Below are 276,976 nucleotides of genomic sequence, written 5' to 3'. Positions count from 1 at the left end.
GCCAAAGCTGATTAAATTATCAATCCGCTCGAAGCTGGCCGAGTGGCAAATCATCTGCCCAGTCATCTCAACAATAACGATAAAACCGACATGTACTGACGGACCCCACTGGAAAAACAGTAGACCAACCCCATTAATAAATAGTACCGAACCTGGTAACTTATTTTAAATATTTTTTAATGATTTTAACTATTATACTACATCATACTGAAGCAAAATTTAATTTTTTTCAATCGTCTAAACACAAAAATAATAAAAAAAAAAATAATATAAAGGTTAAGTTATCCTAATAATGATGATTTACAAAAAAGGAATAATAAGTATTGCTTTAATTGGATTGATAAACTTTACAGGTTTTATGTAATTAATATATAAATAATTTTGTGATATTGAATGTTTAAATAAATATTGGCACATTGTAGACCTGCGCACGCTTTATTGCCAGTGAAGGATTTGGCAGGAAGAGCTATATTGCTGGGTGCATCTCATGACTGCACGCTCGGATGCTCATTTTAAATTGACTTCAAACGCTGCTGCGTGACGAGCTGCATGGACACGGAGTCGAGTCCGCAGGATGCCGGGCAGGATGCCAGGCCACCAGGACCGAAGGACCGACTGCAGGCACGCACGCATCCTGATGGCATGACGAACGTGGCGAACGTGGCCCAAAACCTGGCCGACAGAACTGGCCACCAATATGGTTAACGACAGACGCCGGGCCTTTAATTGTGCCACATCATTTATGAGCGTGGGGCCAGACAAATGAAGTGGATTTGGATGGAGTTCAGTGAATTGAGTGCACCCCTTAATGTCGAAACGATTTGTTCTGAGAGATGGTACACTTTCAAAAATTACTTATGTTTCCTTTAACTAATAATATTTAACTATCGATGAAGCTGGCAGGCTTATATATGACAAAGTCACTAGCATTTCTATTTTTTAAATTCATATACAAATTTGTACACCCAATTCTCTCTTTTGGGTTTTTACAAGTTCTGCTGATAGTAAATATGGATTGAAGCGTAATGATTTGTCTTGCATCTTGTCATAACATTTTTGTTGCGTGAAAAAGGGTCTGGTTTAATATGTTAAAATTAATTGATTTCAATGAAATATGCGAAATTAAAAGAGAACAAACTTCAGGACCCGCTGCAAAGCCACAAAAAAGGCAAAATAATATAAGAAACTTGTAGGAAGAACCGCCACACCACCGAAGAAACAACACAAAGTGAAAGGTGAAGGATGCGGCAGGATGTGGAAAAGCTTTAAGGGAACAGGACGATGGGGTGCATGGGGCGATGGGTACTTTGTGAAACTGTGCAAGAAATGGCAAACTTTTTGATGCTTCAAAAAACTCATTAAAAAGGATTTGACACGTGAAGTGCGAAAACTTTCTATTTTTATATTATTTCCCTTTTACATTTTTATGGCAACGTGTGAGGAATTCGCTATCCCCACCTTCTTTTTCATTTTCACACGAGTGTGTGTTTGATGTGCGTTGATTGCCGGTGCCCATCAAACTGCGTGTGTGTGTGTGTGTGTTTGTGGGTGTGTGAGTTTCGTCGCTTCGTCGTCGCTCGTTAGAATTTGCGGATTGAATTTCAATGGCGATTGATGACGGCTGCATGTATTTGTGCACTGTAAAAATAACTGTCAATATGGGCAAGAAAAATTTGTTTTTTCTTCTTTTGTATTTTTTTTCGGGGTATATAAACAAAAAGACAACTCTGAAAACTAATTTTGCACTTATTAAAATGTTTATTAGAATTTAATAATAAATTAAAATACAAACAATAATACTTTCCAAAAGATTCCTTTTTTTCCTCAGTGCATGTAATTGTGTGGTTGCTTGTGTGCAGGTATTAGCCGGCACAGCTTGTTGAGGGCCAAGAAACAACTTTGGCAGGAACTCAGACACCGAAAACGCGACTCCGATCCGAGTTTTCTGGCTCATTTTATGATAATGTTCAAACCTGGCGTTAATGAGCTCTTAAGCTTAAATAAGAAACGTGATTTAGTTACTAAGTAAACTAGGAAATAAACGGCAGCACCACAGACTAAAGGAGTGAGCGAGCAAGAGCGCTCAAGAGAAAGTCTTTGCTTAATTTGAAAAGTTTGACAACGCAGCCACACACAGCGCCCTATAATACCCTGGAAAAAAATAAAACACCTGCCGAGCTCAGCAGGTGTAATAAGCACACAACTATCAAATCATGCGCTGCTCTAGGCATTCGCATCCGAACTTTTTGCATACAATATCCCGCCAATTAATTGGCCAACTCGGAAGGCCGACAAACAAATGAAAAAAGTTTACCGATTCGTGTGCATCGAATGTTCGTCATCAGATATGATCGGTCATGGAAGTTTTAATAATTTCCAGTCCACCTCCAACTAATCAAAACTCAGACAGAGTAGACCAAAGCAGACTTGGGTCCAGACAAGTTGATAGTCCGGCAGGGACAAAGTTCAACATGCATACCATAAACGAACTTTAAATTCACTTAAAAATTGCTCTTGAAACTTTATAAACACATATATAAGTACTTATATAAATAGGGTTAAATAATAACAATTTTAATAAATAATTTCTAGTCTTTTACATATTCAACTTCCTTAATTATAAGATATGTTCAATTTTGCCTTACCTTTAAAACCTTTCTAAAATCACCGTTAACTTGTCATATATTTAAAGCTCTTAAATATCACAAAAAACCCAAACAGTTTGATGTGCCACACAAACTCAATATCTATTCTATAATACCCAAATTGCAAAGAGCAGAAACAACCCTTTTCATGAATAACTCAATTCAACTCACTTCAGCTTATGAAATTTATGTAAATCTGCTGGAAATTGAAATATGCAGATGCTCATTTCGAAAATTAGGACAAAGCTAAGAAACCTTCGACCAAAGAAATGTATTAAAATGTATTTCGCATTTTATTAAATTTGCCAACATGATAAATTCTTTGGTGTCTCGGCTCTGTTAAGTTCACAGCCCGACCCAACTTAAATTAAGTAATAAGTTCTATGCGCCTTGACCTCAAGGGTTCACACCACCCACAACCTTTCGTACAAAGCTACAAAGCTGAATATGTATTGACACACTCCTGGCAGCCTTTTGCCTTTTGTGGTCCAAAGGTCGAAAGCGTGTAAGGAGCAGACAAGCAGATTTTCTTATTAAAATTATACAGATCTTAGGGACTGACGAGGAGGGGAAGCGTTTAGGGTTAATTTCGGCACCACTCCCAGACCGACACAAGGCACAAAAGTTAATGTGATTAATGTTTACTTAATGAAATGAAGTTATCAAGTTGATTTTATCAATTTACACACAGGCGTCGCCACAGACAAAGGCCCCGAAACTCTCGAGAGCCTGTCAAAACTGGCGCCGGTGTGATGAAGGTACTCCATGGGATTATGTGAGAGTCGTTCTTCTTTTGATGAAAAAATAAAAGGAAAAAAGCTTTCCTCGTGCACTGAGGGAAATTAGGAATAATGAGGAATAATTGTATATTTATTACTCGTTGATAGACCACGGCTTATATGTGATTACATCTAAGTGACGGATTGTAAATGATAAAATGCTTTAGTTCAATTAAAACACATTCGTAAAGTTGCATAGCTAATTATTTTTAGAGTGCTAGTGTGTTTCGCTAGCTTTCAGCTTGGTTTGTCTGGCTGAAAGGCATATTAGTTAAATGTGGTTGACAACCAGCTGCTCGAGTGTTGGCCATGCAAATATTTGCGACAGCCCGGGTAAGAACTTGTGTTTTGGGAATGGGAAAGGCTGGGTGCTGCAATCAGTGGACGTGGAAGGGAATTTTGTGAAAACAAGTTCAATTAAATCCCAGCCTCTCTCGCCTTTGCGCCTTTCGTTAATCAATGCGTTTAACGTTTTCAATCAAGCAACGGGCAAAAAGGCAAAAGCAGCTAAATGATTGAGGGGGCAAACGAGTGGAGATGGTAAGTCAGTCAGTCAGAGAGACAGCTCAAATTCACTTAAGCATTTCACTTATTTGCATATAAATTGATTAAAAAGAAAATACACGTCAGACACTCGCACACAGTCGCAGAGTTTTGAGCGTGTCAACATGGCAACAAGGCAAAAGGACGAAAGGGTCCTGGTCTCCTTATCGACACTCTCGCTGTCTCTTTCGAACGCCTGGCCATCTCGCTCTCGCAGCTGGTGCTTTTCCTCTTTGGCAATTCCTGACACTTCAAATGCGTATGATTGTTTTCCTTTTGATCAGCGAATTGTGAAGTGATTCACTGATTGAGTTCAGGCTCAGTTGATGCGTTGACAACATCAATGCACACACTCCGCCACCGGGGCCCCCGCCCCCCGCTTGACCGTCCTTTTCACACACCCACACACTCAGACGGGCAGTAAGCCAACTGGGGAAACGTGCATACAGGTTGAAGGCCACGAGGTCATTTCCACTGGTCACTCGGTAGTCTCCAATTTTAGTAAAAAGTTTATTTTAAAACCATGTCCGAGGGAAAACTGCATCACAAAATCAATACTCCAAAAAAATAAATGTTCTGTGGGGTTTGCCACAGAAACCAAAAGGGGCTTAAAAATCATTTCTGAAGGTGGCTTAAATGACTTTGATATGAGTCACCATTCCCAATTATTTACACTGCGACTCGGCCACCGCTCCAGTGTGTTGTGGTTCACCCCAAGCTGTTGCCTAGGTTCATTTACTTCAGTGATAAATGCCTCCGACTGAAATTAGTCGAGTTTCTATTCGGTAGACGGAATGTTCTTAAGGGCCATTCGCACGAAGGGCTGGAGCCTCAAGGTTGTTATAAGTTAATCAACTATCAAACTAAAACAGCGACTTTAAATGGACAAAAAGTGTTTAGAGGAATGAATATTAAGCATACGCAGCGTTAGCCGCAGGCAGTGATTCATTCCTGAATTTTTGGGGCACGATAGACAAACACAAACACACGAGTCGAAGTGAAAATATTGTGCTGTCATGTTTGCTGACTTATTTTCTTGAATGGTCGAGTGACATGGCTGTGCCATAGGGCCGTATGCATATTATATTAGACACATTTAGACACATTTAGGGGCTAAACCAGTCACAGTTAAAACTAAAATCAATGCGATTTTGCAAATGACATGTTCCTCGAATAAGTAAGTGGGTCCTGAAACAACTAAACGCAATCAATACAAACGACAACCCTGAAAAAAGAAAAAAAATCAATACTCAGCGACTTATATAACCTTAAACGACACAACATGCTAGTTAAAACTCAATAAGTGAGTACTTAACGTAATTGTACACAGAGTAAGAACCCTTTTTGACCTCAATATTGATTTTACAAGTTTTATTTTAAAGTTTGATACTTTTAACAAGAAAGAAAGCAAACTTCGGCAAGCCGAAGTTCATATACCCTTGCAGCTATTGCATGAATTAAATACTTTTATTATGATTTACTTGAGTATATGCTGAAAAACATTGAAACTATGATGATTTGCAGCTCAATTATTAGATAGTTATTTTATATATTTTTATTATTTCTATGGGAGCTATATGCCATAGACGTCCGATTTTGATAAAATTTAAACCATAATTGTGAAATAATTAAACATTGCTATATGTCGAAGAACTAAACAAAAAATTAAAAAACAGAAAAGTTAAAATATTTTTTCATTTATTTTTCCGATTGTTCCTATGGGAGCTATATGCTATAGTCGTCCGATTTTTATGAAATTTAAAACATAATTCTGAAATATTTAACCATTACTATATGTCGAAGAACTAAACAAAAAATTAAAAAACAGCAAAGTTATAATTTTTTTTCATTTATTTTTCCGATTGTTTCTATGGGAGCTATATGCTATAGTCGACCGATTTTGATGAAATTTAAACCGTAAATCGGAAATATTTAACCATTACTATATGTCGAAGAACTAAACAAAAAATTAAAAAACAGCAAAGTTATAATTTTTTTTCATTTATTTTTCCGATTGTTCCTATGGGAGCTATATGCTATAGTCGTCCGATCCGGCTCGTTCCGACTTATATACTACCTGCAATAGAAAGACAACTTTTGGGAAAGTTTCATGCAGATAGCTTTAAAACTGAGAGACTAGTTTGCATATAAACGGACGGACAGACGGACAGACGGACGGACAGACGGACAGACGGACGGACAGACGGACATGGCTAGATCGACTCTACTAGTGATGCTGATCAAGAATATATATACTTTATAGGGTCGGAAACGTCTCCTTCACTGCGTTGCAAACTTCTGACTGAAATTATAATACCCTCTGCAAGGGTATAAAAATATAGTAAAGAATTTTAAAATTATAATACAAACAAAACATAATTTATGTTAATAAATAATAAATAAATAAACCTATCTTAAATTTTGTGAGTCCAAGGCAAATTGTCATAAATAACATTTTCCTAATCAAGCCAAAAAGCGCACAATTCCATTTTTATTTAACGATCTCTTTTGAATGACACTTATCAAAACCATTGCTTATTTAACTTTGACCTTTTTATTTTGGTAGCACGTGCAATGAAATCAAACCAAATAAATTTCAAACTGTTGGACTCTTTGAATTGCATACCTTTAGGTGTTTTTATTTTTTTTATCTAGATCAATTTTACAGACCACATTCATTGCGTTTGTATGTTTTTCTGTTGGCTCGTGTAGGTCGCAGGTAAACATTTGACCAGAGACAGTCACGAAATTGTTATGTAGGTACTGGCAACTAGCCGCTTTTTAATTGAAATAAAATGTTTAGAAGGCCGAAAGGATGTGAGGGCAGTGTTGTTCACAATCTGGCTGTCGAAAAAATAAATGTTGTTTTTTTCCTGCTCCAAATAAAGCAAGCACATAAATATTTTTCTACATTTTGTAAAAGTAAAAGAGCAATGTTTTAAGTGCGTATCTAGTGGTCTTACTATTACTATACTATTTTTTTTTGCATTTCGTAAGATTTAACATTTAACAGTTTTAAAATGAAAATTAATGTCCTTATATAGCTTTATGATCAAACTATTTTTAGCTATTTTATTAAAAATTGGTGTTTTCTGTAATAGAAATTCAGGGGTGTCAACACTTTTTTATGATTTTATATGGGTCTTATTATGTTATTAAAAATGCTTTCAAACAAAAACAAATTTTTTTTCTTTGTAGCTCTTTTATTTAGATATTATTTGAATGAAATTGCCATCACTGGCAGAGCGAGCGAGTTATTAGGCGGATGAGTCAGGTGAGTGAGCGGGCTAGTGGCTTTTCTGTCTGGGGCGCACTGTCTGCTCTACATGAGCGTAAATGCTTTTTAGTAACTAGTTTTTCCCTCGCCACAAAAGCCGGCAAAGCTCATATTTCATTTCCACTCGTTCCCTCGCGCTCCGCTCTCAGTCCCTCTCGCTCTCCCAACCTATCTTCGTATCTCCCCATCTCCCTCTCAACGAGCGCCTCTGGCTGTTTATTCATTGCCGCCGCTTTATTTTTCGCTTTCAGTTTGCATTTCAAAGCCGCCAAAGTAACAAGTATCTTGCAGTTATCCTATCAGTTGGGCGACTATAAAAAACACAAGACTCCATCAAATTTTGTTAAAAACTAGTGAAAAGGTCTATTCAAAAAGCAGAAAAAGAGAACCAACATGGAGGTAAGTTGTGCGGGTTTTGACTTATTTTTTTTCCGCATTTGTTTGCTGTTTGTGGGGCTAAACTTTTGGTCGCCGACCTTCACCTTGGACTCCAATTAGAGAAATGGTAAAAAGGCCTTTTATCAAAATGAAAAAACCTTCCCCACTTGCCTACTGTCTTCTTTTCTGCCCCGTCTAGTAACGAAATCCACTTAATTAAAAGCGTACTTGGTATTGTGACGAAACTTAAAGTGAGCGTCTTGAGAAATATCAGCTGAGGCGAAATGAGTGACTCACTGCGGCTCAAGTGATCTTTTGATTTGATATGGTCTGCGTTTACACATCAGCTCTAATTACTTAAGCCATAAATGGATATTTTTGTTAGTCACTTTTAAGGCGTATTTGCGTAAAACTACATTCCGTGGAAAAGCCACAATATACTTTGCGAAAATAATGATGTTGATTTACTCATTACTGATGAAGTTTATGGAGTTTAAGAAAGAATAATAACAAAAAGATATAATATGTGAAAAAACGTATTTAAAGTCTAGCTAGTCAATTAGTGATATGCTTTTTTTAACTTTTTCATAGTGGAAAAAGTAGAATTAACATTAACGAATTCATTTCACAAGCTAATGCAATTCTCTAAAATTCCCGTTATAATTACCACGTGCCAACTATTATTTATTTATAAACATTTTTTAATTATACGCTTAGAAAGTTTCGAGGAAAGCATGTCAATGCCACATGTGTTTCAGTTTACTGACATCCAATTCAATCGATAAAATTGTATCTATCCAGGGCCTGTGAATAAAAGAGGAACTTGCTTAAAAGGACCTAAAAACTAAAGGACCTACTGAATTAAAGCAATATACTTTTTTGAAAATATCAAACCTACAGGCCCCAAATGGAGACCTGTACACACTGGAGGCTAACCTGGCGAGCAAAGCGCTCCGGGAACTGACAGATGGCGCTGACAAGGATCCCATTACCAAGCTGCGATTACTCTGCTTCAGTCGCGGAGCAACAGGCATTTTAGGACTGGGCAGGTACGATTGGTTTACTGCCTTTTAACGACATTTCAATCGGCCGGGCGATGAATTATGCAATAGTAAACTATTAAATTTGGATTATTTATGGCAGGGCCTTTCGGGCGATGGATGACGATGGCAGCAAGGCGCTCAACGAGGAGGAGTTCATCACCGGCATTAGGGACACGGGCTTGGACGTCACGGACGAGGAGATCAAGCAGATGTTTGCCACGTGAGTGACAGATGTGCCACTGGCTCGGGTCTTTAAAATATTCAATTTGATGACATTCTCCCGTTTTTAGATTCGATGAGGATGGCAGTGGATCTATTAACATGACCGAGTTCCTACTTAAATTAAGGGTAAGCCATGATCTCCATCTTGCATATCGATGCTTACTTTTAACTAGTCATAATTTCATGAGCTCAAGGCTTCTCAAAATAAACACCATAACATCCCACACTCTGAAAGCTTAATGGGCTAACAATTAATTTTTCAGCCTCCAATGCCGCAGAGTCGCCTTAACATTATTGATCAGGCCTTCGACAAAATGGATCGCGATGATGATGGTGTTATTACCATTCAAGATCTAAAGAATGTGTACTCAGTCAAGGAGCATCCGAAGTACCAGAGTGGGGAAAAGTCCGAGGACGAAATCCTCACCGACTTTCTGCATAACTTCGAGGGAGGTCGTGGCAACCTGGATGGCAAGGTAACCTGCAAACGAATCCCCTTTTCAATATTTATTGAATAATATTTAAATCTACAGATAACCCGCGAGGAGTTTGTCAACTACTATGCCACCATAAGTGCCTCAATTGACAACGATTTGTACTTTGATCTGATGATGCGACAGGCCTACCGCATGTAATTAGTGCACGAAATTCACTAAAACACAAGGACTTCACTCTGAAATCTCAATTACTTGACTTGCCTAGAATTTAGTCCAGCTCATAATCCTATTTATACACAGCTCAGAGAACAAATATAAACGTCTGGTTGCAATTAAATAAATCTCAATGTAAACTCCGCATGGGCAAAGTTCCAATTGCAGAAAAACTAAGTATCTCTGCTTATAATTCGAATTTGAAATACTTGACGGAGTTTTGTGATTCAACGGATTTTAGGGGTTCTAGGAGCTAGGATTCGTTAGCTGTGAGCATGTAAAGTGTTTGTCAAATATTCAGAATAACAAGTAGCAAGTTTTCTCTAAACATTTGTTTGTAGTTTACATGGACTTAAAGATTAAATGGGTACACTGAAAAATACTGAAGATACTTTTGTATCAATCTAAATATGGCTTCTAAATAGGTAAATTTGATTAGCGTTTGGTATTAATTGAATATTTGTTGCTTCGTGTTGAGTAAGGCCAGTAAAGCAGTTTTGCAGCAATGGTTTTGTTTGAGCTCTTGACTTTAACTAAAAACAACAATTATGCACTTAATCCAGATTGGTTCGATTAATTTATTTCCAGTGCGTCTTAGTTTGTGTGTGTGAGTGTGGGCGTGGTTTATAATCAAGGCAGAGCGCCGAAGACGGCAATCACAGCTACGAACAGGGAACCAAGTCCAAAATGCTTGCCAGACTCGGCAAATTGTTTGAAATTGTCACCAGCAGCGAACTGATGTCCTTTGCTTGCCTGTACGTGTGTGGAAGTGGTGTGTTGGTGTGCTGACTGGTTGGCATTTATCACACAGCCAGGACCGGCAGCCTAAATGTATGCTTTAAATTATGCAGACACCAGCTGAGTTTGTCGCCACATGCAACTGTGTGCATGTGATTCTGTGTGTGTGCTCAGCATCCTAGTGGGTGTTTCTGCGAGTGTATTTGTTTGTGCGTGGCAAGTTTGGGCACTGATTGCAAGCAACTCATACAAAATTTTAATTGCCAATGTTGAAATTACGCACTGAGACAAAGAACGAGCGAGAGCCAGACTTCCAAAGACGAAGTATCCAAGAAAACAGACTTGACTAACAAGCTATACACTGGGAAAACAAAAGCAGGTAGAAAGCAATGAGCAAATGAGATGGGCAATTGAACTGAGGTCAAATATTTTAATAAAATACAATTTTAGGCCTAAAATCTACAAAGCCTAGAAATATTTAAGGAAATAAAGAGTGACTCTGTATATTATGATGAACGAAAACTATGTTACTAAGCCTAAGCTTTTTAATACTAATCACTTATAATACTATTTATATGTTTTTATTGACCCTTAATTATTATAAAATGGATTACAATTTAAATAGTAGCAACATTTTAGTTTTAAATTTATTTTTCTTAAAGTGCATATGGAATTGTGCCCATCCATTCCCGAGTCTGCTGTGTAAATCACACACTCACAACTTTATCGTATCATTTCATTAAATTGTATTTACAGCCTGGCAACTGTCATTGCTTCGCTCCTGCTTTTTGCCAAGTTTTTAACCAACGACAATTGAGAATTTGTGGCAGTTCTCAGTTGCCGGAAACTTCCAGTCGAAGCCCCAAATGGCTCGGCTAATCAAAAAATTTTCAATTCCCACTTTTGTTTCGGCTTGTTGTCAGGTTCACCAGCCCAAACACGTGTCACCAGTTTGCGTTGCAATTTCCATTTATAGATAGTCGAATGGAATTTCAAATTATTTCGATTTAAAACCGAAACTCCCAAATAGTTATTTAAAGTTTACTTAAGAATTTAAATAAAGTGATTGGCTTCATTAATGTATTTTAGAAATACTTTATTTTAAGTGTCCTCGTCCTAACACTTTATTAAATTTAAACTTTAAACTCTTTCTTGAATTTCTCAAACATTTTCAAAAGTAAAATTTAAAATAACCTTTAAAAGTAGAAGTTACAAGAATTATTCTACCATCGAATGCTTTGCGTAGAAGAACAGCAACGACTAATGCATTATTTAAATCTAGTTAACACTTGGCCATTTTCCATTGATTGGAAAGGACGAAGGAGGAGGTACGGCTCGGAATAGGACGGGGTGCAAAAGGTGAAAAGACAACACTGACCGGCAAAGTGGGGATCGAACAAATGGCAGGGCAGCACATAAAAATAATAATAATAAAAGAGGCAGCCGCAGGCCAACGGTCCTTGGGACATCATTGACGGAGTATTGAATACATTTCATTGCATGCGGAATGGAGAATCGGGAATGGAGAGTGCAGGACGGAGAACGGGAATAGGAGAGCGGCGAACGGAGAAAGTATAATGGAGGACGAGTGGGCTGGCTGAATGGTAAATGGCGAGAATGTATCCTTCTGCGGTAGGCATCGAAGAGGCGAAACTGCGAAATATTTCAGTCACGTTTTAAATGTAAAAATCTCAATCACGTGCTCGAAATGAGCGGACTCACAATATGCACAAGCAACGAGTACAAGCAACAAATAAAAGACCAATAGTATCCGATACACTGTAAAAATGCCCAAAGCTACAATTAATTTAATATATTTTTGAGGTAATATATATAACTCATACTCTTTCGATTAAAACTGATGCCTTGGAGACTAAAATTATATTTAAAATCAAACTCTACAAACATCAATTTAAATTTGTCTAAATAATTTTTTTTTCTCTGTCAAAAAAACGACACACGAAAATACCGTTCCTTGGCCAACTGTAAATCGAAACGGAGCCGGAGTCGAAATGCGGCAAAAGCCCTTAACAGGTACTTGTTGGGCCGATGATTTAATGTCGCCATTGGCGGGATTGCTGGGTGGCAGAACAACTGCGATGAGCTGCCGCGGTTGGATCTAATGATGTTATTGTTGCTGTTGCACCTGCATCATTTGTGGCCGCTCAAATTGCATAATGTATGCAAAAAGCTTAACTAACTGTGCGCACCGCTGATTGAAATATTGAAATCAAGTGGCATTTACAGCTGCCCAAGCACAAGCAGCGAATCCAATACGTGCTATATGTACATGAACGCGGATGTGTTTACCTGTGGACATCACACAATTCGCAGCAATTTCCGCTTCCTTTTCACGCAGCTCGTATGATTTTCACACCGTTCTCGCTTGATTGAAACATTCCTGATACACTTAAACACTTCCAAAGGTTACTCAACTCCTGGGCAAAGTTGTGTGTAAAATATAATTTTTTATATCAACGTAAAGTATTTATATATAACAAAAAATTTATTTGATAATCATATAGCAAATATAAATTTAACATTGATAATTCAAACAATTAAACTGCAGATTTTTGGAAATGTTATTACTATTAAATGTATAAGCACTCTTAAATATGTATTTAAGCCTTTAAATACATCGATCAATTAATTTCCTTTTTAAAAACTTAGAAAGGAAATTGAATAATTTTCTCTGAAAAAAATCGAGTTCTTAAAACCATCTTGACAAGTTGTTAATATATTTTGCCGTTGATAGGAGTTTCCTTTTTTTTTGCATGTCAACCAGCCAGTATATTTTTTTAAAAACTCGCCCTTGTTAAGTTTTTGTGGGGCTATTGATACTCCAGGAGAGCACTTGGGAATATTTAACTTAATTCACCAATGATTGATTTTTTCACAAATGTTTGTGGATAGCATCGCATTTAAACGGTTAATTATTATTAATTAATTAAAAAATACAATAATTCCATTTTAAATACTCTTTGATATTAAGTACCCATGTGCTAAAAATATTTATTATTTATTTGTTGTCGGGCGAAAGGATGATTGACTGTAGTTTCAATTAGATTTACACACTTATATGACCATTAAAAGCGAAGTATTTTTTTCATTGATTTTAATTTTGTTTGTAAATATGGACAAATTTGTACAAAAACTATACATATATCCTGATAAATTCGTAATTCGTAAGCAAGTCGAATACAATTTGGCTTGTTTTGAACGGACTATTTTTTTTGGGTGGGACTAAATAAATGAGAGGTTATCAACGGTTTTTTTTTCAAAGCCCAATACCACTTAACTAATCTCTAAACGTTCTTTGGAAACGGGTAAAAATACATGTCTTTTGTTGTGTAGAAATATAAAAATAATGTTACTGTAAGATTTATATCTTATAATTATTATTATTAGAAATTATAGATTCCACTATTATTATGCTTAACCTCTTCAATTTATTTTTAACGTGAATCAGCAAATCCATAAAAGCAGTCGATTGAAGATTTTTTTTTAGATGATGTTCCCCACTCAACAAATTTTCATTGGGGGCAATATCCAGAGGTAGCGTCAAAAAGCATTTAGTCAGGGGAGATGGCTAACAAGCAAATGGCAAACGTTAATTTAAGCCATGGTCCAGCATCAGCTATTTTCAAATTTTGTTTAGCAAAATGCATTTGTTTGCATTTATGCCGGCCTGCAGAAATGAACATGCAAATGACCGTTTTATTACGGACATTTTATTATTGTGCCAAAATGTTCCATTAAATACAGCAGGTAGGATTCGGTATTTCCAAATGCGTAAGTCCCGATGCGGCTGTGTGCCTAGCCATTTAAATGCCAAATTATATATATTCTGCGAACATGACAGCGGCAACAAAAAATCAATTTGTAAATGTTTTTAGAGTGCAACCGAGAAGGAAGCGGGGAAACTTTGACATTCCGCACAACTTTGGCAGCTGCCGTTGTTGCTGTGGCCATTGCTGTTGCATATTTCCCAATATTGCGGGAAAACGAATCGATACGAAACGCGACGCACGGAAAAGCTGCCAAGTGACCCCATTGGCATCTGCAATGTCCGTTTTGTAATTAGCGCTCGATGCGACGACTCCGATGGGAGTTTCCTGACCTCAATTGCTTTGTCACCATTTCAATTTGCAATTTCAGCCATTAACTAGCTACACTCGACGCAATTAAACTTGCACTTTTCCAGCTACCTGAGCGTGGCCAGAAGAAAAGGACAAACATGCCGCGTTCCCTTCAGCAGAATGGACCTTCTTCGGAATGATGACAGCGGTTTGCACCCACTGAAAATGTTGCTGCATAGTGAAAGTACTCGTACATATAGTAAACACCCTGGGAATCGCGCAAATACTGATACAAAACTCTTCACCGTCCGGCTGCATGTGCGTTCCAATGGAATAATTTGAAATTGGAAAAAAGAGATTCTCCTCTTTTTGCCATCTTCTCGTTGAGTTAATTGCAAATTGGATGAAATTGTAATTTTACACTTCATTTGATTCAATTCATGGCTGATTGACAATTTAGTTTTTCATTAAGGTAGCTGCATAAGAATTTATTTAAACACTGTAACAAAGATGTGTTTTTTTGTAAAGATGAAGTTTTAAGAGCAAATATACACATGTATTAAGATTTAGTGGTAACGAAATTACTTTTTACATCAGTTTGTAGTGCTTACACTTGCATTTTTTTTTTTATTTGACAGTGATTAAAGATTTTATCTAAAATTAAAACCAATAAAATTTAACAAATGTTTAAGAGAAACTGCCCTTTGTAATTAGATGAACAAAACTAATATCTTACATATTTTATGAAAACCAACAATCTTGAAACAATTAATATAATAACTGTTTAAAATTTTAAATATTTAGTTAGGCTTAGCAAGTTGCCTCAATCAATTTGAATTAAAAAAGGCTTTAATGGCTTATAATGTATTTTCGCTCGGTGCACTTCACCGTAGTCAGGGTGAAGCTTTCCCAGGATAAACCAAAAAAGTGCGGCCAAATATGGCGACTCCTTGATTGCAGGCAGGCATCTTGCAGAACTTAAGGAGGAAAAGTGTGTCAATGTGATAAGGTCCTTGGGAAAGTTAAGTGGCCCACAAGTTGTAGGACGATGCCTTCGATTGGGTAAGTATTTATTAGATAGTTCCCCTTTCGAAGGAGCAGCCAAAAAAGTACGTTTCTAGTAAGCAATTATTTAAGAAGAACTACCTAATAAATTCGTCACCAATCAAAGGCATTGACCTACCATGCACTATTCCAAAACATTTAACAAATTTCGGATATATTTTAGTTAAAACCCACAAAATACACACATTGAAGCGACCCAAAAGAATCGTAAATTAAAACAAAGAAAATGTTTAAAGTTCACAACTAATAACGAGTAACCCACATATAGAATTTATTTTATGAAACGTATTCGATATATAAGCTGATATAAGCTAAACAAAATGCAGGCTTAAAAGCAGTTTAATTTTAAATTGCCTTTATTTTTTTAAAAATATAGTTCTGTTTTTTCCTTTTAACATAAGTTAATATAAGAAGTGCTGCACATTTTTTATTTCTTTTTATAGTTATTCTCGCACCCAGCATTTTTGAGCATATCTTATCAATTATTGAGACCCTTTGGAGCAGCCACCACGACAAGTTTTAGGCGTTAGGTTCGCATATATTTCGTGTACGACGCTTACGTTGTGTGGTTACACGAAATAAACAAAAGTCATAAAGCAAACTTAAAGTTATGAATTTTTAAAATTTCTGATTTATTTGCAGGAAAACTTTTTTATCCCACCCTCGCGCAGACGGACCCCCACGTGTGTGTGTGTGTGAGTGCAGCGTGAAAGAAGTTACCACTTTTTTTTCTGCCGCATCTCCTGCATTTTTTGGCAAGTTTTTGTGCATACCTGTTTTCATATTTTTTTGTTTGTGTTGCTGCCTGGCATAAAGTTTAAGTTGTCACGTGACTTGCGAGCTGAGACGAGCGAAATTCGCATAAAATAAATAGCTGGCAGATAGAGGCAGGTGGCTGCGAGGAAACCGGATCCAGGGAAACGCCATTTACAGCAAAAGAAAGTGTGGCATATGCTCAGGCGCACGTTGCTTTTGTTTTAATATTCATATTCGGGCATCAGAAATTATTCGTTAGAATTAAGCTGCAGTGGCAGAGGAGATGGGACAGCCAGCTAGGAAGTGAGCTTAAAAGGGACAGCGAGCAAAATGCTTTGAATTTAAAATCTGCAATTTTCTGTTGATTGCCGCACCCAGCAGACTGCTGTTATATAGTAACATACAGCATACAGCAGCAGGGCAGCAACAATAGCAACAACCCCATAGTGTTGGCGGTTGGCAAAAGAAAAAGGAGCAGCAAGAGCAGTAGGAGCAGAATCAGAAGCAGAAGCAAAAGCAGCAGCAGCAGCAGCAGCAGCAGCAACATCATCACAACTTTTGCGTAAAATTCCAGTCATGTGTCCCTAACAAATCCCTGCATTATTCATGAAATGATAAGATGACTTTGCGCTGCCGTCGTCGTCATTCGCTCCAGAATCCCGCCCACACCCAAACCCGCAGCATTCCCACCCATGTACCACCCCCTCGCCAGTAAAACAACCCACCATACACGTAATACTTTTACATGCAGCTACAACACGGACTTTTCCTCCGGTCTCCTCCGTTTGTTGTCTGCATTTAACTACCAAGGATATCCCTTAACTTAAAATTTTCTCATGCCACTAGTAAAAACAAACCGAAAAGGTGTTTTTGATTTCAAAGCAAACTTTAAAGTGCCCGCATTATTGGCAGGTCCGAATGAATATGTTAATGGATGGCTAAAACAAACTACAGCCCCTTAGGATTTTTTTTGCATACCATGAGTAAACACAATGCTTACGAATTTCTTTTCAATCATAGCAGCAACAAAAAGACAATGATAATTTGTGTTTGTAAACAACTTTTTAAAGGTAAAATTCCAATGCTTAAATAATAAGTAATGCTACATATAAATTTAAATGGTATTTCATTGGAAGATTAACGTTTGGAATTATGTGGTAGATTCAAAAACCAAGAAATTATACATTTAGTTTTAGACGTTGAAAAAATTACTTATGCGATACGTTTTGCCAGTCAGAATTGGATTTTTGTAACAAAGAAAATCTTTCAATTTTCCTGCATTTCCAAATATTACCCACAAGGGTAACAATAAGGAAAAACATAAAATGTTGATCAAATTTGTCCCGCCCAAACAATTTATGCCAACTAAAAGGTCTTCTTCTTCTTACAAAGATTAAACATGACTGCACTATACACTACAAAAACAACAGATTTAATGTTAGAGATAACAGAGTACCACATCCATAACAGCCGGCAGGAAGAAATGGTTAAATCTAACATTTGAGCTGTTAAGGATAACATCGAAACTGCAAAAAGTCAACAGACCGGGCGACAAAACTACAAAATCTCAACGACTCTCTTCGAAGCGCTCTTTGGGATGAACTCTGGGACCCCAAGGGTCCTGTTACAGGCTCAGCTGTCGTGTAACCGAGCATCCCCTGCAGCCGAGGGGTCTTTTCAGAAGCTGAGCACACGGTGTTACACGACAGCCGGTCACGAAGTCCTTCAGCGGCAGAGACGCAGACTGCGCAGCCGACTGCGATGTCATCCGTGAGTTGAGCTCACGAGTCCGAGTTCGCAGCTTCAGTCAGCTCGTAAGCCTGAAGCCGCGCGGAGATACTTTCCATAGGGGTCCTTCTTTGCCGACAGTTTCGAGTTTAATAAAAGATAAAACATAAAACAGACATGGAGTTTATTAACTAAGATTAAGTAAAATACATCGTTACAGTGACAAGCCAACAAAGAAAATCTTAAAAACTTTATATAACCAAGCATCAGAGTCCCTGCCGAAAGGTCAATTAACTGAAGCGTGCAGTCAATAAAATTCCAGTTAACCTAACGCAACAAAACAGCCAAAGCAAAAGGAATGAGTAAACAGTTCTCAAAATACATTTACAATCTACGAAAAAAAACGAAAGCAAAATGAAACAAGTTTAAATTGCACTGGACTGGCAACTTCCGCTTCCGTTGAGTGCTTCAATTTCAGTTTAATGTTAACTCCGACAAAACCCAAATTGACAAGAACAACCGACCCAAAATAAAGCGAACGTAAACCAGGAAACAACAACACACAAAAAAGGTACTGAGACACAAGGTCTCAAGCGAAAGGGGGCGTGGCCGTGGCAGGTGGATGGCTTACTCAAATATTAAACACATGGATTCGTTTGAATTTGGCATTTAAATTATTTAAGTTGACAAACGCACACACACTCAGACAAGAAGTACAAAAAGAAAACAGGATGCCAGGGCGTCTGCCACGCCCACACGTCCATGTTTTCTGTGTTTGTTCCTGCTTTCCCTTTCATGCGAGTTCGTACCCAAAAAAAAAAGTGTTCAAACGATATATTTTTCACTTAAACTGGTGAATGATTCAATGATGTCAATTTCAGATACTTCACATGTCAAATTCTTTAAAATACTATAATGCAAATAAAATATTTGGCACACCAAGATGTGTTAATTTCACATTAGAAAATATATTTTTTTAAGTAATATAAATTTAAGAGTGCTATTGAGTTTTTCGCATACCAATCAAGTTTGCAGCCTTTAGCGTTATATGCAAAACTGAATAATAGAGCATGACTTAGTACTTTTTATTTTCTCCGTGTACAGGAAGTCGCCAGCTCCTTCGAGTTTTTTCTTTTCTCTGGGCTGCTCTAATGTTTGTTATTTATTTATAACGACACTGACAGAGCGTATCCTTTGAACTTTTCTGCATGAGTTTGTCGCTGAGTTTATTTATTTATATTCTCTTGTGCCGTTTCTCGATCTCGTTTTCGACTTCGTGTGCTTCGTTTTTACATCTCGCTTTGACACTGTATTCAATTAATTAAGCTTCCCGTTTGACCTCCACTTGGTTGTTCGATTCTAGTTTTTTGTCGCTTGCCTCGACTGCACTCGAAACAAAGAAAGTCCCGGAGATGCGAAAGGGATAAACTGCATAAATCAACGCCACTGCCAAAGCCAAGAGCAACAATAACTGGAAGCAATTAATTTTATTCAAACAAAAGAAAACAATAAGGACGACGACAAAAAATGGATTACGGCTGGCTGATGTTTCTGTTCATCGCACTTTTAATTGGTAAGTTTTTTGACCCTCCGCCGGAATGGCGGAAATTATTATTATTTTTTATGGCTTTCGGGATTGAATTTCGGCTGTGTGCAGCATTCGGGACAATAATTGTTTGGTTAATGATGCGCTGAAAGGGATTTGCAGTGCGTATGCGTAATGTGAGCCGAACAAATCACCCTTGTCGTTAATTGTGAATCGGCTTATTATTATTTTAATTGTTATTGGTGTTTGCCGAGAACACCAACCGCAAATCAATATTGGGAAAGTTTTCGCCTCTGGCTGTTTTAATGACTTTTGCCATAATTTCAACGGCTGCAATTGCACTTGCCCCATTCGTTTTGGCATTTGGTATTTTCTGCTGCCACAACTTTTGCTGAAGCAGCAGCAGCACATCTTGAGTGCAGTTTAAACTTAAATTGTATTTTTGAAATGCTCGCAATTAGGCAGACTGCCAAAGGCAGCAGCCCCTTTTCTTTTTTCCCGCTTTTCTCTGACTTTTAATTCCCTCCTGCACTCAAATTGCCAATGGCAATGGGGCAATTAATTTGGAGCGCGTTAAATGAGCTGGCTCACTCCGCTTTTCACTCTGCTCGACGAGAACTAGAAATTGTATTCCATCATGTGTGCGAAGGCACTGGAAAAGTTGAGGGAAATTCAGTTGGTAAATTGAAAATAGGTAATTGTCAGTGAAGGTTTTCCCTGTTAAGTTACAAAAAATAGCAATTGACTTTGACTTTGTTTAGATACCTTGATAAGAAATTGATTCTTAACATTGTGGGCTGTCTGAATGAGAGATTACCCTCAATACAAACACCCAAACTTCTGCAATGAAATATGTTTTATTTTTGGAAATATATAATCGTGTAAAAATTATTTGGTTAATATTAATATTATTACAAATAACACAAACGATTTATGCGATGTTTTAAAAATGGGTAATCTTTCCTGTTTTTAAAAATGCTATGCGTTTAATACCTTTAGCGGTCAGGATTTTAATAACTATATGCAAAGCTTTTTTTTATTTATTTAAACAATGCTAGCATAAAAAGAGTATACGGAAGGCTTGAGTTCGACTCATTTCCGTCTTCCTTTAACTGCGGCTGACTTGTTTTCCACACACACTCCACAAGTAATACTTTAAATCTAGGACACTAGCACAAAGGATTTGGCCACAAAGACTGACGGAGAAAGAAGTTTCAAAAAAAGTTCTTCTACGGAGTTGTAGCATTTCGATTTCAGTGGACGTGTCTATATTTAAAGTGTATGCGGCAACAGCAATTTGGCCGACCTAATGGAATTAAATATTGTCGCCACAAAGCAACTATAACAAATAACAAATGGTTGGGACCTGTTTATTTACTTTTAAAATCAGTTGGACTCGTCTGCCAAACGACACCCAATTAATTTGCGGATTTAGATGGAACTAAAATTAGGAAAAACACTTTGAGTGTTTGCCAGTCTCGTTTAGATACTTTTACTTCACTTTGTGGGTTTAAGTGGTCTTGCTGATGAAATTAATATATATGCCTATGTGACAGCCACAAAGACTACTGGACCGTGAAGACTTGTGTATATAGTTGTGTTCAAGAAAACACAATTATTATTATTACACATTTAACAAAATAAACAATTTTTCAAAGGAGTAGGCCCCTATACGAGCAAGCCAATTATTAAATTTAAATTGTTTTCTTTTCTTAGCTTAAAATCCTGTTCACAACTTAAATTTCCTTCGCATTTGAATATCGGAATTAAATGCAAATATATTAGAAAGGTGTACTTAAAATCAAATTATTTTTTCTACAAGTTTTTTAAGCAAAAACAAAGAAAATCATCATTATTCGGTGATTTGTGCAGTGTATGGAGAATGCATGAAATGTATGCATGCGGACCGTTCTGGTAATTGATATTTTAAAACAACAAATTTTAATTTAAAAAATTTTATTTATTTTTGCCGCGCTGTATTATTTTTAACAAGGATGTTCATAAAAACTTTTGCTTGGTTAAGAAAAAATAATCTTTCACTGATACACAGAGAGCTTCCATAAAAATAAAGTGCCACCACAAAAATATTTGCAAAAATGTCTAGTCCCATCTTTCTAAATGTTTTATCACCAAACTTGGACGGTGTTGGTCCCCGGAAATGCATGGGTAAATTTTCTCCTATGTGGGTGGGAATTCCTTTGTCTATACGTATCCCTATGTAAATGTGTGCTTGCCCTATCTCGAATGAAATGTGTGGGTTAATTATCAGCAAAGTTTTCATGTGCTGAGGTGTAAATATATCTGTGTTTGTATCTCAGTCTCACCTTAACCCCCTCCATTCCCATTTTGTGTGGTTAAGTGGGGAATGAGCTTAACCCATACTTTGGCAGTGGGATTGTAATGCCTGCGAATGGCTTAAAGTTTTGTTGATTTAAATGCGTAATGAATTCCAGCAATTTGCCGCATTTTATCACAACTATCTCCAATCAATTTAAATAAAATATTTATTTGTGTAATTGTCCGACGTTGTTTCCATTTATGTTAATTTGCATATGCACAAAATGCTTAAAAGCTTTGGTGGTTTGTTTAAAAGGTACATTTTTTAATAGCAAATAAAAAATGAATAATAGAGAACTGTTTTGTAGCAAAGTTATATGTATTTTTGCGCAAAAGCAAAATAAGTATACAGACATATGATATGTTTTGTTTGGCTTTGAGTGGAATAGATTTAAAAAATTCTGCCTGTTTTTCTAAAATGCCTTACACGGTTCGAAAACTTCCTTAAGCTGATTTCCAACTCCTAAATATGTATTCTGTTGGCAGAGTTTCTTTTAAGTAACATATATTTATACGCATTTCTCGGCTTATTTTAAATATATTTTGTAGAGGCAAAACTCAAGTCAATCTGGCATTTGATTTGTTCGCATTTCTTATCAGTTTCTGAACCAACCACCCTCTGGTTGTTTGTTCGGCTGGTGGATAGCCTTTTCTGAATGGGGACACCAGAAACTTCCCACTAAGGGAAGCTACAATATGCGAGTTACATATGGCCCCGTATTCATTGCATTTGGTTTCTTGCCCACTCTTGTGTCGGGCTACCTACCTGACTAACTAACTGTTTTGCATATTCATTTCATGAAATTTCAAATTTATTCGATGTCTTATGTGCCAGAAGTTGGCTACAAAAGCACCTGCCGTCTCCCTTTGTGTCCCTATTTTCCATTTCCCAGGTCAGTCACCTAGCTAAATTAAAAATTACGCATACCACACCCGCCGCTGAACATGTCTCTGGCTTTTGGTCACCATAATTGTGTCATGGGCCTGTGGGGTCCTGTATCCGACGGTCCAAGGATGGCAGATTTCCATGTACTCATCCTACACAAAATGAATGAGTGGCACGCCCGACGATTCGATTACAGGAAATCGCCTGGGCTCTCTGTTATCTAACAATATATTACTGTGTGCTGCTTTGGCCGTTTTTAGCTTAAACTACCTTAGTTTTATATGTTGTTTTATCATTTAGTACTGTATATTTGAATTTGTATTAATTTTGCTGTTTCAGCAGGAAATTTAAATTTTAACATATTGTTCAACTTATAAAACTATGTTAAACTATGTTTTGTTACTCATTTTTAAAATGTTGGTGGCACGTTTCACATGGTATGACCCTATTTTAAATTATTATGTTTCGCAAATAATTTATATTATACTAATTTTGATTTATAGACTTCCCAATAGCTTCCGCCCTGTTCGTGACGGATATAAGTGTGCCCGAGATTGTGGACTTCCGGGACAATGTGACCCTATCTTGCAGCTACGATATGCGAGGTCACACGTTAAACTCGGTCAAGTGGTACAAGGATCATGAGGAGTTCTTTAGGTAAGCCCCAATAGTTTTTTATCTTAAGCCAAGCTAACAATAGATATCTTGCGGGTAGATATTCTCCTCTGACGAGTCCGATTTACATGACCTTCGGGGTTCCGGGACTGCAAGTGCTCGACGGGAAATACCTGTGCAACGAATCGAGCTGCAGGCTGGAATTGAGTTTACAAGGTGCCAAATCTACGGGACTTTACAAGTGCGAAGTGAGCGGCGACGCCCCTCATTTTAAACTTGCGGACAAGGCGGACAACATGACGGTGGCAGGTGGGCATTTAGTTGGAAAATTCAGCTTAATTTCAATAGCTCATAAGTCTCCAATATATTTGCAGCCTTGCCCCAGATCGATCCGCTAATCGAGAGCTTTAATTCGATGTACCGGATGGAGGAGTTCCTCAGCGCCACCTGCTCCTCGGATTACTCCAGTCTACCCACACGGCTCACCTGGTTCATCAATGGCGAACAGGTCGGTTTCTCCATTTAATTCATGCAGCTCCAATCAAATTTAAAAATTCAAAACTAAACTGTCTAAGAAGAGCTTTAAACAACTTAGTTTTAAAAATTATTTAGCATTAAACTAAGTATTTATCAAAGAATCCAAAGTATATATATTTTACGTTACCTACATTTTTAGTGACTTTATGCGTTTGTCACCTGATACTTCCTATAGGTGTAATAGGCGAACTAATTTTTCAATTTCCTCTCCTTTTTAGCCCCTTCTGGGGGAACTGCATCCCACCACCGACACGAGCATAGCGGCCCACGATTATGTTCTGCGGCGGCAGCGGCTTCAGGTGCACTTCTACTTGCAGGGCCAACGCTTCTTCCAGGCCGGGAAAATCCTGGAGCTGAAGTGCGTAGCGGAAATTGAAAATTATCCGGAGCTGAAGCGCGAAAAGACGCTCAGTGCGTCGCTGTCGCAATTTGACAATTTCAACAATCAGATGCCGCTGAGACATGCGAATGCAAGTGAGTTTACCCATTATTGAAATTTCAGCAATTAAAAAAACTTCGATTAAGAATTAATATATATAAAATTAAAATTTGTGTCTCTCAATAAAGTATATAAGCTTGTTAAAGAAACTAAATATATTTGAAATTTATATTTAGAGCCTTTTTGGTCTAGTCGAACCTAAGATCTATTTTCCTTTCAAATCAAATTTGTTGCCGTGACTTTTCCTTGGTTTATGTGCCTATGTCTTCTTTTCTCAATCTCCGTTTCTCAATCTCTTTTTCTCAATCTAAGACTCTGGGGCGACACAATGGAGCAGCCTTAGTGGCAGGACATCGCTAATTTCCGCAATACTGGCAGCAGTTCTACTAATTCACTGTTTGCGTCGCCTTTCATGAACACTGAAAACTATCAGGAAATCGGAATTGCAGCAAGAATTTAAGTTTCTGCGTTGGGAGTGAAAAACGCCACGTATGGCAACTTTGTCAACTATATCATCACGTTAGTTAGTCAGTCAGTTAGTCACCTAGTTAGTTAGTTAGGATAACAGACAAAGGTAAGACCGCGAACTAGTGAATAGGAAAGCTTTTAAGATAATATATGTACATACAATTTAAGGGTTAAGGACAAAAGTTTTGAAGGTTATAAATGCTCAAAAAGCAAAAAAAAATTAACATCACGTTGTTTTAAATGCAGTAAGCATTTGTTCAACTTTATTTCTGATAAATAAAGTTATGTGAACAAAGTTCGAAGTTAATATTAATATATTAAATTGTTTCATTAAATGGTTTTAGCAATGAAAAATATTCTTTATGACAATGTTGCGTTTTTGATTGGAACCAAATTATTTTGTCATAATAACATAATAAAAATATTAATTATGGATAATATTTGCTAGTATTCATTAAATAATAATTTGCAAAATCAGAAGTTCAGAAACGGTTGTATAGGTTTTTTCCATATTCAAAATGTTAACACAATGCTTGGTGTGAAAACACGTAATTCTCTTCATTTTAAGTCATGTTATTCTTGTAAATTAATATTTTCATGTCAGTTAGTTTGACAAGCATTACGAATAAAAAAAAACTGAAAATTAAATCGATAAAAAACTGCCAGAAAAAATTGATTTACCTGCCTGACACTGATACTAGCCAAAATAAGTCACTCTTCAACAAACCAATCGAATTTCCAATATATGTATATAAGCGTAATTTTTTCGATTGTTGTTCGGCATTTGATTTTCATTCGAAGTGCACATGAAACCATTTTCGAGCAAATATATCCGCGCACTTCCCATGCCAAGTATTGGGAAAAGTATAAAAAATAACACATATGAAACACCATAAAAAATAAGTGAACACATAAAAAAGAAATAACGAAATGAATTGCGATTTTATCAGTAAAAACCCAGAATGCAGATACTGTAAAAACCACTATAATTAAGTCTAGCATAAATATGTTGTAAATACATTTTAAACATTTAAAACAGAGGACAAACAACTATAAATCATGTCACTTAGCCAGAATCAACCAAATACGTATGTATATAAAGCTATTCGCTATATAACTCAGCATGTATTTACTCAGGCCGACGTAAAAAGCGAACACGAAAATTAAATAGCTAGTGAAACGAAGTAAAAACGCAATAAACATTTCATTTAGCTGAGCGACTACAAATAGAGAGTAATCATTATCCGCTGGGTCAAAGCCCTCTAAAAAAAGATCTGGTAACAGAAGGCCAACTAATAAATACATATTATATATTGTACTTCGGTATAGTAATGAAATGTAACCTGGACGTTTCTGAAATCACTTTTTTATATTCAGTTTACACAATTAAAATAAAACTCAGTGTGTATAATGGGAAAGCATGCAAAATATAAAATATAAATGTATAAATTAATTTACATACTTATTCGCACTTCTTTCGGTTGTAAAGAATAAAAAACACACACGATAAAATGGATATAAACGAGAGTAAATAACGATAATGTATATAAAAGCATTTACTTTAGTTTTTCATTTTGGCGAATGGCCATTAAATTTTGTAAAATAATTGAAAATGCGAACTGCAATGCATTTGTTTTTTGTTTTCTTGCTGTTCATGAAAACTTCAAATAAATAAGATAAATAAATAATTCAGTTTATGGATTTCAATGCGTTTATTCAGAGTTCGAATCGCTAATCTGTATTATAACAGACAGGTTGGTACACTAGATCACTATGGTCGCTTTAATTGAAAGCTGGGGATAGGAAAATAAATGGGATTGGCCGGTAAACAATATTTACAATGTGTGCAGTTTACCGTCGACCGTTTAAATGAATTTTGAGCAGGGGCTACTCTCAGAAGTAGGCAATTGATTTTTTTTATTCACCAAAGGTATTTTAAATTTCATATTTGGGTTTTCGGGTATAGAAAGCACATATTTAAAAGTTAAGATACCCTTGCTCATTGATTAAAGTGTTTCCCCTTAAAAGAACCCGAAGCCAGGGCTTCAATTAATTTTGATTATATTTTTAATGATTTAACGACTTTTTGAGCACTTAACTTTCTTAAAAGCCTTTAAAACGAACAGGGGTCAGCCGAATCATTAAAGAAATTATAAATAAATTCCCTGACTACTTTGACCTCTTGGCAGAAATAATAACTTGTTTGACTACGCAAATTTGCACAATTAGTTATGTTAATGAGGCGCCGCCCAAAAAGGCAACGGGTGTAGCTGCTAAGCGCCGTAAGTCGAAAGCCGAGCGAGGACTTAAACAATAAAAAGGGTTAAATAATTAATTTCAATGCTGCTGCAATTAGTTGCCACTAAATGTTGCATGAGTTCTGTCAGGAAGATAGGCCATGGGACACGCATACACACCGGACAAAGTGGAAGAGACCAAGACGAAAAGCCGAGAATGCGGAAAATGCGAAAAGTAAGCGAGGAAGGCGAAAATAGAAGGAGGAGGACAAAGACAAAGGACAAAGGCCAAAGACCAGGACCTCTTAATGAGCCTGGCCCTGGGAGCTAATCAAATTAGCCGACCCATGGAATTTTGATCAAAAATGCCAAAACTTTTCACATTTTCGCTCCATTTTGCGTCAGCAGCGGCCACATGGCGTATGCGTAATTTATGTGATTTTAATTAGCCCGCCCAAATAGACGGACAGTCTGGTGCAAAAACATGCATGACTTATGACGTATAGCTGTCATATTCACGATTCGGGAAGTACACTTAATTGAAATTAATTTTGAATAATTCTCGGCTCGACAATTTTTGTGATTTGGCCGACAGTCGGCATGGAATTTCAGACATTTTCAATTAACAAACGGAATGGAAGCGGCCCAGACAGACGCTTATCAAGTGGAAGTTCTCTTGAGTTGCCTCTAAGTTATCGAAAATAAAGTGAAGTGAATTTTCCGCGCTCTGGCATTTGTCAAAGTTTCCCACCTCAGCCCCTTGCGTGTCCTTTTCGATTTTTTTTCCCCTTCGCACTGTTCTTTGCTGCAATCGTCGCCTGTTTGCGTTTCATTAAAATCCATTAAAATGCTGCAAATCAAATTAAAAGTTTTAACTTCGGTCTGGCAGTTGGCATCGTTGTCAGACCATCATCATCAGCCGTTTACGGATCTTCCTCTTCATTTGCATGCGCAACAATTTCAGAAGACGATTGCAAGTCCTTCGATGGCTTTGCAGAAATTACTTTTTAATTTCTTCGCTAATTCGCTGAATTTTCTGTGCGACCGAAGGACAGGCCGTCGTCCATTGTTTATTAATTACATGTGGCGGGCGGCGGCGGCGGAGCCATCAATAAACAAATATCGAAACGAATCTGTTATGACCCGTTGACCTATTGAACGCTACGTGACCCACAATGGCTCATTTGTATTTTGTATGTGGCCCGAATGGCAACCTCATCGGCCGCCTGCCACGCATACCAAGCAGTTGTTGATGTTGACACAAATGCTGTCAGCTCCGAGTTGCTTATTCCCAAATTGATATGCAAACAGCGCAGCACGCACTGGCTGAAAAGGCTGACAGGGCCCAGAACGCGGGGCAAGGTCGGAAGTTGGCCTCCTCGCCACCTAAATGCTCTTGTCGGCGCAGAGATTTCAATTTTGATTCAGGTCGGGCCTCGCTCTGTATGGGATAATCAAAATTGGTAAATATTAAAAGCGAAACGGGACCCAGTTCACAGAATTTGTAATGTCAGGAACGAGCTCTTCGATCTTATAATATAGGTGGTGGAATGGCACGTCGTAAGCTAGGTAAGTAATTATCTTGTTCGTTTAAATTTTTTTTTAATCATTAAAGCTACAAAAATACACTTTTAATATATTTTTATATCAAATCTTAGTCAAAGTGCGTTATAAGGCCGAAAACAAACTGGCTTATCATGCAAACAAAAACGAAATCAAGACAGGATTGAAATGAAATTTAAGGACGGCTTATTTCTTCTTCACCCTATAGGAACCAGGCAACAGAAAACGGCTTGTAAAACGCCCTGTAAGACAACAATTGAAAAGAATTACCTCTAAACCGACTACAAAACACACACGCACTGGCATTTGAAGAAGCTCAGACCGACAGACAGACAAATGTATGCAAAATGCTTTTTGGCAAAGAGGCCGACACACGACTACTTAGGGCTCTAACCTCCAGTTGGGGGTTAAATTCGGGGAAGTGTTTGAATTCTGGGGCAGAAACGCCATCGGCAAAACGTAAACTCTTCAATAATTGAACGTGTAGTCATGAGGAAGCGATAAAATCGAATTGCTTCCTTAATGTGTGAAATTGATACAGGAAACAATTTTCCACATTGTTATGGCTCGCACATGGTGCAAACGAAAAGGCGAAGGCATTGGCGTTGGCATTGGCATTGGCACTCAGGCATCTTCATCGGTGACATAGGCCAGCCATCAGTTGAAGCTCTTTAGCCGAGATTACGTCGAATCTACACTCAAAAACGAATCACTTGAAACTTGAATGCGTTCGGATATATCAGCTAACAACTCTACAACTTTTTGAATAGCTTGATTCTCTTTTATAGAACCCGTATTCTATTTAGTTGTATTAATTTAACATTACATTAAGTGATTTAAATCCTGTTCAGTATTTCGTCAAGTGCACTGCACGAGGTTGGTTTCAAGTGATTCTGGCCAGACTGAAGCCAAGGGCTCAACTCACACGCAGCCGGGCTAAATATTATATTTCAAGGCCCACGTCTGTTGTACATCACCCTTCGATGGTGGCTCATATCCCCATATTCCCCCAGTTGCGGTCCACGGTCCATCAATGCTTGCAAATATGCTTTTGAATTGGTTTACGGTCATTGGAACGCGCACATTAGAGGAGCCGGAGACCCACGACCCGGGATCTGCGGACCGGGATCCGTATCATGTGCCTCCCCCGATTGCATGACCGCTCCTTGATGCTCCGCCGTTCTCTGCGAGCTTTTGCTAATGGCCTGGCTAACACGATTTGCGGCTAGAACGTCAGCTGAAAATCGGCAACAAATGTACAGGAAGAAAAACAAATTAACTATGTCCTTATCTTCGAAAGCCTAATAAGAGTTTGGAGCCCTTCAAACTAAATGGGGTTTCTAGTTACTTAAGAAATTTAATTGCAAATTGTAACATTAAAATAACTAAAAAAATTATAATCTTTTATTTACGGTAGTTTTTTTAACCTTTATTCATTTTAAAAGTTTTTTACAAAATAAAGATTAATAATTTTAGGTAATATTTAAACCAAATGTTTATGGGACGTAATATTTTAAATAATAATAATGATTGTTCCAATTTCTTTTGCATTTAAATGAAATTGTTATTTATTGCTTACTCGATTTTGGTTTCTGTATAGTGACTAGTGCATTAAATTATAGGATAAGAATCAAAATACAATTAATAAACGAATTTATTTAAAAACTTACAGATGTAGTTGCCCGGGTCATTGACTATAAGAACATTAGATGTGCCCTTATTTAAGGAAATAGATTTTGCTCAGTGTGAACAAAGGACGCGAGTTTCAATTGCGGTGGTGAGCGATTTCCAGATTGAATCTCCCTGCTTTTTCTGATACGGCAACAACCGATGGAAATGATGAGTCAAATGCAATGTCTGATCAAACATTCCGATTGGTTGGATGCGAGGAAGCCCTGGACATTCCGGCCTCAAACTGAGAGGTTCAGTTCAGGACCTCCTGTCCCTAATACGCGCCAATTTCAAGCGGCGTGCCAGCCAAGAATATTAACAGCGCGTACGGCAGTAACAACAACCTGGCTAAAAACATTGTTAACTCGCCGAGAGCCGTGTGCCGTTTACATAGCTCGCTGCACTGCGGAAGATCCTGGGTCCTGTGTCCTGAGTCCTGGGAATTCCCAGGGAGCGATATAAGGACGCAGGTCGAGGACCGAGAGGATGGCAAGACGACGCGGCGTAGCGCGACAATTTTCCGCTTGAATTACGCTCCCGGTTCATGCTTCGTTTGAACAAGCCGTACGGGGGAGGGAAATGGGAAAAGTGGGGCTGGGTGGCAGGTGGAAATCGCGAAAGGACTGCTGGATGGCATGGAAAAAATAAATAAGCGGTAGCAAATTTCCATTTTTGCCCGGCCAAAGCAAAAGCCACTCCAGAGGGGGGAGGTCCTCGCTTACGCATCGCACGCTTAACTTAAATCCACCTAAAACCGGCAATACTTCCGCGAAATAGAATATCTATAAAAACCAAAAACATTTTGAACAAATTTAAGTTTATTTAAATAGCACAGCTTGTGATATGCCACTTAAATCTTATAATACGTTTATTTTTTTAGATATCCATAATAAAATTTTTATGGTTTAGTCTGTAGAAATAAACTGGGAATGAAACTCAAAAAAAAATTCAAAAAATTAAATAACAGTTACATATTTCTACCTCACCATTTAACTTTAACAGCGCTCTTACCTAATAACTGCATTATTAAGTTTAAAATGAATAATATATATTTTTAAATATATTAGCTGGGAATTTTTCAGCTAGTGTAGAGAAGCAGGTGCTACAAGGTACGCCAGAATCGTGGCTTCTTTGACTCCTGCTTCCTGGACCACGCTCTTCTTTCGTATTATTCCCGCCCTCCTTCTTGCCCTCACCGCCTGTTCTACACTAATTCTCCCCAGAGATAAGCCCTATGCAAATAATGAAAAACTATAAAAAATCATGTGCGGCCAAGCGGAGCGGAAAGCGAGAGGAGAAGCGCGTGGGGGTTACAAGAATCTGGTTACAGACAACCGGGACGTTGAGAATGAGCCATGGAAATAATATCGGGAAAATAAAAATGTGCAAAAGGGCGGAAAATAATTCAACTAAACAATGTACACGTATTTACATAAATGGATGAAGCCGCTATATTCAATTACCCAGCTTAAAGTAGTTGACATGGAGGGAGGAACAAAAGCGATAAAATGTTTTAGCTCAAGGTGAACGCAATAAGTGGATACTTGTTATCTGGGCAATTGGCTTTTAGAATTAGGGTAACAAAAGCTAGAGTTGATACATCCTTAACTAATAGTTAATTACAATCTCTGGATATTATTATTGGTCTTTGGTTTAGTTATTTAACTTATTTAAGTAGTAGCAAGGTATGTTAAAAAGGTATTAAAAGGCTTTCGAATAATAATTAAGAATCTTAAAACATTAATGTGTTTGATTTTAGAACTCTTACCATAAAGTAAATGGACAAAGTGTAAAGCACATTGATACTGCAAACTTGATGACGACTTGGGACATTTGGAACAAACTGTTTATGCTAATCCGACAATCGCGCAAGTTGCGGCCTTGGAGATATTTACCATTTGGCTGTTAAATTGACAATTTTATCGGAAGAATCCTTTGACCCGGAAAAGACGGAAATCGTCCTAGAGTTCTCAACTCTTCGGCATCAGCACGCGCAGAGACAATATCAATGGACAATGTAATGCGCGCATATAAAATGATGGCAAACATTTACAAATGTATTACGACTATAAAGATTTTATGCAAAACCAGAAGAACGCAAAACCCAAACAGCACAAAAAATTACAAACAAGAAACGAAAATCGAAATCTAATAAAAATTCCCATTTTTCTATGCACAGTTAACTTTATGCGACACTTGTTTGTGTGCGTGTGAAAAGTGTTAAGTGCACACGCACACACACTCTCACACACATTGAACAGCAGTCGAAAGGGCAAACTTTTGTTTCTCAGTTGCAAAGCACCACGCCCCCTTTTCCCCGCCCTATTTCACGGCGATCCCCTTAGATCCCCTCATCTCATAAAATCGTAGTAGCACGCACCACCGCCAAAATGTGCGACACAGTGGCACCAATGGAAAAGTTTCTGAAAGCCTAGGGAGTTTTAAGGGCTAATAGGTGAATTGAGATTTTCTTAGAGGGTCAGATTAACTTCATATTTGGCTACAGAATTATTTTAGGGTAAGTCAAAACAGATAAATATTTAATTTATTTATTTATTTATGAAATCTCAAAGCATTTATTTTCTTTGAGCTAAACCTGTCCTTATTAAATGAACATCTAAATAAGAGCTGAAGCTCTCAAATAATTTTTTGCAAAATATTTGACCAGAACTTAGCGTTTTTAGAAGAAAAAAAAGTCTAATTTATCGAAGTTTATTTTCTTGCTAAGCTAAAATTTATTTATTTTCAGAATATTCCTAAAATACTCAAACTCACTGTGCCTGCCTTTTTAACAGTAAAACGCTTATGGCTTACGCACACATACAGCCGAACAATTTAAATATATGTATACGTGTTCCCATAGATATATATTTCCTTTATCTTGGGTAAACTTTTAAACTTTTTTAAAACGCCGCGCCAAAGCCGAAATGAAAGAATGCCAGACACACTTCACAAGCTATTGTTTTTAGAACCAGGGGGGCAGGGAAAATGGTAGGACAGGGGATTGCAGGGAAACAGGACCTGATAAAGGGAGCGGGGCAGGAGGCCTTATTCCCCGTTGAAAGCCATTTTGCACGCTGGCAAGCATTATTTGGTAAAGAATATGCCCAGAGCAATGCACATAGATCCAGCTAAAAAGCGGCAGACGCAGAGGGGGATATTGTATGCGAAATGGAGGAGGTGCTGGTGTTGCTGTGGGGCTGTGTGTGAAAAAGTATGTGCAAACTTTCGTAATTTATGTCATACGAAGTGTTAACCGCATGATGGCTGCACGCCGGATTGGATTTACATTGCTAAAACTCGAGCAGTCGAGACTTTACCGGCTACAACGACGACGACGACAACGACGACTCCGGATCCGGCTCCGGGACACGGACTACGGTCTACGACCGCAGCCTCAGCAGTCCTGATCCGGACGGAGAACTTTCCTTTTATACCCTGCGCTGAGGTATAATGCTTAAATCAACAGTGGTTAATTTAAATACGCCTTTTAAATAATTATGTTATTTAATACCTCAACCAATCGGAAATTAAGCAAGCTAAAAAATTGCTGTATGTACCACAATACAAAGAGATATTTTTTGGATTTTCGGCAATTGATTTAAAGAGCACGTGAAAATATTCTATATTATTGTCTGATATTAAACGAAAACATTAAAACATTAATTAAAAACTTTAACTATGTTATTAATTATTTATTAACTTAATTCTTTCAGAAGTGATGAAATGTAACTTATAATAAATATAAATATAAACTAAGCTTGCCAATTATAAAGTATAGTTCTTTTTCAGACTTCACTTTTTTTAACAAATAAATTTTACCACTAAGTGTATTTATACATAAATTAATTTTACTTTGTTCAATGTTTTTTAAATTTGTGCACTGTACAATTTTTCTATTAATGTTACGACTTCCTACCTTTTTTGTAAAAACTTATTTAATGCTTTAGCAAACGTAGAGAATATAATAAAAGCTTATTTTAACGAATATTTAAAACGATAGACCATTTTTGATAGTCGTTTATAAAATGAAAGAGCATTTTTAATGTTTGTGTAGAAGCTTTTATCCCTACTTGCATTGTTTTTGCACTTTAGTAACAACTTTTCATTGGCGATAACTTGACTTGCAGGCGAGATATTGCGGTTCGGCTTTGTGTGGCCGCCTAATTGTTTTCAATTTAATGACCAGGCAGGAGATCAAATTAAATTTGTGTCCTGGGCACTGGTCACGTTTTAAAGGGCCTGCCACGCCCCACTTGACCCTCCTCACGATTGGGCGTCTAATGAAAGTTGGTTAAATAAATAAATAAATGTCCATTTAGTTGCGCCCTTTTTGTGTATTTTATTTAACTTTCTGGTGGATTTCCCTTTGTACCCGCCGCAGCATGTCCCTAACCTTTTTTTTGCGGTGCCCTTGCTGATTCTTGAATGGCTAAGGAACTTATTTTATTTGGGCCCGTAGGCGGTCCGCTTACGAATTTGTATCTTACTTTCCATCGAGTGTCTGTGATTAATTGCCCTTCAATTTCCAAAAAATATTTACAAAAAACGAGATGCCGCAGACCGGGATGAAAGCCAGGAAGAAATCCGACCCCAATGTGCAAGTATCTCTGTATCCAATAACATTTGAATGGACAAAGTTTTTTGCACGAGCATGAACTTGGCAATTTGTAATTTTCCAACTTCCTCGGTTGGCGGGTGGCTGGCGGTGCAATAAAAAAGGGACTTTATGCCAAATTTAATTAGGCGCAAAGCGAGGCGCCCAAAAAGACGGAGTGAAAAACGAGCGGATGACTTCGATTTGAAATGTTGCCAAAAGAGCGCAAATTATTTTTGGGGGATCGCCTTTGAAAAGGGTTGACTTTCGACTCGCTGCTCGTTCATTTTGATTTTATTTTTCTCCTTTTTTTGAACAGCAATTTAAAAATGTTTAAAGAGCACATTAATCAGAGACGCTGTGAGCTAATATTAAGCCGACAGTCCATTCGGTAGCTTTTGTATTATTCGCTCAATATTTCATGACAGGAGCGGCAAATTGCTCATACGTCATGTGAACGGCATGAATAAGGTAACGCGGTGCTGCAATTTGCCGTTAATAAGTTGAACAATTCCGAGTGCGATTTCTGGCTTGATTTCTGGTCAGCGTGTGTCCGTGTGTATGTCGTCGAAAGAACAACAGCATTAAATTGCCAGCAATTACGTTTTTATTGTGCTAAAATGCACCTGTACATATTCCTGATGGCGCAATTTCGAACAAAAACAAACGACATCGGAAAGAACAACATTGCATGGTCGATGGTCGATGGCGGTCGAAAGTGGGCGGTTGGGTTGTCAGGAGATTGGGTGGGTCGTCGGATCGGTGGGTGTGGCCTTGGGTGGCTGCAAGTAAACCAACAACTGCGGTAACAGTAGAATAACAGCAGCTTGGCCCCGCTCCCCAAATCCAAGGTTTTAGAAAAGCGTGTCAGGCACAGAGTGCAACAGTAGAAGTCAAAATATTAGTAGTGCAGCATTGGAAAACCACTTGACGTATTCAAAAAACATAGGTAAATTTAGAATTTCTACTGACTTAGACTCACTTAGCTTAATTTTTATATTTTTCCAACTAAGTTTAAGATCCTATCATTACAAAGTTTCAATGTAAATAGGGCTTAACTATTATTGGGATTTTTAGTTGGAAGGAATTGGTAAGAAGAACATAAACTTTTATAAGCAATTTTACTGACATAAATTTAATATTTCTAGTAAATAATTGAAAAAATACAGAAAAAAATATTTTGATTTTAAGTGATATAATTTAAGGAAATGTTTAATATAAACTTACTCGACTGCTGCTGTATGTCTGCTTGTGGCTAATATTAGCACAGGTAAATGTCCAAAATTAACATTGAACTTTGCCAGAGTGGAAAGAGCAGAGCACGGAACCGAGCAGCAGACGACTGACTCTCGAACAATATTATTCCAATTTTCCGGGCCCTGCATTGGGCTTAGTGTTAAGCTTAATGCCGGTGCCAGACGTCCGACTCCCCGATAACGGGATGGCCATACAACTGCAACTGATTTTGCATCTGCTCCGGCAAATGACGATGTCCGTGTCGCATATTGTGATAGGCCCGTGCCCGCATCAAATTCAGGAAGTTTATCAAGGGTGTGAGGGGTGGCAAAATGGCAGTAAGGGGGTGAGCATGACACCCCCCAGCCTCTGGCATGCATCGCTGGCTGTGTAAACACCAGCCGGTGGAATGTCGGTGGAGTGGGTGGTGCGGGGCTGCGTGCTCGTGGAGAATGGCAATTGTTGGGCTTAGGCAAAATCATATGCCACCATGAAGAGATTTCAACGAAACACTGCCAATTTTCTTAGTTGCCTTATACTACGTTACTAAGAATCAGGAAAATATTATACTACATTTATTACAAGTTTACAAACTAAAATAATTATAACCTTGCGTTTTAAAAAACATGGACAGCTGATAAAGGTATATTAACATCTTAATATCTATCGAAATAAAAACAATATGCAAACAAATCAAACAACATTTTTAGACATCTACTATTACCCAGCGAAAATCAGCATACGCTTTAGATTTGATATCATAACCAATAATAATATTAATAGTATAATAAAAATAATTATACTTGTTCTCTTTTACTTATAAGACTCTTTTTACGCTTTTGCACATAAAACGTTAAATTTTAGAGCTTAGATTTGGTTGAAAGCCAAATTTTAGTTATTCACTTAAGACGTAAACTAAACCACTATTCACATTCGTAAAAGAAAGAGATTTGAGACTTACAATCAATGATAATCAAACTGCATGGACTATTCCTTAAAGCCATAAACCGATTAAAATAGATTATATTTTGTTTTGTTGGTATCAAGTTAAGGGCTTAAAAACAATTATGTAAATTGTAGAAAAATACAATTCCCGAGTGGAAAGTGATCCACAGTGCGTGTGCCTTGTTTGTCTATCATAGATTGACTTGCTGCTGTTTGGCCACGGCAACAGTTGCCACTCGCAGGGCAAATTCAAAGGAAGACCGACTGACGCATGGGCTGGACGGAAAGGACGACCATCATCAGCAGCAGGAGCAAAAGCAGCTGAAGGGGAGCAGCAGTAGCAGAAGGGGCATAGGAGCAGGTGGAGGAACAATAGCCCAGCGCTGTTTGAACTTCATTAAGCTGCGTACTGGCAGTGGCACTGAAACTGGCAGGTGGCAATTTGGGGGTACGAGGGCATTCGGTTGAGTGGGCGGATGGGTCAGATCATGACTTTGATTTGCGGTTGCCACTCAAAAGCAGCCGCAAACGGCGCATTATTATAACATGGTTGTATGGGAAACCCCGAAGCTCCCCGAACTTCGAACACAACTGTTGCAGACATAACCGCAGAATTAGCAACATTTGCGGTGCGTGGCGTGTGCGTTAAGTTGGCAAATAATGCTTAAAGTTAACGTCAGAGCCTTATGCGGTTTGTAGTCCGAATATGAGATCCCAGAACCCACACCAGGACACCTGAGTGCGAGTGCGGTATAGTGGCCATTTATGTGTCCATTCACTCAGCTCCATGCCTCATTTGCCGACCAAATGCGTCTCGCTCGGTTTGGGGCCCAATCTCGGACTTGTCGTCACAGTGCCAGTGCGTAGGGCCAGCTCATAATTTAATATTGATTGGGTTAACAGCTGGGAATCGACATAGAGGGAAGGGAGGTCCACACAAGACCGTTGCCAGGCCATTTGGTTATATATGCAACTTATTACGTGGTCGAAAGGATTTCGAATCTATCTCAGCTGCTTCCAGATGCACGTGGAGAAAATATAGTGGCAGCATAAACGACATAATAAGCTCACGCAAATGGCACACTTGTTGACCAGAGACATTTGTGTGGGAATAGTGCATATACTTAGCTTTGTCACATTTGGAGTGATCGAACTTAGGGTGAAAGTTTCCGTCTAACTTGGATCTATTAAAAGTCACTTATTCCTTATGAAATGTGATTCTATTTCGGACTCGTGTAGCCAGAGGAAATGGTATATCAATGCAGCTCAGGAAATAATTATTAATTTCAAAATCTTTTTCTAAGTTTCTGTTAATTTAATTAAATTCATTTGCAATGTGTTAAAGTGATTTATATTAAATAAAATGAAAACTGTCAATTCGGTTTTTAATTTTGATTTATGTGACTTTAGCTATTATTAATTATTTAATTTCCCTTTCATACTCTTTTTTCCTTTCTTTAAAATACCCCTCTGCAAAAACAGCAGTGTCAATTTTACTCTATAAACTCAAACACCCTGCATTTTTTTGATATTTTTTTCCGTTCTGTTTGATTTCCATATATTTTATTACGTCATGACCCTACATAGTCTTTTTTGCCGGACATCAGGTGCTGCCATGGCGACATTTATTTTATATGCAACATAAATTGAGAGGGGTCATTCTTTGAGAGTATGTCCTGCTGGTAATCAGGCATTGTTCTGCTAACAATGACTCAATTCGGACTCAGGTAGCTGGGTACAGGTTAACGACAATAACGTGCAGCTTTAATTAAGTTGAAAATAAAACAAAATTAGATAGAGACGGGGATGGATATGGAGAGGGGTCATTATGGCACAGAAGACTGAAGAGAGGGGTTCAACCTTACTTTTTATATTTATTAACCCTCTGCTTGCCTTGGCCGCCACAATAACTGTAATTTCGCTTTATGACTGCAAATCACAACCGAAACATAAAGGCAGTGGCATCAGGACAACAACGCACTCAGTCCTGTTAGTTGTGTGTGTGTGCACTTAGAAAAAGGAAAGGTCTTATATATAGTCTAAACATAATATATTCAAAGTATAACAGAAAATTCTAATAATTATTCTGAGGGCATATTATTAAAATCAAATTTGTTTTAAGTTGGTGATTTCAAATATGCCTTTTAATATATATAGTTAAGTAGAAAATAGTGGTATGCAGACGAAAATCAATGAATTTTCAACTATACTCCTTTTAATGTCCAATTATAATTCAACACCTTGTGATTTTGTTTTCAGTGTGTGCACTCAATGCGAACAGTCGGACAACGCTGCGTATACGCAACCTTTTCTTATGGACAATTGATGTCTGCACTGCTCCGGTTTTCTCCGTTTGTCCAAAACCCACGGACAGACCGTTGTTTGCCCGCTGGTATTCAGTCCCGAGTCCTCGGTCCTCGTTGGTCGTTTGTAATGTTGTTGTTAAGTCCGGAACATGACATTAGCCATTAACTCGCTGCATGCTTGCCTTCGGTTTACATTCGCAAATAAAACACAGGCGCAGGCAAAGGACAACGGACTGCCCACAAAAGACAAGGGCAAACAGAGGGAATCACAGTTGAAATGAAAATGTATAAAAAAGGACATTTGAATTGGACTTATGGGACCACAACAAGCCACACAGCAACACAGAGAAACATTTTATTCTTATTACACCAGCGCTCCAGGGATGGATGGCAGATTGTTCAGATATATCTGGAGGAAATGGCAGGGTATCCCACTGTTCAGTAGCTCAGGTGGAAGGAGTTGCCTCGGACAATCAGCTGTCATTGTCATGAACCGATCTGTGGAGAGCAAAGAACGATTGTTCCAGATATTTATTATTTATTATTTTGTGATTAATATTCATATGTTCTCTAATTTCAAGGAAGCAAATTTACAACTGTACTTTTTGAAAACTGTTTATAAAACAATAGCTCTTTGGAATTATTACCCAACAACCATACTTATTCCATTTATAAATTTGTGCTGGCGATCACTGTTCCATCAGAAATCATAGATAATTCACTTACTCAACCCTGGGATTGGTTAGCATGTGACCCAAAAACAAAAGACGTGTGTGTCTAAAAATAATAACGACTTGCCAAATAAAAACCAACAGTGATGGCAGTCCAAAGTGCGTGGTTTGGGTTGGTTTGCTTTGCCTTGGGTTGAAGTTAAAGTTGGGGTTGGAGTGAAGGTTGAGGGATTGAGCACTCGCTCGGACATTCAATCTCACACGGACACACACATCGTCCAGCATTGAGGTAGTTAAGAACAGCAAGACGAAGTCATCGTTTCGACGACTCCAGAGTTGATTTCTTTTGCGTTTTAGCCTCGCCTCAATCTTGGACTTGGTCCATGCACTTCGCAAATTTAATGAGATATAAGGGAAAATAAAAAAAAAATTGAGTTTGGTCAATGGTCAGACTCAAAAACAATCATCCTAATGTCAATTAAATTTTGTGTACGTCTTGCACCCTGCACATATTCACAATTAAATTATAAATACAATTTAATAAAGCTCAAGCTTATTAGTTATTGTAAGATCTGCTTAATTTTTTGTTTAGTTGAGGCTAAAAATAAAATTTAACCAATTGTCTTACTATTATCGTAGCGATTGACACTCTCTTAACAAATGCCTAAAGTTTTACAAAAAAAAGTAATTTAATTTTTTTCATATTTTTATATTTTTTTTTCAGTGTAAGCTTGGTCCTGTTCCTGGTTCTTGTACGAGTCCTGTTCCTTCTCCTGGGCTGGCTGCTTGTTTTATAACCTTTTCACTTTATTTCCCTGGGGGCAGATAAAAAATGAAGAAATCCTTATCACAGCGTGTCAAGGATTTGCTTTTGTCCATTCCGCAGGACAAGCGCCTCCATAATACGCTTATTTGTAACGCATTGTGGGCGTGGTCCAATGGGCGGTGATGGTAGAAATAACCAGGGAGTGGGAGAAGTGCGCAATAATGCGACTAGCAAACAAACAAAAGGAGCAGAGGCAACGAATAAAAAGTTAACGACGAGTTTGTTATGTTTATGTGGCCAACAAACAAATGGACCACATGTTAGCACTGGCGAGAATGAGAAAGGTATGTGGCCAGCCGAAAGAGATGGCTGCCCGGCGGAGTGAAAGGGATGGGTGTCCAGTAGATTGAGTGTGAGTCCAAAGGGCCAAAGACCCTGACCCACCAAACAATCAACGCAAATTTCACGACAAAACGTAAAAATGCGTAAATAAATTTTATGCGCCCAAACACCCCCAAAAAAGAATTTCCTTCCCTCGAATCCTTTGGATTCTCTTGTCATGAATAAATAATCCAAAGCTACTTAATCACATCAACTTTAATACTGAAGTACTTTTGCTTATGAAAATTAATGGGGAACATTAAAGTGCGGCAGACATTCAAACTCATACGACAATTGAACTCTGCCACCACTATTGCAAAACATGTAACAGTAATCAGTGTGAAGAAAGGTTTCACTTGAACTCATAAAACTCTGTTTATCTTTTATATACCTATGTTTTCAAGTTGACAAATGATTTAAATTGTTTACATAAACAAAAATCAGTAATACGTTTGAGATCCTCAACTAAGTTTTTTTTCTTCATGTTAAAAAAAAAGATTTAACTTAACTGACAAAAATATGTAGCTGTGGACACTGTTTAATATATGAAAGGCTTAATTAAGTTCATTAGCATATTTGGTAAAGGAACACAAGCAACATCAGAGTGATAATCAAGGAGTCCACAATGGACTTGGTAAACATCATCGGTGGTGACATCGACGTGACTCCGGCAATTTAAATGGCCGAATAGGAGGAACGAGTCGAGGTCCAAAGGGACCTCCCCGGCGAAACTGGGCTGTCAAAACTATGCCACAGACTGAGCGAAGTTATGCTTGCATGTGTGACAGTCGGACTGACAGCCAGTTGGTGAGGGGAGAAAGGACTGTACGGGGTTGCTCTGCCAGCTGATAAAGATGTCCTTCCTGTTGTTCCTGCCGCTGTCGCCCTTTACTATGCAGAGCGTGCTGGCCCTCCGGCTACTTTCGCTAGCCGGCACAAACTTTCACCATTCACTCGCACACCAGTACGAGTACTCACACTCTTGCAGATTCGTTAGGCCCTGGGCGGTACATCCAGATCACGTAGGCATCATTACGCCATCGGGTGTAGCACCCGCACAGTGGCCTCGACTTTCATTTTCGCTTTACTTTGGGAATAACACATGCCTGCTACAATTGGAGCTCTGTGTGGATATTGACGATCACAATGCTAGGTATCTTTAAATTTAATTAATATTACCGAAAATTAAAAAAAAATTAATTTCCTATTTTTTTATTAATTTGCATTAATGCAATGCATTTCTTAGCATTGCTTTTCTTTTAATACCACTTATGTTTTTTGAACATTTTCTTGTTTCAAAATTGCCTGTTCTTCTGTTTCACACAGACTTCTACTGGGTGTGGTGCGAATTCGGCTGGCCGAACCGCAAAAATGTTGCAAATAAAAACACGCCCACACACTCTCCGCTCAGCTCGACTCCTTTGATGGCACTGATGACTTCATTAGAGCCGCTCTATCAGTGCAAATGGGTCGGCGTCATCAGCAAGGATATACGCTGAACGGAATGGGTAGGCAGGGCCCAGGATTGAGGCAGAACGTGCCGGTCCGGCAAAGTAGCGAGTTAGGAGCCCGAAAGTCGTCGGCCAGTGGTCAGTAGTTGAGTGCATTAGGCCCGCCGGCGAGTTCATTAGCAATGGGCCGTGGGTCATTAGGCCACTGTCACTGCAATGAACACCAGGCCCGGTTTCTAATGCACGAGAAACCCTCAAAGGGACAAGCGTCTTCAGGAAGTTTGGCACGCTTCATTGCCAGCGCATCGAAAATACGAGTAGATGGGACAGTGCTCCAGACAAACACACTCGCACGTACGGCTAATACGTCAAACATGCTTACGCCAATAAGTCGTCATCGTTTCAGGGGCTTCTTGCCAACTTTCCGAAATCTTATTGCCAACCTTCTGTGCAACCAAAAGCAGACTAAGCCAGACAAAAATCAGACAGGCATAAAAGGCTGCGCCCAGGGGCCAAAGCACTGACGAAAATCAGAGAATCTTTATATTATTAGGCTAACAACACTTGGCTCTCTAAATTTAATCATATAAATACCATTGTTTAATCTCTTATAAAGTAAAAGCATTCCATTTCGTCCTTCAATTAAATTATATTTATCCGATTAGGAGCTTTAGCTTGGTAATATTTTTGTCAGTGCTCCGACTTGCGGCTGATACGTCGGATCGGACCAGCACTTTTCGATAACTTCTTTATGCAACTTTTTATCTATTTGCAACTACACAGAGCTCTGCTCGCTCAGACTTTCCACGACCTGCAGTTTTTTCGCTGAGGAATCAAACCCATTACGCTCAAAGCGCCGACTAGCTGGATTTCAATGATTTTATTTTTGCGCATTTTCCAGCTTCTTTTTGGGGTAATGAAGGATATTGAAAGAGCTCTCACTAGGATTGGGTAAGGGGGTCGAGATGAGGATTTGCGATAGCGGCGAGCGGAGCAGAAAGAAAAACTGTTACCTGTGGTCGAAGCTATTACTACGGAGAGTCCTTAGCAGAACTTTGCACATTTGAGTTTGTTTGGCCGGCTAGAATGGGTTAGAGGTAGGAGGAAAAAAGTTCTGAAGCTGATGGATTCAACAATTATGTTGAGTGGTTACCAACGAGCAGGGAACTCACAACTCGGAACGAGGACAATAATTAGAGCTAGCCAACTTTAAGCAGTTCCCAAACTGCATTTTCGATGTTACTTTTATTTTATTGCTTATCACATTATTAATGATAAAATATTTTAATGCAAATTATAAACGACTTTTTATTTATTTAAAACTAAACGAGAAAAAGCCACACTAGTACCGAATGTGTTGCCAAAGCTATTTTAGCGAGGTCGTACTGCTTGTCCGTTTCGCTGGCTTTAATCCGCTCTTCCGCAAGGTTATTCAATTTGCAAATGTTTTTGGGGCTACAAGGCTGATGGAATACTGCAGCAATTATATTCCCACTACGAGAACATATGGTGGTATATAGTACATAAAGGGTAAATACATTTGCTGACTTAGACGCTGGGGAATTTCGGAATTTCTTTTCTTTTACCCGTTCGCCGGCAATTGAAGCGCGTAATTAAAAATTAATACCAATGCAGACGCTGCCCACATCTGCGGTCTGTTTTTCAGATGCTCTGTCTGCTGTTTTTCTCCACACTTTTATTTTGGCTTTCACTTCGTCTATGGCCTTATAAAGGTTTTCATGTGGGTTGAGAAAGCCGCAAGCTGAGAGTTTTTGCTGGTAATTAAACTTCAAATAATTTGCTAATTGTTTTAGTATTTATTTCAATTTTGCTTTTAATAGAAAATAGAAATAGAAAGTTGCACTTCAAACATTCTTTATTCGCCATTATATGAATATATTTTATTTAAAATTAAGAGACCGTCAATATACAGATAAAAATTTGTAAAATAAACAACACTCGATAATTAGCAGCCCATTGTGACACGGATTCAAATAATTCAAATTCGATGCGTTCTATTTGATTTGAAATTTAAATGATATAACTATTCGTTTTCGTTCATTGGCATTCCGGTGCAGTTATGCGTGGCATACAATTAAAACTAATTATTTACCATTGTTGCGGGCTCAGTTGACTAATTGTTAACAATTTTCTCCCCGCCCCAATTTTCGCCTCAATCTCACCCTCCAAAAAGGCCAGGTGTGAGTTTTCACGTTGCCATGACAGAATGTCGACCGGATCGCGCTATTATTATACATATAGTATATAAGTGCATTGAAAACGGTTCTCTAATTAATTTACAATGCGCACACGCCACATCATGGCCGCGTGGAGATAAAGAGATTGGCGGAAGACAGCGCCGGAAGGAGAGGGTTGCTAATTAATTCAATGAACGCCAAACATTATTAATTATTCATAATCAAATATGCAATTGCCTCGCTTGTCGTCGCCGCTGGATGACAGGGCCCAAAACATTGCGGGAGTCCCTTCTGAGATCGAGGTGTGAGTCCAAATCATGAGGGACGCATATCATTGAAGTGTCTGCAAATTGCCACACTTCGGATATGAAAGGGCGGCCTAATCACCAGCTTACATGATTACCAATAAGGAATTAAGAGCTATTGTACCATGTCCTAATTAAATGCAATAGTCCTTGATAAAGCAATACTTAAATTCGACGATTAAATCCTTTTCTTTAGTGGTTTTCCTTTTTCCGTCACAATTATAAAAAAATTAGAAAAATTTAAATATTTGCCAGCATTAATATATAATACAAATATTTTAATTTATTTGTTTAAAAATCCGGACGAAAGCTATGTTTTATTGACTTTAATGGGACACACGTTAATAAACACTTTGCTGTGGCTCCAACAAAAGCTCATACTTTCTTGCGCCTATGATCAGGCTAAGCTTAAGTCTTGCTTAACTCTAAACTGGCTCTGAGCAGTTGCATTTATCCATTTTTAATTTCAAATAGAATCGGTATGTTCCTCAAAAATTAGTTAGTCAATGGGCCAAAACAAAACCGGGGTTCCTGACCAAAAACCGAAAAGCCCAACCTATGACCCAATGGCCAGATGTTGGCGATGCCGCAAATCTGCAATGTCCATCTGAATTTGAGTGGGCAAAAGGGTTGGGATCTGCGGAAGGGACGGTGCGATGCAGAGTGGGTGAGGTCATGGGAGTGGTATCGGTTTGCCGCCCCCTTGGCGCCGTCGGCCGTGTTTGCTGCTTTCTGCATTCGCAGCGGTGCAATTTATGCAAATTGCTTTCAATTTGCTTAGTCCACTGCTTTGTGCGCCAATTTTCGCCTGACTCGTGTCGATTGCTAAAAATGTAGCATCAATGTCGGAGAGGGAGTGGTATGTGCGGTTGTGTCGGCCACATTTCGTTATCGCATTCGAAAGCGTTAAATTAGGCACGCCATTCCATAAACTCATTCCACACATTCCCATTTTGTCTGGGGAGAACACTTAACTTGCTGATTAGCCTTATTTTTTGGATGTTTTTCAATTGAAAGCTTGAAAAACAACTATATTCAATATTTCCCTGTTTAAGGCAATTATATATAGTTTATTAAAAGTTTAGCAGAAAAGAATTTTCCGATACTCCTGTACATCTTAGATGCAATGTGTGGCCAGCAAATCACTGGCCATTCGGAGATTTGATTTCTTTCCCCCTTGTGTTTCTGTTCTAAAATCCATTTTCGGCAGGACATAACCATTTTCCACTTCTACGAATCGAAACATGAACATGTCAACTGCATTAGAGAACGCCTACAATGGATCTGTAGTTTCGAAGAAAATTTCCATTTGTAACAGCTTAAATTTCCGGCCCAGCTGGCCCGCCCTCCAAATGTAGTACTCGTACGAGATCGCAATTTTAACATACAACATTCTACTCGAACACTCGGATGCCAGGGCACCTGCTTTAATAAAGCCTTCACCTGCAGACAGGCGGCAGGACAACAAAGCAGGAACACGAGCAAGGATTTCGTGCAGGCTTGAAGACCTGTTGTTGTTGCTGATGCAGTAACAACTCAGCACTTCTCGCACTGTGATTACAACAGTGGCCCACAGCATCTTCAAATACCTGAGGTGTAAAAAAAATAGTAATAATAATAAATAAAATACAGTAATCTTCAGGGTCATGAAATAAATTAAAAGAATTATTCATTCAAAAGAAAAAAAGTATGAACTGAAAGTTATTTGTTGTTTTCTAAGAGAATAAGACTCCAAGTCTAAGAGAAACAATTTATATCAAAAATATTATAATTGAACTGCTACTATATTCCAGGAACAAGTAGCAAACATGTTAAAAGTCCTGTTGATTCAATTGTCCCCGAGTCCATGCCAGGAACTGAAATCTCACCATCCAAGTCAGAACTTTGCCTCCTATTAAAAAGAGCCACACCGGTTGGACATGGGTAAGGACTTCATTTTGACTGAGTGTGCAATTGTATGCGAGTCTCGAAATCACAGGGGTTGGAGTTGATCCAGTGGCCCAGCCACCATTCAATTTCAGCTCTCGTTTGAAATTTATTGTTGCAGATGCCCGGACGGGAATCCTGTTCCCATGTGTGGCGCATATGTTTCGCCTTTTTTTGTATGCAATATTCTATTGAAATATTTGCAAATTACTGGAGAACTTCACCACCGTGCTCGCCATCGCCCTGACAACGACGTTGATGCCGGGCTGCAGACAATGGACAATTTGCGGCACAGAATCAGGTATTTAAAATGTGCACTCCATGTGGCTCTAGTTGGGCAGAGTGAAGCTTATACGTATATGGTACGGAGCATTTTTGGCAAGCAGCAGGAGGAGCTGTCTATGACCATAATTTATTACAAGGAACAAAGTTATTTTAGGCGTTCCACCCTTCTCACGTACATTATGCGCTGTATAAAATATCTTATTTATATCAATATCAAAACAGCAAATATAAATTCTTCCGAAAGACTCCTAACTCCCAATATTAAATCAACAACTATACGGAATTAAAGCTCCCATTTAAAACGAAGCTCATGAGAAAATTCTCATTGTTTAATTATTAAACGAGTCAAATATTATAAGTGTGTAAGAAAATTACATTTTTACGAAAAAAGTATGTTGTTTGTTTTGGGTTTTTGAAAACCGAAATCTTTTTTGCCGAGAGTTTTTACAAGTTGGACATTTAGTAAACGTTTATTACAAACAACAATTTTCTCAGTGCACCGGAGAAACGCATATCCTTTGTTCTTCTAGCTGAGCCTGACCATTCATTAAATAAAATAAAGTTAACTTGTAGTAATTGTCAACGACAGTTTGATGTTTTTGTGAAATATTACAAGTAAATTGTTTTGCCGGCAGCTCCTTCGACCCATGCAGATTTCTCATATCGTATGAGAACAAGAAAATATATTCAGGACCGGCCCTTTATTGGCAGTGTTGCAATTTGCTAAATTCGATTAGATCATGCATATGAAAACGCCTGCCAGCCGGCGATGATATATGACCCAACCGTTTTGGCCGTGATTAATGATTTGCTCTGTGATTGTTGCCAAAGGAACAGAATTACGTAGGATATGGGAGAAAAGTCCTCAATTAAGTATGCGGCAAGGTCAAAAACCATAGCAAACTTAATTAATATAAGCGGCGGGTCAACAATCAACAAGACCGCGACATCCAGTTCCACTTTTCATGTGGCGCATTTCAATGGCCATAAAACGCAGCTTTAAAGCCGGCTTACGTCCTTGGCCAGGCGTTGTTTTCCCTCAGTGGGCGGGAAAAGGGGTGTGGAACTGGGCGTAGGTTGCTGAGGTCGCCATTTCACTAATTAAGTAAATATTTGCTCACCGCTCTTTGCGGCCCCCTCGCTGCGTTTCTAGTGGCAAGTTATCTGGAATTTTGCACGCCCGATGCTTGGAGACGAATTTCGTAGTGGCCTATCCGTGGACGACCACAATAGACGCTAAGAATAATTCCATGTCAACACACTCATAAATAATGGACTGAGTTGAGTTGGTCCGCCCTCCGTCCCATTTTTCGTCCACCTGCCTTCCACCATCAGCATCACCATCACCAGCATCGTCATCATCATTATCAGCATTGTCGGATTCAAGTGGCCAGGTACAGACAAAGGCAAAGTATTTATCATAAGCAGGGCGAAAATTGCTAAAAAAAATTAGGATGAAGCACTTTTGCATACCGTGGATTATAAAAAGTTAAGGACTTATGTCAAAAATAAGTACTTTTTCATTTTTTACATTACACGATCTGTTCGTTTTAATCCTTTACAATAATATTTTATTTAAGCTCGGTTTAGGTCCACTTTCCCAAAATTGAACCGGATAATTTATATTTACGTCTTAATTAAATTAAACATTTAATAAAATCACCTTGGAAAGCATCAACTGAATATTTTATTTTTGTTTTACCCTTATCAACAACGTACACAACTTTTCATTAAAGGAAATAGGAACCAAGAAACTCTAGATTTCGAGGGCATCTAAAATTTGCAGGAGCATTTTTATAGACGACAAATTTATCAATGCCACAAAATGAGTTTCACTGACGAAGTTTTCTCCGCCCCTTCGTTTCCACCTGGCGACGATTTGTCATCTTTTAAATACAACAACAGCGCAGAGTGAAGTGAATGGCTTCTGAGAGCAAAGGGAAGGACAAAGGACATGGCAATAATGCGTCGCAGCATAAATTTTATTTATTTTATAAGCGCATAAAGCTCCTGCCATGGTCGAGAAAAAGAGGTGGACACTGGGAAAAAGATTTGTAGGTAAATGGTAAAACAAATCAATTCAATTTTATATTGGATCAAGTATTCAAAATTGTTCTAAAAAGTTTGAAATAATCCAATTTCATTTATTATTGTAAAGGTATCAGAAAAAATTAATATTAAATTGAACCAAGAATATTGCTGATATGTAATTGTAATTGTACTTTGAAAATTATTTTTGATATGTGCTAAAGCTTTAACAATATTTAATTAAAAAAATATACACTTGTGGCCAAAGTAAAGGTTAAAAAATATTTATTTATTTCAAATGGGAATTAAGTTCTTACATTAGGGGACATTTTTTCTCTTAGTTTCGATCCAGTACCTGCAGAGTGACAAGTAGTCTCTCCTTCCAACTTTTTCAGCCCGATGGCTGGTAACTTTGTTTGTCTAATACCTGAGATGCTTGGCCAACACTTTGTTGCCGTGGCGCGGTATTCAAAATAGGTTTTTAGTAGACTGTCCTCGGGAGAATGGAGCGTCGGCAGGAGGGCCACGCCCACAGTTATGAATGGGCAGTACGCCCACGAGACCGGGCACGCCCCCAAAAGCGACTGTGTATGACCTGTGCTTGATATGAGCAGCATCTCACGATCTCAGGGCATCGCAGCCACTTCATGTAAGGCTTTGACTGTAATTTTTCTCGGGGAAAATAACTTGAGCAGCATCACTAAACGAGCTTTTTACGCTGTCCTTGTTAAAAAAAAAATTGAGAGACCATGAAAAAGGTGCGGGGAGGTCGCTGATGTCGTGGCAACGACGCGCTTGTAAAAGTTGAAAGATTTGCATAAGTAATTTGACAGAATGTAGTTGACAGTAAAAAGCAGCGAGCCATGCACACATGCACGCAAGACGCCACCGACAAAATTATATGGCCAAGAAGTGAGGGTTTCTCAAGAGAAAAATGGGGAAAGGGGCCAGCTGATGACAGCCAGTGATTCGCCAACATGGTGGCGCAAATCTCCCCCACACAATGCGGTAATCTTTCTTACTTATAACCCCACGAGCATAAGAGCAGCAACCGATTCATTACCCCAAATGAAAAATGCGACCAGAGCTCCGACAATAGAGATGATAGCAAGTGGGAAATATTTTGTAACTTTAAAAAATACCTTCAGAAACATGGCAAAGTAAAGGATTAACTTGAAAATACAGTTTTCTTGAGAGGCAGTCCTCACTGTTTAATGCTTGCTGAGCCAATGAAGCTCATTTTCTTCTAAAGCTGGTTGGGAATCCTAGAAAAAATGCTGCCGTTTTTCTCATATTTTGTTGGCTGATTTGTTTTGTGTTTTTAAAATGTTGGCTGCTGGCAGCACTGGTTTGGTCGCAATAAATATTTATTTAAGGAATCAAATAATAACATAAATATGTTGTAAAAAAAGAAAATATATGGCTTTCTTTTTCTTCTATTTGTAATTATTTTTTATGTACATATTTAAAAATTTGTTGTAAGCAGCAATGTAAATACAAATGTGAATGATAGAAAATTTAATCAATGGGTTTTATCTTTTATACCATCAGCCCAAGGGTACTTTGCGAAGAAAAAAAAATATATATAAAAATATGTTGCGCAAAAATTAAAATTCACAATTAATAATTGATAATTAATAATGTACGCTGTTAAGTTCTTTGGCAATAAATTTAAGCATATTGAAAAATGTTTAATTTTTTGTCTAAGAAGAATTTTGTATAACATTTTTGCCCAACAATTTGTATTTCTTTTAAGTAAATTATTCTAAGTATCCAACAAAAAAAAACAACTAATAAAGCGCACATCAATTTGGCATAACGGAAGCATGATTTGCGCGCATAAATTTTATGCACTTCGTCGCGTCACAAAAATGTGATACACCCCGATGCCACCCCCTTTGCCCAAGAAAGTGAGCACCCCAATAATACCCGGAAAAGGGGAACTAAAAAAAATGTTCCTAAACAAAGTGCGACAAGCTACAAAAGCTCGCGTAAAAATGTATCTATGCATCCGTCGGCAATGGGCAGCAAAATAAGTGTGTTGCTAAGCTTTTCTTAAAGTACACTAAGGATAAAACGCATAAATTTCTTTGATTTAAAAATCTGATGGCGGTATATGTATATCAATAATATTTAATGGCCTCCCAACCGTATTAAAATTTTTAATAAGAAGCTTGTATGTATTTGAAAAGCAAATCTTAATTTTAATAATAGACCTACAAAGCTTACACCATATTAGTATAATTAACGAAAAACATTTAGAACTGATTGTCGATGTTAAATAAATTCGTTTCTTAATTTGTAACAAAATTACAAGATATTATAATAATTATGATAAGCTAAAAATAAGTTTAAAGCCAAATTTGATTCGAAACTTCAGTATATTTTAATGTTTTAAATCAAATTACATTGCTGAGCCAAAAATAAAGTTCCAGAACTTTTTCGTGTGTATTTGTTAGTTGGATAAGGACGCCGCTTATAGCGACGGCCGTGTGGGTGTGGGCTCGGAAACTATCCACAACTGCAACGGGTGAGTGGTTGCGCCGGTGGTGGTGGCTTTTCCTCATTCGTTGCCAACGCTCCGCACACGCGACACGTGCGTGGAAAACTCCGTATTGCCGCGACATTGTGCATTGTGAAAAGTTGAAACCGTTGAAACTGGAATAAAATAATAATAGACACTGAGTGTCAGCAACTGCCGGGAAAGGTAAAAAGTGTGGCAAAGAAATAATCGGCGTGTCTGTTAATTATGGTGAAAGTTTTCGCACACACATGTCGAATCTTTTGCTGTACTGGCTTCTCGTTTTCCCTTTTTCCTTTCCTTTATTTTGTAACATTTTGGAGCGACAGCTGGCGTTGTCAGTAGCCCATACTTTGCTTGTTAGCGAGCCAAGCGGCATGTCATCGCATCTCTTTATTTGCCACATATATCCGCAACAGTTTCGGAATCTGGTGTTCGTGTCATAAAGACACGCACAAATCATGCTTGAGTTCAGCCTGGAACGGAGTCCTTCTGCCGGCTTTTAACGTTGTCCTTGCTGCCTTTTGCTTAACTCGCAATTTATGGTTAATCGATGTTGTCTTTGAACGTGACCTATTTGCTTTATTTGCTGTAGGTCTTCTGCCGTTGTCCTGTTAGTCCCCTGTATCCCCTGAATCTCCTGTATCTCCTGTACCTCGTATGTGTCGCCATTATCCCTGTCGCACTCAGCGTCCTGCTGACGTGTTAAATCGTCTTTTTGTTTACCCTTACCCTCAATAAAGCCATAATTTATTTTTCATGTTCTATCGCAGTTCGTTAGCATCTCTTCCTTTCGACTTTCTATTTCTTCTCCTCGTTAGCTGGCATTTCACTTTTTGCATACGTGGCGTATGCGCTATATTGTACAGGATGACGGGTGTGAGGCCGAGCGAAATCGATACTATGGACGACCTTGACTTCCGGCAAGGATGCTGCAGTTTGCCGTCGAAGGTGCATTTGTTGCCTGGCAACATTTGTTGCCAAGACCCGGAAAACCCTGTTTTAAGAAAGCTTTGCAGTTTTACATTCTACCAAACCTTGGCATAAAGTATTAGGTTTGTTGTTAAGGCTAAGTAAACTGTAAAATGAAGCATAAAATAGCTGATCTAAATGTATAGAGTTAAAATAAACTGATAAATCATTTTGTGCCACCTCGCAGAACGCATTGAACGAATATTTATGTTTTTGTTCTGAAAGCCAAAGGAAATTCCAACTTTCTCTTTTTTTTCGGAAAATTTTTTTTTGTATCCTGTCTTTTTTTTTGAGTCACCTGTGACCGAATGGCGTGTGGCATTAAGGACACTAAAGTGCCACCTGGGGCACCTAATTAGGGCACCGTTCATTACTCACGCCGCTTTAGTCATGACTGTCCAACATACTATCTAACGGGGTCATCAGGAATGGGGTTCCCAGCGGATAAATAACTATATATGTATGTACTTAAAAAAAAACATAATAATTTGAATAAAAGCTTTGTGAGGTTGTTTACTGAGAATGACATGCCACTTATTCAAATCACATCAATCGATTTAATTTTCCGGGCCCAAGGCTTCAAGGTTGCCCTGAAAGCTGTATTTTCGTTTCTTTCTGAACAACCAAATCAATGTTATTGACTACTACTCAAGGTCTATTTACTTCATTACTGGCGTTGACTACATGCAGCTCAAGGATGTCCTCAATTTAAACACATTTATTGAATAGGGCAATCTGATCAAAATCCTTTTTTATAACGCTTTTTCAGTAAATTAAATGCAAAGAGCTGAAGAATTTTTTTTACTTTAATAACTCAAATACGCGCTATGATAGTTTAATTAAGTTAATCAATGGTCGCGTGTAACAATTTTAGCGCAGGTGCTTAAATGATTTGATCATCATATTCATATGTGATGATGAATTTATTATTATTGCGAACTGATGCGTGAAATATTGAGGTGAGTGCACACACTTACCCTCGCCAACCAAATTGGGTGCTAATCAAACTAGTTGGACCTCGTATCGTCACAGTTCATTGAGCTAGGTGCCACCTGGTCAGATTTGAGCCCCACTGCTCTGATATCTGTTCATTCATATGAAGGCTTACCGGTGGCCACAGGTAGGTGTGCCAAGCCAAGAAAAACCTCACTAAAAATTAAAGTCTTGCCGAATTTAAATAAACACAATGTACCATAAAATAAAATTTAAAATAATGCAATGTTATTTAAGAGAAATGTCTTTACTATACATGATAACGAGGAATGAAAATAAAAATTATTTTCAATTTAAATTAGTTCTAAAAAATTCTTGCCAATTATAATTAAAGTAAATTTTAAAAACCAGTTTTATAACCGATTATTGATTTAGAAAACTTAATCTATTGATTTAATAATTTTCAAACCAACTACTTTTTTTGATGTTCACGGAACTGTAACCAAATCTTAAATTGGTTAAAAATGTTTCGCTTGTCATCCCTTAGAATCCATTTAAAGTTGAGCTCAAGTAGCGTCTTTTAATTTACAAAGTTTTTGTTTGATTTAGATCGACAATTAAGATTGAGAATAGCTGGCAAGCCTTTCAACGCATTGAACCGTGTGCTGAGTGCGCCATAAGTGACTGACAAGTCATATTTGGCAACATTCATTTAAAATGTAAATCAACTCGGTAAATAACAAAGCGGACTTTGGTTTCATAGAGACAGACGACGATGTCTTTGTGTACTGCCTTCTGGTGTAATTAGGCGCCTTTGAGCTAAAGTAAATCAATTCCGGGTGTAATAGCCCTCGGCTATGACTGTCGCAGCTTGGCAACCAACGCCCATCGAATTTTCAGGCTCGGAAAAGTATTTGCCGAGCTGACAATTATTGTAGCAGCATAAACACAAAAATTAAATATCAAACAATTTCTCGTTAATCGCCCGAGGACAATTGACAGCTTGTAAGGGTTAGCTCACCACAACAAACGGATGTGAAGCGAAATGTTAATTAAATCCACACAAAAATGAATGTTTAATATTTGTCCTCTTAATATTATAATCTAGTCATTGCGTTTCTTACCCTAACAAGAATGAATGCTAATTAATTATTAAATGATCATAGGAAAGCTATATATAAAACTATATTTAAACTATAAACTAAATTTATATAAATTTAATTTAACTTGAAATCCTCAAATGTAACATAGCTGCTCCTTTTTTTATCTATTTAAAATATGTATCTTAAAAACAATTCTCCCCTATAATATATGTTACTTACAATATATTAAGGGTAGTCAAAAGTCCTCCATTGATTCTACTTATGCAGAGGTAATCAATGAAATATTTTGTTGGCAATCTGGTTTGATTCAAATGTTAACATTTTGTTTTTTTTTTTGCAGATGCATCGCGAGAACGCCTATACCAAGGAGGCCGCCCTGAAGAATCTGGCCAGGCGCGAGTTGGCCAACGGCCTGGACAAGGATCCAATTTACAAATTGCGCCTGCAGTGCTTTAGTCGCGGGGCCACCGGCATCTTGGGTCTGTCCAGGTGAGTTGGCTATGGCCACGAACCCTTAAAGCTCCCTATCACTCCCTTCAATGGGTAAGCTTGGCCAGGTATCTGGGTCTTAGGCTTAGGTGAGGCTGCATGTTTGCATAATGGTGCTCCAGTTGTGTGAGTAACGGTGAGCTTCATGCAGTGGATTTCTATATGTTTCTTATCCGGGTTACTCTTACTTTCTGTTGTTCGAAAGGAGCGATGCCCCAATATTACAATGCAAAACTAATAAAGTTATATACGTTTAAATGATGGTCAATAAGTGTGAGTTTATTTAATCATTAGCAGAAAGCTAATTTAAAATTGCAAGCTTAGAAAAAACCACTAAAACAGTGCTGTCACAAATTTAGGAACTTTAAGAAAATGTAATTTCAAAGCATTTAATGTGTTTGTAATCATTCAATGTCAACAAATGGTTCGAGAACAATTTTCTTAAACACAGGCTAGGGTATGTGAGATTTGTGCAACTTATAGGTATTTACAAAATGTATAATCCAAATTCCCCTTTTCCGCCTGAGATGTGCAGATGAGCCTCCTTTAAAGCGCAACATCACCGGAGGGATAGCAAATAAAGATAAAGTCGCTGAGGTTCCGACAAGTGACGAGACCGAAAATATATGGCCAAAAGAAGGATAGGTGAAGATGGTCGAGGCTCGTCAGGGAAATATGGCAAATGAAACTGAAACTTCGCCGACTTTTTTCTCCTATCGCTGCTGCTGATGCTGCTACTGCTGCCACTGCCACTGATGATGATGTTAAGTTTGGGCTCAGCTAGGCGCATGTAAATACGAGCATACCGAGAGTTCGAGTGCATGTTGAACTAACATTCTCGAAAGCGCTTTCAAGTGTGTGCAGGCCAGGCCGGGCAGGAAAAAGGGAAAAATAGGAAAAACTATAACTATGATGCTCGCTGGAAGACTGAAGCGGAGGCTGAGTGGGAGTGGCAAAAATCGCTGACTGAATGCAAACAAACATAATTGGATTTCTGTAGTTGTTGTCGAGTAAGGCCTCACTTAAAAAAAATGTCAGGATATAAAATTATGATTTGAGAAATTCAATTAGTCGGAATGAAATGAAGGGTAAAAAATCGTTATTTATTTGATTCAGACATGAAGTATAAGTAAGCTTACTAAAAAATATGTTTTTTTTACTTGAAAAGGGCATTTCTGTAGGATTTAAAGTTTACATTTAAAAATTGTTTTTTCTACAACTTTCCATTGAAATAAATATCGAACAGACCGAAGTCATAAGTGAAATGTGCAACTGAAACCTGCACAAAATCATATTTTCGCCAGTGCTGCCGACCCCTTGCCACAATCCCCTCAGTGGCGGCTCAGTCCACTGTTAGTTTTTATTTCAATTTGAGCTGTGAACAGCAAACCGCTGCCACCTGTACCAACCTCCACCCACTGCCCACCGCCTTCACCTGTTTTTTCCCACACGGCTGTCTGCTAACAATTTCCCGCTTTGAATATATAGACATTTTGTACAAAATCCCCGCTTCTGCAACATATGTACGGTGTGTGCATTTGTTTGCTGGTTGGCTTGTCGGTGGGATGGTGGCTACGCCTATTGGCCTCGTCCTCGTGAGCGCGCATTTTCATTTGTATTTATGCAATTTGTTTGTTTGCCAGCCGGAAAATTCAATGCATCGAATGCATAGCTGAATGAGCTCCCATCACCCCGCCTCTGCCCACTTTTCCGAGTATCTATCAATGGCATATTCTTATCCCGCTCGCTTTGTCCTCTGCCAATAATAGGAATATATTTTCATTTTGCCGTTCATATTGAGAATTATTTTTGCGGTCCTTGCTGCACTCTTCTCTCTTCCTTATTTTGTGATTTTTCCAGAGCATTTCGGGTGATGGACGATGATGGCAGCAAGACTCTTAATGCCGAGGAGTTCAAAAAAGGAGTCACGGATATTGGTCTGGAGGTGAGCGATTCCGAAATCGAGGATATGTTCACCAGGTTGGTAAATGTGAATTTAAAATTTAATTGAGAAATGGCCCTTTGATTTATGCCCAGAGAAGCAATAAAAGAAAGCAACGCTTACTGCACTCTTAAATAAATTTACCCTATATCTACCTTTGTATTTTTTTTTAAATGTAACACATTTCACAGCTTCGACACAGACGGAAGTGGGAACATAAATATGACAGAATTTTTGGTAAAACTTCGGGTAAATGCACTAAATTATAAAATGTAAACAACACTTGTTTACTTAAGTCTGATACTTTTCAGCCACCCATGAATAATTCGCGTATCAGCATCATCGAAAAAGCCTTTGATAAGATGGATGTCAACGGCGATGGCCAAATTACTGTTGCCGATCTGAAGAACGTTTATTCGGTGCGCGATCATCCGAAATATTTGAGTGGCGAAATGACAGAGGCTGAGATTTTCACGGGATTCCTGAAGAACTTCGAGGAAGGTGCTCCGAATCCGGACGGAGTTGTGACCAGGGAGGAGTTTATCAACTACTACGCCACGATCAGTGCTTCGATCGATAACGATGCCTACTTCGATCTAATGATGCGACAGGCCTACAAACTATAGATTGTGTTCCTCTTAGAAGTTTAAAGCTTAACGTCCATTCGCCGTATTTACAGCTTGATCAGTTAATTCAATTGCGCACAGGTAATAATAACTAAAAGCAAAGCCAAGTTTTAATTAAATTTACTAGTACTGTTGAAAGCTACACCGCATGTTTTATTTGAATAAAAAATCGAAGAGTGAGAAAATTAATCAATAAATATTTTGGATTTTCTCGATGACAATATTAAAATACAACAAACAAATTAATTAATATAGATATCAGCTTGATGAAATAAATAAAAATATTATGTTTGCTAATGGTCAATAAAAGCCACACAAAATATAACACAGTGCAGAAGCGTAATCAAAACTAAAGTATTCCTTAAAAACCAACTTTAATTGTCAGTTGATTTGGTCTTTAAGCCGCGTAAACAAACCTAATATTTGGCCTTGCCCAGCTATTTGCGAAATGACAACGCAAATCAGTCCAGCCGTAAGCATTGCCATGACCGCCCCCGCTTCGGTTGTAGTTTTGGCCAAATAATGCGCTATAATAATTTATTAAATTAAAGCCGCGTGCTAATTAGCATAAAACTAATTAGATTACTTGTACAAGCGAAGCCACAAAGCACGGCGTAACACTCGCTGTACGGGCGACTGAGTTGGGTTTGAATTTAGTTGATGGGGTAAGTGCGGTATACTCGGCGTATGCGCAATCGTTAGCTGTGTTTTTGTCGCTTTTAATAAAAGTCAGTTTGGCAAAAAGTCAGGCCAGCTAACACAGACAGAACAAATAAGCCTGATTAGCCTGTGTTTGTATGGGTGGTTGTCTGTTACTGCGCTCATGCGAAAGCGGGTCTCATGTTGCAAAAGGTTTGTAAAGAGCTGTCAGAAATGTGTCATTTGAACTTCAATGCTGTGATTGAAAGGTCAATGGAAAGCAATGCCTTTACATTTCGAATCAAATCAAGTTTCACATCACACGTCGCTAATAAACCCAATTAATTTTGGAAAAATGCCTTTAAAGATTCGTTCGTGGTTTATTGATAATTAATGCTTTTATCTGGAATTTGGCCGCTGGAGACAAGTTCTCACCACAAAAAAAATACTTGTGGAAACGAAGAGCCCAGCCAAGTGCTTAATTAGAGGCTTATTAGAGCGCTGACGACGGCAATTGCCAAACTCTAATTACGTTCATTTGGCAACGATGATAAGAATACCACAACTGATTATAACCCGGGTAAACAGGACTTAATATTAGTGATATCGATAACAGCTAAGCAAACGTCTCGGCCTGATTATGCAGCCAAGTTTTTGTATGCCATGTAGACAATGTTAAAAGTTTGCGCAAGTAATTAAATCACTTCGATCTTTGCTAATTACAAGCCAAGAACATATATTTGGTAGCTCGGCAAGCGTGTGCGCGTGCTTCCCCGACTGCCGATGTGTGGGTGTATCTGTGTGTCCCTTCTGGCCGTGGCTGAGAATCTGTGTAGCTGTATCTGTATCTGTGTGCAGCTTGTTAGACAAAGCCCGGCATCACCGACATCCTCATCAGGGGAAAGGGGCCAACCAAGGCAGCAACAACAATGTTGACAAGTTACCTGCCAAATTAATGCAAACATGAAACGTGCGGCAGCGGGAATATTAATTAACTAACTACCTGGGACACTCACACTAATGCCCACAGATACACACGTAACTATGTCGAGTGCCTAGTGCACTGGGAAAAATAAAATGAAAATTCAGTCTTTCCTTAAATAACCATAATCGTAAAAAAATATTTTTCAAAAAGAATTATCATAATCTGTTGATCATAAATATATATGTGTACTTTTTAAGTCGTGTCATTTATTATTTAATAGAAAAATAGAAAAGGATTGCTGTTGATATTAATGTTTTTTCAGAAGAGCATAACGTACAGCATAGTTTTAATATTATGAAACCGCAATGTGAAAATCAAAAACACTAATGAAAACTAAACAAATTATCAAATTTGTCGGTGTAGCCACCAGTTTCCAAATCTGTCGGCCCATAACCTCCGTGTGTACCTCGTGTTGGCAGTTGGCACTTGGCATTGTCAGGTTTGAAGGGGCATTCCCGGTTACGTAGCCGGATTTGCTAACTAACCTGATCCCTGGCCCCATATCCAAAATAATTCCGACCGGTGCCAAGTGGCGTATGATTAATGAACGTTTCATTAGCGCGACTCGCATTACATACACGGTTCGACTGGCAAGGGACTGGCAAAAGGAAGTATTTGCTTTTCAGTAGGTTGCCGAACGTGATCACAATATTATCTCTTCATCAGCAGCCATTCCGGTGCTCTTGAAAAAAATGGTAAAAATGCAAAAGCTCTCAGGTCTATTACTCCTCTATATGAAGACAGTGATGGGTAATGCTGCGGTTGCTAGATGCAAACCTTCTCTTCAATGTCAATATGAAGCAACAACATATTATAAATTGGTTTTATTTGGTTTAATTTGGTTTTTATATTGGGCTGCCAATAATTCTTTATTGACTAACTTTAATTTACAAAACTGAACCAATAAGTTTTTCTATATTAGCCAAGTATATTTTATTTATATAATTTATTTTCCTTAGAATCGACTTAGTTGACATTGACTTACTATACAAATTACTACACCTCTAAAGAATTAAGTGCTTACTGATATTTTTTATATGGTTGTAACTTGTCAGTGGATATAACATTCCAAGGGACTTAAAAACTCGTTGAAGCCTTATTTTGAGGCATCTCTACTTAACTGTGGTTGGCCATGCTTTACTCCCTTTTTGCGGGCTGAACATGTAGTTGCTTTTCTTCGGTTTTATGTCGATGGGCGGATCGCAGGGTGGTATGTTATTTTGAATCCTTTTTCCATCCTTTTTTAGCTGCGATGGCTGCCGCTAGCGTTAACGAGTTACAATGATTTTCGTGCTAATTAAAATGGTTTTTGCATTTAGTTTACCGCATTAGCAATTCGTTTAGCAGCTCAGCAAACACCTGCAACATAAATTACGCATACGCAGCGTTGCCGACAGCGCCAGTGAAACGAAAACCTTGGCCAGAAAGTATGTTTACGACGCCTAATGAACTCCCATTTCTGTTTTGGTCTCTTTTCTCGCCAGACTTCCTATATCTCAGCATTTTACGGTGCAGCCTAACTAGATGTTTTAGATGGCTTGAAAGTTACGGCTGACTTGGATTGAGCTCGTTAGTGGTTTTCAATAAAATTTTTCTGACATATTTCAGCTTCCCGTTGGCTTACAAAAAAAATGACACTCAAATGGTACAGATTTTAAAACAAAATTAAAATTTGGGTTGCTAAGTGTTTAATTTTAATAATATTTAATATTTGCTTATAAATTAAAATATTTCTTAATAAAACTAAAATTTAAGTCATTTGTAATCCAATCATTTTTGATTTTACAAATAACAGTTTTAAATAAATTTAACAACCATCTTAGGCTTACAAATAAATGTTGGCATTTTTTTGGGTGCCAATTTTAGATTATTGTTTTGGAATTTTTTTTGGATTTCAGCGACATTTTTGTATTAGTGCATGCCACAAATATGGACCGAGCACTCGTTTAATATCAAAATCCGATTTGACTTTACTGCTGCCACTTATAGCCCAATATAGGTGAAGTTATACTCTCGAAAAATGGCTTACTCGATGCTCCGGGCACATGCTGTAACACGTGTTGCAAAGTTTTTAGCCAATTCGCATAAAGTTATATTTTGCCAACAATAAGCAAATGCGAGAAATACTCTCAAGTATTTTCCGAGCTCCTAATGCAAGGCGTTTTATGGTTGGCACACAAACACACGAGATTCGCCAACTCACATGCTGGACACGTGTAAAAGTTCAGTTTTAAACACTTGCAAACAAAATGTTTTCGATTTCTGAAGCGCTCTCCGCTTTTGTTTTATGAATCTCAGCATCTTTGGCATGTGTGGCCCACAAAGCGTACAGTAGAGAAATCCCCAGAGCAGAGAAAAACTTTTAGTTTCGTATCGCCCACGTTTACTGTCAATAAAACTTAGCTTGAGCCGGCAAAATGAAAACAGAGCAAAAATCCCCTTAAAGAAATATTACATTCAGAGAGTGTGGTTGCAACAAGCATGTTTGAGAAAAAAGGGATGGCGCGGTGTCTTATAAAACATGCAAATGCAATGAAATTACACGTTACGTATACGCCCCTTGCAGAAGCTGGAAAAAGAAAGAAGAGAAAACAGCAACAGCAAAAGATGCAAAATTCATATACCAAAGGATTATGCAAAATAATGTTAAAAAAAAATTGGAATAAGGGAAAAGAGAGCAACTATGTGAAAAGCAAAATCTACGCACATTAAATTAAAGTGCTTTCAATAAAGTCGAATCGTGACTTTAGCGCTAATGACGAGGACAAGGGACAAGCCGGTAAATCTCACTTAGTTCTTGACAAATTGACTTGCAAATCTCTTTTTATTTTGTGCTTTATTATTATTATATCTTTGATTCGTTGCAAGTATTTCATAATTTTCGATGGGCGTAGCCGAAGCGGATGCCGCACTAAAAGCGCACTCAGCTCAAAGACAACCAGCGGAAATAGTTGGAAAAATGGGCTGACAAAAAAGAGCAAAATGGGACTTCACCACTGAGAACTTTAAGCAAAGCTTCGTTTTAGAAAAAATTGGTGGAATAGAAAAAACAAACCCGTTGCTGAAAGTTTTAAAAAACTGTCAGCCTTTCAGATTTGGGACTTCTTTATTTAAAATTGCAAAATGTGAAATATTATAATGTTATTTTCTAAAAAGTTTTAGAAATTTAAAAAAGGCTAAAAAAGTATTTATGTAATTCCGATTAAAACTCTGTTCGCAAGGATCTTTGCAAAAACCAATTTCTTACTATACTGACACTCAAAGGATAATGTGAAAAATAATAAAATAAGGATGGGATAAAAATATCTATATTCCTTAGCAACGTTTTTCTTTTCAGTGCGCGTTTTCTACGAGTACGTGCCACGGGCCAAACAAAACACGCGACCCAGACGAGTCATAAGCAGCTGAAAGAAGGATTTTGGAGGGGATGAGGAGGTCCTGAGCCATTTCGGTGGCCGACAATGACCCGAGACCAAGGGATTGAGCAGGAGCAGGGACCAAGAATGAAAGCCGCAGCCAGACGACCGCCATTCATAGCGAATGGATTCGGATTTTTCGGATTTGCGCACAAGATAATGTGCAGCACTATCCCTTCTGCCGCTTTTTCCTCCCCTTTCCCTTCTCCCGATCCTTGGTTGCATGTGAGAGGGCTAAGCAGCGGCAGCAGCATCAGCAGCTCGAATGCAACGGAAATAGTTTTGTGTGAGATTTATTGCCACTCTGGAGAGTCATAAAACGGAAATTGTACACAAAATCCTTTCGGATGCTCGTTTAAGTTGCCAGCTGACCCACCTCCCGCCTCCCCCTTTTCTCTCGGTGTATGGGTGCGCATTTTTATGTGTTGTGTCATTTTTGTTTACTCTGGTTCTGCTGTTAGCTTGTCCAAATGTTTATGTAAGTCATCGCTTCGTTTATTCGATGCCATCCCATTTTGAAATTATATTTTTGCCCATTTTGTGGAAGCGCTTCTGATGTTCTGCTGGCTAAAAACTCTTTGCCCTGCAATTGCAGTTTATTTATTTTATTTACCACCCATTGAGTGGGTCAAATGCATTGTCCACTTGGATTCCCCACATCCCCTCTGCCATAAATTTGCCCTGGCTTTCGCAGAGACACAGATTAAAATGCCCACTTTGCTGAATTGGTTTAGAAATAAAAAAGGCAAATCTGAAAAAGCCCTTGTCGAGTATTAAATTGGAAAGTGTATTATACTTTTAATAAGAAACAATTTCCATGGAGTTCAGTGCTACATTAGAAAGCTAAATCAAAGCATGAATCGAAAGAGTTTAAAAGTAACAATTTTCTTGTGAAACCAGACTATTGATGATGAAAAGCAAATAAATAATTCATTTATTATAATAATTAAAAAACAAATACAAATATAATAATATATTTGTTGTAAAAATGTAAAGTTCTTATTAATATTTTCTGGCGATATGCAATTATCATTGTAAAGCTAAAAGCTAAATATTATTTTATAATTTGAAAGTAATTATTTCTACAAATGTTTCCAAGGTGGTAGCTTAGCTATTGGGTGGAGGAAAATGTAGATTCGATTGGGTTTTTAGTATCCAGCATTCATTTGAATTTGCCAGCGATGCAAAAGCTGAAATCCTTAGTTTCATTCATTTCAATTCCAAATCAGTTTCACTCCTCATCCCTTTCCTTCGATCTCGAGCAGTTTCGAGTAATTTGGCTGAAAACCAAAAACCCGGCAGCCCAACCTCCGACTCCTAAGTTTTTAGAACGTTGTCTGGCATTCGCTGGCTTTTTGATGACAACCCAAAGATATCGCTGGAAAAGTGGCTGGCCAAGTTACGCAGTGAAAACGCTTTTCTATGGCCACCGAGGCCATTACCATATATCTAACGGTGAACTTATAGAGCAAACCTATTTGCCCCTCAGCTGCAGCTCCTCTTCATCGCTGCGCTCCTTTGTCATCTTGCGTAAACAGCAGAATTTTCTCGAATAAAAGCGGGGGAATCGGGGGTTCAGGAGGAATAATGCCACCGACTAGGTTAGCCCCCTTTCTGGTGCTAACATGATTTTGCACCAGGAGTCTCGAGTCTCCAGTCTGGGCCTGGTCATTTCCATTTCCGTGGTTGACAATATTTTTGGCAAACGATTTTCTGCTTATTTGTCACAAAGCAAAACCAATCGAAAGAGCGCTAGTGATGGTACAAACTCATATTTTTTCGAATGCATTGATTAAGTTAAATAAGTGCTTTATATGAGAATAATTTGCCACCCCCAAGAATTAAATAATTCTTCTTTGTAAAATTGTTTTCTTTTTAATTTAATAGTTTACTGATTGGGTATCCATGAATCCACTGGAAATAGACTTAAAAGAATTTCACTGTGCTAAATAATAATCTTGTTAATAACCTAATCTTTCATATATACATTAACTATCTTTAGTGAGTTTAGCTTTAGGGATGTCTTCAGAATAATAACAAGTTTATTCTGTCTTAAGATGCTTATACCTTTCCGTTTAACCTATCTGCATGGCCACCGCTAGCCAAATACATTTATCTTCCTTTAATAGAGTTGGCCAGACCCGGCTGCTTAGCATCGTTTTGAAGACCAAAGACAGAAGACTGGAACCGTGGAGCGTTGAGCTGGCACTGCAGACAGCACGGCAGGATAATCATTTTTTCATAAAGTCATTATTGTTGTGGTTGCAGTTATAGCCGTATTCCCCGCTCCTCTTATCCTGCTCATCTTCTCCCCTGGCAACTATTGTTCTCAAGTGTTTGCCGTTTGTGCGACTGTGGCACGAGGAATGAAATTATGTTGCCGATGGCCAAGACAGACGCAGAAAACAATTTCCATTTAGTACGTTTTTCCTGCAAGTAAACACGTTTCGTGTCCTTTTGCTTACTATTTGTGAGCACCTGCCGTATGTACGGCATACATTTAATCGGGGTTTAGATATATAAACCTCGGTGGCACTTATTTAAATCGCGATTGTTAAAAACAGTAATTATCTTAATTCAATTCACTTGAAGTTATAATTTTATGTAGTGCTTTATAAAGAAATGCCCCAAAATATTAATGGATTACGTTGTTTAAAAATTCAAGTAAGCATTCTTTTATTAAAACCCACGAATAATTATATTATCATTTCGTGTAACTCTCAATAAAATATAATTTTAATTTTAATGGATACAATATAATTTTTTTTTAGAAATTTTAGCTGAAGCGCTTTGTATTTATTAAAATAAATATTTTTCGAAATTAGTATACCCCCTACTCTCAATTATCGCCTTAATTAATATATAAAATAGTTTTTAATCATTTGCTGGGTGACTTAGGGCTGATTTGTTTTCATTCGCTTGGAAATGTGCTTTAGCATTCTTCGTTTTATTTTACGGTGATGGAACTGGCGACAGCCTCAAAGTAAATAAGTAAAAAGTGATGGGGGCGGAATTTGAGCGGGATATTCTTAAGGAAAATGGCCGTGACAGCCACTTGCTCTGCTTTCTTTTGAGACCCGACTGTCGCTTTGGCAATTAACCGCGGCCAACGGGCTAAGCCCTCTGTATCTTCAAGGCTTAGTCCTCAAAATTAATTGATCGAGCCGCTGCGGCTGAGTAACCATATCACATTTCAGGCAATTAGGCAGGCGCTTAAATTCGCACTCCTCTCGAAACTAAATATTCATTTTGACTCATTTGCCGCAGTCAAATTCTAATAGGGTCAACTGCAATAATATCATTAGGAAAATTAAACACGAGCCACGGAAAATCGAATGGAGGTGTAGGGGAATGGAAAATAGAAAATAGAGAGGGGATGTAGAAGGCCGCAAAGTTTTAGCCGTCGAGCAACGACACCCGGCCAAGTCGAGCGTATTATGCCTAATTGGGCGCTGCCACTACCAGGAAAAAGATGCTGGAGCACCTAGCTGTCGCCGGTTCTCCGCTTTTCCACTTTTACACGCCTCCTCCCTCTTCCCCACTGGCCCACCCCCTTTCCCACCCGGCGTCATCGCCTTGGCTTTTGCACGTTTTGTCTACGCGAGTAATTAACTTTAATTGCGGCCATTAAAATAAATTGGCAGATACCTTTAAATATTGTTATTGTTGCATACTTAGACCGAGGGGAGGCATTTTCCGGAAAGGAGGCGGACCATGTAACGCTTCATATTAGCACGGATACAGGGCGACACCGAGGGCCAAGGGATGGGTGGAAAATAGGCCAATTGCCCCAACTGCGAGGATAACAAAATGAAATTAAAAATACGTCCTGCTGTCTTGGCCAGTGGAGTGCAGTTCTAGAGAGACCGTTATGCTAAAAATTCTTTAAGAATTGCCTGTAATTTAGTGGTCTTAACCTAAGCCTTAGAAATTTCAAACAAAATGTATGTTAGCAAAGTTAAGTAAGCGGTCTGAAAGATTTGATCAAAATAAAATGTATATAAACAATAAAGCAATTTAAATTGAGTAGAAATACACGGGAGCGAATTTGTCGTTTAAGATTTAAAAATATGGTACGAACATTTAAATAAGTCATTTTAGAACGTATTAAAAGTTTTCACTTAGTTGCGTCTTAATTGCAATTTGCATTTAGTACTATGACCCCAAAAAATATAAAACGGGTTGCTCTGTGTTCAAACATATTTTTTAAGTTGACAATACTTTCCGTCCAACTTAAAAAGCCTTCCCCGACATAAATGTATCTGGGTACCAAGTTTCCTTCCAGATTGTTTATCACTGCACAATAGCAATGACAATCGCAATCAGCAATTGAATATGCATGAGTCTGTTGTTCCCTCAAATGTCAAATATTTGGATTTGAAGCTACGCGATGACGGCTTCGCATTCCGCTTCTCTTGGCAAAAATGCAAAATATATTCTGTGTTCGCTTTTTGGCATTTTTACTTATTTTATACTTTTTCGTGTAAAGGGCATCGAATGACAACGGTAGGGTAGGAAAACGGGGAGACAAATTGCAAGCGCAAAACTTCTTTAATTTTGTTGAAACGCTGTAAGCGAAGACTCAGTTCGGTAGACAGTGGAAAGTAAAAATGTTTGGCCTACGGCAATAAATGTCAAACAAAGTTTTCTGCGTAGTTTTTTCAATTAGAAAAATTCATGCAATCCATTTTGGCTGTGTTGAACTGATAATACCCTTTCTGTTTGTTTTGTAAAGTCCAAAAATAAAAAAAAAAACATTGTTTTATTGTTAAGACTTAAATAGTACAATATAAAAGAGAAGGCTTAAAGAGTAATTCTTAATTATAATGCATTGTAATATAAAACCAGGAGCCAGAATAAAATAGCTTTTTAAAAAAAATATATGTCTATATCCTTTGAAAGAGTAGTAAGTCATACAAAACTTCACGAGGCTAGACCAGAGAATTGTGGTGTTTGCGTACACATATAGTAAAGATCCGCTGAGCGACAACTGAACCGTGCACACACATTCCCTGCATGTACGAACATATAAGCAGTGTGACATTAGAGCGACAAAGGGCATGCAAATAACTGAAAGCCAAAAACAAAGGACTAGTTGCCCCCATGAGGAACCAGAGACTGATATATGAGACGCCGAGCACTTTGATATATAGAAACTGCTGGGCGAAATGGAATCTCAGCCATTATTTGTTTTGGGTTCAGACAAAGGCGAGGGAAAGGTAGCCAGTAAATTGCAAAAGAACAAATAGGAATTCGCTCTCGATTTGGTATTGGTATTGAAAATACGCAGCGCACGCACAAAATTCGCCGTTCGATGGCAAACTTCCGTTTCCGCTTTTAGTTTCTACCAGTTCGCCAAGTGGAGAGCCGCAGGCGTTAACTTGATATTTACTTTGTTGCTGTTTACCTATACCGCCCAAGCGCCGCCCATTAAAGTTTCTTGGCTCACTTCCGTCCGTTGCCCGCTGTCCGTTTGTCCGTTCTCCGTCAGTTGTCCGTTGTCCGTTGTCCAACTGTCCGTCGTCCGGGCGCAAATCCGTCCGTCAAACTTACAGAAAAGCCCCGGACCACGCTTGACCGGCAAACTACTCGCCATCGCCATTGCTCGGAAAATGTTTTCGTTGATGAAAAAACTTTGCCTGCCTTCAACACTTCTCAACTTTTGTGTAGCTTGCCCAGTCCCTTGTCCCTTGGTACTTTTATTTCTACATATATATATGTATGCCTATCCGTTTCTGTTTTCTTGACCCCGCCCTGACCACAATTCATTTCATCATTCGGTGTTAATTGTTTTCGTTTTCATCACAAAACATATATCGAAGGGCCATTAATGGGTTGCCGCCCAATACGTATACGTCGTGTTGATCGTCTCTGTGTTCACGTTTGGCGCCACCAATAAACAGAAGATGGACTTCCGATGGTTCTCAAGTTGAGTACACTCCACAAAATCCTACAACAGATTTAAAAAACCTTAACAAGATTTCTTGGGATGATGTCCTTGAGAGTTTTGATTCTTCTGGTGTGCACTAAATAGCGATGGTTAATTGGTATACTGAGTAAAAGCTATCACTGAAAAGAGGATCAGAAGATAAGTCATCTGTATTGTGCCTTTTAATGGCAATTACTCTAATGCATACAAAAATATTAAACGGAATGGTAAGGTATTAACATGTTAATCCCGAAAACTTTCCCCAGTGTCCTTTTCTTTTCAACTTTGCCATTGTGTGTGGGTTTGTGTGTGGAGCGCAAAGGCGCTTAATCACTTCTAGGATACTCGCATTCGGAGGAGCACGAAAATAGGGTCAGTCACCATGTAACCGAATAAGCAAAAGAAGTGGCGAATGGGGACGCAAATCCCTTCGACTCAAAGTAATGATGAGGAGCTGGGAAACAGCAGCATACACACACATATATACCAGTGCATGTTTGTGTAGCTAAAGATTGTGAAACTATGCGCATAGAAATTGAGAGAGACACTAATTGCTTTTCTTTCCAGCCAACTCTTTTCTTTTCTAATTACTATATGCATGTGAGAGGGACAGACTGCTGGCGACTGTCGGCACACATTCTCCTAAGTAGGAAAATGATAGTTTGAATGCTTTCTACGAGTGGTAAATTGGGGAAAACGGGAAAGGAGACGGCACGCAGACAACGAAGTGGACGCATTTAAAGCACATAATTCGGTTTTGATTATATTTTGGTCTTAGCCGCCATTGCCACTCGCTCGAACTTCTACTGCCATAGCTGGCGTACTTCAGAAGTTAGCAACTTCATTATGGCTAAAACCCAAATGTGTTGATATTGCGGTCGGACTGAATGGGACTGGGTATTGGAATGGGTACGGGTCCTTGGTCGATGAAGTCCTCGTTCCACGTTCCAGGAGCTTTGGCTAAATGAGTGGGCCACTGTGCTTGTGCGCAAATATGAGCGTTTGTGATTATTTGCAGCATAAGCCATATTTACCGGCAGAGATAACAGGAGCCAGTTCTGAAAGAGTTTTTCCCCAACCCCTTCGCACAAATGCACTTAAAAAAAATCTAGAATTTTGAACAATAAAAGACAATTGAAAACCAAGCTAGTGGGCATAATGATCTATATAATATGACAAGTAAGAGAACGCTTTGTGAATTAACAGACATAATGATATAATATGACAAGTAAGAGAACGCTTTGTGAATTAACAGACATTTTAAAGATTCCTTTTTTTAAAAGATTATTAAGTTTTACTTAAGGTTAATAATAATATAATGGGATCTAAAGTTTTATACAGTCAAAAGAGCCATTCATCGGTACCACTTAAAAATATAAACTTCAAACTTTGAACAATAGTTGTTTCGAAACACAATAAATTGTGAGAGCTAATAAATATATTAAAATAATATGGCTTCCTTAAGTTTTAATACCATAAAAAAAATAGTTTTTAAATTTAAAACCATTTTTTTTGTTTCTGTAGGTAGAGCCACAATGAATCTGTCAATATGGTGGTAAGAGAAAGAAATGTTCCATCAAAATCATGGTAAATGAAACTTCTTTGTCTGTTGGTCATCATTTCGCTTGTTTCTGAAAAGGGTTTGAGCCCGTTTTTGTTGAGACTGTTTACCATTCAGGCTATCGACAGATTTTTTTTAGCAATGAAAGATAATTGTGTAGTGAAAATGAGGTTCATTCCATTTAAAAAAAAATGTTGAAGCTATTTTCAGTTCATATATACAATAAAATAAATATATTAAATATTGAAGTTTGTTATAGAAGCATCACATTTTTGACTTCTTTAAAGATGTGTACTTATTATTAAGGTTCTTCGTTGGCAGTCACATAATTTAAGCTGTTTATGCGCCACATCTCCTATAAATTATGTACTAAAAGCCTTAGCCGCAATTCAGCACATCATTTCGGCTACTGGCGGCTCCCCAAACGTCGAATTTCCTCTTGAGATCCCAGTGTCCCGCAACGGAAGTGCGTGGAAGTCGCGCAGGAAATCGGCGAAAGCAAAAAGTACAAAAATACAGGAAAAAGGTTTGCGCCATAATTTTGCGGAAAAAAATATGTAACAAAAGCCAGGGTCGCAGGCATCTGCTAAATGAAAAGCTGTCATAGGCGTGGGAACATGGGATGCCCAGGGAATGCGAAGAAGGGTGGAGAAAAAAGGGGTCGTGACTTGTGGGAACTGACTTTCCCAACCCACTAAAATAAGGGTACAACTGTAATAATCAGAGTCAAGCGAGACTTTAAATATTTTATGCTGCTCAAATTGGCGGCAAACAAAAAGCAGCCAAAAAATGTAACGCAGAAAGACAGTAACCTTCATTTAAATGGTGATCGACGATAAAGTGACATTTTATCTGACACAAAGTTATTTACGATTTTAAAACATGATGTGTATCGAGAAGCGTAAATAGTATTTTACAAAATCAACTATTAAAAAAATTTAATTTTAAAAACAAAGTGCGCTTTGAATTAAATTTACAATGATTAAATCTTAGTATTTAATGATTCCCGAATAACAATACTTGGGTCAGAGTTTTTCGTCTTCATTGGAAAAACTGCATATCTTTTTCATTGAATTCCTGCATCATCTAACGAATCAATACCACCCAACGCTGGTCCAATATGCCTTTGGCTCTGCAAGTGACGTGGCTGGGAAAAAAGGGGCAGAAAAGCAAAGCTCAGGGCACGTGCTAAGCCGAAGGGCGGGGGAAAAATCGCTGGTGACAAGCGGATCGTTGGGTGGGGTGGGTTTTTCCGGGGGTTCGCTGGCAACTTGAGCCACTTTGATTTTTGCTCAAGCGTAATTACAAGTTAAATGAGGCCAGGACCGCGGCTGGAACTTGGGTCCGAAACTGGGAAACAGGGAGATGCTGAAAATGGCGATGGCCTGCGAATAGAGATGGGTTTCAGTTGGATGGGAATGGGAATGGAAAGGGGAATAGGAAGCTGGCAGCGGCGGTTATGGTGGCCGCCAAAAACAGTGTCATCATGCGGAAGGATGCGCGGCTGGCAATGAAACGGAAGGAAGGAAGGAAAGACGAGCCAGCGGAGGAGGACGAGCAGATAGACCAGCGGATGATGTACAGGCGGCGATTGCAGGACACTATCACGGAACGGGCAAGAGCCAAAGGACACAGCACAGCGGATGGAAACAGTGCTGACATTTGTACTCCACAAAAACTCGCTAAATTAAGCAATTTAAATCGTCCATCTGTGATATATGAAACTTAACCCTTCCAGATGGTCTTTTAAGGGCATATATAATTGCATATACAAAAATAATTGCATATATTATATAATAATAATAAAATTATGTAGTCCATTCAATTCATTGAAATAAAATACATTTGTTGTGTCGTTTTTTATAATTAAGAAAATCTTCACTGGCTATTTAGTAATTTCTAAAAAAATTTTATTTTTTAATCATCCTTTTTTGTATGTGTCAACTGAAAAATTGGTTTTTGAGACTAAAATATTTATTTTATTATAATTTAATACTTTTGAAAGATAAAAATGCAAAATTTAAAATAGTAAAATGTCAAAATACGAATTTAAGGCAACTTTTGAATTTAGCCAGATCTCTACACAATATTATCCTGGACAAGTGGGCACCTCTCGGCAGGACATGGCCACGCTGTATGCAACCAAAGCACTGGTAATGAATGGGTGGCATTGTCCTTTGCCCATGTCCTTTCGCCCATCCTGGGACCAGAATGAAAAATTGCGCCTGGCGACTCAAGCTTGTTTGGCATCCTGGCCGCGTAGTGACGTTGTTTGTTCTGCTGAAAAGCGCCGCTCGAAAGATGTATGCAGAAAAAGAGAAAGAGAAGGAGCGAAGCAGATTTTAAAACAAAACAAGAAATAACGAAGCGCAAAACAAAAATTGCGAAAACAAACCGCATTAGTGAGCAGATAGAGCAGCACTGTTCAAATTTGGTTAAAAATGAATTGATTTATTTAAATTCATATCTCAAAATATCAGCTTCAAAATTAATTTCATCACAATTTTAGACTTTTACTAATATTTTCCATGTTTCTTAAATTTGACACATACCAATAATATAAAAAAAATCAATTTATTTATATCGTTTCTTTAACAAGCTAATTTTTAAATTCCCTTTTTTTTTGGTTTTATATAATTTTTAAGCTTTTAACTTAAAATTCTATTTGTATGATTTCTTGATTTCGTTTATTTTTACAACTTAATTATAAGCTCATGCCTTTTATATTTGTTTTACAAAAGTATAAATTTAATCAATTTAAGTGCAAAACAAATGTTTGTGTACTCTTGGAAGTCATCAATATTCTCATATGTTTTATGTATCTAAATAAGGTTGAGTATAATAGAATGTGAATGATTTTTTTTTCGGTGCTATGGCGGAAATAGAGATGAGGAGCCCGGCTAGTGGCTGGAATGTCCGCTGATGGAACGTCACGTCAGCCAACGGCCGACAATGGCGACATCGAAAGTGACGAGTCCTCTCGCGGAGCAGCAGCTGGATGTCCTGGTGATGAAAACATTGTCGTCGGTGGCATCCATTCCATCCAGCAATGGCCAGGAAACGGCAGCTGCTGTTTGGCCAAGTCACAGTCGCAGGACGAGAGTATCAGGGTCTCCGTTCCAGCATGGTCATCAGTGAAGAAGTTCATTTTGCAGTAATTAACAAATTGTAAAAGAGGAGGACGAGGACGACGGCCAGCTGGCAGTGCATTTTCGACGGCCAAGTTTGTTTGAGCTTAAGAAATTATAGATGCTGCTGCCCCAATCCCGTTTCCCATTGCCCACTTGCCATTTCTTAGTTCCCTGACCAGCCCCACCCCACCATCCACTTGCCTACTTCCTTGGTGATAGTCAATTGCAAAAGTTCGCTCGACTATTAATATTTTATCCCATTTTACTTCGGTTTCCATGGCCGGTCCATTGTCATCGGCACTTGTTGGGTTTGTCAAGTTAAAACTTTTACACAACTTTACAAAAATACCAGAAGGACGAGTTGCACAGAAAAATTAAGAGAGAAGAGTGGAAATGCAAGTGGAACTGATGTCTGCAAATGGAAGTTATTACAAGCAGCAAGCCAAGTTTTGATTAGTTTCACATCCGCTGCGAGTCAAATCTGCGATTTGTGCAATTATCATAGACATTGTGTGGAAAATGAATTTCACTCTGGCCTTCTGAAGAAAATGAATCTATAATTTAGGGGCTAATTTACAGATTGCCTTGATATAAAATGCATTAAAAATGTACGCATTTAACAGCACTATACATTTATTCTTATTATTTTGTGTCGAAATCCAATCGATTGGGTTATAAAAAACTTTTTTTAAACTTATTTTAAAAATATACTGGCACTTAAAATAAACTTTATTTATAATCAGCCAGTTTAAAAATAAAATATAAGACTTTTCACACTCATGCCCACAAATGGTACAAAAATCATTCAAATAAAAATAAAATTCCTTAAAATTTATTATTTTCGGTCCTCGGATGAACCATTTAACTTACTTCAGCTTGTAAAAAATATGTCTTAGAAATATATTTATGCTATGCAAACTCAATAAAGTAATTAATAGCTTAAAGTTATATTCATTTTTATAGTCATACGCTTAAAGCTAATTGAACTCACTTTTATGTTGCCTGTGCCTGAGCTGATTCCGTGTCAGCTTTGTCAACTACTTTTGGTCTCCTCGAGCGTGGCATAATTAAGCGACAAGTTGCACTTCTGACCGTAAAAAAAAAAATTTGGCCGAGCAAAGGAAGGCGGTAAGCCCGAAGAAACGGCGGCATGCAAAAAAGGCGTTGCCAAATGGCAGTTGACAGCAGCCGTCAGCCTTCCGCGTTCACACTCCATTCACACCATCTCCTGGGTTTTTTGGGGGCCTCTTCGCTTTTCCCAGTTCGAGGGCGGGTATGCTGCACATGTGGCAGCAGTGTGCAACATGCAACACGAGACATCGGCTGTGACAACGCCGCAAACGCCATGTCAACAAAAGCACAGCAAAGGCAGCAGCAAAGATGCCAAAGTGCTGGAGTTGGTAGAAAACGTTCACTTGGTGGAATTTTGACATAAGTCCGCTTTGTGGAATCGCAGTCGTTCTTGCAGTCGTAGTCGTACTCGGAGTCAGATTCAGAAGTCTGGTGAGAGGCTTGAGGGCTTCTCCTGACCAAATCCTGCATCTGACAGACACTACTTAGCATCTCGACTTTAATTCCGAGTGGCTCTCTATTTATGAGAGGCTACCAGCACCGCAGACAGAATTAGTACGTGGCCAGATCTTCACAAATTAACATAATGCATTGTGTCCGGCTCAACAGAAGCTGCAACATTTGTGAACGACATTAAGAGGTGTTTAACTGAAGGGGTCGGTCCGGGCTTTGTGGTCAAGTGCTTAGATACAATAAAAAACTGAATAAGGGAACTTATTGAAACGGTCTCTATAGACATTCCGAGCAGAACACAAACACTTCATAAATTATTTTATTATTTTAACCATTAACCATTCTTATTATTTTAAATTATTATTATTATCAGATAAAATGAGTACGATATTGTACATTTCAAACTGTATGAAAACTATATGCTTAAATCGAGTTTATTGTACTCACAAACTGGTAGATTTGCTTTAAAAATAATGGTTTTTATTGTAATTATATAATTATTTTTTGAATGCGACCTGCTCACTTTTTCGATGGCGTACTGCAATACCGACCATTCGGCATTGCATTTAACTAATTTATTTCTTATTTATTGTACGCCAAGTTTGAAGCAGCTTGTCACCAAAGTTGCAACCGAAAGTTTTCTAGCATGCTGCACAGTGGGCCGGGGGTTATTTTCCCTGGCCCCCTGCCATTAGTTTTCGCACACTGTGCCCCTTCGCCAATTTGCATGGCTCGTCACTTCGGCGAAGCGAAATCTTCGCGCATTTTGCATTTTAGTTGTTTCGCTTCGCTGCATAAATAACTGCAAGCATCCCGCCCCTTTTTTCAGTCAGTCACTTGCGCCCTTTTTATTGTTTCAATGCGCCATTTGCATGTATGAGAAGCTCTTCCCCACTTTCCCGTCCGTTTTCCCCGAAAAACTCTCGTTGCACAATTCTAAGCGCAAACAGATTTTTGTTTGCAGAAACTTGTCTAAAAAAAGGGAAATAGAGAAGTAAGACTGTAGACTGCAGCAGCTCCAACTGAATTTTTCTGCTTGACTCGGCAAAAGTGTCGTAAATTTTTGATTTCATTAAAATGCGTGAAAAGCTAGAAACTCCGCCCTACACATACAAAAAATATTATTGGTCAAATACATTTTTGTTTTGCACCATTTTCTAAAAATAAATGTTTTTTTATAGAATAGATAACAGTTTTAATCACTTAACGAGGTTTTTGAGATTTATTTCTTTACGGTAGGGTAAAAATTTATATCTTCATAAGTTAACCCTTTATTAACAAATTTTAATGAAAGCAACCCTCAAAAAGAGCACTTTTTTTAAGCTACCAACATTTTTTATTTGTTTAACATTCAAAATAAACTTTTTTTTCAGTGCTCAGTGTAAATCAAATATAAAGCCAATTGGAGCATAAAATGTTCATTGTTCACTAGTCTTCTGGCTTTGATTAAGAATCGAACTCTTAATAATTGAGCATAATTAAAACACTATTTTAAGGCGAAGACCCTAGACGTCTTGAAGGTTGCCCAGCATAAGTCTTTCGTAGCTGGACATTAATTTTTAAATAATGAACACAGTCCGACTGCAGAGGACTGGAACATTTTGTGAGGCAAGCGAAATTTCGGGCAGATAGCAGATTTGCCAAGAATCCTTTTGGCACTGGATCAAAACTCTAGCCAAAAATAGCCGCAGTCGGTTAATCGGAAAATGTACGAGCAAGGCTGAGAATAAAATGCCGCAAAAAATCAACTGGAAGAATAATTTTTCGTCATGCTCGCCTTGCCAACTGATTTGCACTCGCTTATCGAGGTTTCCCCGATATTCTTCCGGAAAATATGCCACGTGCCACGCCCTAGGAAAACCGAAAACGCCCACTTTGCTGTTGCTGTTTGTCCAGCCAAGTGCAATGGCTTCGATAAAGATTGACGGCGCTGTAAATTCACTGATTCTGTCACTTCGGAAATTGGCAAAATTTCCGCCAAAGGCAAAACTTCAAGCTGGGAAATGCGTGTTGGAATAAATACTACTTAAATATGACGTAATAGGAAAAATGTTCTAAATTATGGGATCGGAAGTAATTCTTATAAACTCTTCATGACATTGTCATTTTTAAGGGCGTCTTTAAGCGAAACAAAATCCTTGTCGGATTGCTTTTCAATTAAATTGATCACGTATTTCTGGTAAGACAAACCCATCAAGCTTAACTTAATCATTTCTTAAAAACAAAGTTTTTTTTGTACTAAAAAAAAATGAAAATACATTCCTAAAAAGAAGAAGAAGTGTAATTTATTCAGTTTCTGTTATTTCCAGATAATATGTTCATCCCAGCAAAAGCCATTAGTTATGCATGTTATCATCAAGTCTGCAAACATTGTCGAGCATCATATTATACCCCAGTTTGGGGAATCATTCCTATATTTGCAGACTGCAATTATTGTGTTGTTTCGATAAAAATTCATTTGCTGGCAAATTGAAATTTTTCCATGCACTTTGTGGCAATGTGGTCAACGTCAATGGAGCACCAAACCAAGATCATGAAATATTTAAAAATCCTTCACCAATACAAATGCGACAGGAAAACAAGACACGAAAAAACTAGCAACAAAATGGCAACGACAATGGGGAAAACGGGTGAGGAAACGGGTGGCGATGGGAAATCCCCAAAAGGAAACGAGAGCTAACGTATGTTCCAGCTTGTTGTTTGTTTTGTGGCCGGGGAAAGGCGTCGAGTGTTTGCACCGAAGTGCAAATAGAACACCAACAATAACAATTGGAAAGAATTTAAATTTGCATTTTGCGCAAAATTGTAAGAGGTACTCCCGTCCCTTCCCGCCTATCTTTTCCTCTTGTAGGAGAAAATGTCGTGTCATTAAAGCGAAGCGGTCCGGCTTGAGTCTAGTCTAGAATTTTACATTTGTATCACTTTTTTTATCGCCATTTAAATGTAAATTGTTGCCGTTCAGGGGGCCAGAGGTGGACGGGTCGCAGTTTATGGGAGTACGACGACTTCCGACCGCAATTGAATTTTTTAAAAGCGCTGAGCATTGATAACCAAAACAATAAAAGTGTGGGACCCCACACACACTCACAGAAAACCGGTGCTCGAAAAGAGTGTAACAAATGTTTTGAAAGCGCTGAAATATGCAACTATTACATACAGTTCCGTTAAAAAGGTACCACAAAAATAAGACGATTTTGCTTTAAACAGATAAATTCAAATCTAATCATTTTTAAAGTTGTAAGCTAAAAGGAAAAATGTGAAAGTTATAACAGAACTGTTTTTTTAATTTTCTACACATTTATATTATACAGAACTTGTGACTTATTTGTTGTCCTGTACTGCTTGTAAAAAGACGAAAAAAAAACTGAAAAATACATCGCAAAGTCACAAAGCGCAAATCGGCATATAACAAAATATGTGTGTTTGCCTACAATATGTCCGTATCCCCTGTTCGTGTGTTTGTGTTTTTTTTTTTTCAACAATGCCAACCATTTCACCCACAAATTCTACCACCCAGTTCTCCGACCCTCGTTGGCCAACCAAAATACAGCGGTTCTTCGTTCTGTATGCGTCATTGTGGGGAGTCGTTAAATTTTATATGCATTTTCCAAAAATTTGTTGAAATTAACAATAAAACGTGACCCGGCAAATATTTCGGCTAAAAGTCAATTGAATATTTTATATCCATATACAAAAGCATCGGCGTATGCATATGTAAACAGTTTTTTGAATTCGTACTTTCGCTTTCTGGAATTTACAAAACTTTCTACTGAAAAAAAAAAAATTGTATATAAATAAAAAATGTTTGAACTGAGTTCTATCTATGTAACATTTTCCATTTCAAACTGCTTTTTTAATCCAGTGTCAATTTTCTAAGTTTATAAATAAACAAATTTTTAAATTTCCTCACACTTTTAAGCCAAATTAAGAGGTGATTTAAGAAATAATTTAATTTACCAAACCTAAAGCCCCAAAAGCACATACTTTTAATCTTATTACAAATCTGGCGCAATAAATAAACCGCCAAAAATAATTATTATTAATTATTAGGGGCAATAATTGTGCATTACAATTTGCAAAACAATATAAAAGCTGAAAATATGAATTAAGCTCATCATGAAGCTCTTTTAATTTTTGTTTTTACTATAATTTCTGTTGAAAATTAATATATATAATTATACCGAATGCAGTAGGTTATGCAGTCAGGGTGTGGATTTGTTTAGCTTCGCATTTAATACGCCATAAATAATAAAACTGCAGCTCTGCTCGTCCTGACATTGTCAGCAGGCATTACGTTTTAAATATGCTAATTTTCATTCGTTTAGTTTTGGGATATATAAATTAAATTATTTTCTCGTTTTTTCATATGGCATGTGCTTATTTGTCTGGCAGTATACCAATGACCAAAGCCCTTAATAATTGTGCAATTTGTATTTTTGTATACATTTTTTTACTAGAGGGCAGAAGAGATTTAAAAATAGAAAAACGTTTTTTAATATTCACTTGATTGTTTAAACTCGTCGGGGACTACGAAATTGTTTTTGACCATTACAATAATCCCCGCTCTGATAATACCGAATTTATTTAACAGAAGGCAATCCAACTCTGGATGTATCTGCATCTGTGTCAAGTATCTGAATGATTTGAAAGCTGCCTGCCTGTTTTGTGCTTCTTAACAATGGACGGACATCTCGTACGTGGCCAGTGAATGAAATGAAATGAAATGAAATGACAGGACAGTAGGGTGGCAAAAGGGCAACCCTGTTGCTTCTTGGGAGGCAATGTTAATTGCTTATCTACGTGATTTCTTACCAAATTAATTTGAGCAAATTGCAAATGGCGAGTGGCAGGGACAACGGCCGCATAAATCAGTTAAGTTGCTGTATTAACATTGAATTCATTTCACTAATTAAATCAAGTTGGTATGAATATTCCCCGTGGCCCTCTACTGCTGCGATCCCGATCAAAAGCTTTTCTTTTAATTGAAAAACTGTTTGAGGACTGCGGGCTGCGCATACCATTTCGAGGTACAGCGGACAAAAGTAAAAATATTCTCTTATTAAGCTAAACACTTCACAATTACTTTACTGCATTATTATATCAATCAAATTTAATAATTTAGTTTTAATTCATTATATTTATAGCAAAATAGTTCTTACTCACAAATAAGATTATTTGTTTCACTTTTCGATCGTCCACTGTATGTAATTTAATAGTGACCCTTGCTCGCAGTTGACAGAGCTTCACTTTTATGATTTTGCTTGAGCGAATTGAAACGATACATGCGCGCATAAAATGCAAAGACAGCAACCTAACATTAAAATAAACATCAATCTGCGTCCTCGAAGCCCAAAAAAATGTTTCACTCGCGTTTTGTTTAGATAGGGTTAGCTGCGGGGAAGGACAAGGATTGCGGGCTCTATGTAATTCGTTTGAAACACATTTCGCATATGAACAGAGACAGGCAAACGGAAATAGGCAACTCTCTCGGAATGACAGGACCTGCCATCTGCATGAATTCTGCATGATGTTTACAAAACATTCAGTAAAAACATTAGGTTCATCGCGAATCAAAAAAGGAAAATCATGTTTAGTGATGCTAGCTTAAGGTTTTCCTTATAAGCTAAGAAGGATAAACAATGAATTTAAATATTTAGTTGAACATTGATGGTGCCAATAAATTAAAAAAATTGTAAGTTATAAAAATATATCTAATTTTTCTAATCCAGTTATCCAATCAAATTATTCTTTTCTTGTAATTTATAAGACATTTAATAGGTTATCTTAAAATATTAATTATTAACTAAACTAAAAAAAGGCATATCGACAATGTTAGCTACAAAACAGCTGAATAGTGCGCGCTGACTAAATAAAAACAAACAAAACGGGCAGAGGGCCATCGGGAAAAATAAACAAAAATACTGCATGGAAATTATTTTGTTATCGTTATGGGACATCAAAACAGTCCGCCGAGTGTCATATAAGTTTTCTGATTACTCGCCTCGTTGGCAGCGTTGTGATTTATGCGTTTATTAAAGTACACTCGATCATATTTCTCCATAATACTCCGATTTATGTTACATGGTCCATTTTTTCAAGCAGAATGCAACAGATACCGACTCGCTTTCTTGGGTAACTGGATCAAGTGGCTGCTCCATTTCCCTGGCCCTGGCTACAATGGCAATAATATAGCAATCTCATTCTTTTGCACCCTCTTCTGCAGCCCTCGAGCTTGGCCCATCAAGTGCTTAACCCATTCACTCACACAATCTCCATTCACACACACGCACTACCCTGCACAATGCAATTTCTGTAGCATACTTTAGCGCAGCTCTTGACACTGATAACACATGTCGTCTGAGAGTCCTAGCTCCAAAGTCCTGGCGCATTAAATGGACAAAGGTTCTGGAACTCGGGGGCTTGACAGTCTGCAGCCAGTTAGTCCTCCTCCTGCCACCGTGAGCTCAGCTTCATTTAATTTCCAGGTAATTAAGTTAGTCAAGGGGAAGTATTTATACTATTTCGCCTTGTAAGTGTTTGTGAGGCAATAATGTTTGACACCTTAAAGCTTATTAAAAGCCTACATAGCACACAAAAAAATGTTGGTCTTAAAATAAAGTTTAACAACTTAATTAAGACTTTACAAAATTATTTGTGGAAATGACTATTAGTAACAAAATTATTTAAAAATACTTAACCAAATCTCGTGTCCAAAAATTAATTCAAATCATATTTATTTAAGTTAAGTTCGATAACCAAAACAAACTGACAACTCAAAACTATGTTTTATATATAATTGAAAATAAATGTGCATTAAAGTTTGTTTGTGTTTAATTATGTTTATATTTAAGGTTATTTATGGTAATAACAATTTACAGTAATATAAATATTTTAATAACAAATAAAATGAATAATTAAGACCAAAATGTGTTAGAATTCAGCTGCAGACACTGTGCTCCATCCAACAATTGAGGTCCTTTTCTTCGGCCTTCCTGTCACATTCTGCTCTGCTTGTTTGTCCCGTCGCTCACTCCTGATACCTCGTACCTCGTCCATTCGTCCTGTGCTGTCCTGTCCATCTGGGGGAAGTGTCTCTGTCATTTCTTTTTCAGCCGCCTTTGTCCCGATGTTGCATTCAGCTGGTATTTACTTTACTCACAGCATTTGCATGGCATTGTGCAGCGCGACTGCGGCTGTAACCTAATTTTGTGCACTTAATTGTTTCATTATGGCGCCGCATCAACAAAAGCCCCGAAACCAAAGGCTGGGGTAAGTGGCATCAGGGAGATGGAGAGTGGTGAACGGAGAAGGGAAAATGTCGAAAGAAAATGCTCGGTAAAATGAAAGAGAAGATTTGAAAATAACGTAACGTGTAATGTGGCTTTGACTTGATTGGCTGGCCTTTTGTTGTCGTTCCAGGGCAACCGCATGCAACCTACTTTGTGCGGCCATTGTTTGTTTTTAATTAGCCGCAATAAACGCACTCACACACATACACACACACCAAACACAGAGAGGAGACACACATACTTACGTGCAATGGGCCCACTTAATATAAACAATTGTAAATGGTATTGCACTAAGCAATTGAATTGAAGCCAAGGCCTTGAAACAATTTGTGCACAAACAGCCACTTCTTGTTGATGTTGGTATCGCACTGACAAAAAATTGTCTCAAAAAGTTTTTAAAAACAGAATTTTTTTCTATCGGAAAAATGTAATTGGTATATCAATAGTTATTATTCTTAGAAAAGCATGTTTTAAATTAATATTTAAAGTGTACCATACAATAGAAATACAAAATATGCCAAAGAAGTCACAATTAAAATAGCTTCACTATTTCCACAAATCATTTAATGAAATATTAATACAATTCTTGTCACATACAAAAAAAATGTAAAGGCCAGTTACCTAATCAATCTGTAACTGCCAACGAATGGTAAAAAAAGAATTATTTATTGAGCATTTTGAACTTGAATTCCAAAATATCAACCAATGAAATTTCTCACCTCTTTTTGTGCTAATTAACTTGCACAACATGTTCCAACTTTGAATCCATTTCCATTTAAATGCGCTCTTTTCACTCATGTGTGGATGTATGGATGTGCGGTCTCAAAATCAAATTAGTCAGAAGGCGCATAGTCGGGTGAATATAAATCTGCTGATTTACACAGAAATAGGACCGAAGTCGACCGCTTTTCGTAGCCATAAAAACAAATTAAGCCAAAATGTTAAATAAACAAGTTTCGCCAAACGCGATGACAGGCATAAGCCAGCGGCTGCCTTGACCCGGTAAAATAGAGACAAAAGTAATCTTATTAATTCCTCGCCGCATCACACACTCCCCAATGAGTTTTCCCCACTGAGATTTCCCCGACTTTTCCCTGTCATCACGCCCCACTAAACTCGCCGTTAATACGCACAATCAAATGTGATAAATATAACGGAATATTGTAGCATAATTTTGGGGGCAAACTAAGCCGACCAAATAACACTTGAGCAAATATTAGATCAGCCTTTGCTCACAGTTTTGGCCAGCTCCATGGCCCCTCCATCTCTTCTCTTACTTATCAACCATCTCCTTCTATTGGTCACACATACATTTCGTTTTTCCATTTGTCTCCACAGAAAGGAAAAATTCAAAACAAAAATGTACGATTTTCATTTTGTATATATCTATCTACTTTCTCTTATATTACTTCAAAAATTATTTTCGATGTGATTACAATATTTGCTAGAACAGCCAATAAGAGGTATTATAGTTTTTAATTACTTATATGTAAAACTGAATAATTAAGATTACAAAAACACAGTCATTCATTTTAAAGAGCAAATGTTCTAACCCAATTTATAAAATAATAAATCAGCTTTGATGAATATTATTACCAGTTTTCTCAGTGTGCCTATTAGCCAGTGTTTGTTGTGGCAATTTCTGTTTTGGCAAAAAAAAAGGGGAAGGGGACGTTGGTAGGGGAGTCATCTATGTATGAGTAATCGCTTTCATGCTTGATGACCGAAATGATTAATGGATTCTGGGAAATCGAGCCAAGTCCAAGATTAAACGCAACAGTTTCCAGCATTGATCATTTGTTATGCCTTCGCACAAAAACATCTATCCCATTCGAAGAATTTTTTGAGATGGAATTAAGCCCTTAAGCCTTTAAATGGTGCCGGTAATAATTCCCCCAAGGGAATTCGCAAAATGCTGGCCAATTGGCTTCCCAGGGAATTCTATTTAATTGTTATGCTAAGATTTTTAAGTTACAGATAGCTATGATACATAAGCATATACATACATAAATATTTTTTAATTAAGTGTAAACTTAAAATTTGGATATGGATTACGAGTTGTAATAGTCCCCAGTTGGTTTTAAATGGAAAATTAAGAATAAGAATTATGAATTAAGAATTAAGAACCAAATGCTTATATGCTTTGAAGTACGATATTTAGCCATGCACAATTGAGATCACCATGAAGATGAAATGTGCAAGCATTTAATAATTTCAAAGGGTACAAGTCACACAGAAATTAGTAATTTTAGTAGAATTAACCTGAAATTATTCATGCATTTCCAGTTTGGTCTGTAATCAATTTGCTGAAATCATAATTATCAACTGGAGTATCAGGTATTGTTGCATTTGAATAATATGAACTTACAGACGGCGGGAAAATGCAAATGGCTTATCCCATGAAAGGAGCAACAAGCCATAAACAAGCCAAACGAGGAATGCAAAAAGGACTCAGTTATTGGCCATTTGAATTCTGCCGCACTGGCTGCTATTTTGCCGACAAGTTTTTGCCCGTTTCTGTTCATAGCAGTGCCGTTCTGATTCTGGTTTTGGTGCTCTTGTTTGGGCCACTGGTTTCGTCATTGTTTTTGGCTCGGCATTTGCTTCGCCTTTGCTATCTCTGGCCGCAAGGATTAATGGGGTCAATTTGGCTGTGACACGCACAACCCATCGCCCACTTCACCATCGCCATCTCAGTTGCAAATGCAACTGGTTCATAAAACATACATTAAGAGAAAAAAAATCGAAAGCTTCTTAATACAAATATTTATGCAACAAAAATTAATTTCTAGAAATTTTCTTTTGTTTAAATATTACAAACAATTTGGCATTGGTGTATTTCTCTCAATCAAATGTAATCAGAATATATGAAAGGTACAAATTGTAAGACTTCGTTTTAGTTTTATTGGTTTGATATTTTTGGTAAGTGTGTCAACGGGATGCGGCTCATTTCTCGCCAGCACCAAATGAACTTGACATCGAGAGCAAAAGCCGGTCCAAAGCCCAAAGACAAAGACTCCATTTCAATTTACTTTTTTAAATTGCAAACTTTTGCGACAAGTTAAAGCCGCCACTCACACACGCACAAACACTCACATAACCGTACACTTGTGAGTGAAAAAAAAGGGAAAAGCAAACATTTCACCCAACTACACACACGCACATCGCCAATAGCACGCAACAAGAGAAATGCGAAAAGAAAGTTGAAAAACGAACCCAACTAAGGACGACAAATTCAACATGTCAGGCATTAGAGAGGGATAGATATGGACAAAATGGGAGAAAGAGAAGGAGGGGCGGACGAGAGATGGGGAGCTGTCACGAAGATGAAACTATTATCCACGGAAATTAGCGGGTTTCAATGACAAAAACACATGAAATGCAAAAACTTTCCGTCCTTCGCTTCAAGCTCAATTTCCAAATTGTTGTCGACATTGTCCTTGTTCTTGTTGCCTCAGCCGTCTTGTTGTTTTCCCATAAGAGGTTTTGTTTGCTCGTGGAACTTACTAATGCGCATTTAAGTGCGAGTACATCCCAAAACCAGATTACCGACCGTGAACTTTAAGTATTCACCAGTTTTCCTAGCGAATGAGAACGCATCCGTTATATTGATTTTTATTGTATCATTTTATTAAACTATTTAATAGTTTAAAACCATTTCTGCTTAGAAAAGAATAGCGAGGTCACAGTTAGTTATAAAAATGTATTTTAAAACTTAGTGAATATCAAAAAATATCTATATTTAATCTTCTTAAATATTTCGGTTTATTCAGTTTATTGTGTTAAAATATGTTTGTTCTCCAAATAAATTGAGCACTCAGCAGATCATATCACATATTTAACAACAAATAACTGCTGCCACACTCAATCGTTTCTCATTTGCCAAGTCAACCTCTTTAAGGCTCGTTTTATATTTATAAGTATATGTATCCCCTCTGAGTTATTTTGTATCTTTATTTGTGAGTACATCTCGAACGAAATGCGAATTGCCCGGAAGACTGTTTCCGTTTGACTTTGAGGCAATAAAATGGCCAAAAGGGAGAAACAAAAACGGAGGCACATAAAATATGCGTAAAATATATGCGCAAAAATAGTTGGGTCATCTAATGGCTGAACCAAGTCCAAGACCAAGATAATTGCGCCAGCCAGAATTTGTCCTCTGCGCTTTGCATTTTCTATTTGGAAATCCAGAACTCCAGAAGATACACACAAAATTTTTACGATCCTAAATGGCATTAAATATCCAAACCTACTTGACGCAACTTTCTTGGCTACGTGAATTTCTCAGCTCAACGCTATTTTCCCCTCGCTTTTCTTTTCGGTTTCCATCGGATACATTTGGGTTAGTTTTCCTTGTTGCAAGTGAGGGGGTAGAAAACTTGGGCAAGGACCTGAAGGGTGGGACTCCTTTTATTGCGGGCCATCAAAAAATGTTAAAAGCCCCGATTTCCATGCCCATTGTCTGAGGCCGTAATTGCTTTGGCTTTGGTCCACTGAGTGTCGGCTTAGTGGGAGTGCCACAGAGTTTGAACGAGTGTACTCCCATAGTCACAGATCCTACTGTTCTTTTGGAAATAAAAAAGATTCCCTCCCATAAAGGTTATATTTCAGTATAGCTATTCAAGACATACAAGGCCGGAATGAAACTGGCTTGTATAGATTTACGATCATCTACAAATTATATCCTACCAATTACTAAAAATCATCTGTTTCAATTTGAGTTGAATAAATAATTAACTAACGTGAGCTAGGCATTAATCTACAAAAAATTAAGTAAATGTCAATAATGGTAGCCCTCTATGGGCTTAAAATAGTTACAATTAAATTTTATTCAAATTGGATACCTTTTTTATCGGAATCAAAACATGAACCTAGGTTTGGAAAAAGCTCCTTGCGGAAAGCAAAGTCAAGGGATTATTTCACAAATTCAGCTAAAACAATTCAAACTGAGCCTACCATTGTGAATCGTTTTTAAAAGATTTTGTAGCTGAATTTCCTGTAAAGATTGGCTAAAACCATGGACGACATCTGTAAGCTAGGAAAAATATAAAACAACATGAAATTAAATGATAAACATAATTTACATATATTTGTTCTCATTATTTGAAAATGTGGTTTGCTGGCAGCAAGAGTTGTCAATTATGTACCAACTAAGCAAAGCCCAAATAAATGGGTTATTTGTCATTTGTCATTTATCAGTTGTCATTTACATAACCCAATAACTTTAACATTATTATTCTACTGTTAATGGACATGTTACGTCTGATAACATTTTGGAGAGATTTTTAGCAACCAAATAATACAACAAGGGCTTAACAGAAAGGTAACAGAAACCGCTAAAAATGTTAAAAAGGTAAGCAAAATAACAGCAAAAAGTATACCTTATAAACCTCGACTTCTTTGATGTTAAAAAAAATATATATTTAATACGAATCTTATTTCATCAGTTAACTGCCATGTAACCTGTCCTGCCTAACTGACCTAGAAACGCGAAAACCATGTAAGAGAAAGCCAGCGACAAAGCTGCAAAAGAGCACACAGCCGCTCTTCCCACAACCCGAAGTTGGCCAAAACTCTTGATTTTGTCACGAAGTGCTTAACTTCGTCCTTGATTTCGTCAGCGTCAGCAGCATCAGAATGCTGCCCTGCGACAATATGTTGGGCTTACTACATGGCCGCTTGACTGACTAGCCCCACAGATTCTTCTTCGGCGAAAGCCAAAAGAATGGCAAAGGACCTGCTCATGACATCAGCGATGGTCCGCTCTCCCTTGTCCTTCGTCCTTCTGCTGCAGCGCTGCTCCGGCTCTGCCGCTGCCGCCGGGAGTCGAAATCGCATTCGGAATCCTGAGCCGCCAACTCGCAGCATCGGTGCTTCAGTCTCGACAAGCCTGCTGTGCGTGCAGGGGTTTTCTGTTAAAGTCTGACGCCAAAAAAGACGAAAAATTGCGCGAACTAAACTGAGGAACCAAAAAAGAAAATATATTTGTGTTAGTGCCCCGTCTGCGTGAGTGTTTCGGACTTTTTCTCCACTTTATCGTTCGCCGGCTACCGGTTTACCGTCTCCAATGAACCATGCAAAAGGCATTGAACTGTGCCGACCATGCCGTTGTTGTTGTGTTCACTGAGAGAAAAAATGATTTATGAATTTCTGGCTAAAGGCGGCTTCTGTTATAAAATACTGGCTACTGCATGGCCCCAATGAAAGATTCTTCTTTTCTAATGATTCTGTGTCATCTAAAAACTGTAAAACGTTTTTCAAACCTAATATCTTATATTTATTATCCTTTTAAAAGCTTTGGTTCTTAGTTTTTAAATTTTACATTTTAAATATTGTAAATTGCTAACTGAATAGTATGTTTGCAATAAATAGTTATCTACAACACCATATGTTGGCATTTAAGTAGGTGTCGTTAAGAAATGATCGTAATTGTTTTGATGCCGAAAGCATTAAATAAAAATGATTAGAATTTAAAATTATAGGACTACAAAAGAACAAAGCTTAATACAAATTAGTACCTTTCTACTAATATAATAGGATCCTTCAAATGTTAACAAATGTTTTGCCCTTGGAAATATTTATCCCCAATGTTATTGGGACTGGAGTGGGAAAAGGAATCGATGCCCATCAGAGAGACTTAACCCTTGCCACTCGAGTTTGGCCTCTCAATGCTTCTGACAGTTTCGGCCGACCCCTCCATTTAATTTCTTTTTTCGCCGGCCGTGTTCACTTGTCTTCTCGAGTGTCGGCAAATTAATTAACATGACAATGACGAAGGTGAATTGCGTGTTTTCATAATGCTCCAATCAGCTCTCGACAAAACATTACCACGTTTTAAATGCTCCATCCATTTTTTCCAAATGTCGATGCCTGACAAGTCTTTCGTATTTTTCGAGGCGTTTACAAGTTTTTAATTAGGCCCTTTGACAAATAACCGTTCGCAACCTGGCGCAATAGCTGGTAATTAAATGTCTATTGTCGGCGATTTTTTGGGTACCGAAGGGCGTGATAGAAGTGACTCGATGGGCGTTGTGTAATTGTCGGTTGTAAAATGGGGAACAAATAATACTTTCGAAGGTGACTTAATCGAGCTACTCAGGAGGGTGAGTCTAAGGTAGAAGAGGATTTCATATCAAAAAACTTTAAAGTGTCTAGATTCTACAGCGCGCTTGCAACTAATTTCTTTCCATTATTTGAGAAGATTATTATCCCTTAATCCAATCTAAGATAATAAAAAGGTTTCGGAATCAACTTTTATTAATTGAATAGGTTTGTAATTAAATAAAAGTTACTCTTAGTACATAAATTTGAAAAGTTGTTGGCTCCTTAAAAAGCCAGGAATGAATTGAACTTATAATAAGCAATCAAATTTATTTTATTTTTTCAAAGATTTTCAATTCTTTAAATTTAATTTTTTTATATGTTATTTTTCTTTTAGTTGCAAATGCAACCACTTTTTGTTTTCTAACTTAAATGCTGTGAATGGCTCACAACAAAGCAAAATTTTCTTTATTATTTATGGAATAACGAAATCAATATCGCATTAAATTTTCATTTTATGGTTTGTTCCGCTCTGCACTGCCCCAGGACTTGCTTTAAACTTGCGTCCTGGCAACGGGTGGTAGTTGCTTGTCATGCTCTGCCCACTTTCCCCGAACCACTCAGAATTTAGAATTCTCTTCACCCGTCCGATGCTTTCATATTTGTGTAGTATTAGGGGTGAGGACTTTCAACTGCTGCTTTTGCTGTTACTGCTGCTGATTCTCCTGGTTCAAGTAGAGCCACTTAAACCCTTTTGACAATGTCAGCCATCAGGCTCAGATGATGATGATGGCGATGACGATGACAAAGTGGATGATGATGATGTGGCTCAATTCAAAACAGCCGTCGCACAAGTTCGCCAAAAGGAAAAAAACACACAAGCAGTTTCCATGCATGGCAAGAACATTAAAAAGAGAAAACATTACAGGACCAAATATATCAAAAAAAAAAAGACACAGGCAATGGATGATATGTGGATGGTTTCCACTCACTTAAGCTTCACTTGAGCCTCGTTGCTTTGGCTGTGAACAGATTTTCAAGCAAACGGCTAATTTATTTTGCCAGCCTAAAACTCATTAACTCATACATTTTTAAAGCTAACAATGTCCGCGTTTTCAAGTGAAATGCACACACACAATTCCTTCAAATTCAAGTGGAAAATGCTTAGAAAGAAGAGGTGGAGGCAGAGTGTTTTGCAATAATAATTTATAAATGAACAAATAAAGGGCGCACAGCAGCGGCAGCCAAAGGCAAATAAAAATAAATAAATAAAAATGGCAATGCGGCATAAAATGTGCGCCGAGAAGCCGAGTTGAGCCCCCATTCCATGTCGTTTTATATTTCTCTGTTGGTTTGAGTTGAGCAGGCCGGAAATGTAACTGCGACGCGTTTATTTTATTGCGTATACGCGGCGCAGCAAAGTAGGCAACAGTTTTAGCGGAGTGGGTTTTCGCATGCTTTGTATTTGCTCATGTGTGCGTTCGAGTATTACTGGTATGTGTGTGTGAGTGTGTGTTATATGGCCGCCGCAGCAGCGGCTTAACTTATTTTCCACAAAATTAAACCATCAAAAATTTGCCAACAACAATGTTGGGGTAATTTATTTGACTCATGTGCTGCTGTTAGCTCGCCAGTTGTTTGGGCATAGAAAGCCACAGCAACAGCAGAATGTGAAAAAAGCACACACACTAACAAGCACTGAAAAAAATGGAAGCCAATTTTTTTTTAAATATTAATAAGAATCAAATCGTTACAACATCTTGGTGCTTCGAGTTAAGCATAACCTTTTATTAGTCACATTGTCCGCTCTTTGTTCTCCAAAAATAAATGTTTATATGTTATAAAAATCTTAATTCGATATTACTTCTAAGTTAATAACGGATTCTAACTCGAGTAACCATTTTTAAATAATTCTTATATATCTTTCACATACATATGACTAATCATTTAGTTCAATTAAAAAACGGTACAATTTTATGAGAAAATTTTCCATAATTGGTACAGAAACATATACAAATTTAGGGTACAACTTTTGTGTAATTTCAAGAAAGGTTAAATAATTTGTAAAATTACCTAAAAAGCAACATTTTGAATATAAAGTTTACCTGATGGTTTGAATTAAATGTTTTCTGAGAGTGTACGCATCCAAGCCTTTGGCGTTGGTTGTGGCTATGGTTATGTTGGTGACGCTTCCGCAGCCGCAGTGGCTAACACGTACACACACCAGCCTTCAGCAGCGCTCACACATCGGTACTCACACATTTGCAAGATACTCGGACCACTCATCCACTTGGTCTTGTTCTTTGTTGGCTGGCGCATTTTTTTGTTGTTGAAATTAAATAAACAGAGCTGGCCTTGCAGGCATCTAAACTGCCACATTGCTCAGCCCATTGCCACGCCCCTCTGTTGCCCTCTGTGATGATGAATTGATGATAATGCCGCCGGGGATTTAGGCAAAATAATGCATAAAACTCGTCGCTGTTTTCGGGCAGCAAAGCTTTCAATATACATACATACATTTTTTTTTGGTTCTACGAACTTGGCTTTGAAAAGAGTTAAGCGTTTATTTATTAGCATACATTTTACTAGAGTTTTTTTGTTTGGGCTCGTGCTGCCCGGCGGGCTCAGTTTATTAAGTCTCAAGTGGTGAGCCCATTCTCCGAGTGTTAGACAAACTCTTCTCATTCTAACAAAAAGTTGCAGTGCACTGAAGCAAAATTCACCTAATTTCACTTTATGAAATAATGTGCCACTATCGCAAAATAGGTTAAAGAGAAAATAAGTTTTATGACTGATGTCATAAATAAATCAAAAATAATTGAATCCAAAATTGTATTTAATATATACTATTTCATCTGTCTTATATTTCTCAGTTAATTGACTCAAATTATTTTCTATTACTCATTGATTTTATTTGTTGTATTTTCATTTACCAAAAAATGAATATAATAAATTGACCTCAAGTAAATGTTTGACTTATCTCTCAGTGTACTAGACTATTTACAAGTTCGTTTTGTTGCCATTGCCGTTGGCTTAAACACAGCCAATTTCATGCAAAGTTGGATGCGACCCCTTTCCATCCTTCGGTAACCTGTCCCATGTCCTTGATGGATGACTTTTGACGCCAGGCAACGTTTGGCGGCCAATTTGATTTGGTTCGCATGGGGCACAGAAAAGCCCGAGCCTAAGGCCTCTCGGCAGGACTTGCAGCTCACAACCGTCGATTTGTCAGACATTTGGCGTGGAACTCGAGGCGACCAGAGTGACTGGGGGATAAGCGAATGAGCCCAAGTAGCCGGCAGTGAATTACAGATTGAGTTTTGAATTTTTGGCATTTTTGTGTGCTGGAGCCAAAGCGATGCCACAAGATAAATGTTCTGTGAAACTGACAAAAAAAACAGAACGATAATATAGCATCTGGGTATGTTTGTTTATTTCTACTGAGAAGTTTATACAACTTTGCTTAAAGTTTAGACACATCGTTACAAAGAATGTTAGGAACCTGTAAAAATTATAAAAATATATACATATAAAGTTTTAATCTATAGAAAGAAATACCAAAACTAATAAACCAGGATCATTAAAAAGTGATCGTCAAAGAGGTCAAGTCAGATTTATTTTACAAAGAAAAAAAGTCAGATTCACCCTTCCACTTGCATTTGCTCACTTTTGTGGCCGCTCGCATGACGCAAAGACAATTTGCATGACGTATACGCCACATGGGTCATGGGTCACGGCTGTCAATGTGGCTTGTAACTCTGAACTGGTATGTGGGATATGGCATCTGGGATAGCAGTTTTCGCCTGCTCTGCAAGTCTCGTCTCGCCTGTAAGCCAATGCTATAACAGGCCAAAGCCAACGTCTGAAAGATGTGCGACGAGACAAACAGCAACATTTTAAGAACGCAACAGTGTACAGAGAACAAAAATTAACGGATAGAGGAAAAAACACATTTTAGACTTTAGAATGTTAAAAAACATCATAAAAATTAAAAAAATTTCAATATTCCATCATTTACGAAGGATTATACATTATAACTATTTTCATTAATCAGCATTTAAATTCCTCTAAAAAAAATCATAAACGTGTTAAAACTTAATCTCTTTTTTTTAGATGTTAAGTGCGGCTTACTTTTATCTTTCAATTTTAGCTACAACAAGAAAGAAAGCAAACCTTAGCGATCCGAAGTTTATATACCCTTGCACTTATTGCGTAAATTAAATATTTTTTAAAATATTTAAGTCTAAAACACTTTAAAATGTTATTTTTTTTCCTGTGCAGCTTTTAAGCCATAAAGGAACAACACCCGACGTCACAGCAGCAAAGTGGAGCTAAGGAAGATTAATCTTTAAGGTGGATTTCATGCACGTAAGCCAGTGAAAGACTCTCAGTCACGATATGATGCATGAGCCATCGGGTTTAATATGTAAACTCCTTAAAAGCGCTGAGTTTTCAGCATCAAGAGTGCAGCGGCGTTAATTTGCCCAATAAAATGCAACCAGCTACGAGGAGCAACTAGCGCAGCCATAAATATCATCAGCCACTGAGAGTCAGCGAGCAATGAAACGAGTTTTTCCCGGCAAGACAAAGGAAAAACCGGCGGGGAAAATCGACAGGGAAAGCTCAGCGGGTGGTGCGCCGCATTTAGAGGCAGTCAAACTGGCAGCCGTCGGGCTCTGATCCTAAGTCTTCTCCTCCTGCCACCCGACTTCCTGCCGCCGAATCCTTGAGCCGAGCACTTCCGCTTCTTATCGCGGCAATGTAAGCGCGTTTCCGTTTAGGACTCAATCTCAGACTCATTTCGCAGCATCGGGAGCGCCATTAAACTAGCAGCTCGGCGCTGGATTACAAGTAAATTGGAAAGGATTTAAAGATGAGCTTGCTGCGCCTGCTTGGTGCCCTCTTGTTGGTCACATTCAATGGTAAGTGCACTTTGAGAAAAATAAAATATTAATTTAAGATTGAAAGCCCAGAAACTAAATGAAAATTCTTTAAACTTAATAATTTGATAAAAAGTATAAACCAAAATTATATAGGTGGTAACAAAATACCATGCCATGAATAGGGTATGCATGCAAAAATAAAAAATATTTAATTTTAGATTGATCTTTCTAAAATATCTAGTTGAATAAACATAAAACAAAATATGTTTTTAATAGAAGCAGGAAAATAAAAATAGGTACAGCATTTGTATTTATAACATTTATAGCATCACATTGATACATTTTTAAAACAACCTAGCCACAACTAATTATAAGAACCATATATCTTATTTTGAGTGCAAAATGAATAGCTGTTCGAAATTTATGAACATGATTAACAGTATAGCCCACCCCAGCCCAAAAGGCCATAAACGCTCGGCTTTTGCCCGCTTGCTGCGACTTATTTGCACTCACAATTTATTTGCAGAACTATTTATGTACGAGCGCATTGGCATTGGAAATCATAATAACAACAGTGCCAGAGCCGTGGCAGCAACGATTCAATAAATGTTGCAATTTGCATTGACAACTACAATAAATTTATCTTAAACGAACAAACATTTTTCTTGCAGCTTTGCTGCCCGACTGGCAAATAAAATGCGATATGCCAAAGGCTTATCGTTGCCACAAAAGGCTGTGACGGCAAAAACAACAATATACAATAAGTAATAACCAAAGCTGCACACAAATTACACTATGGGAAAACCCTCGACAGCACTCACAATATATTTCAATTTGTTAAAACACTCACTCAAACGCCCTCTCCGCATTGCCAAATGCATAAAGATCCCATGTAACGAAACGAAATCTTTTTGAAAATAAAAAAGCAAATTTGCTTCATATAGAATACGGAATTTCGTCAAGCATATTTGTCAAAATAATAAACGCATGTGTATTGCATTGGGGATTTTCTTTTTTTACAGTCGAAATAGAAATATTTATTTGTAAGATCCAATTCGAATTGATAGTTTATCTGTGAGCTTGGTAATTTTTAATCAGATGTCACAAAGAATTTCTTATCGGTTTGTTTTTCACATCGAAAACGAAAACTAATTCAATTAATTTTGGTTTTTGATGACATGTCCTTAAATTGAAAGTAACTTTACATTTACTGTATAGAAATAAAAATAAACTGAAGTCTAAAGAAAACTAAATGACCCCTAATGAATTTATTTGTTAATTTTTTATATTCCTTAATAAGAGCATCAGTTACAATAACACTGCAGAGTGGCAGGGCGAAGGGCGTAGGGCTATGGGTTGCCAAGGGGACGTGGCCCATTGTCATAAATTAAAAATGAGGAAGTGTATGAAAATAAACCAAAAAGGCAAACGGCCCAGCCAGCTAGCCGCAGCGGAAATACAAAAAGCGTTGATAAATAAATTTCTAACAAAACAAACAGCTTCCAGGAAAAAAAGGCAACATAAAACCCAAAGTCCCAAAGCCCAAGAGCCCAAGCAAAAGCTACGGTTGCCCAGGTCAAGATCTAATACTTAAAACTTAAGCGATCATTATAAGCAGTAAATGGTTAATCACTCATTATTTTTCATTAGATATCTCACACTAATAATGTTTTAAAACACGCTTTGAGACATGTCCGTAACAAGGAATAACCGAGCTTCGCCAACGTAATACCTTGCTGAAAATCTGTTTCTCACACTTTAAGCTATTCTCTCAACGCTTTAAACTTCCAGTTTAGGGCGATAACGATATTCAACGCGTGCCTCGAATTTTGCAGGACGCATTTTATGTGTCGCAACACTCCATGCCCTCCATTTCCTGGCCAATTCCTTTCATGCCACTGCAACAGCAGCTACACTGGCCTAGAGACTCTGGGCGCAGTGGCCAACACCAATGTCCAAAGCCGCTGCGGCTTTGATGGAATTTGCGAAAATACTGCACGAGAAAGACTAGCCCAAAAAAATAGGCAAGTTACTTAAAATAAAAGTCGACTTTATAATGCTCTACGTGCTGGATTGGTAGAGTCAAAAATACCATTAAAAATAATTAAGGCTTTTAACGTTTAGTAACTCAATATTTGTAGGCTTTCTCTTCAAATAATAAACTTTATTTATTTCGTATTGAACATAAATTATTTATCAGCGTTCGAGTAAATTAAAAATTACATTGGTTAATTGGTTATTGTTAAGCATTCGCATAAAGTCTTATAGTCTTTTTAACAGGAGCCTTTTATTTATTCTCACTCATTTCAACATTACATTAGAAATTATGATAAGAAAAAAACTTTCATATAAACTAACAGTATCCATTTTCGTTATCCCACACCCCCCAAATCCATTTCGACGACAGTTTCGGTTTTGCTTTTAAAACCAGGACTGTGACCGTATCTCAAACGTTTTATACCATATATTATATACGATATTTTTGTTTCTATTTTTTGCGGCTTATTTGGCTGGCACGACACGTCCAGTTTTAGGTTTTTTGGCCCGGGTGCAGATAGATCCTCGTGGGGCTTTATTTTGGCTTTCGGCATTTGTTTAAATTAAAGATTATGCACAAGTGAAAAAGTAACCATGCGGACGCAAAGGAGGGGATGCTATTTGAAATTTAAATATGCGAACCAAACACGACCTTGGGCCACGTGGCGTATGATGGATTTTGGGACCGCATGACGTCAATGGGAGCAAAATCTGTTTTTCGCTCTTAAACTGAAGTCTAAAGAAAACTAAATGACCCCTAATGAATTTATTTGTTAATTTTTTATATTCCTTAATTTTTTAATGAACATAAACGAACTTGATATGGCTTTATAGAGCCAAGCACAACGATAACCAAACCAATATTAAAACATTCGCATGTCAAATAAAGTATTTTGATTTTTATATTGGCGCTCGAACAGTCTCCATAAAAATATGTCAAATGCAAATTATGCATATAAATAGGAATAAATAATAATATATGAATCAACAAATAAATATGTCGCAAAAAGAGATATGTGTTTCGCGCACCCGCATCTTTGTGTAAAAGTCAATTTGCTGTCGCCGCCCGAAAGTCGCGAGTGCTATAAACAAGGCGAAATGCGCGTGAGACCGCAACGCCGCGGCGCGCCGCGGCAAACGCCATCTGCGAATAAATAAAAATCGAGCGCAAGAGCGGAAAATGCAAAATAATTGCATATTTATGTGCGCCAGGCCACTGAGCCAAAGGAGCTGGATTCTGAAAAAGGCCGAAAGAGCTGGGAGCTACGAGCTGCAGCCATAAATCCCAAGCGGCTTGTCTGCTTTTAATACGCGTACAACGAATCCCAGCCCGAAATGCGCAAATGTCTGACTGCTCATAATATTTGCCATATTCGCCCGGCAGACAAATGTCAAACTGCCCGGCTGATGGCGTAAAATTTATTTCAATTAAATAAATGTGAAGTTCCCGATTCCTCGCACAAGATATGATACTTCATGGATGGATTTATTAATCTGCGGAGAATTGGGATTAGGGTGGACAGCCTTAAACCGCATTAAAGTTGATCGGAAATTTAGAAGAGGCCAGATGTTTGGATGTTGTTTGCAAATTTTGGCAAAATGTATTTACTTTCTTAGTATGGCTGTTGAAAATTGAGTGTGAGTGTATGGTTAAAAAAAAGGAATTAATTGTTTTCTTAAGTTTGTTTTCTTTGTTTCCAAATAAATACAAACTATATTTGTAATAAGACGTTTCAACACATTTATACATTTAAACACTTGTTCCAAAACTAAACAAACAATGAATAGTTTTGTATTGAAACATAAATCAGTTTTCTTACCCAGAAGGCTCTTAAAAGCGGTGAATATACACCCAATTAAAGAGCACGCTTTAAAAGCATTCTGAAAATTAGTAGAAAATGAGCGAGGGTTGATTGCGCAATAATTCCCACTAATCACCCCTCGGTCGGGAACACAAAGCCAATGAAATTAACTAAAAATCAGTCAAGAGCATGAACGGCAGCGTTTTATCTGGTCGCTTGTCTTTCGGCCATTATCTTTGCGTTTTGTGCGGCGGAAGAGGAAGCGCGTTTGATAATAATAATAATAACAATAACAGCGCCAACACTTGGCCATTGTTTTAGTGGAAGCCAAGCGAAAAAGCAGCAGCAGCAGTAGGAACAACAACAAGATGACACTTTAATGGCACAAATGCGGAACTAAACAAAAACCGAAATCAACGAGAAATGGGTGTGGAAAGCGACTCCCGCCAGCTGTCATAATGAAACTGTCAAGGACAATAGGGGGCCAACGGAAATACAAAGTGTACGTGTGCCCCTCTGGAAAAGTCCCGGCCCCCTGGATTTTCCTTCTCCCCTTTCCTTTCGCATCCGCCACTTTCCGGTACTGCGATAAAAGCGACAAACGAAAATTCTGTCTGACGGGCAGAGGCCATTTATAAGAGCATCAGTTACAATAACACTGCAGAGTGGCAGGGCGAAGGGCGTAGGGCTATGGGTTGCCAAGGGGACGTGGCCCATTGTCATAAATTAAAAATGAGGAAGTGTATGAAAATAAACCAAAAAGGCAAACGGCCCAGCCAGCTAGCCGCAGCGGAAATACAAAAAGCGTTGATAAATAAATTTCTAACAAAACAAACAGCTTCCAGGAAAAAAAGGCAACATAAAACCCAAAGTCCCAAAGCCCAAGAGCCCAAGCAAAAGCTACGGTTGCCCAGGTCAAGATCTAATACTTAAAACTTAAGCGATCATTATAAGCAGTAAATGGTTAATCACTCATTATTTTTCATTAGATATCTCACACTAATAATGTTTTAAAACACGCTTTGAGACATGTCCGTAACAAGGAATAACCGAGCTTCGCCAACGTAATACCTTGCTGAAAATCTGTTTCTCACACTTTAAGCTATTCTCTCAACGCTTTAAACTTCCAGTTTAGGGCGATAACGACATTCAACGCGTGCCTCGAATTTTGCAGGACGCATTTTATGTGTCGCAACACTCCATGCCCTCCATTTCCTGGCCAATTCCTTTCATGCCACTGCAACAGCAGCTACACTGGCCTAGAGACTCTGGGCGCAGTGGCCAACACCAATGTCCAAAGCCGCTGCGGCTTTGATGGAATTTGCGAAAATACTGCACGAGAAAGACTAGCCCAAAAAAATAGGCAAGTTACTTAAAATAAAAGTCGACTTTATAATGCTCTACGTGCTGGATTGGTAGAGTCAAAAATACCATTAAAAATAATTAAGGCTTTTAACGTTTAGTAACTCAATATTTGTAGGCTTTCTCTTCAAATAATAAACTTTATTTATTTCGTATTGAACATAAATTATTTATCAGCGTTCGAGTAAATTAAAAATTACATTGGTTAATTGGTTATTGTTAAGCATTCGCATAAAGTCTTATAGTCTTTTTAACAGGAGCCTTTTATTTATTCTCACTCATTTCAACATTACATTAGAAATTATGATAAGAAAAAAACTTTCATATAAACTAACAGTATCCATTTTCGTTATCCCACACCCCCCAAATCCATTTCGACGACAGTTTCGGTTTTGCTTTTAAAACCAGGACTGTGACCGTATCTCAAACGTTTTATACCATATATTATATACGATATTTTTGTTTCTATTTTTTGCGGCTTATTTGGCTGGCACGACACGTCCAGTTTTAGGTTTTTTGGCCCGGGTGCAGATAGATCCTCGTGGGGCTTTATTTTGGCTTTCGGCATTTGTTTAAATTAAAGATTATGCACAAGTGAAAAAGTAACCATGCGGACGCAAAGGAGGGGATGCTATTTGAAATTTAAATATGCGAACCAAACACGACCTTGGGCCACGTGGCGTATGATGGATTTTGGGACCGCATGACGTCAATGGGAGCAAAATCTGTTTTTCGCTCTTTTGTTGGTTGTCGTGTAAACAAGCAAATGGCTTTAAATTGCTCGCAAGTAGCAAAAATACAATGAGTACAATAACTGTAATCGTAATAAGCCATTTAGCACTCCATCTTTCCTCCAGCAACAGCTTTAGTATATATTTATAATTCATATTCATATTGTTAATTCCCACCAACCCACCACCCCACACCCCTTTTGCAAGCCCTTTTATCCGTCGCCGAGGGCAGCTGCCATAAAAGCATCATAAACATTTTACAGCAGTTGCAGTTGCTGCAGGAAACAACCCTAGAAAGCGGATACGGTGTCGCTCCTCTGTGCCACCCTCATAATTGCAGCCAGCCTTTTGGCCTAGCCTCGGAAAAAGGGGGCGTGGCGCCGGGAATTAGGATGGCTTTATCAGAGGGAGGCGCCCTAAACTCATATATGTGTTTATATAGGATTTTTAAGCTTTTAAGATGACTATTTTCTCCTAAACCGGCTCAAAGGATAAATATTGAAAATATAAAAATGTTTGACGAATGTATTCACTTCTTAAAAAAAAAACAAAAAACAGCATAGACATAGAATGAATGATACAGCCCTCAGCCTCTGGTATGTCTGATTTTTTAAATTTTAAAACCAAATTTAAAGGTTTCCAAAAATAAGTATATTTTAAAGAGTTAAATTTAATGCAACAAAACTATAAATACCTTGTTTTTTCTTAAGCGGATAAAATGCCATATTTTTAAATCTAATATGTATGTACCATGAAATACACTTCTTTAAAAGTTATTACTTATGTTAATTTTTGCTTATCACCTTTTAAGAAATTGACTTATAAGCTCAATTTAATCAAAATGTTTATATTTCCAAGACAACATAATCATTCTCAAGGAAACATGTTTATTAAATCATCAAAATAAGATGCAAAAAGAACCTACCTACCTCAAGTAAAATCAGCTTTTCTTGTGTTTCTTAAAATAAATTAAAATTGCTGGGGAAAACAAATATATTCTCTACGATGCAAAATCTACCCAGATTTTTCCCATTGCGCCACAAACTAACTCATGTTGTTTTGACCAACTTGTGTTTGGTCCAAATCCCCTGCTCCCAAAACTTATATAACTGCCCTCGCGGCTCGCATTGTTCAACTGCTTGTTAGCCTCAGGTGTAAATTACAAATCTGAACGGCGCATAATGAATGAAGGCGCACAGCCCGTGGAGCGGCAAAAGAGGCGACTAAATGAAATGAAATCGCAGTGAAAACGCTTTCATTAAACATGCCGGAATGGGAGGTGCTGAAGTTTTCCCCTCGCCGAAGGGGGCGTGGCAGAGAAAGGAGGCTAGAAAAGGCCGGGCCGAGGGAATAGCGCGACAATCTGCGGCCAAGTTGATTAGAAAGCCGGGCAGAAAGTCTCGCCTGGGACTGGCAGGCAGCCTAATGAAAAACTTGGAAATTTACGGTCAACGAGTTGTCAAAGCGGCACCAGTAAGACTGGGCAAGTAGGGAAATGAAGGAGCCTGGGCGCCCATAGTTTCCGAAACGCGAAGTCAAACAATTAAGCCCAGCCATGTTCGAGTGGAGGGAGCGACAGGCGGTTTAAATAAATAATTGCCATCGAAATTAAGCAATGGACAGGGTAGCGGTACAGGGGGACCTGCTGATGGGCAGTAGGCACAGGTCTGCACTGGAAATAGTTCATATATTATTTCATCATTTTTGAAATATCCAAAAAAAAAGATTTTTAAGTTCAACATTTTCTTAACTTATTCAAGAGGCTACTTCTTGTGAAAATTTATTATTCTAATCACTTATTAACATAATTTTCCATTAAAAAACATCTGTTTTTAATGTGAGATTTAAAATATATAAAATTCAGTTTTGAAAAAAATAAAAGAAATTAAACAATTTATTATTATTTGATTTATATTTTCTTTTTAATGAAAAACAACGCTTTATATAAATTTTTAATAATGTTTTTTTTACTGTTAACTCCTGTTAATTCTTTATAAAATTCTTGATTTCTAGAAATTATTCTTCATTTAATAAGACTTTTTTTGGCAGTATTAGTGCCGTAATTTCGCGGGCCCGGCACAGTTAAGCGAAGGAGCAAAGTGTCACGGCATCGAGGAAAGGACAGCACCGGACACGGCGACACGGTAATGCGCGGATACGGAAACACGGAGACTGGGACTCGGACGATAGCAGGAGTAATGACAGGAAGTCCCGATAAAGGAGACAAAGAAAACGCATGCATTAACACCGATAACAGACCATGGCAAAAAGGCTACACCCAGGGGCATACAAGTGGGGTGGCGGACTGAGGAGTCAGCCCAGAGCAAAGTTCATTAGCGCTGATCAAGGGCCTACGGGTACCCATTCGAAAATACCGGAAGGCCAAAAGCAAATCCCCACATGGCCCATAAAATGCTATGTAAATTTAACACTCATTAATAATGCCAGCCCCCACCAGGAAATGGTTTGTGGCCGATTTGGCCAAATAGCAACTATTAAATTGCAATCAAATATTGCCCAACATTTTAATAGTAGCCACAAAAAACCTTTTAGTCCCCAAAACACCCCAAATGCAAGTGACAAAAGTTAATGCTAATGTGGCATATGCAAAAATAGAAACAGATAAGCCCCACAGTTTTAGGGAGAAGAGGCTGTTTACCTTGTGGCAAGTAAAATTAAAGCTTTGGTTACTTCATAACTAACAAATAGTAAAGTCAACAAAAGGTAAGGTCCAAAATTTAAATGGAGAAATTTGGTCCTTTTTTGATTGTATTTTTTGATTATTTAATCCGCTTAAAGCTTATTGATTTTTATACCCTTGCAGAGGGTATTATAATTTCAGTCAGAAGTTTGCAACGCAGTGAAGGAGACATCTCCGACCCTATAAAGTATATATATTCTTGATCAGCATCACTAGTAGAGTCGATCTAGCCATGTCCGTCTGTCCGTCCGTCTGTCCGTCTGTCCGTCCGTTTATATGCAAACTAGTCTCTCAGTTTTAAAGCTATCTGCATGAAACTTTCCCAAAAGTTGTCTTTCTATTGCAGGTAGTATATAAGTCGGAACGAGCCGGATCGGACGACTATAGCATATAGCTCCAATAGGAACAATCGGAAAAATAAATGAAAAAAAATTATATCTTTGCTGTTTTTTAATTTTTTGTTTAGTTCTTCGGCATATAGTAATGGTTAAATATTTCTGATTTACGATTTAAGTTTCATCAAAATCGGACGACTATAGCATATAGCTCCCATAGGAACAATCGGAAAAATAAATGAAAAAAATTATAACTTTGCTGTTTTTTAATTTTTTGTTTAGGTCTTCGACATTTAGTAATGGTTAAATATTTTCGATTTACGGTTTAAATTATATCAAAATCGGACGACTATAGCATATAGCTCCCATAGGAACAATCGGAAAAATAAATGAAAACAAGAAAGAAAGCAAACTTCGGCAAGCCGAAGTTCATATACCCTTGCAGCTATTGCAAGAATTAAACATTTTTGAAAACATTAAAATTATGATTTACTTTCGTATATGTTTAAAAACATTGAAGCTATGATGATTTGCAGCCCAATTATTTGATAGTTATTTTATATATTTTTATTATTTCTAAGGGAGCTATATGATATAGACGTCCGATTTTGATAAAATTTAAACCATAATTCTGAAATATTTAACCATTGCTATATGTCGAAGAACTAAACCAAAAATTAAAAAACAGAAAAGTTATAATTTTTTTTCATTTATTTTTCCGATTGTTCCTATGGGAGCTATATGATATAGTCGTCCGACTTTGATGAAATTTAAACCGTAAATCGGAAATATGTAACCATTACTAAATGTCGAAGAACTAAACAAAAAATTAAAAAACAGCAAAGTTATAATTTTTTTCATTTATTTTTCCGATTGTTCCTATGGGAGCTATATGCTATAGTCGTCCGATTTTGATGAAATTTAAATCGTAAATCGGAAATATTTAACCATTACTAAATGTCGAAGAACTAATCAAAAAATTAAAAAACAGCAAAGTTATAATTTTTTTTCATTTATTTTTCCGATTGTTCCTATGGGAGCTATATGCTATAGTCGTCCGATCCGGCTCGTTCCGACTTATATACTACCTGCAATAGAAAGACAACTTTTGGGAAAGTTTCATGCAGATAGCTTTAAAACTGAGAGACTAGTTTGCATATAAACGGACGGACAGACGGACAGACGGACATGGCTAGATCGACTCGCCTAGTGATGCTGATCAAGAATATATATACTTTATAGGGTCGGAGATGTCTCCTTCACTGCGTTGCAAACTTCTGACTGAAATTATAATACCCTCTGCAAGGGTATAAAAATTATAACTTTTCTGTTTTTTAATTTTTTGTTCAGTTCTTCGACATATAGCAATGTTTAATTATTTCAGAATTATGGTTTAAATTTTATCAAAATCGGACGACTATATCATATAGCTCCCATAGAAAAAATAAAAAAAAAAAAATAACTATCAAATAATTGAGCTGCTAATCATCATAGCTTTAATGTTTTTAAACATATACGCAGTAAATCATCATTTTAATGTTTTCAAAAATGTTAAATTCTTGCAATAGCTGCAAGGGTATATGAACTTCGGCTTGCCGAAGTTTGCTTTCTTTCTTGTTTTGAAGTACTTTCTTCATTTTTGCAAATATATCTAAAAATTCTTTCCACAGCTTTAAGCAATCAAAACAAACTAATTTAATGCCTAACAGCGAATCAATAACTCTGAACTTTTTTTATTTGGATCTCGCACACACCAACCTGGGGTCAATTGCTAATTGCCAGACCCTCACAGTAGTTTTCGTGACATTTCCTCTAGTCACGTGCTCCTCACTAGTTCGCACACACAGAGAAATTGGAGGTGGGATTGTGTGCCTAGCATTTTGGCGACCCAATCTTGATGCTATCATCAATTGTCAAATAACCAACTGTGTGAGATTTGCGCACCAGCTGTGGCCAGAAGCGTTGAAGCATTCATGGAACTGCAAATCAACGAATACGGGTTATGCGCACACATGTTACACAGGCACGCAGATACACTGGAAAAACATTGTTAAGTTAAAAATTTAAAAAATTGTACATTGGAGGAAAATATATTTTGTAATTAGTCTGAGCTAACAATTGTTAGCATTAATGCTTGTATTTAAATAAGGCACTTTTAGATAATAATAATAATAATATAAAAGGCGTTTATTATCCGAAACTATGCGAACTGGTTTTATGGATTCAATTTCAGTGTTGTAAAAATTTGGCAATAAAATTTAGTCAAATATTTTCGGACAACGCTTAACTTGGCAAAAGAGAATTTGGTTTTTTTGTATCAGTGAACGTATGCATATGAGAGCTCCCCCTCAACAACTCACTTTGTGGGTTATTTGTTTTGGTCATACGCTCATTTCGCTTCTGCTGGGAAAATCGAATGTTGGACCCCAAAGAACCATGAACCCCAGAAACACAAAAACCCAGAAAAAGAGGGGGGAAAAGAGTAAAAGGAAAAGGCAAAGGCCAAAGGTTCGACTAAACGATTCAAGGACTCAAGCACAAAAATCAAGAGCAGCAGCAGAGTAAACAAACGAAAAAGGGAACCGCAAATGTACAACGGACAACAAGCTACCAAAACCGAATCATGGCCAAGGGTTCTCGTATCCCCCGCCAGAAATTCCCAACTACTGGTGCTGTTTGCGTTGCCACAAACAAAAAAAGTAAACCCAAAACCCAACCCAATCTCAAACGACGAGCAACGAGCTGAGCAATCGTAAATCTTCTTATGTGCAGCAGCATTTTAACGATAATTTGCTTTATTGAAGCCGTTTAGATTTGGCCAGCAGAGCGGTCCGCATCCGCACCGAACCGGACCACAAGTCAAACGACAACTAGAGCGTACCCATGTGTCCAGACTGGGCCCAATCCAAGCTCCTTCTCATCCTTGAGCACACTGTGTTAAAAATAGTTAGTAAAATTCTGCAAAGTTCGGAGTCTTGTAATTTAAGATCAACCACGATCTGTATATAATATGTTGTACATACAGAAAATTTTTTTCTTCCGTAGTTTTAAATTACTCTCTTAAATAATCTGTATAGAAGACACTATTATTTGTATAGATTAATCAGTTTTGGCTTCAAATGATATTTGAATAGAATTTTATTTGACCCAAGTAATAAAACACTAAACATGAAATATAAAACATACATTTATTTACTTTATTTAATAAGACTACAGCTTTTATATAGTTAGATCAAGGTTTTGGTATTGTATTCCCTCAGTGTAGAATTTGGCGTCGGTTCCCCTTTTGAATGCTTGAAATGTTTCCGTTTAAATGGTTTTTATAGCAAATTTATGTAGAGGAAAACACTTTTAAGGTTGACCAAAAGGACATATGCAGTAATCCATAAAAATAGCTCACCAAACACATGCGACCCGAGCCAAATCGAACCGAATAGAATCGGTGCCTCTGTCCCTGGATTTCCAGAGGTGTGAACAAAGATTTGCCACTTTTGCCGCTCGTTTGGCCGGGCTCTTGGTAGTAACTGGTAGCTGGTGGCTGGTCTCCTGGTTTCTGGACCAATATGTGCCATGAATAATGGCCGGGTAAATTGCTCAGCAGCTTTCCAGCTAACTGGATTGCAGCAAATTGCCCAGTTGGCTGCTGCAGTCAGACATCCTGTTAATGTTTTGTCGAGTCCTTCCCGATGCTGTAAAAATGTTACCACGTCATTGGAAGTAATTACTGTGTCGTTTGGCAATTGACTCTGCATTGGTATATGGCCGTCGTTGATTTGTTGGCCTGACAGTTTAAGTAATTACATCTTACCTGGATCAAATGTGTGTTAGGTGTCAGAGTTTAACAGTAAGCTTTTCGATTGATTTCAAAAGATTACCACACTTGGGGAGACAAGAAATTAATTTTGAAATGCCCTAACAGGACGTGCTACAATGAATGATAAATCATTTTAAGGCCGTATCTAAGTGAAATAACTCAATTCGTCAGAATTCGACCGCATTTAATTAAAATATTTTATTAATTTATTTCACCAGGCAGGGGGCCATAAACTTACTTTATGCCATACATATACATACACTCAGTAATTGTGAAAAATACCAGCGATGCACAAGCAACATAAATTCAGGACAACAACAAGGACACAGTCCTATAAGCTTAAATTTCTTTACACTTTTGCCAGACCGTGCGCTATGGGTCGGCCATTATTTAAATTAATAAATATATTACAGTTTTACATTAAGCCAAAAAGAGAATGCCAAGTGCATTTAAGTCGCATTACGCATACGCTGTGTGGAACTGTTGAACAGTTTATTTATCTTCAGATTTCGAGAGCAGTGGCACTTTACCAATGACAAAGGGAATGCCAAAAATTATGATTGAGTGGAATTTGCGGCTCAGCTGCTGGATGCAGTTATTTATTAGAATTTCTTGTTGCTTTTAATTTTATAAAAATGTATTTTCTAGGTGCTATCGCTTCCCATCTATATTTTAATTTATAATCTTTCCTTAACCTTTATCTTCAAGCTTTCTGCTTATTTTCATTATTGAAACATCATTCATACATATATTCCCTTTGTAGCGACGCAATTCTCAGCTACTGTTATATTTGATTATGTTAAGGATTCTGCCAATACTTATTATTTTACTAAAAATTTTACCCTCCTTATCGATATGAGGTCAGCTTAATGTGTACTGAAACCAAAGAGTGAATCTTAATTTAAATTAGTTCAGTAAAAGATATCGGTGTAATTAAACAGGGATTTGTAGGTAATAGCAAACGGTTAAATAATATTTCAATGGTTATATAACAAAAAAAGTTTATTTTCAGGTTTTACTACGAACTAAGCCGCCATTTATAATTATTCTTTTCAGATACGATATTTTCAGGACACAGTTTTTGTTTTAATAGAAAATTATCTTTACATTTTACAGCATTCAATATAACTCTAAAGGCTGCCTTGACTCCACCAGTCACTTTCCACATTGCCGAGGGCTGCAGTTGTAGTTCCTCAGCTTCTGTTTCTATGCTGGTCGGCTTTACTTTGCTTTCACTCAGAAAAAAAATTTAAGAAAATCCATCTTTCCAAAAAATACTTAAATAAATATTTATAAATATTCAAACAAAAAAAAGATCCTTAAAAGAGTGTTATTTATTATTACCTATGGAATAAAAACATGACAATTGTATATTTTTTTTTTTTTCAAAATTTTCAATGTTTTGGCTATGGATTCGCAAAATTTACAAATCAAAACAATTAGATTACATAAATTATATCTGTTTTGAAAACTTGTATTTTGGCTACTGTCTAGTACATTTAATCGAATTCCGCACAATTTTCTCTGCGTGTGCTTTCTCGCATTTGCGCTAAGGGGCGTGCCTGGCATGTGACATTCGCCGGCATAAATGTCAACAACTGATTGTTATTGTTGTTGGTCTGCTGGCGTTTGTGTGCTTCTGGGGCTTCTACCTTCTTGTTGTTGTTGTTTCTGCTGTTGTTGGTTTTACTGTTGTTGTTGTTGTTGTAGCTACTGTGGCAAGTGTGACTGCGGCTTTGGCTGTCAACAATGGCTGATGCCAACAATGTGACCGTCATGCCGTGGGCACTTCCTAGCGCCAAGACTTTGCCACCGAGAGCCACTCAAACTTCGCTAAACACCCACGCTCACACACTCACTCTCACACGACACACACACGACACGCTGCGTAAACGCCGCGTCGTAATTGTAATTATTCTTGCTATTCAGCCAGATTTGTTAAGCCATTAGGCAACAGGTCGGCATCCATATTAATTCCACCGCGCAGCTGAGTCGGTGAGCTCGAATGGGGAATTCTGAAATAATTAAATTCATTTGTGCGATACCCCAAGCACAGCGCACAACTTTGTTAATAAAAACCCGAAAATAACCATAATAATGATAATGGCATCAATAACAACGGGGATTACTTGGCAATAGTTGAGCGCGCTTCATAAAAACCAGCTGTTAATATTTTTACCATTTTCACATCAATATGTAGATAAACGGTGGGAAAAAAAGAATTAATGGACGAAATGGAGAGAGTAGAGTAAGAATGGAAAAATGCTTTCTGTTATGTTCATGTTAGTAGTCTAATAAAAAATGAAACCATCCGCTTAACGATGCTAAATGGTACATTAACAATTAGTTTATCGGACTTTTTCAAGTTATGTCATAAATTAATTATAAATACATATATGGGCACAGAACATGTGTTTAACACAATTTTTAAATTTAAACTGAAAGTATTTTAAGGATTAGCATTATAAAATACATATAAATGCAGAATAAGTGTTCAACACCTATTTTAAACTTAAGTTGAATATATCTCATAATTAGAAAATGAATACTTCTATTAAAATTCAATTAACCTCATAAAAATTTTATTATAATTGCCAACAATAAATTTCAATAAGCAATTATTGTTGGCTGGTTTAATTTCGCTTTAAGATTTCCAACAATTCAATGAAACTCCCAAATATTTTGTTCACCCTAATTATTCAATTTTCGCCTTTCGCCTTAAAGTCTTGTATTTTGTGCTTTCTTAACTTACTAAAACTATATTAAATTCAATAACGGCATTCGTTTGCTCCATGACTTCGGCCTAATGGCCATCCATCGATTAAATTTAAATCGCTTTCGACCGAATAATGCTCTATTTGTACTCACCACTTGTCCTTTGTTAAATCATTGTTACACGGCTCCGCTTAAAGTTGATCCTTTCCATTTATCAATGGCAGCTCCTTGAACCACTCTCGCTGGGAAATATGATTTATGCGTCCCACAGCGCTTGACTACTAACTCCGCCTGCCCATGATTTCCACCGAATTTTCCCACAATTTTGCCGCCCAATCCCGTGGCCGTTTGAACTGTCGAAAGTTGTAAGTGTTGCCAAAGCAACTTGCCGCTGTTGCTACTAAACGAAGTCGAAATCGAATGCCATCGTAATGGCCTCTGGGCAGACAACGGGCATAATTTTACTCGCAGACTTTCAGACGGAAGGACACACGGACTTGAAGGCCAGCGGCTCGTTTGTCTGGCTCATCTCCATATTCTAAACAGAAGAAAATCAAAGCGAAGCAAAATAAAATAAATAAAATTCTGGAAGAATTCTCTAAGCCAAAAAAAAATTTAACAGTATTTTAATAGTAAATAAAATATAATTATAAAACTTTTAATATTAGAATACTTATTTTTAACGTTGTTCCCGTTAATTTTTGGTCAACAATCTATTGAACAATTTTTTTGTTGCAACTAACATAGATGGGCTATTCTATTCTTTTTTATAAAACGCTAAGCGTTTTAAATGCAATTATATTTAAACATACAGCACTTAAATAATGTTTATACCACGTTGTTGATTGAGATTTGTTTTGTCAAGTGCACGCCCTTATTAGCGGCAAAATTAAAATTTGAAATTATAATGCCATCCGGTCGGTCGGTAACTTCTTTTGACCAGCCAACCGTCTGATGTCTTGGCGCCGACCCATAAATATAAATTTGATTTTTTATATCGCACTTTGATATGTGTGCAGCAACACCAACACTTTGGCAAACTTTTCGCATTCCATCTCATTTCATCTCCGGAATCGGAATCCTGTTACAGCTGTCGGAAGCTGACTGAAAAAATATACAAGTCGTTTTAGGGGAAAAAACAAACGAAAAAGCTTTAAATGCCGCTCAAATTTCATTTGCATCATTTCGATTTGCATTAGTGGCCATAAAATATATTCAAACTTTTGCAGTAAAATCAAATGGTTTAATTTAAAAAGTCGTTAATTTTATTAACTTTAGTTTAATGGCAGCACATAAATGAAATGATTGTTTTGACGCTTCGTGGAATTGTCTTCACAAGTAGTTAAATATACTTTAATGTGGGATGCAATTGATTTTAGTTATTGACTTAAAGTGAACTGAAACTTTTTCTTTTGGGAATGGTTTTAGAACGTATTGAATAGGCATACAAGGTAATAGAAAAAAATTATTTACATTCTCATGACATATGAATTTATAAATTGAATTATTAAATATAATTTCCAAAGAGTTGCTTGTGCAAGTTACCAAACTTTTGCGCAACCATTAGAATTTTCTCAAAAGCACCCAAAAAACCATCTCAAGTTTCAGCTAAGCAGCTTATCAATTTAAATCAATTATAAGCAGGATTAAGCATTTAATCTCTCAAAGATCGCACGTGTGGTAAGAAATTTTTTACAAAGGAAAATTTTGGCCTTGGGCATAATGCATTGTGATTTGCTGATGAACACAAACTCAGCACGGCAATAGTCGGAAATTTTGGTTATTTGCCAAAGCTACGACTGCCATTGACAGTGATTTGCGTTTGGCAAAAACTTTTCTACCATTTTCTCCGCAAGTTGGAAACATGTCAAAAAAATACTCGGCCCATCCATATGCGTGCACAGCAAATTTCTAAGGTGTGGGTATAAGTGAAAGCGCACAGGCAGCAATTCGAAAAGTGGGAGAAATGCGCAAACTTTTTCATTACGCAATTTTTGCGCTTGGCCGGCGTACATACGCACCTCCAAGCGCCAGGCATAGTATGCGACTTTTTATCAAAATCACACTCATATATTCGAGTTTGCTTAAAAACTTTTCTAATTCCATTAACGTTACGCACATGCTCAGACTCCCCATCGTCCTTCCTTTCCACATCCTGGCCGGCCATTGTGGCCGATGAAGTTTTGCGCCCACGTGCATTTCCCCCGGACAATAGAGCTCACTGGCAAAAAAATTTTCAATTTACCTTAAAATGATAAACATAAACGGGAAAAATAAACAAATCCTCCATAACGGACATTTGTCAGTTTCATAAATAAATACGTTTTCGCTTTGATTTTATTTAACAACTATGTTTGTTAAACTTATCTACTTACTATTTAAAAATATTTAGAACTTTTTTAAGGAACATTTTCTTTTTTTACTCAAATACAGTGTGATAAGAAATAGGCATGTGCATGTTGCAAAGAATTATAATTTAAAGTTAATAGGTAAAGTTCCTAAGTGCTTAAAAGGCTTAAATGATTAAATTATTTATTTCATTAATGTTCTTATCCCAATATAGTTGCAGCTCGTTTATTATCTAATATTGATAATAATTTAATAATAATCTTGCAAGATTAATAGAGCTTCTCTTAGTGTAGAAAATAGAAAACGGATTTTGCATGACTTCACAAATTCAGGCAGCGTTTTTTGGCTCACTTCCACTCTTTAAAGTAAACAAACAGGACAAGGTCTATAATGAGCCGTAGTTGGGAACAGATTTCCTCGGACCACCGAAAGCCAGTTTCGGCCCGGGGGATAAGTTTGGGATTTGTGGTGCGCTTTAATTCTGTTGGGAAGTTGAAACATTTTTTCCGCGTCTCATTTCTCAGCTTGATTGCCATAGTGAGGAACTCGGGATTTTGGGTTCCGCTATAATTTGACTTAATTTTTGTTAATAATTATTTTCGCATTTTCGGCATTGCTTGTGGTTGATGGCAGCCAACGTTGCCCGGGCGAGGGATCAGAGTTAATTAGTTTGTAATTATTATAAATTGAGGATGAATGCTTGTGGCAAGTTTAATTGGATATTTGATGTTTTTAAATTACGCAAAAACGAGCGTAAAATATAAGCGCCAGCCATCGCGCTATCTTTTACGCTATAAGCTAGTCCTGGTCGGGGGTAAATTAATTTTTAATGCCTTGGCTTTGTCACTCGGCTCTATATTTATGTTCTGAGCCAAAGCAGCTGCCTTCTGCCCGAGTTGCATGCTTTTTGTGTCATCGACCGCGATTGTGTCACACGTGCCACACCCACTCCAAGTACAGTGAAAGCTTGATTTGCTTGCTTGATTTTAAATCTCAGAAGAAAATAATAGAATATATTAAATTTAATAGCAAATAAGGATTTGTTTTATTTAAGTTATCCTTTTTTTAGTGTTGACTTTTGTAGTTGGAAGATTGTACATCTTTCTATATTTGAAATAATTGATTAGCAATTCAGTGCTGATATCTTTTACCTCCTGTTTGTTTTTGCAGAAGAGTTTAAATCTATGAGTTGTTACTGTAATTTCAAGTTGTGGGAGGCTGCGTCGTGTTCGGTTTGTAGAGAGGGCCCCGGACAATTAATCATAATCTCGTGTAGTTGCACACCCAAGTGCCTGGGCCACGTTCGCAGCAGTTTTTCATAGTAGCGAACAATAAATTTTAGAGCCGCCGGCCGCGTCTTGAGCAGTCATAACTTTGAATCAAGAAAGCCACGTAGCCTTGTACACCATCTCCGCCCCTACCAACTCCCTGTTGAGGGTGAAAATATGTTTAAATTTTACTTTAGTTTGCCTCGATCCTGTTATTGTATTATCATTTTCCCTGTGTGCCACCCAGCCACGTACATTTGTAATAATTTCACATGAAATATGCTCTGGAGGGTGTGGGACAATGATAAAGTCGTTCGCTTTATTTGTACCCCATTGCTAATTCAATAAGGTGGCTATTGGCAGTGACTGCTCGGGTGCCCAACTATTTACGATATATAAATGGCTTAAACAAGTTTTTAACTACAAACATATGTAAAAATGAAGTGTCATAAGAAAAGTCTTTCAATAAAAAGAATTTGACTAAACAATTGATATTAATGGTATAAGAAGTAAAGGTCAACATTTTATTTACTTTGAAAATGCAAAGGATTGGCTTTCTTCTTTTCTTCACTTTATTTAATATTTATTCTTTTCTAGGGAGTAATTACTATCTGTATATAAAATGCATTGTTTACTTACAAGAAATAGAATTTGAATATCGAATCTATAACAATATACACTCATGCATTCGTAACTAACGATTGCTTTTTAATCTTTGCTTTTATGAATTTCACTACTTTAAGTAGCTTTTCTATATTTTATATGGCTTTTACCCCTAGTGTACTGGCAATTGTAAAATTCTTCAATTTCTTGTCCTGAATTTTTGTAATAGTTTTTTTTGTTAAAAGCTTTGAATGTCCCTCTGAGCCCAGAATGCGTGTGGTGACCCACTGAGCTCTATAAGTACGCATCTGTATGCAAAAGTACACAAGTTCGGTTGAAAAACTTGAACCTTTGGTGTTTGTTTTATTGCCAATGATACACACAATTGTTTGTGTGCCCTGCTAGTGAGACAAACTCCCTGTTCCTTGCACTGTTTCCATTTACATTTCCATTTCCATTTTCATTTGCCCCTGCTCCATCACCATTACCCTGTTGTTTTCCTTGCATGCCCAAATTGATTCTATTGGCTTTATTGTGATAAGGTCAAAAGTTAATGTAAATGTTGTGGCCCTGTGCATTGAGACAGTTTGCTGTGGGTTTCTGGTTTTCAAAATAAAACTTCCAACTTTACTATTCTTTTTGATGTGGCCGATGGGTCTGTCCCTCTGATAAGGTCTGATCAAAGTAAACTGGCACTGGGGAGTCGATCTACGAGCAAGATGTGTAGCTTCGTAGTTCATGAGCTGGTCTCTGACCAAAACTACGCAAATGTTTCTGAATGTTGCAGAACTGGCAGCTTACTTGGATTTAATGTTTTTTTTTTTTTTTGAGCCAGACTATTACTTGTACCAATATAAATGCTTCAAGTCTTGCTAAAACATTTTGCATAATAAGTAAGTCTGCTCAAAAAAAAAAAATTTTTTTTTGAGAAAATAACTTTATAACTAATTTAATATGAATAAAATGTTCATTAAGTATGTTTTCAGAAGGCCAACCAAATAAAAGCGACCTGGGAAATTTATGAGAAATTGTATTCTATTCCTTTCTTAAATCTTGTTTTAAACTCTTAAATAAAACTATAAAAGACGTGGCATCTTTTCACTATAATCATAAACAACGGAAATTCCTTACTATAAATTGTAAATTTGTTCCCCTTACTTTCAAAATGTCTGTCCTTGCAAGCCTCTGAGATAAAATTAAACAAAAAGTAAATTTGAAGAAACAGCTTTCAAATGTTTCTGGTCAAACTTTTTTCGTTCTCGACGCATGTAAACCAACTAAATTATTATAATTTTTCTTATTGCACTTCTTTGCTCCACGGAGGCCACTAGAGCGGAGTCAAATTTAAAGAGTTAATTTCCTCCTCACTCAGGCCAGACAACCACATTGAAGCTGACTCTTGAAGCGGGGATGGTGAGGTTTGATGGAGTCAAACTGAGGCAGCTAACTGACAGCAATGCCGTGTCGATGTCGAGAGCATCCATTCTCCCATTCAATCCGACCGAAAACCTCCATCTCTCCCCACTGAACCATAAAAAGCAATGCCTGCTCCTTCTTCTGGGTTTCTGGATCTCTGTCGTAGTCTGTCGGAGTCTCAGTGGTTGGCTTTGGCAAAGTTTTGTGCGTAACATGAAAAACTTCGATAAATTCACAGTTGAAACAATTACCATGAATTTTATCAAAAATGATACGCGCTGTTCGTATCCAACCATGCAGCAACAATATTTTTTAATGCACTTTAGGGGAAAATGAAACGCTAGAAGGATGCTGAGGCAGCTGCTCGGGATAAAGATCTTTGGGTGGTTCGTTGAGGGGTTGTGAAGCCCAATGGAAGGCCAGGAAAAACCAAGAGGAAAACCGAGGGAAATGCCTGACAGATAGACCAGGAGCCAGCGTGAAGTTGCTGGGATGCCTCTGCCTTTGCTGCTTTCTCTGCTTCTCCGTAAAATGTAAGCGCAAAATTGCTTGAGAAAACTTTCTCAACTTTTCAGCTAATATTTGACTTTTTGCAAAATAAGCAGACGATGTGGAAAAAACAACGCAGCGACATTGCATCGAATGGGAAAAATATATATTTTCTTAAACATTATGCGACGACATTTGCGCTGATGTGAAAGTATCTTACGGATACAGAAGGCCCCCTCCTTCAAATTCCGCAACATATGCAACGGCAATGTTTCGATCCGTTCCGACATTTATGGCTGCGAAAAAATGTAGCAAAAAATGAGAAAATATGCCAATTTATGCCAGTACAAAGTTGTTCGCCCTAAACGCTGCAATTGAAAATGAACATTAAAATTGATATTGGCCCACAAGCCAGACAACTTTAATGGTTGTCAATTGCAGGCGAGGGTACAAAGTTTTTCCCTTCTCCTTTTTTTTTTTTTAATTTGTGTAAACTTAATATTTTGTTATTAGTTTTGCAAAAGTGTCCAATGGTTTTTATTCCATTGCAAAAAGTCGTGCCAGCGCAGGCAACTCAAATAGATTTTGAGTAGCTTTTCAGTTTGAGTCGACTTTAAATGAGAAAAGTTTTCCCGAGTGTTTGTTGCAGTTTTTCGTGTAAGTTGGCCGCTACTCCTTTGTGGCAGGTGAAGTGTCCTCTTCTCTGCATTTATTTTGCTTTCCCTCTCGTCGTTTTACCAGCCGTTAATGTTCTTCTAGCAAACAGCTTAGAGTTTTTAACGCTTCAAAAAATATGATCAAATTGGTCGCACATTAAATGATTGTTAAACCTTTCAACCAAATTATAATTTACCAAAATAACTATTTGTTTACTGAAGATACTTAGATTGTTCGGTTAAGTTAAATTATTTTATAAGGATAAAGTATTTTAATACTATTTGAAGATCTACTCCCTTTTTTAGTCTTCCCGTCAAGAAAATCCCTTAACAGCAATTAGGACATGAAAAAAAATGTAAAGATTGAAATTTGCCAGACTGCTCGGCCGTTCTTCAATTTCCAGCCATAACTTCTCCAATTGGCATACTTCTCCGGCGGATCCTTTTTCCCCATTTATAGGCCACCGCATCACTCTCAAAACTCTCGGCACCGCCCAGTTTACTAATTTTAGTTTTGCAACTTTTTGTTGTCCAAAACGAACAAACATACACACACACACAATAAATAAACCCCAGCGTCCGTAGAGACCGTTGAAACAACCAAACTATGGGACGTGGGAAATCTACTGGTAGCAAAAACCACGCCAAAAAAAATAGAGAAAACTCCTGAAATTTTTTTTTTTTTTAAATAGAGAAAGAAACGAAGGAAAATTAAGAGCAAACAAAAAGGCAAGCGTCGCTTTTCCAGAGCCGAGCATATTGTATTGAGAGTTGGTTTTAATTAAAAGCAAAAGGAACGCCAAGAATGGCAGCGGCAGATTGCGGATTGAAAAAGGTTACTGCAGCGCAGAATTTATAAAAATAATTAAAAAAGTTGCAAAATGCAAAAGGCAGAACAAACCATCACAAAAATTGCACAGGGCGGAAATAAATTTAAGCAGAAACCGAATTTATCAGACAGCGAAAATAGCGTCGCACAAAATATGTACAAAAAATATAGGGGAAAACCTGTAAGCGAAACACGAGCATAAACAATGCATTGCGAAATATTTGCATTGCGTATACGCCTTGTAATAAATAAAAGACGAAGTGGAAATGGGCGAGTGGCTGCTCCTTGAGCCCTTTTCTGAAGCCATTCCTCCAGCTCCAACTTGGCACCGGCAAACAGTTTCCAACTGAATGGCTTTATATCCAACGACTCGAGCTTCATTTGCCACAGCTGCCAAGGATCTCTGGGCGTCCTTGTGGAGTTGCCGTTATGTTTCACCTCTCTTCATTGACTTGATACGATTGTACAGGGTATTACAATCTGAATAGGGAATTCAAAGGGCTTTAATATGTCCCTATAATATTTTATAAACAAACAACCTATTATGTAAATAGTTTAGCATATTCTTTTACAGTGTTTTATACAAAATAAAACCTTACTAAGCTATGTACACCGTTCTTTTTCGTACACTCCCAATAATTGTAAATTATTTAATGTTCATGAAAAGCTCCCAATTCGGCCATTTTTTTAAATTGTTTTAAACTATTGTAGCTTTTGGGTAGTGAAACTTAATCAAGCTATTGTGTCCTTTAAATCGTTTTTTCTCGCTTTAATTACCAGGCACTTGGTTTATCAAACAATTTATTTTGTAAGGGAAATCACTGATTCCATGAACAAAAGTCTCTCTGTTTTCCAGTCTCTCCATGCCATCATCATCCTCGTCTTCGTCTGCATTAACTTGCAGCTCGTTTGTGCCAGTTTTGCTCGTTTACAGGCTTTTACCTGAAAACTATTACCTACTTGCTGGCTGGGTTGGTCGATTTCTGCCACGCCCCCTTTCAACTTTTCCCGCCCCCTTTTTTCCCTGACGAGAGTGTCCTTCTTCTACAGCAATCAAGTGTCGAGTCGCTGCATCTTATAGTTGCAAGTATGCAGTTTTTTTTTACTCTACTCAGCAGCTGCAGAAAGTTGCTCATCTGATTACATATTTATTCGCAATTTATGAATAAATTTATAACAGTTCAGTTCATCCTGGACTGGCTTTAATCAGCGGAGAAGTAAGAGATAACCTTCCAAAATCGAACGCATGCCAGAAAACAAGTCCCGGACAATCCATCAAGGCGTATCATCCTTGGGATGGCGTCCAAAAACTAAAACCCCACCAATTCCCAAGTGTATAAAACTGTCAGGAACCAGCGTGCACTGGCTGCGAAGAAAAAAAAGAACGAAATAAAACACTTTACCATCCGATACAGCATGTTAAAGTCCTGCTTTAAGTCCCCCCAACGAACTATTCGTAGGGCAAAAAAAATATGATGAATCTTTTGTTGTTTGCCGACTCCGAAAGCCACTAAAAATGTTAACTAAAATACGGGGAGAATATATGGCCCCACACGAACAAAAAGAAAAAAAAACAGCGAGGAAAGGGAAAGGAAATGTAACCAAGATGAAATGTGCCGAGCTTCACCAGCAGCAATAACATGTTGAGCAAAAAATTATGATGGAAATGGGGAGCAGATGGAAATAGGACACGAGAGTTAAAGGAAGATTCGAGGAGCGGAGGACATTGACAAGCACAAAATAGTCCTGGCTGTGGCTCAGCATAAAACTAACAAGAACATTTTGAAGGCATGCATTCCATTCAGGGCGTAACGAATCATGTAACTGAGCTCTCACTTCTCGTTTTCTTTAAAATTACGAAAACCAGGAGAAACTGTCGGCAAGAAAATGAGAATTGAGAAATACTAATCAAACAAGAAACTTTTTGAGAGACACAAATTGTTGAAGCTCTGGACTTCCAGCGTTAGAGAATGGTTACCCAGGCTGTATTTACAATTTACAAATGTTCAATAAGTTAACTTAAATATAATTTTTTATTTATTCATATAACCTTTCTTCAAAACATCTCAATATTGTTTTGTATTTAATGTGAACAATCATAAATCATATTTTTTTGCCTACCATCTAACTGTATTAAATTAAAAATGTGTTCTAATGATTGGCCACTACCAAACACTTACTAAATTAATGTATCTAAAAAAAAAAACAGACAGTATCACATGTCAATGTCAACGGCGATGACAAAGATAAATTCACCCAACACGGGAAGTTAAGATATCTTTCAGTTTGCCTGCCCAGCGAAAGCCATTAAGATTTAAATTACCAAATAGTCATGTGCTTACTTTAAATTTCAAATTCTTTTTTCTGAATTTAATGCGCTGTTAAAGCAAAAAAACACACGCTGATAGCACAAATGGCGCCAAATTCCGTACGGCAACTAAATTCAAAGCAAATTGTCCGCACAATGGCCATCATGAATGTCCTCGTGGATACGGCAAGCCAACGGCCTAATGCTCATTATTTTGCGCTCGAGAAATTTCTGTCTCGTCACTAATTCATCATTGTTTCGGCACATTAAATCCTTGAACGTCAACGCATTCATTATCTCATCGCATGTGAACCGAGGGCTCTGAGCCAAAGACCCTGCTTTTGGCAAACTCATCGCCGGGCTCACATGGTCAGCTGTCCGTCCGTCAGTTCTGCCCTTTCTGTCCTTTCCGTCTGTTCTGTCATCGGGGCTTCGTCGCTACGGCATGCTTGAGTGATATTAACTGACCGACAATCAGTCAAGGGCAACTGGAGCACCACCGGCCAAAGCAAAGTTGGTCCAAAGAGGCTTAGCCCAGATTTTCGGCAATCGCGGGACCGGAGACGAAGCCGGAGCATTCATGCGGCTGCGGCTGGCAAGATGACCACGAATAGCCCTCGACATTTTCCCACATATATTCTATTTAACCCTTTAGTCACCTATGTGGTATATTTTCATTCGAACAGAATATGGTTCGGGATAGGCGTAAATTTAATTTATTTTTTTGTGATTAAATTTACAACAACCCTTTGATGTCTGCAAAAAAAAACAATTAAAATAATATTTAATTAATAATTTTTGCATCACTACAATAAACTATAAAGAAAATAATAAGAAAGAAGTTGATAATAAACAGTTGGGTAAGAAATTTGAAATTTAACTTTTATTAGATTTTATATAACCTCTTGATATTATATTTTGCATCTATTTATTTTAAATTTTTAAACGCATTTCGCCCTGTTCTGATTTATGATTAGAAAAACTATAATATATAAAAATAAGTCGCTTTATAAAACTGATATTTACGAAATATACTTGAAGACCAGCTAACCAAATACCATCTTCCATAATATTAAGCTATCAGAATGCTATATTGCTTAAACGCTTTCTAAAGGAAGGGTTAATACTCCCATTCAAAGGATGTCTGTGTGGGTTGCATGTTAATTGCTTTCTGGGCTAATCGAATTTTTTGCCTGTCATTATGAGTAATGTGTCTGGGATGCGCACATAAAGCAATTTGTCGGGAAGATTGCGCCGAGTGGCAAATTGGTCTAAGCGTTCGGTAATTTAAACTATTTAGGTTAGCAGACATACTGACATAAACAATAAAACCGTTTAATGTAATCCACCGTTGAATCTGCAAAACCCACATAAAAAGAAAGAATTGGCCAACCCAACATAATCGCACATGTCATCTGGACTTAATTTTCCATGCAAGCAAAATTTGATTACAAATGGCCAAAGAGCAGCACAAAAAACATATAACAGGATGGCAAAAAAAATAACTGATAAGCAAAAGTATGTAAATATTTAAAATAGCGGAAGGCAAATGACCTGTGGCCAAAAAAAGGTTGCTTCATGTATGCAAGTTTTGAATTCTTTAGTTTAGCTTAGCCTATAAGCATTTTTTTATTAGCTTACATTATGAATTGTGAAAACCATCACTTTTGAATGCCTTAAAGTAATGTTTGTTTGAAATGCAAATTGTGTCACGTTGATCAGTCATCCTTTTGTCTCCCTAGGGACAAACATCATCGTTCCGTAGTTGTCGTGGCAATAAATTCAGGGCATCCGCATCCTGTGCAGTTCACCAGAAAAAGTCATATTACATCGCTAATTTATGTAGCACATAAGTTAATTTCTGTTTGTTTGTTATTTGTTGTAATTAGGCGACGTTCAAGCCGTTTTCCCAGGGGCCATTAAAACTCGTCCCTGGCCGCCGGAAAAGCTACAGCCCATAAACAAACGAAAAACTGTTGCTTCCGCTGGCTGCGTGTGAAAAAAGGAGAGATACTGGCTGGCTGGCTGGCTATATTAACGAAACGAGATGGCCGTAGTCCGGGCTAATTATTTTGTCGGTCAGCCAAAGTTCATAGTTCACATGCCACAAACAGCGCTAGGAAGGAAAAACAGCTCCGCCCACTCGTCGGTCCGTTTGTATAATTTTTATTATCAGGCCAAGTAATATAAACTTAATTAATACCCGCGTCGACCGACGGCCCGGGCATTTGATTCATGGCCTGCATTTGCGAGCCCCGGCTTAAATGCAATAATGAATGTGGCGGCGCGGAATAAAAATAAAAGTAGATGTATAAAAATGTGCAAAGTATGGTCGCACAAAGTGTGAAGGCGTAAAGGTCGAGAGCCGGGTCAGCAGCCAAAGTCAAGGCATTAACCAAGCGGATGCGACCTTTTTGGCATCTCCGCTTTTGGAAAAGGGTTTTCTTCGCTACACAGTGAGACCTGTTTGGAGGGAACATTTATGACTTAAGTTAATTTACAGACTTATATGAACGGAAATATAAGTATACTTAAAAATAGCAACGACACGCGGAAAAAAGTGAAATATTAAATAAAGATTTTCTATGTATTTTACATAAAACGTATATTCGAATACTTATGTGTGCTTTTAACAATTAAAGACAAAACATTTTAAAGAAAAGCTGTACCTACATATCAAATTTCCTAACAACGTGGTTTATTTATGTGCTATATAAATCCAACATTTTCACACCTCAAATCGAATTAAAAAAATTGAGCGAACAATTTTTTAATCCCTTTACATGTTCTTTACATTCGAGTGTAGAAAAAAAAATCACTTACCAAACATCAAAATCCCAGCGGATAACGAAACAAGATCTATTATTTCAAGTTCTTCATGTGCAGGTCAGCCTGCCCTTCCCCAATTCGAGTCCCAATACCCCATTCATACGTCCGCGTTGCTCTCAGTGATGGCAACCACGCTTCTTTCTATCTTCATAAAAAACAATATTTATTTAATAAATTATGTATACTGTATGAAAGAAAAACATTTTTCATGGTTTGACAATATTTGTCAAAAAATCAAAATAAAATAAAATATAAAAATTCTTTCTTTGCCACTCAATATCATTTATATTATTTAAATAAATTCACTCGATACTGTAAGAGAAAATAATTAACACTCTATGCTAGAAATCATAACTGTATTGTGTAAACCTGCCTCAAGTATTAAATATTTTCAATATGTGCACTGGTTGCATTGTCCTTGCAGGAATGGCACCTGTGCCCGCGGAGGGATTGCACCTGTCCAACCTCTCCGTTCCGCGCATTATCGACGTGGCCCAGAAGGCGAAGCTCTTCTGCAGCTACGCGATGGGCAATCGGACGCTGAACTCTGTCAAGTGGTACAAGGATGGCCAGGAGTTTTTCAGGTGAGCCAACTGGCTGCGGCCGTGAAGCAAATAAAAATGGTACCTCCGCCACCCCCCCTCGCCCATAAAAATATTTTTCGGCATTCAGTTTGAAATAATAAAATGTCGCCTGGGGGCGACAGAGATTGGGAGTTGCGAAATGTGCCGGCGCATTCATGCAGATTTTATGGCGCAAATTGAAAACGTCATGAAACTGCAGCACTGAACACTGCCCGCAACAAAGTAAAGTCCCACCCAAAAATAAAAACAAAACAATGCTAGTGAACTGGGGCTGGGTCGCTTGAAAGTGTCGCAACTAATTTAAATGCTTAATTGAAATGGATTTTTATGGGCGCCTGAAATTGCGGCCAGGTGACGCTGCCGTATCGGTCCCAAATATGTGCGAAGAGGGCTTTTTATTTAACTGGCTTAATTGTTGCACATTGCCGCATATATATGTATATATATATCCAATACTGGGGACCGTAGCCCAGATCCATGCTCTCCATCCGGGGCTTAATCGAGCGCAAAATTTTTAACAAAGGTGTGTGCATGGGCATTACAATTCTTTTTTAATGTTTTGGTTATTGATTTTTAAGGCCTGCTACAAATATGGTGATGTCAGGCAGCAAAAAAAGTATTATTTATGCCAAATATCAGAACCATTTAACGGTTTATGGGCTTTGCCAAATGGCTTGGCACGCCCACTGTGGTAAAAACACACGATAAAATGCATGGACCTACAAAACTTGTAAACTTTTATTAGTAGTGAGTAGAACATGAATTTATTTTATTTTATATTCTTAACAAATTAATGATGTTGAATCTAGCTATATTTTTCTATTTACTACGAGAGTCTTTTGTTGTCAAGTTCTTAAAACTGTCTGTGTATTTAAATTACAAAATAATATACTTCATTTATTATATGCATTGCGTTCATATTTAATCGCTCAGTGCTCCTCCCCAATTAGGCCTCCTGCAAAATGGCTGCATGTACATTCGATGCGTTTTGGCCGACCACATGTGATTGGCATTCCAAGCTAAAAATTATTGTTTTTGACATATTCGCGCCCAGCTCGTGGGCGTGGCAGTTCAGGACAGCGGCGACAGAAGGAGGCGGAATTCTGATTCTGGGGCTGCCTTCCCCAGTAATTTACTGCCGTAGGCAGTTCGCTTTTATCAATTACGCCTTTGTGTGAACGTTTTGATTGTGCGGTCTGCACTCGGCTGCAATTATTCATGTGCATTTGACACTGTGGTTGCTTCCATTTGTAACAAAAAATGCCACAAAAGATACACGCATTTCGAGTGCAATTCTAAATTTGTTCGGCCATGTTTTTCTATTTGTTAAATTAAGTGTTTACGGACAACAAAGCGACAAGCAATCCATTTGGCTTTTAGGTTTACGAAGAAAACATACAAAACTTATTGTTGGCTGTGGTTATTATGATTAATACTGCACTAAGCAATTTAAAAGGTGAGTGATACCTTAAATGGTAGAAAAATGCAAGAGGTTGCGTGCAAACTATTTTAATGTATACATTTTTGTTGTTGTTTTTTATAACATTTTACCTACGACTCCAGACTAAAGTTAAATTTAATAATGCATCTCCCATTCTTAGCCAGCGTGGAAAAATGCTTTTTTCCAATTTAAGTTAACCGAAATATTGGGAACTATAAAAACAAAAGAAAATAAGAATAAAAGCGTTGTAATTCCAACAACCAAGCTGTGAAACACAAATTGATGCGTATTTTCTCAGTACAGTAGTGTGTAGTTATACATTTTGTTCCGGTTACTCTCCATCTCTACAATTTGGAGCTGTGTGGAAAAGAATAAAACGATTTTCCCAAACGGCAAACTAATTGCTGTAATCAAATGCAACATTCCCCGCATATGAACGCACATATATGAATGCAATTTGAATTCGAATTTGAATTTTATTTGTACTTGGAGCTGAGTGGGAGTGCATATAATTCATAATAAAATCGACAGCCCTGCCAAAAAGTGGATACAATTGCGACGAGTGCTGCAGCTGCAGAAACTGAAATGCAAACCAAAAAAAAATGTTGTTTTTATCATGATTCCCTCATCAATATTTCATATTTTCGGTTTTGCGCAGCTCTCGAGCTCAAGCAGCAGACTCGCTCTCTCTCTTTCTCTTTCTAAAGCCCTGATGCCGTCTCTTTCGTTCCAGATACTCGCCGCTAACACCGCCGACAACAAATTGGTTCCCCGTTGCAGGTGTCACCATAGCCGACGGTTCGCCGCATTGCAATCAATTCATCTGCAACGTAGAGCTGGAGAAGCTCAGCGCCCACTCCTCGGGGCAATACAGGTGCGAGGTGTCCGGCGATGCGCCCGAGTTCAAGCTGATCGATCAGACGGCCAATATGACAGTCGGAGGTAGGTGAACCAGTGATCCAGTGCCTCTGGCCATCCACAGTGGGCCAGTCTACTACACTGCACAAGCAATATATGCTCATATAAAAATGCAATTTTATCATTATTTTTACTAGCTAATTTATATTTTATAAATGTTTATTATAATAATTGTTTTTATTTAACATAAATTCTTTAATTATATATACACTATCTGTTATACCTTTAACTGATTATATCGTTATTTGATCAAAGCACACCCAAATTCCCATTGTCCAATGGCCTCTTTCTGCGCTCTGTGTAATTTTTGTTTCTGTCTTTGATTTATGTTTTGCAACAGAAAGACAACAAATTATGTGCAATTTTGCAAACACTTAATAAAATTATAAATGGTCCTTGCACGGCCACCAGAACTCGGGGTCGGGCGGCAACTCCTTTCCATTTATCAATGCCACACGGGCGGAGTATTTTCCGGGCGGGTGGCGGACAGAATCACGGAGTACCGGATGGATAGTGGAGGAGGAAGGTAGGAGGAGAAATAGGGTCGCGAACCTAGGGCAGTAGGCAGTTCAAAAGGGCGTCGCATAAACGCTGGAAAATTGTGACACGCGTCAGCCATTTGTATGAGTAATGATTGTTAATAAATCCCGACAACCATCCCAAAACGTTCAGCCGTACAGTGAACACCCCGCTGCGCCACCTGCCGCACTTGTGAACAAATTCAGCTCAATTGTGAGTTTTGTACGAATCAATTTATAATCTACAATGCGCGGTCGTTTGCCGTTGTCACGTGCTGGGCCTAAGCAACAACATCCACAGAAATGGCACAAAATACAACAAATATCTCAGAACCAACTCGTTTGCGGCACTTGTAGTTGGGTTTGTTAACGTCAATGCCGCACCACCGAGCCATCTAACCATCGAACCACTGAAAGCCGCTGGCAACGCATCACCCACCATTTTGATTTCGCTTTGATTGGCGGCGTACATGACGATGATTCCGCCCAGCACCCAACACTCTGGCCTACACTGAAATTATTTCTTATTTTCAAATTTTTAATACCTAGTGTAAATTTTATTCAACTTAAATAAAAATATAACCAAGGTGTTATTATTATTAGATTTTTGTAATAGTAATATATAAACATAATCTAAAAATTAAGAAGATTACTTATTTATATAATATGTCTTCTAACTAAATTAATATTGAACAAACAAACATTTTAAGTTGCATAAAAAAAATTTGCTTTATAAAAACCTTTGTTATTTTATTTTATCTAAACTAATTAACTTTATTAAAATTTGAATTATGTTAAATCAATTTCTTAGTAGACTAAGAAAACATGTAAAATTGTTCGGTTACAAACCTAATTCATTATTGTATGATATTAAAAAAAAATTGTTATTGTTATAATGCAATTTTTGAAATATTTTCTATGTGTCACAATGCCCCTCTTCCCCCTTTTCTGTGGTTGATTGCGGCCAGGAGGAGCCGTCAGGCAGACAGTCAGTCAGACTTTCGGTCGCTGGGCTGGCTCTACTTTGAAATTCAAATCAATTGATTTCGGTCCAAATGGAAATGGCCTGCTTATGTCTTTTGTTTCTAGTTTCTATGCGGCTCAAAATGATTTATTTGTCGCAATTTCGCCACCGCTGTGCGATTTGTCTCCTTTTCCACATAGATGCTAAATGCGTGGCCCAGGGCTTCCAGCTTCGAGTGGGTTTGCGTTTGGGTTCGGTTCGTGGGCGTCTTATTTATTGACGTTACTTTAAGAGATATTGATTTGCATAATGCGCACTTAGGCATTTGTTTACGCGTAACAATCAAATTTGAATTCGCATTTTCGTATTTGTATTGCGTCTTTAATTGGATGTTTCGCAGAGGGCAGACTGTTTGTGTGCTCGCTATTTGCATGTCAATTTGACTTTTATCTATTCAGCGTACTTAAATAGACAGAGTAAGCCATGCTCAAGTGGTTGTACAATGTTCATGGAAATCCCAGTGGCTAGATTAAGTGCCAGTCTGCAGGACGGGCTTAGCAAAACGTGGATGCTTTTCCTTTCCCCCTTTGACTTTCCCTTTTACCTACTACCAAATAAGTTTTCCTTTGCTATGTGGCAAAGTACTTTGTTCTTGATTATTAGTTGGCATTTATCTATGGTTTTCTGATTTATGGTGATTGATTGGGAATTGTGAAATATTGAAACTCGATTTTAAATTGAGTTTTATGGGACGAGTTTATAAATTGGTTCACTAACTTGGCAAAGAGGTTAAACTACTTCAACTACTTTTCTAAGTGCTCTATAATTCACTTAATTAATAGACGATTAGGATAAACACATTTTATTGCTAAGTAGCTTAGTTTACTCAGTCTAAGTAAACATTTATCTAAAAGAGGTCGAATCTGTTGGAGCGGATGTCCTACGAACTACTTGTGCCTTTGTCAATAGAATACACTTGAAAAAAAAGAATACAATGCCACGGGGGGCATCAGCCAAAAACAAAATAAAGCCAACCAGCCATGGCATCAAACTTCATCAACTAGATAGCGGCAAAGTTTAAAGTCCTCTTTGGGCAGAACAATGTGTCCGTGTGCGGGGAAAGTGGGGAAAGTGTTGGGAGGGTGTGGTCGAGGGGGGAATTGGATGCACGTAGTTTTAGCTGGTGTCGCCTGTTTTTTGTTTCAATGACGGCGAAGCTGTTGACAGACCAACAATCAACTTGGGAATTTTGTCACTAAAGTGCCATCGCCATCGTAACCACCTTAAAAACTTTGTCACAACAACATCGGTTCGAGAGCTCTCTTGCTCTCTCTGTCTCTCTCTCTCTCGATTTTCAAACAACCATCGCCCAGGACGCTTTGATGATGCCAGAAACAGGACCAGGGATCCACAATCCACGGCAACACAGGAAAACAGGATCAGGCTCGGGGGCTTGAGGTTTGCTTCAAACTTTGGCCTGGCAAATATTTTGTCGCTTAGCTGCGTGCCGTGTGTCATCACACTGATTAACTTTGCCAAGTTTGCACAGCTCAGCAGGGGGTCGGGAAATGCCAGGGCACGCCAGGACATACAGGACCAAACACTGGCCATAAACCGGCGACTGAGCCGCACTTAATTACTTCGGAGATTTGCCACATATTCGGTAACAAGTTGGTTACACTTTTTTTCGACTTTTTCACAGAGGGAAAAAATAATTGTAAAAAATTAAATGAATTTAAAATTAAAACAATTAAATTATATAAAATCAATCACATTCTTGTCGCTGTTTCCAAATGTAACTACGTAAGTTATATCTTATTTTCTAATAATTATGTAAGACAACCAAGCATCATTCTTTAAAACAACAAAAGATGTCTAATTCTCAGTGATTTAGTCCCAGTTTTTGATTTGTAAACAAAGAAAAAATGTTCGTTGATTTAAAATTACGAATAGAACCACACTTTGATATAAATATATAATTCTCAGTGATTGAGTCCAAATTTTTTATCTCCTCGATAGCTTTTGCAATTTGTATGCCGGAGTTATCATTTGAGGTTAGATTGGTCTTTAAAATAGACACTCTTTCCAAAGTGGTTACACCTGTCCAGACTGGAAATCCTCTACTTGTTTTTTCGCCCCCCAAAAACAGACTTTCCTTTGTATTTTTTTGGTTTTCAGGGGGGCTTCCCCTCTTTTGGTGTGTGTGTGTATATTTTTTCAATCTTGTTTCTGGTGCTTTACTGGTACTTGGGTATACTGCATAGCCATTTTTGGTTTATTTACTCTAGTTGATTGCTTTGTTTTCGTTGAATTTTCATTTTTGCTGCTTTTGTTTTCGACCGCAATGCAAGTCACACAATTGGGGGCGGCAAAGGGGGCGTGCCACCAGGCAAAACATGGCCACAATCATCAACTTCAACTCCGTATTCCGTCCGTCAGTTCCTCTGCAAGTCCACCACCAGTAAGCTGTACTTGAAACAGGTCAGAAACTTTTCACCAAAGTGGTTTGTATTAAGTCAATTAAAAAGTTTGCAGTCCTGCTGACTGCCTGACTTCTGATGCCCCATACTTTCAGCCCCCAGAGCAAAATACCACCTCCACCAATCCCCTCCCACTTGGCCATTGTCTCTGGAGGCCTTCGAGGTCCTTAGCATATTTCACAAATTTCCCGCAACATTCGGATTTGGTATTTGCTGTTGCCATTGCGGTCGCCATAAACTAAATTACGCTTGTTTTCATCAAAAAACTTTGTCCTTGGCAATTATTTGTTAAGATTAATTAACACTTCAAATAAATATTTGGTGTTGGCGTGTCGGTAATTGTCTAAGTGCCGGCTGTGCAATGCAATATTACATCCATTTCTAGGCCAACTGAGCTCGGATTTCAGACCGACTTTGGCCGCTCTAATTGGGATAAGTTTGGTGCCCGAATGGCATACTACATTTGCCGGTAGAATTGGATACAAAAACTTAGTTTTGCCAACAAAGAAACTTTATGCACTTTTGTTTTTCAATTTCTTTTTTGACACTTAAATTATAAGTATTTAATTTAAGCTAGATTAAACTAGGTGGAGGAAAAAACATTTTAAATCAACAGTTTGATAAAGTTTTCAAAATGATAGGATTTATTTATTGATGTTATATTTAAATATAAAAATGTTTTTAAATATATTACAGTGCTACCCAAATTCGATCCATATATCTCGGGCGTTCGAAATGCCTATAAATATCACGACTATCTAGTGGCAAACTGCACTTCAGAAATGTCCAGTCCAATGGCCAAGTTGATGTGGTATATCAACAACATAACGGTATGAATTTTAAAACGATTAAAATAAACTAATATTTTTAAGAATGATTTATACACAAATTGATCACGTAGAACGTGGTTATTCTTAAAAAATGGCTGAAAACGTAGGTTTGCAGGCTTATACTCTTTTTTCCTAATAAATGATTTTATTTTAAATTAAAATTCTACAAATATATGTACTTACGCTAAAATATAATCAGTTTATGAAGTGTAATCCTCAAAGAAACATTATATCCGCCTTGTTATTTATAATTTTTGATCCAATACAAAACAATTTTAAAGTTTCTGGTTTGCTAAAAGTGTATATTTTTTTACCAATTATTTCGAGTTTATCAGCCAGCCTTATTGCATAACTAAGCAATGTGAACGACGTATTTTGGCCCAGTCACAAGGCCCAGACGCGTCATCGCGGTAGTGTGTCGGTCAGTCAGTCAGTCAGTCATCGAACTTGTCCAAATGTTGACAGAGAACTTGAAAAGCAGGACGGCCGAAAGTCACGCCCGCATGTGGTCCCCAATTCGGCTTTTAAACCCTCCGCTTGCCATTTCCATTTCCGTTTCCGTTTACTTCCGGCCACAGGCACCTGTGCACAGTTTGGAGCCGCAAATCAACGAAGTCGCACGCAACACCGACGGCTTTTACCTGTTCACCAGCCACCTACAGTTGCGCCTCCACCTGGATGACCAGCGGTTCATCAGCAAGAGCGAGATGCTGGAGCTCCGGTGCACGGCGGACATCATGGGACTGGCGGCGGTGCGCAGGCAGCAGCAAGTGAGAACCACCATCCTGGCGCTCAAGGACGCCGGCACCAAGCAGCGGCTCACCGAGAACGGCTCCTGCATCACCGGACAACCAGGTGAGTTGGGTGTGAGTGAGCTTTAGATTTAAGTTTCTTAGCATAGTGGCATAATAGTAGCTTTTTATGCCTATTAGTCCACATATGCAAAAATGAAAACAGCAAGCCGTTGTCCTCAGTATTATTGAAGTTGATTATTTTTAATCTACTAAGATCAACTATACAAATATACTCTGTATTATTTTATGTTTTTTAGCTTCCCTGGCCGCTTGGCTTCTAAGCCTTGTTCACATTCTACGCTGGCACGGCTCCCAGAGTTAGTGGTTGGCATTGACGGGCGCTCTATTTGTAGCCTAAGTTTCCAGGACTCGTCTCCAAGTGCACACACTTTAAAACTATACAAAAACATTTAGAGACACGGGCGCCAAATAAATTTGGTGATTCCTCGCACCATTTCGAGCCAAGTGAAAAGTTAACAAGCCAAGGCAGCAACAGTTGAATTTGTACATAGTCGAAATCGAATTAGTCTAGGTCCGAGCAGGAAGCCCAGCCATTTCCTACATGAGTGTAATGCAACATTTATTATGTGTTAAGTGTGAACAAGCCATCGGAAATGCGAAACCAAAAAATCAACGCAGATTGAAAACTATGATGCATAAATTAATATATAGGTATCTAAACGTAAAATTTGCTACCAAATACGATTATATGTCAGTATTATTTTATTGGAGGAGGACATTTCGAATATCAACAAATTTACACATGAATATTTGAGCACAGAAAAAGGAACACACACAATCAATGGCAAGTAAACTTAATTATTGTATGTGAATTGTTAACTGTATTAAATGATGTATGGGAAATAAATAAATAAAAATAAAAAGTCTAAAGGAAATGTGCCTTAGTACAACTTTATTAAGACTAATCTACTTAAGGGCAACGAAATTGTCTGTGCTTTCTTAATCAATTAATACCCCGATATAGATAAACTGCCAATGTGTAGAACCCTCCGGCATTATATAATTTATAATATAAATTAATCAAAACACTGAAAATTTTTATATCAAAAATCCTTTTTATTTCAATAAGTAGAGTGAAAAGGAAAATTGAACTTTGTTTTAAAATATTGTCAAAAGTTATTAGGAAATTATTTTTAAAACTTAAGTTTGCTAAGTAATATTTTCTTCAGGACAAGTGCATAAAAAAATTCTAAAAATGAAAATAAACTGCAGCTTATAGGACTTCAAAACTGCAAGCATTTGTGAAGAGAGCTTTTGTCAATTTGGTAAATTGGCAAATATTCTTAAGTCTTTAAAGTGTTCCCCGATTTCTAAAAAATTTGCAGGGTGCCATGGCAAAGCCTAATCTCAATCTCCAAAACCAAAAGAAACCGCTTATGTCCCTCATTTCCTTTCCAGCAGTCGTTTACCTAACTTATGGCAAACATATACAAACAAAAAAAAAGAAAACGCAAAATGCCAACAACGGAAAATTCGATTTAGCATCCTCCAGAAAATAAATATAAAACCAAACACTTTACAGGGCAGTGAAAAATATTCAACGCATTAGGGCAAATCCGGGCTAAAATATGCAATGGGCAATGGCCGCCGCAGGTGAAAATGACAGCAAGAAAAAAAATCAGTGGCTAAAATAACAAGAACAAAAACTGTCAGGCATTGACCGAAAATTATGCATAAAATTGCCTTGGGCTAAGGGAAAATAACAACAACCAAAATTGGAGCAAACAAAGATAAGTTCCGCCGTCTGTTGGCATGGGCTCGACTTGAGTTCCAGCGCCGGTTTCCGGATACGGCTGTGCACCCCGACTCCGTCTCCCGATTTGCCGCGGGCACATTAAATGACGGAAGTAAATAAGCTTGACAAATTTCCACTCATCATTTTTGCATTAATTCTGCCTCCTTTTTTGGCCAAACCGACAACCCAACAGCCAAGAGACACGGGCACTGCACAAAAAAATGTCCTTTGATTAATCAAAAAATTTACCACGGTCTGTGGAATGGGATAAAACAACAACAACAAAAGTAACAGCAACGGTAAATACAAATATAAGAGGCAAAAAAAAAGAAAAGAAAACCCAACAAATTGCCAAAGAGGCGCCGGCGGTGCTTGGAGAGATTTTTTGAGTCCAGGACGAGGCGCCAAAGCAAAAATCCAACTCATGGAAAGTAGAATTCGCCACAGTTGCTCCGTACTCTCCACTAAGAAAATATTGTGGTAATTTTCCACATTTACAAAACTTCTTTCACAATTATGCATTTTAAAAACTTACGGTATTATATTTAAATTATTACATTTTATTTTTTCATTTAAAGAAACGGATGAGAAAACCTTTAGAATTTTATTTTTGCCATTTGCGTAACTTACTTTAATTTACTAACAAATCAAGAATCACTAAACGAAACACCGGTAATATCAAATATGTATATGTACCTCACCGTAGGTAAACAAATTGAAATCGCTTTTATCGATTGATAACTCGCAAAGACTAAGACCTTTGTTTCCAATGCCTTACAATAACTAACCTTGATAATCACCAAGAAATATTTTTAAAGCAACGAAATATTTTAAATTTTTGTCATTTCCATAAACAATTTAAGATATTCAATATTTAATATTGTTAAGAAAATCAGCGTTATAGAAACTTAATTTTTTAATATGAGGTTTTTAGAGTGCACAAGAGAGCCTTGTTTTGCAGTTGGGGAATATATAGATAGAGATGGCAGCAAACGAAGATTTCACAGATTTTTGCACGCGATTTGTCAGCCCGACATTTCCGGCGACATCACCCTGGGCGGGAATTGGATTTGAGGTGTTTTTTATTTTCACTTCTTGTTCCTGTATTATTCGACTGCCGCAAAACGGGCGACAGTCCAAGTTGATTTAGTAAGTCACGTGGCCGTGTACCCGTAAATTGCCCCATCCGGGGTTTTGAATTAAGGTGTGGGTTCCGTTTTCAAAGTCATGTGCCACAAAGTGTCACCGTGGTTATGTCTGGCCCTTATTTTCCTTTCGTTCTCCCTTCCCAGTCGAATGTTTTTTCACCGAATTTTGCTGAAGAAGTACACACACTTGCCCGCAGGCTTCGGTAGAACACGTACAAAAGGCACTGAATGATATTTTGGGATGAAAAGAGATAAAAGTCATTCCATAGACCTCTTTTTTGTTCGTTCCTTTCCATACTAATTCGGAAAAACTAATTTTATGATGTGTTTTCATGTAGTAGAACCATAATTTAAAAATTTCAGCAAATAGGTCAGTACATTACAAAAACGATAAGGAAATGTTTGAGGAAATTGCACACAATTTACAAGAATATAATCATCCGAAAATGTCGATAGGCAGAGAATCCCATATGTTTTTGAGAGTTAAAAATAAACAAAATGTTTACCACGATAAGTGATCCATTATCAATGCTTCTATACCAAAATCTTCAACGAAATCGCTTAAATTGGTTGTGAAATGGTTTATTGCAACCTGAAATTACAATCGCGAAAAGTTCTACTTGCTTATCGGTTTCCAGCTAAGTTTTCGGACCAACTCAGAGTCTATATAATTTCATATATAAGACACTGCCAACCAGTGAGCTTTATCAGTCTGCTGCTACCGATCCAGCAAAATGGTTCACAGCTCGTGTCGACTTTTGCTGTTGGCGATAGCCATCGCTACTTTTGTAGGTGACTCCCGGGGTGCAAATATTCTGGGTCTCTTTCCGAGCCTGAGTCCCTCACACTTGATCATCCAAATGTCGGCGGCCAAGGCTCTGGCCGAGAAGGGACACAATGTGACTGTGGTCACAGTACTAAAACCAGTGGTGACCCACAAAAACATAAACCTGATCCTGGTGCCGCTCACCAAGGAGGAGGCGCAGCAGATGAGCGACACAATCGGAGTAATGTCCAAGAGCGATAACAGTAACATGATCCTGTCCCTCATCCGCATGTCGGGCCAAATGGACTTCATGTTCAATAAAATGGCAGAGGCCCTTAAGGACGATCGAGTGCGGGATCTGTACCTGAATAGGGACAACAAATTCGACCTGGTTCTCTCTGGATACTTTATGAACGATTTCCAGCTTGGATTCGCAAGAAAGGTAAATGCTCCCGTCATCGTCGTGGCCACAATGCCGCCCAACCAATTGTTGAACCCCCTGATCGGAAATCCCATGGAGGTGGCCTACGTTCCCACGGCCATGACTTTTTGGCAACGTTTGACAGGTTACACAAAAAGCCTCTTCTTTGGCGTTTTCACATTCCTTACCGACAAACGTAATCGGAATTTGTACAAGTAAGCAGGACAAGAAATGTGCAATCCGAAGCGGATTAACATATGAGTATTTCTATTTCTCAGGGACGTTTTTGGAGACGACCCCACCATGCCAGAGCTCTCGGAAATGATTAAAAACACGTCGATGATATTCTTCGCTTCCCATGCGGCCAGCGAAGGACCTATTCGACCCAATGTCCCAGCTGCAATTGAGATAGGAGGCATTCAAATAAAGGACACGCCGGATCCGCTGCCCCAAAACATGGCTTATTTCTTGGGCAATGCCACAGATGGGGCCATCCTCCTGTCCTTGGGTTCCAATGTTCAGGGCACCCATCTTAAGCCGGAAACGGTTGTCAAGATGTTCAACGTCCTTTCCAAACTGAAGCAGAGGGTCATCTGGAAGTGGGAGGATCTGGAGAAGACCCCTGGAAAGTCGGACAACATTCTCTATTCGAAGTGGCTGCCGCAGGACGACATCCTGGCCCATCCGAACATCAAGCTTTTCATTAACCACGCCGGCAAGGGTGGGATAACCGAGGCTCAGTATCACGGAAAGCCCATGCTCTCACTGCCTGTGTTTGGAGATCAACCGGGAAACGCAGACGGTATGGTGCAAAAGGGTTTCGGCCTGACGTTGAGCCTGCTCACATTGGAGGAACAGCCCTTCCGCGAGGCAATTCTGGAAATATTTTCGAATCCTGAGTACTCCCAAAAGGTTGCCTCTTTCTCATCTCTGTACCGCGATCGGCCAATGACCGCTCGGGAATCGGTGGTCTACTGGTCGGATTACGTCATCCGCTACCATGGAGCAGCCCATCTTCAGAGTCCCTTGGTGCACATGAACTGCATAGCCGCCAATAACATCGATGTCTACCTTCTGTTCGCAGTCATACTAGCTATAATTGTTCTGCTTCTAAAGGCGCTGGTAAAATTAATTTTTAGAAAGTTGTTCTCGAAGTCGAAGAAGGAGAAAAAACACTGAAAGTGTTTAATAAGCTTGCGTTAACGTAAGCAAGTAGTGAAAGTATTCTGCCACCATGACATTTCAATAGCGTAATTTAAATAAATGATGAATTAAAATAAATATAAGGTATAGTGTTTTCATTCATACGGAAATAAAGTGTCATATATTTACAAAATTCCCACTTATATGTATGCAGAATTCTTTTGCCAATACAGTCAATATTCTTTTCTATATCACACAATCCAATCAGATTAGATATGCCGTATCTGGAAAGAAATAACAACAGATTGCTAAAATGTGTAAAAACATTTATTTCGTTCACCTATTACCAAAATTACCGAATTGTTAATATTAATAAAAACTAAAAGGGTTATATTTTAATTTTATTTATTAAGTATAACTAATTGTATGACAAACATATTTTCAGTGAGTTTTCTCCTTCTTTGACTTCGATATAAACCTTCTGTAAATAAACTTTACCATCGCTTTTAGAACCAGTATAGCTATAAATAGAACGAATACGAACAGGATAAAGATATCGATGTTATTGGCGGCTATGCAGTTCATGTGCACCAAGGGACTCTGAAGATGGGCTGCTCCATGGTAGCGGATGACGTACTCCGACCAGTAGACCACCGATTCCCGAGCGGTCATTGGCCGATCGCGGTACAGAGATGAGAAAGAGGCAACCTTTTGGGAGTACTGAGGATTCGATAATATCTCCAGAATTGCCTCGAGGAAGGGCTGTTCCTCCAATGTGAGCAGGCTCAACGTCAGGCCGAAGCCCTTTTTCACCATACCGTCTGCGTTTCCCGGCTGGTCCGCAAAAACGGGCAATGAAAGCATGGGCTTTCCGTGATACTGAGCCTCGGTTATACCACCTTTGCCGGCGTGATTGATGAAAAGCTTAATGTTCGGATGGCCCAGGATGTCGTCCTGCGGCAGCCACTTCGAATAGAGAATGTTGTCCGACTTTCCAGGGGTCTTCTCCAGATCCTCCCACTTCCAGATGACCCTCTGCTTCAGTTTGGAGAGGACGTTGAACATCTTGACAACCGTTTCCGGCTTAAGGTGGGTGCCCTGAACATTGGAACCCAAGGACAGGAGGATGGCCCCATCTGTGGCATTGCCCAAGAAATAAGCCATGTTTTGGGGCAGCGGATCCGGCGTGTCCTTTATTTGAATGCCTCCTATCTCAATTGCAGCTGGGACATTGGGTCGAATAGGTCCTTCGCTGGCCGCATGGGAGGCGAAGAATATCATCGACGTGTTTTTAATCATTTCCGAGTACTCGGGCATGTTGGGATCATCACCGAAAACTTCCCTGAAAAGATAAATACAATTAAGACTAATCCGTTTGGAGAGCACATCTTCTGACCAACTTACTTGTACAAATTCCGATTACGTCGCGTGGAAAACAGATCGAAGAGCCCGAAGACGAGGCTCATGCTATAGGTAGTCAAGCGCTGCAAGAAGGGAACACCCTTGCCTATTTCGACGGGATTGGCTCCTACGTAAGAAATCTCCAGTGGATTTCCAATCAGGGGGTTCAACATTTGCATGGGCGGCATGGTGGCTACGACGATGACGGGAGCATTGACCTTCCTTGCGAATCCAAGCTGGAAATCGTTCATGAAGTATCCAGATAGAACCAGGTCGAACTTGTTTTCCCTATTCAGGTACAGATCCCGCACTCGATCGTCCAGCAGGGTTTCGGCATTTTTCCTAAACATAAAATCCATCTGTCCCGACATTTTGAGCATGGCTAAGGCCATGTTGCTATTGTCGTTCTTGGCCATCGCGCCGACGGTGTCGCTCATCTGCTGCGCCTCCTCCTTGGTGAGCGGCACCAGGATCAGGTTTATGTTTTTGTGGGTCACCACTGGTTTTAGTACTGTGACCACAGTCACATTGTGTCCCTTCTCGGCCAGAACCTTGGCCGCCGACATTTGGATGATCAAGTGCGAGGGACTGAGACTCGGAAAGAGACCCAGAATATTGGCAGCCCGGGAGTCACCTACTAAAGCAGCGATGGCTATCGCCAACAGCAAAAATCGACACGAGTTGTGAACCATTTTGGTGGATCGGTAACGGCAGACTGATTAAGTGCACCACCTGAAAGCGACTTTATATTTGATACTGAATACTAGCTGACTTTGGATGACACATCATATTGCTACCGATAACCAAGTAGCATTTTTCGCGTTTGTTGTGCTAGGTTTACCATTTCACAACAAATTTCGGCTGTTTCGTGAAATATTTTTGAACACGAATGTTGATCCCTTATCGCGCAAAACATTCTGCTAAACGTTAGCTCTGAAAAAAGATAGGGATTTCCTTCTTATCTTATCAGTGTTACGGTTTCGGATGATAAGGAACTGTGTTGACGACCTCACGTTTAGATTACTGTATCAAAATGTTATAAAAAATGATTATTCGAATTTCCTTTCAATCTTAACAAGAAAGAAAGCAAACTTCGGCAAGCCGAAGTTCATATACCCTTGCAGCTATTGCATGAATTAAATACTTTCGAAAACATTTAAATTATGATTTACTTCAGTATATACTGAAAAACAGTGAAGCTATGATGATTTGCAGCTCAATTATTAGATAGTTATTTTATATATTTTTATTAGTTCTATGGGAGCTATATGATATAGACGTCCGATTTTGATAAAATTTAAACCATAATTCTGAAATAATTAAACATTGCCATTTGTCGAAGAACTAAACAAAAAATCAAAAAACAGAAAAGTTATAATTTTTTTTCATTTATTTCTCCGATTGTTCCTATGGGAGCTATATGATATAGTCGTCCGACTTTGATGAAATTTAAACCGTAAATCGAAAATATTTAACCATTACTAAATGTCGAAGAACTAAACAAAACATTAAAAAACAGAAAAGTTATAATTTTTTTCATTTATTTTTCCGATTGTTCCTATGGGAGCTATATGCTATAGTCGTCCGATTTTGATGAAATTTAAACCGTAAATCGGAAATATTTAACCATTACTAAATGTCGAAGAACTAAACAAAAAATTAAAAAACAGCAAAGTTATAATTTTTTTCCTTTATTTTTCCGATTGTTCCTATGGGAGCTATATGCTATAGTCGTCCGATCCGGCTCGTTCCGACTTATATACTACCTGCAATAGAAAGACAACTTTTGGGAAAGTTTCATGCAGATAGCTTTAAAACTGAGAGACTAGTTTGCATATAAACGGACGGACAGACGGACAGACGGACAGACGGACGGACAGACGGACGGACAGACGGACATGGCTAGATCGACTCGCCTAGTGATGCTGATCAAGAATATATATACTTTATAGGGTCGGAGATGTCTCCTTCACTGCGTTGCAAACTTCTGACTGAAATTATAATACCCTCTGCAAGGGTATAAAAAGACAGAGAATTGTTTTTGCAATGCCATCGATTGGATACTAAATTAATTAATCATTTTTATTTTAAATTTTCCAAAATAAAAAAAAAAAGTGGTTTTCGGTTATTTAAGTGCAGCGAAATAACTTAATTTATTACGTACTAAGATCATACTCACCAGATTTGATGATAGTTCTTAACCAAAGTTTAAAAAGCCTAAAGCAAACGGTGTGTATTTAGAAGGCCTCCTTGGCTGAGCTCCGCACTAGATGTAATTTGTAATTTCGGCACAGAAAATGTTTTAAATTAAATGAAAACATGTAAGCGGCATCTCCCATGTTCCCATGTATGTAGTTTCAGGCAAATGAAACAAAAGCAAAAACAACCGCATAAGAGCCGCTTCTCAGGCGGTAACAGGTAGGATTGTTTTTCTTCCACTTCCCTTACCATTCCTTGGTTAATTTCTTCCCTTCTTCCCAAGACGGGTTTGCCTCTCCTTTCATTTTCCTATTTTTAAAACGGGGTTTTAATTAAATTTTAGCATGCCTTGATCCATGTGGATTATTTTTAAACAGTTTACATTTGGCCCGATCATGGACATCCATCTCTCCACACATTTCGCCTAACAGTGGCCAGTGACAGTGATTTAAATTAAATATTTGGACGACCAGGCAGAGTCACTGTGTCAGCGCGAAATCAAATAAACATAAACTGTTTTTTACCATATGGTCTTGTCTTTTTTATGTTTTACTTTGAAAATAACTAGCTGAAACTATATTGGTTTTATGCCCAATAGCGAGTGACATACCAAGTGGATTAGAATGAGACCGAGAATGATCGAACATAGGTTGACCTATTTTATATATTTATACAAAAATAAGTTGGTTTAAAAAAATCATATTTAAACATTCAATATTTAAATCATAGGATTTAAACACACATTTATGTAGATAAAATTTCAAATTAAAGGTACAAGCAGAGCTTTGCAAAATCAGACAAGTCAGTGCCAGCGTTGTGTTTTTTTTTTTTTTTTGAGGGACTTGATGTGTGAGCATTGATTTTACATTTTTAGACTAGGCTGTCATTCAACCCTGACTCATGACAAAGCTCTGAGCCCGACATGCGTTCAGCGCGATGATGGCAATTTAAGCCTGCACAGAATCCCTTTTCCGTTGGGCTTTTCCCGGACTACTATGCTATATTTGGCCGGCTAAATCTGCAGATGACCATGTCACTAAAGCGAGTATCGTTAAAAAATACATGTTAACTACATTAAGACAGAAGTCTCAATAAAATATAATTTTAAATCTGAAAGCTGCAATAATTTGTCTTAAATGGTTTGGAAATTCGTAACCGCCAGTTATTTCTATTTACCTATTAAAATATTCGTGGATTTTTTATTCGTCCTCTCTATAAACAATAATTTTACCCATACATTTTTTTTTGTGCATACAGTTTGAAATTTTGTTCCTTTTGATCTCGTTTTTTCGAGTGCATGTTTTGTGTAATTAAATGGAAAATCGTCAAAGGTGGGCCAGTTGACGGATCTGCAGTCCAATTGCTATCCCCACTTGTATTGTGATTCCTCAGAAAGAACTGCCAAAGGCAGCAGTCGCCTTGTCGAATGAATTTTGACTGCTGGCAGTTTGGGGAAAATCTAGTGGAGTGGGTGGAAAAGTGGGTGGATGGTGGGAGAGCAGGCCGTTTTTCACACAGCCTGCCGTATCATTGCCAAATTGCATTGACATATTGTTGCTTTCGGCCATGTCGAGTGTTCTTGGGTCCCTGCGACTGTCAAATTGTCGCGTCACGATTCCCGAATCCGGCTAAAGGCAATCGTTATTGCCAATCCAGATGCCCATTCCATTTCCTCTGCCTTTGCCAGAAAATGTTGCCTATAAAGCCTTTGGCTTTACGCTTGGCATTAAGTGGACTTATAATTAAACGATTTGCTCATTTAATCGCGTCCGTTTATCGTCCACTGAACGAGCATGGCAACGAATGTCTCTTCGCTGCAGGACATTTGGAGAATGTGTATCATGTCACTGTTGTTGTAGTTAATGTTGTTGTGATTTCTGATTCAACATTTTCCAGTGGCCCGAAGATAAGGTGCATGGAAATAATTTATTGGCCAGAACTTAATTACTAGCTGATGCAACACATTTTGGGTAGAAAATTTAAGTAGATAAAAATAATACAATTTAATTTAATATAAACATTTCTTCACCATTCAAAATTGCTCTGCCATATTTAAAGAAACATAGTTTTTAAATAGTATACTTATATGCCAAATTCACGGCTGAATACATAATTTAGTAGTTCTACTTCTATATCACAACCGACAATAAATTGCGTGAAATTTTAACAGTTTGCTGATCCCTCAGTAGAGCTAGTACATTTAACATAATATTGAAGACAACAACATACCAATTAAGTGCCGAAAAAAATACAGTGGGTAGGAAGAGAACTTTGAAATGTCAAATAGATTGTGCCACCTTCCAGCACGGGTAATATCCCACATGGGCACCATTTAAGCAATCTGTCATATACCCGCCAAGATGCTTAACTTTCACCCCACCTCGATTCGCATCTTTTCCGGGTCCTTTTTTTATGACAGGACAAGACAAGCGAGCGACAAAAACAACGATAACAAGAACAGGAAAAATAAATGGGCAACCGAAGAGGCGTGCGAAAATGTTGGGAAACCTTATAGCACACACTGAAAGAAAATATTTTAATAGGCGCTTTTTGTTTCGTATTCGACTTTAAAAAAAAAAACACTTAATTTGGTCCTTATTATAAAAGGCACATTTTTAAGGTTTTCAAAATGTACTATTTTTAGACCTTGTGGTATTTTCGAAGAACAAGAAATAAAATACTGCCTGTAAGGTATTTCTGAAAATAGTTAATTTATTTTGAACCCCATTAAAAGATTTTAAAAATATATTTTTGTCTGAGTGCCTTAGAAGGCCTAACGAACGCCAGGAAAAGTGGATGAGACGCTGCCGTGCAGTTATAAAAATTGTTATCTTAAAGCTTCTGTCAGTTAGCTGGAGTTCCCCTACAGGTTCTCTGGCTGTCTGCTGATGAGAACGAAGTTGACAATACGAATGAGTTTCTTATAACAACAGCCGGTAAAAGGAATGAAAAAAGGAAAAGCGAGTGGTGGGGCGGATACAAAATGAAGCGACAGCAAAAAGTGCGAACGTGCCGCCAAAAAAAAACGGAGGGATTGAGGTAGTCAAGTAAACTCAAGAATCGCAATGGAAACTTTTGGCTCTTGGCTCAGATTGAGCTCTTTGGTTTGTCCAAGACTCTCGGATAGTAAATCTTGTTTCACAAAAAGAAAATATGACAGCAAACGAAATGGCTTGTCTGTATTTTATCTTCTTGTTGTGTTTTAGCCAAAGTTTAATAAATCAAAATTTTTTTATTTTTCGATTTCACTCAGCATACATGTATTTAAAAGATTCAGGCCTTTTTAACAGGGTGAGATTTAATAGGCTTTACTATTAGTTAACCAATTGTTATACCTATATAAACAAACAAATAGTACACAAATAATGTTTGATAATAAATTAAAATGGTTTAAAGGACAACGAAGACTAGTCAGATAATAACTTTAAATTGTTGGCGATTATCAACATGTACATATACTATTTAGGGTATAAAAATGTTTTCAGTTTCTCTTTTTTAAAAGTTTGGCGTTGATGTTAAAAAAATTGTAAGATTGAAAGTTGGCAGCATAACAGCAATTTGGCTTACGACAGTTATTACAAACGGTGATTGCCTGTGCACCGGATAAAATAAGCATCAACAAGAATCGTTACCACATCTCTTGCTTATACCCCAAGTGAAAAGATATTGCTGCGACATTCTGAAGCTCCCTTGGCGCTATTTAAAAACCCCAACCACTTGCTATTAGAGTCTTGGGATCCTTTTTAATTCCGCCTCAAAACATTGAACAAAAAAATAAAACAAAAAGCATATTTGCTCGCTCATAAACACACTTGAAACTTTGTAAGCAACGTATTATTTCAAAAATCAATAATATATTTTGAATACTCTTTGATTTACAAAATTGTCACTCATTCGCTTAATTGCAGCTAAATCAAAAAATTTCATTTGAAATTGTTTCTCTTCATTTGTCGTTGTTGTTCCTTGTCATTCATACTAAAATTGTTGTGCCTCTTCATAATGTTCGTTAAATCGAATTATTATTATCAAATATCTTCGGCAGTTTTCCTGATTACCAATATTTTTGTTACATAAAAAGCACAAATTGACTTAACCAACAAGAATTGCGAAATAATTTTTACCAAATCAATGAGATATATTGTAAAGAGCTGCAATTATTCAGTAGCTCAAGCGGCATGAAAATATTATGTACTTACAAATTGAAAAAACAAAATAATTTTTAAAGCTTAAACTTTTTAACAGGATGTTAATACAAAGTTTTCAAGTCTCAGCATATGTGGCAATTTAAGTTAATGTCTGGATTTCTGATTAACAATTTTTTGTAACATTTTTGCTATAATTGTTTACTAAAAAAACTTTAAAAAGTAGAATAGATTCCGGGTTACCTTTTATATTCCTATCTCCGATTCGTTTTATAGTCTGTCAAGATTGATTTTGTGGCGAACCTTCTTTGTGCTGTAAGCCCAAAATAGCATCACGTTTTAAATTGCTGCTTATCAAAACATGTCCCGAACTGTAATCTGTTTTAGGACTCGCGCGTCCGCCCAACTGCCACCCATAACCACCCACAGCCACCCCATTTGGTAGCACCCACCTGTCCTTCTGTACCACCAGCCTGGCTAAGAATTTCTCGGGAGGAGGCCACGACCAAGATCAAGAAACGAGAAAAGCGGTAACCTCGAGCGAGCAGCGGCGGCGAAGCGTAAAATGAGTGAAAGCCAGTTGGAGGTAAAAACGCAACCGGCAACGCAAGCTGACACATCATTTATATGTAGGAAATACGATGGAAATGCACTTTCAACAATACTACATATACATTTTCACTAAGTGTTATAATTAAATACAGATTGAACTGGTTTGTCGATTTACAAGTAGAAGTTATTGTTATACATCAATTCTTTGTCCGAGTAAATCATAATGATATCGTGCACCCTTTTCAAAAATTTATTTTCTTATTTAGCTCTGACTACCAATAATTTAATTTAACTATTTGAAATTTTTTCCGATTTATTAAATAAAGTTATGTAAAATTACATTTTAATTAAAATTATATCTTTTTCCCAGCGTTGAGAAACAAATATGTTTCTTCTTTGTAAATAGCTTTAAATGACGTTTATCTTTTCTTATACCTGTACTATGCCAATATTAAACATATTCAATTTAATGTTGAATTAAAATTGGATCTTTCTTCCAGTGTACTTTTTAAAAAGCGATGGCATATGTAAATTGAAACGAAAGGACCGCTTTCCGAATGAGGGCGACTGTGAGATGGATTTGAATTTGGAGCACGAGTGCGAGTGCGAGTGCGAGGGCGAGGCAGAGACGACGGCCCTCTTATCAGCGGTGAGCATAAAAAATGTACATTAGCACGAATGACTAAGCGAGATGCTGGAGAATCCTTGGATACGTATCGTTCAGGGTTAGCCAAGTGCCTGGCGTACGTACTACGTAGCAGACTGCCACATAAATCCGGAAAAACGGCGGAATCCCAAACTCTGGGCAATCTCTGTTCATTCGCATCCAAAGCAATCTGTCATCCGTGGCTGAAACGTTGGCGGTTCCATAAATTCGTGACACTTTTTTAGCGAATTTATTACTCAAAATAAATCGCGAGCTGTCTGCTGGTACACATGCTGATATGCTCATTTGGTATTCATTAGAGCCAAGCCCTCCAGTGTTACCTTTTGGCCAAGTTAATTAATTGAGCGCAAAGATTGGATGGCTTTGGCAGTGTCATTGCAACAGGAGTACTCCTGAGCTTCAAAATGAATTGGTTTTCCTTCCATTTTCCCACCCTCATCCTGTTTCCTTTGCCCCCCTTCTACCCTTCTAACTCGGGGTGGGGTGTTGATTTTTGAAATTGTTTGGCACTTGAGTGGCAAAGTGTACCCGATTGGCTGTGGCTGCTGCCAATTCTCCACCAAACAATCCCAATGGGGCAGGCAAATGGCTGATAGAGCGGAGGTCAAGCGGCAAAAAGGCCACAACCGATGGAACGATTCACGGACAAAACATCCGGAATCATTCGAAAACCAGGTGATGGCGAGCAGTGCACTACTAAAAAAACTTTATACGAATGCTCGAAATGACTGACGTCTACTGAATAGTTTTATAGAAAACTAACAGCATTTTTATTTGATATTATTTATTTTTACTGATTTAAGTTCTTTAGGAATGTTTGCCAAATATTGTCTGAAAAATCAAAACACACACCTTCATTACTTGTGGGGCATCAAGATTTTCGAAATAAAATACGAATATCACTAAATATCCCCGCCACTAGCTGCTATTGCCACAAAATTAAAGTGGCAGCCGGCACAAATGCCAATCTTTATGTCGAATAACTCGGACAAACACAAGCTCAGGCGATTCCCAATGATTTTCTGCTTCTCCAGCAATGCTTTCCGTTTCTGCTTTTCGCTTCTTTTGCGCATTACGTATACGCAGCGTTGCCGGACGAGTCATAAGTTAGGTCATCATTATGGATAAACGCAATGTATGTGGGTTTTATGTACTTAACACTTCAGCTCAGCGCCCTGCGAAGCGATGACACTGAGTCCAGGCTTTTAGGAGGGGGCGGCGAGCAAGGGGGCGGGGTCCGAGAAAGGCGACATCACATCAACGTCGAGGTCGAGCAGATGAGCAATTTATCTCGCAGCTGTTTACTGTTTTGCCCCAACCCTCCGCTTACGCTTGGCTAAAGCCACTTATGCCCATGCCAACAAGTGCGGGTGTGTGTGTAGGATTTATGTGTGTGTGCTGTAAATACATAAACACATCAAAACCACAAATAAAAAAAAAAATGAGGACTGCCGCCCGCGGCCGGAACTTAAAATACCCTAATAATTATTCCAGCCAAAATGTTCCTTAATATGTATTACAAATATTTAATAATCTTAAAATATTTAAATATTTATTAAAATATTGAAATTTTCATACTTTTATGTTAGCTAGTAATATTAAATATTATAAGTAAAAAAATGTAGTTCATCGTTTTTCTGAAATTCCATGTTCATTTAAATATATTTATTTAAGAAACAAAGTTTTAAATGGTTAAAAAATTACTTGTTGACTAACTGCTCCGCTTATAATATATTGTACCTATTTACAAATATGCCTTTAATAAATAAAAAAAATTTGAAACGCTTAAAAAAAGGGGGAAAAATGTAGAAGAACCAGTATTTCGGTGTGTCCTTTCTGGTAATGCACGTATTAAATGAGCAAAAATGAGATGACGACCGTCGTGGGGGATCTCTGCAAGCGAAAGTGAAATTAAAAACTAAGTTCTCCTATGGAAAAAAGGGGGGGCGGTCGTCGATTGACAGTGGAACAGCATAGCGCCCTTCCATTCTCGCCTGTTAGCTTTTCATTTGCAAAGAAAAAAGCATAAAATGGTAGTTGCGAGGGTTCACTTACTACGTTGTCCACTAATATTATATTAATTACACAAGATAATATTATTATACAAGATGTTAAAGTACTTCATAAATTTATAAATTACATTTAATTATTTTATTAAAATTTGAAAAAAACTGCTGGAATAGTGAAAAAAACACTTGAGATTTCCAAAATTATAATCGGTCATTAAAAGCGATGGGAGCCAAAACAATACCGGCAAATTAAGTTTTAAAACTTTCTTTATAAACCAAAAGGTGTGAGACCTTCTATAGCATAAACAATTTGTTCTAATATTATTTAAAACAATTTTCTTAATTTAATTTATTTTTTCTGTTCCACATTTTATTTTCCATAAATGAGCATTCAAACAAATAATGAAAGAACCCTCGCTGCGACTGCCAGTTTCTGCAGTCACTGCTCATGTCCTTCGCAAACGCATCGCTCTGAATGAGTGTGTATGCCTGTGTTGGTGCGATCTTAAGCATGCTAAATGCAACAACCTCAACCACCGTCCCCTGCCATGCCCCCGCTTTTCGGAGGGGCCAACAAGATTCTTTATGCGAATCGCACGCTCGTTGACGTCTGTGTGTTTGTTTGTTTGTTTGTTTGGCTGTTTGTTCTGTTGCCTGTTTTTAGCCATTGCTTTTATAAGCGCAAAGTGCTCTTCATTATGCGCATCAAGTGAAAGGATAAGTGCAGTGCACACACTCTGCCATAGAAATATTTATACATATGTGCGATATGGTTTTCAAAAATCTCAATTGCAAAGAAAAACTCCACTGACAAATTACCCCTAAATTGCACAATGAACTTTTAATCAGTTATGAGAAATGAGGTGGCTTAAGCAAACAATTCCAATCAAAATATGAAATGTTGGCTTTTAATTTTCCAGAAACTAGCGAAGTTGCCTTTGAGGCAAAAACATCTTGTTAATGGTTAAAGTTTAGCAGCTTCAATGGCGTTTCGAATTGTTTTTCAATCTAATTGCATTTGCTTGAACGAGTATCTGGTTCTGGTTGTGTATTAATTAAAGTTCTCGACTCATTAGTTTTGTTGTTATATGTGTACAATTTATCATTTAGAAAAATCATATTTACAACTAAGTTAATTTTATCAAATCACTATTTTCTTAATCATCATCGAAATTGAATATTTTGGTATAATGACAACTCTTTAAATGTTCAAATATATCTGTAGAGGGTTAGCCTATAAGGAATTTGGAAACCGAACATTATGGCAACTGCTGTGCAATTTCGCTTTCTGTCGAGAGCTCGAAAAGCCGCACGGCATCTCATCCAGCACACAATTGGAGATCTGTGGACGTCCAACACCTTAATTAAGCCAAATTGCACTAACAAATCTATAAATAATGAGACCAGTACTCACACACACCTGAGAGGATGAGAGGCACCGTCTTTAATTACGATTAGTTTGCGACGGTGGGATGGGAATCGCTGGGGATGCGCATAATTGAATCGCAGGACACTCGCATCGCACAGAGCCCTGTCTTGACTGAGTTATGGCCTCAGCTCATTCGATTTGAGGGCGGATAACATTTAATTGAAACTCAAGATACAGCCTGCACCTAAAACAATGCAAAAAGGCTGCACTACAAGAAAATGATGTATTTTCTTATTGAATGTATAAAGCTTTAAGATTGTATAAAATGTTTCGATTTGATTATAAAAATAAAAAAAACAAAGTTTTGGAATTTATAATCTGTTTAAATTATTTTAATAAAAAAATAATAAATAAAATTACTTTTAAAACTAGTAATAGTAATGATTGTATACTAAAATTTATGTTTACATGTTGTGTGAATAATGTAATATTACAATTTACATTTTTTATTTAAAATTTGTTCTGTTATACTGCTTTTTATTTGAATATAAATAATTCTAAAGTGGACTAGAAGATTTTTCTTAAGCCTAGAAACTTGAGCTCCTAGATTTAAACAAATTCTAAAAAATTATAAAAATCGAATATTATGATGCTTTTAATCATTATACCTTTGGGATAAATATAAACTATTTAAAGTTCAAAGAAGTAATTAGAAATGGATCTAACCTGTAATAATTTTTTCCAGTGATGTAAATTTAATTTTTATGGCCTCCGTATGTTTGTGCGACTGTGGGCGTGTCAATAATCCGACTTAAGATCCCCGCCCATGCCCGAGACCCGATTAGCACACATCGATGTTGTTGCCGCATAAAATCGGGCAACAAAAGGTCCAAGGACTGAGGACTGAGGACTGAGGACTGAGGACTGCGGACTGAGGACCAAGTCAAGTGACAGGCTTGTAAAAGTGGTTGGGTCTTTGGCAAATCGATTGCTCGATTGCTCGTCAGGGTCAACTGGCAGGCCTGACAGCGCTTAGCTTATGGCCCCCAAATCGGCCGGCTCCGACTTGCTTCGATTTTCTACGGCTTTAAATTATGTTAGACATGGCAATGGGGCCCGAAAGGGCTGCCAACGACAGGGGCAAAAAAGGAGAGATTTGAATTTGAATTTTGCACACAATTTTCTCAGCTGACAAAGTCGATGTCGTTGTCGTTTTTCGGGGTTAACAAAGTCTTTTGCCTGCTTTTTTGGCACACTTTTGCCCGGTTGTCATTGACAGGCAGACAAAAGGCCTTTGACACCTTTTTGTATATACTCAGCGAGCGACTCTGTTTTTCCTAGTCTGTGGGAGTGGCAAATTATAATGCAAATGTCTGTCTATTCTGAGGTATCCTTTTGTATGCCTGAGTCGAAAAGGAAAACAAAGTATTAAATTAAATAAATGGGAAATTGGTTTTCAGGCATATGTAGATTTCTTAAAGCGGTTAAAGCGGATTTTTAAAATCACATTGTGTACAAATAAAAATCAAAACAACAGTTAAGGTAAAATGTAAAAAAAAACTTTTAACTTAATTAGAGAACATGTGAGCTTAACAATAAATAGACCTGCAAGTATCAAAACTTATTAGATTTTAATGGGCATGTTAAGTTAGAGCGGATTTTTATACCCTTGCAGAGGGTATTATAATTTCAGTCAGAAGTTTGCAACGCAGTGAAGGAGACGTTTCCGACCCTATAAAGTATATATATTCTTGATCAGCATCACTAGTAGAGTCGATCTAGCCATGTCCGTCTGTCCGTCCGTCTGTCCGTCCGTCTGTCCGTCTGTCCGTCTGTCCGTCCGTTTATATGCAAACTAGTCTCTCAGTTTTAAAGCTATCTGCATGAAACTTTCCCAAAAGTTGTCTTTCTATTGCAGGTAGTATATAAGTCGGAACGAGCCGGATCGGACGAATATAGCATATAGCTCCCATAGGAACAATCGGAAAAATAAATGAAAAAAAATTATAACTTTGCTGTTTTTTAATTTTTTGTTTAGTTCTTCGACATATAGTAATGGTTAAATATTTCCGATTTACGGTTTAAATTTCATCAAAATCGGTCGACTATAGCATATAGCTCCCATAGGAACAATCGGAAAAATAAATGAAAAAAAATTATAACTTTTCTGTTTTTTAATTTTTTGTTTAGTTCTTCGACATATAGCAATGTTTAATTATTTCAGAATTATGTTTTAAATTTTATCAAAATCGGACGTCTATAGCATATAGCTCCCATAGAAATAATAAAAATATATAAAATAACTATCTAATAATTGAGCTGCAAATCATCATAGTTTCAATGTTTTTCAGCATATACTCAAGTAAATCATAATTTAAATGTTTTCAAAAGTATTTAATTCATGCAATAGCTGCAAGGGTATATGAACTTCGGCTTGCCGAAGTTTGCTTTCTTTCGTGTTTAAAATGGATTTACATACTCTTTCTTAGTCAAAGTGGATTTCATTTTAAAAGAAACATAAGTTTTGCCAAAAACATTTCTTTGTTATACTATAAATGACCAACAATTCTTTTCCACTTATTTAAAATAACAGACTGTTAGAATTTGAATATCAAATTTAATAAGAGCAACGTTATGCCTTTGGAGTTTGTTGTGGTGTAGCTAAAGGCCAACTAAGTACTAGAATAACGCTGCGCAATTTATGTGCATAAATATATATTTTTGTATGTTATTGTACCAACAAACATGAGTATCTGCGTGAGTATCTACACGTTGTGTACCTAACATGCGGATATGTAAATGTAACTCGTCTAAAAGAAAACAATCATTTCGCTATAATAAGCACTAAATATGCAGGACACACCCACCCACACAATTTCGCTTTACCTGGGAAAAATCGTTGCCGCAACTCGTATTGATAAATATTAGTTAAAATATGAATAAATTTATTTGTGTCTGTGTGAGTGTGTACGCTTGCAAACGTTTGGTAAACATAACGAGCTGAGTAAATTGATTGCATGACGCAATGAAGCGCGTCCTGTAAAACCACTTAAAACATGCCTCAGTACATGCCATAAACCGAAAGGCGGAAGATTCCCCCGCGAAGGATGTGGGTAAATGTGCACACATCCCTGAACCCACGAAGACCCCTCCTTTTATTTAATGCCAAAGGAGTCCGCCACCCGCCGCACACTTACACATGCAAAACCGGCAAACATTTAACCAGAGGCTATGAAATTCGATAAATATCGCCAAAGTTTGGCGCTTATTGGCGCTCGGCAACTTCGAGAACGAGGACTCGAGTCGAGTCGCTGAGTCTTTCAATCGGCTACACGGCGAGAGTTTATTAGCAACAGGATGTGGGGACTCGCAAGCCTCGGGATGACACCGCAGTACTGTGAAACAGAGTATTGAAAAAAAGGTCTTCCAAGCTGATAATTAGAATTAAAAGTCAAATATAGCATTGGACTTAAATCTTTTGAAGCCACACTTTAGAGGCTTACATATTAATAACCAAATCATAATACAAAATACTTTATTTTCATATCCAAAAAACTAATTTCCTATAAAATTGCCTTAAATGGTAGGAAAAATGTCCCTCAAAGTAATGGAAGCCGAAATATGGCCTTGAGTTTAAAGATAACCTTTTATGGCCTAAAGAAATTTACATTTTAAAACCTCATTTCTATGTTTCAGGTAATGTGCACACTGCATTTTTATTCCTATTTAATTGTTTTTTAATTACATAGAGCTCAGAATTTAAACAGAAATTAGTTCCCCTTCAGTTCAAGTGAAATAAGTTTGTAAACAACAAATGTTTAGATGCTTAAAAGCAGTTATTACTTTAAAGCACACCAATTTATAAAAATTTACGCACTCATTACACTTTAGCTAAAAAATTAAAATATGTATTTTTAACAGTCAAATTAAATTGTATTTTTCTTTATAAGCGCCCACAGTGCCTGCCACCATTTGAATGGAGTTTGCGAAAAAAGGCGCAACTTTGGCAAAAATATGCATTCCCCGCCCCGTAATGTCCTCATCTCCATCCCACTTATCCCAGTTTTAGGATGGTGCCGAGTTCAATTACGTGCGTTTTCCACCGCCCCGAAATGTCGGTGCCCCGGGGGATTATCGCTTACATTTTCAGTCAAGTGCGTTCGTTTATTGTGTGCAAGTTGAGTTCGGTTCAGCTCGGTACACTGCCAAGAAATCCGACTCCGGCCTAGAAAATATATTTGGAGCCAAAAACTTAGAAATTAAAAAGATATCATTTTAAAAATGTAAACTAAATCAATATCAAATTTTTTGCAAAACAGTTTTTCGTAATAATTTTAAAAGAAAATAAAAATAAAAATAACAAATACTATTTGTTTTTCTCAGTGCATTAATTCCGTTCCCCTTCCATTCACCTTCTATATGCTGGATATTGTTTCGCGATTTTGGGGCGAGACGGTGGGCGGGGGGAGTGGCTAGGAAGCGGTGCGATTTTGAGGTGGGAGCGCTTGACTTTTATGATGTAAAAGTGAAAGGCGAGTTGTCGTCGCGACGTTCGTTGATTTGAAAATGTCATAGGCACGAAATAAATATAGCCAAACACACATTTGCATGTACGGATTTGCTGGAGGGTTCCCCGTCTAAGTAGACATATGAGTTATGCGAACAATGTTCATGCTTTCAGAAAGCACAAATGCGGGAATATATCTCTTCAAATGTATGTAAATTGAAAAAATTGCATACTTGTATTTTGTTTATGTAATAAGGAACATAAAAAATGAGGCAAGTCGGTATTACATTTGTAATTTCCCAAAGAAAAGGGAAGCAATTTGTATTTCTTTCAGTTCCGCCAAATTGTTACCATCAATTCAATGAACTTTCAATGCGGATTTAAATGGGAATCCTTATAGATTTAAGGATAGGAAAAAATTTTGTCTATGATTGTTAATTTGTTTAGAATTGATAAATCGGTTTATTTTCTTTTTTGTGCTGCATTGGAGAGCTTTATAAGCTCTTTAACCTTATTAACGAATACAACTTATCTTGAAATTGAAATTTGTAACAGAGGCGATATTACACAGCCCAAATAAATTTAGAACTCATGCTTTATTTCATTACTTTCGATTCATTTTATTTGCCCACTGAAGGTCAATATTCAATTTTTATTATGGAAATTCGGCTCATGTCGTGTCAGAGATTTTTCATTTTCACCGTTTCGCTGTTCTTGTTATACATTTTATCCGGCAATGTCAGCAGAAAGGCGTGACATTAGCAGCTGTCGTCACCGCGGGGGTTCGTTTTTTGGCGACACTGCAACATGAAACCCAAGCCAGCCCCCTCAATTTCACCCATCGGTCGACCATTTTCAAATCTCCCTCTGATGGATCACATGCAAGTGCCATTGTGTTTGGCTTTTTCATCAGAGAACAGATTTCCTTTTTTTCCCAATTTTTTGTTGCTTGTGACAACAGTTTGCTTTAAAGCAGCCAGCAGACGGCGTAAACTTTTTAATTAATATCAAATATGAAACGTTGCCATATCCGCGAGCGTCCCAAAAATCAAAAACCTACTGGGAACATGCGCCTAACCGGGAGAAAGTGAAATGAGGCAGAGCTTGTTAAAAGTTTTAATTAAATTGATTGTCGCTTCTTTGTCTCCGTTTGTTCCACGTAAAAGTACTGCTAACGCGCCTTCATATCTGTCTCGAATGAATATTAATTGCAATATTCAAACAGTTTACAAATATTTAAAGTATTAAAGAAAGGAAAGAAATGATATAATAAATAATACATATTTAAAATATATTTTTATTTAATATCGTTTTTGGTGTTATAGCGACATATTATTCACGATTTTACATTAAGAACTGTGTTTCTTTTTTCCAAATAATTTATGACTTATTGTGCGTTAGCAAAAAAAAAAATAACTTTGAATTCCTAATATAAAGCTGGACATTTAAAAGTTAGGTAAAGGCTCTGTAAGGCTAAAATTCTTAATAATTTTGAAACCAAGCCCTTAAGGAATAAGAAATTCCCCTGCAAATTTGACGGCTTCTTGACGGGCAATTAAGGGCGCGAAACTCGCTAGTCATGTGGACAATAATACATGCCACAAACAAGGACACCACCGGCGCTGTCATTCCACAGAAGCCAACTGCTGTCGCCCGCAGGCGGCCTTCCCTAGTGGGCGTGGCAGGAGGTGTAATAACTCCACCGAACTTCCACCGACTGCAATCCCATTTAATATAGTTGTAAATGCATAATGAGCTGGGCAGAGTCCCATCGATAAACCATCGGTGATTTTTTATAGCGGTTTAAAACGCGTTTAACGCTTTTTCAATATCAATACGTACATATATATTCTTGATTTTACTTTAACGGCAACATGGTGTTCGGTTTTTTTCCCCCATTGAGTCTTCAATTTTTTTTATTGACTGCCTTTTATATTATTATTTAAAAATTAATTATACGCCACGTTGGCTCGTTTGGGTTTTTGCCGCATTACTTCGTCGCATTTTTACCGGTCGTTGCCACTTTTAATTTAAATATAAAATATTGACTTGTCGCTACCCGACATCACCTGGCCATATATTAAAAAATAGTTATCGCATATTAATTTAAATTTACTTTGCGCGCTGTGGATAAGCCATAGTGTTCCCTGCAATTTTCATGCACATTTATTATCTTAAGATGAATAGGTCCAATGCTTTTTAATCAGTTTTGGCTGCCATATAAACGAAGTTGTGTAAGCCTGGACAATTTCTACTCTTAAGCTGATCTTAATTTTTGGGGTGTGATAGCTTTCTGTAAAATCATTTTGTGGTGTGACCTTCACGTAAGACATAATCAATGGAAAATATAATGGGATGTGGATTAATATAAGTATTATATATCATATTAGAACCAGTTTAAATCTTTATTGTTAAAAAAATTAAATTTAAATTTATTAATGTTAAAAAACCGAAAGAAATAACTAAAAATATTAATCTACATAATAATTTAGTTACAGAACCAAGACAAAGTGAGATCGTCTCAGGCGAGTCTCATAAAACTGTTGACCATTTAAACGATTTTATGATGGCCAATGCCAAGGCATTGAAAATAAAACGCGGCCACCAAAGGCTAATAGAAAGAGAAAGATGGCGTTGTAAAGAAAGAGAGAGGGATAACAAAAAAAACAAGAAGCGAATCGAAAATAGTGAAAAATCAAGCGCTTGGCTGGAATTTCATACTCTTTGGATGAGTGTGAGTGTGTTATCCTTTGACAAGGACGTAAGTGTGTAAGTCCCTCCATCGTCCTTTGTACCTTCTGGCAGCCAACCACGTCGATGTGTTGACCATTTTATTATATTTGCTCTCAGACATTTTTGCTCTAATACGAAAATGGGATTTTAGGATATAAAAATTATGATAGATTACCGTTGCATTCCCATACTCTCACCACCATCACCCGTCGTATTTTTTGGCAATTGCCACACACTTGCCTTGCAGTTCACCATTTCGGCTTACACTTGTACAATTATTTCAAATGCAGAACATTGTGTAATTTACTTAAGCCGCAGCGAAAATAAAGATGGATCCTATGTAGAACACGTGATTATTTCGAATAGTAATCCTTATCTTTTTTAACATTTAGCATTTTTAAATATTGGAATTCCGTTTTATTTCTTTAGATATCCGTTTTTAAGACGAGCTTAAATAATTTTATTTGCATTTAATTAATTGAGTTTTAGATATTTATCTTAAGCTGAACATTTTTATATAAAATTATTTTGTTAAGTGTTAACCTCATGCATCTTCGTCGAAATTTCGCCGACTTAGCTGGGTAAAATCATTTGATGATAAAAATGGCCCTCAATTGCTTTGTTGCTTGTTGCACGTCGCTGGTTGTTATTAAATTGAAGACGGGCAAAAAGCGAAAAACATGCTGGAATAGAGGATGTGGAAGACCTGGGAAAACAGCTGACACAAAATGGATCCATCTAAAATAACAATCATAATGTTGACTAGTGTATTATAATGGAGATGTATAAGGTTTAGATTTCCTTTTAAATGACAATTTGTGCACCCACACATTATTATAATATTAAAAAAATTAATTTGTTTTAAAAACAATCATTATACTTCTTATGTTGGTTTTATAAGATGTATATTGTTGCTTGTTAGTACTTCATAAATAAAGATGCAGATTTAAAAAGTTTACTATATCAAAGAAACTGCATTGTCTTAATATTTTTACTGCCAAAATATGATTTCCATAATTTTAATCTTTAAATTTGTTTTATGCAAGCAGCGGAAATTTCCGGAACTACAATGTTGGCGCCATCTATTTTTATCTAAGTGAAGAGTGACATAGAAAGCTTTTGAGAGCTTTTTTAGAATGTACATCACACTTAAAAAGACGTCTTACTTCATTTGAATCTAATTTTAGTACATGTTTAGCAAACTAAATGATTTACTTTAAAACCAATTTTTGGACAATAATAACTAATATTTATTTATATCTATATTTTTGGTCACTTTATCAAGCTTAATAGTAAATTTTATCTAGTTTTTGTGCTACAAATTGCTTTACATTAGAAAAAAAAAATAGTCAAAAACCGTAATTTTTTGTGGGAAACAACAAAGAAACTAGGAAATGAAAAACTACATAAGCCGATAAACTATAAACGATTTCCGAAAGAACTATATTATTAATTTGGAACCTTTATATTTATGCCAAATATTAGTAAAAACAAATATGTTAAGTTATATTTTTCGATTTTTTTGTATACGTTTAATCAGTTTTGAAATAAATTAATTTCGCACTTCTCTGTTATTTTGTTCGTCGTCGCCTTTGAATCATTTTTGTGCCCACCTTTTAATTATGATTTTTTTTAAATTATAGCATTTGTTTGAACTTGTATTTACTGGCTTAATTAAAATTACATTTATCCCTGACAACAACTCAGATCGTGTTGCAACTTTTTATGTGACACTTTAGCAGAGTTGCAAACAATAAACAATTCACACAATAATACACCGCAATACTACTTTTTACAAAGCAAACTAAACAGAGTAATAAATTTGTGTCATATGTGCACAATTGAATAAGATTTTTTAGCTGACGTGTGATATATATTCAAACATGCACAAACGAAAAGGTAATTAAATAAATACAATTAAAATACGATTGCCACCCAGGCGACAATTGAAGCAACGGTGAAATCATTAGCTGATAAAATCAGAGTCAAAAAACCTTAGGGTTCAATCAAGCCGAATATTAAGTCTCCTGCAATATGGTTTCACTCCACTGCTTTTAAACTGACCCGGAATTCGATGTATTTACTTATCAATTTTCTTTGGTTACCAAGTGCAGCCGAGTGGGACGTGATGGCCAGCCTTCTCTTCTATGTACCTGAAATTATTATTTTTTAATTAGGCAGCAACAAATTGCTTCGTGCATTTGTGTGAGCCGCCCAGAGGTCACTGCGATTAACCAACCGCTCAAGTTTTGTGTGACTCTAAATAAAGCCCAACTCAACGCTAAAGTTTCTCTAAGGCTGCAACAATTCATCAAATACGGTGAGACCTTCAAATATTGTCTATTTATTAAAAAAATATTTAATTTTAATGTTTTAATGTTACATAATATTAAGTGAAAATTAACTAAAAGTGTTAAACAAATAGATCAAATTCATATTGAAACATAAATTGTTAGTTGAATATAGTAGCAACTAAACTGACACTAACTTACTTCTTTTATTCATTCTTAATCTTATTTTTACCAATTTCTTTATTTAAACCACCAATTAATAGTTGTTTGCTAAAAGCAATCTCAACGGTATTTGTCATAGCAAGGCTGCACTGTAGCCGTCTGGGGCCACCCGAAATGACTCAACTGTCGAGCAAATGTCGCGTGCTGCCCGCGTTTGCGAGTGAGCGGGAGGAGGCGAGTATTGCCCTCCCGCTCGCACCTGCAGCGGACATTCTCCTTTGGGCCGCTCGCTAACAAGTGGCCTCCGGTACTCGTGAAGCCGCGGTTTCAGCGCGAGTTCAGTTTTTGATTCTGTTTCAAGCGGTTCAGAGTTGCTTAGTCCAGCACAATTGCTTAAAACGCTCTTTTAATTTCTATTATTAGCAGCTTTGAATAATTTAGGCGAAATACGTTGTGGACAGACATTGGTCTATACAAATTTTCACGTGTGAAAAATTTTCGTTATTTGCGGCATCTGACATCTGTTTTCAGTGTTCAAGTTCACTTGTTCGTTTTAAATTTTAATTAACTACACTTTCAGTGGAGCTAATTAAACGAAATTATAAAACAAAAATGGGTAATTCCAGTTCCATTTGCGCCGATCGCAGTGCCATAAGGAATTTCGATGAAAATGGGTAAGAAAAGGAATAAATAGTGCACTAACTCAAACTGAGTAAAAGGCAATCGCAAAATAAAAGAAGATCGAAGAAACGCGAGAGTTGGCCAAAAAGTTTGTGAATAAGAAATATTTATGTTTAAGCAGACTTAAACAAAACAAAAATGTTTGATTTTATTACAAAGCTTTTAAGAAATTTAATTTGATATCTTAATATTCTTGTATAATTTTATATTTGACCCTAAACATTTAGAATAACATATAATTTTCTTAATTTTGCATTATTTTGTTGGTTCTTTACTATATTCCCTTCTAACTTATAGATTAGCCCTGCAATTACCTTGCTTTTCTAGTGCAAACCCAAAGAAAACAACCGCCTACGTGCACGCCCACTTCATAAATCTATTTTCTTTGGGCGTCATTAGTGTTTAATGATGCGGCTTACTTGCGTTTTATCAGCGATGGCACACACCATTCCGCACATCGATATATGTAATATCAGTTCACCACATCTGTAATTAACGATTTTCGAATTAAGCAACAACAACAACAGAACAACAGCGACAGGTGTGTTTTGCTCACGAAAGTCCTCGTTTAAAAAAGAATGAACTCGGTATAAAGTTAGCTGAGGTAAATTGTTAATATGTATGAAGGTTACTAGTACACACATGTGCGTGAAATATTTCAATTAATTCGCCTGCCGTGTTTTACTTTCAATTTTAGTGTAGGTAATAATTGAACAGAGCCGACATCAAAGCTAAAGCTGTACGAACCCACCGGGCGTATGAGTGACTCAAGTGCCCAGTGAGGCGCGGTTTCAAACGATTCGGGACACTTAAGGTTAAGGTTAAGGCCTTAATTCAGGACGGTTTATAATCAGATTTCGGCCTTGGGCCGTCTTCTTAAATTATTAAAACCGATTTTTATAAAAAAAAAAAACTGAGAAGAACTGTTGGTAGGAAGAGAAAAAAATCAAACTTCTCTAAATTAAAAAAACACAACATTTGAAACTTGCTTACATAAAATTAGTCGGAAATTTTTAACTAAATTTTGCAAATGCGCTCAGAAATAAATAAAAATATAAAATAAATTGGTATTAATCTGTCTTATCCACCTTATCTATATATTTAGTATGTACATTAATTATAAAAGAAAATTTTTTATTTATTCTATTATAGTGCTTGTAAAACATAAGTAAAATTGTTGTTGACTAGCGAATTGAAGATTATCCTGACCCAAATAGTGTATGCTTAAACATAAATGGTTTATTTTAAGAAATTCTTATTGAAATGAACACGAAATGCAATTTGCATTCATTTTTTTATTGTAATTGTATATTTTCGACCTCTGTTGTTCTTTTGGAACATTTTCGCATGTTTTTCACGCCGCAGAAAACTGTTTCCTAGGTTTCAGACAGATGATTAGACTGGTAATTATTGTTGTTATTATACGTTAAAGGTTCCTACATTTATTAGCGTATGTATAGATAAGTGTTTGTACCGCCCTTATCAGTCAGCTGATTCCCCCTGCCTACGAATATAACCGATCCAACTAATCAGAGAGAGAAAGAGCGCGGAAAAACAAAACACAAATCGCAAAAATGTAAAATGTAAAAGAGAAAAGAGAAGCGGCGGCAAAACCAATCGAATATTGCGGCTCAGTTTAGCACCAAAGCTGCAGCAAACCAGACAACAAAAAAAAACTGCAGCGAGACAACTGCTGGGAGAATCAATATCAGAAGTTAATATAGGACAGATAGAAGCCATGTACTCGATCCTCCAACGCTTTTCCGGAATCAGAAAAACCTTTGGACGGCTGTGAGTGATTGAGAAAAACAACCAAAAAACAACCAAGGGTGTGATTTTGGATCGACGTTAATCGGTGTCACTTTGTCACCGCTTATCGGTTTCAATCTTGAAGGCCTGTCTGTTAAATGCATCACCTCATCGGGTTCACTGGGGCTTTATAAAGTAGCTGCATATCAACCATTATGAGCTGAAATCAAATACCCTTACAGATGCTGTGATTCCCGTTAATTGGTCAATTCCTTTTTTTCCCTGAATTTTTAAGAAGTTATTAATTCTAAAGACGATTTCCTAAAGAAAATAAAAAAACTGTTCATTAAACTTAACGTTTTATTTATTTGCATTTTATAGGTATAAAAAATGCAATAAACATTACTAAATTAAACAGTGTAAAAGAACGTGCATTGACAAACAGTAAGCATTTTTCCATATCTAAGTCATTTACGTGCGAAGCAAATAATTATTTTCTGGTCTAGGGTTTATCATTTAACATAATCTGAGGCTATTTTTTTTTAAATTATTGAGTAGTTGTTTTAAATTCATAGAAGAACTTTGGTAAGCCCATTTAAAAGTGTTAGTTCGTTTTTAAGTTTGCCAAATTAATGAACATCTCTATATTAGTTTAGTATTATTGAGCTCACTAAACTTTTTAGTTTATTTAAAAGTTACAAAAAATTTCAAAAAATATTACCCATCCGACATTACATTACAGAGAAGTCAAGTAATCTTGGATTTACACGTATCTTGTGGTTTGAGTAAAATCTTTAATTCCCTTGGAAAGGGCATTTTCAATTCATCGACAAAGTTGGCTATGCCGTTATTGTCACTCCCGCATTGACATTCACTCACACTCAATGCGCTCAGTATTTCTTCTATAATTGAATTACGGAGCATTGCAGAGAATATATCTCGCATGCCGCTAACACAATTCCGTTATTGTCTCCCGTGCCACTCTCCCAATCTCTCATTTCTCATCCAACCAACACACCCACCCACTCACCCCCGTTTTGTCTGCTCTCTCTCTCTCTCTCCCTCAGCACGCCGGTATATCCCACCGCCAACAATTCCCAAAGTCCTTCCCATGGCCAAATAACGCCACTGCACACACACAGCCACGAGAAAGAGCCCTACAAGACCACGATTCCCGTTGGAAGCTCTCTGAGCACCAGTACTCAGTGCTCTCACTGCCGAACAGCTGATGTGCGCTCCACTTCCACGAACAACAACATTAACAACAACAATGCACACACACCACCACTCACTGAGAGCCAAATTTGTGGTTGTAGTAGTCGTGTGTGTAAAAATCATACGACTACAACGACAACGACACTCGAATACGAGCTTTCCAATTTCGCAAAACTAACGACACGAATCACTACCCAAAGTGCGGCAAAAGTAGCAACATCGAAAGATACGGATACGGATACGGATAGGGATACGGATCAGGGTGACATAGCCATTACCAGCGATTTACCCAAGGGTCTGCCGTTATCATCGCGACATCACTGGAACCAGCTGCAGAGCAGTTTGCACGCCCTTCACTACCAGCAACAGCAGCACCAGCAACACCGTTCTTACAGTAGTAATACCCGTCAAAATTTGGAAGACGACATGAGTAAATCAGTAAATCAGTTAAATCTGGAGAAATACGCCCAGCGCGATCGCCTGGGACTATGGGGCATTGGTGACAATGAAGTTATCGGCAGCATCTCCGGATTTGGACGACTTCAAGACAAGCGCTACGCAAAGGTGGGTCTCCATATACTTTCCGTGCCCCTTCGGTTTTGTTATTTCAAACGCCTCCCCTCGCCACGAGGCATAAAATTTAGTGGAAAAGTACCAGGCAAAGGTTTTAGGGTGGGTTCCCGTTGGGGTTTTCTGGTTTCGGTACAGGGCAAGAATTTGAGTACGCTCGAAGGCACTTGTTAGAAGCGCTTTTAGAGGAAAATATTTAATGGTGAAACTTCATTGCCTAGTTCTCAATGACTTCTTTATTTAAATAAACTACATTAATTTAAAATACTTAAATCTTGTTAAAGCAAATAAGCTGTTAAAACTGAAACAGAATGTAAACTTGAAATGGTGACCCTATTTTGATAAATTTCTTTAATCTTGAATCATTTATAATTTTAATAATTTAAACAAAAAACGCAAGTAAAGATTTATTAAAAATATTTTTGTCAATAAATGTTTAGGTTTTGAAACATATTTTTATAAAATACGTATAAATGGGAATTTATGAATTCCTTTCTGTACAACAGACCCCTTGTAAAATATACTATATTAAAACATTATTTAATAAATTTGCTTAGTTTCACAATTAGATACTTTCGGATATTTTCGGAAAGCGTGACAATTTTTATAAATTATGCTTATGGCCCTTGGTGTTGCAAAAGTTGCTATAGCTTTTTTTAAGGCAACACGAGCATAAAAAATTCCAATTTATAAATACATAAATAACTATTAAGCGGAAACGTCAGCTGACGAATTCTGAGCAAAAAGAAAAGATACTTTTTGGCCGTGGCTTCATTTTCAGCAAGTAGTGTGGGTGACCTTTAGATGACATAGAGAGTGAAAGACACAAAAAATAGTACACGTGCCACTCTGGAAGACCGAAGCTTAATGTTTTTGTTTTATTTTGTTGGTCATTTTTATTTTTTATTACGGCTGTCAAAGGCCAAAAAATCGATAGCCAACTTTTATAATTGAGCCAATTAAATGACTGTCAAATAGCGGAATAATAGGGTATTCGATGTTTATCACGAGCCATTCGCGTCGAATTTGTATACAAATTTATATCGGGTTGCAATTTCAAGTTCATTGCGTGTGCATTTTTTGTTTGCACTCGATTGTACGCTATATTCCCATAGAGACATGAATGAGCTAATGCACGAATTGTTGCAGCAAATGTTTGAGAGCGATTCAAAGAGAGAAGGCGCATGGGCTTTGAGATTTTTTTTTAAATACACTGTCGAACAAAGTATATGAATATTTAATTTGAGAAAATAAATAGAATTTATTTTATTGGTTTACTAAGATTAGTTGTACTTTTTATTAAAGCATTAAAATAATATTCAAATTGAAAAGTTCCGACTGAAATAAATCCCTAAAATAGAAATATATGTGTACTAAACTAACAATCAATTTGACAAATATTTTTCTCTGTGCAGCACATTAACAAGCAAGCTAAAAGTCGGAAGAATTCCGTAATGCAAACAGAAGAAGAATGAAGGGGCACTCCAAAAAATTCGAAATAACAATAATAGTTTTTGTCGACCTATGTACGTCAGACCACAATCGCACCAAATTTGTTGGAAAATTAATAATTCACCCAGAAATTATCTTGGCGAGTTTTCTTATCAAGAGGCTGCCATTTGTGTACTACAGTTTGTTATTACTTTTTACACTCTCCCAGAAAGTGACTTTTGTTTATCTCAACTTGCTTCTCTGAACAGCTGAGGTTTGTTTCGATTTTCCCAAATTTCCTTATGGAAAGTTTATAAGTTCTTTTCGCATTGAAAACAAGACAAATAGAACCAATCACCGCAAAACCAAAGCCAACCAGAAAAAACTGACCTACATTCAGTCATAAATTTAACTTTGTTTCGAACCGCAAAACTAAAGAACTGAATGACGATAATCCGCAACGCTCGCTATCAGTCATATATATACATTCTGTATTTATCTCTGTGTTTGCCCACACTAAATACAGTTAGCGGATAGAAAATTATTTGCATTTATACGATTTGTTTGTCCCTTGCTTTTTTCGCTCTTTCCCCCTTGGTCTGTTTTGTTATTTATTTCTGGTCTAGGGAAATTAAAAATTTAAACAAATTCAAGTGGTGAATGTGCTGAAAGAGCAGGGAGCTCGAAACTTGTTTAAATAGTGGGATTATTTCATTGTTTACCTTTACGTGACTTATAGGTATTGGTTGTTTATGTTGGGCAAGCAACGATATACAGTACTTGTCAATGGGTGAGAATTGGGTAAATGGATTAAATAAATGATACGAGGTGCCAATAGGTACCACTTATCGATTGAAGTTTACACAGAGAACAAATCTGATCCATTTCGAATGAAAAAAGTATGTGCAAGGTTTAAGCCTAAGCAATGAGAGTTTATTCCACTGTGACTCATTTTGTTTCTATGCACACTAGCTCAAATTACGCATAACAATTTACTTCCGGCAAAACCCGTATGATTATTTGAAGAAACTGCCTTTTTCAGTGGCGCATTCATGCACCCTCATTTCGCTTCGCCTGACCTACAAAAGTCTAAAGTGTAACCTGCTGCGAAACGAAAGAAAAAGCCTTTTCATCAGCTCACCTTTGCTGAGGAAACAATTTGCCTGAGATTGCCTGTCTTGTGTCTGTTTCGGCTTGTGCTGATTAAAGCGACGCTTTCGTCATCCGAATCGTATTCAAAGTTCAGAGACAGACTGCCATTGATAGCGGACTTAGTGATTAGCTATAGGTAAAATGATGATCACGATCATTATGATGATCAAATTGGTCGCGCCAGACATCGCAAAAAAATCAGCTGAGCGCGAGCCAATTCGTGTGTTCGTTTTGTTTCTTTTCTTTCTTTGCTGTTTCATACGAAATGTGTATGCGTAATCTCAGAGTTGCCCATTACGTATACGCATGTCTGGCTTTGGTTAACAACTACGGTGAAATTAATAGCCCCTTAGAGTTGTTATAAAAAAGCTACTTAAATATAATATTTTTAATATACCTTCTAGTTTTTGTTTTTTTTTTTGTTACATTTCTTTTATGTATAGTTAAGATAATTGATTTAATCCAGGAAACCCTTTTCCATCAAGTGTATATCCAATTTTCTATAACCTCTGTCTGCTATTATTTGGAGCACAAGTGTTAAGTTTGTGGGCTTTTTATATTGTTAGGCAAGCTCGAATGTTTGAAGCAGTTTACGGGGGAATGAATACAATTGTGGAATGGTGAAGGGGTAACACTTGTTGCCAGGCGGCTTGCAAACACTTTCGCACGCTTATCGGCGGTCGTGCGTCGGTTTCAATGTCAACGGTGTCGTTCTCTCGATTTTGTCGTATTTCACCAGCCCACCGATGACGTAGCAGCACGATAACGGTTAATTTCGAGGTACTTGGGGCACTAAACTATTGTTTATGGGGATCACTTGAGTGTTTATTGTCCAAACAGCAGTTTCAGCTCAAATTGAATTTAATCCAAACAAATTTGACACACGGACTTCCCTCAAAATGGTTATAAGCCTTTATTGGGTTAGACTTCACATGTTTTTTTTATTTTGGAGGCATCTTTATCGCCTTACGCTGTAGATTTCCGCTCCTCGATATTCTTTCAAGAAAAAAACATATCTTTTAACAGAACGATTTAATAGAAATCTCGTGAAATCAATAAAACATTTCTGACTGCCATACTTTGCAAGTTTCATTTTTATTACCTCTCACCAAGCGGGAGCAAAAAAAAACACTCTTGTCATTTAAATTAAACTAATTTGTGCTCAGCTGGGGAATTTTCGTTTAAAGCTGACTCACTTAAATGGGAGATGAAAAAGTGTGTTGAGTGAGTTACGTATAACAAAAAGGCAAATGTCATAATTATACTAATTAAATAACAAAAAGTTTAATTTAAAACCAGCAAATAATAAAAATCTTGGTTATCTATATTTGAAAAAAATAATATTTAAATAAAGCTTCAGCGTGTGCTTCTTTTTAATATTAAATTTGCTTTATTAATATAACCATATTATAAATAATAGACAAGCTAAGTTCCATTTGACTGACAACACACGAGAGATGACTTAATACGTATAATTTTGAATAATTACTTAATTTGAGAAAAAGCGTAATACAAATTATATATAAATTCAATATAATCTTGGGCTAAGTTAATACACCTTTAGGGCATTCGACATTTTACTAAATAATAACCCAGTGATGTGGAAAGCAAACAAAATATAAAAATCTTTATTGGCAACAAATTGGCAGCTAGTTCATGATGATTCGCAATAATGAAAATTTACATTTATCTAGGTAGTGTATATTTAAGGTTGCCAATCGAAAGTCCCAGTAAGCTTGCAATAAACTCTGACTTTACTTAAAGCCTTTTTGTATGGGCACGATTTGAAAACTGCTGCCCCTTGCTGAATTACTCAAACACAAGTGATTATTCCCTAATGTGCATATTAGCAGGTACATCCGTGATGTAAATACCACATAATCCAAAGTAATGAATGTTTCATTGCCAACTTGCACGTATTTTTTATCTACATATGTATGTGACCTAGTCAAAAGTTTGCGGTATCGCCCCCAACAAAATCTCGGCCTGTGATGTCCATTTCGCAAATAACCCCAGCAATTACGCAGCAAAACTTTCAAAAACTAGTCGTAATTGTGCGTCTGGATTGAGGCCAGTGCTGAGTCACATCGCCTCAAATATTGTGTTTATATTAAACATCCGATTGCAAATCGAATGGCGGTGCTAGAACTTGACTTTGAACTTGAAACCCGGCTTGTGCCTGGGCGAGAGATCTATCTCATCGGATCTGTGAAGGTCGGGTGATCACAGCTTCTGTCTCGATGACCAGTTCCAGTCGGATTTCCTATATTATATAGGGTCGCGTGCCCGTGAATAAAAGGCCACGATAAGCAGAGGCAAACTTTTCCACCACTCCACCTTTGTTTGCTTGTTTTGTTTGAAAGGTTTTATAATCATTCCATGGGGCGATCAGGCCATTCATACTGAGTGCAAACATTTGTTAAATAGTTTTGTAGTTAAGCCTGAGAATGTTTGGGATATAATTATTATAACTATAACATTTTCTCAATAAATATAAATGTTTTTTTAAGTTTCTGTTATTTCTAGACCTTTAACAACTTAAGACCATTAATATTTTCTGATAAAATGTATTGTATTTCAAAAGACCTTATCCCAAGGGATATATATTTATGGCATTTTTAACTGCTTGAGATCTAATTCCATGTATGGACTAATTCTAGGGCCTGGCTTTCACACACGAGGAGCGTCAGCAGTTGGGCATCCATGGCATGCTGCCCTATGTGGTTCGCGAGGTGTCGGAGCAGGTGCAGCACTGCCGATCACTCCTGGACCGGCTGGAGCAGGACCTCGACAAGTACATGTACCTGATCAACCTGTCCGAGCGGAATGAGCGCCTCTTCTACAATGTGCTCAGCTCCGACATCGGCTACATGATGCCCCTGGTGTACACGCCCACCGTGGGACTGGCCTGCCAGCGGTACAGTCTGATCTTCCAGACCGCCAAGGGCATGTTCATCTCCATCAAGGACAAGGGCCACATCTACGATGTGCTGAAGAACTGGCCGGAGACGGATGTCCGGGCGATTGTGGTGACGGACGGCGAGCGCATCCTGGGACTGGGAGATCTGGGCGCCAATGGCATGGGCATACCCGTGGGCAAACTGTCCCTGTACACGGCCTTGGCGGGCATTAAGCCATCGCAGTGCCTGCCCATCACCTTGGACGTGGGCACCAACACCGACTCCATTCTCGAGGATCCCCTGTACATTGGTCTGCGCGAGCACAGAGCCACCGGAGCTCTGTACGATGAGTTCGTCGATGAGTTCATGCACGCCTGCGTCCGCCGCTTTGGCCAGAACTGCCTGATCCAGTTCGAGGACTTTGCCAACGCCAATGCCTTCAGGCTGCTGTCCAAGTACCGCGATTCGTTCTGCACCTTCAACGACGACATCCAGGGAACCGCTTCGGTGGCCGTGGCTGGACTGCTGGCCTCGCTGAAGATCAAGAGGACCCAGCTGCGGGACAATGTCCTGCTGTTCTTGGGCGCCGGCGAGGCGGCCCTTGGCATTGCCAATCTCTGTCTGATGGCCATGAAGGCGGAGGGTCTCTCCGAGGAGGAGGCCAAGACGCGCATCTGGATGGTGGACAGGTAATTACCGCTAGTTCCGAAATTGAGAAGCTAAATTCTAATCAATGTGTTCTTTTAGCCGTGGTGTGATCATCCGCGATCGCCCGAAGGGTGGACTCACCGAGCACAAGCTGCACTTCGCCCAGCTGCACGAGCCCATCGATACCTTGTTGGAGGCGGTGCGCAAGGTGCGTCCCAATGTCCTGATCGGAGCTGCTGCCCAGGGCGGAGCCTTCAACCAGGAGATCCTCGAGCTGATGGCCGACATCAACGAGACGCCGATCATCTTTGCCCTGTCCAATCCGACTAGCAAGGCGGAGTGCACCGCCGAGGAGGCATACAACTACACCAAGGGTCGCTGCATATTTGCCAGTGGATCGCCCTTCCCCCCGGTGACGTACAACAACAAGAAGTTCTATCCCGGCCAGGGCAACAACTCGTACATTTTCCCTGGCGTCGCACTGGGTGTCCTGTGCGCCGGCATGCTGACCATTCCCGAGGCGGTCTTCTTGGTCGCGGCAGAGCGCCTGGCGGAGCTGGTCTCCAAGGATGACCTGAGCCGGGGCAGCCTGTATCCACCGCTCAACTCCATTGTCAGCTGCTCGGTGGCCATCGCCGAGAAGGTCGTGGAGTATGCGTATAAGAATGGATTGGCCACCGTCCGCCCGGAGCCGGCCAACAAGCTGGCCTTCATCAAGGCCCAGATGTACGACCTGGACTATCCCCGCTCGGTGCCCGCCACCTACAAGATGTAGATCCATTCCGCCCACGCCCAGGAACCAAAGGAGTGGCCTTTGGTGGCAGATATTTTCGGCACGGGCGGCGAGCAGTAACCATGTTATTTATTTTATAATGTCGCACATCTGTCGTCTAGCATATAGCAAAATTTGTATCGCGCCTAGCCAACCACTATCCACTATCCACAATCCACTATCCCCCACCAGCCACTAGCCCCTGATCGCAGCCCGATATATTATTATAAAACAGGGAGGAAAATGGAATGTCATTAACCCGCGGCGAACAATTTTGTATGATGTTGACTCTATGTAAATGGGATATTGATCTATAGATATGTAAACAAATTGTATGTAATCTTGAACAACACAAACTACTCTAAGAATCTACAAATAAAAAATTATTAAAACAGTACTTACAAATTTCAAACTAAACATTTCCCCACAAAACAACTGGTTAGATCGGTTGGGCTATTGCTTCTGATCAATAATTCTTCCTTCTGTTTCCTGGAAGTGCATCACCAGAACTGTAAATATTTAAGTTGTTTTTGCAGATTTTGTAAAATTAAACGAAATAACAAATACTGATTCCGGTATCAAGTGCAGAAGCAAAAGCGCTCAATTCAATAAAACCAAAATTTCAAATTCGCACATTTGGATAATTTTGTAGATTATCCATATCAATTAAATTGAAATGTGCGAGATTTAACATAAATGTTAGGAAGTGTTGGCAGCGCTGCGGCAGAGGAAAGCAAAGTAGAAATGGAAATATGTACATTGATGTTTCCCCGCCAAACATCGCGCTAACAGAAAAATGTTAGCCAAACGTCGAACTAACAGATGAATAGAAGGAGAAAGATAATAAAAATCCACCTCATTGTTAGGGATGGATAAACTTCGATAATCCCTGCTAAACATCGATAGGACCGATATTTTGAACAATCGAGGTTGGCATCGATGTTTCTCCACCTCTAGAAGAAGAAAGTAAAGAAGGAGAAAGAGAAGAATGAGAAACAGAACAAAAACAAAAACGGTAAAACTACAAAAGTGAAATATGCAAGAGCTCAAGGTGCGTGGTGTCAATAGATGAGTAATACCTGTTTATTAACTTATAAGGCATTCAAATTGCATTCCAGCAACGTTTTGGGCGACGCCAACTGGCGGATGACCTGAAGCAGAAACAGGTGAGTGCCGTGTCGAAAAAGCGTGGCTATAAATAAGAACTCATTGTCTAACGGATAATGCATAACGCCTAAAAAACCAGGTAATACAGGATCGGCTGCTGCAGAAGATTCTGTACTCCAAGCGCCTGCTTGTGGACCATGTGGAGGCACTGGAGCAATGTGTTCAGGAGCTGCAGGCTTCTTCGCACCCCTGCCGGCAAATCCTCACCACGAGGAATGCCTGTCTGATATTGGGGGGCACTCTGCTGGAGCACCTGATAACCCCCAGGAGCATTCGCTATACGATGGTTCCATCCATCCTCATTACCGGCACCTTTGCTACGCTGTGCGCCGTTAAAAGCGTCTTTGTCTGCCGCAACAAAATGGTGGAGCGCAAGCTGGAGCAACTGGTCAAAACCATCGATGAATTTGGTAACTGCATCCGTCGAAATATGACATACTTTCAGGAGATTATCATCATGAAGCAGGCCGAACTGATAGAGTAACTAAAGTTGACTAGTTGATTGTAGTATATGTCGTTAAACACAATCTTCTATAGATCCCGTCAGATTGAGCGTGCCTGGGATTGCATTACGTCCGCCAAGGAGGTAACCGAGATCCTGTATGATGCCACCCGCAAACTGGAGACGGACTATCCCCTGCCGGCAAAATATGGCGCCTACTATGCGGCCATGGAGGAACTACGAGAGTGCGAGTACTTCAAGAACAATGTCACGGACTACAGTCCCAAACACATAAAGGTACTTACCAAATTGTAGTCTTGCAAAGCTTGCAAAGCATTGCCTGTTCACAATGCATTATGTAATCGTTAATGGCACAACTGATAGCAAGAATCTTAAAAAACCTTTGCAATAATTAATCGAGATACAACTGAATGCGGTAATGGAAAGGGAATTGTAATGTAATAACAAGATATTTTTGTTCTGAAAGATATAAACATTTATACTTATTGCTTTTTAAATAGAATGTTTTGTTAAACAAAAAAAAAAAATAAGTTGATATGTAATTTGTAGTATACCCCACACAACATTTATCAAATTAACTTAATTTTCCATAGGATTTTCACAATATCTTCGCCTATGTGCAGTCACAATACCTGCTCCGGCTGGCCCTCACCATCACCACTCGCCCGTCGCTCTCCCAGCTGAGCGATGATCTCGTGAAGATCGACTGCCTGGTGCGGCAGCTGGTGCAGGAGGAGGAGCAGCACTTCAGCAATCTGGCGTTGGCCATGCAGAACAGGAAGCAGTTGGAACTGGTCGAGCTAAACGCCACCAAAGCGGAGCAGCAGCGGAGTGGACCCATCGCTGTGCTGCAGCACTCCTCGCTGAAACTGAGCGCCTGCATGGTGGCCGTAGCCGGAGAGTGCCAAGCTCTGGACGTGACCCTTCAGCAGCTGACGGCCACGGAGGCGGCAAACAGGAACAACTCCAAGGAGCTGGTGGCAGTGGCCAACAATATGCATGGCATCGAGAATGCTTTGGCCGTTTGTTGTGATGATTTCCAGCGATTGATGCTCGTGTACAACAAGTTTCTGCACAGCCAGCTGGACTTGGAGGGGGAGTCACCCAAACCCAAGCAAGATCTGGATGATGAGTTTCCCGAGAGCATTCTGAGGGTTGAGTTCTCACAGAACGTGGATGCACCGCAGCAGAAGGATGACTTCTATGCCTATATGTATGACGAAAACGAGGAGCATCAGTTTGAAGCAGAGCAGCATGCTCCGTTTCCCTCACCGGAAAAGGAATTGCTTAACTTCGAGAAGCGCATTACCAAGGGCAAGTTTAAGCCTGTCCTCAAGCAGCTCAAGGATCGCATCGATCCCATTCGGCAGGTGATGCTGGAGAAGGAGCGGGAGGTCCTGGCCTCCAAGGGCATAAATGTAGATGAGCTCTTTGGCAAAATTGAAAATATTGAGCAGCAGCAGGAGGACAATCGACTTGTGGATGCAAAGCACTCTCCCAACGATTCCTCCTCCAACTCGGATTCGGATTTGGACTCTGACGATGAGGAGGCCTTCAGGCAGCGCAGCAAACAGCACAAGGAGCGTGACAACTTTGCCGAAATGCGCCAATTTCTAGCCCAGAAGCAGGCCATAAATCTGTTTAAGTTACCGCCACCACCTGTGGCCGCCGCTGAAGAAGAGCTGCTCGAAAGTGAATGCTAGAAGGATTGGCTTCTCTTTTCATTGGTCACGTTGGCCTGTTATCTCCTTTGCTCTGTGTATTATCTGTTTAAGCTTTTATCATTTATCCAACCAACTGGGGAGATAAACTGCTCGCCAAGCGACGCCCCTTCACGCTGAAATCATATTTGCCTTTCGGTTGTTCCCCTGTTTATGTTTCCTAGCCACTTAAGACTTGATAAAGTTGCAAGCAAAAGGATAAAGGTTTTATGTAGACAAAGCCAAAATTTTCGCGTGTGAGACTGGGTTGTGAAAATCCAAAGGAATGGCCCTTAAAATATTATCTTTGTTTTGACACCTATTCAAATATGGATTTACCTTTTCTTAGTTTTTCTTTTTGAAGTCCCTACATGCCTTAAAGGACGTCGATAAAATTTAAATTTAATTTGTTTTTAATAAGTAGATGAATTTGTCATATATTCATATTTTTTATTTTTGTCACATTTCTATATATACTTCCTAGCCATTTTTAAGACTTGATAAAGTAGCGGGCAGAGAAATAAAGGTTTTATGTTGACAAAGACAGAGATTTCACATGTGAGACTGGGTTGTGAAAATCCAAAGGCATGGCCCTTTAAATAATATATTTGTTTTGACATCTATTCAAATATGAATTTGCCTTATTTTAACTTTGTTAAAACTACTACAAAACCACATTTCTTTTATTTTTAGAAACGATATGAAAAATTTGAAAATTGACATGAATCCATCATTTCTAAATTTTACTGTTTATTTCTCACACAAAAGTATTGGAAAATAAAAATAATAAAAAAAAGTTATTTGCCTTAAATCAACTGTCAAAAGGTTTCAAACCTTTCAGAAAATCATCATTCACGTATACTGAAAGTTATTTGTTTTAAAAATGTTTTATTACACACTAGTGTTCGCAACTTAAGTACAATAGAAACATCGATGGCAGCACTAAATACTAGGGGGTTAGTTTTTGGGGTTTCGGGGATTAGGATGGGAGGATCAGCTCCTGCGTGGGATATTAATACAGAGGACACCTACTTATATACAGGATAGCACGCACAGGAAGTCTTGTTCGGTTGCGTTCGCAACACTGTCGTACTGTCGTGGACATCTTTGGCTCGAAACTTGTGCAGCTAGCTCGCGATTTGGAACGCATTAGGATTTGAATACCGCCTTAGGCATTGGCAGCACCCGTGGTGGCTCCACTGTTGCCCCCGGCATGGACACTACTGAACTTACTGGCCACCGAAGCGGGCTGCAGCTGCGAGAACTGCGACAGATTGCTACCCCTTACGCTGGTGTACCGGATGGGTTGTACCCCGTAATCGCTGCCCTTGAGCCGCCGGCGCACACAAGCCACAACGAATCCGATCACCAGGCCGATCACCAGCACCACACTGGCAATGATGGCGGTGAGTATGATGTAGCGACGTCTCAGAAATCGCGGCGGTTCCTCCTCGACCTCACGATATTTCTTCGGTATCACCATCTTGCAGATCCGTTCGGCCGTCAAATTGGAGAGCAGGGATCCGGCCAGAAGGTATGGGGTTTCACAGCGAGCCTCGGTCCCATCGGTTTCCCGTTCGATGTGCGCCAGGCCAGACAGCTCCAGGGTCTTGAAGAGATCACAGCTGCAGTACCAGGGATTTCCGACGATGCTCAAGCGGCGGAGACGTGGCCAGGGCACAGCAGCACTGCTAGAATTGCTGCTGACATTTAGGGCCAATGTGGTCAATGCATTCCTGGACAAATCCAACTGCGACAAGTTCCGACTGGCCAGCAGATCGGCCAACTCCAAGCGCTCCAGTTTGGAATTTCTGGAGCAATCGAGCTGCTGCAAGGCCGGCAATTTGAGGGCTCCCTTGTCCAGACTTCGCAGAGATGGCATGCCACTGATATTAAGACGTTTCAGCGACACCAAACCCTGAAAACTATTCTCTTTCAAGCTGGGAAAGGGATTTTCCGCCAGATTTAGTTGGACCAACGAGTTGGCCAACTGCTGGACACTTGCAGGGACAACAGTGAACTCATTGCCGGAAACGTCCAGAACACGGAGGCTCTTCAGCCTTGGGAAAAGCCCCGCTGGCAGAGACATCAAACCGTTGTGGGAAAGATCCAAGCGATCCAGTGTGACCACTGAGGCCACGGCCGCTGTGGTGGCTTCATCCAGGACAGCCAGCCTGTTGTAGGCCAGATTCAACTTGGTCAAGTGTGGCGTATGCTCAAAGAGACGTCGATCCAGGCGACCTATTCGATTGTGGCTCAAGTCCAGATCTCGCAATCCGATCGGCTCGTAGCGAGTGTTGCGGAAGGGACCTCGGAAGAGATCCGGCACCAGGGCATCGTCGGACAGCTCGTTCCAGCTGAGGTAAAGGGCCTCCACATTGGGCACGTCCATGAACAGCGGAGTCTGCAGCTCCTGGAGACCACAGTGGCGGCAGGAGAGGGTTAGGCTGGCATTGGTGGCCGGCAGCTGTTGGAGTAGTCTTATGCGATTGCCCGAGAAGGAGGCCACAATCTCCGATGAGGCTCCAGCCGCCATCGCCTGGCTACCGAACTCGTCCGGCCATCGGGCCAGGATGTGCTCGAAACTCCTCACCGAGCAGTCCAGGTTGAAGTGCGTCCGGTGGTCACTGTCCTGGCTGCTCAGGCATAGGCACGTCTGGCAGATATTGGTCACTGGCTGGTAAGGAATATCCTCGTGCTGGCCCTGAACTCCCGTGGCCAGGAGCAATGTCGTTCCCGCTAGAAGCTGCAATAGGAAAGGGTTGTCTTATTTTTATTTAACAATAACAATACAAAAGGAAATACCATTGGTAAATTTATTACAATTGTAATTACATTATTTTAATAGTAAAATTTATTTTAAATCGAACCAAATATATTTAAATTAAATCTGAGCTGAAGCACCAATTAAATCATTTTAACAAGTGCCATTAAATAAGCATTGACTTTAAAGTTTTAATTCCGAGAAGGCATTATGGTACACCAAAATATATTTCATCTTAATATAGATGTTTTCTGTTTGCTTAGAAATATGCCGTAAAATATATTAATAAACAAATGTTTTCATTAATATTTTACAGCACAAAATTAATGTCACACATACAAAAGTTATTGAATATTGAAATATATTAATAAACAAATGTTTTCATTAATATTTTACAGCACAAAATTAATGTCACACATACAAAAGTTATTGAATAGACCGGAGTATCTACTACAAATCTTGGCACCTTCTGATGTACATATAAGTATTTACTTTCAAATATATTGTATCAATATTAAATTTTCGATAATAAATATGTATTTGGAGATTGGACAGGCTTTTGAACTTTTGAGTATGAAATCTTCTTTATATTTTTTGAGGGCAAGTAAATAATGAATTATAAAAAGGAAAGATATTCGAGAGTACTGATTAGCCCACTGATATAAGTTTACCTCGAAAACCGATCTGAGTTATTTGCACCTGTGTTTGTTGTCCATTGAAAAAATAGCTTTAGCTTTCATTGTGCTGACCATGGAAAGAGCTATTATATGTCTGCCTCTGATTTTCAGACGATTCTCGTATGTCACGATTCTACCAAATACAAGTGTTCAGACAGACAAAAGTACTTTCAAAGACCAGTAAGTTTGGCGACATATATTTATATTGCTAAAATCAGGAGGCCTTAAAGCTGAGACGTGTTAACTATAACATCTTAATAACAGAGTCGAATGCCTTATCAGAAATTTAATTTGCTAATTACAAAGTACAAATGAATGACAGGGTTATAGAAAATCCATCGTTTGTGGGTCAGTATACAAAACAATTCTTGATGTCGTGATAGGTAACTTTATTACGTCAACAATAACAATATATTTCACTTTAAGGCATTTTGGAATAGATGAATTCAATTAAGATAATGATGAGAATATTAATCCGGTTAATTTATAGATGCATTTAATGTTGGTTGGCCTCCGTAATCTTTAAGAATTGATCCTCGTCGAGGACACTAATCATCATTAAATCAAGTATTATGTCCTCGGCTTTGGCAATCAAACAAAAGGAATAAGCGATTTCGGCCATTTTTCTCCACCGTTCCCCACTCTTCTTCATATTCTTTAAAGTTTTGAGAAATATTGTGATTGGTATCCGTGCTATTGTTAGTTGCAAGCGTCTCGAAAAGGGAAAACCAATTTTTGAGAAAACATTTCCAACTTGTTTCTATGAAGGAAAACTCAAAACTGAAGGCTAGCACATATTGAAAACTCAAACCTAGAAGGTTGATACTTGCAAAACAATCGTGACTCATTTGATTGATTCATATAATTTTTGATTACCTATGGCATCCTGTGTTCTTCTGGGCTAAATTGGGGAAATGCGTGAGAGAGGACACAATGTGCTTCATAAAAAGGTCTCCCCAACGTTTAACACTTTCAGAGAACAGCTCCATTGGAAGTACTCTCTGATCCCACTATCTGGGCCAAAAGTATGTGCGATAAGATAACGGTATTGTTTTGGAAAGGCTGAAATATTTACTCACCAAAAGCAGATATTTGTGCTTCATTATGGTATAGGTTTCGGTGTTCACTTTTCACTTTGGCCTTCAAAAAGGCCTAATAACTTTATTTGTAGAATTTGTTTTTCTTTTAAGTTCACTTTTCGTATTTAATTTTTGTGTTTTTCCTTGTAATTGTTTTTATAATTTTATATCGCAGCACTGAGCGACCAGACTGCTTTCCCTCGGAGTATAGAACTATATAATGATTCAAGCCGCCGTGGACTGTTGGCATTATTTGTTTTGATTAGATATCGGCGGAGAGAGAATAATAGTCTCTCTTCGATTCTCAGTGCCTCTCGGCGCTCTCTTCTTTGGGGTCTTGTCTCTCCGGAGGGGTTTATCTGATCTGAACGATCAATTAAGTAAAAGTGAATTCTATTTGAGTCATCTACTGTCTTTGGACTCTCCCAACCCCTTTCTTCCTCTCTTTCTTTCCGTCTACCTATTTGCAAGGTCGTTTACGTTGCTTTTCTTGCTTTCATCGTCAGCCAATTTTTTGGAATGGCTAATGGGTCTGGCTAAAGTGCAATTGCTATCCAAACATTTAACAAAATATACAGTCCAACACGATTCTATTTAACTATGTATATCATATTATTATATTGTATCTTTAAATAATTATAGATAAACCTTTGTGAAAATTAATTCTTGCACTTGTTATTAATTTCTCAAAAAAATTACCACTATACCAAAATTTCAAAACACCATTCTGAACACCAAAACATATTTTCCTTAACCAGAATTTAGGTAGCATTTCGAGCTACAGACGTTGGACTGTATTTTTTAGCTTGGCGTAGATTATCCTGAGATAAGATAACACTTTGTCTCTCGATGTGGCAACAAATGGCGTTGGAGACCGAAAAACCGAGCATTCTACCCGTTGACTCAACTGTGGGGCTGGTTCCCAATCCGACTTTTGATTCACTGGCCGACGGGGACAATTAGATGCGATCGCAATTACAAGTGTCACTTGGTTCCATTGAACTTGCTGACGCCTGGAGTCGAGAATCGAGAGCAAATAATGGGGAATCGAGAACTGAGAATTGAGCTGTTCGCAGCTGCCGTCGATGAGAAAGGCAAACAAGAAATGTTTGTGACTCTGGAATTGGTTGCATAAACAAAACACAAAACACTGTGTCCGATCGGACAGAAGGACGGACGAGGCAAACCGACCAGAGCCAGACAAATGTTGCCCAGACACTTGTGACTCACGACCGTATTGGAGGCAAGTACAGTAGGGACACGGCTTATCGGTCAGAAAAAAAAAATAAGATCTAATGTAACCTTTTTAGGTTTATTAGATACATTTTAGAACGTTTTATGTTTGAATTGATGAACAATGCATTTTCAGTCAAGTAAAGTATTTTTTTAGTATGTAAAGAAATTAAGAAACATTTTATTTAATTGGGTTAAATTTAACTAGGTTAAATTAAATAAAATGTTTCCTATTTCCTTTACATCCTAAAAAAAAAATACTTAAACTAGACTGAAGATGCATTGTTAAACTTTTTTTAAAATTTCAAAAAAAAATGTTCTTAATGGTAAACTAATCTGTGAAATTTGACAGAAAAAAAACCAAAGCTTAAACTCCAAAAGTATACAGCATTCAAACAACTAAGAAAATCCCTAATTTTTAAGTACGAGTTGACTTTATGCCGCATTGGTTACTATAATCCCGATAACACATTATAACAGAACTCCTTATCCGGTATCTACTGTAGCCGTTCTCTCAAGAGATTTGATCTCTGTCGCCTCTCCTCCAATTGGTTTTCTTTCAACAAGCCGCAGGGGGAGGTGGACTGGGAGGGAGTGCATCCGTGGCAGGGTTCCCTGTGCTTACTAGTCGTTAGTCTGTGTTTAATTTAATGATTAAGCCTTTTTGCATATTCCGTGAACTGCACGCGACCCAACCGCACTCACAATGGAAATAAACGCACGACGAGTGCAAATGAAACCCGTTTGTGTGGCTGCGGTTACTGGCGATGTTGCTGGTGTTGCACTTTTGCAGCTGCTTGGGCGAGAATGATGCTCATCCTCGTCCTCGTCTCAGAAAAGACGCGCGAAGGCTGAAACCGAAAGCGGAAACCCTTGCGAAGAACGATCTCTACCTGCCCGCCGCTCGAATCGAACTGAAAACCGAACAAAAACTGAAACCAGAAATTTGCTGCTGGATCGAGATTCCCGTTCCCGTTCCCACAAAATGGACACAGTGCTCCCCCCCAAAAAAGAAAACCGGTCGGGGGCTCACTGGCCGAATTTGAAAGCGAGACTGTGGCACATTGTTTATGCCACACAGTGCTTTTTGATGGGGGCAATATTAATGGCTGGCAGCTGCATTCTGCTGCTTCTCCAAATGTCAACCGGAAATGGGAGCCAACTTAAGTCCACAAGTCGTGCCGCAAACATTTCCTTGGCGGCAATTACAAACGAGCGTCGATAGTAAGAAACAAACATTTATACGAAACAAGGTAACCGAAAAAGTGAGCCTATCTAGAATGCATATAGTAGTCGATGGCCGTGGAGAAGGCGGCGAATCCCAGTCCGCCGATGACGCCCGCCTTGATGCCAGCCCGCAGCCCAATCAGTCCGCCGGTGATGCCTCCGGCGTAGGTGCCATTCTTCCAGTCCGTCACTCCGCGATGCTGCAGTATCAGAGAAGGATAAACATAATTTATAAGCTTATTCTCAAATGTCTGTCAACAGGTGGACTCACACTCTCGATGGTGCACTCTACGGCGGAGAATACACATCCGATCAGCGCGAAATTCTTCGCATACGAGTGGGTGGTGGCCCGCATTTCACGGAATACCTCTCGGGCCGTCTGCTTTTTCTCATTCGCAAAGGGATCGGCCATGCTGGGATTCACGGAGGCGCTGAACAAGCCCAAGGCTGCTCCCAAGCCGTAGCCTGCAATGAGAATTGGATTTATTGTAAGTTTAGAAATTTACATGATTTTTAAATATTTGTATTTAGACAATGCACCAAGAAACTTGGCTCAGTAATTATACATATTTGGTAGGAGTATAATTATGCGTATCCTTTGATGATGATGATAGTAATTAGTTTTTAAATGTTAAATTGGAATTTTTAAAATGATTCTTGAGAACCTTAAAACTACCCATCAACATTTTGTTATAGAACCAGTCAATGTTTAATTTGTAACAATAACAAGCTCAAAGAAAAAAAACAAATATTTTACAAGTAAACGAGAACTCTTAAATATGCTTTAAGATTTGTTTTTAAGTTAATAGTGAGCTTTACGAAAAACAAGAGTAAAAATAAAAGCAACCTATTGTTTTGAAAGCTTCTTTTGAGGAGGTATAATCTTAAACTAAATTCAGGTATTGTTATACCCTGATTACGAAATTTAGGATGAATTGGAACCCACCCATCACACAGGCCATGGCGCACTTGAAGCCGCAGCTCTCCACCGCCGTCTCGATGTACTTCTCCTCGTTGGTCTTGATCTTTACCGGGCCGTTGCTCTTGGGGATTACGATGTTCTCGCGGTAACGCTGCATGTTGCCCACGTACTGCATGGCCATCTTGTCCGCATCGCCGAACATCCTGGGCGCCGGAGCCGCCGACTCATTGTTCCCGACGTTGGACATCATGGACATCTCTGCCAAGGCGATTCTAGCGGGATTTCGATTCAGGAAAGTGGATTTAGATACGAATCAAGCGTGTGTTGTGTAAAAAAAAACCAAATTATTATCACACAGCCGAACAGCTGTTTGGCAGGGCTGCATCATCGCAGCTTCAGTTCGATAACGATAGGCCGAAAAATACCAGAAATGATTATTTATTATCGAAGAAATCTGTTATTGGCGGGCAAGTCTTGATCAATTAAACTAATTTTCATTTTGTCTTACTCAAAAAAAAAAAAAAAACAGTACCAAGGATCAATCCTCAACAATTATATAAGATGCACACAAATTTATTTTTGTCTTATAGTGAAAATAGAAAATTACAAATGGAGCGCAATTAAGAAAGATGGCGTATCGAAATACTGGACTGGCGCTTCTTGTGCTCCACATTGTAAAGGGTTTTGGTCAGCTCGGAACAGGTCTTCTTCATGGCCTGGATGTGGCTGCGCCGAGCCTTGATGTCGGCCACGCACTGGTCGTAGTCGTACATCAGGGCCACCTTGAAGAGCAGTCCGCCCTTGACCTCCAGCTTGGCGCGCTTGGTCTTCAGCTTGGCGTGCTCCAGTTGGAGCCGGGTCAGCTCCTGGCGCAGCTGGTTCCGCCGCTCGAACCGAACGTCGTACTCGCTGCTGGCCTTCTTTAGCATATAGGCGATCATGTCCCGCTTCTCCCGGACGCACGTTTCCTCGATCATCGACTTCTTGTAGTTTGACTGCATCACCGAAACATCCTTGCACTTTTCTGCAGAGTGTTTTGATATTAATATTGTGCATTTTAATTGAAGCAAGGTATACATAGCCAAAAATTTTTTTTTGTGAATTTAATGTTTTCTTTGCAATGTTTATATGTACCTTCAAATAATTGTAAAAGTAAATATTTTATATTTTATATTTGTTGGTAAATTTAAAATTTACTTCTATATTTTGGTTTGTGCATTTGTGGTCAAATGTTATTCAATTTTTCTTTTTATATATGTATGTAATGTGTTTAATATATATTTTATCATACAACTCACCCTCTAATTGTTTGCCCAATTGAATAATGGATTCGTTGGCGCACAGCATTTGAGAAATTGTTAAGGTCTCGGTGACCTTCTCAAAATTCGTTACTTTCTGTGGGAGATAGATAAACATTATGTTATGGTTTAACCATTTAAACTCTTGGCTGAATATGTTAGGAAAATTATTATGAGCGCAAGATCATCTCTTAACTATAATTTAAACGTGCTATTTTTTTAAAAATTTCAAAAATTGTTATCCAAAAGGAATATAATCAAAGAATCTTTATAAATATTATTATATTATTAACCAAGATTATTGGTGTATTGATTTAAAAAACAGATCACCCTTAAAGAAGATAAAATCGGTTTGTTGCTGTACCTATCACATCATCGTAGATGCCAAGATCATTTTTACACACCCACCTCATCGACAAATGCCAGGTTGTGCAGGTTCAGGTTGAGTTCGTAGCGCTTCTCGCTGACCTGGTTGCGCAGATCCTGCATGCGCCTGAGATCGTTGTCCAGGGCGCGCTTCAGCCTTTCCATGTCCCGCCGGATGAGGGTCTTGCGCATGAATCCCTCCAGGCGCTGCTCCTCGTTGAAGGCGAGCCTGGCCAGCGAGTTGAGCTCCAACATCGCGAGTGACACGGTGTGGCCATGCTTGATCTTGACCATCTTCACCCGCTCCACCAGGCTGTCGACCTGGTTGAGGGTGTGGATATAACGCGAGAACTCCTGAAAGGCATCCTCTGGCGGAAGCACCTGGAAATTGTTGTACTTGCGAATGCGTCGAAAGTATTCACAGACGGCATTGTTTATCAAGGAGTTCAGGTGCCTCTCGCAATTGTATTCGTCCACCAGGCGTTGCAGATGCACCAGCATCTTGCCCTTGTCCAGTTTCTGCTCCTTGTTCCTGTCGTTGTTCTCCACATTGGCCACCACGGTGGCGATTAGATTCTCCAGGAAATCGGCAGTGAGGCGATACCAGAAGGGATCCTCGACCGGGACTGTCACTTCCGGCCGCGCATCGGTAACCGCTGCCACGGCCACGGCGAACATGGCCATGGTGTCCACTTCGTCGCCGATGACCACCTGCTTGGCCCCCAGACCCTGTTCCTCCGGCAGATCGTCCAACATTACCGAGCCGCCACTTTCCTCATCGGACTCGGCCAACCCTACAGCAGCAGAGCTGCCATCCCTACTGGAACTCGAAGATTTCGACTCACCTTCTTCCGCATTTTCCGTGCCCTCACCAAAGTGACCGGCGTCCATTGAGGTATACGACTTTTTCTGGACATCGGCCAGAGGTTCGGGCTCGGGCTCCGATTGCGGCTCCGGATCGAGCGATATGTCCGAGAGGCTGGGCAGGCTTTCGAACTCGCGAAGAAACTGCGTCTTCAAGGACATCCCCAGTCTGGGCCGGGGCGTTTCCACGCTGGCGATCGACTCCACGTCCTCGTCAAACTGCTCCATCTCCTCATCCGGAGTTGGAACCTTTTCGTTGAGGATGTGCTTTATGTCTTCGAAGTCATCGGCGGACTCTTCGCCACCGGACTCTAACGATTGGTTCATCTGGACGGAATCTCTTTGGTTGTCCTCCTTTGGCTCGTCATCCTGTTCCTCGTCCAGCTTAGCAGGAGCTGCCGGAGTCGCCGGAGTGGTGGGCAGAGTAGCTGCCTTGTCCTTTTCGAGCATTTTCTTCACCTTTAAGAGCTTCTCGCGCTTTCGATCATCGGCGAGACCCTGGGGCTTGGCCAGAGGTTGGTCCCCTTCCTTTGGGATTTCACCATCGACGCCCGGCTCCACTGTCGCCCCTTCATCGCCTTCAGAAACCTCTCCCGTAGCCGCTGCTTGGTCGCCCTCCTCCTGGCCTTCTGCTGCCTCCTCAGCAACCGTGGCCACCATTTGGGATAAGTCCTCTCCAGCTGATGCCTCCTCGACAGCAACTTCTGGAGGTACCTCTTCGGGGGGATTCTCAGTCATCTCTGTATGCTTAAGTTCGTTGAAAATATGTTTTAAAAAATATATTTATATAATTGCTTCTGGGTTTTTCTTTGTGAAGTCTGCTTTGTCTGACTAAAACTATTGTTTGCTGCCTGATACGAAGGTCATGGACTGCCTGGGTTCGTCTTATATAATACATTTTATTGCTATCACAAGTTAATCATACACATATACCGTCGGAGAAAACAAACGAAAATTGCAGCGATCTGTTATGGAATTGAATGCAAGCTCTATCTTTGGCCAATTGGGGACGGCAAGTCGCTAGTTGAAGGCGTAGAGCAGCAGCAAGATCACACAGAAGCCGATCACCGCTCCCAGAATCAGGGAATCGCGTCGCTTTTTTATATTGATGCGCTGAATGAGACTGCAAAAATACAGAAAATTATAATTCATTGTTAATAATGGGTAATACACATATTTGATATTTAATTTGTCAATTTAAATTAAAAGTTGTAATTTCTTTACACATAAATAAGTACGAGAGGCGTTATTAAAGATAAAGATAATAATAAATTTTAAAAATACATGTTTATGGCATTTGGGAAAACTCTGCACGAATTAAGTATTGATAACATAAGCTCTAAGCTAATTTACTTATAGAAAAATCAACTTCTACTGAAAGACTGACTCGATTTTTAGGATAAAAAATACATCTTTGAAATCGTATGAATGTTTTTTAGACAATCTAGCAAATAACAATCCCTTGATGCTCACCTGGAAATCAGTGGGAAACGATTGGAGATGTCGTTAAAACGGGTCTGCAGCCGCTTGAAGGCCTGTCGCTGGGCGTGCAGATGGTCACGCGTCTCGATGGCGATGTTGATCTGGTCGTTCACCAGGTGACTGGCGCTGCTCAGGTGGCCGCTCTCCTTCAGGTACATTTCCCGCCGACTCAGGCCCGAGATGGAGGGACTGCCGGAGGTGGTGGCCAACCCAGAGCCACGGAGCAGCTCCTCGCGCTCGATGCGCATCGTGTGGTTGGCGCAGATCTTGTTGAACTCCTGCCGATAGCCCTGCAGGATTTCCCGATGCCTCTGCAGCGTGTGCATGGCGGCAGCTCCCGAGGCGGGTAAGTCCGACATGGACTCGTTTAGCGACGATAACTGGAATTAAAATACGTTATCAAAGAATGCACAAGTTTAAGTAGGGAAGGATGCTTTCTAAAACTAATAGACATAATTATTTATTAACCTATTTATTTGTGTTGTTTTCAATAGATTTTGATGATTCATTAATTACTGTGGTATTGTAAATGTTGGTTGCGGTAAATATTATCTGATTAATTATGTAATTTTTTTCAGTTCACCAAGAAATTATTGATATATATGTATCCTGATTTATATATTTTTTAAGTTTTAACTATTAATCGTAAAAACGAACTTAATACGGGAATTAAGAATCAGATTTGTGTATGAGATAATTTATAATAACAAAGTTATAGTTAGTTTCTTTTTCCTCTACTCAAGATGATCAAATAGTTAAACATTATAAAATATGTTTTGGATATTCAAAGTTTCAAAAGATTGCTAAAAGCGAAACTTAATACGTGCTTGTATTAAATATGTATAAATTTAACGAAGATAAGATTTTGTTTACACCCCCACGACCAATAGCATGTCCAACCTTCTCTAGCATCTGCTCGATCTCCTCCGACAGCGAATCGAAGACGTGCTCGCCCAGGAGCGGTGATGTGTCCACGCCCCCTAGGGCTCCACTGCCGCCGCCTCCGCTGCCTGCTCCGATTTTGCTGAATGCAACCAGCTTGAGGTCGATCTCGTTCTCCAAACTCCTCGCCTGCTTCCGCAGCACTGTGTGGTGGATCAGGAGGAGGAATAAGATAAGGGTAACATGACCAGCTGCACTTATAGCTCACCATCGTAGCTGGATCCTCCCATTTGTCCAAAATATTTTTCCTTTATTTGTTCGACTTTCGTGTGGCAATCAGTGTGACCAGATCAGGCGGGGGCGGCCTGGAGGAAGATGGCAATTTCTCTCAGAAACCCGCTAGATTTAGCTATTTTTTGGAAAATAATTTAGATTTTTAAATTTGATTTTTTAAGGAATACGAAAATGTTAATGCTTAATTCGAGCTTGTAACTTGATTTTTTTAATCTATCTTGTATTCTAAGCCGACACTTTACCTTGAGTTCAGTTCTCACTGCGTAAGTTTGCAAGACTTGTACTTTTGTTTTATTCCGCCTTTTTTATTATGTCGAAGAATTTTATATCTGAATTTTATTGTTTTCGTCTTGTAAACATTACTTATACGTATGGCAGCTACCGAATGGTTTGCCTAAAACAGCAAGAGCACTCAATGATGGATGCAAATTATTCATTTTTTAAAATTGTGTTTGCTTATACTTTTACAATATATGCTGTTGCAGCCCCTTTGTGAACAGGTCTTCACTGATAAACAACTCTGGTCACACTGTCACGCACTGCGTTTGTTGCCGGCGATTTGATTTGTAAAGTTTGTTTTGTTATTTATTACGCTCACTAAAGCATCATGACGCAGGCAACAGGTGACGCCCGTGTACCCGATGAGGAAAGCGATCTGCTGCAGATAAAGCCGCTGTAAGAAAGACTGGATTTCAGTTGGATAAACATTCAAAAAGTAATCCGGAAAATGTGCTTCATATTTCAGAGGTGCTGGCCAGGAAGTGGGGCGCTCCTGCATCATGCTGGAGTTCAAGGGCAAGAAGATCATGCTGGACTGCGGAATCCATCCCGGATTGTCCGGCATGGATGCCCTGCCATATGTGGATCTGATAGAAGCGGATGAAATCGATCTGCTGTTCATTTCACAGTGGGTATTAACAGGATTTCGATGGATATCGCAGTTTTAATGGGCAATCCTTCTGCTTTGCAGTTTCCATTTGGATCACTGTGGCGCCTTGCCCTGGTTCCTGATGAAGACCAGCTTCAAGGGCCGCTGCTTCATGACCCACGCCACCAAAGCCATCTACCGATGGATGCTGTCCGATTACATCAAGATCAGCAATATATCCACCGAGCAAATGCTCTACACCGAAGCCGATCTGGAGGCCTCAATGGAGAAGATCGAGACCATCAATTTCCACGAGGAGCGCGACGTGATGGGCGTGCGCTTTTGCGCCTATAATGCCGGTCATGTCCTGGGAGCTGCCATGTTCATGATCGAGATAGCTGGCATCAAAATCTTGTACACAGGGGATTTCTCGCGCCAGGAGGATCGACACTTGATGGCCGCCGAGGTGCCGCCCATGAAGCCGGATGTCCTGATCACGGAGTCCACCTATGGCACTCACATCCACGAAAAACGCGAGGATCGCGAGAACCGTTTTACCTCGCTGGTGCAGAAAATCGTTCAGCAGGGCGGCCGATGTCTGATCCCAGTGTTTGCCTTGGGTCGCGCCCAGGAACTGCTGCTTATTCTGGATGAATTCTGGTCGCAGAACCCCGATCTGCACGAGATTCCCATCTACTATGCCTCCTCGCTGGCCAAAAAGTGCATGGCCGTCTACCAGACGTACATCAATGCCATGAACGATCGCATTCGACGGCAGATAGCCGTGAACAATCCCTTTGTTTTCCGGCACATTTCCAACCTGAAGGGTATCGATCACTTCGAGGACATAGGACCCTGTGTGATCATGGCCTCGCCCGGTATGATGCAGTCGGGATTATCGCGAGAGCTCTTCGAGAGCTGGTGCACGGATCCCAAGAACGGCGTGATCATTGCCGGTTACTGCGTGGAGGGAACTCTGGCCAAGACCATACTCTCCGAGCCGGAGGAGATCACCACGTTGTCGGGCCAGAAGCTGCCGCTCAACATGTCCGTGGATTACATATCGTTTTCGGCTCACACGGACTACCAGCAGACCAGCGAGTTCATCCGCTTGCTGAAGCCCACGCATGTGGTGCTCGTTCATGGCGAGCAGAATGAGATGTCGCGTCTCAAGCTGGCCCTGCAGCGGGAATACGAAGCGGACGCCAGCACAGACATCAAGTTTTATAACCCGCGTAACACACACGCCGTGGATTTGTATTTCCGTGGCGAGAAGACCGCCAAGGTGATGGGAAGCCTGGCTGCCAAGAACTCGGAGGTGGGAAGCAAACTCTCCGGCGTTCTGGTCAAACGCGACTTCAAGTACCACCTCCTAGCTCCCTCCGATCTGGGCAGTAAGTAATTTGTTGCACATTGTCTCTGCAACAGTTTTGATTGCAATTGAAACTCTAATTCGCAGAATACACGGACATGAGCATGTCAGTGGTCACCCAGCGGCAATCTATCCCCTGGGGCAGCTCGCTAACCACTCTGGAACTCCTTCTCGACCGCATTGGAGCCGGATGCGTGGAGGTGGTGGAGGCAGAGCGCAAGCTTCGGGTCTTTGGCTGCATCGAGCTGACTGTGGAACAAAAGATCATCGTGATGGAGTGGCAGGCGACGCACGTGAACGATGTGTACGCGGATGCCGTGCTCGCCTGCATCATGCAATCGGAGTTGGGTGGAACGAATCTTAAGGGCGCCGCTAAGCAAACCAAGTCGGAGGACTCGCGCTTCCGGGAGTGCCTCATCGAGACCCTGCAGGACACCTTCGGCGATAATTGCGTGCCGAAGATGTTCAAGGGCGATCTGCTGCCAGTGACGGTCAGCGGCAAACGGGCGGAAATCAACTTGGAAACATTGGTGAGTGTTGGGCACTCGTATCTTAAAATAATATGTAAAAATCGAACTTATTTCCGGGTCAAATATAACTTTCACAAGGAAGTTTGATTTACATAAGAGAAATATGATTAATTTATTTATTAATAATCTAATTATCCATTATTTTCAGTCCGTCCACTGCGCCGAGGACGATGTTCTGCGGCAGATGCTCAACACGACGGTGCAGAAGCTGCACCAGACTCTAGTCTCCGCCCACTGAACACCACAGACATTCCGCCAAATAAATCTCCGTGTGTGAGAATGTTCTTTTTATTGTTTGATTCAAATTGGAAATAATATAGTAATCATGGTCGAAGTGGCCATTTGCCGATAATGTAAGCTGGAGTGAAACTACCGCTGAGTGCTCTTGGCGATTTGCTCCTTGAGCATGAGGATGCTGGCCCGTTGCTCGGAGGGCAGCTGGGCGATCTGCTCGTCGGACAGCTGCAGCACCTGCATGATGAGGGCGGCCTTCTCCTGGTCGGAGGCATCGGAGGGCAGGACTCCGTGGGCGCCCAGTCTGCTCTGCAACTGCTGAGCGGCCGCCTGTTGCTGCTGCGTTGGAGGCGGCGCCTGGGGAATGCCCTGCGGCGGTGCCTGCTGCTGGGGACCAGGTCCAGCCCTTAGCCGAGGATCCATGGGCCGCTGGCGCGGATCGCTGGGATAGGGAGCGGGAGGCGGCTGCGGTGGACCTTGTTGCTGCTGGGGGGGCATCTGGGCTCGTGCCCGGGGATCCATCAGCGGCGGAGGCACCGGATTGGGCAGACCGCCCCGCAGATCCTGATCCATTCCGCGGGCCATCATCCTGGGGTCCAGCGGCATGGGACCACCGGTCACCATGCGCAAATCTATATCGTTGGGGTGCACATTTGATGGAAAACCGGGTCCGGGAACGGGCATCGGAGGCTGGGGAGCCTGCTGCTGCTGCTGGGGAATCTGCACCTGCTGCTGCTGCTGCGGAATCTGCTGCTGCTGCTGGCCCATCATGGAGATGTTGCCCGGTCCCTGGTGCGGATTGCCACCCAGGACGGGCGGCATTTGGTTGGCCTTGAAGAGCATGCCGAGCGCCTGCTGCGGATCCACGATCCGCATGACCACCATGGCCTGGAGCAGGGCGTAGGCCAGCTGGGGATTGAGCATGAGCATCTGGCGCGCCTCGGAAGGATTGCTCACGATGCAGAGCTTCATCTGCTTCATCAGCTCGTACATCTGCTCCGGCGGCAAAGAGGCCACCGTCTTGGTGATCAGCTCGGGGGCATCCTCGGGCTCGCAGGGCTCTCCGTAGGGGTTCTCCACCTGGGGACCCTGTAGCAGCTGCTGCATCTCCATGCGCGACTTCTCCGTACAGGCGTTGTCCACGCGGAGTGTTCTGCCGCCGATTTCGTAGCCATTCAGGTTCCGCATGGCGCTCAAAGCCGTCTCCTGGTCCTTGTACTCGCAAAAACCGAATCCCTTGGGTTTGCCACTTTCCCGATCGAAGACGAGTCTGGGAGGAACGAGGTGTAGGGTTAGTTAAAAGATACATCTAAGTTTATCCGCGAAAAACTCACTTGAGCGACAGCACCGGTCCCACTTCGCTGAAAATCTCCTTCAGTTTCTCCTCGGTGGCCTCGTAGGGTATGTTCCCCACAAAAACCGACCGCATGGACTTGTCCATAATGCTCTGCTCCTGTGCCTTATCTGCCATATTTGCTGTTCACTATTATTTAATGCACAAATCCTTGTGAGTCTTAGCAAACGTTGACAAATCCGTCGAAAACTCAAATTTCCCTGCGTTGCGGCTTGCTGCTTCTTCTTTTTCCCACCGAAAATTTCCCTCTTCCAGGGCTGCCAATAAAATACCACTGCTCCCAGTGCTGGCAAGTTCCGGCAGCCCGCATACGTTTTGCAGCACTCCAACGCCTGGTGTTGTAATTTTTCTTGTCGCAAGGTGAAAACGATTTAAACGGTTTTTGCTAGTGAAAAGTGCAGCAAAATGATCGATTTGTACACCAAAGTGTAGACGAAAGTGGCGTTTACTCGAATTCGCCGCGGCAGTAGTGAAAAAACGGCCCAAAGTGCATGAAAAACGTGCCTGAAAATTTTACTTTGTGTGTAGCCATACGCACTCCAACACACACTCGCTCACACACACACACAGACAGAGGGAGATAAACGCAGCGATGGCCTCGCAGTCGCACTCGCACATATAAAAAGCTCGCTTGTATATTGTATATTAAAAGAAGGAGCGCACAAAGCAGAAGACGAGAGGAAAGATTTCTGTGTCATTGAACGAAAGAAAGAGAAAGAGTAGGAGAGGAAGGAGCCGCAAAATCCTACTCCTCTTCCAGCGGCCGCAGGTGCACACTCTTTCAAGGATATCCCTCTCTCAGTCGCTCTCTTTGTGCCTCGATCGATACTGGTAATTAGCTGGCGTCCTCTCTTTGGAAGTGTCATTCCATTCCATTTCATGGACGAAAACTTAATCGATGGCGAACAAAAGCGGAAATATGTGCATTTTTAAATTGTGTGTGTCTGTAATTATGTGAATAATAAGCAGGAAAAGGAAAATAGTACAATAAGTGGCAAGATCAGCGACATTAACGCGCACACACACACGCATAGGCACACTGGAAAAAATACTCCCTGCAAAATGGAACATTTGGAACATAATGCATCCGCACGCACTTTGTGCTCTTCTTTTTTCGGCTGTCTGTGTGCATGTGGGTGTTGTGTGTGCGTGGTGTGTGTAACCTTTGCAAAGGAAAAATCAATAGCAACAGACGTAGACATTTGTTTGCCTCTGTTTATGTGCAGCCCTCACATTGTCCTTCGTCCTTAACACAAAGAGCAACCCTTGCAGAGCCCAAGTTCAGATGGTCAAATCCAAATCCCAAAAAAAAAAGCCAGCAAATATTGTGCTGCAGACTATAAATAAAAGCAAAAGTTCTCGCTAAAGGCTGGAAAAAACAGAGAAACAGGGGAACGACCAACAACTCATCAGCGGGCTGGGTCGTTGCCTCTTTTTTCCGATTCTTCCTGCGACTCTGGTGAAAAAAGCTGCTCAAGAAGTTGTCTCACTCATCTGTGGCCGGCATTCCAATCCGCCACTTCCACTGCTCCCACCTGGAAGTTGATTTCCTCTTCTCGCTTCCTTATGTGTCTTCCAAGCAGGTCCTTTTAACATTAAATCATTAGTAATAGTAATGAGGGATTAAAGTTTATAATTTAATCTACATTTTAAAGGTAAAGTTTTATAAATTTGTTTTATAACTACTTCCAATTACGCAGAATTGATTTTTTTTTATAATCAGTTAATAATTGACTAAAACTGCCTTTAGCTCTTTAAAAATGTTGCTTTCCTTTTCCTAAAACTACTTAAAATGTGTTTAATTGTTTCCAAAGAATCAAATTAAAAAACAAAATTGAGAAGCCTTTGCCGATTAATTGTTTGCTTTAAAAAACACTTGTTTACTTCATAGTAATCAATTTTACTTTTTAACAGAGAGTTAAATCAATTTGAAAAAACCTATGATTGTAAAACGTATTTATAGTGCTAAGTGGTGTGTGCTCTTTGAATGCTTTTAGGTCGACTTTGCTTTGTATCGATCCTCCCCGAGTAACGATTGTAGAGTTCTTTTCTAAAACTTCACTCCCCCATGAAGCTTGATTTGTTCGGAAAAAGCCACGTTTCTAAAGATTACGCTGAACGCATTTCGCGGGCAACCGATCCGCTGGATCGCCGGACGGCGAATTCTTCGCATATCTGGTATCGTCTTACCCAAGGCGCTGATATCGGAGCGCGGATTGAGCCCCACGGCCTGGCACCAAGACTTCTGGCACCAACATTCTGACATTCCTTCTGTTCTTCATTGCAGCTCCACAGCGTCGAATCAGGGGATTGAGCAAGATGGACGCCAAGCTAAGGGGACGCCAAGTAGTTTTATGACTCTGAGTGGCAGCCAAGCCAGCCATCCGTCGCACTAGAAAGCTAGAAACCGGGCTCCCAGAGAAAGGAGCAGGAGCAGCCAGTGAGCAGGAGTAGGAGCAGGAGTAGCCAGGAACCGGGAGCCAGGAGCCACAGATAGAGCAATCTAAAGCCGCCAGCATGGTCGACAACAGCGTTCAGTGCCCCGTGTGCACTTTGTATCTGCATGCGGGTATGAATCTCTCCGATCACTTGGAGACCCATCCCAAGGAGCAGGTGATCAAGGCGCTGGTGCAGATGACGATCGTCGGGAGCGGTGGCAACAGCATGGGCAGTGTTCTGGCTGCCGCCATGTTGGCAGGAGGAACTGGAGGTGGATCCGGTGGTGGTGGTGGTGGTGGTGTTGGTGGCGAGGCCAGTGCGGCTGATGAGAAGCCAGCTGTTTTACAATTGCCATCTGCTGGCGATGTCAAACCAGTTGTGGCCCAAACCATATCAGCAGCAACAGTAACAGCAGCGCCAGCGCCAGTGGTGCCACTAGCACCACCACCGCTCTCCTCCTCCCTCGTGGCAGCCTGCTCCAGCGGAGCCGCCTCCTCCACATCCACATCCACAACCAGCTCCACACCCACCTCCCCCTCCGCAAGCAGCAGCAACAGCAGCAAACCGAGCAATCCACCGATGAAAGCACTGAAATGCGCACCGCCCACGACTGGGTCGCGAGCCAACACATCAGCACATCCCACCACGAGCAGCGTGTCCACTTTGTACCAGCCTGCGCAGGTCACTCCGGATTATCGCTTCAACCAGCAGCAACAGCAGCAGCCACAGACGACGGGCTTTGGGCGTGGTGTCAACGGCTCAACAGCGACGCTGGTGATACCACAGGTGCCACAGCAGCACTTCCTCGCCAGTCATCAGCAGCAGGCTCAATTTGCCCATCAGCAGCAGCCCCCGCAGCAACAGCAGCATCAGCAGCAACAGCAGCCTGCCCTAAAGTTCAGCTATGCCACAGCTTTGCCCCCACCTCCGCCGCTGCAGGTGAGTTGAAAGGGCTGAAACGGATGCAATTGTCTCCAGAGATTCCTAATGAACATAAAGATAGCATCAAGACACAACCTTATCTAAGAGTTTATCTTAACCAAAGGTCACTTATCTGGGCATCCTAAAACCGAACGACTTTAAATCAGTTAAAAATCAATACTTGAAAATCGACTTTCTGCTATGAAAATATATTTGTAAAACAGGCAGAGAATGTATGTTGTGTTTTTATGTAATCTTTTTATATAGCTATTTCAAACACAGGAAATCTTATTGATTACAATGGGGAAGCGTATGGGCGTATGCAGAATTTAGAGAGATATGTAGCTTCCTAAAAACATTTGTGGGCAGTTTAGGCTGTGGTTTAAATTTCCTATGAGTTGCATTTAATAGTTAAAAGATTAAAGATCAATTAAAGATTGATTTATAATTGTAATTAATAAGTTGGCCTTGTATTAATATCTCCTCACCTTGTGTACCTTTGCATCCTTTTTTGGACTTGATCTATTTGTATTCTACAACTCAAATTTTCTTGCAGTTGTTTACGCAGCAACAGCAGACGGCTGCTGCATCGCAGGTGCAACAGCAGCAGCAACAGCAATCGCACCAGAAACCACCTCCCGCCTACGGAGCCGCCATCAGTCAAATACGATCTCAGCACAACCAAAACAAGCAGCAGCCACAGTCTCAGAACGTGGCGGTGCACCACAATCTAGCCCTGGCACCACCGACGACAGCAGCGGCGGCTTCAACCCCACTTGCAACAGCAACTGCAACTGCAACAGCAACTGGCAAGCAGCTCAGTAAGCCGCTAGCGGAAGTATTCCTGAATCCCCCACCACCGCCGCCGGCACAGCAGCAGGCGCAGGTCCACAACTTGGTACAGCATCAGGCGAATCAAAATCAGCACCATCAGCATCCGCACCAGCACCAGCAGCAGCAGCAGCAGCAAAGCCATCAGCTGGCCACATCGTCCTCCGCCAGGTTGCAACAGCACCACCAGCAGTCGCCCAGCTTGCAGGCTTACGGATCTGCTGTGAGCAGTAGTTGCAGCTCCGCCAACAACCCCTCCACCTCGGCATCTGGCCTTCGGGTCAATCGTCAGACAAACTCCCCGTTTGGAGCCCTGCTCAATGCTGCGGCGGCTGTGGCCTGCGCCTCGCCAGCTTCCTCCAGCGCTTCTTCGTCGGTGCTGCGCTTTGCGGAGTCGCCGGTGGCCCACTACTTGGAGCGCGAGAACGGAGACTTTATTGTCCAGGAGACGCCCAAGCACATTGTGGAGTGTGTGGAGAAGGAGGACGGCGAGTTCTCCGTGATCGAGCGCATTTACCAATCCCCGCCGAGTGTCCTGCACATACACGATGACGACGAGGACGAAGAGGATGATGAGGACGACGATGAGGACGACCACGAGGCTCCGCCGGAGGAGGAGGACGGCGACGATGAGCGGGAGGAGAACAGTCACAGTCGGAACATAAGCAAGACAACGAAGAAGGCTCGCAAGACCAAGCCGAAGCGGAGCTCCAAGCGCGTCTCGGACGAGGAGGAGTTCATGAGCCTCAGCAGCGGATGCGAAAGTGAGCTGGAGGCGGAGCGTAAGCAGGAGCATCCGAGCACGGCGACACCGCTACCGCCTCCGCTTTGCACAGCTCCGTCAACGAGCACTGCTGCGGCATTCACTTCCTCCTCCAACCAAGCGGATAATCATTCCAATTCCGCCTCCAACTCCAACTCCGCCTCCAACTCCAACTCCATCACCACGACCAAGTCCAAAAAGAATCGAATCACTGTGCTCAGCGATGTGCCGCTCAATATGAATGAGTATCTCGATTTGATGGGCAACATCGTGGCCTCCAGTCGCATTGGTGCGGGTCGTCCCTTTGCCGCTGTGGCCCCCATACCACTTGTGAAGGTGGAGAAGGAGGAGCCCCTCGACGACTACGACAACGGGCCAGTGCCAGAGCCAGTGGCAGTGGCAATGGCAGGGCAGCAGCTGGAGCAGAAGCCCAGCCTGGAGCACGGCACCACCAGCGTGATTCGCATGGCAAGCACGGCTGCTTCCGCAACGACCTCCGCAACGTCGGCCAGTGGCCTGTCTGCCGAGGATCTCACCCAGCCGCCGCCCGTGAAGGTCGAGGTGGAGGCCACCACCACACTGCTGCCGCAGCGCTTCACCACTCCCGCCCAGCAGCGCGGCCCCAAGAAATTAGTCATCAAACCAAAAGCGACGGCGACGGCGACAACAACGAAAAAGACTGACACCCCATCTTCCTCCAGCAGCAACCCATCCATATCAAAAGATTTGGTGCAGGTGAAGAGTGAGACCCAGGAGGCTCCAGCTCCAGCTCCAACGCCTAGCAGTAGCAGCAGCAGCAGCAGCATTCTGGAGAAGCACCTGACCGCCAGTCGCAAGCTGATGCACCATCACTCGGCGGTGAACGACGACGATGCCCGGGTGCTGTTGGAGTTTGCAAACTCAAAGCAGCCGCCACCACTGGCCGCTTCCAGCACCACGTTCGTGGTGAACGCCAGTGCCGGATTCCCCTCGGCGGGATCGGTCTTTGCCAGCAGCACCAGCAGCAGCAGCGGATGCCCCAAAGTGGCCGTTAAGCCGGGCGAGGAGTACATCCTGCCGGACAACAACATGGATGTGGATGAGATTGTGATATCCTCGTCGTCTTCCTACACCTCCTCAGCGGCCCAGGTGCAGGCCACGCTGCAGCCGCCGGACTTTAACTTTCTGTACCACCAGACCACGACCACGGCCACGACGGCCACCTACTTCAATCCCTTCTCCAGGCAGCAGCAGCACCACCATCACCATCACCATCACCCGCAGCACCAGCAGCCGCCGCATGGGGTGAGCGATGCCACCAATGCGGCCACCCTGGCCTCGTCGTCCAGCAATTCCATGGATCACGACTCCATGAATGCAACATTCCGCGTGGCCAAGACCCAGTCGCTGCAGTCGTGGTACCAGCAGGAGCAGGAGCCGGAGCAGGAGCACGACGCCCGCAACCAGGGGGGAGCGGAGTCGGGAACAGGGACGCCCTCCAATCAGAGCCAGGATGTGGTCAGCCACCAGCCCACCAACTTCAATGCCGCCCTGGCGGCCGTCGATTGCTGCAGCGTTGCCCTGGACGAGGATGCAAAGTATCTGGATCTGGACGCCTGCAAGCGGGAGCAGCTGAGCAGCAGCAGTAACCTGCCCTCGGCCTCCGCGTCCACCACGTCGTCCTCGTTCGCCGGCGCCGGAACGGAGAGCAGCTTGGTGGGCGGCCTGAACATCCGCACCGATGAGAAGATGCCCGCCAAGGGTGAAATCTCCGAACAGGAGAGCAACTGCGACATTGAGAACTCCTGGAGCGAATCGGTATGTGATCAGTGCATTGATTCTAGTTCTAGGCCAAATATTAAAACCGCACACTCCCTTCCCAACAGGTTTATGGGGATATTTCGCAGCGGTATTTCAGGAACCAGTTCTCTGGAGGCTACAACCCCGACTGGCGACAGGATTACTACCCGGCTCAGGATCTCAGCGCCCAGCAGAGGGAGCAAAAACGGTTAGTCCAGTTTCAGCCAATGCATGTCAATTAAACGGGTATCTGTAGAAAAATTGTTAAGATATTGGTTGGTTTTTAAAAACAGCTTCCCATATCTACATTTTGTTTATTTCAAATTAAAATCTAAAGAATTTTAAACATTTACAGTTTCGAGTTCAATGCGGTTGATGATGAGGCCTCCTCCAGCTCCAGAAAGAGTCAGCTAATGGAAGGCGGCGGCGTCGTAACTACCGCCACCTCCTCCACATCCGCGTCATCGGCTATGCTGGCGGGTCCACCAATAGCCTCGACATCTCGGGCTGCCGCAGAGGCGGCAGCGGAGGCGGCTGCTCTCGCCCAGCGGAAACCACAGCGGCGCAAGCTCTACAAGTGTCCGCACTGCGAGGCGATCTTCGAGAAGCTCAAGGAGCGCAATGCGCACATGATTGGCGAGCACAACTACGTGCGCCAGAACCGGCGGCTCATCTGCACGCAGCCGCAGGTGAGCGCCTCGATGCTGCCGCCGCAGCATCAGGTGATCCTGCAGGCGGGCGAGGGTCTGCAGGAGGACTCCAAGGATGGCATTGTCAAGATCAAGCAGGAGCAGTGCCAGGAGAAGCATGATGTTGAGCATATGCACGCCCATGCCGACTTGCTGTCGGATGTCAAGGACTCCGAGCTGCTGGGCATCGGGGGCGATGGCGGAGATGACGGAGATGTGGATGGCGACATCAAGCCACCCAGCCAGCTGGATGAGAAGCCCACGCTACCGCCGCTGGCCATGACAACGCCGGCCGCCAAGCTGGCTGCCCTGTACCGCATGCTCATCGCCTACAATGAATCCAAGCTCGGCCAGGAGCGCAACAACCTCAGCGAGCTGGAGCAGAAGGCCATGGAGAAGTCGATCTTTCTGTGCTACGTTTGCCGCACCGACTTCCCGTCCGTAAAGCTCTACGACGCCCATCTCACCGAGCATCCGGCCGAGTGTTTCACCTGCGGCAAGAAGTTCTACCGCTGGAAGAACTTCTCGTTGCATCTGAAGCGGCACTTGGGATGGAAGGAGTTCGGCTGCTACGTTTGCGACAAGAAGTTCGTGGTGCGCAGCGCCCTTGTCGAGCACATGCGTATGCATACGGGCCAAACGCCGCTCAAGTGCAAGATATGCGGTGAGTTCAGTAAATAAATAGTTTGTTGGGTCCATAAGTATTCAAGCCTGTAATGGTCTAGATAGTTTGACAAGCCTACAGTTGTCTTAAGAACACTTATCGATTCATCCTTAAATACTTTTATGTAGAAGCGTACCGTAATCGACAACTTTCATGCAAATCACAGGCAAAAAGTTCAAGCGCTACTCGAATCTGACGCAGCACCGCAAGCGGCACACCAAGATGATGGTGCGCAAAAAGGAGTACGTTTGCCACTGCGGCGAGGTGCTGCCCTCGAAGGCGCGCTTCCTGTGGCACAAGGAGACGCACGACCTGAAGCCCAAGTGCTGTCCCTACTGCTGCGATCGGTTCGTGCACGCCAACTCGCTGCGCCGTCACATCCGGCTGGCGCACTCCGACAAGTTCGACTACGCCGAGCCGATGGAGTGCCCCATGTGCAAGCAGATATTCGCCAAGACGTCCATCAAGGCGCACATGGCGACGCACTCGACGGAGCCGCAGTACGACTGCGCCATCTGCAGCAAGAGCTTCTCCACCAAATGGAATCTCAAGATCCACTCGTGGGTGCACGCCAACCGAACGGCCAAGCCCTTCAAGTGCGAGTACTGCCCGAAGGCGTTTGTGCGGGAGCTGGACTTCAAGAACCACATCAACGCGCACAAGCAGATCAAGCCGTACACGTGCGAGTACTGTGGCTGCAAGTTCATCCGCAAGTACAACTACATGAGGCATCGGCGCGAGCATCATGGCACCAAGAAGTTCACATGCGACCAGTGCGACAAGTCCTTCCATCGGCACTACTATCTGATCGAGCACCGGCGCATGCACACCGGCGAGCGGCCGTTCACCTGCACCATCTGCGGCAAGAGCTCCACCACGAAGACCAACCACAACAAGCATCTGAAGATCCACCACTCGCGGGATCCCTTCACTGTGGAGGCCTAAGGGGGGGGGCTCAGCAGCAACGGGCTTGGAAATCGAACTAAAGTTTAATATAATCATTACCTAGGTAGTTGTTCATGACTCTTCTCTGTGTGTACTGTGTGTCTGTGGTTAAAACAACAAAAAACAAAGCAAAACAAAACAACAAATTAGTATTACTTATCGAACTATATATTTAGTTTACATACGCGATTGCCAACTCTTGTTGAATAAGCAAACAAGAAACCATTATCACAATAATTACATTTTACTAATCATACATTTTGGATGTGGTTTAAGAACGTAGCTAAATGTGAAAGTGAAACCCCGTTTTCTTCCTCCCGATTCGAATTGGAATTCGCGTCAACCGCTTTAATCCCGTTTAGGTTTTAGTTGTAAAAACTCTTTTAGTGAAATGGCATACCTAGTTCAGTGCAATATACATCGATTAATTACCATATGCCGCTATACTTTTCATTTCTCTAGTTTAGTTTAGTTCGCATTAAGTTTATTCATTTATCTAACTATGTGTAGGAAAGCATACTAGTTTAATATAAGTTAGCCTCAATTGGTTTTAAAATTTCGAGCACATTCTAAGCGAAGGACACATACACAGAAAACGATCACCCATCTAACAACTTGTTATATAATTTGTATTTTTCTAATTGAAGAGAAAACTCTTTGCCAGCAATCGAACGTAAGCGAACACAACTGTCATATTGGATAAACAATTTCGATGTACGTAGAATATTTTCCATTTATAGTAGTTGCAACTTCTCTAGGCTATTTTAAAAAGATTGTTTTGATGGTTTAATGCAGCAATTAGTTAAAATTCCTAGCATTAAGTGAACACAACATTAAGTATAAATGAAATTTCATAATACATGCATATGCATACATGCATCATAATAACGAAACAAACAAACAAATGAAAACAAAACAAAACAATTTTAAAATATTTACAACTTACAATACAAATTTCACTGAGAACTAATGGAAAGAATCCCATTCTATGGAGGAAATAAATTCAATTTATGGATAATTACAAAACAATTATTGCCTCTTATTGATTTTATTTACCGGATAAGTGGGAAGAAAAAAAATGATTTTCAGGTCGTTAAAAAGTTTAAACTTATTCTTAAGTTTCGTGATAACAACAGATGTGAAAGTTGGTATATAAAGTCGATTGGTTTGTATATAAAGTTAATATGCAAAAAATGTATAACAAAAAATTAAGGGCAGCATTGACTATGTGTTAAATTATATAGTATAATTTTAAACACATTTTGTATAAGAGTGGCCATTAAAAAGATTGTGTGAATTTCAAAATTTTGATAATGCGAATTCACATTCCATTGAGAACTGAGCGGTCGCAGAAGTTACATTTAACTTCTAATTCAATTTTTATAGCATAGTTCGTGGAAATAAATCATTGTTTTGCCAGTCATGAATTTTTATTTAAATTTTATTTAAGTGAAAGAACGTTAAATGGTAAAAGAAAAACACTTCAGATTAGAAAATTGTCGAGTAAATTAAAATGTCAAGTAATACTGCAATACATATTCATTTATGTAGTGATGCGCATATCTAATGCGTTTAAAAGTAATGATATTTTATATTTTTTTATGTTTTCTTCAGGAGCATCCAACTTTCACAGAGAGATTGGTACAAGAGCTTCTTCTTGTGCCTGTCCTCAAACAGCTCCACTTCGATCAGATCGGGCTCGCCATCGGATCGGTCCAAATGATTGGAGTGGTAGGTAATGGGATAGTGAACCCGGGCAAAGGCCAGCGGATATTTGCAGAGGCAGGCCTGCAATGCCTGGCGCACTGACTTTTCTCCGAAATTCTTGTTCCTCTTGACGCCGTGGAGTTTAACCCGGAACGATCGCAGCGGGAACATGAACAACTGACTGGGCATCACCTTTAAATGGTTGTGTGAAACCCTCTCGGTGTCGTGGAAATCTATGTAGAATACGGTGGCTTGGAGATTGCCCGGAGGCACCTCCTTAATAATGGCCCGGTACCACTGCTTGTCCTTTGAGTAGCGAGCCAAGCACAAGTCGCCCAGCTTGGGACGCTTAAGCATTTCCGCATCCTTGATCAATACACTTGTCTCCTGAACCAGGCTAATGTCGTGCTTTGTGAACTCGGAAAGACACGGCGCGATCTGCAGCTCGGTGGCCGACAGCACGCTGTCCACGGTGCACTGGAACTGCTTCACTCCGTTGGGCAGGGAAAGCGTCTTGAAGCTGCCACTGGCATCGTAGTAGGACCTTACGGTCGAGGTTTCCAAGGGTGAAAAGCTGACCTTGTCCTTCATTTCCTTAAAACGAAACAAATAATTTGTTCACATTAATCACATGATTTCAAAATTACTAAGAATGGAAATCCTATTTGTTTTACCTCATGACGCAGTTCAATGCGACGCCGCAGCTGATCTGCGGCCGAAAAGTTGAGCGGTTCCATCTGACTGATTTCGTTATCCGCATCCTCCTGCCCATCATCACTTGCAGAGGAACTTGAGCACTGCTCTTCATCTTCTGACGAGCCATCAAGTCCCGATTCTTCGGCGCCGCTTTCGGCAGCGTATTTTTCAAAGTCGGGGCGATAGAAACTATTGTCAAGGTACACTTCTTTCGCAAGTTGCTGACAATCGAAATCCTGGTCACATTCAAAGGCCTCCACCTCCTTGCTATTTACCAGGTACTTTTTCTTTGTGGGCGGTTCCTGAAACGACGATTCAGTTTCGTTGTTTCGCTGGGCATTAGCGGGTTCTCTTGGTGTGTTTGTTGATACTCCATTGCCGAAAGCCAGGTCCTCCAGTTCGTCGAACATCTTAAACTCCTTGAGTGCTCTTTGGGGACTCATGAATATGGATTTCTTTTTGGTCGTCGGCTTCTTCTCGGCTGGCACAGATATGCCGCAGTCTATCATCATGGTGGCAATGTCCACATTGCCCACCTTGATCTGGCAACTGGGATGCTTAGTGGTCCCCACTCCCCTGACCTCCATAATGCGCACACTGCTCAGCTTCATGACCAAATGCTGGTGGACCGTGTCCATCTCCTTAACGGAGTACTTTGGCCGCTTCGAGCGCACTCCGTGAATCGTGACCAGAAAGCACATGGCGTTCAGTTCCGGGAACGGGGCATATGGCAGCATCTCATCCGCTTTGACCTGCTCCATGTTGCCATAGTCCACATAGTACACGGTGTACTCATCGTGGCTGTTCCTCAAGCGCTGCACTATTCCGCGATAGATCAGGTTGTCCATGTGATAGGTGACCAGCACCGGCTGTCCCACCTCGTACTTGTAGGCGGTGGATCGCTCCTGCTGCTTCTCCATCAGCGGCTTGAACTTCCGCACCAGCAGGTTGCGCATGTGTTCCATGAAGGGCTTGTCGTTGGCCAACGTCAAGTAGACATGGCACTCGTAGTTCACATTCGTGGCGATGGCCGTAAAGATGGTCTTCTCGCACTTGCGTGGCGTTGTCCATCCAGCAGGTGGTACTGTCAGTCCCGTCGTCTGCTTGGCCTTTCCCAAATCCTCCAGGAGTTCCAGCGGTGGCATGTCCTCGTTGTGCTCGAAGCCAACCTTCAGTCGAGGCGATTCTACGGCATTGATGCTCTGTGCCTTGACCATCTTATCAGTCTTATCAATGTTGTCCATATAGGACTGCATGGCCTTAATGTCGCTGGATTTGGTTGTTCCGTCGGAGCGAAAGCTGACATTGTCGGTCAACGACTGCTGGTCCTCGGGATCGAAGGTCGGATCCTTCTCAGCCATGCCGGCCAACAGAAGGGTCTTGTTGATATTCACGTACTTCATTCGGGCGGGCGCGAAGGGTCCGTTGATTATGGTGTGGGAGCCCCAAAGGACCACGCTCAACGAGTTATCCGAAAATCCGTGACCTGTCACATGGATATCGTCGTAAGCCTGCAACTGGTCCTTGAAGAAATCAATGGCGTCTTCGGACCACCCATCGCCGATCGACCGAATGCCGTGCAAGTGACAACGCTTGGCGCTGTTCGAGATGCGCATGTTGGCCTCGTCAATGGAGGTCAGGCAAGTGCTGCTCACATTGTCGGCCAGCTCACCCAAGTCCCTCAACTGCACTTGGTAGTGGGTCGATTGGGAACCAGCACCGCAAGAAGCCATGACCTTGGTCACCACTCCACGATGCCACAATAGCTGCGAATCGCACTTGGCCTGTACGCTCACATAGCACATGTCGCCCACCTGCCAATTGGTCCTGGGCAGCATGTCCTGGTACATGGCGGCCGCCGCTTCCTGCACCGACTTCTGCAGGAGCTCGATGGCCGGCTGGAAGTGGGGCAGCGTCACATAGAACTCGTCCGGCTGTCGCACGTAAAGAACATGGACATTCACGCGCTTGTTTCGCTCGTTCTTATCGGCCTTCTGGTAGGGAGCCATCTCCACCGGCTGTCCCTTCTTCTGCTGCTCCATAAACCTGCGCGTCTCCACGTCCAGGCGCATGAATCGTGACGAGTTGGGTGCTTCGATCACCTTACTGGTCTCCCCGCTCGAGGTGCAGTGTCCCTGGGCCACCAGTTGGACTCCCACGCTGGTGGTCTCCGAGCCCGAACGCATGAAATTCAACGCCACATAGACCATATCGCCCGTGGAACGGATCACCTCCATGTACAGCTTGGGATTCGCGGTAAGCTGCCTGAAGGAGGCCGTCGCCTCCGCCGTCCACACATAGGCCTTCTCCGGACGGGTTTCCACATCCGCCAGGCAGCACTTGATGGCCAGCTCGGTGTCCCAGAAGCTCTGCGGCAGCACGAACAACTGGTCCCAGAAGACCTTTTGACTGGGGCCATCGTCCACCAAGCGCACAAGAACGTAACCTGAGAAAAATATTAATACACAGAAAAGAAAGGACGAGTTCCGTCAACAAAAATCGATCAAAAACAATTATATATAGAATAAAGCGTAAGTATTGTTAATAAAACATAAAATATTTCTTAGTTATCTGCACATAAAATCCTTTAACAATCCTAAGCTTATATTCTAGGCCTTTTTTTTTGTCAACCACTCTTTTTTATTTTGGTGATTCAAGATTTTGTCTATTTTTTGTATAGCTCACCGTCGGGAAGGATCTGCTCGATGCTGGCCCGCTTCCATTGCCCATCGGTCTGCAGGACGCAGCCAAGGTGCTGGCGCCCTAAGAATATGTTCTGCAGCTGGCTAATGCTAATGCGATCCATGGTTCCCTGCAGGTTGGCTTGCAGCAAGCAGCGCTGCGACTCAAAGTCGTGGCGCATCACATAGAACTCCTGCGGGTCCTCCACGTGCAGCATCTGGACCATGAACAAGTCGCCGAACTGGAACTTCATTCGGGGCAGGCGCAGCAAGTGCGGAGCGGGCTGCAGCCACTGGTGGTCAATAGCTGGCGCACGACCGCAGCGGGAGCGCGCCAGGCCAGAGTACAAAAAAGACTCGCGGACGGAGATGTCGGTGTTGTAGTTGCTGGTGATGAGATCCACCTCGTGCAGCTCATGGGTCAGAGCTTTCTTGACGATCACGTGCACCGGATTGCTGTGCCAAAAGTGCATCGAATTAGATTGTGTTTGGCTTGGCAAAGAGCAGGAGATGATTCACTTACTTCTGCACAATCTGCTTGAGAAAGGCACTGGCCCGATTGTCCCAATCCGATCCGCCGTGGTTGGGCATCAGCTCCCACAAGCTGCAGTGTACGGCGGAATACGGCAGTTCGGCCAGACGCTCCGGCAGCTCATACAAGCTGCAAAGAAATCGAACTTCAGTTAGAAACCAAGTTTAAACGTAGATATTGAAAACTTTATTTATAATACTTTAGTGCCAAATTTTAAACGATTTATAGATTTCATTTTAATGCTTCAAAAAAAGAGGAAATGAATCGTTCTTACGAATTATTTGTTTAAAAAAACAGATTTTAACTATTAAGTTATATGCTAAAGTGCTAAAATTTCTGACCAAACCTGACCTCAAATCGACTGCAATATTAAATAATAATAATATTTTTGCTTTCACAAGGAGGTTTAGTAGCTAAAAGAAAGCTTCATTGTTACATTTGCGCAACGAAAAAGGTATGTGTGAATTATATGCCATTTTTAATTATTTTAAACCATTTATTTAAAAATCAAAAAGAAAACTCACTTGTTGCCGTGAGTGTCGACATAAAGGCCGATGTCCGGCAGAAAGGCCTTGTAGGTGTCCCGCGTGGGCAGTTTCTGGCTGATCATGGCGCGGTAGAACCGGTCCTGATCCTTGTGGTAGGCGATGTAGTTTTGGCCCACCACAATCTGCGGCGGTGGAGAGCGACTGGGTGTGTGTGCAAGGGTCTGGGAGAATGTGTCCAGTTCCTCGCGCAATCGCTGGGCCGAATGGATGCCCTGGACGTAGAAATCTTCGGGGGAGTTGACGGAGCGAACCTTAACGAGAGCATCGGTCTTGAACCAATCGATTGTACTTCCGCCAGCCCTGGAAACCGATGTCTCATTCGGTTTGGTAATGTCTAAGGCCGAGAAGCACCGCACAAAATCAAAATCCCTTGGTGAAAACTCATCGGTAGTGGCACCAGTCGAAGTTAAACTGGACTCCGCTTTCTTGGCCTTTTTGGCCCGTTTCCTTTGACCCTTCGACATTGGCTGCTTTGTTTGCGAACTTTGGCTGAGCATCAGTTGGGAAGCCAATGCGTTGGGGTGGCTAACATTATCCTTGCCACTGCTGAAAGACCTGGAGAAGGCGATGTCTTCAGCGGATGACATTGAGATGCTGCTGCAGCTGCTCTCAAAGTCGGTACTGAAGCGAACTTGAATCTTAGGGTCCACAAATTCGCACTTGAATAGATTGGCCATATCCATAATGCGACCACAAGCCACGCTAAATGATTGAAGGCAGAGGAATACTTATATAGCTTTCATCAAATCTATACCATTTCTTACCGATACGGATTTTCCGAGATCTTGGTGACTTGCACAGTTGTGGGAATCTTCTCGAGATGCTCGCCGATTAGTTTAAGCACCCACTTCAGGCTGATATCGTTTGGCACACACATGTTGCCGTCGGGGTCACTTTCCAGAAATTGCTTTAAACGCTGTTAGCAGAAGATGATGTCTTAGATCAGGAGCGGAACAAAAGTGTCCTGTGCATGGACTCTCACCTTGATCACCAACTCGTAGCCACTTAGCCTGCCCAGGGCTTCGTTCACCTCCATTTGAGGTGGCAGACTGGACTCGCGCAGCTTCTCGATGACCTGCAGCTCGGCCACCTGGAGCAGGCCGTGCAGGTGGCAGAAACGCTTCGAGATGCTGGCCAGCGTGTCGGAGGCATAGTCGCTCAGCTTCTGCTTGGCCGCTCGAACCACCTGCGATGGCAAGAAAAAAAAATATAGGAAAAAAAAAAACCGGTGGTTAGTGGATGATAGCCCCATGCAGATTAAAACGCTGCACATTCTAATGACTCCGCTCCGCCAGTTGCCACCTAACCCGACCTCAACTCTATCCACCTATCCACCTCTCCAGGTGAACGGCGAGCGTCTCTGGTTTTAATTGTGCATTTCTCAATCGCAGGCAAGTGGTGGCCACTTCTTTTCAGATATGCCAGTTCGGTTTTTTTTTTTGTAATATTTAACGCTGTATTATGTTTTGAATAAATTTTACAAAATCGTATTTTTCAATTATTTAATTTTTGTGTAAAGATAATACAAGCAAGATTACAATTATATTATTATTTGTGGACAAATTCCCACTAGCTTCAGATTAAGTTGTACAAAAATGTTCGATTTTAAGAGTTAAGTAAAGACAAACGAATAAAAAAATGTTCACATGCTAATATAAAACTTATGTAAAGCAATAAAAAATCATTTTAAAGTTTTACTTGTTTTGGTTAAATAAAAAAGAACCTAAAATTGAAAAGCCTGTAAAATGAAAGTACACAATAAAAATCAATTATATTCGACAGGATTTTTGTGCTCAATCAGTTTTTTATAGTTTCCTCCCGGCAAGTCGTTATTTTTTTTATTAGTTGATTTGTAATCAAAACAGACAACACTGCCTCTTCTGTGGCTCTTAATCGCAATCATCTTCTTTGCCGCTCGTCGAGTGGCAATGATCATTATCAAAGATTGTTTGGCTGTTAGTTGGGTTTTTGAAAGTGATTGTAAAAATCACCGAAATAACGCTGGCTCGACTTGGATCGGATCGGATCGGGCTTATGACAGCTGATTTGTAGCAGATGACAGGCAAGTTCGCGCCAACGGGCCGTTCTGCCATAAAAGGGCATCAATCGAGCGATCCAATCTCAAGAGTTGTCGTGTAAATGAGACCATGTAGGAGCCCGAATCTGGCACATCATTAAAACGAGACTCGGATCGTTTCTGCCAGTCCCGTCGCTTGGGGCACTGTGCAATCAATTCACCTGACCTTGTCAAGGGTTTGGGGGCCCGAGGAGTTTGAGAGCCTAATATCGATTCGACATAGACATTTCCATTGTTTACCTTGTCTATCAAAAGTCCCCAGCCCCAATCATATATTGACATCCAGTCCTCGCCAATTAGTTTTAATGGCCACGAAAATACTTTTCAATAATCCGCAAGCGCTGAGCCCAGTCTTAAATTATGGAAACCCAAGCCGGCAAGCTTACGAATCAACTTCTAACTTCCTACAAAACGAACGTGTTTTGTGGCCCCATAAAAAAGAACATTATGAGTGACCTAAAAATAATGAAACCCAAAGACCATGTTCTTTGCAACAGATTTCATCCCTTTCAAAATGTAAGTCCTTGGGTGCAACTTTTCTGTTTTTCCTTAAAATCAATTAAAATTAAAACCAGAAAACACTTACGAATGTTGAGAAAGCGGATCAATAAGTTAATAGACAATAATAACATTTAACCGCACTACAACTAAACATCAAATGAAAGGATACCCCACTCGCCCGCTAGAATAATTATTTACTATTACAAATATAATTAAGAAACATTAAATTCGCCCCTGGCTGATGTGTGATAAGTGTCTGCTCGTAAATCCACTGGCCGAATATCAATCATTCCGAGATAGTTGCCATCATTTTATGGACTCCGCGATACATGCTGTCATAACTTGATCAGCTCAGTTGTAGACATTGATTTAATATGCCTTTGGAGATTACATAACCTTGCGGCTTCGTTTGATAGATCTTTCGGCGGTTCTACATTGGTTACGTATAACACTTGGCGAAACATTAAAGCTATTAGCGGGTAATTAAAGTTACAACAAAAAAGTGAGTACGAATGCGATTATTAAACGCAATTTTCAATTGGAGTAAGTGAACATAAATTTTTGCTTAATAAACTCTGCGGTAAATAAGCCCGACTTCAGTCGATCACGGACGGATGGCCAGACAGACAGACAGACAGTCGTCCAGTTCATTTTAGCCAGTTTATCAATTACAGACAATCGGACGCTCGGCCGGACACGCAATTTGGCGCCGTTTTGTGCCGCCTCGTTAGCCACCTTTTCGACTGCGTAATGTTCAGACCCGATTTGTGGCTTTTGCCATTAATAATTGTTTCTCGTTTTATATAATACATAATTTGAGTACGCTTTACTTGTATTTATTTTTGCAATTACCCATGGGGAAGCGAACGACGAACTGCGATTTATGCACGCCTCGATCTGGCCGGACACGGGGCCTAATGTGATTATGATTTATGTGGGAGGCCTTGAGGTGCTGCCTACTGCTGCCTACCGCCATCACCCGAGATTGGACCGAGCTGTCCGAACTGACTGAGTGATGCCAGCCAGCAGCATTAAGCGACCAATTCGATCGGAACCATCTGGACAAGGTTAATTGCGAATGCTGGTCGGCGCATGGCACATGGCACCGGCACCGAATAAATCAGTTGCCCCTCAAAGTCCTCCTTTGTGTCTCAATTAAGTACATTTATATGGGGGATCCACAGCAGAAGCCTCTTGTGTTGTAGCACAAGAAGAAGGCTCCTCGGTCCAAGGTACATTCTGTGGCAGCCAAAGACCTACAACACAAGGTCAATTGCAAAACGGTTTGCATTCAAGATGCTCTACGCCAGAACACTGAACAAAGTCCGAGGTACAAACATATTTTTGGAATTATTGGTCCTACAAAAAAAAAAAACTTTCTGAAATATCGCTTTTTTAATGGATAGACTGGACGAAAGAGCTAGTAAATGTAGAAAATAACAAATCTTAACTTTTAAAACCTTACATTTAGTAAAAAAATTTGAAGTGCCTAATGTAAAGTTTATAAAAATCGACACGAATATTTACTTATTTAAATTTATTGATGTCTTACAAATAATTTTCGGTAGTGAAGTTTCCTATTCAGATGTTGCAAAAAATCAAACAATATATAAACCTTCAAAAAATGAAAGGCCCCGAAAAAGTAAAAAAGTGTCACTTAGCTTAGGCTTTTCCGCTCTAGTCAGACCAAAAACACAAAATATGAAATGAAAAACTTAATTACACTATTAATTAGAAGCTGCTGTGGCCTGGCCAGCTTTTTGTTCTTCGGTGTCTTGTTTTTCCAGCTCGAAGGTTGCCCAAAATAGGGTTCGGGGCTCTCTCGACTGCCAACTTTTTCGTGATTCATCGGGCAATTGGCAATTGCGTAAGATCAGAGCAGAGCAGATCGAGCTAGTTAGTACAATTAAAAGTGAGCTAGCCGAGTGTGCGCGCTCAAGTTGAACATATATTTTTTGGAGGCACGACAAACGAGTTCAGGCCGGGCTCAAAAGCCACTCAACTATGAGTTGGAGTGTTTTCTTGAGCGGAGTGGAGTGAATCTTGTGTTTTCTGGGTAGACGGCCAAGTATTTGTATTCAACAACAATTGCAGTCAGTTGAGGTTGAAGCGTCTGGTTGAACGGTTGTACTTGTCGATCAATAGTCAAAAAATATTACAGCCTTTACAAATAAAAGTGAAACAAGAAGTGTACGAGTTGTATTATTATTGTCCCCGGCCACAAATTGTGTTGTGCCATATTCGTGTGCTCCATTGTCTCAGGAAAACAAACTAAGGCAATTGCAACTGCAATATTACAGCAGCAGCACCAATAGCACAGCAGCAACATCAACTGTGCAACGCGAAGCTTTTACCCGCCCGCTATTTTGGCGGCCTCTTGAGCAACCGCCTCATATACGACTTAACTGCTTTATAGGCCATGCAAATTTAAAGCAATCTCCCGCTTTGGTGTGGTTTGATTTTCCAATTTCGACTGGGAAAAGTCAACTTACAAAAGGAAAATAGAAAACTAAACGAGTGCAACGGCAGCAGCAACTGCGAATTGTCTGCGGTGGTTGTCGTTAATAAAAACGGATTGATTGTAATTGTTGCTTTAAGCGAAATCTTACTTATCGTTAAATTGCTATACCGCACGCGGTTTTTTTTGCCTTGACTATTTGGTTTCAAGTGCATGAAAGTAAATGCGAGTGTTTAACTAACAAGCGAACAAACATAGCAAAAGGTTAAAACACAACTCGTAAATCAAACTATAGTAGTGGGAGTCAAGCAAAAGGAACCGCTTCCTGCCGAAAAAAAATAAAACAAAAATAGTATTTACCAGCAGCAGACACAGCAGCAACATGTTGCCGAGGATAAGTTTTGTGTTCATCATCATTTGTGGATATTTATTATTTACTGGTAAGCTGTGAAGACAATCCCCCAACCCATAAATCAAAATTCCCAACAATATTTATGTGAGTCGCATTTTAAGTAGATTTACTGACTTGGTCGAATATTACAATACACTTTTGATGTATCGGTTAAGAAAGTAGTCATACTAAACAATACTTACAATACATAAAATAATGTTATAAGGATAAAGCAGTTCGAATTGTAAAAGAGAATCTTAATTTTTGTTATTTAGTTCTGAGCTGTTGATTTGGTATAATATATACTTATTAAAATAGCTAAAAGTGTTAAATCAGTTGCAAAGGGAATCTTAAATCGAAATCTAAAATGAAGCATGGAAAATATGTTAGATGTGTTAGTCATTTAACTATTTTATTCACACCCGCAATCAATTTTCCAGCTTTGACTTCCGATTATCTACTTTTGAATCTTAACAACCCAAATATCATTAATAGTAACATTTGCACTTCAATCTATATCAACTTTGCACGATTGACTGGTATTTTCCATAAAGGATTATTCAAAAGACATTTAAATGATCGATCTTTTTTACCAGGAAAATAAAACCAAAGAAACTTTCAAGCATAGGGTAATGCTCATAACAATATGATCAACAAAACTTATTTTTATGGTCACAGCAACAAGGCTGCATCGGCACAAGTTGTTTTGGCTTGGATTTAGTTAATCGAATTACACACACAACCAATTCCAATTAAGAGCAATAAATTCTAGCAGATTACACGACAACGCCGTCACATTTATGTACATATATGAATTCTTTTGCTCGTACAGTGTTAATTTCCCAACGAAAAAGAAAAACTTATGAAACTATCAGCCAAAAGTTTTAAAGAACTCTTCGAATTCTGCAGAAGATTTCTAATAAATAAATTTTAAAACTATTAGATAGAAAAAATTTGCAAACTTTAAGAAACATTTAGAATTTTTTTTAATCAAATTTAATTTTTTAATTAAAGAAAAGTTTAAAATTTTGATTTTTAATAGGTAATGAAAACATATATCAAAGTTAATTAAATTAAAATTTTAAACCTACAATATAATACAAAGTAAGTAAAGACCTTTCGTTTTCTCCTGCCTCACTTAATAAAAAAAATGTATGGCATTTATTTTATCGAAACTCTACTGTACTTCAGGGTTTGAGAGCAGGCGGAGGCGTGATGCAGCTAGCGCTGAGGCAATCCGACCGCCTGCCTTGATGTGTCAAGCGCTGGCTGACAAAACCGCAAGCCAAAACTGCGTTCAAAACGGTGCTGCATTTTATTTTTTGGTGTGTCAGTCGGTCGTCTCTCCGCTTTTCCATCGGGTGGCAATCCGTTTGGCCACTTGGCGCATGCGTAACTTTTTCGCTGGCGTTGGGAAGAGCCTGCTTGTTGCAAAATCCGCAGACCGATACGACACGACACCATGCGAAATATTCGCATGTTTTATTAGCCAGACACAGCGCCAAAGTTCAGGTTATTTATGAGTGTAGCTATATTGCGGCAATCGCATTTGAAGATGTTGCCTGGGATGCCTGGGAATACTTTCTAACTTCTGACCAGTCTCATGGCAATCGACACTACCACCCAGACCGGAAAGTTCTACTATATTTGGCATTTGACATTTGCATGATTTTGAAGGTTGCCCAAGTCCGCACCCCGAAAATATAACAACACAACCAAATGCTGCACGACATTTTGTGTGGCAAATGCAAAAAAAAAAATATATATGCACAGACTATAAAAGCGAAATTAAGCGACCGAAGCGAAGGCTATGCGAACCAAACCGATCCGCCTTTTGCCGTTTAACGTCTGCCTCCCGATATTTACCCATTTGCCATTTCAATGAGGTGCGATTTGTGCTCGCCTCTAATTAACAGTCACTCACTGGCATTGTGTTCGATTATTACTTGGATTTTAATAAACTTTTCAAGTCAAAAGTGGTTGCCCACACTCGCAGACATACCTCAGACTAGGCAAATGTCAAAGTGTTGACAATGGTTAAGAGTACCCTGTAAAAAAAATTAAAAAGAGAGAATGTTTGCAAACGAATTCCTGGAAATCATAGAATATTAATCCTATGTAAATAAGATCGTGATTTATTTCTACGTTTCTTATATCGTACGTACTTTAAATAATAAATATTTTGGTACATGTTATTAGACTAGCTATTGCATTTTAATCATATACTCAAATAGCAAACTGCAAATAAATTGTCAGCGAAATTAGGTAAATTGTGAGTAAATTGCAAAAGTATTTACATAATCTTGTACTTGAGAGCACCATTTTAAAGTCTGTGGGAGTCATGCTGTTCCTTCTAAAACCACTCCAAATCTGCCATCTAAGTTTTGAAAGTTGCCAGTAATGGCGAAGGCTTCTCCTCTTGAATGGATGCAAGAATGCGCCCCAGGCCCTCGAGTTGGAGCCCATCATCCCGACGAATGGCTTCCCACTCACATTAACCGAGCAATGCATCCGCCGTCTGTCTGTCGGCCACACAAATCAGTCGCTTGAAGCCAACGCGGCGTATACGTAATACATGCAACTAACTGGCAAATAACCTTTCAGCTGCTGTTCGGCACATCCGCTTTGGGCAGATTGTCAGATGTTTTAGCCAACCACCATTTGCCATTCGAATGTAAATGATTTTCAATTATGGCAAGAGACAGGCAGATAAGTATTTATGTGTTTCTCTAGACGAAAAAAAAAACATTTTAATATCTATGCACAGTGACGGTTAACATAATAAGAATTACAAATAACATGTACTTTATTACATTCTATACAAAAAAACAGAGACATACGTTAAATATAAAATTTAATATCTATCAACCAAGGAAAATGTAGACTATAAAAGCACTTAATTGACCGCTCTGATAATTTTTGCGATGTGGGTTAGCTAAAAGCTGCCCAAATACGTGCAAATTGCCAGGTGTAGGAAATAACTTCGCCCCTGCATCGTTGTGGCACGCAATGCTGCAAAAAAGTTCGCTTTTTTATGTATAAATTAATTGATTTATATGCATGGCTAGCAACAAATACAAATGCTCTTGCGGAAAACAAGACAAAAAATTTGACCCAATCCGGTGCACACACAAAAGATTTACCTGCGCAAACATTTTTGCGCGTAAGTCAAACATTTGGCACACATGAGAAAACAATTTATGCAGCTGTCAGCCAACACATTGCACCAGACCAGGCCAACAAACAACGGCGGACCGCCCAGCTGACACATGCAAATCGGCTAGCCAAGTCAACGGCCAACAAAGCGATAATTTTGGCCGAAAAAATATTGGAATGCCAAGCTCAAATCCGATTGAGTGTTTCCCCATTGGATTGACAATTTGTCACATATTTCCCTTCTTGCTAATGGCCATAAGTCACTCATATCACTTTGGGTTTTTAAAACCTTTATTCGGAAATCATTACGCATATTTAATGATGACCTTTCTTATATAATATTATTGTAAATCTTAACAGAATGTATTAATCCTGTTCAATATAAATAGCCTTAACATTTTTATCCCGCTTATCTTTTAAAAAGCATCTCCAGAATCATAAATCTTTTTTTACACGCACAGAATTCCGTTTCGCATCATCCATAAATTTTAACTACAACATCATCTGCGAAATCCCCAACAGAATCCATTAAATCGCTGCTCATGTTAATGCTCTGGCATAATTTTCAATTAAAATGAAATTTGTTTTGTGTGCGACAAATTGCGGAAAATTTCAGTCATTTATATTTATGAGATATGCGACATGAAAAACTGCCCAAGCGGCCACAAAAAGCGACCTCCTGCTGCATCACCTTCGAGTAGGATGTGGAAAAGTTCGAGCGGCAGTTTGGGAAACTGTGGGAATCAGTCCCGGATTTTCAATGCAATTAACGTGGAAAAACGCATAATTACATATAAAAGCTTATTAAAGTGATTTTGTAGCAGACAACCACGGTCAGGTTTTTGGGGCTTGGGGTTGTGGGTACTTAATGAATTGCAAATGGTAGGATATCAAAAATTGATTTAAGAATGTGGCTATCATTTATCATCTTTTTATCATTTTAATCGATAAGTCAATTTACAAGCAACGTAAAACTATTCTGGTTTAAAGGTTTATGTAATTTATACGATTAATAAATGTAAAAGAAATTTTTGTGATATTGGTCAATCTGGCTATAAAATCGTGCTAGACAAGCCTTGCTCAAAAACTGTAAGCTTTATGATTTTAAAAAAGATTGATCGTATAACTTGCTGAAAATGAAAACCTTCCTCGAGCGAAATTCCCAACGACGCCCACACCGCAATGCAAGTTTATAGTTGTAATGAGCCGACACAACAGCTCAACAAGCCACTAGCTTATGTAAGAAGTTTGCAAATCAATCGCATCAAGGAGTTGAAAATGTTTTGTATATTTACGTTACAATCTGACTACCTTGGAATCCTAGCCTCCAGCGAATATCGGCCCGGTTTCGTTGATACACAGAAATAAATGCAGTAAATACAAATCAATTGATCCAACAACGAAACTGCAAAAGCTTTAAATGTCGATGCAAATTAAATTCAATTAATATTATACTTATTCAGTAAGAAGAACGTTACTATATTTCTTAAAAACTTTGACAGATATATAAAATTTTTACCCGTGCAGTCAGCGTTAAGCCAGGCATCAGTTAACTGGCATTGGTGGGTGTCTTATGGCATAACGATAAAGATCGGGAGACAACGAGAGCGGTTCTTAGCTGTATACGGAATTAAATTTTACTTGGCAATTCGAATGCAGCTTAAAAGTTCTTTGGCCTAAAACGAAACTAGTTGGGGTTTGGGGACTTGGTTTTTTGGGCATAGCCAACAAATAGATTTTTTGGCTGCGTTCATAATTTAACCATGCAACAGGGAGTGGGTTTCGCTGCAGAGGGGGGTTATGTGTTATATCGGGGATTCAAAGGGGTGGATTTCATACTGGCTAGACAAAGCGCCTTTGAGCTATTTGTGGCCATTGAAAGCGCTGCTGCACGAAAACTGCCGGCTAACTGAACTCGTTCGTCGTTTTGTGGCATTGTTTTAGGTCTCTGTGCTCGGAGGTTTGGCCGACCGACCGACCGACAGTTTATGCAATGCATTTAGTCAATAGATTAAGGAGGCCTGCGACTACACACATATAAATATATATCTAGATTTATATATCGCCACGTGTGTGTGAGTAACAAATCGTGACTGCATGAGGTTGCCGTTAAAATATACTGCCCCGCACAACTGGCGATCGAACGACATTAAAACAATTTTAGTTCAGTTTTTTGTCCTCAATTTTTAAGGTGGAGCCAGCGACAATTTTTTCTGGTGCTTTCAAGTAGCAAGTTGCACTGATTTGAAAGACAATAGTCTTTACAAACGGTAGGATAATCGAAACAATTTTTGATTTAAAAATAAAATAAAGTCTAAACTACATTTTTTTTGATTATAATTAATACAAATAATATTTATACTGAATACCTTTTCTCAAGCATAAGACTGACGTGAGTTATGCACTAATATTGAAAATTGCTTGAGAAATGTAGTAATTGTTAATTATAATTATTTAATCATTGGAATAGGTTTTAAATAGATGGTCCGTTTCTAGCAAACATTCAACAACCGGAATGTTTAGTAATCAAACCTCTTTTAAACTTATATTTGATCTACCGAAATTAAAGGCTCTTTAAGGTGATTTCTGGATCATTTTTAAGCCCAACCATTCATAATTTGACTGCGGACACCACCTGGCAGATTTAAGGGAAATGTCGCTGGCCATCGCACCACCGTACCGACGCATGCAACAGGAAATTCATTTCCATAATTTTTGCGTTTGGCCATTTCGCATCCCTTGCGCTTGACTGGGCATTATCCTCTTAATCAGCGAGTGGGCAGGAGGTAAGAGGTAAGAGGTAGAAGGATCCAGGCGGCAGGCACATGGCAAGCCGTGTGGATAATCAGCCTATCAAGGATTCAATTATATAATGAGCTTAATTTATTTTGCGCCGCTTTACGCGACGCAATGCTACAGAAAGGACAGGACGGCCTTGTTTCATGGATCCGATGATGTTCATCATGCCAACTGAATTATCCTCTTTAATGTTGCTGTTTTTGTTGTCGCGATGTTGTTTTCCCCCTGTCTACGGCAGTTTTCTGTGACATGGAAGGATATGCCATGGCATGGCTTCGTCTTTTGCTGTTTTTTGTTTACCAATGAATTATTTCCAGATAATTGTTGCTCCGCAAAGCTCAGCATGCAATCCCGCATTTCCTGGCTTGGCTTTTTCAACCCTTTAACCGATTACGGTCAAGAAGAATAAGAATCGTTAATGGGCTTGATGACTCTTTATGGTTGACATTAAGGAGTAGTAAACAGAAAATTTATTGAAAAAATTATTTAGTTTAACAATAACATTGATGGGAGCCCTAAGCATTTATGAGTTTAATCATAATAAATCAGAACAATAACTGTGATTATCTGAGATTAATTGGGAAATAAAAGTAATCACGAACTTCTGGCTTTTTGTCTAATTTAGATGTGAAAACAATTTCCGCTATTAAGCCATTAGAGTTCCTAAACTCTAGCCTAGCCTTCCACTCCTGACGATGGGTGAAAACATTAATAATACCATTTGGAGGCGGGCAACTGATAAAACCGAAAGCCACAAAACGGTTTAATTTATGTGCAACCTAAACCAACTTCAGCAGCAGCAGTACAAGACCAAATGGAGTCTTATTTGGGTCTGATCATCCAGCAAAGACAGAGCATACAAGCCCAAAAAAGATGCGCCTACGTCGATAAAAGTTTTCAGGCAATTTGATTTATGTGGGGGATTATTATCAGCCGGTTAGATGGGTTTCTGCGCTTGGCGGTGAAAAAAGTGCCAAATTCAACGCCAAACTAAACGACAATTACAATTGTGAAATGCGTTTCTGTTTGCTATTTAATTTCCACCCCAGCTGCTGACTCAATTTCGCGCACACAACGAAAGGCAATTACTTTAATTATGCGACTGCACAGAAAAACAAAACCAAAACCCAATCACAGGGGCGACGACAGGCCACCAAACCCACTAAACCAACCAAACCAAACCAAACCGAAGCAAATCTGATCCAACCAAAGCGAACCAAATCATCAGATTGGATGGAGCAACACATGAAGGATGCGGGATTTGGGTGCCAGGGGCAGGAGCAGTGGTGAGGAGTGGGCTCCACCGGAGGAGAGTTGGCTACAGCGTCCGTTCAGATCGGTTTAGTTTTGGTTACCTAACCCGCAGACAAGCAGCTAGCCAACACAACGCCTGACGTGGCAAAGGGGTGTGCCACATGACGACGCACTCCCATCCGTTGGTTAACAAAAAAAAAATTTAATTTTTTGTGGCTACTTTTTTACTTTTGCGGAGGGCATTACAATTTTCCACGAAATACGCTGGAAAAGCATACAAAGTTTCCTAAAAGTTGATAGTACTTAAAAGTAATAAAAGCTAATATTAATATGCCGTGTATATTTTAATTTTTAAATAGTGAAGCTAACAAAAATACGAGTATTTTAAATTTGACTTCAAATCATACCATGTGAAGTACAATTAAAATTCTGTAACAGGAAATATGTAATGTATATTATAAATTAAATAGTTTATTTTATTGTATATTCAAACTCTTATTGGCAAGGGTATCTAACTACTCGGTTCTCAAATAGAATTTGTTTTTTTTTTCTCTCACGCACAAAACTTTTTGACATAAGGCCCCTAACAAATGCGTGGCTAATGGACTTGGCTACAGATATAGATATAGAGATTTATACTCGGACGCGGACACATGAATGTGTAAATAACCGCGCAGTTTTTACAATTTGTCGCCGCATTTGCAGTTGGCCTCTCAGCGAGACTCACCTCAACGCGCGTCTAATTACAATTTGATTGTTTTTCTTTTTCGCAGTAATTATTTCAATTGTAATAAATTTTGTTGCCATTTTTGCGAAATATTATGTTGCAATTTGTTGGCCGTCCCTTGTTTACAGGTATGTGCGCTTATTCGAGAGCCCAATAATTTAATTTTTAATTTTATGCTTTCTGCATTTGATTGGTTTTTGCGTGGGAGTCGGCTGGAGTTGGCCTAATTGGTTTCTGCCGTACGAGGCGTGTGCTCTGCGTTTTGCAGTTAATTTGTTCGGGATTAATAATTTGCTAATCTGTGGCCAACTAATGACTGCCTCTTACTGATCTGAGTATGAAAATGGTTTTAATGTTTATGGGATGGCTTAGTCCATAATTTGCTGGATTCAGTTTGAAAATTGCTCTGTTATTCAGGAAACTTTGAGATGAAATGTAAAGTAGCATAGATTGATTAACTGGTCACTTGTTTTTAAAGAAAACTAAAAATAGTTTCATTTAATAGACAATCAACCAACTGCATCTTTTCGGAAGTATCAATTTTAATTGTAGTTAGATTGTTTGATTCATAGCAGCTCGATCGGCAAAGCTGCATTGAGTTCGCCTTCCTTTGTCGATAGTTTAACGACTAAGCCCACACTCGATACATCTGTTAGATGAAAGGCCCATGCTCGATGCAACACCAGATCATTGGCCAGGCAAAGTTTATCGCCAGGGGCTCAAAACAAACATTCAACTCAATTACACAACCAAAAGCACCGGCAAACGAACTGAGAACTGCAACAAAAAAATGTATAAAAAGCAAACGGATAACTGAGGAACAAGGTTAAGGTCAATTACAACAGGCAAAAGCTGCCACAATAACGACAGCGACAACTGCAAGCTATGTGAATAAATTGCGCGTGAAATATAGAATACAAATTAAGAACAAGTTTTTCTGTCTACTTCCAGTTGCTGGGACATCAGAAAAGCAAACAAAATGTAAATAAATAAATTTAAGAGGTTTACTTTACTTAACAAAAAAGGTAGAGAAGACTAGTCGACAGTAAAGTTCTCTTTAGTCTTTTGAATTCCCTAAATAAAACAATAAATATTTATTTTTATAATAAAAAACGAAGCCTTACAACTAAAATAAAATACAACTGAAATATTTACCAAATATTTCTATAGGTTGATACAAATTTATTGAATTACTTTTCGAATTTCCTAGTGTGTAGGGGCAGATATGTAAAGAAAGCAGAGCAGAATCGCAGTCGCTAAAAAATCCAGTTTATGTACAACAACAAATCACCCTAATGAGCTAAAAAACCCGATTTATGCAAAAGCAGAAATAATGGCAGAAAAAAAAATAGTATTGAGCAATTGCCGCAAAGTTCTGAAGTCGGAGGCATATCTTTTCCCACTGCCAAAGAAGCGGCAAGGTCAGCTGCAAAAACGGCAACCGCGCGAAACTTGTCATCAGAAGCAGCAATAACACAATCTACACAATCAACTGCAAAATATACAACATTGTACACTTAAAACAACGATCACAATAAAATAGTCATAAAAATTTTAATATTATAAAAAACAATGTGCTATATTTAAATATATAAGATTTGAAAAAGAACAAAACTTGAAGGTCATAAAAACTTTTTAAAGTTCTGAAATTTTTATAAGAGTATTTTTTTACATTACACAATTAATCATAATTGTTTGTTACGTAGAAACCAATTGACACCAAAAGTGTATATAGTAATATCAACAATTTGCATACATTTTGTTCGTAGTGTAAGAGAACAATAGTTGCCCAATTGCTTGCAGCTACACAAGCGTATATTAAATCTCAAAAGCGGGTCAGACACATCATCTGAGGTTAAAGTTAACTCGGCGGCGACTACCGAGTCTCATTAACCGGCTTAGGGGCTTAGGGAGTGGTTTATGGGGCAGCGGACAAATCAAATTTGTATCTTGACATTAAAGCCAATGATTGGCATCGCCGCGAAACTTAAATACATAGACTTTATTGTTTTTCCCCTCGTCGTAACCTTGAACTTTGCCGATTTGAGGCTTGGTTATTTGCAGTAATAAGTGTTTAAATCTACTTGCAGACTGCCACGAAACGGTTCGCTCCAAGCGAGCCAAACGCCCCCGTGCTCCGGAACCGGTAAACTTTGAGCCAGAGCCGCAGCAGGATCTGGAGAATGATGAGAGCGGCAGTCAGGAGAAGGACCTGCCGGAGATACCGGACAATTTCCTCAGCCCCTCGGTGCGGGAGTATCTCGAGCTGGGTAAATCTATTCCCGGTGAGTTCGATTTTTTAGGATCTCAAAGCAAATAAACAAGGGAAGCACCTATTATGTTAGTCAATCAATATGCATTCCCCGATGTCCAATCATTAAACATGCCACCAACTCGAATAACAATGAAATTGTGTCCTCTGGGAAAGGGTTGTATCTTTTTTAAACCACTTTTTTGGATAGCCGGACCAGCAGCGGAGCTGAAGATGAGCCAGTGAAATGCATTTCGCGCCATCAGCGACAGGCCAGAAAAAAGTGCACGATTTTAAATTATTTTCCGACGAGCGAAATGGATATTTGGCACAGAAGTGCATCTACTCGTAAATTCATTTATTAGCGCCAGAGAGGCGACTGAAACCGGTCTGGGGGTTTGTTTATGTTTTTCTTTTGTTGTTTGTATTTGTTTTGTTGGCGAGAGAATTCAGTTTTTCGGGGACCCCGGGGCAGCGCGACTGCAGTTGACACTTTTGGGGAGGTAGGAGCATATTTTTTCCTGCCGATTTCTTCTTTCAAGTAAGGTTGGATGAAGTGAAATTGATTGGAAACCGCCGACTGCGTGTCATGCAGCAGTGCAGTGTGTTTTGGTTCCAGTTTATTTGCTTCTGCAGAGCGCCTCACTAATTGCAATAACAAAATCATTTGCAGGTCGTCCCGGCGTTGACTATCCAATTCTGTCGGCGGTGCCCTACACCAACTTCTACTGCGACGAGCAGGAGTATCCCGGATTCTTTGCCGACATGGAGACCAGGTGCCAGGGTAAGTGATCTTTAAACTTGGTGTACTTTTCGGGAATTTAATAAAAAAAAAACTAAAATTTGTATCAATATAATAAAGGGTCAAAGAGAAAACAAATTATTTTTGAAAGGGTCATAGTATCCATTATCATTTAATAAAGTATAAAACATTATACTGACAATAATTTCATTTTTTGTCGTTTCAAAATAATATTCTATTTTTCAATGTTTTACCTTATATCCAAAATAAAATTGTGTTAATAAAGAAAAATGGTATAGTCGTTTAAAATTAAACAAAATGTTAAAAAGCCTTTACAGAACAATAGCCTAAATTTGGCTTTTTAAAAGTGCGAATTATGTGACTAAAATTAAATTCCCAAATATTAATAGAAACAATTTTTTTCCTACAGGTTGGCACTACTGCGACATCGATGGACGCCAGGCCACGTTCCTCTGTCCAAATGGCACCCAGTTCTCACAGGCGGTATTCGTCTGCGACTGGTGGTTCAATGTGCGCTGCGATCTCTCACCCCGGCTGTACGCCATTAACGCCCGACTCTACCAGCGCCCCAAGGTGAATCCCACCAGGCCACATCGCATTATCACCAAACAACTGGTCGACGACATCTTCACCTGAACCCCGAGTGATCCTCCATTCAATCTAGCTTAAGTTTGCCGATGCCTATTAGTTTTTAGATTAGTTCTGATATAAGTTGCTCTCATTAAATATTTGTAAATGAAAAGCAGCATGAAATATTAATAGAAATTGTAAAAGCTAGTTAATTTTAAAATCTATGGTTCTTTTTTTTAAATGTAATATATTTTAACCTTTGTTTCAATGCAAAGCCCTTGTACAAACTCTCCTTTAATCTATTTTCAATAGTTTCCCAAGATAGACTTCTGTAATAAACGATATATGATTTGAACAACACTGAATTTTTCTGTAAAATCTTTTATGTTTTCTTATAAAATTATTTTACTATAAATCCATTACCTATGCAATAATAGAAGAAATATTCAAAAATTAAGTTAATAAAATTAATAGACCCAATTTGTTAATGAATTCAGATTGAGTTTAAATGTAACCACATTTTGACGAAATTTCCCTAATAATTGCATTTTCTTAGCATAATAATAATAATAATAACTTTTAAAATACTTATTAAGGATTTGTAAATATTTTAAAATTTTAATATAAATTTTAAAATAAAATTGCTCCTCAGAAGAAAAAACAAAAGTTTGCCAACTACATATTGAACGACTTATGAAATGGTAAATCATAATCATTAAACGCTTTAGGCGTGCATTCACGAATAAATATTTTGTCTATCTATCTTAAATGGCTGGCTGTTTTATTAACTCTGTGTATTCATGAAATACATTTCCAAATTTCTTGCAGCACAAACTTAGGCACTGCGTTAAAAGTGATGTAGTGCTGCATACTTTTCGTCACTCGTCGCAGATGCAAGCAGCCAAAAATAGGCCAAGAAATGGTGAGCGCAACAAAAGTTGGCCAAAACCAAGTCATCGGCAGCATCAACGTCAGCAAAAGCAAAGAAACGACTCAAAAGCACAAAATGTGGCGGCTAAAATCGTGCAATGCAAAACTGCTCGGCATGCGGCTCAATGGTCTAGGGGTATGATTCTCGCTTTGGGTGCGAGAGGTCCCGGGTTCAAATCCCGGTTGAGCCCGGCTCACAAATATTTTTATCTACCCAAACTGCCAACTCTTGTGGGCAACATTTTTATGGCCACGGCCGAAAGTTAATTAAACAAACAAAACAAAAGCGAGGCGAAATGAGCGATGTGAAAATGCAGATTGCAAAGGCATTTTCGGCCAGGCCAACAAATGAACGAACGTTGCACAGATGGCAACGCGTTGATTGGTTGGCAAATAAACTGAAGTAGCAGTAGCAGCTAACTTGCGATCAGTGATGGGAAGTCCCTTACAAGTTGTACCTGTACTCACATTTTCTATTTATTTTATATTTATTTTATATTTATTTTATATTTATTTTATATTTATTTTCTATTTACTGATCCTTACCACGGCCTCAATAACTACCCTTTCCTGGGAAAAACGTCAAATCAAATGTGTTGCTCATTTATACTTTATTGGACCTAACAAATATATTGTAACTCGTTAATGGAATATTCAAATTCCGATCAGTTTTCAACAAAAGTACTAGGCTTTAAGCTTTAAATACATCCTCGTTTAAAATTAATTGTAATATTATAAGGGAGTAGGGGATTAAGTAAATCCTTACTATAAATACCTTGAGAGGTTGACTTTCCTGGCCCAACAAAAAGTATTTTTTTTTGGAATTTGCATTTGACAAGTGCTCAAAAGTTTTAAATTTATTTATTATAAACTTATTAGTATAAAAAAGATAGTTTAAGTGGTTTAAATGTCTGCATATCAAAACCTTAATAATACAAAGGTAATGTGTATTATTTTATGTTTTGTACCTCATATCGGTAAACACAAATGGTCCCTCCTCAGACCCAGCACTACTTGTGATGAAAGGCAGGCGAAGCGGATAACTTTTCGGCTAATACTCGTATTACAGCCGATTTTGAGCCAAGCACATGCAACTTGTTTGGGGCATTTACGATTGACTTTGCCGATAAGTCTTTGTGTGTTTTATCGCCGACAATTGGAAAATTGAACAATGAGTGTCGCTTTGGGGCCGAATGAAAACTCGAACTCCACGCGAACAGAAAGTGTGAAAGACTTATAGCGGCAGCCGAAAACGCGAACTAGTCGTGCCTATGATGTAAGCCCCCACAAACTATTTCATTCGGATCATTTCTCTGTTTATTTTCATGGGGGAAATAGCGGCGACAAAGCCATCTGGCGGTCATAAATATGTTTTCGGTTAAAGAATAGAGCCATCATATTTTGTAATGGCCTTATGTGGCTATCGCATCGAACTATTACCAAAACCAAAACCAGACAAATGCATTTCCGAAAAAAAAATAAAAACTACTTTCACTCGCTGTCGGATGGGAATTAAAATCACCCAGCAATATGCAAGTTTTTTGATCCGCGATCGCCATCTAAAAAAAGTGCGGAGACTGGCGATGGATGGCCTTCGCATCGGAACGAGATGATCGAATCACCAGCTGTCTGGAACATGGCAAGATGGCAACAAGTGCGGGCCAGTTGAAGTAAAGTAACCAGCAGAGCCGACAACTTGGCAGACCGAATTTAGTGGTTAAGTATTTGCTTGCCAGATCAGACCAGCAGCTGCCTTCTGGAGGTGGCTGCGATTGGTAGCATAAGCCACTCTACTTATTTATTAACTCCACGTATAACTTCCTAAACTCAACCTTTGCAAACTCAAAGACACTATAACTCTAAATTATTTAATTAGCCATAATAAAGTTAATAAACAAGTACTAATATCCTATTAATGGCATGTTTTGTTAATTAAACTACCTTAAAACTTGGAACTCAAAATATTGCAAAATTGAATGGATTTACAATTTTTTTATAAACTAATAAATGCAATTTAATTTTGTTCTGCCATCAAATAAATTAGTTTTTTTTATTTATTTGTTTATTTATTCGCCAAACAATTTACCTTTCAATCTCAGCAAGGACAAATAAAACTATTTTAGTTATTCTACTGACTATATTTAAGAAGGTAATTTGAAGATTAAAAAAAAAAAAAGCGTCAGGCAAGTAATTATTAAATTCTTTTAACAAAAATGATTTGCACTTAGAGTTTTTTGTTATGGCAAAAGCACGATGCCATCGCTATTCAACATTCTGACATGCTTTAGGCGATTTTCGAATGCAACGACATGAAAAATAAGAGAAACTGTTATGGAATAAATCGGAATTCTTGCCACAGCATCGGCGACGGGCATCGGTGGCGTATGTGTAATATTATTTCGTGTATTTTTTGCTTAGCAAACCAGTGCACGAACCGAAATCAATCCCAACTGCAGTCGAACAAATCACGAGCAAGCTACAAACTGCTGTCACAAGAAGTCTTAACCAGATTGGCTAATGATTCGGTTAGAGACGGATTGCAAGTCAGGTGTGGTGTGGTGTTGTGTGGTTCCATAACTGTTAATGACTTTCGGTGGCGGCCTCAAAAGTGCAATGGAAACACATTTAATGAGTGCCGCACAGCACAGCTCAGCGGGCATCAGCGGTCTGGTCTGGCTGCTGATCAATTGCCAGTTGTTGGCCAAGTGAATGTCATTGGCTATTGAAAGTGAATGTTCGTTGCCCCCTGGTGAAAGGATCACTCATTTGGGGATTCGTTTTCCCACTAATGAGGAGCAGGCGGTGGGTGCTCCACCTATCAATACTCAGCATCGTTCATCTGCCAAACAATGTTGCAACAAATACACTGACAAAGAAAATCTTCTTGCCTTTCTAAATTTAAAACCTTTATTCTACCTTCTTGAAATTAAGAAAACCAATTGGTAGGCCACTCTTTTTTTTTTACTATTTTTCTTTCCTTAAAAGGTCTGTAAGCATTTGCAAACTATGAAAATGTATATAATTTTTCCCTTCGTGTACTTTATGAGATACAATTGTGCAAGCGGACCAGAAAACAGTCAGCGCTTAATTTGCCTATCAATGCTCTTTTTCAATTTACGTGATGAATTGCGGCATCTCTGGGCTATGAAACATGAGAACCCACCGCTCCAAGTCACGCAATTCAAGTGTAAAATTACATTTTCTTCATTCATAAAATGCAACATGTTGCCGCTGCTGAAGTTGGCAGAGAAAAGCGTGAGCATTTCCCCGTCGTAATGAGGCAACCACAATGCTATTGCGGGCGCTGCGGAATGTTGCAGAAGGTTTTGGGGGGTATGGTAGCAACAGCTATGACGCCGGCCATAGATGTAATACCAGAAGGCGTGAAAAGTCGGTTATTTGGTCAGTAGTGGGCAACGCCAGAAACAACAAATAGCGGACCAACACCCACAGACATTACATATTGTAAAGCCAAAAAGTTATGTTTTCAACCAACGGAAACATTTAAAAATAAAAATCTTAATAAAAGAAAATCTAATATATCATTTATTTATTTTGTTTGCTCAAGAAAATATGACCAACTGAATGCAGCTAAGAAAGCTTATAACCAGTAAGGACAAACAGATTTTAGCAACCAGCAGCAAATCATGAAGCACAGAAACTGTGATGATGCCTTTTGTGCAAGAAATTTGTTTTAGTAAATCAGAGAGGCAGTGACAAATGTGCTGTTGGCTATGAGCCGAGATATATGTGGCTAACAAACCATTACACGCATTGTCAAATTGAGTGTAAATAACTTGGTTGTATCAACAAATAAATCATGCCACTCAACAGAAAAACTCTGGTCGCAGCCACTGAACTCTGAACTGCAGAAAACAGGGGGCAGTTTGAATCGAACACAAAACGGGGTGATGAGAAGGTAAAGTGCATTTGCATAATGACAATGCAATTTCAAATAAACGCAGGACACATGTCAACGAATAAATTAATTTACTCTAAATTTATTTATGCAGCAAACAAAGTGAGAGTAGCCCTGAACAGCACTGCAAAAAAAGTTTAATAAGTATGAGCCATTTGTTTTAAATTGTATGATGTAGTTGTCGATGTTCATTTTAGTAATAACAGTTTCGATTGGCTGCAATAACAGAAAATATATTTATAAATATTTAATAAATATAATCTTATGGTTATAACTACTATCTTGATTTATAACTATTTTATCTATCGTACTAACTTATTTTGTAAATGCAAAATGTATTTTATTTCACTCTTAATTAAACTGCATTTTAGTAAGGATGCTAGGATGATTAAAAAAATATATGAATTGAGATGATTATAAAAGTATTAAATTTCTAATTTATATTTATTTTTTATTGCCAGTGCATGACCCGATTCGAAACGACACGCACACGACATCCAGTATACAATGGGGGCCAGTCTGGGACAGATTGGTCGCTTGGTTTGCTGCTGCTGTCAAATGGGGATTCCAGAGGGGGCTGGTGAGGAGTGGGAAACGGGCTCCGGGGTGAGCCTAATGAAGGAAGTATTTGGTGTCTGCTGTTGCCTGAGCACACAGCCGTATGGACATGGATCCTAGCACTTGCAATTGCACCTGCACACCTGCGCCAATGGACGCCTACATGGATTCAATCTGGTTTCGTCTCGTCTCGGCATCGTCATCTGCATTAATTGTATGGCTATGATGGGGCTCTGGCTCTGATGACTATGGCGGCTCTATTTGCCTAAACTGCCGGCAGACCGAAACTTAAATAGTCAACACACTTTGCCTCTGCTTCTTCGTCTTTACGCTAGCTGCCGGGTGGAATGGAATGGACCTTTCATTCATCTCCTCCTATCCGATGGGTTTGTCGGCGGCCACTTTTCAATTATAACAAAAACTCTCAAACCCTCAAACGAATGGCAAACGCAGTGCGCAACACTCAAAGGCGTGCAATTTGAAATGCCAATTGATTTTGCCCCGGAATAAAAAAAAAAATATGTACATTTCTATCGGCAATCCCGGCGACTTGTTAGTTTGCTGGCACCAACAGGCGGCAGTAGCGCAAAAAGTGCTGCAACTGAAACACAAAATAACCTGAAAGTAGCGACTGGAGATGGGTCAACTGTCAAATTAGACGAAGTGGGAATACTCTTGGATCACACATACTTTTTTCTAAATATTTATTTATCTCACTACATACAAATCGTTGCATCATTTTTATAGGTGCTCAGGATATATTTGTAATGAATTTATTGTACCTAAATGAGAACCCATATCAGAGTATTTTCATTTGTTCATTTATAAAAATCGACAATTTAACATATAGGGCAATTGTAGATATTTTTATGAATATTTTTGAGCCTTATATGTGTAAAAATTAATTGGGACTTTCTAAAATTTCAGCGTTTAACGTTGTAACGTTAAAATACCCTTTCTCCATAAATAGAAACATATCAAGACCAAAACAATAAACAAAAAAAAACCCGACCCAAAAGAACAATAATCGCAGTCAACGGAAACCAAAGTCAGACGAGGAACGATCCCTACATCTTTCCGCCTCACTCCATTAAGAGTTCCATTCAATTGCTCTTTGTACGATTCATGGCGCGTGATTTTTGCAACTTGTGTTCGCGGCTTTTTGCCAGGCACTATTTTTAACCAGCGTCGCAGCATCCTATCCCAGTCTGCCACCGCCTCTTTTTGACCAACCGCAAACATTTTAGCCAGAAGCCGCAGCTACAATGTTGACAACGTCAACCCGTGTCCGTGTCCACGTTTCCGCCGCCTTCGTGTTTCCATGTCGCCAATGTTTGTCCACAATTCAAAATCATTTAAGCGCGCTTTCTGCTCTTGCCAACTGAAAAAAATCCCCCCTTTTATGTGTTTCCTTCTGGTCGTCGTAGTTTTTCTCTCTTCTTTTTCCAGTGTTTTTCTTTTTATGGATTATTTTCACGCCTTTGGCACTTTGCATTTTGCCTTTTTGCGGGCTGGGAAAACAAAAAATGCAGAAAAAGCAATGTTGCTGCATTGACTAGCATATATTTCTTTGGCCTGAGCTTTATAATTGAAAGTCCCACAAAGGTGTTTTCGTTGCTTTGTGACTAAATTGAATTTAGTAATCGCTTTTTTATCGACCATTTGAAACTAAAAGAGCACACACACACGCACTTCTATGAGCTTAATTTCTTGTACCATAAATTGGCTTGGGGCACTTTCTAAACCATGTTATGGCACGTGCACTGCAGTGTCCACTTTTCATTGAATTCCCTGCCCACAAAATTATTGGAGTTTCTCTTTATGACTTCTTTGAGGGGGCGGTATTCAGCCAATTGCATAGCCAGTAACTGGGATTAAGCCACTTTTAAAGGCACTATACAATGTATATTTTACCACGCGTTATGACTATAATATACGCTACTGTTATTATTAAATATTGAAAGTACTTGAAGCCAAAATGGAAACATTAAAAAAATAAAATCCAATATAAGTATCTTCTAAATAAACGCAGCCACACACAGCAGAATTTAATTCTTATTAACTGCTTGTTTACTCAGCAAAAACTATGTGTTTATATATGTTCTTTATGTTTAATTAATCCTTCAACTTTGAAAATATTTTCTTTAACTAAAATTGATAATTATTTATTTATATCCATTAAATAGCAACCAAAGTAGTAGAAGGATTTGGGATATACCCTTATCTTTAAATCCACCCAGTCAGTCACCGTATACAACATAATTCGACCTCAAACACTTATCATGCGGTTTAATAGTTGCACTTTCGTTTGATTGCCTTGAGGGGTTCATTAAATATTTATGGGTGAACAGGCAAATTATAATTTCTCCCTCTTTTCAATTTATTCAACAATTAAAGTTGAAACCGTTTCGCCTGCATTTACTGATCTTGAAAAACTGGCGAATTATGTAAATGTTGGGGAGCAAGCGACAAACATTAATAAAACTGAAAGCAGAGCAAATCTTCGAAGGCATGGATGTGGGTGTTTTGCCGTAGCTAAGTCAATGGGCCAGTCCAATGCGTGTGACGCTGTAGTATGAAATCTCACCAGTTAATTTATAACTTTACTTTTTAATTAATTTTTACAGTAGCCGAACAATGGGAGTGGTTCTCCAATAAATAAAAAATACAGCATCGTCATAATTTTCGAAGAAATATGGAAGAGGGAAAAGGTTGGAATTTGGATTGTACACTTTAGATACTCTATATTTTGTTTTCGGGATTTAAGAAATTAATATTAAATTGCACATTAAATGAAATTTAATGTTAAAGAAATGTTAATTGTTAAACCTAATAATTGATACCTTAGATACTCAATATTTTATTTTTGAGTTTTAAGCAATTTAAGCTAAGTTGTTCATTATTGACTATTTAATGTATGAAATATTATAAAACACTTAACCCATTATATATAGCAATATTTTTATCTAAAGCTAAACCAATTGATATATTTTTGCGTAAGAGTAATTTTTGCTTGGCTTGCCGAAATTGAATTGAAAATTTTGGCAATAATTGTGCGGGATGAGCTGTTCATATTTTGTGGTTAATTTTCAAGCAATCGAAAGTGCAAAGGTGAAAGGACGGGGACCGGTGAAAGGAATCGCAGATGGGGAAACCAAATAGAACCAGTACAAGCCCAGAGGCGAAAATCAATTTAAACATAATAAGATGGTCACCCTGGTAATTGGCCGTTAATGGCTTCATTACAAGCCGCAAGACGGCGAAGAAAACGGTAGTTAAAGGCAAGACGAAAAAAAATAGTATAAACAAAGCAGAGTTGAGACCTGACCTAAGGCAATATAATCAACCAAAACCCCCTTGAAAGTTCCCTCCACTATTGTGAGTCACAAGCACGCGACTTATGGTCGCAAAAACCGCTGGGAAAAAGAGTAAAATTGTCTTTAAAAAAGAGAGAAATATGCATTGAATAAAAGAGCAACCAGACAGCAAGCAGTGCAGACAGTCGATGCAAGCAGTGCGGCGCCAGCGATCAAATAAACCAACGCGCAGACGCCAAACCACATTCAGTTTCAATTGGAACGTTGCGCATGCGTCGTGTATAAAACTAAAATTCGCGCGCTTCGCCGTCTTCGCATCGCTTTGCCTATAACCGTTTTTCGGTTCGTTTGTTACAAATCATAAAAACATATTATCGTTTTTTTTTTTGCCCCGAAAAAAAAGCACAGAGACAAATCGTTTAAATTATGAACTGTCAATATTAGTTACCATTATAAACCCGTTGGGTGTTTGACAAATATTTCGATATGTGAAAGTTGGCCAAAAAACCAGATATCTTAATTCTTATACAAAATTTGCATATGGTGTAAAATGACAAATAATAAATTGTGAAATTTATGAAAAGTGAAGTAGAACAAGCATTATTGTGAACCCAGACAAAACGAATGACACTCTTAAATGTATCTAGATCTATGCCCCAAATTCTTTAAAAGAGCTTTAGCATCTGGTCTGTTATAAAACAAAAATAAATGAGATCTGCATAGGCAGTTAAAAATATTGCACACTAAACAAAGAAATCTATGTTAATTGGGGCTTAACTGGAGTCCCCAAGATTTCACTGAAAAATAAAAGAAAACCTTTCCTAAAGCACTTTCGTAGACAGGTTTCCCCAATCACTTTAAGGTTCCCTACAATAACAATAAACAAAATGTTTTCAAAACAAAAAGCATTCTTTCTTTGTCAACGTTTTAGTCCGAACCAATTTATGCAGCCATAAGATAAGAAGACAACGCCCCTTGCTTACTTAGAACACTATGTTCCAAATATTTCCTATGCAAATCTCTTTTTTTGTTGTTGATAAAATCACACCACTTAATTAACTGTTGTTTGCTGTCTGTGAAATACTTTCAGTTGTTTAACAAATATGCTTCACTAAACGATAAAATAAACTGGAATACGAGAGTGTAATTAAATAATTGAAAGTGTGAGAGAATCAAAGGAAAATAATGCAGATCCCCAAGGGAAGATTGAGCGACTGGCTTCTGTCATTGGCATTTGGTAAGTACAGATCTTTAAGTTACCCGGTTTTACCACTAAGCCAACTTAGTTAGAATCGATGGAAACCAGTTTGTCGGTTCCATTTCGTTTTTTTGTTCATTGGGTGACTGAACGGGAGCAAGGTCGTTCGAGTCGCACTAAAAAAATTGTCGTTTTATGTTAGCCTGCCAAAATATTACAGATTATGCAATCGACGGAGATTCCAAACTCCCCCTCAAAACGCAATGTGCCAAAATGCATTGCTTTACGAAATGTCAGTCATTGCGGCTGCGGTGCTTTGACCATCAATTGCCGTTGACACTATGAAAATGAAGATTAAATACCTGGATGCGATACTGTCTGGAATCCCAAATACGTGCGGAAAGTTGCGTTTTATGTATATTTGTGTATCGTAGCGAAAGTACGCGAAGCGATGGATTCATCGCGGATACATCCACGTCCGCCGGGCTCTGTGCGGATTATCCGCACAGTGGATCCCGGAGTTTACACATATCTTTATGATATTGCAGAGTTGATTGTAAATTTGATTATAATGATTTAATATATACTCCACCATTTTATTGGGAATTATTTAAATATAATTAAATGGAGACGTAAGAAAAAAAGACTTTTTCTACTTAATGTGATTTTAATTCGATATAACATTTTTACATTGAACAGCTATTATAATCCAATTATAATCTAATTCCAAGAAGCTTGTCAATAATGTAATTTTACTAATCAAATTTAGTAAATCAATGAAAATCATTTTGTTAGTTTTTTATAAAAATGCGTCTGATAATAGTTATCAGGTTTAAACACAATCCTTTTATGTTATGGCTTTAAATCAATTAATGACGCCATAACAATAGCAGTTCCACTGTTCAAAAGACAAAGTAATCTATAGAAAGCCTTGTATTGATGGAATGGCATACAAATTATTATCGCCATCAACATTGACGGCATTCGGTGACGGTGCATTACAGCGTCAAGTGGATATCTAAACTGGACGCCGACGACCAGGGAATGGGAAATGGAGGATGGAGGACGGACTACGGAATACGCGATTTCTGGATGAATGAATTTTCCATAGTCGAAACCATGGGGGCAAAGTTGAGGTAAACGTGCTCCACATCGAGTGCGCGGCATTTGCAGTGGAAAATGCAATTTCCCATCAGGGTAGCAAGGAATGTGTGCATTTGTCTGGCAGCGACTTCGTGGGAGATTGGGCAGATGTTTCGGAATTTGGAATACTGTATCCATGTAAAAATCACCTGGAGCGGGCAAAGTTCGTCCACAATATTTCGAACTGCATAACTCGGCAGACGATGTGAAACAAATTTACCAGCCCCAAAAGAAAACACACACTTCCCGGAGCAATTATGTTAATAACTTCCTAAAAACGAGCAACTTGGATCACCTAATGGCCAAAAACCAATTACAGCCCATCACAGTCATTCATTAAACACCCAAAAAACGAAATTTGGCCCAAGTTCACTAATTGCCGCCAACAGTTTGCATTTTACATAATTTGCAAGTTTTGTCAACTTTCTGCGGTGCTTAATAGTTGCAGACCCACAATTTGAAGGTCCATAAATTTGCTTTCGGGCAGACAACCAACCAGCTGCGGATATATATATATATATATATGCACGGGAAAACAAGATTATTCACTTCCACATGGAGGAAAAAAAAGAGGGGGAGTTTGGGGCGTTAAAAGAAAAAGTAAAATGTTTGCCGAAAAAACAATAAAAAGAAAAGCCACCAGTTTGCGGACACTGTCTGTGTCAATGACTCTGAAATGATTTCAACGTGAATTTCTCGTTTCGCTTCTCATTTCGCCGTTTACATTTCACTGATCGCCGATCCACAGCTGCGGGTCAGCATCGTACGTGGACTTTATTAGCAATTGGATAATTGACATAATAACATGCTCTCAAATGGATAGAAAGCAGTCCGTGGTCCGTGCCGAGCCTGACCTATTTGAGCCATTTTTCAGATCTGAATAAAGTTTATGTCTTGTGCGATTTGGCAACAAAAATTAAACTAACATATGTAAAGTCTTAAAAGATGCAATATAAAAAAACGAAAGCCATTTAAATGTTAACCAAAGTGCCAAGTTCATTCACGTATTCGATTACAACTATTTCCATCCCTATTTTCAACAATTTTTAAATATTCATAATAAAATCAGTTAAAGCTCATATTTGTGAACATTTCCAAGAATAATCAGAGAGCTTTTGATTATCTTAGATCTTAATTGCAGGCTACAAAAAAAATATCAGATCCGCGCTACGCTACACAATAAGCTGGTTTTAACCAGCAATTCATTTTGTTTGCAATTAAAAGGGGTTAAACAAATGAAATAGCTACAAAAACTTCTTTAACACCCTGAATGCCTATCAAGATTTTAAAACAAGTCTGAACTTTCTTTTCTTGGTAACTACATTTTAGAAACTAAAGCCTATTTTATAATATTTTTTTTAATATTTTGAAAATAAAAAAAAAGATTATTTAAAATCAAGGTAAAATTTGAGGGCTATAAAAAATTGAATTTTTTTCTAATTAAACATGTTTAGGGTTTAAGAGCCCACGTTTTGTATGTTTCTGTAAATGTTATCAGAGTGATTATTATTATTTGTATTATATTTTGATAGTGATCTCTATGAATAACAGACATTAAAATAATTTCGGAGTGGTCAAAAGGCGCTACACAAATCAAAGGCAGGTTAAAATGGCAAACAGATGGGGTGTATCGTATAAATATTCACAGCAGTGGTGTAGAGAAGTTCAGTTTTTACACTTTAATCAGCGAACGAGATGCACGGAAGCGGCAAACTGACTTTGGCCTTGACTTTGGCCTTCGTGCTCATTTTCCTTGGATGCACCCAAGCCCAAGGGGGTGACCTCTTCCGGTGCAATGTGCAGTACAAATGCTCGGATGAAAAAGAGTTGGTTTGGGCCATGGCCGAAGAACGATGCCACGTGTTCCACAACAAGTGCCTTCTGAAAGTAGAGCAGTGTTCCCGTAAAAATAGTGGAAAATCGGAGCTGATTGAAACCACCAGTGAAATCTGCAAGCCAAGTTGCACAAAAATCTGCCCGAATGTCTACAATCCGGTGTGTGCGCAGATCTTCCAGGAGGAGTATATTACCTTTAGCAATGAGTGCGAAATGCGCAACTATATTTGCACCAACGAAAGGCGTAAGTGAAACTTCTGACACAGCAAGGAGTAACATTCACTGACTAAAATTTTATTCTGATTTAGCCTATTCCTATTTTGCGATCGGAGAATGCGTTGAGCAACCAGCTGGCTAATTCTATTTAAATCAAATGTATTGTATTCAATTAAAGTAACAATCATATCAAAAACGGATACACAATTTTGTATTGAAAAGGCAAGTGAGTGATCAAACAACTGCAGCTCAGTTTGGCTTTGGCCGGACATGACACGTACTATTCATTCCCTAAATGCGATTTAACCCAATTTTTTTTTTGGAGCGCCTTGACCAAAAACAGGATTTGCAACACAACTACTGAAAAGCCAAATAAAATAAATGAAAATAAAAGCAACGCTGGCCCCACAGATGTGTTGCAATCATGTCTTAAGCGTTTTAAGCTGGCCAACTACAAGTTGCACAACTTTTACGCAGCTACAACTCACCGTGGCCAGCAATTCAAGTTCAATGTTGTCTGGCTTTTCCAGCGGCCACGCTTCCACCACTCGTTTCCTGATTGCCCGCAATTGATCGGATTTAATTAAGGAAAAATTTTGCATTTGCAATATGCAAAACTCATTTGAGCTGAGCAGCCACAAAGAAACTCCGCAGCGCCAATGTCCTCGGGGCAGTTTCGCAATTACGCGATGTCCGAGAGAGCTGGTTGCAACATTTTCCTCAGAGTCCCCATCGAAATCTGTCCAGGTTGCAGTTCCAGCCCACAGAAGTGCTTTCGTTTGAATTACGTCGGTTACTTTTTATTTTAACCTAGCCGAGGGTATATATCTTTCGAAGAAATGTATTTTATTACTTAAAATGTTGGTTAAGCCAACAAGTGGGCATGCAAAAAAGTAAGATCTTACAATTTAATTTCTTGATCAATGATCAATCACATAAGATCAATGTTACACATAAATTTGTTTTAAATTACTTAAGATTCAGAACCAAAACATTCAAAATATATCATAAAAAACATAAACAATTTAAGTTTTATAATTCGTTAGTTTAAGGATTATATACGATCTTTCTCAATAAGAGTATTTAAAATTTGAGTACATCAGGCTCCTCCTTTTTTGTTTCCATTTTCACTTGGATTTGCATTTCTTGTTAAGTTTCTTGCTCTCGTAGTCTCTCATCCACTTTTCACCCAATGGATTTGATTGTTTTATGGCCGTTGGCAAATTTACACAATCCCATGCCGAATAGTTATCAACTTGTCCAGGGAGCGAACTGCAAGTCAAGTGCCTTTGCACAGGCGGAAGACATGCTCTACGAATACAAATTTCCCACAGCTAAAACAAGCTCAACGCCTTCGATAATAACTTAATTGATTTACAGATCTCTTTCTAACCATTTTTTTGGACGGTCCCGTTTTAAGCTTTTGTCATGGTGCGGGGGTTGTTGGTTAATGAAATAAAAACCGGTGCCAAGAATGTGATTTTAATTTCGATGTGATATCTTTAGGTCATTAAGTTTTGATTGTCTCATCGCGACTAATGACAAAATTTGAAAGTCAAACGAAGCATATTCAAAACTCATTTGTTTCGCTCTCTAATTAACAAACAATGAAGTTCATGTGTTACAATCACGTTCAGAGTAAATTCACATATGATAATTGCATAAGAAAAACCAAAACAAATGAAATACTTTTGGGGAAAATTACCCGCTTAAAAAGTCAAACCAAAAAAACCATAAATGATAATATTTTGTTCACCAAAATTTAGATTGTAAAAAAAATGACACACGGTTAATGGTCAAATTTGCAGAGATAATTAATAGAAATAGATTTTTTTATTTCCTTCTTTAATACATAGTAATGTTGTAATAAATATATCACTTAGCCTATCGTTTTGATACAAAATGTATACAACAGCATTAAATGTATTCGCTACCAAGTTTAAACTTTATTAATTTTTGATTTAATAAGAATTTAAGAGCACTTAAATTGATAAAACTGAGAAGGAAAAATGCTAATTATACCTTTGGTCGTAAACACACATCCAGTTTTTAGGCTTTGCTGACGAAACCGGTTGCAAAATGTTTTCATTATGGAAAATCATCACATATTTAATCTGCATATTTCAATGTATGTCAATTTAAAAATCAAAAACTTACCGACTAAAAGTTCTTTGAGTTAACTTACGTATCAAACGAATTTGAAAGTAGTTTTTGCAAAGCCTCCATATTTGGCTATATTTAAATGCCATAAAATATGCACATCAATTTTAATGAATCTGTTGGAGTGTTACATTTTTAATTCTCTGCTCAATTTATTTAAACAACATTTTCAATTTAAATCGCTGCAATGTGGTACATTGAATCGTAACCAAAACATTGAATAAGCATTCCCGCTGCAAATCCACGCCAAGTCCTAAATTACCTCACACGACCGTAAAAACTGGGCTAAAAGCAAAAGCCACAAAATAATAAGAAGCGAAAAAATTGCATGCGCAAATGCCTTGAATAAAACCAGCATGGAGTAGAAAGAAAAAACCATTGCTTAGGTGTAAACTGTGTGAATATTTTTCGGTTATTATACGCATTTTGTTTATTATTATTTACCCCGCAAGCGTATCGCTTTAAGTTTTTTTTGGCAACTACACGAAGCCTTTGGCCAAATAAAGTCTTAAATGAAAAATGTCAACACATGAGACGATGTTTTTCATGATTATTAAAACGAGCAAGTGGAGTGGAGTAAGGTGGGGTGACAGTAGATGATGTGTAATGCCAGCAAAACGCCGCATTTGGTAAGAGGCATTCCATTGTTATGGCCTTTGTTATTGTCGACGTTGTAACTGTAACTGTAACTGAGCCTAGAGCCAACTGAGAAATTGCTGATATACTTAGTGCAATGATGACGGGCTTCTGCGTAACTTGAACGAGAAACTTAATTTACTTCGACTAGTCGAAGTAACTAAAACTCTTGGAAATAAAAGGATAACCTTTCATTAAAAAAAAACATTACATCGTTATTTGTATGCGATTATGTACTACGTAAAAGAGGATCTTAAAACACGGTTGTTTTCTTTAAGTCTTTATACAATTTTTTTCCTTAGGCATACAAGGCAGATCTTTTCAGCTGCGACAAAAAAGGTAAAGCTACTTAATAAAGTCTAAAGTGTAAACTAAAATCAAAGCTCCCTTTAAAAAGGGTATTTTTATCAACCGGGTTAGGTATCTTGAGATGCCTATATCCATTTTTTATTCACCCGATGACAGTTGACAGCATGACATAATTGGGCATTGTTGTTTGTCGTCAAAGTTTCGGTTCGGTTTAGTGAAATTCGGTACCACCCAGGTTTTGGGCCAAGAAGTGTTGGCGTTTGGGCTTTAATTAGTGGTCTAATTACCAAGCAAGTGATATGTGAGCTAGTTGGCCCACAAGAGTGAAAGTTTCAACAGACACTGCAACGAATATTTGTGGGCCAAGTGGCACGTGTTTAATTAAAAACACTAGACTCAAAAATCCCAGCACCTGCATAGATGAAATTACTTGGATTAGAGCCAAGCAAAATCGGCGTGTTGACAAATATGGTTAAAAATCAACTGAACCCGTCTTAATAGCAAAGTGCACTTGTTGCGTATGATTGCACAAAAGTAGCCGCATAACTGAAATCGTTTGCTTTATTGCAAATAAATTAAATACAATAAGCACATCAATGGGGATGCGACTTGGGGATGGAACAGGTTCATTGGTTAACTTGTGGAAAGTTGGTATTCCATTGATGTAATGACCGTAGTCACAGGAAATTTAAGCAGGCTCAATCAAATGTGGAATTTCCTTTCATTTATGACTTTAGTGATTGTACTCTTCCTAGGTAAATAATGTTTAAAGTTTAATTAAATTACATTATTTAAAAAGTTATAGTCAAATTTTGTTAAATAAAACGTTTCCATAAAAGTATGATTTTTAAATTTATTTTGTTCTTGAAGCATGGAGATAAAATTGATAAAACAATATTCACCAAATTTAAATATAAATTGTTTTTTACAATTTTAAAATCCAATCAAGGCGTGTTTTGATGTTCGAGGAAAAAATAAGCAAACCAAAAATATAAAATATCTATAGAGGAAATACCAATAATGAATCGCCAATTTACTCATCAGCTCACTGACTATGTTTAATATTTAAATCGAAAAAGACTATATTTAAAATCTGGAAAAAAAACCAAAATGACATCGAAACTAATATAAGCAAACTTGATACTTGAATCATCACAATATCAACACGAATTTTAAGTTTAAGCTGAGCAGGAAAATCAAGTCAAGGTGGTGTGGAAATGTTCAATTACATTTTCCGTTGCATTGCACATGACGAATTGGACAGGCCAACTGCTTAATAGTAATTTAGAACAACATTGTTGCTCTACGAAATCCAATTTAGCTGCAGAGTTACCAATAATTCGTTTTTGACGTCAAACTGTCAGAAAACAAAAACCCAGCCAAAATAGAACAAATGAGATACCGATCTTGTTTAGTCCAATAGTTTTGTGTGTTTCAGGTTGTGACTCGTATATTGATATACTCCTATTAGTTGCTCGTATACTCTTGCTCTTAAATGGTGGTAATTAATCTCCGAAAGTCACTAATTTGTCGATGTTACTCATTTGTCAACCACGATAGTCAAGGCTGATCGTGCGGTTAGCAGGTGATAATTTATAGCGACTTTTACTCAAATATTTGTTTGCCTCACCCAATTAAGGTCAAATCAAAACGTGTCTGACCTCTTTCTCTGACCCCACAGCTATATTTCCCTGGAATAAACGCTACCACGTAATTATCAAAATAGGTTTGGAATTGTATGGTTAATCATGCTGTAAAGTTGCAAACATTTATATAAATTAACTGCAATTAAAACTGCCCAGTGGTCAACTCATATTTACCAACTAATTGATGAAGTTGAAGGTCGAAGGTTTTTGCTCGGATAAACTAATTATTATGTACGGTTTACTATAATAGATTAACCAAGCGTTTTTTCTTTTGCTTTTGATTTTCTGGGCAACTGGCCACCCATTCAAGTTCTAAAATAGTCGAAAAAATGTTTCTGTTGTTTGGCAATAAAGCAACATGCAAACACGACTGTTAACACCTTAGAAAAAAAAACAGTCGGCCAGCCAAGCTAAGCGTCAAAATTAAGCCAATTTATTTGGCTAGTTGAGACAACAATCGCTTGGCATGAGCCATAGTTAAGAGCCAAAAAATCAGTCGAAGCTGTTTCGATATTTGGCAACCAAAAGAACGCAAAAACGAACCAAAAATGGGTAAGTTTAAAATGTTACATAAACTGCACCTGAATTCAAGAGTAATTAATTAAAGTGCCTCGCATAGACGCCAAAAAAATGTTGTCAAATTTTTGTTTTAAACCACTATTTATGGGCTGTCTGTGAGTCAGCTCGAATTCCATCCTTCTCCATTGTCTGCGGGAGATTTTCAAGTTTTTCACAGGGCAAAAGTGCACAGGGTCAGTATTTTTTTTTGTTCGGTCATTTCGTGATGGTCATTGGAAGTCGCCTTGACCGTTTTGGGTCAGCGAGCACTTGTGGTTCTTTAATTCGCTCACGCACAGCTTAAAAAATATTATTAAAATTGATTATGGCAAGGGAATCCCCTTATTAGCTTCCTGCTTTAATCCTGAATAGAATTTCGGCAGCTTAATCGCTTTTCGACTTTTTCTAGGTGAGTGAATATTATGACTGGTTTTGTCTCGAACTTATGTATGAATGGTTAGTAAACAACGTCATTTAAAAATACATTGCTTTAAAATCGAATTAATGACCCACCTTTAATACATAAATTAAATAAATGCTCAACTTTTAACACAATTAAACACAATTCACATGTGGTTCTTAATTTGATGTATTTGATTCTGAAAAACAAGAAAGGAAACCCGGCATGAAATGGTGTTTTTTTTTAATACCTAGTACCTATGTATATTTCATGTTAAAAGACAGTTCCCTTTCCTGATTGTAATAATCACCCATCAATGTTTACCTTTTGCTTGAAGCACGCTCTTACGAATTCGTGATACGGATTATGACATTCAATGGCCACCAACTGGAACCATATTAGTTATAGATTTTCATTGGTCAGCCCAACCCAGCAGGGCCGCCAAAAAAAACTTTGAAACGTGACTAACGACGGTCTAATTAACAAGATTTACTTTTTTAAGTTTCTTTGTTTTTTTCCTGCCCCGATTTGCACTGGTTTCTATCAACACAACACAAAACGAACCACAAAGGCAGCTAATTCTAGTAGTTACCGATTAATTCTGTCTGTGGATCGGGATTAATTGCCATTTAGTAATCACTGTGACGGCGGCCTTGTCATGTTCTTAATGCTTTTGCTTCCAACACAACCTCAGCACCCAATTTCCGCCTTCTATAATATTATATGATATTATTTGACCGTGTTCTGAGAGAACAACAAGCAGCCACAAATGATCGAACCATTTTTTTTTAAACCGCAGTTTGTATTAACTTGCTGGTGGTCATACCCCTTGTTTGATTAGATGTTTGTTGTCAACATATGTATTACAAAATAAATCTTATATAAAATGTTTTTCTTAACATTATATCTTAGATTTTAGTAATGGTTTAAGCTTTTGGATGTGTTTAAGTCTATGCTTAAGGGTATCTATAATTCCGCCCTTTAAAGTCAGTTTCGTTTTCCGTAATTCTCTCAGTGCAGATGGATAGTTCTGGGGAATCGGTTGCGGATCTATTAGAGATCTGCGAGTGGCGAACCACATTTAGCAGCCATCGGCAGCTGGGCGACCTTGCCGGGCCGATCGATTTGTTACTACAGATCGATCGCTTGATTTCTGTAGCGCCGCAAATCGATCGAAACCGTGGCCATAAAATACTAAATTGAAGTTGTGCAGTCTCTGTTGTTTATTTATGCAATGTTACAGATTTTCCGTTTCTGGCTATTATGAGTTTTGTTCGCGTCTTTTGTTGAGTTGTAAGTGAAATACATTTAAATTTGTTTTGCTTGGCTTGGCTGAGCTTCGGGTGATAGCAATCAGCTGCGCGGCATTTGCTGTTGCTTTTACTTTGTTGCATGCACAAATAAATTACATTTAATTTGCGTAATCATTTTTCAATGGCAAACATTGGATATATATTTGTGCATTGTTTTATAGAAGTTCATTACACAATTACCGCAGTAAGGCCAGAAATTCTGAACTATTGCGATTGTTTTGAGAAAGCCTACATAAATAATTTGGGATCTGTGGCGATTGTCGCCGGGTCAAGCCAAACGAGAAACTCAAATCGTGTCTCGTACACCCCGTGGACCACACTGGGTTGTGGGCTTTTTTTTTAACTAGACAGAGAGGGTCAAGCGTTGGGGTCACCAAAAAACGGAGGCAATGTGAATGTCTAGAAAATGTGTGGGAGACAAATTTATTGCTTCCATTTAGACAACCTTGGGGCTTTAAAATTTGTTAAACTAATAATTAGTTCCCTTATTTGTAAAAATATTATTACCAATTTCAAACTTATCTATAATCTCACAAAAAGTAGAAAATAATCAACCTACTATATTTTAGGTATTTATTTTTTTGGCACAACAAAAAAAATAAACCTAAGGGTTGATATTCAAACAATGAAGTCCATTTTTTAAATATTTTTATTACAATATAACCAGTTTTAACCGTAAAACTTTATACTTCTAGCCGGATACGAGTAAGTTGTTTAACTCACTTCACAAACGCGTAAATCGACAATGAAATCTTTGAACCCATAAACTCACCCACCTGTTGGTGTCTTTTTAAAACCTTTGCTTTGAATTTTACAATTAGACATTAATATAATCAATAAAATTAAATCTAACGCAAACGGTAAATGGCAAAGTAATACATACAATGCCAGCAAAAGGAAAAAACCAATTACATGTCCAATTCTCATTTGAGGAAACACATTTGTGTAGGAGGAAGCACTTTGCATAGTTATTTTCGTTGCCAACCTGGCCGTGAAATGTAAATCTTATAATGAGATGCAACTGACCGATGTAGGAGGAGGCGGAATGAGTGTGCAAATTTTGTTAACTAAATGCATGCAGAAAGTGTAACAATCATTTTCCTTTTCCATACAATTAGTGGTAGGCCAATGATAGCAATTACTCCGCCAAACATTTCCATGGATCGCTGGACGACTGAAACTTGAGTGGCGGAAAATGGGTGGGAGTTTAATCCCCGTCTTGAATACAACCAACCATGTCAACTTTTCCCCTTTTTTTGAGAACTAAATTATTCAAATGATTAATACTATTGCTTCGACTTTATTGCTCCATATATTAAGAGCTAATATTTTTCTTAGTTATTGAATTATATTTTATTTGTAATATATCATATATAAACCCTCCAATTAAATGGTTTAATATTACATGATAAACCTAGAAAATAACGAAATTAAAAGTGTTTTAAAAAAATTTATGTTTTGCAGTCAATTGACTTGTTAAAAATTGAGTACAACTTAAAATTTAGTTTGCAATGATAGGGTTAAAAAACAACTCTTGGTCTTGGAGATTGGCAAACCGATTCTCCAACCTTTCAGTTGACGAACGTGGTGATTTTGACTTTGATGAACGCAGTTTGATTTGAAGCACAGACTGAGACGCAAACGGGTGCCAGTGGGGTGTGTTTTTCCATGTTTATTTAATGGGCGGTTAATTTTTTTGGTTTGCGTGCTGTCCGCAAAACGTCAACACACAGTTCAAATGCTTATAATGGGTGCCAGTGCCAGATTGCGACATTTGCAAACGAATCGCGTTTGCCGATTGAAGGAATGGAAGGAAAACCCATTCACTTTTCTGTTTCTGCTGCGATTGTCGTCACCAAAGAGCGGAAAACGTGGAAAATAGCAATAAAAACGCAACAAAAAAGTTTGAATTTTTCTATTATTTTATACAAATACGATCAAGTTACAACTTCGCCCCAAGCGGATGTTTGTTCTAGCTGAAATTAAATTCGATGCAACGCGCCGCATTTGATATATGGATTAGATACGTTCTCAGTGCTTTAGCGGAATGCAGCTTAAAGGTCGGGTTTAAATAGCAACAATGGACATAAATAATAAGACATTAGCCATTGTGGGCAGCTGCAAAGACTGAAGTTGGGGTGTGAACTGCTGCATGTGGCGAATTACCCACGATTGGTGTGGCTAGAATGGAGTTAACATTTCACTTAGTTCGAACTAAATGGGCTTTTAAATCGATTATCTATGGGAATAAAAGCAAAAAATAGTTTATTTTGAATGAGATACTTGAGATCATGTAACTATTCAGAAAACTCAAAATCAACTCAATGTATAACATATGTTTATAATTAAAACATTAAGATTTAAAATATGAGTAAATAAAAGAGAGTCAAAATCTAGGCTTACAACTCAATCTCCAACCATGTTCGAACAAATTCGTAATTTAATTTAAGTTTCTTTACTGCTGAACAATGGGAGATCTTGTAAAACCAATCCACATAAAGAAACAGAAGTAGCAATTTAGTTCGCACTTTAGTTGGCTAATATTTGGACCACCCGAAATTGTTCGATTGGTTTATTGCATTTTACGGCCTCTATAATTTGTCTTCTGGCCAAAAACGTAAGTGAAGGCAAATTTGAGGCCATGCGCCTTTTATTTTGCCTTAAATCCAGCTCGGACAGCCGGCAATTTGAGTTTGACTTCTTAGACCCGACTCGTGTAATGCCCACTTTACAGATATGGAGTTTATAGTTTTAGTTTATGGGCTTACACGGGCGACTTTACAATTTGGACCATAAATGGCCAGAGGCGCGAGTGGTATCGTTTCGGCCATTATAATTTGGAGTCGCGGGCTGAGTGGCACAATAATCGGATCGGTGGATCCAGCCAAATCAGTTAGCGTCGTGCCACGAACCTAGCCAACCTCAGGCAACTGATGATGATGCGATGGCCGATGGCCACAAGCATTTCCGAAACAACAGCAAAAAATTAGAAATGGGTGGCAAAACGGTAAATGGAAATGGTCGTGGCGATGACAAAATTAAAATTCATTCACGCTCAAGTAAATATTTACGCAATAAATTTGCATTTAATTGCATTTGAGCGACGCATACCGGGGGCGGCCACAAAGCGCTGGCCGAAATCAAATCAAATCAAATTAGAAAACAATCCACTAGTGCACAGTATGTACACTGCAGCACTCTAAAAACGTTCCCCTACACAACACCACCTCTCCAAAAAACCGAGTGACCAAAACAATTCGCTCGTCGTATCGAAATCTAATCAAATTATGCGCCAGAAATGTCAAAAAAGCGTGAAATGTTTGGCTCCGGGGCGAGTGAATTAACCCAAACAGGTGAGTACTCCATGTCTGGTCCACCTGTATCTCACCCATCCCCATAATATCACTCATGCCACCAGAAATCGCATCAAAATTGCACAAAATAAGAAGAAGCGCTCAACAAATCATTTGCAAATTTTATGCAAAATACATGCAAAAGTGCTTGGCAAATATGGCCTGATCAGTATCAGTATCCGTACCCGTATTCGTATCTGAATCTGCATAGCCTCATCTCTGATTTCAACCACGAACATTTTCGGAGCGCTTCTCTCAAATTGAACTAGAATTTCAGTGGGTGATGTGTTGATGAGATGGGAGGCCAAAAACGGCGACTGTGACTGCGGCTAAAATGTTTTTATGCGGTTCGCTTAATGTGTTTTGGCCATAAACCAACTGACAACTGGGCAAAACAGCTAAAAAGCACCAAATGTGCGAATTTTCAGGAGAGTGGCAACCAAATGACAACGATAACAAGTCGAATTCCCAGAGGGGGCGAGCGGAAAATCTCCTGGCCATTCTCATCCTATCAGAAATCATTCTCAAACTTTTGTTGCCTGCGTTTATTTGTTTTCGCGACCGCCTAATTGCATTTTCAACATTCTGCCGCACACTTCCCTGTTTATATTGAAATTGAAAACGCATTGAGGGTGTGGCGTTGACCATGACAAGTTTATTTAGGATAGGCACTTCCTTCTGCTACTTCTGTTCACATCGCGTGATTTTTTGCCCTCTAAAAATGCTGTCGAAGAAATAAACAATTATATTAGCCAGCCTGGGAAACTTTTTTGTATTGAGTAATGTTCTGAAGAAAAAAAGAGCTCAATTGTAGAGCGTCGAAAAGCATTAAAAGCAGCAAGACACGTTAGCTTTACTTGGTTTTTGCCGTCAATTTTAATAGTTACATTAACTATTCATTAATTATATTTCCAAACGCACGTCTGTTTGTGTTTTAAAGGTTTTTAATTTAATAAAAAAAATAAATACAAGCAGATAAATGAATTACAAATTATAAAATAAGGTCAAATGTTGTATTCTTTCAAGTTTACTCTTGGACTTGAACCATACATTTTGTGACCAAAACAGGAGGGACTTCCAAAATAAACCTGAACCGTTAAAATTATTTCTGATTTTAGACTTCCTGCTGCTGTGTGTGATTGGCAATTTCATTTGCGACTTGATTCCATTGCAAATCCCAAAGCCGAATCCAAGAAAATTATAAGCAATATGCGAGAAGCAAATACAACATTTTTCGAAGGATTTATAACTCAGCCGGAAGTCGGAAGGCAGCAGATCTAATAAGCCCCGGCTTCGAAGGGGACCAAAGACAACAACTGCCGGGGACAACAGCATAAATCTGACACGTTGCCCCAAAATTAATTCCATACGAGCCACTTGGGAGCGACTCTCGACTGGAAATTGGGCACAGCCAGATGGCAGATGAGCCATCGCAAAACATTTTAGTGCCCCGCAGGCAGGATGCAAGCGCACAGACAACTTATATTAATTAATGCAAAATTGCATTACGCATACGCACAGGTGTGCGGAGTAGATGCTATAGTCTGGCCAACACATGAAAAAGAGTCGTAAAATGAAAACTCTTTTCGACAATAAAGAAAACAACAAACTGGCAAGTGAACCAAGATATGACACACTGAAAGACCAAATAAACAATGAAATTTTAGTTTATTCTCACGATACGAATGGGAATTTTGGAACTTTAGTTTGTTTGTTTCAGAAAAAATAAATAAAAATCAGTAATATAACTAAGATTTTAAAGACCATTTATTGGTAATTGCTTTTTAATATTACCAATATATTAAAGCTCTCTGAAACCATAGTTTTCGATATAATTCGAGTAAAATTGTACAAAAACCCAGATAAATTTGCATCACTCTAATGAATGGAAACACTGCCAAGTGGGTGGAGTCATTGCACAGCCTCCCATCTCTGGTGTCACACAAGCAACAACAAGACCTTTCTTGCATCTACGTTGCCACTTAAGCCCGGCCCGCTCTCCAATGCAAATTATCTGCCCCATAGCTCTGATTTGGCTCGAACTTTCGGACACTTATTGTGAGACTGTCGACTGTCGACCGACGACCGTCGATGCGATGTCGTGGCCCGGGTCCCAAAGTCTGCAGATTGCTGGTCGGCATGGCAACTTGCAACACATGCCGCACAGGACACGATAGCTGGGCCTGGCCAAGCCAAACGAATAAAATCCAATCCAAACAGGCCAGGAATGGTGAAACGGGCAAATCACACAATTACTTATGTTGCACAGTGATTGGTCACATGGTACGGCTTAAACAAGGCTAACCCGAAATTAATTCCCCCAAATTATAACACATTTTGATGGGTTCAAAAAGACTTGGGCTCCTTTCGAAAAACAATCCTTTTGACATCATTAATCCGAATCGAATTCATGTTTGATCATTGGTAATCATTGCTTGAAACAACAAAGTTATTATATTAGTTCACTAAATTCACTTTGCCAAATTAATTTTGCTTTTATAATTTGCTAATAAGGCATTATTCAAAAAAAAAAAAATTTAATGAAGGCTAACCCAAAACATGTATTTTTTAACAACATTCTTAAAAATCGAATTTTTGGACTGATCTTAAAACTTTCAGTCTGTTCAATGACTAGACATATATGTTGTCATTACACACTCCATTAATTTTGCAAGTGGAAAATTAAATATAACATACTTAAATTATACTCCTAGAAATAAACACTTTTTAAGTTATAAAATGCAAATGGCTGTATTATCTACAGAATAATTACAATTAAAGCATGACTTTTGAAAAACAGTACATTTTTGTACACTGCCTCTAAAGACAACATCTGCGTTCCAAATCAATGGCGCATCACTGGCGTCTTTATTTCTACTCCCATGGAGGCTTTTTGTGCCTCCGCCGAGTGCCACGGCTCACTAAGCACGGCCAGCAGAAGCGGAGAGTGTGGCCAACAATGCGCACACGATAAACCAACTGATGTTAGCCATATGCAGTGGGGAAAGATGCAAGAAAAATTTGTTTGAAAATTTACCTAATGCTATTTTATAATAGTTTTTCTTTTACGGTTATGACAGCGCCGCTTGGTTTCTGTGGTTAAGCTTCGTTGGGTCTGAGTTTCTACACCAGCCATGTCGTTTAATTATAAGGTCTACATTGCACAATATCGACTGAACTTTTGGAATTTGTCATTTAACATTATTGATTTTTTACACATTTTAAAAATCGGTTCAACGATTTATGCCAGTGTTGATGAAACCAAATTTTGTAGGAACGCACGCAAAAATCGAATCTAAAATTTAAGGCATTTCATCTGCGCATTCATTTTAAAGTTTATCACTCATACGTACTGTTGCTTTGTACCATAATTCGAACTGGTATCGAATAAGTTTGAATTGAATTTGTATGGAAACTTTGAGAGCCATTACACGACTTTTTAGTAATGTGGGTATTTTTAATACTCAGGGACTAGCTATATATTTTTAATATCAAATGGTAATTTTTTACCTTTTGAGAAAAAACAAACATTTGATTGTTTAGTTATATATTAATACCATACAAAACTTTTATATAAATGTGGATGATGTATTTCAGATAGCAGAGCGCTTTCTCCATCTGAAAAATACCAGCGAATTTCTGAGATACTTTTTCAATTTACACCTATCTGTGAAATCAACGCTCGCTGCGAGTTCTTATTGGTGGTTCTGGTTCTGAAGCAAACTTCCGGAACCACCTAAGGTATCCAGTCCTCCAAGTACAACATTTTAGGGAGAAGCCGTCTGCGAGTCTTCGACGGATCGCAGCCAGGCGCAGTTGAGGATTTCGCGCAGATTCCAGCGGGCCAGCGCATCTGGCTCCAGAAGCACCGAAACCGTAGCCTTCGCCTGGGCTGAAATCAAATCCTGCAGCTTCCGGCGAAAGGCAAACTTGCGGTTGCGCTGATCCTCCAGCAATTTGGTCAAGTTGCTGTCATCGTACGGCATCTTGGCATTCATCATGATGAACAGGATGACGCCCAGGGACCAGGCGTCTGCCAATTTGGGGTCGTAGGGTCGTCCGCAAACCACTTCCGGTGCGGCATAGGCAGCCGATCCGCAGTACGTCTCCGATTTCATCTCCCGCCCACTGTCGTCGCGACAATAACGAGCGAACCCGAAGTCGGCAAGCTTGATGTTGAGCCGCTTGGAGAGCAGGATGTTCTCGCACTTCAAATCCCGATGGGCGATGTCCAGGTTGTGCAGATACTTCAATGCCTTGGCCATCTGCAGGAACCAGATCTTCGACTGCTTCTCATCGATGGGACCAGTTTTCTTAATGTGCGACAGCAAATCTCCGTTCTCCGCATAGCGCATGAAGATGAAGATCTTAGGGCCGCGCTGCAGGATACTGTGGATCTGTATAATGTTGGTATGATCGATTTTGGTGAGGATCTCCAGTTCGCGCGGAAAGAACTTGTTCACGAAATCGGTGGGCGCCTTGGCCTTGTCGATGATTTTGCAGGCCAAATTTACGCCGTGTCCGGCATCATCAGCATACCCAGCTGTAATGACAGTGGCATACGATCCTTCTCCAATCTTGTGACCCACATTGTAGCCCCGCTGAGCCAGTGCATCCACATCCGAGCTGCGCGTACTCAACTGGCGGTTCCCAGCGTTGGAGCTAAATTTGGACATGGTTATCTTCTTCGAGTCCCCGGCGGGCGTGTAATTTGTACCTTCAAGTGTTTCCAACTAGGCAGATGATCGGTAATGGTAATTGTAATTGGTTGGGTCTTACACGGCGCACATATTTACCCTTAAGTTGGTTAATTTCACAAACTATAATTTATCGCCACTGTTGCGTATTTAACTTACTAAATTGGAATCCAGAAATTTTGACAAAACCTTACAAACGTTATGGAGAATGAAAGAAATATAAAAATATATGCAAAACAGTCTACGATTGTTGTCGAAACGAATTTTGTCTGGACGTTCGCGGACTACTAAGTTCTTGACATATAATAATTCAATTTGAGACCAATAAAGACAAGTTTATTAAAAGCTCAGTTTTAAGCTCTTGTTCTGCTTGCCTTATAGGTTTAAATTTTTATTGGGAGTCTAAACCTTATCCATAAACAAATCGGCTAAACTGCATTTAAAGCATTAAATGGCAAAAAAAAAAAGAACAAACAGATCTTGAATTCGTAGAAGTCTCAGTGATTTTTTGCTGATGTGAGCAAAGATAAATGTAAGAGTTTGTATATGAAATTTGATGAGAATTCCACAAACAAAAACCATAAACAAATAAAAGTTTAGTAGGAATGAATTTCCTAGATTAATTATTAATAAATATATTGATAAAAGCTAGTATGCGAAATCCGATCTAAAATAAACAACTATATAAACTATTTTGTTTACAGTTTCCAGCCTGCTGCCCTTAAGCCAAGCCACTGGTGCAGCCCCCCAAGCCGCTCAAATCAATAGATATTCCCGAAGCAGCCACAATACCACCGACTCTGAACTGAGTGCCTCGGAGCGAAGTCGACGACTGATACCCTACATGGCCTTCTATCTGCCCGCCCCCGAGTTGCCCATCAATCAGCAGTATGCGACCAAGCACTCGTCGTCGGCTGGCGGGGCACAGCTGCAGGCACCGCCGCCAGGACCTGGAAGGATACCAGTGCCGGTGGCCTACATGCCGCAGCAGAAGCACCATTCGCACCACCACGGACCACCGCATCCGCCACCGGTGCCGCACTATCAGTCGGGCGCGGGCGAAGTGTACCACTCCCTGGCGATTGGAGGCCACCAGCATCGGCATCCCCATGCGCCACCGCATCCAGCACCTGGTCATGTCAAGGAGCAGCAGGCCATAACCGATTCGGGTGCCACTTTTATTGCCTATAAGTCATTAAACCCGACGCATAAGGCAAGTGACTTAAAAATTTTAACCTTGTCTTGGGAAGATCATTAATATAGAAGCTTAATTTGTAGAGTTTTTTTTGAGTTGATAATGAACGGTATGGGTGGTAAAATTAAAGTGAAATACCAAATAGCACATCACTTGAAGGTAAACTCTTTTCCCTTTCTTCCTTTATTAAAATTGTATATTTTTATAAGAGATGAGTTAGATTTCAAGCAGATTCTATTTAATATGGCAGAATATGATATTGCGCCCCTAAAAACCCACTTTAGCTTCGCTTATTTGCTTTTTTTAATCAGTAATCAATATGCAAAGTTTACTGACCGTTTTCCCATTCTTCTCCAATGCAATCGATTTCACAGACCATAAATAAGCATAAATAATCACGTAATTTATAATTTAAACTCACGCAGCACAAGACGGTGCAGCATTTTCCGCCGCTGCCGCCGTCGCCAAAGGAGCAACTGCAGCATCCACTGCAACCACAACTACAGGAACACCACCTCCTTCTTCATCACCAGCAGCAGCAGCAGCAGCAGCAACCACTGCAATTTGAGATACTATCATCCCAGCCGCAGCGCCAGCGAGCCAAACAATCAAAAATCAATTTAACGCCATTTACAGCGCAGAACACATTGCCGGGACAGTTTATACCCATTATTTATACGCCAGTGAGCAGTGAACCGGGCTCCTCCAGTGCAATCAATTACAACAACATCCAAAGCAACCTGAAGCAGCCAGAGATTGTCTACAAAAATTCCCATCAAACACAAATTGTTACGGATTATGCAGGCGCCGCAGTTGTTGCTTCTGCCGAACAGCCTTCATCATTGTCGTCATCCGACGACGAGTTGAAAGATGAGGCAAAGGGAGAGGAGCAGAAGCAGCAGCAGCAGCATCGGCCGGAGGATCATGGATCCCAAGAGGAGGCGGTGGCGGAGCAGCAACACCAGCAAGTGCAAAACAATCCAAGGTAAGATTTCTTGTCACATGTGAGTTGTATACACGAAGAAAACCTCTGGTGCGAAAGCTCAAATGTAAGTCAAGCTCTGATCTCATGAAATACCTACATCACTCGCTTGATTAGGCAGTTCCCACAGCCACGCCCACTTATATATCGTGAGGTGTTCCGCTAAAAGTTGAAATATTGCATGCAGAACACAAATTAAAAGTGTGGCCGCTGCCGCCGAAGCTCCCAAACCAGATTCATTTCATCTGTATTTCGGCAACAAGTTCGCATGAGCCACCGAAACAACAATCTCACCATACACTTAATAACATTGAATCATCATTATCATTATTTAAAATCCAACCTTCTTAATAAATCTGATAGAAAATCATTATATTAAGGAATGGCCATGCCAAGTTTCTGGCAACAATAAGCCATATACAAAATAGCTATACATTTTCTACTTCAATTAGACTCTCAAACGTTTAAGTAGGCAAAACGCACAGTTAACTGAAACAGAAACTTCAACATGTTTCAGTTTAAGCCAAAGCCAAGAAACAGAGTCTGGGATTAAGTAAGATACGGATACGGATAATGTTGCATGCAATGCCCTCGGGCAGAAAAATCAATTGCATTAAATGCACCGGACCCAATCCATTCCAATCTCCGACTCCGTCCGCTCGTCTCCAACTCTGAATCCGTCCCCAGCACTTCGTCACCATCTGTGCAACTGCAGCGGTGGTGACGTAAGATCCATGACGACAACGAATGCAACTCCAATTGCCGTTCGATGTTCAGCAGGAGGCACTGCCGGTGGGCAAAAGTGGGCTGAGACTCGACCTGGCCAGTGTCTCATGTATGCTCTTGTAGTAATTGTCAAATGGCAAATTCATGTCATAAATAGCCAGCGGGCTCAGGTCAAAAATCTGTCATACAATCGTTATTTGGAGATGGGATGGGAACTGGGAAAACACGCCAATCAGCTGAGATTTTTACAAATTTAAATTATTTTATTAATTATTCGTTAAATCGGGTTTACATCTTTAAAGAAACTTAAACCACAAATTTATTCAGGCTTAGTTAAGGATAATAAATGAAATAATGAAGAGATACCATTTGTTATAACTATAAATAAGGGCTGAAACTCCACTTATAGTCCTTATAATTCCCTTATAATCCTTAGTTTCCAAAATGGAAAACCAAACTAAAATCAAAGCTTACGAAACCATAACCGCATTGCATGATAACCCACCCACAGCATTGGCTACGCTTCCGTCTCGGTTCCCGATTCGAGCGCAGTTACCGCGACCACATCCTCCAAAAACGCATTGATAATTCATCAAAAGTCGCCGACATTCGGGCATGTAAGTAAATTCGAAAGTTACTTCAACATGGCCCCGCCCACGACCAGCGTTGGCTATCATCCTCATCAGCAGCATCCGCACATGACGCCGCAGGAGAAATATGTGCTTTACTTACAACAGCGCATGAAGCACCAGAAACAGCAGCAGCAGCAGCAGCAGAACTACGACATTCCACATCCGGTGGTGCCAGCACAAAGCAATACACTGGCCGGCAGCCACCATCCACAACAACACACCCATATGCATCCCCATCAGCCGACACGCCAGCAATCACACCATCACCCCCAGACTAAAACCCTTCATCCGAATAAGTACGATGCCCTGTACGTAGGACCGGATGCGACTGCTGGCCAACAGGTGCTGCACATCCCGCTGCGTGCCCTGATGGCCCACGTGCAAGAGCAGTCGCTATCCCAGTCCCAGTTGCAAGCGGAGTCGCAGGCACAGTCGCCGCGACACGAGTTCGCCAAGGATGAGCCGCTCGGGTAAGTCGTTAATTTGGATAGAGAAGCAAGGCTATTGTTTTAAAGTTACTTAGTTAAGGGTTGATATTTAAATCAGTAACCAGCTTTCAATTAGATATCTTTGACGTATTGAGTGTCCGAGTGAGAAGAGTAAGGAAAATTGTAAGTTGTAAGGACAAAGGTTTAATTTAAAATTTGTATAATTGATTATCACATTTGAAATGATGCTCAGCTTTCTATAAGAACGAAATTTTTCAATCAAAACTCATATAATACATTCCATTGCTTGGCAGAAGTGCCTCTAGGAAACTACCCTAAAATTTGATAATTTCTTTAGTTCCCCAGCACCGCCGCAGTTTATTGATTATCTGATAGATGGACCAAGACAATCGCTGGATGAGGAGCAGCAGCGGCAGCAGCACTCGCAGCATGAACGTCCTTCGGCACATCAACCGCCGCAGCATGCTTACATCCTGGTGACCACAACAGCCCCACATATCGAGCACCAGCCGGCGCCACAACTACATCCAGAAATTTCCACACCCCGTCCGCCGATTCTCTATAACCATCAGCCCACGCTTCGATTGCAGCCCGTGCATAATTACAAGGCCACCAGGCGTCCCATTTACGTGACCACGCCCTCGCCAGCAGGTCCTTCCACTCCGAGTCACACGGTAGAGATTACGCCGAAATATGTGTACATTTCCGGAAAACCCCCGAGTGCCCAAGGCCAAGAGTTACCGGTTAGGGAACCATCTACGGTAACGCCTGTTAAACTAAAACCAGTTTTCAAATACGTCCATGAGCGCCCTCCATTAAAGCCAGCATATACCCCAGAAGATGAGGATCAGCTACCTGATATACGCACCTCATCGCTGGCCGAAATCCTTCATAAGCTTCAGGCCAGCAATCATCTACCACAAACCTTAACACCCGACAATATCGACAACTCCATCAAAACACTGATTCGCATACTGCAAAACCTAAAGCAAACCCAAACCATTGTGGCAAATCCTCCGCAGCATCACGAGGAGCACAAGCCCAGTTCCCAAGATTACGATTACAATGAAGAGGAACACCACTCTCAATCCACAGGATCGGAGGAGTCTAATGAGGCGGTTGCTAAGCCCAAGGGACCAAGTGGGTAGCTTTGAGATAACTTTTCTTTCTTATTTAATTTTAATAACTTCACTAGATAAACATCCCGGACCAAGTACAGGAAGACCTGGCATTGATTATCCCAACTACGCGGAGATTCCTCAGACCAGTTTCGAGTGCACCAAGCAACGTTACAAGGGATTCTTCGGTGATCCGGAGACAAATTGCCAAGTTTGGCATTATTGCGATCTCAATGGAGGAAAGGCATCGTTTCTGTGTCCTAATGGCACCATATTTAGTCAGGTTAGATATGAACTTTAGAGAAGAATTCAAAGACTTTAAAGATACATATATTTTACAGATTGCTTTGACCTGCGACTGGTGGTTCAATGTGAAATGCTCAACGACTGCGCAACTTTATGTCCTAAACGAGCGACTATACAAGTACATTCTGCCTTTTAATCCCAAGTTTCCCGAGGACTACAATGGGCCCATTGTGGATAAGTAAGATATTAAAATAGCTCAAATTGTAATCATTAAATAATCTGCGATCTATTAAAGGTACCTGGCCATGAAGTTCCAGGAAATGGAGGAGAAGATGCGCCAGGAGAAACAACGCAAGGCTACACAGCAGGCGGAGAAACCCATTGATGCTACATCGACACCTTCGCTGCCCAAAAATCACAAGCCCGAACCAAAGCATGGTAGTGGAATTAATGCCCAGGTTTATGAGCAAAGCTCCGAGAGAAATTTGCTAATCGATGATGAAATAGACGACATATCAGAGCGAGGAACCTACGACACATACGAACAATCAGCACCTACAACAATAATGGCACCCACGAGCACGCAGGACACCCAATCCTATGTCCTCAAACCTATCGTAGTGTCCTCCACTCCACAACCACAGCCAGAGGTTGACTTCGAAGTGGAACCAACCGCTCCGGAAAGCAGTGAAGAGGAGGATAAGCTGCAGAGTTTGAGGGACACTAAGGACGCTGAGAAAACAGGGCGGGAAACCACCAAAGTAAGCGTAGAAAAGCTGGAGGTGATTGAGATTAAAACGGATGGAAATACTGGACAACTGATGCCCATCAAGGATACTAGCAAATGAGCATTCTTTGGAAAGGATGAAGAGCTTGCCATATTTGTAATGAGAAATTCGTCTGCGAGTTGGTTGTATAATCCCCTAAATTATTCTTAGCGCGCAAGTACTGTAAATAGCTAGCTGTAAATGCAACTGTATATATAGTATACAGTGTATACATACCTATAGCTATAGTTAAATAAAATCTGACTAGTATGTAAAATATATAATAGCACTTACCTTCTGGCCGTTTTGGATGTTGAGAAGAGCGGAGTTCAATGCATTCAAAGACGCCGGAATTTCGAAGGCATAGCGTTGATTCTAAGGAAAACAAAATTATTGTTAATAGGGATTGAAATCGAAAAATTTTGTTCTATGGAAAAATAGATTTTCTTACAGCTTTAAGTAATAAAAAAACAGAAGTAGAATTATCAGTCAGTCTGCTTTCGAAATTGATTACTAGGAATATTTTACAAAAAAAAAATGAATTCATCTGAGTTTAAACAAGTTTAATATATGGACTTCGATCTTCCTTACTAATAAACCAAAAAATATATTTAGGGATGAGGCAATAGATCAATTAATCTATGAAAAATATAAAATCGATTAGTGAGCAACACATAAAGATATTTAAAGAATTTTACTAACAATATCCGCTAGTGGTCGAGTGCGGTGGCTGCGATGATAGATGAAACAACAGGCAGCGCAGTAGGTGCGATTGCATTGCTAGCAGTATACCTTTTTTGACAATCTGTGTAGCGAACAATCGCTCAAAGGCAGTGTGAAGAAGTGGCTGCCCACGCGTAATCCCTTGCTGGTGCGCGTTTGCGTTTCCATGGTGGTCTTCTGGAAGACGTGAGCCTTCAAGACACGACTGTGATTATGCACCGCATCGAAGCAACGGCGGCAATAGAAGGCGTTGCACTGCCTGCACTCCCCGGCGAAAACTGCATTGCAACATTCGCTGCATTTGGTGGACTGGACAATCACTTCGCTGGTCGAATTCAGAGACAGGGATTTGTTCGATGACTCCGTGGCAAAGCGGCGAAAATAACTGAGGCTGCTGGTTTCCCCCAAAACGTGATAGTTGAGTTCGTAGAAGTCGCACACATTGCCGGCAAATTTACTAGCCGGATCCTTGGCCTTGATTATCGGAGAAGCAGGACTTTGGCACACGGCACACTTCAGATTCTGGCGATTTGTCCATAAGCAGTTCTCACAGAGATTATGGCCACATGGTAGCACAAAGGGGCGATGGCTCTCTGATGAAAAAGAAGAAATAATTAGTCAATGGTTATGCCTGCATCTCTTCTGTGTTACACGCTTAAAAACTGAATGTGATTAAAACGAACTAAAAATTAAGTTTTATAAGGGTTCCAATCTAAAAAAGTAATCGTTAATAAAGAGCAACTTTTATCAATTCGAAAAGATTTTTGAAACATTAAACATACAAAAAATGTATTTAATCCTACATTTTCAGTGTAAATACATGTAAATGTGCATCGTCATGCATCGGCAGTTGATGTTTAGAAAAAAATATCAAAGAGAACTGAAAAATTCATAAAGTAATGTGAGATCTCACATAACGGAATAGAGATGCAAACTTATACACTTCTTCTCTTTTATGTCTAGACTATAAGCTGTTCAAACCATTTATGAAAATATTTGTCTACACAAATTGTGAAATATTAAAATACTGACAAGCATTACATAGTTATAGTTTAAAAGAATCTTAATTCGCAGCGAAAATTAGAAAATAATTTTTTTTATTTCGTAGCTAAACTTTTTTTCTGGTCAGTTTCTGTCACGCTTCCAATCTGGCAACACTGTTTACCTTACCTTTTACACACACACTTGCAGTGGAAAAAATCCTGTCCAAGAAGTCTCAAAATGTTTATAAATTAAACGTTAAGAGGCCCCTGACTAACAATTAAATGAAAACACTTACCGCCTCCTTGATGCTTTTTGTATGAGTCGGTATAAGATTTAGTACATTTTGGGCAGCGCAAAAGACTTTGCAAATTCGAAGCCACAAATTTGCGATCAAAATGCTTAACACCGCTGTCGTCGGCAATCATTTTGTTCGAAAGCCAACACAAACCGAGATCAACACTATATTTTTATTGGTTTTATTATTAAATTTTAAGATATTGAGCAGATATAAATGTTTCAAACGCGAAACTTAAAACCCAAGCGCGCCAGCGATTGACATGAGAGAAAGATAGAGATGGAACCTCCTCGATGTCACTATCGATTAACAAAATGTGGATACTATCGAGCTCGATCCGATATTTCCAAGGACAAATCTTGTGGGAACAGTGGGAACAGATAAGAATCTTGAAGGATCTGAAATAAGATTTTAATAACATTTGTTGTTTTTTGTTATTTTATTATTTTGTTGTTATTTTCTTACCCAATTTAACGATAGTCTAAAGTATTTTCCTAGTATTCAAATTTTTTTGGCTCCATTTCGAAAAGTTCTTTTCGACAGTTTTTTAAAACCAGCTGCGCTTAGTAAATACTTATGGGTGCGCATACTTACTTTCAGTAAATACCTAGATTACCTTTAACCCAATAAAAGTATTTAACTTCCAAAACGCATTTATTCCATCACATACTACAAATTTTACCCAATGCCGTCTTACAAAACTGTTTTTTTTTTTTACCATGGCTTCAATTAAAACGACGAATTATCCAAACATGGAATTCAGAATGGTGTTTTCGCGCTCCCTTCGGTTAGCTTCGTCTTGTTTAAACCTTCGCAGCTCTTCGTACACCGGATCATCTGTTTCTAATTCAAAGCGACAAAGGGGACAGGAATTGGCCTGCGAATTAAAAAATAAATATCAAGGTTTAAAAGCACTGCCAAATCTAGTAGGTTTGATCAAAAAATACTGTATTTATAATACAATAAAATTTTTTTTTAAATAAGATAATTTTTTATTTTTCCTATTTGATTTCTGAGAATCCTTTGACTTACCTTCTTGAGCCAGAGCAGGATGCACTCCTCGTGGAACTCGTGTTTGCAGGGCAGAATCTTGTATTTTTCGCCGGCTTGAGCTGGCTCCTTGCAAACGGAGCACTCCAACTCACCGCCTACTTCCGATTCGAGGACTTCGTGGACCGGAAGCTCTGCAATCGCTCGCTTGGAGGCCTCCGGCACCTCGATTTCCATATCGATGCCGTTCATTATTGCCAACACCTGGAGGCGTCGGAAATTCCTGTCAAAATCATTCGCTCCTTCCGGTCCAGTGGGTTCGTGGCCCAGTTCCTCGAAATAGTCCGACATGGCTGCAATTTTCGTAGCACAGAATAGTAGTTGATAGCTTGAATGTAATGGCCCCAGATTCTAGATCTTATTAACTATTCCTCGCTTCCTTATGTTTCTAACGATCAAAACCAAATCGCTAGTACTTACACTCACTTTCCCAAAAGATATTGAGTAGATCTTAGAACCACACCCGGATTATTAGGAGCCAAATGTGATTTTATTTCAAATTCGATTTCTCGTATACAATTGATAACAGTCAATCTGAGCTAAGACTCCAATCGATTAAGTTTATTAAACCAACATTATGGCTAAATATCTAAGATGTCTTTGCATTTAAAACGCTAGCAAGTAATGTGTTTGTTCTTTTATTTAGGACTAAAATTACTTCTTTTAGTAGCAGCAATGCATATTAAAAGGTCTAAAATTACAGGCATTCTCTGGCTTCATTTTTTAAGTGAGCTTAATCGATGATTTCACCTAGTCGCTTGTTTACTTTACTAATTTTTAAAGAATGCTGTACCAATTTCAAGCGAAAAATGTATTTTTTGATCTTCATAAAGATGAAAATTTGTAAAATAGTCGTTATATTTTTATTACTTAAAAATTTGAATTATTAATCGGAAACGTCAAAAATATGAAAGAATATTTGACTATGTTTTGAATGATTTAACGTAATATAGAATGTAAACCCAAATTTATGGGAATGCGTTTTAAAAACAATACAATAGAAAAACTTATAAAATAGGTCGACACTTTTAAAATAATTAAATGTTTTCCCCAATTCTAATTCCAAAATCACACGATGTCTAAATCCCAATACCAACTTACAGAATCGCCAATAACAACACAAACATGAATTCCTTTTTCGTTTCTTTTTTTTTGTGATTTTTTTTACTTTATGATTTTTAATATTATTCATTGTTTAAAAGTAATTGCTTTACGATTTTAATTCATTGTAGTTACAAAATTTTGAATTTTAATTTCTACTCTCCTATTTTTTCTCATTATCTTCCTCTGGCCTTACTTAAAGTTTACATCTTTTTGCGATCTTATCAAAAACTCATACAGTAGATATTCAGAGTAGAGTGGTAAATTATAAGGTAAAATATAAAATAAGAGTAAAACAAAAACAAAACTTAGGCGCTAGGCCTTACAAATTATTTGTTTAAATTGCTAGAGAATAAATTAGAGGCGCCTAGCGGAGTAGCGATTGGTAAATGATATATAGAGGCAGGACTACATCAGGATCTACTGATTTCAGTGGCCTAATTTAAAACAAGAACTACATATATTTATATATGTGTGTGGTGTATATACAGCTACTTAAATACGAACGAAACGAAAACGAATAAGTACACAATTCTTCAATTACTTTAGCTACTTTAGCGGGCGAGGAAAAAAAGGGGGCGGTTAAGGAACAGGTGGTGGGGCACATGGAGTAATTACAATGCGCATAGAATTTATATAATAGGTAAGGCATATATAAAAACAAAAGCGGCAGGTCGATTTCTCAGGTTGAATAAATAAATACATTTGAAAACCCAACTTTAAACAGATTTTAAAAATGTTTAAGTTCTTCAGAAACAAAGTTTATACTGAAGTTTTTTAAAATAAAACCGCTTAGAATCAAACAAATATAATTTTTCACACCTAATCTTTGCCAACCAAAATCGACCCCTCCTATTAAACATATATATGTGTGTATAGATAGTTTATCTATATAGTAAACGATCGGCTCGCGTTAAGATCTATCACTAGCATATACAGTTAGTTCTAGTCTAGTGCTAAAAGCAGCAAACGGCAATGGCTCTCCAGTTGGGGAATACAAATGCCGAACCCTCTGGCCTTACGTATCATCAGACTGGCTTGGTTTTTATAAGGGATGGTGCTATGTGGTGGTGTTTGGGATGCTCTTGTGATGGGTTGAGTTGGCTGTGATCCATGCTCCATGGCTGATCACTAGTCCGTGATGGAGATCTGCGCATAGCCCACCAGCGAACGTTCGTCGGGCACTTCGCCTGGCTGCACGCCGGAACTCAATTGGAAAGTAATCGTTTTCATCGTGGCACTGGCAGCTATCAGTTTGTCCAGATGCTGGGCCATCGGCTGGGTGTCCAGGGCATCAACGAGACCGGCATCCACTAGTTCCGTAGCTATACCCTCGGCTGTGTCCTTTCCCACCACGAACTCGAAGCGAATGTCGTGGAGTTCGCGTCGCAAGTTGCGCATGCGCAGAACTAGATTGACGGGAGGCGCCTCGCCGGCGGATTCGCTGGGTAGTTGTAGTTGAGCTAGGCCAGCTGTAACTTCTTGGGCGGCAGCTGTGCCAGCTGGAGCTCCAGGTGTCACTGTGGCTGAGGAAACACTATGTGTTATTTCAGGCGACGGTTCTTCCCTGTCGCTGTCCGAGGAGTCGGCTCTCTCCAATCGATTCATTGGTCTATCCTCGGAATCGGAGTCCGATGAGGGGTGCTTTCTACCACCACCAGATCCCGAACCGGAGACGGATCCACCATTGTCCTCCTCTTCGCTCGACCACACCCATTCTCCCGTCACCGTGCGATGCAGACGGCCCGAAGCTCCAGGCTGCCGTTTTGCCGCCTTGTGAACCCTGGTCTCCATACTGGGTCCTGATTGCAGCAACGTCTGGGTGAGATACTTGCGATCCTTGGCCTTTTTGAAGAAGGCATGCTTCAGTAGCTCACTAGCCGTGGGCCGTTTCGATGGCTCCTTCTGCAAACACTCGACGATCATCTTACGGAATGTCTTGCCGTAGGCCTTATACTGATCCTTATCATCCGCACCGGTGTCCAAAGTGGGCGGATCGTTTTGCAGTGTCAGCATTAGCACCTTCATGGGCGGGTATTTGTGATAGGGCGCCGTGCCCGTGGCCATTTCGATCGCTGTTATCCCAAATGACCAAATGTCCGCCTTGAAATCGTAGCCATGATCTTGCTCCATCACCTCGGGAGCCATCCAACAGGGCGTGCCCACAAAGGTGTGGCGAACTTTCTGCCTAGACAGGTCCCTGCCAGTGGCCAGCCAAGCACTGACACCAAAATCAGCTATTTGGATGGTGCCATCGTCACCTATCAGGATATTTCCCGCCTTGATATCTCGGTGAATTTGCCCATTGGAGTGAAAGTACTCCAATCCTTTGAGGACTTCCTTGAGTACCGTGGCTATAGTGGCTTCGTCGAAGACCCCCTGCTTGCAATTGGACGTTCTCATCTTGTGCTTGATAATGTCCAACAGTGAACCACCTTCCAGGAGTCTCAGGACCAACCATAGCTCTTCCCTTACCACAAACGAGGTGTGATAGGTCACCACGTTCTCATGAAAGCAAGAGGACATGGCCTGAATCTCCTTGAGCAGCTCATCCATCGACGTATTCCACTTCTCCAGGTTGATGCGCTTAATGGCACACTTCTCGTTCCTTGGAATACAATACGCGCCATGGACAACGGCTGTGGCACCCACACCAATCACATCTCTCAGCTCGTAATCATCCTTGGAGTTGGGCCATGGCTGCTTCTCTGGCGGAGCCGCAGCTCCTGGTAAAGTTGCTGCTCCAGCCACATTGTTGCTGGACAGATTGGCGGGTATGGAGGTCATGCTCCTGCTTCCAGTTCCGTTTCCGGCGGCGGTTGTGTGTGGCGGCGGAGTTCCTGGACGTCGTCGGTTGTTTATAGCCGGCTGACTTTGCGATCTCGGGGTAGTTCGCGGACGTGGTTGCTTGGATATTGGTAGGGCTTTCTGGGGCTCCTCCTTTTTTATCGGATGAAACTCCTCGTCCTGCTGGCGGTAAACAGATGGATACTCCTTGTCGGTTTCCCTCTGTTGTTCCTGCTCTTTTTGCTGCACTTTATAGCTGCCCGAGTTGGAACTCTCTCTGGGTTCTTCTGACTGTTTCTTTTTGGGATTCTGATGGTGCTCTTCCTTCTTGGCAAAGCAACCGAAGATTCCTGTATCCTTCGGATCTCTTTCGGGGGATTCTTTGCCTTGGTTGTGGTTGTTGTTGTTGGCGATGTGTGCCACCTCTGCAAGTGGAGAAAAATCAGAATGGGGTAAAGTAGGGGCCTTGCCTTGGTTTATCTTTAAGAAAGCAACTGAACTACGGGAAAGGTGATCAACGAGCAATCCAAGGGAGATTCAAGGGGTTTCACAGGGATATCTTCTTTTGAAAATCATGAAGAAACAGAGGAAAGTATATGCAATATCAAGTGTGGAAAAGGATTGAATATGTATCCAAATGCCTATTACAAACTAAAACAAATGAGTCAAACCAATTTACTTAGTTTTTGTTATTACATTTAGCGCCTCATTAAGAGGCAAACAAGTGACACTTTTTCTGAGAATATGAGATTCTAGCTCAAATTTAAAAAAAAAAAACATTTTCCTGATAAAATTGGGTCATATCTAGAAGGAATAATTTTCAAAAATACCCATAAACCTAAAAACAGATTACTTTATTGTTGTCGGGGAATTTACCCCGACACGTTTTGGCATAAAAACAATAACAGTTTAACGCTCGACACATGCCGTACTCAGAATATTATTCACTCACAGCAGCTTTATGCTAAATTGTTCCACGTTTTTGCTGATAAGTTTTTGTTTTCCGAATATAATCTGAGGAGGGTCTACACGTTATTTCAGCCACCACTGTCTAGCGATCGTTCAACTTTTGCTGCCCTCGTCTGTATAAGTGGAATCTGCTGTCTTTTACGCTCACTCCATTCAGCAAAAAAAAAATCAATCGCATGGAATGAATGGAAAAGAGAAAAAGAAAGAAACGAGTGTGCGAGCGGGACCAATGACCGCATTGAGCTATTTATAGCAACAAAAAACAACAACAAAAATAAGAGAGAAACAAGAAAGATAATGTGTGTAGAAAAGTAATTAATTTTTCAGCTATGTTTACAATTCCTGACTTTACTTTATTCTCCCCCCTTTCAAGATTACATCAAAAAAATTCCGAAAAGTTTGCGGTTAAAAACGGTAAAAGAATAACCGCAATATGATAACTGACGGGAGCGATAAAGAAAAAAGTGATTCCAGTCATTGGACGTGTCATGTGCCACTTAATTATACCAACTAACTTTTTGGGCCAACAAAAAGTTGGCGAATTTCGCAATTTAACACTCAGACCGAGTCAAGTCAAAAAAATAATACCGCGACAGGAAAACAAAAACTAAATGTTTACACAACAAACAAAATGCGAAGCGAGAGAGAGAGACAGGAAATGTTAAAACACTTGGCAACAAAAAGAGAAATACAGAAAGCTAATTTAAGCAGAATACACTTTTTTAAAATGCGCTAAAGAAAGCTAATTTAAAAAAATCAAACACAAATATTTTTTATTCGAACAGAAGAAAATTTTATGGTAAGAACATTTAATATTTGGAGATTCTTCAAAAGTTTTAATACTTAAAATTGTGAAAAACATTTGTTTAAAGAAAAACTTTGAAATGAAAATGAAAAACACACATTTTTAATGTACTTTTAATAAAATGAAAATTATGCTTTACAAAATACAAAAAATAGAAAAACCTATCTAGGCCAGTTCTTGCAGACAAATTTTATAACAAGTCGATATCAAGAGAGGCGGGGAAAAGAAAGTGAAATAGAACAATCATGTGCAACTGATAAGCATTGTCACACGACTTCACACACATGCACACACACGGACACAGTAGTTCAATAAATTTTCATTTGAGCTTTATTGATTTCTCGCCAAAGAAATCAAAACAGTTTACGCAAAATGCTGAAGAATTAATTACACAATTTATGTTGCTGCTCCTTCTTCTTCTTTCTGATCCACGCACGCGAGCCTCCTTGTTGTTGAGGTTACTTTTTCCCGATTCGCTGAGCTTAGTTTCTATGCCGATTCTCTCGATCTCTCTGCGAAGCGATCGCTTCAAAAGCCGCGCAACAAATGAGCACACAAAAGCAAACCCAAAAGCAGCACAGTCGACGGCGTAACAAGTGCGCCAACGGCTAATGGCAAAAACAACATCAAAAAAAGAACAAACAATAAAGAACGCTTTGGACGACTATTGGATACTCTCTAACTATATTTTTATTTAGAGGAATTTTTAAATAATATCTTAGTAAACAAATTTGTATTTGTTTTTGAATATTAAAAAAGTAATCGTATTTAATTTAAATTCCTAGAGTTTTATGTTTAGCTAAACAACCATGTTAAAAAACAAAAAACACATAGAAGCTTTTTTGATCATAATAACTTGATCATTGCAAGTCAATTCCCTCGCTTTCATATGCACTTGCGCGAACACAATATACCCTTTGATTTTACGCTTAAAGAAGCTAGAAAAATACAAAAATAAATGTATTGAGCAAATATCAACAGCGAAAAAGGGGGGAATGGGGTGGTGGCGATGTTGGGGCGCCGGTCGACTGTTGCACGATGAAGAAAGTCAGAGCGAGAAAGGGTTAGAGCGGCTAGGCTAACCAGCTGCACAGTGGGTGCTATAGGAAAATTTAACTATCAAAATTTTAATAATTAAAAGTATTAAAAATGTTGAAATGTTTCTTAACACAAATTTACTGTTAAATCCAAAACAAAATGTATTTCCTTACTGCCCAATTATAATCTGCACTAACATTGTTAATTCTGTTTCATTGCCAGCTTGAGCAACATTTGTAAACCTTTCCTTTCGTTTGCCCCCATGAATGTATACATTTCCCCTCCGCTTTGTGTACTCGGAATTTATCAGCTCTGACGCGCACGATAAGTTAAAGAACGGTTCCAGCGGCAATAATAACAACAACCGAAAACAATTAGCAACAATAAAGACACAAAGTCCCAAAAAGTAGAGCATAGATACAACAGGCGTATGTATTTTCCATACCGCACCCAGAAACAAAAGTGGAATCCAGTATCTCAGTCTCTCTCTTTTTTTCGTTTCGTTATCTCAGTGGGTAAGATAACTGGGTTAATATAATGGAAAAAGGGGGTTCATTTGTGGGGGGAAGCCATCGTACAGTCATCATGGAAAATTCGTAGATTGCATCAACAAAAGTCCATCTATAAAACGCAGTCAGACATATAGATACAAATGTATCTTTGTATCTATGGGTTATGGGATCGGCATAGCGCGAAATTCTTTTCTGCTATGCATAAAAATGCGCCATCGTCGAAGACCGAAGACTTATAAAAATAAGATGTTCGTACACACACAATACTAATTTTTGCGTGGTCTGTTTATTTTTAGAACGTCTTCGTCTCGTTTGCTATTTGCATATAATTTCCAATGCAGTTCGTCCGAGGCAAAGTGTCTCGGCGGACGGAAAACCGGGAGATTTTGGGGCAGGGAAAAGCAATAGGTGATCGTCATCACCGCAGTGTCTATAAATCTTTATAAAGAACTAACTCGAAGTTAATATCCAAATATTCAGGTAAAAAATATTTTCCTCTGCAGAACTCTTAAGTTAAAAAAAACATTTTTTATCTTTGAAGTCAATTAAGAAAACCTTTCAACAACCCCCATTAACCCTGGTATACGAATTCACCTATATATCTTATTCGTTAACACATGTTTCGAGTATTGCACTCTGCGATTACAAATATGCGACAGCCTTAATATAGTCGAGACAAATAAATTTTAAAAATACTTGTGTGTATTTATAAAACATCGCTGTTGAAATTAATTTAACGATATAATTTTATATTGACACATAAACGAGTTTCTTGAACTTTAGATTGCAATTGTAATACCGTTTCGAATTGCTTGTCAAAACAGTTCGCACTGCAATCGGGCGCTAAGGATGAAATACTCATCGCAAATGACTCTATACTATACTATACAATACTACATATATACTCAATGAATACGGCTATGAGTACTGGGCAGTGCCAAGTGACTGTTTGTTTAGATTAGATCTTTAATTTGGCCGCTGCTAGCGACTTTTCAGCACGTCATGTGAAAGACTGCATTTAGTTGCTGTTGCGATTTCAAGAATATTTTTTCCACTGGCATTGATAAATCTATCAAGCATACTCATTGAGGTTTTTTCGTGTTCTGATCTTTGTTGTATGTACCAAACAATCGATCAACGAGTTTTGAAAATATTTTAAATAAATTTCAAGGGCAAGTATAGTTGATTTACGATTTATGTTTAGCTCAGCATATTTAAGTTGACTCAATAGCTATATAGAAGTTCAATTGGAAAATTTTTAAATCTTTTTAAAGGTTTGCATATGCGATTTTGGAATTTATTTTAATTGAGTTGAAAAGTATTAAAGTGAAATTATTTGTGTAAAAAGAAACAAATAAAACTATACGGTCTTTTATTTGTAATTTATTTAATTACTTTTTATTTATAAACCCCAAAGCGTTTTTGCTTTTGAAAGTCATTTAAATTTAAATCTAGTCACCACCAAGTAAAATATAAATCACTTTTTGACTTGTTTATAAGCTTTATGTGGCAGTTATTTTTTAATTTAATTACCCTGAACCCGACTAGAAATAAATCACAAGCCGAGAATGGGAATTTCCCTGTCCCGAAGACAGTTTCTCAATTAAAGTTGGTAAGCTAAAACAGACACACGAGTACAAGTCCGGATTTAAAATTCACCCTCCTATCTATCAAGCAGGTATCATTTATTTCGCTATTTGCATTAGGCTATATGCATGCATTATTTTTGGATTATAACATGACAAATGCGGGGCATATGAGAAATAACATTTGGCGATAACATAAAATTCAAATTAGTTTGGTAACCCAATGGGGAAATGCGCTTGTGATTTTGTTGAAAAGTAGAGTGTTGTGAATTTTGAGGCACAGAAGTCGTAAAAGTGATTTATAATATTCTTAAATTTCAACCCACTTTGCTTGAGGCACACTAAATTTAGTAACTGCATTTTAACTGGTTGTCACTCTCCACAAGTTGGTATTTTTCTGTTTAATAGTTTTTGGGTTGAGATGTTGCTATAGATTCCTTCACACGCGACACTTGAGATTGAACTGAGTTGAGCTATCAACGAAACTTGATTGGATTTCGATCCGATTGCAGTTCTAAATCGCATTGCTCGCGATCGCTGAATGGGACGCTCCTCCAGCGCGAAAATCACAAATTCGACTGAACTTCACAAATCGTTGTAATCAAACATTTAAAATGAACCTTATTTTTCGTTTAGCAATAAACAACAATAAAAATTAAATGAGCTCTACAAATGGCGGAACACGACGAAAGGCAGCAGCAGCGAAGCAATAACAACGATACTATAGAAACGCCGTCGCTGATCGACGAAATAAATGAACAAAAAGTGCGAAATTTTGCCGCCTCCATCAACTCGTCGGCGTTAGTTAGTAGAAGTTAGTAGTTCAGTATCCGCCTCTATAGCTATATATGTATCTGTGTCAATAGGTGTAGCTCTATGTCAAATGATTTTAGCTCGGATTCACCGGGCTTTATTGCCAAAGCCCAGCTGGTAAGTAATGTGCATGAGTGATTGCCACTGGTTTCAACTTAAAATACTTTTGGGGATTTTCGTTTTTAGCACCACCGTACCCGGGTTATTTTCTTTACAAAAAAGACATGCGCAAGTTTGATGTTATTATTATTTTAGCAATTTGCAAACGACTTATAGAAAGTGTATTTTTAAATTCTTGTTTATAGTCAAACTGCTGTTCTTTTTCCCATTTTTTCGGGTTTTTATTATTTTTAACAAGGGAATTTGTTGTATCCAAGCCAACAAAAGTTGAAAATCAAAATGTGTGAAATTTGTCAGGCTGTGCAAATCGTAAATGTATATATATCTGTACGGTGGCTTACTGTTTATGCGCACCGGCAATACAAGTCAAGTGATCGAACGCCCTCAAAAAAAGTTTTGACACTCTAGGAGCGCAAAAAAAGATGCCGAAGACCTGAGAATTAATTAGCGCCCAATGTTAAATGACACGTGTGTGGGCGGGACAAAGGTTGATCGTTCCTGAACCTCATATAGTTCAGTATATGTACGAACACACAACTTTGACAAGGCGTTGGTCAATAGCTTTTGTGAAATTTTCGCTTGCGTGACGTCGGTGACATCAAAATGCGGGAAAACTCATGAATGACCACAAGTTGGGGCCAGCTACAATGAATGAATGAACCAAAACGAACCTATTTCGTAAAGTAAAAACTACAGTGGATATATATACTTAGACTATAGAGCTTAAATGAAATTTATGGGATACCGACTTATAAATTTATATAGCTTTCCTAAACACTTATTATAATTTCTAAATCGTATGTCTAGGTATTCATGGATTTAAAAGATATTTAAAGATATTGTGTTTCTCTTGATTTCAAAAACACAATGTTCAATTTTAATTTAAGACCACCTTTTGAATTCATTTTCTTTTAAACATATGTGCCGACTACTAATTGACGTGGTATTCGTGAAACTTTATACATTTGTATAAACAAATGTATATAATATATATGTATTTCTTAAAAAAATTGCCATGTGCCATCTTCCATCAGCTAAATCAATGCTCACATGTTTAGTTCAATTTGCTGCTCAACATCTCATGTGATCTGCTCTCTCGGTCAATTTCTCAAGGCAAGGACGTTTGGGACTTTTGCACTCGCTAAGTTTTTTGCACCAAAAATATCAAAACATATCAGAAAATAAATCAAAATTCTTGGTCGCAAAATGTTTTGCCCAGTTCAAGGATATTTTGGTTCAATGAGTTAAAAAAAGCTGTGCAAATTGCAGGAAGTAAACGTTTAGGGTATGACAAAATTTATAATGGCACATAATTATACAAAACTAAAGAGAATGAACTGAATTAATGGCCGTTTCTTATTAAAAACAAAAAAACATGTTTTGATGACTTGATTGTGTAATTTTAGCAACAGAGATATGAATTAAAAATTAAAAAAAATATATTCTTTTTCGTTGTTTGGTAATTTTTAAAATAACTTTTTGTATTTTACCTTAAACTTAAATATAAATAAATGTTGATCCAAATATATTGCAAGTCGCCGTTAAATCGCAGTTTTTAGGACAAATATAAGTATATAGCCGGACATAAAATGAATTTTTAATACAGTACCGGTTAACCTTGCCACAAGACACACAAGCGAGAGATTTAATGTTGTCCCCTCAATATGCAAACAAAAAAAAAAAGAAAGAAATCGTTAAGCCGAGACGGTGAGATGACAATGCCTAAAAATAGCAATCGCAATTGAAATGTCGTTCCATATTAAGCCGGAGCCCAGTTATATTTTCATTCTTTCTCTTGTCATTGTGGCTAAATTTAAATCGCGGAACGCCACATTGAGTGGGTAGGAAACGTTGCACAGATCGCACTGTTTGCTAAGTTGGGGGAAACACTGTCGATCCCTCAGTGCAGAAATCGTAAATTACAGGCGTACCACAGAACGACGCAAGTTCAAAGTCAAAATAGCAATTGGACAAAAGGCAGAGAAACAAGTCGGACTGTCAGTCAGTTCAGCATCATGATCATCATGTTGCCGTTAATCGTACAAGATCATTATGTCAATTTGTTGTTGTTTTTCCGCTCGACCGAGCATGCAAACAAATTAAGACTGGGGGCGCCGTGCCCCGACTAGCGAAATTTAATTAGCATTGCCTCACTGTACATGTCTTTACTGCACTACAAATAAAATTACAAAAAAGAAAAAGCAGTACTTTCAAAGCTTAAAAGTTAAATAAAAAATCTACAAGTTATTAAAGCAAGAGTATTTTATCGGTTTTATACATACTTTGAAAAGTTATCAGACGTTGTGAATTTCTTAATTTAAGATGGTTTATTTGAACAAAATGAACTTAAATCAATATTTTCATGAAGATAAACGCACATTAAATTAAATTGTACTGGTATTTTTCCCTTAGTGTCACTTTTTGTGAGTCCAACGCTTTCGAATGCCCTCCCACACATTTCCGCGTGCTAGCAGTGAGGCAAATTGAGCGATTAGCGACGAGCAGAACGTGAGCCAGCGAATAGATTCCCCTCCCCCTCAATAGACCCACTGTACCATCTACCTATTTCAATTTAATTTCGATTTTAGATCACCATTTAGATTTGAGGTTCGTCAAATGCAATTCGGTTTAATGCGTTTCGTCTGCCCCACGAGCAACTCTTCTATAAAAGCGTGCTTTCCTAATGACTTAATTATAATTTCCCAATCCCGATGACTAATAGTTGTAAAAATAAAATTTTGCTATCAGCAAAAACTAATTATTTGTCAAAAAAATACTAACATTTATATCAGCTTATCCTTATGCACATGTATGCTTATTAAATTCATTAAAAGGTGATGAAGCCAGTTATGCTTGCAGTTCTAGACCAAATCTACGGATCTATTAGTTTTAAGCCATTACTTACCAAATCGCCTTTCAAAATCTGTAAAAATAAATAAAATATAACGGTTTAGAAAACTGTCAGTGTAGATAACATTTAAATGAATGGTCATAATAAATTTCTGATTATAATAAATTTAAATAAAAATCTCTATCAACATTCACCATGTAAAGAGATCGGCAAAGCGAACCGAAAAATATATTAATATTTAAGAACGGCGAATAAATAATAAATAATTAGAGCACATAAATTTTGATTTGTAAATGTGCAAATAATTTATTATACGTTTTCCCTGACACTTTTCGTTGGTGGGGCGTGGAAGCAACTAAAAATAAATGAGTCTCGAATGTGGCCACAAAACTTATCTTCATGCCAATAAATTTAAACTTATCCCGCATGCAAATAAATTATGAGGAGCCGATGGCCACCAGCGCAGCATCGAGATGCCACCAATTTCTGTGCCAAACGTGGTCATAATACTGAAGCGATAAAGGGGGGATTTTTTTCTAGCAGGAGGGGCGTATGTGTAGCACCTGTTGCAGCCAATTAGGCGAATGGCGTTCAAAAATAATAAAATGGGAAATTATATCGGGAAATATTGTATTAGGCTGCCGCTACAAAAAAAAACAAAAACAATGGGATTGCCGCCAAAATATATAGTAATTGGCTGCGCAATTTATTTGTCTTAGACTTTTTGTTTTTCTAAGAATTTATTTTATATGGTCTAGGCTCTGAATAAGTGTGCTAAAATGATTTTTATTGACGTCTTTGTCAGATATTGGTGACGTCTTTATAAAAAAAAATATTGATGTGCCATAAGGCTGGTTGTTTACAATTAGATCTGTGTTATTCAAAATACTAATTTTTATAGAGATCAGCCATAAAAGTGAATGTTAATATATTTACCAAAGTTTTAAAATTATATATGTTTTTAATAATTAATTTTAAATTTTAAAAAAATGCATCGTAGCGTATAGTTTCTCAGAAATGAAATTATTGGAATTTTGAAAAATATTAAAATAATAAAATAAAAATCATTAATAAAAAGCGGAGAGCTAAATTGTTTATAGACTAAGATATTGCTTGTGAAGAGACAAAACAGCTGCAGTCTTTAATAACTTGTCATAAATTATAAACAAAGGTTATGCTGCGTATTTAAAACCCACAATAACAATAACGAACAAAAAATGACAAACAAAAATAAACAAAAACAGACGGCACGTGCTGTAAAACCCATTAAAAACATTTTCCGGCCGCATAAAACAAGAATAAATAGAAAATTTGAAAACGTATTAAATACCAAATCTTTGTGGACAACAAAATGACATGCAAGACAAACGAATTGCGCTTAAATTTATGACAGATGCCAAGCTCCAAACAGTCCTTTGGTTAGTGCAAAAAGTTGTTTTACTAACAATTGTATTTATAATAAATCAACCTTGACTCATAGTTCTATATATATAAATTTACTTAAATGTTTTGATATACATTATCGGTTTTTATTGTGAGGCACTACATGATTGCAATTGGATGAATCTAATCGATTCGATTGCTTGCACACAAATCTACACAATCATTTGTACATATATAACCACTTTAACTAATCGTACTTCAAGTATGACTATTTTTAGGAGTAGTTTTCACAGCTTGACCTTAAAAAGGGTCTTGCCTGAAATGTCCGGCCAATGTGCTGTTCACAAACCAAAAACATATTATAAAACAATATTACAAAAATTAACTTATATATGTACATATGTGGAATAGCTAAGTTTTTCTGGAAGTAAAAAATAATTCTAACTTTAATAAATGTTGTTGAATTGCGATTTAATTTATTCCGAGTGTACATACATAAATTGTACAATTGGTGCAAGTGTGAGTCGAGTGAAAGACATTTAGAAAGGGCGACAATTGCACGTGGTTCGCACGATGTCACATGGGCAATGGGCAATAGAAAACTTATCTAAGCAATCATCGATGATGGGACATCGTATGACACACCGAGCATAAATTGCTGACAAGGGATGCAACTAATTAGAAACGCAAATTGGCAATTGCCACTTCAGCAGGCAACAGGTGTAAACAGCACGATTATGGCATTGTGTTTCTGCGCCTTAAGCCCAGTTGATAAATCGAATTAGCAGCGGTTTCCAAATCCCATTATTATCGGTTTTAAACGGATTTTTATTTGCTCCAGCCACGCGACTCAGGCATGCGGCTAACATGTGAAATTCTTCAGCTTTTAGACAAAAGGTATTTTGGCCAGTGGGCAGAAGTTCAATTTCAAAACCCATCTACTTTCAGTACAAAATTAACATACTTGCTGACTATTACAAGTTGTTTTGACTGATACAGTCATAATCAATGTAAATTAGAAATTAAGGACTTTTAAATAAAGACTGACAGACAGTTAGAGTCGTTAAGTGTTTATTAATGTGACTATTTGTTCTTAAAGTCCGATTAGCGAATTTCACAATAATATTTTCCAGTATTCATTGTTCTAGAGTTTGTTTTCGTTAGCATGTGCAATCATCGTCTGACAATTAACGTATTGACGCAAAGAGTTAAAGATATTTGCATATATTACAAAGCATTTAATGTATTGTGCGCTAATTAAATCGATATTTTTTTCCAACTGTTATGTTATACACAAATAAAAGTTGCTTACATCTTGATTTCAACATTTATTTTTTTTTAATTGCATTTCATCATTTAGGACAAATTTTCTTAGATTAATACAAACGGTTTCAGTTCTTTGTTAAAAAGTTTATTAGGCAACATTATTTTAAATGACAAGAAACAAAAAGCTTTTGATATCAGGTAATTCGAAAAACTAACTAACTAAAAATCAGTTTTTAAAAACATTATGGTCTTTTAAGACCAAACTGAGCTTCCGCATGTGTCCCAAAACGAATTTACCCTATAACTGGAATTATGGTTAGCCTTCAAAATCAGTGTGTGAAATTAACCTCAGTAATGTGTACCGACAAAAACTAGTTGCAATAACAGCCGGCGGCAATAAAAGATGATAACACGCTAAATGAATGCATGTTGCATAATCTTTCGCTATCTGTCCGTCCTTTTCTCTGGATGCAATTGAAAATGCAAATTGCGCGGGAATTTGAAAGAACAGCTGCTGCACCCACAACTACGAAAATTTCCGAGTGAAATGGGAAAGCAAAAAAAATAATCGCCACTAATTGAGGACCCGTCCATTTGAAGTTCGTATCAATTAAGAGAAATGCAAGCAATTCAATCAAGTCCGAGGCGCAGCGTAACAATATTAGTGGACTCGAGTGTATATACAACGCGTGTGTTCCAATTCCTGGCGTACTTACAGCCACGTTCCTAATAATAGAATCATTTAATTTTTTTGTTAAAAAATAATTATATTTTTAATACTTTTATTATATTTTTTCAGAAAATCTTTTTTATTTTGAAAGAAAGGATTTAAAATAAATATATGTTAAGCTGATTTTGAGTTGTGTAATCTAGTATCTTTACAAACATATCACAATGACTGTCCCACTACACATGCAATTTTCTATACATTTTAAAAATGCTATATACAATTATGAATGCTAAAACCAAATTTAAATCATTCTTTATATATGAGAAAATAAACAAATATTTATTTGTAGCACTATTATTTTAACGACTGCTGTACGTGACACGCATAACCTCACACAACCACAAGCATATTTACTGAGTCACCCTCGCCATTGCTCTCTTCTCCATTTCTCTCTCATTCTCTCGCTCTTTGGCACAGATGACAATGACAACAAGCCGGTATTTTCATACACATTTCCGCGACGAATGAAAGCCAAAAAAGCAGGAGGCTTAAAACCAACAAAAACACAGAAATTCACACAAAAAAAAAAAACAAGAATAAGTAGCGGTTGCTAGAACCAGTTACAAAAAAAAAAATCAAAGATATTTGGCTTGGGGGTGGGGTGAAAAGAGAGAGAGACAACCAACCTGTTTTCCTGCTGTAAAATCGATGAAAAACCAATCGCCAAAAAAGCAATTTCACACGGCAACTTATCTTGCACCGATTTCGTATTATTCACTAATTGATTTTCCGATTTTTTCTCCTCCTCTTTCTCCGTGCCACTTTTAATTGTATTTGTTGCGAAAAAATTCCACTGCTCTCTCAGCGTGACGAAACGTTTTTTCGATGTTGTGTTGCTTTTGCTTTTGGCTGCTTTGCTGGCAGTTTACCGATTCACTGGAATATATTCCCAATCCGGACTATCCAAAGATCTTTTGGGTTAAGTTTTGGGCTGATTTCGGTCTCCTTGCGACTGCAATTTACACAAAAAAAGTCAGAAAAGTCAGCAAAGCGAAGCGTTTCGACGGCACGGAATAAAAAAACAATTCAGCTGCCGCACGTTCCGTTCTCGTTTCGTTTTAGTTTCCACATCCCGATGTTCTCAGTTTGTTTACCATCTGTATCTAAAAAGCTTGGTTGTCCGAGCTCTGTTAAACCGATATGCTGTTAAGTGAGGCGCGCGATTTGAATTTGATAGTTGTTATTAGGAATACTTATTGAGCATAATAAGTCCAAACTATATTTGTAAGATTATTAATGAGAAGAAGAAGTAATGTACAAGAAAACGCTTACTCTTTGTTATTTTTTTAATATTTTAGTGTTG

General features: G+C 39.0%; 22 protein-coding genes, 1 long non-coding RNA gene and 1 other non-coding gene across 36 annotated transcripts; 14 read left to right on the top strand and 10 right to left on the bottom strand.

The window, feature by feature from the left end:
• Nucleotides 1-4,744: 4,744 nt before the first annotated feature.
• LOC108136863 (calcyphosin-like protein) lies at nt 4,745-9,714 on the top strand. Of its 2 annotated transcripts, none has more exons than XM_017258303.1 (6): nt 4,745-4,803; nt 8,523-8,671; nt 8,766-8,885; nt 8,956-9,013; nt 9,151-9,363; nt 9,421-9,714. In XM_017258303.1, the coding sequence occupies exons 1-6, from the start codon at nt 4,762-4,764 to the stop codon at nt 9,520-9,522; spliced, it is 684 nt and encodes a 227-aa protein (XP_017113792.1). In that variant the 5' UTR covers nt 4,745-4,761; the 3' UTR covers nt 9,523-9,714. The 2 variants fall into 2 exon arrangements, with proteins under 2 accessions (XP_017113792.1, XP_017113793.1); XM_017258304.2 differs by lacking the exon at nt 4,745-4,803 and adding an exon at nt 7,492-7,643.
• Nucleotides 9,715-17,982: 8,268 nt separating this feature from the next.
• On the top strand, nt 17,983-26,345 carry LOC108136861. Its single transcript, XM_017258300.2, has 7 exons — nt 17,983-18,474; nt 19,267-19,476; nt 23,176-23,329; nt 23,388-23,596; nt 23,662-23,795; nt 24,043-24,298; nt 24,576-26,345. Exons 2-7 carry the CDS (start codon nt 19,431-19,433, stop codon nt 24,677-24,679), a joined length of 903 nt encoding a protein of 300 aa, XP_017113789.1. The 5' UTR covers nt 17,983-18,474; nt 19,267-19,430; the 3' UTR covers nt 24,680-26,345.
• A 25,530-nt stretch (nt 26,346-51,875) lies between these two features.
• Nucleotides 51,876-58,072, top strand: LOC108136866 (calcyphosin-like protein). Of its 2 annotated transcripts, none has more exons than XM_017258308.1 (5): nt 51,876-52,004; nt 55,167-55,315; nt 57,176-57,295; nt 57,449-57,506; nt 57,569-58,072. In XM_017258308.1, the coding sequence occupies exons 2-5, from the start codon at nt 55,167-55,169 to the stop codon at nt 57,881-57,883; spliced, it is 642 nt and encodes a 213-aa protein (XP_017113797.1). In that variant the 5' UTR covers nt 51,876-52,004; the 3' UTR covers nt 57,884-58,072. The 2 variants fall into 2 exon arrangements, with proteins under 2 accessions (XP_017113797.1, XP_017113798.1); XM_017258309.1 differs by lacking the exon at nt 51,876-52,004 and adding an exon at nt 54,702-54,728.
• A 30,176-nt stretch (nt 58,073-88,248) lies between these two features.
• LOC108136862 lies at nt 88,249-132,036 on the top strand. 2 transcript variants are annotated; one of them, XM_017258302.2, is made up of 8 exons: nt 88,249-88,363; nt 93,680-93,766; nt 93,841-94,320; nt 122,950-123,109; nt 125,284-125,492; nt 130,127-130,260; nt 130,839-131,115; nt 131,312-132,036. In XM_017258302.2, the coding sequence occupies exons 3-8, from the start codon at nt 94,272-94,274 to the stop codon at nt 131,374-131,376; spliced, it is 894 nt and encodes a 297-aa protein (XP_017113791.1). In that variant the 5' UTR covers nt 88,249-88,363; nt 93,680-93,766; nt 93,841-94,271; the 3' UTR covers nt 131,377-132,036. The 2 variants fall into 2 exon arrangements, with proteins under 2 accessions (XP_017113791.1, XP_017113790.1); XM_017258301.2 differs by lacking the exon at nt 88,249-88,363 and adding an exon at nt 89,390-89,460 and having other exon boundaries at nt 93,680-94,320.
• A 2,645-nt stretch (nt 132,037-134,681) lies between these two features.
• On the top strand, nt 134,682-136,426 carry LOC108136700 (UDP-glucosyltransferase 2-like). The gene is made up of 2 exons (XM_017258024.2): nt 134,682-135,360; nt 135,424-136,426. Exons 1-2 carry the CDS (start codon nt 134,693-134,695, stop codon nt 136,322-136,324), a joined length of 1,569 nt encoding a protein of 522 aa, XP_017113513.1. The 5' UTR covers nt 134,682-134,692; the 3' UTR covers nt 136,325-136,426.
• Nucleotides 136,427-136,676: 250 nt separating this feature from the next.
• LOC108137009 (UDP-glucosyltransferase 2-like) lies at nt 136,677-138,425 on the bottom strand. Its single transcript, XM_017258507.2, has 2 exons — nt 137,693-138,425; nt 136,677-137,630 (listed from the first exon to the last, which is right to left on the bottom strand). The coding sequence occupies exons 1-2, from the start codon at nt 138,379-138,381 to the stop codon at nt 136,730-136,732; spliced, it is 1,590 nt and encodes a 529-aa protein (XP_017113996.1). The 5' UTR covers nt 138,382-138,425; the 3' UTR covers nt 136,677-136,729.
• A 20,430-nt stretch (nt 138,426-158,855) lies between these two features.
• LOC108136899 (NADP-dependent malic enzyme) lies at nt 158,856-169,835 on the top strand. Its single transcript, XM_017258356.2, has 4 exons — nt 158,856-158,994; nt 161,818-162,529; nt 167,779-168,707; nt 168,766-169,835. The coding sequence occupies exons 1-4, from the start codon at nt 158,933-158,935 to the stop codon at nt 169,439-169,441; spliced, it is 2,379 nt and encodes a 792-aa protein (XP_017113845.1). The 5' UTR covers nt 158,856-158,932; the 3' UTR covers nt 169,442-169,835.
• Nucleotides 169,836-170,398: 563 nt separating this feature from the next.
• On the top strand, nt 170,399-172,911 carry LOC108136868. Its single transcript, XM_017258310.2, has 5 exons — nt 170,399-170,489; nt 170,557-170,604; nt 170,685-171,085; nt 171,143-171,344; nt 171,662-172,911. The coding sequence occupies exons 1-5, from the start codon at nt 170,475-170,477 to the stop codon at nt 172,769-172,771; spliced, it is 1,776 nt and encodes a 591-aa protein (XP_017113799.1). The 5' UTR covers nt 170,399-170,474; the 3' UTR covers nt 172,772-172,911.
• Nucleotides 172,912-173,639: 728 nt separating this feature from the next.
• LOC108136869 (vasorin) lies at nt 173,640-179,358 on the bottom strand. Of its 4 annotated transcripts, none has more exons than XM_041709688.1 (3): nt 179,227-179,358; nt 177,289-177,652; nt 173,640-175,514 (listed from the first exon to the last, which is right to left on the bottom strand). In XM_041709688.1, the coding sequence occupies exons 2-3, from the start codon at nt 177,310-177,312 to the stop codon at nt 173,937-173,939; spliced, it is 1,602 nt and encodes a 533-aa protein (XP_041565622.1). In that variant the 5' UTR covers nt 177,313-177,652; nt 179,227-179,358; the 3' UTR covers nt 173,640-173,936. The 4 variants fall into 4 exon arrangements, with proteins under 4 accessions (XP_041565622.1, XP_041565623.1, XP_041565624.1 ...); XM_041709689.1 differs by having other exon boundaries at nt 177,289-177,528; XM_041709690.1 differs by having other exon boundaries at nt 177,289-177,501.
• Nucleotides 176,375-177,198, bottom strand: LOC108136671. Its single transcript, XM_017257993.1, has 2 exons — nt 177,142-177,198; nt 176,375-176,969 (listed from the first exon to the last, which is right to left on the bottom strand). The coding sequence occupies exons 1-2, from the start codon at nt 177,196-177,198 to the stop codon at nt 176,706-176,708; spliced, it is 321 nt and encodes a 106-aa protein (XP_017113482.1). The 3' UTR covers nt 176,375-176,705.
• A 55-nt stretch (nt 179,359-179,413) lies between the features above and the next one.
• On the top strand, nt 179,414-180,742 carry LOC121467627. The gene is made up of 3 exons (XR_005977699.1): nt 179,414-179,774; nt 180,010-180,236; nt 180,678-180,742. It is a non-coding gene; the product is annotated as an uncharacterized LOC121467627 (long non-coding RNA).
• LOC108136870 (mitochondrial import inner membrane translocase subunit Tim22) lies at nt 179,744-181,050 on the bottom strand. Its single transcript, XM_017258312.2, has 3 exons — nt 180,695-181,050; nt 180,020-180,213; nt 179,744-179,948 (listed from the first exon to the last, which is right to left on the bottom strand). The coding sequence occupies exons 1-3, from the start codon at nt 180,924-180,926 to the stop codon at nt 179,793-179,795; spliced, it is 582 nt and encodes a 193-aa protein (XP_017113801.1). The 5' UTR covers nt 180,927-181,050; the 3' UTR covers nt 179,744-179,792.
• A 177-nt stretch (nt 181,051-181,227) lies between these two features.
• Nucleotides 181,228-183,986, bottom strand: LOC108137002. Its single transcript, XM_017258500.2, has 3 exons — nt 182,377-183,986; nt 181,969-182,065; nt 181,228-181,694 (listed from the first exon to the last, which is right to left on the bottom strand). The coding sequence occupies exons 1-3, from the start codon at nt 183,934-183,936 to the stop codon at nt 181,291-181,293; spliced, it is 2,061 nt and encodes a 686-aa protein (XP_017113989.1). The 5' UTR covers nt 183,937-183,986; the 3' UTR covers nt 181,228-181,290.
• Nucleotides 183,987-184,077: 91 nt separating this feature from the next.
• LOC108137003 (Golgi SNAP receptor complex member 1) lies at nt 184,078-185,923 on the bottom strand. Its single transcript, XM_017258501.1, has 4 exons — nt 185,831-185,923; nt 185,581-185,765; nt 184,672-185,060; nt 184,078-184,321 (listed from the first exon to the last, which is right to left on the bottom strand). Exons 1-4 carry the CDS (start codon nt 185,850-185,852, stop codon nt 184,219-184,221), a joined length of 699 nt encoding a protein of 232 aa, XP_017113990.1. The 5' UTR covers nt 185,853-185,923; the 3' UTR covers nt 184,078-184,218.
• Nucleotides 185,924-186,373: 450 nt separating this feature from the next.
• LOC108136818 (cleavage and polyadenylation specificity factor 73) lies at nt 186,374-188,910 on the top strand. Its single transcript, XM_017258222.2, has 5 exons — nt 186,374-186,531; nt 186,602-186,763; nt 186,827-188,118; nt 188,184-188,626; nt 188,775-188,910. Exons 1-5 carry the CDS (start codon nt 186,464-186,466, stop codon nt 188,862-188,864), a joined length of 2,055 nt encoding a protein of 684 aa, XP_017113711.1. The 5' UTR covers nt 186,374-186,463; the 3' UTR covers nt 188,865-188,910.
• LOC108136819 (cleavage stimulation factor subunit 2 tau variant) lies at nt 188,901-190,566 on the bottom strand. The gene is made up of 2 exons (XM_017258223.2): nt 190,195-190,566; nt 188,901-190,130 (listed from the first exon to the last, which is right to left on the bottom strand). The coding sequence occupies exons 1-2, from the start codon at nt 190,329-190,331 to the stop codon at nt 188,996-188,998; spliced, it is 1,272 nt and encodes a 423-aa protein (XP_017113712.1). The 5' UTR covers nt 190,332-190,566; the 3' UTR covers nt 188,901-188,995.
• LOC108136817 lies at nt 190,509-200,274 on the top strand. 2 transcript variants are annotated; one of them, XM_041709644.1, is made up of 6 exons: nt 190,509-190,574; nt 192,502-193,592; nt 194,131-196,965; nt 197,034-197,155; nt 197,303-198,300; nt 198,467-200,274. In XM_041709644.1, exons 2-6 carry the CDS (start codon nt 192,732-192,734, stop codon nt 199,243-199,245), a joined length of 5,595 nt encoding a protein of 1,864 aa, XP_041565578.1. In that variant the 5' UTR covers nt 190,509-190,574; nt 192,502-192,731; the 3' UTR covers nt 199,246-200,274. The 2 variants fall into 2 exon arrangements, with proteins under 2 accessions (XP_041565578.1, XP_017113710.1); XM_017258221.2 differs by lacking the exon at nt 190,509-190,574 and adding an exon at nt 190,605-191,045.
• A 396-nt stretch (nt 200,275-200,670) lies between these two features.
• On the bottom strand, nt 200,671-257,855 carry LOC108136845. The gene is made up of 9 exons (XM_017258267.2): nt 257,453-257,855; nt 256,955-257,035; nt 206,392-206,595; nt 206,174-206,325; nt 205,386-206,111; nt 204,853-204,990; nt 204,334-204,785; nt 201,627-204,094; nt 200,671-201,546 (listed from the first exon to the last, which is right to left on the bottom strand). The coding sequence occupies exons 1-9, from the start codon at nt 257,549-257,551 to the stop codon at nt 200,845-200,847; spliced, it is 5,022 nt and encodes a 1,673-aa protein (XP_017113756.2). The 5' UTR covers nt 257,552-257,855; the 3' UTR covers nt 200,671-200,844.
• On the top strand, nt 210,092-222,711 carry LOC108136848. The gene is made up of 4 exons (XM_017258272.1): nt 210,092-210,885; nt 220,863-221,057; nt 221,697-221,807; nt 222,196-222,711. The coding sequence occupies exons 1-4, from the start codon at nt 210,828-210,830 to the stop codon at nt 222,420-222,422; spliced, it is 591 nt and encodes a 196-aa protein (XP_017113761.1). The 5' UTR covers nt 210,092-210,827; the 3' UTR covers nt 222,423-222,711.
• On the top strand, nt 223,406-223,477 carry Trnap-ugg. Its single transcript has one exon. It is a non-coding gene; the product is annotated as a tRNA-Pro (tRNA).
• LOC108136846 (pollen-specific leucine-rich repeat extensin-like protein 1) lies at nt 231,337-256,937 on the top strand. Of its 3 annotated transcripts, none has more exons than XM_017258268.2 (9): nt 231,337-231,422; nt 232,171-232,317; nt 251,250-251,758; nt 252,166-252,725; nt 253,960-254,550; nt 254,867-255,669; nt 255,725-255,930; nt 255,989-256,131; nt 256,189-256,937. In XM_017258268.2, the coding sequence occupies exons 2-9, from the start codon at nt 232,266-232,268 to the stop codon at nt 256,739-256,741; spliced, it is 3,417 nt and encodes a 1,138-aa protein (XP_017113757.1). In that variant the 5' UTR covers nt 231,337-231,422; nt 232,171-232,265; the 3' UTR covers nt 256,742-256,937. The 3 variants fall into 3 exon arrangements, with proteins under 3 accessions (XP_017113757.1, XP_017113758.1, XP_041565090.1); XM_017258269.2 differs by lacking the exon at nt 231,337-231,422 and adding an exon at nt 231,488-231,766; XM_041709156.1 differs by lacking the exons at nt 231,337-231,422; nt 253,960-254,550 and adding an exon at nt 231,489-231,766.
• Nucleotides 235,105-235,673, top strand: LOC108136849. Its single transcript, XM_017258273.1, has 2 exons — nt 235,105-235,501; nt 235,566-235,673. Exons 1-2 carry the CDS (start codon nt 235,117-235,119, stop codon nt 235,613-235,615), a joined length of 435 nt encoding a protein of 144 aa, XP_017113762.1. The 5' UTR covers nt 235,105-235,116; the 3' UTR covers nt 235,616-235,673.
• On the bottom strand, nt 249,379-250,816 carry LOC108136847 (testis-specific serine/threonine-protein kinase 1). Its single transcript, XM_017258271.2, has 2 exons — nt 250,645-250,816; nt 249,379-250,581 (listed from the first exon to the last, which is right to left on the bottom strand). The coding sequence occupies exon 2, from the start codon at nt 250,522-250,524 to the stop codon at nt 249,616-249,618; it is 909 nt and encodes a 302-aa protein (XP_017113760.1). The 5' UTR covers nt 250,525-250,581; nt 250,645-250,816; the 3' UTR covers nt 249,379-249,615.
• A 1,442-nt stretch (nt 257,856-259,297) lies between the features above and the next one.
• LOC108136902 (E3 ubiquitin-protein ligase RNF181 homolog) lies at nt 259,298-276,690 on the bottom strand. Of its 4 annotated transcripts, XM_017258361.2 has the most exons (4): nt 276,300-276,690; nt 272,349-272,366; nt 259,695-260,005; nt 259,298-259,539 (listed from the first exon to the last, which is right to left on the bottom strand). In XM_017258361.2, the coding sequence occupies exons 3-4, from the start codon at nt 260,001-260,003 to the stop codon at nt 259,405-259,407; spliced, it is 444 nt and encodes a 147-aa protein (XP_017113850.1). In that variant the 5' UTR covers nt 260,004-260,005; nt 272,349-272,366; nt 276,300-276,690; the 3' UTR covers nt 259,298-259,404. The 4 variants fall into 4 exon arrangements, with proteins under 4 accessions (XP_017113850.1, XP_041565170.1, XP_017113849.1 ...); XM_041709236.1 differs by lacking the exons at nt 272,349-272,366; nt 276,300-276,690 and adding an exon at nt 268,837-269,077; XM_017258360.2 differs by lacking the exons at nt 259,298-259,539; nt 259,695-260,005 and adding an exon at nt 260,184-264,025 and having other exon boundaries at nt 276,300-276,387.
• Nucleotides 276,691-276,976: the final 286 nt, after the last annotated feature.

Source organism: Drosophila elegans, unplaced genomic scaffold, assembly GCF_018152505.1.
Source record: "Drosophila elegans isolate 14027-0461.03 unplaced genomic scaffold, ASM1815250v1 contig_476, whole genome shotgun sequence".
Taxonomy (NCBI): Eukaryota; Metazoa; Arthropoda; class Insecta; order Diptera; family Drosophilidae; genus Drosophila; species Drosophila elegans.
This window is presented reverse-complemented; position numbering and strand designations above follow the sequence as displayed.

Coding starts and splice junctions, on each gene's coding strand:
- LOC108136700 (XM_017258024.2), top strand. CDS start 134,693: ATGGTTCACAGCTCGTGTCGACTTTTGCTGTTGGCGATAGCCATCGCT. Junction 135,361..135,423: donor CGTAATCGGAATTTGTACAA/GTAAGCAGGACA, acceptor TCTATTTCTCAG/GGACGTTTTTGGAGACGACC.
- LOC108136671 (XM_017257993.1), bottom strand. CDS start 177,198: ATGGAGCTGTTCTCTGAAAGTGTTAAACGTTGGGGAGACCTTTTTATG. Junction 176,970..177,141: donor ACCTTTTTATGAAGCACATT/GTGTCCTCTCTC, acceptor TTTCCTTCATAG/AAACAAGTTGGAAATGTTTT.
- LOC108136868 (XM_017258310.2), top strand. Junction 170,605..170,684: donor ATGACCTGAAGCAGAAACAG/GTGAGTGCCGTG, acceptor CTAAAAAACCAG/GTAATACAGGATCGGCTGCT. Junction 171,345..171,661: donor ACAGTCCCAAACACATAAAG/GTACTTACCAAA, acceptor AATTTTCCATAG/GATTTTCACAATATCTTCGC.
- LOC108136818 (XM_017258222.2), top strand. CDS start 186,464: ATGACGCAGGCAACAGGTGACGCCCGTGTACCCGATGAGGAAAGCGAT. Junction 186,764..186,826: donor GATCTGCTGTTCATTTCACA/GTGGGTATTAAC, acceptor TCTGCTTTGCAG/TTTCCATTTGGATCACTGTG. Junction 188,627..188,774: donor AAATCAACTTGGAAACATTG/GTGAGTGTTGGG, acceptor CATTATTTTCAG/TCCGTCCACTGCGCCGAGGA.
- LOC108136845 (XM_017258267.2), bottom strand. CDS start 257,551: ATGGAAACGCAAACGCGCACCAGCAAGGGATTACGCGTGGGCAGCCAC. Junction 257,036..257,452: donor TACACAGATTGTCAAAAAAG/GTATACTGCTAG, acceptor TGTTTTCCTTAG/AATCAACGCTATGCCTTCGA. Junction 204,991..205,385: donor GTCGACACTCACGGCAACAA/GTGAGTTTTCTT, acceptor ATTTCTTTGCAG/CTTGTATGAGCTGCCGGAGC.
- LOC108136847 (XM_017258271.2), bottom strand. CDS start 250,524: ATGTCCAAATTTAGCTCCAACGCTGGGAACCGCCAGTTGAGTACGCGC.
- LOC108136817 (XM_041709644.1), top strand. CDS start 192,732: ATGGTCGACAACAGCGTTCAGTGCCCCGTGTGCACTTTGTATCTGCAT. Junction 196,966..197,033: donor AGAACTCCTGGAGCGAATCG/GTATGTGATCAG, acceptor CCTTCCCAACAG/GTTTATGGGGATATTTCGCA. Junction 197,156..197,302: donor CAGCAGAGGGAGCAAAAACG/GTTAGTCCAGTT, acceptor AAACATTTACAG/TTTCGAGTTCAATGCGGTTG.
- LOC108136861 (XM_017258300.2), top strand. CDS start 19,431: ATGGATTACGGCTGGCTGATGTTTCTGTTCATCGCACTTTTAATTG. Junction 23,597..23,661: donor GGACAACATGACGGTGGCAG/GTGGGCATTTAG, acceptor ATATATTTGCAG/CCTTGCCCCAGATCGATCCG. Junction 23,796..24,042: donor GGTTCATCAATGGCGAACAG/GTCGGTTTCTCC, acceptor TCTCCTTTTTAG/CCCCTTCTGGGGGAACTGCA.
- LOC108137009 (XM_017258507.2), bottom strand. CDS start 138,381: ATGGTTCACAACTCGTGTCGATTTTTGCTGTTGGCGATAGCCATCGCT. Junction 137,631..137,692: donor CGTAATCGGAATTTGTACAA/GTAAGTTGGTCA, acceptor TTATCTTTTCAG/GGAAGTTTTCGGTGATGATC.
- LOC108137002 (XM_017258500.2), bottom strand. CDS start 183,936: ATGACTGAGAATCCCCCCGAAGAGGTACCTCCAGAAGTTGCTGTCGAG. Junction 182,066..182,376: donor ACCTGGCATTTGTCGATGAG/GTGGGTGTGTAA, acceptor TATCTCCCACAG/AAAGTAACGAATTTTGAGAA. Junction 181,695..181,968: donor ATTGGGCAAACAATTAGAGG/GTGAGTTGTATG, acceptor AACACTCTGCAG/AAAAGTGCAAGGATGTTTCG.
- LOC108136849 (XM_017258273.1), top strand. CDS start 235,117: ATGCACGGAAGCGGCAAACTGACTTTGGCCTTGACTTTGGCCTTCGTG. Junction 235,502..235,565: donor TATTTGCACCAACGAAAGGC/GTAAGTGAAACT, acceptor ATTCTGATTTAG/CCTATTCCTATTTTGCGATC.
- LOC108136819 (XM_017258223.2), bottom strand. CDS start 190,331: ATGGCAGATAAGGCACAGGAGCAGAGCATTATGGACAAGTCCATGCGG. Junction 190,131..190,194: donor GGACCGGTGCTGTCGCTCAA/GTGAGTTTTTCG, acceptor CGTTCCTCCCAG/ACTCGTCTTCGATCGGGAAA.
- LOC108136866 (XM_017258308.1), top strand. CDS start 55,167: ATGCATCGCGAGAACGCCTATACCAAGGAGGCCGCCCTGAAGAATCTG. Junction 55,316..57,175: donor GGCATCTTGGGTCTGTCCAG/GTGAGTTGGCTA, acceptor TGATTTTTCCAG/AGCATTTCGGGTGATGGACG. Junction 57,507..57,568: donor AATTTTTGGTAAAACTTCGG/GTAAATGCACTA, acceptor GATACTTTTCAG/CCACCCATGAATAATTCGCG.
- LOC108136848 (XM_017258272.1), top strand. CDS start 210,828: ATGTTGCCGAGGATAAGTTTTGTGTTCATCATCATTTGTGGATATTTA. Junction 210,886..220,862: donor TGGATATTTATTATTTACTG/GTAAGCTGTGAA, acceptor ATCTACTTGCAG/ACTGCCACGAAACGGTTCGC. Junction 221,808..222,195: donor CATGGAGACCAGGTGCCAGG/GTAAGTGATCTT, acceptor TTTTTCCTACAG/GTTGGCACTACTGCGACATC.
- LOC108136870 (XM_017258312.2), bottom strand. CDS start 180,926: ATGTCCATGATGTCCAACGTCGGGAACAATGAGTCGGCGGCTCCGGCG. Junction 180,214..180,694: donor CGCCATGGCCTGTGTGATGG/GTGGGTTCCAAT, acceptor TTCTCATTGCAG/GCTACGGCTTGGGAGCAGCC. Junction 179,949..180,019: donor TAGAGTGCACCATCGAGAGT/GTGAGTCCACCT, acceptor CTGATACTGCAG/CATCGCGGAGTGACGGACTG.
- LOC108136899 (XM_017258356.2), top strand. CDS start 158,933: ATGGGTAATTCCAGTTCCATTTGCGCCGATCGCAGTGCCATAAGGAAT. Junction 162,530..167,778: donor AAGACAAGCGCTACGCAAAG/GTGGGTCTCCAT, acceptor GACTAATTCTAG/GGCCTGGCTTTCACACACGA. Junction 168,708..168,765: donor CGCATCTGGATGGTGGACAG/GTAATTACCGCT, acceptor GTGTTCTTTTAG/CCGTGGTGTGATCATCCGCG.
- LOC108136902 (XM_017258359.2), bottom strand. CDS start 268,870: ATGCAGTTACTAAATTTAGTGTGCCTCAAGCAAA. Junction 264,026..268,836: donor TTTAGTGTGCCTCAAGCAAA/GTGGGTTGAAAT, acceptor CTCCACTTGCAG/AGGTGGCACACATCGCCAAC.
- LOC108137003 (XM_017258501.1), bottom strand. CDS start 185,852: ATGGGAGGATCCAGCTACGATG. Junction 185,766..185,830: donor GGGAGGATCCAGCTACGATG/GTGAGCTATAAG, acceptor TCCACCACACAG/TGCTGCGGAAGCAGGCGAGG. Junction 185,061..185,580: donor TCGAGCAGATGCTAGAGAAG/GTTGGACATGCT, acceptor TTTTAATTCCAG/TTATCGTCGCTAAACGAGTC.
- LOC108136869 (XM_041709688.1), bottom strand. CDS start 177,312: ATGAAGCACAAATATCTGCTTTTG. Junction 175,515..177,288: donor AGCACAAATATCTGCTTTTG/GTGAGTAAATAT, acceptor TTCCTATTGCAG/CTTCTAGCGGGAACGACATT.
- LOC108136846 (XM_017258268.2), top strand. CDS start 232,266: ATGCAGATCCCCAAGGGAAGATTGAGCGACTGGCTTCTGTCATTGGCA. Junction 251,759..252,165: donor CATTAAACCCGACGCATAAG/GCAAGTGACTTA, acceptor AAACTCACGCAG/CACAAGACGGTGCAGCATTT. Junction 254,551..254,866: donor GCCAAGGATGAGCCGCTCGG/GTAAGTCGTTAA, acceptor TAATTTCTTTAG/TTCCCCAGCACCGCCGCAGT.
- LOC108136862 (XM_017258302.2), top strand. CDS start 94,272: ATGAGCTTGCTGCGCCTGCTTGGTGCCCTCTTGTTGGTCACATTCAAT. Junction 123,110..125,283: donor GATGGCCAGGAGTTTTTCAG/GTGAGCCAACTG, acceptor CTTTCGTTCCAG/ATACTCGCCGCTAACACCGC. Junction 131,116..131,311: donor CTGCATCACCGGACAACCAG/GTGAGTTGGGTG, acceptor TATGTTTTTTAG/CTTCCCTGGCCGCTTGGCTT.
- LOC108136863 (XM_017258303.1), top strand. CDS start 4,762: ATGTTCTTAAGGGCCATTCGCACGAAGGGCTGGAGCCTCAAG. Junction 9,014..9,150: donor AGTTCCTACTTAAATTAAGG/GTAAGCCATGAT, acceptor TTAATTTTTCAG/CCTCCAATGCCGCAGAGTCG. Junction 9,364..9,420: donor GTGGCAACCTGGATGGCAAG/GTAACCTGCAAA, acceptor TTAAATCTACAG/ATAACCCGCGAGGAGTTTGT.